The sequence below is a fragment of the Rhizophagus irregularis genome, chromosome 16, assembly GCF_026210795.1.
Source record: "Rhizophagus irregularis chromosome 16, complete sequence".
NCBI lineage: Eukaryota > Fungi > Glomeromycota > Glomeromycetes > Glomerales > Glomeraceae > Rhizophagus > Rhizophagus irregularis.
In genome coordinates this window covers 65,805-354,162 of record NC_089444.1, presented here as the reverse complement: position 1 = coordinate 354,162, position 288,358 = coordinate 65,805, and the positions used below count along the sequence as shown (strand labels likewise).

The 288,358-nt window shown below is 27.2% G+C and overlaps 54 protein-coding genes across 55 annotated transcripts; 31 read left to right on the top strand and 23 right to left on the bottom strand.

Moving 5' to 3' along the window:
* Positions 1-1,044: 1,044 nt before the first annotated feature.
* Positions 1,045-2,289, top strand: OCT59_007876 (uncharacterized protein; the record flags this gene model as incomplete). The annotated part of the gene is made up of 8 exons (XM_066142084.1): positions 1,045-1,125; positions 1,196-1,309; positions 1,391-1,483; positions 1,557-1,641; positions 1,719-1,855; positions 1,936-2,116; positions 2,198-2,217; positions 2,284-2,289. The coding sequence occupies 8 exons, from the start codon at positions 1,045-1,047 to the stop codon at positions 2,287-2,289; spliced, it is 717 nt and encodes a 238-aa protein (XP_065998994.1).
* Positions 2,290-4,798: 2,509 nt separating this feature from the next.
* OCT59_007875 (uncharacterized protein) lies at positions 4,799-7,682 on the bottom strand (the record flags this gene model as incomplete). The annotated part of the gene is made up of 5 exons (XM_066142083.1): positions 4,799-6,660; positions 7,107-7,206; positions 7,284-7,312; positions 7,392-7,495; positions 7,657-7,682. 5 exons carry the CDS (start codon positions 7,680-7,682, stop codon positions 4,799-4,801), a joined length of 2,121 nt encoding a protein of 706 aa, XP_065998993.1.
* A 3,999-nt stretch (positions 7,683-11,681) lies between these two features.
* Positions 11,682-13,843, top strand: OCT59_007874 (uncharacterized protein; the record flags this gene model as incomplete). Its single annotated transcript, XM_066142082.1, has 4 exons — positions 11,682-11,897; positions 12,233-12,252; positions 12,317-12,824; positions 12,920-13,843. The coding sequence occupies 4 exons, from the start codon at positions 11,682-11,684 to the stop codon at positions 13,841-13,843; spliced, it is 1,668 nt and encodes a 555-aa protein (XP_065998992.1).
* A 2,048-nt stretch (positions 13,844-15,891) lies between these two features.
* OCT59_007873 (uncharacterized protein) lies at positions 15,892-16,506 on the bottom strand (the record flags this gene model as incomplete). Its single annotated transcript, XM_025328984.1, has 2 exons — positions 15,892-16,168; positions 16,415-16,506. 2 exons carry the CDS (start codon positions 16,504-16,506, stop codon positions 15,892-15,894), a joined length of 369 nt encoding a protein of 122 aa, XP_025164438.1.
* Positions 16,507-37,425: 20,919 nt separating this feature from the next.
* Positions 37,426-38,734, top strand: OCT59_007872 (uncharacterized protein; the record flags this gene model as incomplete). The annotated part of the gene is made up of 4 exons (XM_066142081.1): positions 37,426-37,632; positions 37,711-37,909; positions 38,294-38,569; positions 38,640-38,734. 4 exons carry the CDS (start codon positions 37,426-37,428, stop codon positions 38,732-38,734), a joined length of 777 nt encoding a protein of 258 aa, XP_065998991.1.
* A 2,163-nt stretch (positions 38,735-40,897) lies between these two features.
* Positions 40,898-41,507, bottom strand: OCT59_007871 (uncharacterized protein; the record flags this gene model as incomplete). Its single annotated transcript, XM_025332150.2, has 2 exons — positions 40,898-41,141; positions 41,416-41,507. 2 exons carry the CDS (start codon positions 41,505-41,507, stop codon positions 40,898-40,900), a joined length of 336 nt encoding a protein of 111 aa, XP_025176388.1.
* A 3,760-nt stretch (positions 41,508-45,267) lies between these two features.
* On the top strand, positions 45,268-46,166 carry OCT59_007870 (uncharacterized protein; the record flags this gene model as incomplete). Its single annotated transcript, XM_066142080.1, has 4 exons — positions 45,268-45,280; positions 45,699-45,874; positions 45,989-45,996; positions 46,049-46,166. 4 exons carry the CDS (start codon positions 45,268-45,270, stop codon positions 46,164-46,166), a joined length of 315 nt encoding a protein of 104 aa, XP_065998990.1.
* Positions 46,167-47,898: 1,732 nt separating this feature from the next.
* OCT59_007869 (uncharacterized protein) lies at positions 47,899-48,509 on the top strand (the record flags this gene model as incomplete). Its single annotated transcript, XM_066142079.1, has 3 exons — positions 47,899-47,997; positions 48,077-48,220; positions 48,288-48,509. 3 exons carry the CDS (start codon positions 47,899-47,901, stop codon positions 48,507-48,509), a joined length of 465 nt encoding a protein of 154 aa, XP_065998989.1.
* Positions 48,510-49,476: 967 nt separating this feature from the next.
* On the bottom strand, positions 49,477-49,845 carry OCT59_007868 (uncharacterized protein; the record flags this gene model as incomplete). Its single annotated transcript, XM_066142078.1, has 1 exon — positions 49,477-49,845. One exon carries the CDS (start codon positions 49,843-49,845, stop codon positions 49,477-49,479), a length of 369 nt encoding a protein of 122 aa, XP_065998988.1.
* Positions 49,846-50,356: 511 nt separating this feature from the next.
* Positions 50,357-53,031, bottom strand: OCT59_007867 (uncharacterized protein; the record flags this gene model as incomplete). The annotated part of the gene is made up of 2 exons (XM_066142077.1): positions 50,357-50,373; positions 50,778-53,031. 2 exons carry the CDS (start codon positions 53,029-53,031, stop codon positions 50,357-50,359), a joined length of 2,271 nt encoding a protein of 756 aa, XP_065998987.1.
* A 2,919-nt stretch (positions 53,032-55,950) lies between these two features.
* On the bottom strand, positions 55,951-56,816 carry OCT59_007866 (uncharacterized protein). The gene is made up of 4 exons (XM_066142076.1): positions 56,597-56,816; positions 56,443-56,517; positions 56,237-56,360; positions 55,951-56,152 (listed from the first exon to the last, which is right to left on the bottom strand). The coding sequence occupies exons 1-4, from the start codon at positions 56,781-56,783 to the stop codon at positions 56,083-56,085; spliced, it is 456 nt and encodes a 151-aa protein (XP_065998986.1). The 5' UTR covers positions 56,784-56,816; the 3' UTR covers positions 55,951-56,082.
* Positions 56,817-58,400: 1,584 nt separating this feature from the next.
* Positions 58,401-58,658, bottom strand: OCT59_007865 (uncharacterized protein; the record flags this gene model as incomplete). The annotated part of the gene is made up of 1 exon (XM_066142075.1): positions 58,401-58,658. One exon carries the CDS (start codon positions 58,656-58,658, stop codon positions 58,401-58,403), a length of 258 nt encoding a protein of 85 aa, XP_065998985.1.
* Positions 58,659-60,353: 1,695 nt separating this feature from the next.
* Positions 60,354-60,788, top strand: OCT59_007864 (uncharacterized protein; the record flags this gene model as incomplete). The annotated part of the gene is made up of 1 exon (XM_066142074.1): positions 60,354-60,788. One exon carries the CDS (start codon positions 60,354-60,356, stop codon positions 60,786-60,788), a length of 435 nt encoding a protein of 144 aa, XP_065998984.1.
* A 3,193-nt stretch (positions 60,789-63,981) lies between these two features.
* On the top strand, positions 63,982-64,215 carry OCT59_007863 (uncharacterized protein; the record flags this gene model as incomplete). The annotated part of the gene is made up of 1 exon (XM_066142073.1): positions 63,982-64,215. The coding sequence occupies one exon, from the start codon at positions 63,982-63,984 to the stop codon at positions 64,213-64,215; it is 234 nt and encodes a 77-aa protein (XP_065998983.1).
* A 4,642-nt stretch (positions 64,216-68,857) lies between these two features.
* On the bottom strand, positions 68,858-69,488 carry OCT59_007862 (uncharacterized protein; the record flags this gene model as incomplete). Its single annotated transcript, XM_066142071.1, has 4 exons — positions 68,858-69,005; positions 69,067-69,263; positions 69,353-69,408; positions 69,482-69,488. The coding sequence occupies 4 exons, from the start codon at positions 69,486-69,488 to the stop codon at positions 68,858-68,860; spliced, it is 408 nt and encodes a 135-aa protein (XP_065998982.1).
* Positions 69,489-70,873: 1,385 nt separating this feature from the next.
* OCT59_007861 (uncharacterized protein) lies at positions 70,874-72,322 on the top strand (the record flags this gene model as incomplete). Its single annotated transcript, XM_066142070.1, has 1 exon — positions 70,874-72,322. One exon carries the CDS (start codon positions 70,874-70,876, stop codon positions 72,320-72,322), a length of 1,449 nt encoding a protein of 482 aa, XP_065998981.1.
* Positions 72,323-72,996: 674 nt separating this feature from the next.
* OCT59_007860 (uncharacterized protein) lies at positions 72,997-73,422 on the top strand (the record flags this gene model as incomplete). Its single annotated transcript, XM_025310973.1, has 2 exons — positions 72,997-73,120; positions 73,217-73,422. 2 exons carry the CDS (start codon positions 72,997-72,999, stop codon positions 73,420-73,422), a joined length of 330 nt encoding a protein of 109 aa, XP_025176384.1.
* Positions 73,423-76,545: 3,123 nt separating this feature from the next.
* Positions 76,546-78,203, bottom strand: OCT59_007859 (uncharacterized protein; the record flags this gene model as incomplete). The annotated part of the gene is made up of 4 exons (XM_025323529.2): positions 76,546-76,550; positions 76,634-76,678; positions 76,743-77,601; positions 77,697-78,203. The coding sequence occupies 4 exons, from the start codon at positions 78,201-78,203 to the stop codon at positions 76,546-76,548; spliced, it is 1,416 nt and encodes a 471-aa protein (XP_025176383.1).
* Positions 78,204-83,259: 5,056 nt separating this feature from the next.
* Positions 83,260-84,354, top strand: OCT59_007858 (uncharacterized protein; the record flags this gene model as incomplete). Of its 2 annotated transcripts, XM_066142068.1 has the most annotated exons (4): positions 83,260-83,340; positions 83,417-83,687; positions 84,060-84,104; positions 84,179-84,354. In XM_066142068.1, the coding sequence occupies 4 exons, from the start codon at positions 83,260-83,262 to the stop codon at positions 84,352-84,354; spliced, it is 573 nt and encodes a 190-aa protein (XP_065998979.1). The 2 variants fall into 2 exon arrangements, with proteins under 2 accessions (XP_065998979.1, XP_065998980.1); XM_066142069.1 differs by lacking the exons at positions 83,260-83,340; positions 83,417-83,687 and having other exon boundaries at positions 83,957-84,104.
* Positions 84,355-96,339: 11,985 nt separating this feature from the next.
* On the bottom strand, positions 96,340-100,146 carry OCT59_007857 (uncharacterized protein; the record flags this gene model as incomplete). Its single annotated transcript, XM_066142067.1, has 7 exons — positions 96,340-96,716; positions 96,792-96,938; positions 97,006-97,221; positions 97,324-98,263; positions 98,333-98,752; positions 98,830-99,066; positions 99,136-100,146. The coding sequence occupies 7 exons, from the start codon at positions 100,144-100,146 to the stop codon at positions 96,340-96,342; spliced, it is 3,348 nt and encodes a 1,115-aa protein (XP_065998978.1).
* Positions 100,147-100,241: 95 nt separating this feature from the next.
* On the top strand, positions 100,242-101,231 carry OCT59_007856 (uncharacterized protein; the record flags this gene model as incomplete). Its single annotated transcript, XM_066142066.1, has 2 exons — positions 100,242-100,316; positions 100,401-101,231. The coding sequence occupies 2 exons, from the start codon at positions 100,242-100,244 to the stop codon at positions 101,229-101,231; spliced, it is 906 nt and encodes a 301-aa protein (XP_065998977.1).
* Positions 101,232-103,889: 2,658 nt separating this feature from the next.
* Positions 103,890-105,059, top strand: OCT59_007855 (uncharacterized protein; the record flags this gene model as incomplete). Its single annotated transcript, XM_066142065.1, has 2 exons — positions 103,890-104,474; positions 104,637-105,059. The coding sequence occupies 2 exons, from the start codon at positions 103,890-103,892 to the stop codon at positions 105,057-105,059; spliced, it is 1,008 nt and encodes a 335-aa protein (XP_065998976.1).
* A 9,045-nt stretch (positions 105,060-114,104) lies between these two features.
* On the top strand, positions 114,105-115,219 carry OCT59_007854 (uncharacterized protein; the record flags this gene model as incomplete). The annotated part of the gene is made up of 3 exons (XM_066142064.1): positions 114,105-114,831; positions 114,912-115,041; positions 115,123-115,219. 3 exons carry the CDS (start codon positions 114,105-114,107, stop codon positions 115,217-115,219), a joined length of 954 nt encoding a protein of 317 aa, XP_065998975.1.
* Positions 115,220-120,863: 5,644 nt separating this feature from the next.
* Positions 120,864-121,079, top strand: OCT59_007853 (uncharacterized protein; the record flags this gene model as incomplete). The annotated part of the gene is made up of 1 exon (XM_066142063.1): positions 120,864-121,079. The coding sequence occupies one exon, from the start codon at positions 120,864-120,866 to the stop codon at positions 121,077-121,079; it is 216 nt and encodes a 71-aa protein (XP_065998974.1).
* Positions 121,080-122,437: 1,358 nt separating this feature from the next.
* Positions 122,438-124,006, top strand: OCT59_007852 (uncharacterized protein; the record flags this gene model as incomplete). The annotated part of the gene is made up of 5 exons (XM_066142062.1): positions 122,438-122,714; positions 122,799-122,837; positions 122,905-123,365; positions 123,437-123,779; positions 123,849-124,006. 5 exons carry the CDS (start codon positions 122,438-122,440, stop codon positions 124,004-124,006), a joined length of 1,278 nt encoding a protein of 425 aa, XP_065998973.1.
* Positions 124,007-129,658: 5,652 nt separating this feature from the next.
* OCT59_007851 (uncharacterized protein) lies at positions 129,659-131,413 on the bottom strand (the record flags this gene model as incomplete). Its single annotated transcript, XM_066142061.1, has 6 exons — positions 129,659-129,693; positions 129,769-129,927; positions 130,006-130,184; positions 130,506-130,693; positions 130,775-131,013; positions 131,074-131,413. The coding sequence occupies 6 exons, from the start codon at positions 131,411-131,413 to the stop codon at positions 129,659-129,661; spliced, it is 1,140 nt and encodes a 379-aa protein (XP_065998972.1).
* Positions 131,414-133,096: 1,683 nt separating this feature from the next.
* OCT59_007850 (uncharacterized protein) lies at positions 133,097-134,610 on the bottom strand (the record flags this gene model as incomplete). The annotated part of the gene is made up of 6 exons (XM_025318360.2): positions 133,097-133,131; positions 133,207-133,365; positions 133,435-133,587; positions 133,855-134,125; positions 134,202-134,463; positions 134,606-134,610. 6 exons carry the CDS (start codon positions 134,608-134,610, stop codon positions 133,097-133,099), a joined length of 885 nt encoding a protein of 294 aa, XP_025176374.2.
* A 2,586-nt stretch (positions 134,611-137,196) lies between these two features.
* OCT59_007849 (uncharacterized protein) lies at positions 137,197-141,097 on the top strand (the record flags this gene model as incomplete). The annotated part of the gene is made up of 9 exons (XM_025326379.2): positions 137,197-137,331; positions 137,404-138,129; positions 138,232-138,417; positions 138,493-138,645; positions 138,723-138,887; positions 138,974-139,026; positions 139,103-139,325; positions 139,404-139,608; positions 139,705-141,097. 9 exons carry the CDS (start codon positions 137,197-137,199, stop codon positions 140,535-140,537), a joined length of 2,679 nt encoding a protein of 892 aa, XP_025176373.1. The 3' UTR covers positions 140,538-141,097.
* OCT59_007848 (uncharacterized protein) lies at positions 139,747-141,590 on the bottom strand (the record flags this gene model as incomplete). The annotated part of the gene is made up of 4 exons (XM_066142060.1): positions 139,747-141,237; positions 141,319-141,422; positions 141,486-141,508; positions 141,588-141,590. 4 exons carry the CDS (start codon positions 141,588-141,590, stop codon positions 141,161-141,163), a joined length of 207 nt encoding a protein of 68 aa, XP_065998971.1. The 3' UTR covers positions 139,747-141,160.
* A 4,342-nt stretch (positions 141,591-145,932) lies between these two features.
* Positions 145,933-146,555, bottom strand: OCT59_007847 (uncharacterized protein; the record flags this gene model as incomplete). The annotated part of the gene is made up of 3 exons (XM_066142059.1): positions 145,933-146,113; positions 146,192-146,327; positions 146,453-146,555. The coding sequence occupies 3 exons, from the start codon at positions 146,553-146,555 to the stop codon at positions 145,933-145,935; spliced, it is 420 nt and encodes a 139-aa protein (XP_065998970.1).
* A 4,838-nt stretch (positions 146,556-151,393) lies between these two features.
* OCT59_007846 (uncharacterized protein) lies at positions 151,394-151,655 on the top strand (the record flags this gene model as incomplete). The annotated part of the gene is made up of 2 exons (XM_066142058.1): positions 151,394-151,561; positions 151,620-151,655. 2 exons carry the CDS (start codon positions 151,394-151,396, stop codon positions 151,653-151,655), a joined length of 204 nt encoding a protein of 67 aa, XP_065998969.1.
* A 518-nt stretch (positions 151,656-152,173) lies between these two features.
* OCT59_007845 (uncharacterized protein) lies at positions 152,174-152,456 on the top strand (the record flags this gene model as incomplete). The annotated part of the gene is made up of 2 exons (XM_066142057.1): positions 152,174-152,285; positions 152,356-152,456. 2 exons carry the CDS (start codon positions 152,174-152,176, stop codon positions 152,454-152,456), a joined length of 213 nt encoding a protein of 70 aa, XP_065998968.1.
* A 168-nt stretch (positions 152,457-152,624) lies between these two features.
* On the top strand, positions 152,625-153,791 carry OCT59_007844 (uncharacterized protein; the record flags this gene model as incomplete). The annotated part of the gene is made up of 5 exons (XM_066142056.1): positions 152,625-152,729; positions 153,187-153,327; positions 153,405-153,590; positions 153,655-153,709; positions 153,787-153,791. 5 exons carry the CDS (start codon positions 152,625-152,627, stop codon positions 153,789-153,791), a joined length of 492 nt encoding a protein of 163 aa, XP_065998967.1.
* A 1,998-nt stretch (positions 153,792-155,789) lies between these two features.
* On the bottom strand, positions 155,790-163,999 carry OCT59_007843 (uncharacterized protein; the record flags this gene model as incomplete). The annotated part of the gene is made up of 12 exons (XM_025318359.2): positions 155,790-159,542; positions 159,619-159,819; positions 159,891-160,330; positions 160,441-160,986; positions 161,063-161,506; positions 161,595-161,885; positions 161,951-162,311; positions 162,406-162,737; positions 162,831-163,103; positions 163,193-163,283; positions 163,378-163,545; positions 163,908-163,999. The coding sequence occupies 12 exons, from the start codon at positions 163,997-163,999 to the stop codon at positions 156,047-156,049; spliced, it is 6,735 nt and encodes a 2,244-aa protein (XP_025176371.1). The 3' UTR covers positions 155,790-156,046.
* Positions 164,000-164,635: 636 nt separating this feature from the next.
* OCT59_007842 (uncharacterized protein) lies at positions 164,636-165,729 on the bottom strand (the record flags this gene model as incomplete). Its single annotated transcript, XM_025318358.2, has 2 exons — positions 164,636-164,911; positions 164,981-165,729. 2 exons carry the CDS (start codon positions 165,727-165,729, stop codon positions 164,866-164,868), a joined length of 795 nt encoding a protein of 264 aa, XP_025176370.2. The 3' UTR covers positions 164,636-164,865.
* A 278-nt stretch (positions 165,730-166,007) lies between these two features.
* OCT59_007841 (uncharacterized protein) lies at positions 166,008-166,244 on the bottom strand (the record flags this gene model as incomplete). The annotated part of the gene is made up of 1 exon (XM_066142054.1): positions 166,008-166,244. The coding sequence occupies one exon, from the start codon at positions 166,242-166,244 to the stop codon at positions 166,008-166,010; it is 237 nt and encodes a 78-aa protein (XP_065998966.1).
* A 1,367-nt stretch (positions 166,245-167,611) lies between these two features.
* Positions 167,612-170,360, top strand: OCT59_007840 (uncharacterized protein; the record flags this gene model as incomplete). The annotated part of the gene is made up of 9 exons (XM_066142053.1): positions 167,612-167,642; positions 167,735-167,999; positions 168,094-168,377; positions 168,463-168,718; positions 168,811-169,097; positions 169,181-169,406; positions 169,476-169,726; positions 169,809-170,067; positions 170,135-170,360. 9 exons carry the CDS (start codon positions 167,612-167,614, stop codon positions 170,358-170,360), a joined length of 2,085 nt encoding a protein of 694 aa, XP_065998965.1.
* Positions 170,361-175,289: 4,929 nt separating this feature from the next.
* Positions 175,290-176,592, top strand: OCT59_007839 (uncharacterized protein). The gene is made up of 4 exons (XM_025326378.2): positions 175,290-175,746; positions 175,816-175,898; positions 175,971-176,145; positions 176,225-176,592. Exons 1-4 carry the CDS (start codon positions 175,312-175,314, stop codon positions 176,546-176,548), a joined length of 1,017 nt encoding a protein of 338 aa, XP_025176368.1. The 5' UTR covers positions 175,290-175,311; the 3' UTR covers positions 176,549-176,592.
* On the bottom strand, positions 176,553-178,084 carry OCT59_007838 (uncharacterized protein). The gene is made up of 4 exons (XM_025318357.2): positions 177,571-178,084; positions 177,384-177,499; positions 177,115-177,302; positions 176,553-177,047 (listed from the first exon to the last, which is right to left on the bottom strand). Exons 1-4 carry the CDS (start codon positions 178,012-178,014, stop codon positions 176,764-176,766), a joined length of 1,032 nt encoding a protein of 343 aa, XP_025176367.1. The 5' UTR covers positions 178,015-178,084; the 3' UTR covers positions 176,553-176,763.
* A 623-nt stretch (positions 178,085-178,707) lies between these two features.
* OCT59_007837 (uncharacterized protein) lies at positions 178,708-180,584 on the top strand (the record flags this gene model as incomplete). Its single annotated transcript, XM_066142052.1, has 4 exons — positions 178,708-178,733; positions 178,808-178,831; positions 179,688-179,697; positions 180,531-180,584. The coding sequence occupies 4 exons, from the start codon at positions 178,708-178,710 to the stop codon at positions 180,582-180,584; spliced, it is 114 nt and encodes a 37-aa protein (XP_065998964.1).
* A 22,760-nt stretch (positions 180,585-203,344) lies between these two features.
* Positions 203,345-206,940, top strand: OCT59_007836 (uncharacterized protein; the record flags this gene model as incomplete). Its single annotated transcript, XM_066142051.1, has 2 exons — positions 203,345-203,508; positions 206,868-206,940. 2 exons carry the CDS (start codon positions 203,345-203,347, stop codon positions 206,938-206,940), a joined length of 237 nt encoding a protein of 78 aa, XP_065998963.1.
* Positions 206,941-207,263: 323 nt separating this feature from the next.
* Positions 207,264-207,836, top strand: OCT59_007835 (uncharacterized protein; the record flags this gene model as incomplete). Its single annotated transcript, XM_066142050.1, has 2 exons — positions 207,264-207,392; positions 207,468-207,836. The coding sequence occupies 2 exons, from the start codon at positions 207,264-207,266 to the stop codon at positions 207,834-207,836; spliced, it is 498 nt and encodes a 165-aa protein (XP_065998962.1).
* Positions 207,837-212,058: 4,222 nt separating this feature from the next.
* Positions 212,059-213,694, top strand: OCT59_007834 (uncharacterized protein; the record flags this gene model as incomplete). The annotated part of the gene is made up of 4 exons (XM_066142049.1): positions 212,059-212,166; positions 212,258-213,209; positions 213,313-213,564; positions 213,633-213,694. The coding sequence occupies 4 exons, from the start codon at positions 212,059-212,061 to the stop codon at positions 213,692-213,694; spliced, it is 1,374 nt and encodes a 457-aa protein (XP_065998961.1).
* Positions 213,695-215,468: 1,774 nt separating this feature from the next.
* OCT59_007833 (uncharacterized protein) lies at positions 215,469-216,994 on the top strand (the record flags this gene model as incomplete). The annotated part of the gene is made up of 3 exons (XM_066142048.1): positions 215,469-215,660; positions 216,098-216,616; positions 216,878-216,994. 3 exons carry the CDS (start codon positions 215,469-215,471, stop codon positions 216,992-216,994), a joined length of 828 nt encoding a protein of 275 aa, XP_065998960.1.
* Positions 216,995-218,199: 1,205 nt separating this feature from the next.
* On the bottom strand, positions 218,200-219,715 carry OCT59_007832 (uncharacterized protein; the record flags this gene model as incomplete). Its single annotated transcript, XM_066142047.1, has 5 exons — positions 218,200-218,514; positions 218,586-218,719; positions 218,781-218,883; positions 218,947-219,328; positions 219,399-219,715. 5 exons carry the CDS (start codon positions 219,713-219,715, stop codon positions 218,200-218,202), a joined length of 1,251 nt encoding a protein of 416 aa, XP_065998959.1.
* A 1,850-nt stretch (positions 219,716-221,565) lies between these two features.
* Positions 221,566-223,372, top strand: OCT59_007831 (uncharacterized protein; the record flags this gene model as incomplete). The annotated part of the gene is made up of 3 exons (XM_066142046.1): positions 221,566-221,698; positions 222,301-222,359; positions 223,343-223,372. The coding sequence occupies 3 exons, from the start codon at positions 221,566-221,568 to the stop codon at positions 223,370-223,372; spliced, it is 222 nt and encodes a 73-aa protein (XP_065998958.1).
* A 9,603-nt stretch (positions 223,373-232,975) lies between these two features.
* Positions 232,976-234,495, bottom strand: OCT59_007830 (uncharacterized protein). The gene is made up of 2 exons (XM_025318356.2): positions 234,248-234,495; positions 232,976-234,173 (listed from the first exon to the last, which is right to left on the bottom strand). Exons 1-2 carry the CDS (start codon positions 234,438-234,440, stop codon positions 233,212-233,214), a joined length of 1,155 nt encoding a protein of 384 aa, XP_025176365.1. The 5' UTR covers positions 234,441-234,495; the 3' UTR covers positions 232,976-233,211.
* Positions 234,496-239,133: 4,638 nt separating this feature from the next.
* Positions 239,134-240,619, bottom strand: OCT59_007829 (uncharacterized protein; the record flags this gene model as incomplete). Its single annotated transcript, XM_066142045.1, has 10 exons — positions 239,134-239,151; positions 239,233-239,311; positions 239,462-239,501; positions 239,591-239,614; positions 239,702-239,736; positions 240,071-240,112; positions 240,200-240,241; positions 240,327-240,381; positions 240,465-240,498; positions 240,590-240,619. The coding sequence occupies 10 exons, from the start codon at positions 240,617-240,619 to the stop codon at positions 239,134-239,136; spliced, it is 399 nt and encodes a 132-aa protein (XP_065998957.1).
* A 3,029-nt stretch (positions 240,620-243,648) lies between these two features.
* Positions 243,649-244,654, bottom strand: OCT59_007828 (uncharacterized protein; the record flags this gene model as incomplete). The annotated part of the gene is made up of 4 exons (XM_066142044.1): positions 243,649-243,744; positions 243,816-244,205; positions 244,297-244,467; positions 244,595-244,654. 4 exons carry the CDS (start codon positions 244,652-244,654, stop codon positions 243,649-243,651), a joined length of 717 nt encoding a protein of 238 aa, XP_065998956.1.
* An 8,708-nt stretch (positions 244,655-253,362) lies between these two features.
* Positions 253,363-256,033, bottom strand: OCT59_007827 (uncharacterized protein). Its single transcript, XM_025318354.2, has 6 exons — positions 255,895-256,033; positions 255,790-255,826; positions 255,504-255,719; positions 255,372-255,427; positions 253,672-255,265; positions 253,363-253,571 (listed from the first exon to the last, which is right to left on the bottom strand). The coding sequence occupies exons 1-6, from the start codon at positions 255,991-255,993 to the stop codon at positions 253,474-253,476; spliced, it is 2,100 nt and encodes a 699-aa protein (XP_025176361.1). The 5' UTR covers positions 255,994-256,033; the 3' UTR covers positions 253,363-253,473.
* Positions 256,034-258,092: 2,059 nt separating this feature from the next.
* OCT59_007826 (uncharacterized protein) lies at positions 258,093-259,297 on the top strand (the record flags this gene model as incomplete). The annotated part of the gene is made up of 6 exons (XM_066142043.1): positions 258,093-258,114; positions 258,603-258,626; positions 258,723-258,790; positions 258,955-258,981; positions 259,163-259,168; positions 259,238-259,297. The coding sequence occupies 6 exons, from the start codon at positions 258,093-258,095 to the stop codon at positions 259,295-259,297; spliced, it is 207 nt and encodes a 68-aa protein (XP_065998955.1).
* Positions 259,298-267,810: 8,513 nt separating this feature from the next.
* Positions 267,811-269,644, top strand: OCT59_007825 (uncharacterized protein; the record flags this gene model as incomplete). The annotated part of the gene is made up of 5 exons (XM_066142041.1): positions 267,811-268,129; positions 268,747-268,791; positions 268,875-268,882; positions 268,955-269,189; positions 269,349-269,644. The coding sequence occupies 5 exons, from the start codon at positions 267,811-267,813 to the stop codon at positions 269,642-269,644; spliced, it is 903 nt and encodes a 300-aa protein (XP_065998954.1).
* A 1,719-nt stretch (positions 269,645-271,363) lies between these two features.
* OCT59_007824 (uncharacterized protein) lies at positions 271,364-271,750 on the top strand (the record flags this gene model as incomplete). Its single annotated transcript, XM_025326374.2, has 1 exon — positions 271,364-271,750. The coding sequence occupies one exon, from the start codon at positions 271,364-271,366 to the stop codon at positions 271,748-271,750; it is 387 nt and encodes a 128-aa protein (XP_025176360.2).
* Positions 271,751-281,010: 9,260 nt separating this feature from the next.
* OCT59_007823 (uncharacterized protein) lies at positions 281,011-284,556 on the top strand (the record flags this gene model as incomplete). The annotated part of the gene is made up of 13 exons (XM_066142040.1): positions 281,011-281,020; positions 281,364-281,398; positions 281,477-281,665; positions 281,728-281,999; positions 282,067-282,310; positions 282,401-282,455; positions 282,529-282,777; positions 282,849-282,988; positions 283,455-283,624; positions 283,689-283,819; positions 283,898-284,072; positions 284,141-284,262; positions 284,342-284,556. The coding sequence occupies 13 exons, from the start codon at positions 281,011-281,013 to the stop codon at positions 284,554-284,556; spliced, it is 2,007 nt and encodes a 668-aa protein (XP_065998953.1).
* Positions 284,557-288,358: the final 3,802 nt, after the last annotated feature.

Here is a 288,358-nt window from a genome sequence, read left to right as displayed (position 1 = left end):
AAGTATTACATTCCTGTAAAAATATGATCCGTATTTTATCTTTCCATGTTTTTTTTTATGAATGTATCATTTTAATAGAATTAATAATAGCTTTAAATCATGGAAATTTTCATCTCGATATCCGTGAATGTATCATTTTCACGGAATTTTTACGGAAGACACGGAAGACACGGAGAAATAATGGAAAAATTCGGATAAAAATTTTTTATAGGGGTTAAAATCTTATGATAAAATGGCTGTGTAATTTTAAAATAGATATGAAAACCTCCTTTGTATTCCTTTTTTGTACTTCGAATGCTGTCATTTTTTAAAAAAAGATTGTTCTTTTTTTTTAAAAAAAAAAAAGATCGCTTTAAGAAACTTTGGTCTTCGGTTGAAGTCTTATTATGAAAAACCCCTTTTTGTATTCCTTTTTTGTATACAATATTACTGTCAAATATTGTCACTTTTGTATTCCTTTTTTGTATACAATATTGCTGTCAAATATTGTCAATTTTTTTTAAAAAATCTTAAGAAAATCGATAATGTTTCTACTTTTTTTTTTTAAAAAAAAAAAAAAAAAATAGGAAACAACTTCCCAAAAAATATTAATACTAAATCTAGTGGGAAATCTTCATATTTTTATTAAGTCACGCACGATTATAATAATTTGTTATAATAATTTGTATCGTTTATTCATTTTATTATTCTTTATTTAAAAAACTCTACCGTAACTGTTGAAATAGCTAAAAATAGATGTTATAAAAACCCTTTTATATTCCTTTTTTGTACACAATATCGCTATCAATTTTTTTTAGAAAAAAAATTTGATCGTTGTATTTTTCTTTTTTAAGAAATGTCGATGATGTTTCTGCCTTTTTTTTAAAAAAAAAATTATTCGTTTATCTTTCCTTTTTAGGAAAAATCGCTAATGTTTCTACCTTTTTTTTAAAAAAAAAACCTCGTCAAGTTAATATAAATTCAGAGAAATTTAATTCATTCTTTTTTTCTTCGTTTTCTTCGTTCTATCTGAATTTCTCTTCATTACATTTGGATTTTTTTGTTATGGCTACTAACAAAAAATTAAATAAAATAACCGTTCTTAATCAATCAAAAAAATCGTCAGATCTTCCTGTTCAACAAAATGTAAGTTAATTTTAGCATTTATATTGCAGTTTGATCTCTTTTTAACATTAAGTTTTAATTATAAATATAGAGAATTCTAGAAAAAGTGGTGGATGAAACTGTATCAATTTCCAAACCAACCGGTGCTTACATTAATATTGCAAAAATTTTAAACCTGACTAATGAGGAATTTAATGGTTACAAAGTTTGTAATATATAAATATGTAATTGTTGATATAATTCATGTATTATCATTTTAGGATTTAACTTTTATATATTTTACTAGTCAAGTATACGTGACCTAATTGAAGCGTATATCGATGTTGAAACGTCCTGGGAAAAGCAGGAGAGGAGAGCAATATTAAAAATTATCGAGAAGGTGAGTATATTGTAAATTAATCATACTTTAAATCAATACATTTATAATACATTTAACAAAATTTTTTTTTCAGTTCAAAGGGAATAATAGTCATTTTCCCAAAACAACAGGAGATTGGGCTATCAAAGAATTATTTCGCCGCTCGATGAACAATAAACGTAAATAATAATTTCATCTTTTGAATTATATTTATTTATAAAAATAAATACGTATTAATTTTTGAATTTTATAAAAGGTGCCCACCAAAAAAAACTAAAGAAGAAGGAAACGGAAGTTATTTTAAAAAAGAATAAATCGGTGATCACTAGAGATAAAATTAAAAACAAAGTGGTCATTAGTAGTAGTGGAACTGCAGATGATTTATCAGATAAGGTATAATATATATAGTATAAGCATTTTGTTAAAAACATATTTTTAACTTCAGTTATATCTCTTTTAAACTTTTCTTGAAGTCTGATAATAACGATAATAATACAGACGTTGATGATACCAATACAAATGTCAGCGGAAAGAGCGGAAAGAAAAAAAATGATAATAGTACAGATGTTGGCAATACAAATGCCAGCGAAAAGAGCGGGAAGAAAAAAAATGAAAGAAAAAAATCTGGGCGGATTTCCAATCAACTGCGAAAAGGTAATAATTAATATTTATTTTTTCATTTTATATTACAAAAAATTTTTTATAATAATCAATTAATTTTTATTTTTATTTTAGATTATAACGAAAATAATAAAGTAAGTTATTTAATTTGAAATTAATTAGTTACAAATACTAATATTTTATTTTATTTCATAAATTAGAGATAACATACATAATATGCATATATATTTTAAATAAAGTAAATTTTTGTGTTGTCGTATTGCTTTTGTAATGAAATTTTGTAACTAATGCAAAATTAAAGTTTAAAAGTTCATTTTTCGTTAGTTAAAATTTTGTGTCACTACTTATCCGGTTAGTTTGGAAAATAAAAGAAATTGTCCAATTAAAATTATGTATATAATACACGTGATCTGATCGTCCAATTAAAATCTAGGGGTTAGATAAATAAACGGGGGTCCAACTCAAATGTTACACAGACTGATCAGTGATCGCCAGAACTGAAGCCATATGTAAATTACTATGTGTTACTATTAAAATTAAATATTACCCCATGTTTAAAGTGAAAGATCTGCCGATAATCAATATAATCTATGAAAAAAAATGATAAATCGGTAATGACGAAATGTGAAACTACACGAAAATATTTTTTTTTTCGAAATATTCTGTCTATATTTTTTAAAATTTTGGATCGGCTGTTTGAAATACCTCAAAAACATATAAAAGTTTATTTACACACTTGAAAATAATACATAATAAAAGAAGAAAAAGCTATTTTAAAATGTTTTACGTAAAAATATTTAGTATATACTTGTTGAAATCTCGAAAAAAAAGGATATAATTTTAACTTACTATCATAAAAGAGCAAAAAACATATAAAATTAAGAACAAAGCAACCAGTGATCTAATTTTAATGAAAAAACTTCGCCTATATAGAGCTAGCATATACAACCTTGGCTTCTGGGATCGGCTGCTTTTCTATGTGTACGTGTTGAAAAAATAAAAAAAAAGTGAAATTTTAATATGAAAATTCGTTTGTGTAACCAATATATGAGAGTGACAGTTCTGGCGGTCAATGATTTCAATGATTAGCCTGTGTAACATTTGAGTTGGACCCCCCGTTTATTTATCTAACCCCTAGTTAAAATTAAATTATATTATACCACGTGATCTGATCATCAAAATAAATAATAAATATAACGTAGAAAATATTTGTTTATTTTTTTATTTCTTCAAACTTTTTTTCTTTTTTCTTCAAACTTTTCTTTTCGTTTATTTATTTTTTAACTTTTTTACATTACTAACTTACTTTTTTCACTACGCAGAATTTATTTTTTAACTCTTTTACATTACTAACTTACTTTTTTCACTACGCAGAAAATATTTGTTTATTTTTTTTAACCTTTTTTTTCTTCAAACTTTTTTTCTTCAAACTTTCTTTTCGGTAAGAAAATTTATTTTTTTTTATCCTTTTATTTATTTTCTAACTTTTTTACATTTCAATTACTAACTTGCTTTTTTCACTAACTTTATACTTTTTTTTATTATTACTAACGCTAACAAACGCTAACAATTACTTTCCATACTACTTACTAATTTGCTTTCTTTATTAACTTACTTTTTTATTTTTAATATTAATAATTTACTTACAATAATTTATTTTACTTTCTTTTTTTTTTATTATTACTAACGCTAACAAATGCTAACAATTTACTTTCCATACTACTTACTAATTCTAATTTTGCTTTCTTTACTAACTTCATACTTTTTTATTTTTAATATTAATAATTTACTTATACCAATAATTTACTTTACTTTCTTTAATATTTGATTTTATTTTCTTTATACATTTATAGTTTTAATTTATAGTTTATATCTAATACAGCGATAGTATATTATTTATGAATTATTATATATATATATTTATATTTTTTTATAGTTTTCTACATTTATAATTCATATCAAATATAGTGTTTTATTTTGTATATTAAATTAATAAAAATCCATAATTTCACTTTATAAATTTGCTTGTCGTTAATCGTTACTGACCAAATTTTAACTTACTGTAATCATAATTCCTAAAATTCGGCCCACAATAATTCCTAAATTCGGCTTACAATAATTCCTAAATTTGCCATAATAATTCTTAATAATTCGGCCCACAATAATTCCTAAATTCGGCCATAATAATTCCTAATAATTCCTAAAATTCGGCTCACAATAATTTCTAAATTCGGCCCAGAATAATTCCTAAAATTCGGCCCAAAATTTGGCTCAAAAATTAGACAATAATTATATAAAATCAGGTCATAAATTGGATGATTATTGTATGATTGCCATACAACTATTGTGTGATTTATTGCAATTTTTAGCACAATTATTGTATGGTCAAATATACAGAAATCATAGTGAATTTAATTGGATGTTTTTTCAACAAAAATCACACAGGCTTTTTTCATAGGGATATATTTTGCTAAATAATATACTTATTTTCATTTCAATAAATCAACTGTACTATAATCCATCAATATAGTTAAATTTAAATTTAAACTGTTGCTAAATTTATTAATTCATTTTTTTTTTGGTTTAATTCATTCAAATTCTTTCTTAATGAATTTATATCTTCTTTCATCATATTAGAATTTAATTGAATTCTGGTTCCTTCCTGAGAATTAGTAGCAAATTTAAAAATTTTATATTTATCAAGATTGAAAGAATTCAACCTAAGAATATTTCAATCATGAGGTAAACTTCCAACTCTTTATTTTCCTGAACAACATTCTTTAAGGAATAATAATTTTTGTTCAGCTCTAATAATCCATCATTATATTTTACAAGAATACTTTGAAATTCTTTAGTATATTTGTCAATAAATTTAGAGGTTTTTATATCTTCAATAGAACCAATAGTATCTTTTTCCTTATTAATGGAACTTTCTAGATGATTACAACAATTTTGTAGTTTTTTAATAGCTTCTTCTTGTAAAGTTAGGAAATCACCCTTAACTTTCAGAAAATTATTGACTTGATTGAGAATCCGTTTTTTTCTATTGGCATTATAAGAAGCTGAAATTCTTGATAATTCTTGTTGGAGTTCATTCATCTCTTTTTGTTTAGCTTCTTTTTCTTTATGAATTTCCTTAGTATTTTCTCCACTAGTTAATTTATTTATTAATTCCTTTTCAATTTTACTCAATTCTTTTTCTTTGTCTTTTAGCTGCTTAATACGTTCTTGATCAAGAGTAACAAGTTTCTTTTCTAATTCATTTATTTTATCATCTTTTATCTGTAAAGCTTGAGTTAATCGCATTTTGATTTGTTCTTCAATAATTAATTTTTGTTCTAATTGAGCAATTTCTTTTTCTAACTTGGTTTTCAATTTAATTGTAAGCTTTTGTTCTTGTGAAAGACCTTTTACCATATTACGCAACCTGATCTTTTCTTGTTCTATCTGTTCACAATTAACTTGGGACTGACTTAGTTTGTTTTTTAATTGTTCTTTTTGTTCAGTTAAGCTTTCTTGCTGAGATTTTAATTCTTGAATATTATCTTCTGTTTGAGTTAATTTTTTTTGTAAATCAAATTTTTCTTGCTTTAACTGACTAACTTGAATTTGAACTTGCTGATTAATTTGTTTATTTTGTTCCAATTGTTTAGTTAAATTATCAACTAATAAGGATTGCTTTTCATTTTGCAGGTCAATAATTTGGGTTTGGAAAACATTTTCTTTTTCTGCAAATTCTTTAATTTGTATAGCTAAATTAAGCCTCAGATTTTGATTATTTTGCTCAAATTTAAAATTCTTTTGTTGTAAATCATCTAATTCATTTTCTAAGTTAAGATTTTCTTCCTTTATTTGAATTAATTGATTTTTAAATTGAGAATTTCCTTGTTGCAAATTAATTAACTCATTTTGAGAACTTTGATAATAAGTTTCAGCAATCTTTTCTAATTTAAGATTTTCTTCTTCTATTTGTTTATAACCAATTTGAGATTGATTTAATTGATTTTTAAATTGATCTTGCTGAAATTTTAACTCTTGAATAATAGTTTCTGTTTGGACTAATTTATCTTGCAGATTATTTTTTTCTTGATTTAGCTGACTGATTTGCTTTAACTGTTCAGTCAGCTTGCCATCTAAAGCTTGCTTTTCACTTTGCAGGTTTGTAATTTGGATTTGTAAAGTACTTTCTTTTTTTGCAAATTCTTCATTTTGTAAAGTTGAGTTTTGTTGTAAATTAATTAATTCCATTTGAATATTTTGTAATTCATTTTGAGAACCTTGATAATTTTGTTTTAATTCAAGAAATCCTTGAAAACCTTCTAGAATTTCATTTAATTCTTTACTAGTAAAATCAAGTAAATGACTTGTACAGCATGCTTTTGGATGAGATTCTACAATAAGGTTATTATACTCAATTGGTGCATTTATAAATTCAGTAATATTGCTTTTTAATTCTTTATTGATATCTTTAATTTTCTTATTTGAAGGATGGAAAATCCAATTTTTAATAATATTCAAAACTTCTTTAGAAGATGGCCTTTTTAATGGATCCTCATCCCAGCATTTTTTCATTAAATCTATATAACATTGTGGAGTATTTTCAATAACTTCAGGACGTTCACCTTTACAAATACTTAAAGCAAGTTGGAGATTATGTGCTTTATCATTAAAGGTGGAATTTTAGATGTAAATTCCCACATAATTATAGAAAAACTATATATATCGCTATCTTGAGTATAAGGTTGACCTCTTAAAATTTCAGGTGCTATAAATGGTAAAACTCCATAGATATCATTTTCTTTTAAAAAAGATCTTGCAAGTTGAAATAATCCTAAATAATCACTAATAAAAATTTTACATATGTCTTTTTCATATTTGTTACATAAAATATTACCATTATGAAAGTTATAATGAATAAGATCATTTTTATGAATATCATTAAAACCCTTAATAATTTGATATAAATAAAATAATTTTTGTTCCCAATTTTTTGTTATTTCTGTTAAACAACTTTTTAAACTACCCTTATTTGCATACTCCATTATTAACACATAATTCAAAGTATCTGGATCTTTTGTAAATCCATATATTTTAATAATTTCATCTGAATTAATAATTTTCCACTATAAAAAAATAATATTTAGTTAATTAGTATAAATAAATTATAATATTAAATAAAAAAAATAATAATTAATCATACTTCATTTAAAAATTTATTTAAACTTTCATCTGAATTATTAAAATCATTAAAATATTTAAGAATTACTTCAATACTATTATATTTAGCTTTATATATAGCAGATAGTACCAAACCCAAGATATTCAATATTTTTAAATTTATTATAAGGAGTCCATTTTAATTTTTTTTTAGAAATAAATTGATCCACAATTTCACTTCCACTAGTACCAAATCTTAAATATAAAAATTATATTATATTAAAAATTAAAAATTTAAAATAAAATCAATTAAAAATTCAAATATTAAATAATATTAATTATACTTACTCTAAATAAAATTATAAGATTTTAATATAATAATTAATTAATTAATTTAAATTTTAAATAAATAGTACTTAATAACTCTTATATGATCAATCATGTCAGGGATATATAAAATTCATGAATATGGTCTTATTCATGGTCATTTACACGAAGGTAATATTTTAGTTGAATGCGATAGAAACATGCATATTGGACGCAAAGGAACCATTATTTAACACAAATTCAGAAGGAATTTTTGAGATTGTGCCATTTGTTGCCCCTGAAATTTTTAAAGGAAGTGAGCCAACTTAAGTTTCTGGTATTTATAGTTTTGGTATAATAATGTGGATACTATCAATTTGTAATCTTCCTTATTATATATAATAGACAACATGGCCGTTCATTTATTATTTTCAAACCCTCTGAGGAGACTCTCACTCTTTATGCTCAAAAATGTTTAGGTGCAGATCCACTCAAGAGACCATCAGCATTCGAATTACTATATATTTTACTTTGAAAAATTGTAGTTGTACTTAGTTAATTTGACGAAGCAAAAATCACCAAATTTAGTACTAAGAGCTATATATAAAATTAATTCCATTATTATATAGTGATGCAATCTAATTATCTAATATAATAGAAATTTAAACTTAATCTAATTCAGAATGTTTAAACAAAACAATATGGTTACAGTACGATTTCCTGAATGCTATTTTCCTGAATATAACTTTTTCTGAAGTCAATTGCTTGAATGCTAATTTCCTGAACTGGACGTTTTCCTGAAATATACAATTCTCGAATCCTTATTTCCCGAACTCTGAAATCATATTTCTCGAATCCTGATTCCTGAATCCCAATATTCTGAATGGGCAATTTCCTGAAACATATAAACTAATATGCAATAAATTTTGTTTATTGTTATAACTTTACAGAAACTTTTAAAATCGAAACCATATATTGACCATATCGAAAATTTATCGTGAAACCTTTAATCAAGATTTGGTCACGATTTAGTCTCATAAAGTTATAATTTAGTATCGAAGTCGTTACTGCACATTAAGACGATCGTCAGCTGATTTGATCGAAATTGTAAAAATGGGTTATTGAAATTTGTAAATAAATGTAAAATTGTGTTTTCGAATTCGTAAATAAATAGTAAACTATTATTAAATATTTATTAAATTATTCATTTTGAAATTGTGAAGTTTTAGAAAATAATTCGTAAATAAATAGTAAACTATATTAAATATTTATTAAATTGTTCATTTTGAAATTTTGAAGTTTCAGAAAATAAATAGAAAAAATACATATTTCGCACATGAATTATATCTAAAATTGTGGCTATCCTCAATATTTCATCATTAAACTACTAAAAGACTTTAGCCAGTCTTTCATTCGTAACCTAATTGTATTTCAAAAATGTGCGTCAATTATGTCTTTCACGAAATTTTATTTATTCTTACTGGTTCTTATGTTAGAGGATAGTGATATAACTTGTTTATACAAGTCCAAATTCAAAAAAGATCCAAAAAAGTCACCTAAAAGAAAGTGTAGAATGTTAACAAACATTTTGTTAAAAACATTAAAAACATTAAAATAACTAAAAAGAGGTCAATACTTTACCAAAGATATCACATGTCCGGTATCTGGCCATTGCCCAGATCATACTTTGCATTCAATATTTTTAAGGATACCACTACCTAAAAAGAGAGAAAAACAAACTGTTAATAAAGTTTGTTAAAAAAAATCCGTGTTCAAAGAGACTCCTAGCATTTCCCATCAGAAATCCCATAGTTCTCAAGTCGTCTAAAAAAAAAGATAAATCATTAGCGTTAGAAATCATTTCAACAAAAAAAAAAAAAAAAAAAATTAAAAAAAATTGGACCGATTTCTACCAATCTATGCAAATAGCAACAATACAACGTATCACATTTGAATTGTTTTGACCATTCGTGTAGAGATTCCATAATTCTAAACCTGTCTAAAAAAAGAAGAATTTGTTGAAAGAAACAAATTAAAAAAAATGTGAATGACCCACAAAATCCTACGCGTTTCTCAATCAGTTAGTTTTGATATGCTTTGTGATACTTTTTGAGTGATTTATCTTCTTAAATGCGCATGATTCATCTAGAAGACAAAACATTAGCAATGTTTTGTTAAAAAAAATTATAACCAATTAAACGAAAGGTGATTCTTTACCAAGATCCCATACGTTCAGACCCAAAAACAAGCTGTCTAAAAAAAAAGATAAAAATGAAGTGTTAGTAACCATTTCATTTGAAGAAATGATTCAAAAGAAAAAAAATAATCAAAATCTGACATTCAAAGACCTGATACTTCTTAAGCTTCAAAATCCAATTTTGAGCTGGTCACCTGGTCCATAAATAATAATTTTTTAAAACTTTCGAAAATGTCTTAAAGTTCTGAACCAGTTTCCAAAATATTAGTTTTTGAAAAAAAAATTGCCTGGAGTAAAAAAAAAATTTAAAAAAATTATTATTCCCACGTTATGACCTGAAGAAAAGTCACTTAAAACAAAAGAATTAAATTCGAAAGATATATAACCCCAATTTCTTTCCCATGTGTCTATCCTGTCTAATAAAAAGATAAAATTTGAAATGTTAACATACGTTTCGTTAATCAAACATGAGATCCCACGTGTCCAAAGAGACCTGAAGAGTTCCTAAAAAAAAAAGAACTGTTAGTAACCGTCCATTAAAATAAATTTTAAAAAGAAAAAAAAAATTTTCTAAACTCACATAGGAGACGCCTAAAAAATGAAATTTTATAATGTTTCATTATCGTTATAGAATTTAATCTTTTTTTGTGAGTTTCTTCAACTCTTTTTTAAATAAAATACGAGAGAAAAAGGAAAGGATAAGAGAAGAAAAACGAAATTTATTTTTTTATAAAAAAAAAATTAAAAATATGATAGGACCCCGAAATATATATGTAGAGGTCAGGTCCAGAAGTGGTCCAAAATACGCATTCTTTCAGGGCCGGAATTACGATAATTTCAGCTATTATCTAAATTAGGAAATATTATTTTGGCTGGGATTATCCATAAAAGGAATGATCTACATGATTTTTTGACTCATTATACGCAAACTCTGACCTGACCCTTTTATGTATATTTCGGGGTCCTAATATGATGGGTAAAAAATATAAATTTTTTTTTTAAGCAAGTTATAAAACAGAGTTTTTTTAACAGAAAAAAAAATCTTTTTTTAAAAAAAAGATATAAAACAATAAAGGGGAGAAGGAATGAAGAGAGAAATGAAGGAAAGAAATGGGAAATGAAAGGTAAAGAACGAAAGGGAAGATTTTCACTGGAAAAAAAGTTTAAAAGTTAAAAATAGTTTATTTTTATATTAATGATTGTCAAGTTAAAAAAAGTTTAGATCACTAAGATCACTATAGTTATTTTATAATCTTACATGTATCACATGATACAGGCTTTTCCCGATGTTAAAAATCATCAAATTTAAATAAAAAATATGAATATCTTCTGCATCATAAAAATAAAAATAAAATAAAAAATATGAATAAAATAAATTGGCAGATTCATCTCTAAATAATATTTAATACTTATTTAATACATCTAAGAAATATCTTAGATTAATTTTCACCACTAATTCTCGATGTTATTTACCACCTATTTACCACCTATTTACCACTTATTTAATAGCATTTTACAACTTCGTAAAGATATGTTATCAACACTTTCACGAGATCATTTGATACCATATCATCACGTGTTAGATAATAGATCGTTGTGATTTGATGGCAATTTCTTAACTGCATGGTAACAAATCACGGGTTTCTGCAAAGAAGTATTGCATCATAATTCAATATATCTATTTATTTAAGGAGATCAGATGACAATATTATTAAAAAATTTTAAAAACGTCATAACATTTATTGGAAATTGAAATGACTTTGGACAAAAAACTCTTTCCCCTTTTTTTACATTTTGTTAATTTTCCGCAGTAATTTTTGTACTAGTTAGTTTTTTTTTCAGTTTCGACTTGAAACGCTAAAGGGGAAGAGGCCCAAAAGGGCGCCTCTGGTTGTATACGAGGTTTTTAGTTAGTATTTTACTTACACCCAAGGGAATATGACTTCTTCAAATTCTATAGTAATAGATTGGTCTGCATCTTCATCAACACACTCGTTTATTCGGATAGATGACCCTTCATTTTCACAAGATATTTCTCTTTATCCAACTACAAACATTGACTCTCAAGTTTCTCCAAATAATAATAATGATGGTTTTCCAATAAAAGATTTTTCTTCTATATCTCCCATTTCTTCAACGACGACTCCACTTAATGTCGATAATTCTTTTCTCATTTCTTTCAAGAAATTTCACGTGACCAGAATCCACAAAACCGGTTATAACAAGATTTACAAATTTAGACGTTCAAAAAGTTTCTTTTTTGAGATTGTTGATCACCATTTGGACACCAATCAACTTCATTTACGGATACACACAAATGATTATCTCATGTCAACTACCCCTATTAAGTATCATTCCACAAGTGCACTACCGAACGCCAAATATCAAATTAGCAAAGGTCTTCAGCATTTTTTTTCCTCACAAAGAGTTATTCCACGTCGTATTCAACATAAATATTTTGATATGATACGTCAAAAATTATTAGATAGAATCACGTTTATCAAGTCACGTAAGAATAAATTCAACAATAATAACGCAATAATGAAAACTTTTTTCAATTTCTCGTACAAAAGATATAGATTTCATTTTGGTATCTTTCTCCCTTGCAACCATATAATTGAGGCAAAAGGCTTATCTATTCCACCTCGACCTTGTGAGGTTCCTTCTCCTATAGTTATGTCTAACAACAGACATGGATGTGGCTTACATTTTTTCAAGAAATACCCAAATGGAATAGTTCTTGTACGAGATGAAAATGGTGATTTTACACCTAAGAATCAACATCAGAATAAACAGCTCCATGCTAATTTGACATTCGACCGATGGATAAAAAAAGAATCGAAATCGATATTCTCTTCAAGAACGGGCATCTCTTATAACTCAAGATATATTGTCTGCAACTCAAATCGTAAATTCAGACCTGGACATACTTACATTTATCATAAACTTATGAATAACTTCCAAATAACTCCAAGTCCAAATCCGAGGACAGCTAGAAATCAGAAAATTAGATTCAAACGTTCTTATCGTCGTATCTTATCGCAAGAAGTTATTAAACCATGCGCCGTCTCCAGTACTTCAGTACTTCAACGAAACTGGCCGCAGCTAAAAAAGGACGATTCCTTTTTTTACCATCTCAAAAATTTACGACTCCTCTCAAACACTTACATTATAAGAAGACTGTTGATATCCCTAAACAAAAGGATTATAATTTCACTATTCCACATTATTTCGGTACTAATACGAATACGACCAACCGACTAAAGGCTTCATATAATATTTCCATTACCACAGCTACGACTTCAGCTTCAGTACTTAACAATGAAATTTTATATACAGTTGCTCCTTATAATCCTATTCCGGACATGTTCATTCCTGTCAAATATCAGGATATAATACCGCCTGATCCTATTTATGATAATTTAGGTTCTTTCATTATCCCTGGTTCTAGGGAGTGGTTTACTTATATGTATCAATTGGATTTAGAGACCCGTGATGAACGCCTTGGAAAAGCTGATGATGCTAAATTTGCCGCTAGAATGGATGAACTTTATGCCAAATCTGTGGCTTCTAAACTTCGTTATAAACACTATTTAGAAGAACGTTCAAAGGAAATTACCGCTCTTCAAATACAAGAAGAGATTAGAATACAAGATTTAGCCATATATCACGGCACCAGTCCTAAACATGTTAAATATTGGCAACGACAAGTGTCTGATCTAACCGAATGGAATAACACTTATCATACATATATGTCAACTCCTCAATGTATTAGACCATCCGAAAAAAAGAAAAAAAAGAAAAGCAAAAAGAAGAATCTTTTACAATCGGAAATGGATTCTTTTCTTATTAACTACCCTAACGCTTCGCTCCCTTTTACTTTAAAGTGTAATACCATGCGCTCAGTGTTTGATTATAAGGATAATATACTCCCCACCAAGCCATACACGTCCGACGACACCAAAGAACTTGAAAACCGTCCTTTAAAACGTGATGATCATAATTTTGATAATAACTCCAGGTCTTTTGGTATTCCTAAATGCTCCCGTCTAGATACTCTTTTAGCTCTAGATTCCAAGCAGGCAGGATCGTCTAAATAATTTTATTAGTTTTCTCATATTTGAAATTTTAGTTTAGTGTTTCATTACTTTGGAATCATTTTTTGTATATAGACGTTGTCTATTTCTTTTTTATTTTTCTCTCTTCTTCTCTTTATATCTATAATGATCGTATATACAATAAGAATAGTGTGAACCATTCCACCTATGACAGTATTTACAGGTGGTGGCTTAGGCCAAAAGAAAAATACGGATCAACTAACTTTTCTTTTTTTAGATTAGCTTTTTTTGATTGTTCCCATTTGATTTTTTAGCATAGTCCTACTTTATCAAATAGTACAGATCGAAGAGTGAGGTCCCGTAGGGGATGACGAACAAAGATCTATACACATATATTAGTTTCAAGTTTTTTTTTTCGAATTCTTTTTTCTATTATTTGTAATAGTCTGGGTTCTAACACTCTTTTAGTAATAAAATAAATAAAATATTGGAAATTGAAATTAGCTATTACTAGACATTTGTTAATTTCACAATATAGCAGTGATGGCAAATGACTAGGTCATTTGCCCATTTTGAGATGACCTCCAAATGACCTTCGAATGACCTAGTCATTTAGGTCATTCGTCATTTGAGTCATTTAAAATTAATGCTTTATAATTCAGGTCAAGTTAATGATGCCGGCCAGAATTATGAACTTCTAATATCATGTGAAAATTTTATCCATGAAATAGTGAAATTGTATGAATAGTTCTGGCCATAATTTTTAAATGACTAGGTCATTTGTCATTTAATGTTGAAATGACCCAAATGACACGTGACCAGTCATTTGAGTCATTTGAGGTCATTTGGGTCACTGGCCAACACTGCAATATAGTACATAGAAGAGTTACTAACAAAACACTTTTATCTATTATTTACTCTCTCAAAGTTTCACGGAAATTGAAAAATAGAAACATGTGAATAAAAGTATGTAAAATATTCGTATAAAAATTGTTACACGAATAATTACATCAAAATATTTTTCACGTGATAAAAGTTTATTTTTAATAAAGTTTATACAAATTTTTATTATAAAAAAAAATCAATAAAATAAATAGATTTTTAACAAAGTTACAAATAATAATAACTAAAAGCAAATAAATTTCAATGTCATATATCATGTTTTCATTATTATTAAATTTGTAACTGTTATACATAAAGAGCAAACATAAAATTAATTCTCATCAAGACATATTTACCCGAAAAAGATTAATAAGCGTGACTAACTTAGTTTTTGTTTGATTTTTTTTTTAATAATCAACATAATTTGTTTCACGATAAACATTTTCTTTAATAAATTTTTATGATACTTTTTTTTTCTAAATGATAATTATTTGATTTTTTTTCAGCAATTATTATTTGATAATACATATATACATATATATATCATAATATTTTTCATAATAGACTTGATCATATAAACATGCTATATTTTCTAAGTAAAAAGAATACAATTAATTAGTACAAAATAATTAACCGGTCACTGGGCGACTTCGCAATACTATTTATACAATATAGTGGAGTTGAATTTTTCTAGATGTTTTTTCATGGAGAAAAAAAATAAAAGAATTTTTTCTTTACAAAAAAAAAAGGTTAAAAAACAATATATTTGTCAATAATTTAATCCGAATTAATAATGTTCGTACATTTATTGGCTGACGATCATGGAGAAGCCCGTACCGATTAGGGATTAGAATCGATAATCGAATCAAAATCGAATCTCATTTGTTGAAGAGAAAATTGAAAATCAATTCAACATTGCATCAAAGATTAAATGCATGATTTAAAATATTTTCAAAAAAGAAAAATTGATCGATAATGGCCTTCAAAAACTCAAAATGACGAAATAATCAGCAAATAATCGCAACGATGTTATAGTGATTTACGGTTGGGTATTAGTAACGATATATAAATTCTTAATAGATTTTACAATTTTAATTCAGAATTTATATATTTATTGATCATGGAATTAATTATTAAAGCTTAAAATGGATTATCTTTTAAGGAACAAAAAATCGAATCTACAAAGATTCGATAATCGATTCCAATCCCTAGTACCGATCACATATATAACAATCATTCTTAATAAAATTAACCCCATTAAATATTTGATCCACAAATGGGTTGTTTGTGATTTGTCTTGGTAACTGTATAAGATAATTCAATGTGTTTGCATCCTTCGCATGTCTTATTTTTCGTTGAATTTTACGATTTTGAAGAGAACGATTATATCGAGGCACATATGATGATCGAGTTTGGGTTACATTTGTGAGACATTGTTCTTGTTGTTGTTCGGAGTATATGTCCGTTTCCTGATACTGAGAAGAACTATGTAGAAAAAATTGAATAAAATTAAAAAGAGAAATAATTTATTAAAATAAAAAGTAAAATTCCTTTTTAAACTAAATTCTATTAAAAGGATGGAGCTGTACGCTTTTTACCTCAAAATTTTTGAGGTCAAATGTTATAAGAGGGTTTTGACACACGCAGATAAACCTTATTAATGTCGCACCACCCTTACAAATATTTCTACCAAAAATAGAGAAAAAAGTTCCTTCTTTCTTAAAAACTTACCAATTTAAAGTTTCCGGATCGGCCCGGTTATGAGTTTGACCGAGGTAGTCAACAGATTGAGTGACAGAATAAGTGACTGACGGTTGTTCCATTATTTTTTCTTTATGAAAAATTATTTTGTACAATCAAGAAATTGGTTATGATATTTTGGTAAAAATAAAGTATTTACAAATTTTTTTTGTTTTTGTTCCCTCGAAATATTAAAAAAAGTTGATATTTTATTCGAAGTGAGAATTGAATCAAAATAATTTGGAAAAGAGAAGTGTGCAAAAAAAAAAAATTGAAAAATTTTTGGGTTAACCTCCAAAAAGAGGGCTATTATATAAATTTTTTTTTCTTTTATAATTGAAAGAAAAAAAAAACCAGCTCTGAATTGTAAATATAACATAAAAATAATATATTTTTCACATCAAAAAAAAAACAATGAAATTATAACCTTAGTCGGAAATCATTATCACTTTTTGGATTTCAGTCAGCGATTGCCTTTTAGGGCAGATCCCGTCAAATCTATTTAGAATTACGCAAATTATAAAAAGAGAACAATAGGATCGTCTACATACTATAAATGTATATAATTTGAAAGAATAGGATCAAAAAATCTATACTTTGCGTAAATTATGGGATTAATTAATTTCGATAGCGCTTCTTATATGCTTGCTTTTAGCTAGGTCAAAATAATGATTTATTAATTATTTTAAAAAATATATTACGTTCGAAAACTTAAACGAGTGCATGTGGCGCTTTTCAAGGTTTATTTTCATTTTATTTTTAAAAAAAAAGAATTTTAGAAGCTAAAAATTTTTTAAACTATCCGATCTACATTGCCTGGCCGGATAAGTAATAATAGAATTAACTTACCTATATTATTAAATAATTTTTTAAATAAAGAATTTAGTTAATTTAAATTATATGTAAATATTATATAAATAAATAAGCCGGTACAATTTAATTGCCTTTTTTTAAACCTGTCTTTTATATAGTACTATAAGTAAAGTTGATCCTCAAGTTTGAAAATTATGCCTACTATAAAATTTTTTAACATCAAAATAACTTTTGCTATAATGTACTATAATATAATATTAATATATTATTAAACTAAAGAACAAATTATGTACTTAAAATTTGGTTATAATTAAAAGTAAATAAAGAGTTAAAAACTTTTAATAAAAAAAAAAACAGGACGGAAATAATCTGCAAAATGATTGGCAAGTCAGTCATTTCGCTGATTTTTATAATACTTCGTAATAATATATTTAACGATTATGGTGAACAATTTTTATTTATTTAAAATATAAAGTATAATAAAACAAATTATTTTAATTTCGCAATAATATTTAAAATTTTTTTGTTAAAATCTTTATTATAACGATCAATTTGTGTAACACGCTTAATGAAAAAAAAGTTTTTACAGGGGTACATTTGGCACTAATTGTACGGTAACCGGTAACTTATTACCGGGCGTTGTACATATATCAATTTATATTATTCATATAACTTTCAATGAATCTCAAAATAGTATATTTTTTTTTTTCGCTATAAATTAATAAAATTATATATTTTTATTCTTTTTGTATGCATCCTTTGAAACAATGAAAAGAACTTAGAACGGACTGGAAGGTAAGTATTTTTTTTTAATTGAATTTAAGGAATTGTTTTTAACATTTCATCTCTTGCTTCTTTCTAGGGACTCCAAGTTTCTTAATATATATCCATCCGCACGCATATTATCCGTATATCCGCAGATAAAACTAATAAAATTTTTATACCCACTTTTTTTTTTGATTTAACAATTCAAAAAAAAAACTTTGTTCATTATTAAATTTTGATAGAAGTTAAAGAAAAAAGAATGTTCCAACGTTTTTAGTGTTTAAATATTCACACAACCATATTAGGTATATGATTGGTTCAGTGTAAATTTCCGGTTTATTTTTGGAAAAGTGTTTCTTAAACATGGTTAAAGGTTTGGCAAAATCAATCATAAAAAATGTAAATCTATCACAATATGAAAAAGAAGAAAATCACCATTACGAACTTGTAACGAGTATTCATCCCGGTATGTACGGATTATCATCATCCATACGGATCGTTTCACTACTTTTATGTATACTAAAAATATATTAAATTTAATTAGTATCATAAAAATTTGGTTTGAACAATACTAATGTAACCAACCACAAATGCGTTCTTATTTCAAAGTCTTAATTCAAAAAAATTTTAGTATTTGATTTAATAAGGTTCTTTTAATAAAGTCTATTGGGAATTTTAATTTGAGTCCATTATGAGATTTTTTTTTTTTTTAAAGTATTTAAATGATTATGAAAAAATGATCAACTTTAAGCATTTAACGTCATAATTTGAAATTTCTCTATGTCGGCTGCAAAACTCAATTAAATTTTAATTTTTTTATACTGTATACAAATCCTAATACATAATACCACTTTTTTTTCCTCATTTTACTTTACACTTATTCAATAAAACCCGATTATTACCACATTTCAAAAAATTTACCCATTTCAGATATAAAATGATTTGGTGTTTCTAATAACAATACTTTCATTAAAACGTATAGTCCTTCGTTACACTTCGGTCTAAAATTCCGATTTTTTGTTTTTTATTGTTTTTATTCCAAAACAATTTTTTTGCATTGAAAATGATTTTTTCAGATAAATTATAAAACGCTTTCTTAGATAAATCAAAAAAGCACTTTCTTAGATTGAATCAAAAAGCGCTTTTTAGTTAACGTTAAATCAAAAACGCTCTTTTAGGTAAATTAAAAAAAACGCTTTTTTAGGTAAATTAATGAAAACGCTTTTTTTAGAACTCTTAGATAAATCAGCGATGCTTTTTTAGGTATGATAAATTAAAATGCTTTAGGTAAAAAAACTCCGATTTTGTTAATCCAAAAATTATTTATCAAAATAATAATTTATTAATTATGTTAAAAAAATACACTACGTTTGGAAACCCCCAACAAATGCATGTTGACGTTCTTTTAAGGATTGGTCATCTGTCATCTTTTGTCATCAAAGAAATGACCAATATGAACAAATTTATACAATTTTTTTTTCTATCTCTCAAGAAAACACTTAATATTTATTTATTTTTATTAAAGAAACCTAGAAGCTATATCATGAAATCTAAAAATTCTTTAAAAACTATCCGTTACGATCAAAAGATTTTTATTCAACCACGCTTCAAATAATATTTATCGTGAAATAGAAAACAGTAGTATTGTGGTCGAAAAAATATCATTGAAAAATACAATAGCATAATAATACAGAGCTCTTTATTGATTGGCCACTACGTGGTCCATTTTCATCCAATCATTGACTTATATAACTATCGTTCTGACATGTATTTATTACATCATAAATAAACTTTATATTTAGATTTCTATAAATTCATTGTTATGCTATTTTTAATTCACATTATAAGCTTTATTTAAACTTTTCTTCATTCACACCATTTTTTTTTTACTCCACCTTACTATATATCAATTATATTGTATTATTATTGTATCATTGTTCTTAATAAAAATTTCGGTCTATGAAAATCTGCAACATGCTTGATCATCATATGACTGACATGAGGTTTTCTTATCTTTCCTAACTATTTGGAGTTAGGTGTAAATTTTGTGCTAAAAACTCTTGCATACAGTTATTAGTAAAAAAAAATTTTGTCCCAAACCTCTATATATATTTCGGGGGTCATTTTATGGTATAAGTTGATCCAAACGCCCTACTGAAAAATTTTATTGTATAACTTTTGCTATAATATATAATAATACAGTCAACTCTCTATAAATGCACACCCTTTGGGACCATTATACATAATTTTTGTAATAGTGCATTGGGAGAGGGTGTGCATTTATAAAAAGTGAATAATTAGAGATCATAAATAAGCAGTTAAAATAAAATAAAATAAAAAATTAAGAGCTGCAAAGATCGACAAGCCAGTCAAATATGCATATTTCACTGATTTTTATGATACTTCGTAATAATACATTATTTAAAATATTAAGTATAATAAAAATTTTAGATATTATTGCAACATTAAAATATTTTTTTTTATTAAAGTCTTTATTCTTTAAATTAAACCTTAAATATAACGACCAATTTTTTGTAGGTAAGTGTAAATTAACTTATTCCTTAAAAGACACGCTTAATAAAAAAAAAAAGTTTTTACAGGGGTACACATTTGTAGGTAACCGGTGGCTTATTACTGGACATTGTACATATAATGAAATTTATATATTATCTGTTATCAATAAATCTCGAAATAGTATATTTTTTTTTTCCGCTAGAAACTAATAAATGTATATATTTTTATTCTTTTTGAACGCATCCTATGAAACAATGAAAGCCAACAATAATTCATTTTTAGGGTTGATAAGGATAAGATGATGTTTCACAATAAAAATAATTACAAACGAGTCCATATTGTATGAGAACTCGACGATTATATCTGAAATAGTAAATTGTAAAAAAAAGTGGTATAGGTAAATTTTTGTGATTTTAAAGTGGTATGTTATAAATTGGTTATATTATCTAGAGTAAAAAAATTATTGAGTATTTTGAGTTACGACTGGCACAGAGCAAATTAAGACGTTAAATGATAATCATAAAAAAAAAAAGAAAATCTCATAATGACTCAAATTAAATAGGTTTTAAAATTCCAACAGGCTTTATTAAAAATAAAACCTTATTAAAAATTATTTCCAGATAGAGTTTGAAATAAAAGAATGTGATTAGTTATACTATTATTATTCAAATCAATTTTTTACTCATCTTTTCCCGCATTTTATATGATTGTCCGACCCTACTGTACTACTGTATGTATGGTACATCAAATTTTATATCATAACTGGATAAAAGACGACTTGCAAATTTACCGTTTGTTTAACGTTCAGATTTTCTAAATAACATAATAAAACTTTGGAAATTCCGGGAAATTTCAGAAAAATTCAGAAACTCCATTTAAATTTAAAGGGAGCATGTGTTGTTATGGGCGTGCGGCAGTTAAAAGGGGGAAATCTACGTTTTCATCATTTTGAGAAAATGAAATTAACTTATTTGCAAGAAAAAATATTTTACTTTCGTGCGTCAGTTAAAAGGGGGAAAATTTGGACTAAACTTTTATCTTTATCATGTGATCATTTACGTCATGCTATCGCTAAATAAGTCAAATGTTGTAGCGCTTAAGCCCGTGTTAAAACACGTTGCTACAAAAATAATTCCTTTATTTAATAAAATCAAATATTAACGTATTAACATATCCCGAATTCACTCTCATATAATGTTTGATTAAATATAAAAATATCCCAAATATCCTAATATAATATCCCAAATTAATAACGATACTCCACCCTAGTATTTATTATTCACGATTTTCCAAATCAATATATTTCCAATAACATAAATCCGTAAATATTAACATCATATTTAAGTAAAATAAATAGGGTTATGTTATTAAACTCCAAAATAATCCCAGAATAATCTCCTTATATATATGAATTCTAAAAAGTGTTAATGATGTAATTTATCTATTACTCAATTTACTCTATAATCATCCTAAATAAGTAATAAAATCAAATAAAATCAAATAAAATGAAATAATTATGGTAGTTTAACGTCATTCCGGACCTCAGTAAATAAAATACTTCAAAAATTCATACACCTAACCTAAATGTAATACTGCGCCCCACAATTAATAAATTCATTGGATATTATAATGTTTCAGTTTTTTCGACAATTTATTATGCTTATCGGTATACGATATTAAGTGAAAATAGTGCACACATAACACATAATATAAGCTAAAAATCTCAAATTTGGTTTTGAGGTAGATTTTCTTAGTATTTATCGTTATCAACTTTTTTATGAATTATAATATACACTGATACTTAACAACTTTTTTATGAGCCATAATTATAGAAGAATAGAAAATAAAGAATGTCAAAAAATCACCGCCGGTGATTTTCACCGACCCCATCATCAAAAAATGTTTATTTATTTATTATTTCTAGTACTTTCAGTGTACTTTTCAAACTTTAGACCCTTCGCTCAGCTGGTATGTTTTTCTTTTTTTTTCTTTTATTTGTTTTTTATATTTTATTTCTTGCTAATTCTCCTTAAGTTCTTACTCTTTTGCTCTTTGCAATTAAGGTGTGTTCAGTATAACATAGCCACGATTTTTTGAAGTTTTTATTTTTTTTTATTTTGTCCCTTACACTTCATTTCTTATATTTTGTTCCTTACATTTCCTTCCTAACTTTATTTTGTTTTTAGGTCCTTAGTTCTTCTCGGTATGTTCTTTTTTTTTATTATCTTTTTTTTTATTTTTTTTCTGTTATATTTCGTTTCTTACTAACTTATTTTATGGTTTTTACTTGGTCGGTTGGTTGATTTTTTATTCCCTACAGTTCTTTTATCTTTTGTTTCCATTGTTACTTTCATTTCCTTATTTTTTATTTTTTTTTCACTCCACTTTATTTTTTTTCGTTCCTTTTCACCCGTCCTTCATTTCTTTCACTCCTTTTCACTCCCCACTGTCCAGTCCTCATTCCACGATACCAAGAAGTAAAAAAGAACATGAGGAATTAGATGATTTAAACAATAAGTTTAGTGAACGTTTGGAAAAAATAGAGAAAAGAAAAGAAGAACAGATAGTAGAAACGTCGAGATAAAGAAAAAGAGAAAGCAACAATTAATGAAAACAAAAAACGTATAGTGAAAGTACAAGGACGAAGGGAAGATTCTGATAGCGAATAAACAAATTTGTTCTGATTAACGAAAACAAGTTAAAATCAAGATCTTCGGATTTATGCTTAGATTTGGATGAAGAAAACACGTCGACGATAAGAAACTTCGACCGTTTTTGAGATACTTTTCTTTCAGGGTGTAGATTTGGAGAAATTTTTATTAATGATTCATATTAATCTTATTTTGTTTTTTTTTTAAATATAACAATTTTTACTTTTTATTTCTCTTTTTATTAATGTTTTAGAGAGAATGCCTTTCTTGCAATTTTAGAAAATTTATGAGAAACTTAAAAACATAGGAAAATGTTAGAAAAATTAGAAAAAAATTTTAAAATAATTTAAATTAGTTAGATTTTAAAATAACAATTTTTTTTTTGTATTTTCGTCTATGTGTTTGTATAATTATGTGACCCATAAAAAATTAATAAACGCGTTACAATTTAAAAAAATAATAATAATAATACAAATAAAAATAAGCAAACTAACTAATTTTATATAAAAACTAGTGTACTTTAGGTACAGTGAGTTTTTAATATATAAATAAATATACATATATGTATGGGTATGATTAGAATATTAAAAGGATTAATTATTATTATTTTTTGTAAAATATCAATTTATAAATAAAATTGATAATACATGATTTAAATTGTTAAAAGTCTCATGCATATGGTTTAATTGTTTTAAATATAGATATTACATTTAAAATCAAAAAAAAAATCAAAATTATTTATAAAAAATTGTATATTAAATTAAAAGTAAATTTTAAGAATCATGCATGCACGTACATCATAAATTTAATTATATTCATATGTAATGAAAATTTAATACAAATCTAACACAAATTTATTTATGTCATGTCCAATTGTCCATATTGTTTAATATAATGAAATTAATTATTAATTGGGTAATATTTATAATTTCCATTTATTCATTTATTATAATATAAAAAAATGTTAAAAATGATATATGTAAAATAAGCTTTAATGTTTATCAAATAAAAATAAAAAAATTTTGTTTTCAATGGTTATACTTTACAAATGGAGTCCAATAGACCACTGGACTTACAAAAAAGAGGACCAAATATTAGTAAACACTTTACTTAAGTAAAAATAAAAAGAAAATTCATGAAAATTGCCAAGTACTCACTTACATTCATGAAAATTAATATTCAAGTAGTTTCAACCCGCCTGAACAACTTTCAATTAATAAAAGGAAGGATTTCATTTGGTCAAAATGGAGATATTATATTCTAAATTAGAAAACAGAGAAGAGAGTTAATATCATCAAGAAAAATGCAATTTTCTCCAAGTACTATACCTACATTTATGAAAATTAATATTCAAGTAGTTTCAACCCGCCTGAACAACTTTCAATTAATAAAGGAAGTTGATTTCATTTGACTAAAGTGGAGATATTACGCTCTAAATTAAAAAATAAAGAAAAGGGTTAATATCGTTAAGAAAAATGCAACTTTTTCTCAAGTATTACACCTATATTCATGATAATTAATATTCAAGTAGTTTCAACATGCCTAAACAACTTTTAATTAATAAAGAAAGTTGATTTCATTTGACTAAAGTGGTGATAATACGCTCTAAATTAGAAAACAGAGAAGAGTTAATATCATCAAGAAAAATGCAATTTCATCAAGTACTATACCTACATTTATGAAAATTAATATTCAAGTAGTTTCAACCCGCCTGAACAACATTCAATTAATAAAGAAAGTTGATTTCATTTGACTAAAGTGGAGATATTACGTTCTAAATTAAAAAACAGAAAAGAGAGTTAATATCATCAAGAAAAATGCAATTTTCTTTAAACACTATACCTACATTCATGAAAATTAATATTCAAGTGGTTTCAACCTGCCTGAACAACTTTCAATTAATAAAGAAAGTTGATTTCATTTGACTAAAGTGGTGATATTACGCTCTAAATTAGAAAACAGAGAAGAGAGTTAATATCATCAAGAAAAATGCAATTTTCTCCAAGTACTATACCTACATTTATGAAAATTAATATTCAAGTAGTTTCAACCCGCCTGAACAACTTTCAATTAATAAAGGAAGTTGATTTCATTTGACTAAAGTGGAGATATTACGCTCTAAATTAAAAAATAAAGAAAAGGGTTAATATCGTTAAGAAAAATGCAACTTTTTCTCAAGTATTACACCTATATTCATGATAATTAATATTCAAGTAGTTTCAACATGCCTGAACAACTTTCAATTAATAAAGAAAGTTGATTTCATTTGACTAAAGTGGTGATATTACGCTCTAAATTAGAAAACAGAGAAGAGAGTTAATATCATCAAGAAAAATGCAATTTCATCAAGTACTATACCTACATTTATGAAAATTAATATTCAAGTAGTTTCAACCCGCCTGAACAACTTTCAATTAATAAAGAAAGTTGATTTCATTTGACTAAAGTGGAGATATTACGTTCTAAATTAAAAAACAGAAAAGAGAGTTAATATCATCAAGAAAAATGCAATTTTCTTTAAACACTACACCTACATTCATGAAAATTAATATTCAAGTGGTTTCAACCTGCCTGAACAACTTTCAATTAATAAAGAAAGTTGATTTCATTTGACTAAAGTGGTGATATTACGCTTTAAATTAGAAAACAGAGAAGAGTTAATATCATCAAGAAAAATGCAATTTCATCAAGTACTATACCTACATTTATGAAAATTAATATTCAAGTAGTTTCAACCCGCCTGAACAACTTTCAATTAATAAAGGAAGTTGATTTCATTTGACTAAAGTGGAGATATTACGTTCTAAATTAAAAAACAGAAAAGAGAGTTAATATCATCAAGAAAAATGCAATTTTCTTTAAACACTACACCTACATTCATGAAAATTAATATTCAAGTGGTTTCAACCTGCCTGAACAACTTTCAATTAATAAAGAAAGTTGATTTCATTGACTAAAGTGGTGATATTACGCTCTAAATTAGAAAACAGAGAAGAGAGTTAATATCATCAAGAAAAATGCAATTTCATCAAGTACTAAACCTACATTTATGAAAATTAATATTCAAGTGGTTTCAACCTGCCTGAACAACTTTCAATTAATAAAGGAAGTTGATTTCATTTGACTAAAGTGGAGATATTACGTTCTAAATTAAAAAACAGAAAAGAGAGTTAATATCATCAAGAAAAATGCAATTTTCTTTAAACACTACACCTACATTCATGAAAATTAATATTCAAGTGGTATCAACCTGCCTGAACAACTTTCAATTAATAAATAAAGTCGATTTCATTTGTCCAAAATGGAAATAATACGCTCTAAATTAAAAAACAGAAAAGAGAGTTAATATCATCAAGAAAAATGCAACTTTTTCTCAAGTATTACACCTATATACATGATAGTTAATATTCAAGTAGTTTCAATCCTGCAGAAAGTTGATTTTATTTGGCTAAAATGATGAAATTATAACCTGAAGTTAAAAAATCAATATGTGAAAGTAAAAAAAATTTAAAAACTTGTGTACTATTAACTGTACAAAATACCTGTAACTTTACAAGTTGAAATACTTATAATATATTATATAAAATGGTAAAAATGTTTTTTAAAATAAAAGTTTCGAATTTTTTTAGAAAAAAAATTAGAGTTTCGTAATAAAATATTACGAGACTCACCATTTTACTTCATCAAAGTAAAAAAAGATTATCTGATCTGATTATCTGATCTAAATTTTTCCAGCATTACAGCTAAGATTCCACATAGATCGGATTGGATTAAGATTTGTTCTGATTCGAACCGGTGTCCGATCTGATAGGTCCGAATCAGATTATATTAATAAAAAAATAAAAAAATCGTTCTATCATGGTTTTTAATAAAAATCAGTATATAGTTTTTTTTAATAAAAAAACTGATTTTATTAAAAAATCGGACTACTGATTTTTTTTTAATGAAAGTAAAACCGATTTTATTAAAAAATCGGTAATATAAGTTTTTTTTTTAGTAAAAAAACTGATTCTATTAAAAAATCGGACTACCGATTTTTTTAATGAAAATAATACTGATTTTATTAAGAAAAATCAGTATATCAGTTTTTATTTATAAAAAAACTATTAAAAAATTGGACTACCAATTTTTTTTTAATGAAAGTAAAACTGATTTTATTAAAAAAAATTGGAATATCCATTTTTTGCAGAAAATATGCGAATGATTATCTGTGTTAATGAACCAATTTTATTAAAAAAAATTGGTATATCAGTTTTTTTTATGAAAAAATAGACTGATTTTTTTTTAATACATAAAAATGAACCAATTTTTATTGAAAAAAATCGGTATATCAGTTTTTTTAATGAAAAATAGACGAATTTTTTTTAATAAAAAATGAACTGATTTTAAAAAAATCGGTCATAGTTTTTTTTTAATAAAAATGAACCAATTTTTTATTAAAAAATCTAATGATCCATTTTTTAATAAAAAATGAACCGATTTTATTAAAAAAAATTGGTATTTCAGTTTTTTTCAATGAAAAAAACTGATTTTTATTAAAAAATCTGATGATTTTTTCATTTTTTAATAAAAAATGAACAAAAAAAATTGGTATATCAGTTTTTTTTAATGAAAAAATAGACTACCGATTTTTTTTTAATAAAACTGATTTTTTTTTAATAAATGAAACGATTTTTGTTAAAAAAATCGGTATGTTGATGTTTTTTTTTAACAAAAAAAACTGATTTTTTTTTAATAAAAATGAACCAATTTTTCTATTAAAAAATCTGATGATCCGTTTTTTTTAATAAAAAATTAGTGCATTTGGATCTGTGAGTTTTATGCTGAAAATAAAATTTATGCTAAAAATTAGAGGTTGATTCAATAATAATATTAATAATCTTACTGATCATAGCTGATTAATTAATTTGTTAATATAAAAAAAAAAATATTAAAATTTTTTTACTTATATGTTTAGTATAGGAAAGTGGTATTTATTAATTCAAATAAACAACAAAAAAATATTAATTTAATTTTTTAAAAAAAGCTCAAAGCACTTTTTTGCTTTGAAACTTATTGATAAAGTTTTGAAATCATTTTTTAATAAGAATAGATCAGTGTATACAATAGATAGATATAAAAAAATTTTTCTAGGATTTTTTTTATATTAGATTGGTATAGTAAAATGAATAGATATAAAAAATTTTTTGGAATTTTTTTAATAATAGATTGGTATAAATATATTTTGAGATTTTTTTTAACAATAGAGTCAATAGAATAATGGATAGATATAAAAAGTTTGCTGGAATTTTTTTAATACAATAAGTTGGTAAAAAAATAATTTCTGAGATTTATGACAAATTAATTGGTATAGCATAATAGAGAGAAAATTCTTTGTGTTTTTTTTTTAGTAAAAATAGATGAGTATAGTAGAATAGATAGGTATAAATGATTTTTTGGAATCTTTTCTTAATAACAATAGATTAGGATAATACAATAGATAGATATAAAAAATTTCCTGGGATTTTTTTTAATAATAGATTGGTATAGTATATATAATAGATAGATATAAAGAAATTTTCTGAATTTTTTTTTCTACTTTTGATCGTGATTTTTGATCAGTTACACTAAAAATTATGACCAACTGACCGTTCAACGTGAACCACCAAAAACGTAGATCGTTTTGATCAAGTAGATAATACTGACAGAAATAAACAAAAACAACAAAATACTAATTAATTGGTTGGTTAATAGTTTATCACGATCAATAAATCATCTGCTCAAAATTGAACTTTAATCGCAAATTTTTGTTAGTTTTTAGTTTTTTGTGATCAAAATGCCAATCAATTAATTCTGAAGTAGACTAGAGTCAATAGATCAATATAGTATAATGGATACAAAAAAAATTTCTGGGATTTTTTTTAATACAATAGATCAGTATGGTATAAAAAAGAATTTTCTGGAATTTTTTAATATAATAGGTTGGTAAAAAAAAAATAATTTGGTAAAATAAGTTTTCTATCAGAATATAATAGATGGAAAATTCTTTGTTCTGATATTTTTTTTAGTAACAATACTGTAACAATAAGTATAAAAAATTTTTGGAATCATTTTTTAATAACAATAGATCAGTATAATACAATAGATAGATATAAAAAAATTTTCTGGGGTTTTATAGTATAATATATAGATATAGAATTTTCTGTGATTTTTTTTTTATTTAATAACAATAGATATGATAAAAGTTTTGGTAATTTTTTTTTAATACCAGTAGACAATAAATAGATATAATAAAAATTCTTGAGACTCTTTTTTAATAACAGTAGATTGGTAATAGACTATTATTAACTTATTAAGTTAATGATTGTTTTTTAGTAGTGGTGCAGACTTTTGAACCTTAGGTAGTTATGTCATTTTTTTCAACATCCCGACCATCCTGTCACATTGTTGTATGGTGCCATAAATGACTTTTGCCATATGGAATTTTTAGACTTTTAGACTTAAACTTTTTATGTAATTACTTTTATATTTTTTAGACTTTATATAATTGTAACTACTTTTAAACTTAATATACTTAACATTAATATAAACTTTTTTTTTTTATTTGAAAACTGCTTTTAAATTTTTTAAATTCGAAATTTAACACATCACCATATACTACTACTAAGATTTTATAGATTTACAAAATCCAATCTTTCAGGATGGAGAAAATGGATTGTGTGAAGAACTAAATATACCTAATACTATAAAGAAATATAGAATTTAATCCTATTGACATAGTTGATGATATTTTAAATACTAGATTAGAGTAAATTGTTTACATGCCATCATTATGAATTTATATCCTTAGTTGTTTAAATACTAGTAATTGTAAAATTGCATATAGAAAAATGTTAAATAATGGTATTATTTAAAAGAAGGAGTAATTGTTATTATTTTTAATTATATATAAATAATAAAAAATATGCTAATTTATTTAATATTTTTATTTGTTTTAATTATTTAGAGATTTTTTTAATAACAATAAATTGGTATAATATAATGGATCTAAAAAAATTCCCTGGGACTTTTTCTAATAACAATAGATTCAATAGATTAGTATAAAAAAATTTCTGAGATCTTTTTAATGACAAATTTATTGGTAGTAAAATAGACAGATATAATAAATTTATTTGAGATTTTTTTTAATAATAATTGATTGATATTGCTAATAGATGCATATAAAAAAATCTTTGGATTTTTTTTAGTAATAGATCATTATGAAAAATATTTTCCAAGATTTTTTTCTATTTAATTAATGATAGATTGATAATAGATAATTAATGTTTTAGTAAGATTCTTTTTAGTTACCATTAATAAAAATTTTTTATAACTATAGATTATATTTAATGAGATTTGTAAAAAAGTTTCTTTTTTTTTTAATAACAATCCTATAAAAAATTTTTAGAAAATTGATCACATATTGGAGTTCTTTTGGAATGAAAACTAGAAAAATGATCATTTATTGGAATTTACCCAGAAAATTTTTTATAGGACAATAGATATGATAAAATTTTTTGGTGATTTTTTTTAATAATAATATATTGGTATATGGTGCTAATTAACAGTAAGTAGCTGCTAGTTTTTTTATGATAAAAAATTGGGCAATTTTTTTTATAAAAATTGAAAAAAAAATTTATTTTTCAATAGAAAATTGGCCAATTTCTTTTTCTAAATTAAAAAAATTTTTATTATTTTAATAAAAATTGCTCAATTTATTCTATTATTAAAAAATTATAAAAAGTGACCTATTTAAGAAAAGTAGGTAAATGTTTTTTAATTGTTTTAACAAAAATGTTGTAAAAACGTTTTTTATTAATAATTTTTATAAAAAAAATGCGAAAACGTAAATCAATTAATTGCCTGTGTTACCACGTTAAATTAAAATTAAAAATGTTCATATTTTTTTATCCCGTAAAATAAAAAATTTTTTTTTAATTTATTGCTAAAATAAATAATATCTTTGCTTAAAATTAAATAGTTCCCATTTTTTTTTTGATTTTTTTTCTAATAAAATAATTAATTAATTTCACTAGAAAATATTAGAAATTTTTTTTGTTCGTGTAAAAAAATTTTTTGATGATCAACATAAAAGTAAGAAATGTAAATTTCTTCATGATCTATCAAGTCAATAATGATTTTTAGTAGCACAGAAGAACTCAGCGCAAAAAGTTTCCATAATGATTGTTCAATGTACTGTACTGTACTAAGTACTTAGTACTAAGTACTAAGTACTAAGAACTAAGTACTAAGTACTAAGTACTAAGTACTAAGTACTAAGTACTAAGTACTTAAAGATTAAATGAACCTTTTTTTACCAAAATGGCTAGATCAATAGTAAATTAGGGAATGATTGGCAACAGAGAATTTCTTGAAATTCAAAAAATTTCTTGCCGGAGTTAAAATTTTTGACAATGATCAACAAATGATCAACATAAAAAATATCCACAATTGTTGTAAATTTATGACAAATGATTATCTGGGTGTTAATGAATGATAATCATTGATCGACATCAGGTGGTTTGTAGATCTTTTCTTTTGAGAGAGTTGGGTGTAATTTAAGGAGGGTGCAGATCTTGGTGATCAGTTTTTGGTCAGGTGAGGTCAAGGTGGCACATGTTTGGACTATCATGAGTTTTTACTGCGGTTTAGTTTAGATTGGAGGGATCGTTCGAAATGAGGTGGGTGTCCTTTCGGGGATTGCATGACACTAAAAAGTTCCCCTTTAGTTTACTCTTAGGTAGTTTGTTAACTCTGGTAATATAGTCACTTGGAGAATTTATTTTTATCGACCAGTGTGGGGGGATTTTTCCAACCAGGGGCTGGCGGTTCAGTTTGATAATCTGCGGGGTACGGGCTTCAACTTACCAAAACTTAGGTTTACCTAGGCGAGAGTATGGGAGGCAGTGGCGTTATCTGGGTTTTTGTGTCGTGGGGTCTAATTTTAGTATCTCACATTATACCTTCTTCCTGTTAATTGCCCACCGGTTTGAGTAGATTATTTTTGCGTGTAGTTTAGTTAGTATTTTTGTCAATTTTGACTTATATGTAATTTTCTACTTATAATCGCGTCCATGTTAGGTTTCTAACTGGAACCCATTAATAAAAATAAAAATAAAAATGAATGATAATCATTGAGAAAATAAGAACTCTCTCTCCTTTCTCTCACTTTTCTTAATGGAAATAATATTTCACTCATTTTAAAATACTCGTATTTAAAGAAGTTGCCCTAAATACCTGGTTAAAATACCAACTTGGTTTCCGCTACTTGTCTCTATTGGGTCCAGCGGCACTTGTTCATATGTTTTGAACGACTTTGGTTATAAGGTTGAAGATTCCAAGCTGGAAGGAAGAAATTTCCATTTCGCTCAGTGGTGAAAGTTCGCTTTCTTAATAATAAGGGGTTGTTCCTGGTGATAGTTTGGTGAAATTTCCCTCTTTACCTAGGTTTTTACTCCTTTGGGTTGGTTTTCCTAGGGTTATGAATTTTTCTTATTTTTTTGGTGAATTTTTCTCGTCTTTCTTTTTTGCCTTCTGCTTTTTGGAGTTTTTCTGGGGGGTAGGGGGGTATCCCAAAATTGATCGACATCAGGTGGTTTGTAGATCTTTTCTTTTGAGAGAGTTGGGTGTAATTTAAGGAGGGTGCAGATCTTGGTGATCAGTTTTTGGTCAGGTGAGGTCAAGGTGGCACATGTTTGGACTATCATGAGTTTTTACTGCGGTTTAGTTTAGATTGGAGGGATCGTTCGAAATGAGGTGGGTGTCCTTTCGGGGATTGCATGACACTAAAAAGTTCCCCTTTAGTTTACTCTTAGGTAGTTTGTTAACTCTGGTAATATAGTCACTTGGAGAATTTATTTTTATCGACCAGTGTGGGGGGATTTTTCCAACCAGGGGCTGGCGGTTCAGTTTGATAATCTGCGGGGTACGGGCTTCAACTTACCAAAACTTAGGTTTACCTAGGCGAGAGTATGGGAGGCAGTGGCGTTATCTGGGTTTTTGTGTCGTGGGGTCTAATTTTAGTATCTCACATTATACCTTCTTCCTGTTAATTGCCCACCGGTTTGAGTAGATTATTTTTGCGTGTAGTTTAGTTAGTATTTTTGTCAATTTTGACTTATATGTAATTTTCTACTTATAATCGCGTCCATGTTAGGTTTCTAACTGGAACCCATTAATAAAAATAAAAATAAAAATGAATGATAATCATTTCTGGGTTTTTGTGTCGTGGGGTCTAATTTTAGTATCTCACATTATACCTTCTTCCTGTTAATTGCCCACCGGTTTGAGTAGATTATTTTCGCGTGTAGTTTAGTTAGTATTTTTGTCAATTTTGACTTATATGTAATTTTCTACTTATAATCGCGTCCATGTTAGGTTTCTAACTGGAACCCATTAATAAAAATAAAAATAAAAATGAATGATAATCATTTCATTGGTACTTAATAATTACCTAAGACAAAATGATTAACCAGTTGCTGCGATTTTGTAATAATTGATATACATTCCGTCATTCCGGTTGTGCAAAATTTGTCATGTGCAATAATGCAATGCTTGTACTTGTGATTAATGCTTTTGCACATAATGTATTTTGCATAAATATTATTACCATATTTATTCATACTAATAAAGGTATTTAAAAGACGTTTAAAAAATTAAAAAAAGATATTTACTTTATCTTTTCCAATTTTGATATAGTAATGGACCAACGTGTTGGTAAAGGTAAAACATATAACATGAATAATAATATAAATTAGAATTATTCAAATTATTAAACCAAATTTGCAATATAACAAAACTAGTTTTCAGTAATATAGAAGAACTTGAAGAAAGTGGCACTGGAGAATTTGAGGGAAGTGACACTGAAGAATCTGAAAGTAGTATTGAGGAATTTGAAGGAAGAGACGCCAAGGAATCTAAAGGTATATCAAACAAGCTGAAGTATTAAGTTTTTATTTATAGACAATTCAAATACTATCTATAATTATACCTCATATAATATGAAATATAATTTAGGCTAACTATATTATATAAAAATTATATTAAATATTTATTAGCTTGTAAGTTATATAATGAATTACTCATTACCTTTATTGTATTCCATATAACTAAATAATTTATTTAATGATTAATAATACTGTAGTTAGTAAGTTATTAATTATTTAAATCTTTAGTCCTTTACTTTATTTTTTCTATATAACATTCAAATAACTAAATTCTTTGTTTAAATAACTATTAATAATTAATTATATTATTACAGATGGTAAGTTACAATGTATACTGTATATTATATTTATTTTGTTCATAATTCAACTAATTATATTCTTAATTTAAATAACTAGATTGTGAGTAATATATATAATCATTATATCATTATATCTAACTAATAATACTACAGGGTGTGAGTTATATCTATATTTATATTATTTATATACTAATTTCTTTATTTAAAAAAATTATTAAATAATATAGGGTGTAAGTTATTTATTTAATTCTATTATTGCTTATTGTTATAATATTTACATATAATTTAAACTAACTAATTTCTTTATTAAAAAATTATTAAATAGGGAGTAAGTTATTTATTTAATTCTATCTATTATTACTTATTGTTATAATATTTACAAAAAATTTAAACTAACTAATTTCTTTACTATTTAAAAATTATTATATAATATAGGGAGTAAGTTATTTATTTAATTCTATTATTACTTATTGTTATAATATTTATATAATTTAAACTAACTAATTTCTTTATTTAAAAAATTATTAAATAATATAGGGTGTAAGTTATTTATTTTAATTCTATTATTACTTATTGTTATAATATTTACATATAATTTAAACTAACTAATTTAATAATTTAATTTAGTTGGTAAGTCATAATTTGTTTATTTAATTCTATTATTACTTATTGTTATAATATTTACATATAATTTAAACTAACTAATTTAAAATTATTTTATAATTTAATTTAGTTGGTAAGTCATAATTTGTTTATTTAATTCTATTATTACTTATTGTTATAATATTTACATATAATTTAAACTAACTAACTTCTTTATTTAAAAAATTATTTCATAGCTGGTAAGTTATTTATATAATTCTATTATTACTTATTGTTATAATAGTTACATATAATTTAAACTAACTAACTTCTTTATTTAAAAAATTATTTCATAGATGGTAAGTTATTTATATAATTCTATTATTATTATTGTTATAATATTTACATATAATTTAAACTAACTAATTTAAAATTATTTTATAATTTAATTTAGTTGGTAAGTCATAATTTGTTTATTTAATTCTATTATTACTTATAATTATAATATTTATATAATTTAAACTAACTAATTTCTTTATTAAAAAATTATTAAATAGTTCGTAAGTTGTTTATTTATTACTTATTGTTATGATATTTACATATAATTTAAACTAACTAATTTCTTTATTTAAAAAATTATTAAATAATATAGGGAGTAAGTTATTTATATAATTCTATTATTACTTATTGTTATAATATTTACATATAATTTAAACTAACTAATTTCTTTATTTAAAAAATTATTAAATAATATAGGGTGTAAGTTATTTATTTAATTCTATTATTACTTATTGTTATAATATTTACATATAATTTAAACTAACTAATTTAAAATTATTTTATAATTTAATTTAGTTGGTAAGTCATAATTTGTTTATTTAATTCTATTATTACTTATTGTTATAATATTTACATATAATTTAAACTAACTAACTTCTTTATTTAAAAAATTATTTCATAGATGGTAAGTTATTTATATAATTCTATTATTACTTATTGTTATAATATTTACATATAATTTAACTAATTTCTTTATTTAATAGATCGTAAGTTATAAGTTATTTATTTAATTCTATTATTACTTATTGTTATAATATTTACATATAATTTAAACTAACTAATTTCTTTATTTAAAAAATTATTAAATAATATAGGGTGTAAGTTATTTATTTAATTCTATTATTACTTATTGTTATAATATTTACATATAATTTAAACTAACTAACTTCTTTATTTAAAAAATTATTTCATAGATGGTAAGTTATTTATATAATTCTATTATTACTTATTGTTATAATATCTACATATAATTTAACTAATTTCTTTATTTAATAGATCGTAAGTTATAAGTTATTTATTTAATTCTATTATTACTTATTGTTATAATATTTACATATAATTTAAACTAACTAATTTCTTTATTTAAAAAATTATTAAATAATATAGGGTGTAAGTTATTTATTTAATTCTATTATTACTTATTGTTATAATATTTACATATAATTTAAACTAACTAATTTAAAATTATTTTATAATTTAATTTAGTTGGTAAGTCATAATTTGTTTATTTAATTCTATTATTACTTATTGTTATAATATTTACATATAATTTAAACTAACTAATTTCTTCATTTAAAAAATTATTTCATAGATGGTAAGTTATTTATATAATTCTATTATCTTATTGTTATAATATTTACATATAATTTAAACTAACTAATTTCTTTATTTAATAGATCGTAAGTTATAAGTTGTTTATTTAATTCTATTATTACTTATTGTTATAATATTTACATATAATTTAAACTAACTAATTTCTTCATTTAAAAAATTATTAATAAATAGGGAGTAAGTTATTTATTTATTTCTATTATTACTTATTGTTATAATATTTACATATAATTTAAACTAACTAATTTCTTCATTTAAAAAATTATTAATAAATAGGGAGTAAGTTATTTATTTATTTCTATTATTACTTATTGTTATAATATTTACATATAATTTAAACTAACTAATTTCTTCATTTAAAAAATTATTAATAAATAGGGAGTAAGTTATTTATTTATTTCTATTATTACTTATTGTTATAATATTTACATATAATTTAAACTAACTAATTTCTTCATTTAAAAAATTATGATCTAGATTGTAAGGATCTATTCTTATATATATTATATAATATTAATTTGTTAACTGAATTCTTTCATTTGAAAAATATCTGTTACTTTAGTCGGTAAGTTGTAAATCATAGGTTATTATAGTATGTATTTATCCAAAAATTAAGGCTTATATTACATTTAATTCTTATTTAAAATTTTAGAGTAAGTAATAATTTATTTTGTGTAAATTATAATATAATCTATCATATAATTTTAATTATTTAAATTTATAGATTTGGAAAAAGTGGAAATATGATTATAGATGATTTTATTCTTAAAAATGGATTAAAATGGATTCCTTATAACAAATTTAAAAATATTAAATATCTTAATGAAGGAGGATTTGGTACTATATACAGAGCTATTTGGTTAAAGAATAATGGAAATGAAGATGATGAAGAAGTAATTCTTAAATGTCCCAAGAATTTAAATGAAAATTTAAATGAGTTTTTAAAAGAAGTATAATAGTATATTATTTTCTATTTTTAATTTCAATTTTAATTTATTTGTATTAATAATTATTATTATTTTTTATAGTGGGAATATCATACAAGTGTTTTAAGTTCATATGATATTATAAATATTTATGGATTCACAGAAGATCCAAATACTTCAAAGTATATAATAGTAATGTATTATGCAAATAAAGGTAATTTAAGAGAAAATTTAACAAGATTAGTCAAAAGTAATTGGAATCAAAAATTATTTATGTTGTACGAAATTATTTCTGGACTTAGTAAGATACATAAAAAAAAACTTATTCATTGTGATTTTCATGATGGTAATATTTTAAATAATATTGAAAAGAATAAGGATAAAATTTATATTAGTGATTTAGGATTATGTCAACCTATAAAATCGTTTTTGAAAAAATATGATATTTATGGTGTTATTCCATTTATGGCACCTGAAGTTTTAAGAGGCAAATCTTATACTCCAGCTAGTGATATATATAGTTTTTCTATGATTATGTGGGAGTTTACATCTGGAACACCACCATTTAATAATAGAGCACATGATCTTCAACTTAGTTTAAGTATTTGTAAAGGTGAACGTCCTGAAATTATTGAAAATACTCCACAATGTTATGTGAATTTAATGAAAAAATGTTGGAATGAAGATCCATTAAAAAGGCCATCATCTGAAGAAGTGTGTAATATTATTAAAGAATGGATCATTCCTCCTGATAAAATTGAAAATATTAATGAAGAATTAAAATGCAATATTGCGGAATTTATAAATGCACCAATTGGGCATAATAATCTTGTTACTGAATCTCATCCTAAAGCATGTTATACTAGTCGCTTACTTGATTTTACTAGTAAAAAATTGAATGAAATTCTTGAAAGTGAAAATTTGGATGATTGTATAATTAATGATGATATGAAGTCATTAGGTATGTTAATATAATAGGTAAAAAATCAATCTTGCAAATTATTTATATGAAATTAATTTAATTAAAACAGATGAGAATACTAGTAAAAAGTTGAATGAAATTCATGAAAAAGCAAATGAAATGCTAGTAAATGATGAAGATTTGAATGATTATATATATAATTAAGGATTTGGGGTCATTAGGTATGTACTATGATATATAAAAGAACTAATATTGCAAATTATTTTTATGTGAAATTAATTTTATTTAATATTTAATTATTTAGATATTAAAACAGATGAAAATTAACTAATCATTGTTTGTTTTAAAAAAATTTATAGTTTTTTTAAGTGATATTTGATATTACATACACATACAAAAGAAATTGTTTTTTATTTTATTCTTTTTAGATTTATTTAAACACTAAGGCTAGAGTAGTAAATATTTTACAAGTTTCTTAGTTTGTAATTTAAATAATTCTTTTTTTTTTTTAGCTTATGTACTGTATCTATATTCACTTTTTTTTATTATATTTAGAATTATTTAAACACTAAGACTAGAGTAGTAAATATTTTACAAGTTTCATTTAAATAAATCTTTTTTTTATAACTTTTCTAATTATGAGATATAAATTATCAAACCACTACTATTTAACACAAATTCAGAAGGAATTTTTGAGATTGTACCATTTGTTGCCCCGAAATTTTTAAAAGAAATGAACTAACTTAAGTTTCTGAATTTATAGTTTTGGTATAATAATATGGATATTATCGGTTTGTGATCTTTCTTTTTATGATAGACAACATGGCCGTTCATTTAATATTTCTAAACCCGCTGAGGAAATTCTCCCTCTTTATCTCAATTTAATGGAAAAATGTTTAGGTGCAGATCCACTCAAGAGACCATCAGCATTCGAATTACTATATATTTTACTTTGAAAATTAATTCCATTATTATATAGCGATTCAGTCTAGTATAATAGAAATTTAAACTTAATCTGATTCAAAATGTTAATAAAACAATATGATTACAGTACGATTTCTTGAATGCTATTTTTCTGAATATAACTTTTTCCGAAGTCAATTACCTGAATGCTAATTTCCTGAACTAGACATTTTCCTGAAATATACAATTCCCGAATCCTTATTTCCCGAACTCTGAAATCCTAATCCTGAATCTCAATATCCTTAACGGGAAATTTCCTGAAACATAATTTATTGCATATTAGTTTATAAATATTGCATCATAATTATCATAATTCAATATATCTATTTATTCAATGATAATATCATTATTAAAAAATTTTAAAAGTACCATAACATTTATTAGAAATTGAAGTTAGTTATTATTAGACATTTGTTAATTTCACAATATACAGTACATAGAAGCAAGGGTTACTAACAAAACACTTTATCAATCTATTATTTACCCTCACAAAGTTCACGGGAATTAAAAAATAGAAAAATACGAATAAAAGTACGTAAATATTCGTAGATGAATCTATAAAAGTTGTTACACGAATAATGATTACATCAAAATATTTTTCACGTGATAAAAAGTTTTCGTATTATTTATTATTAGGAAAATAATTTTAATAAAGTTCATACAAATTTTTATTATAAAAAAAAAATCAAATAGATTTTTAACAAAGTTATAAATAATAATAATTAAAAGCAAATAAATTTCAATGTCATATATCATGTTTTCATTATTATTAAATTTGTAACTATACATAAAGAGCAAACATAATATAAATTCTCATCAATTCTCATCAAGACATATTTACTGAAAAATATTAATGAGCGTGACTAACTTAGTTTTTATTTGATTCAACAAATATAATTTGTTTTACGATAAACACTTTCTTTATGATACTTTTTTTTTCTAAATGATAATTATTTGACTTTTTTTCAGCAATTATTATTTGATAATACATACAGTATATACATATATGTATCATAATATTTTTCATAATAGACTTTTTTTTTCTAAGTAAAAAAAAAATACAATTAAAATACTATCTAATTTACATAAAAAAAAATAAAATAAAAATCAAACAACTAAATAAATTTATGAAAATCGCGACACTGATTATTAATTAGTACAAAATGATTAACCGGTCACTGGGCGACTTCGCAATACTATTTATACAATATAGTGAAGTTGAATTTTTCTAGATGCTTTCATGGAGAAAAAAAAATAAAAGAATTTTTCTTTACAAAAAAAAGGGTTAAAAAAAATATATTTGTCAATAATTTAATCCGAATTAATAATGTTCGTGCATTTTGACCATTTATTGGCTGACGATCATGGAGAAGCCCGTGCTGATCACACATATAACAATCATCCTTAATAAAAATCAGCCCCATTAAATATTTGATCTGCAAATGGGTTGTTTGTGACTTGTCTTGGTAACTGTATAAGATAATTCAATGTGTTCGCATTTTTCGCATGTCTTATTTTTCGTTGTATTTTACGATTTTGAAGAGAACGATTATATCGAGGCACATATGATGATCGAGTTTGGGTTACATTTGTGAGACATTGTTCTTGTTGTTCGGAGTATATGTCCGTTTCCTGATACTGAGAAGAACTATGAAAACAGTAGAAAAAAATTGAATAAAATTAAAAAGAGAAATAATTTATTAAAATAAAAAGTAAAATTCCTTTTTAAACTAAATCCTATTAAGAGGATGGAGATGTACGCTTTTTACCTCAAAATTTTTGAGGTCAAATATTATAAGAGGGTTTTGACACACGCATATAAACCTTATAATGTCGCACCACCCCTTACAATATTTCCACCAAAAATAGAAGAAAAAGGAGAAAAAAAATATTTTTTCTTTCCTTCTTTCTTAAAAACTTACCAATTTAAAGTTTCCGGATCGGCCCGGTTATGAGTTTGACCGAAGTAGTCAATAGATAGAGTAGCAGAATAAGTGACTGATGGTTGTTCCATTTTTTTTTCCTTTATAAAGAATTATAATTTTTGTACAACCAAGAATTTTTCTTTAAATGTTTGCTAATAAAAAATTTTTGATAAACAATTTTTTTTTGAAATGAGTTTGTTTTTGTTTTCTTTGAAGTGAGAATTGGATCAAAAAAAAAAAAAATTTTGCGGTTCCTTTTTTTCTGATATAAATATGCGTATTTAAATATTTTTTTCCTATTAGAAAATATTTGATTCAACCGGTCAACCGCCAAAAGGAGAGCTATTTATTTTTTTTTCCTATCCTTTCATGCTTTTATAATTGGAAGAAAGAGAGAAAGAAAGAGAAACAGCTAATAATTATTCCGATTCGTAAATATGATATAATATACAATATTAATATAAGGAATATATTTTTACATCAATAAAAAAAAAAAATATTCTTATTTGACGCATTTTTAGATGCTTCTAATACAACCTTAATAGGAACATAAGCCATTACTTTTTGGATTCCGTCCATAAATCTGATAATGCCCTAATGCAGGCTGGAATTTTTTAAATCGCGATTTACCTTTTGGGTCTTTAATAAAGAGATTCCGCGATTCCGCAAGTTTTGTTCTAGGCGACTAATAAGGATCACGCAAACTATAAAGAGAACAATAGGAACATCTAAGTTATATTATATACAATTTGAAAGAATAATAAAGCCTAAAAAAATAAACAAGGATAAGGATTCTATATATTTATGTCGGTATCATTAAAATATATGATATATTTTAATTTTTTTTTTAAATCAAATTATGAAATTAATTAATTTTAATGGTACAAAAATTTGTGAAACATTTCATACATAGTCAAATGATTTTAGCTAGGTCAAATAATAATTTATTAAGTATATTACGTTCGAAAAACCCCAACGTATATGCAAGTTGGCGTTTTTTTCAAGGATGGTCTTTTTGTTTAGGAGTTATGCACTTGCACGTGATAGCGTTAACGTTAACCCCGGCCAGTTCGTACACTGCAAATTAAGGAACCCCTTTTTTGTTGAATAAATGAGCTTTTTTTTATTTAAAAAAAAAAATTATCGCTAATATCGACCAATATAATATTTTATTATTTTATGAATTTTAGAGGCTATCTCATGCATCATGAAATTTAAAAATTCTTTAAACTATCCGTTACGATTAAAAGGTTGCCACGTTTTTGTCGCACAGACCGGTCACCATTACGCCATGTAAACTTTAATTAAGTAAACCCTAGTTAAATTATACCTACTTTAAAATTTATGAAAAATAAAGATTTTAATAGAAAAATTTCAGTTATTATTATCAAAATAATTTATTTCAATATATTTTATTTTTTTAAACAAAATTATTTGTTATAATGTATAATTATATTATTATAAGTTATCTTTTTATTACCATAAGTTAAGAAAAATATTTGTCATATTTTTAATTGTAAATAAATTATTAAACTAAATTAAAGTTAGATTAAAACTTCAAACGTTTTGTTTTTTTTAAAAAAAAAAAAAAATTAGGATCGGAGATAATTTGCAAATGATTGACAAACCATTTCAATTTTTATGATGTGTAATGATGCCTAAACCTTAAATATTTTTTGTGTAACTTTACACCTTATTCCATAAAAGGGTGACTTAATGAAGTTGTACAGTAAGTACTACAGTTACATTTGCGCAAAAGGACCGGGGGCACTGTAAATATAATAAATTATATTATTCCACGCCAATTGTTAGTTGATTAGTTTGAAACATTGTGCTTTATTCTATATACGTATTTATTAATTATAATGAATATTAATAAAGAAAAAAAAAATATTGCGCCGCCAATATTTTAATCTGCATGTGAGCATATCATAAATAAGGATTTGTTAAGATACACTAAAATAATTAATTTTCAATAAATTTCAATATTTATATTTTTATTCTTTTTGATGCATCTTTGAAACAAACCCAAAACGAAAGGTTTTTAACGTTTCATGATAAGATATGAAAAAAATACGCAAATCACATACTTCACATAAACAAATAGTTCCAATCAAGTGTAAGTACTGTATGAGAACCTCGGAAATCTTACATGTACAAAATGGGGGTTGTAAAATTTTTTTGAAAGGTGTTAGGTAAAAACCGGATTTTTTGAAAAAATGAGGTAAAATGAGGTAAATAGAAAAAGTGAGTAGTAGGATTTTTTATAAATAAATTTTATGATTTTTAAAGTTGTATGTTATAATTAGGTAAATTATCAGGATTTGTATAGAGTAATATATATTCAGTACAAAAAATTAAAAAATTAATTGAGTTTGCAACCGCCGGCATAGAGAATTCATAATAAAAGTTCTTATATAGATTTTAAAATTCCCAATAAACTTTATTAAAAAAAATCCCTTTCAAAATATATTTATATTTGAACTGAGAATTTGAAAAAAAAAAGTTGTTATAGAGTCAATAGTAAATGCATGCATGTAGAGGTACAATCCGGATAGCCGTTGATAATCCGTCATGGACATTAAACACAAAAATTTTCCGATGTCCGTATTGGCTCACCTAGAAAAAATTCGATAAAATCCGCAGTATAGAATTGCGCTACATTACATGGTTAAGAGGACCCGAAATATATAGAGGTCAGGGGACATTAAAATTTTTTTTAATTAATAAGCAAATTAATACCTAACCTCAAATAGTTAAAAAAAAACAACCCCTGATTTTATCATCATGTGATTTTCCATTGTTCAGTCTGTTACACGGAGGCGAATATTAGAAAGCCATGATCTGTGCGCCCACAGTAAAAATTAAACTTATATAATTATACTTTATATAACATATACTAAAATTACTATGCTTGGAGAGAAATATAAAAGAAAGGAGCGAACAAGGGGAAATAGACAGAGGTTTTTGTTATAACTTTATTATAGTTTGGTTTTGATTTTTGCTATTGGTAATATATTGCTGATCGCCGGCTGAGGCAGCAATTTGTGACGGATTATTCTATTCATTTCTAACATTTCTAACGTATAAACCTTATAATTACTGATTGAAGCATCCGTTTATTCATATATACCTTCATTCTTTTCTGTTATCATCACGTGACTGCGTAGCGAAGTGGTGGTAACCAACATTAATTATATAGTTAATTTTATTAATGAAATGTAAAAAAAAAACATTATTGTATTGTTTCAATTATATCTTTTAACAAAAATAACCATAATAATACTGTTTTTCATTTCCTTATATTTTCTTTGACTGATACATTAGTTGGTCCAATATGATAAATGATATTAGAATCGGTATATTGCACCCTTCACTAGTTAAATCTCTAAATACATGATATATCTTGCAGATTATTAAGTATATTTAAATCACCTATTACGTGTACATAATATAGTATATATTTCTCTCTGGCATTTTCTTTCTAAGCAAGTCAATCTAGGATTCCATGTTCGAAAACACTTTTATACGCTATGTTCAAAATAAAAAAAAAAAGAGTGAAGTAATTAACGCCATGACCCCGAAATATATACATAGAGGTATATGGTTAGATTTTGATTTGCGTATAATCTATAAATTTTTTAACCAGCTCATGTTATCAATTTGCGTATTATTAATAGATTTTTTTAAAAGTAAGAGGCTTGATTTGCCTATTTTTAATACAAATTTGGCTCGAGGAGCTAAAGCAAAAAAATACGGAGCTTGAGACCGGACTCGCGACAGTGGAATAGGGTTGTTCAGTAATTTGGTTATGTCATTATTAGATTGTATATATTTATGTTCGTCCATATGTCTATATCAGGTTTATGCACGAATTAAGAATAAAGACACACATATATCCGTTATTATCCGCACGATAATTAGTAATAAACACGAATCGGTCGAATCACGAGCTGACATATACTGTACATATTGAAAATCTTTAATTTACACAAGAAAAATTATCAAGGGCATTTATTATTTACTATGTACTGTATTAAAAAATTATTCTAATACATATTTATCATATAACAGCTTAAAAATAAAAGAACAATAATTTATGTTTATAACAAAGACCACACGATGTCGTGATATCAATGCATATTATCTAAATATTATTCTAATTTTTTTATTCGTTATTATTTTAAAATTAATAAATTAATAAAAAAAAATTAATATTTTTGAATATAAAAATGTATTCTGATAAGATAAACCTTGCTAAAAGTTAAAACATTTTCCAGTTGGATTAGGAGGCGCAAATGTACAACCTCGGGCGTCATTAAGGCCAGGACAGCAGGCAGTTGCAAAGTCTTCAATAGTACAATCAGAGCCATCAGCCCTACATTTGGCAATGGAGGTTGAAGTGGAGATGGAAGTAGAAGTAGAATTGGAGGTTGAGGTGAAGGTGGAGGTTCCGGTAATGGTTTTTGTTACGGTTTTATCTTTAGGACATGGTTTATAAATGGTTGAGAACAATAGATGATTTCTGTGTATCTGCCATGTTTATGAGTATAATGTTTATGTTTATCAGAAACGCAGGTAAATGTTTTATGACTATTTTGTTGATACCTCTTATTTAATTCCGGTGGAGGAGTGGCGGCTGGAGTGGTGGTGCTAGTGCTAGTGGTAGTTGTGGTGGTAGTTGTAGTAGTAGTGGTGGTTGTGATGGTAGTGGTGGTGGTGGTGGTGGAAGCGCAGATGTGATATGATGAAAAGAATGAAAAGTGCTCGATTAATTTAATTAAAGGGAAAGGGAAAATGAAAGAATTAGAGATAGCAATAACGATAGAATTCGTCTAAACTTAAAATAGATACAAAATATATTACTATATGAATGTGCTATTGGATATTAGTACAACATAGATTAAAAAATATTAAGCTCTAATACACCAATTTTATTGACATATTTGTAATACAAATAATTTTATTAATAAAAATTTTGAAAAGGTATAAAAAACAAATAAATGAGCAGAATGTAGATCGGGAAAGTTACTCGGCAAATTTCATTGGTAAGTTACAACAGATAATTGGTACAGGTACGAAGTAAATTAGGGTGTCACACAGACAGGACCCAGAAATAATATAATATATAGGGTCAGGTGATGAAAAAAATTTTTTACTATGAGCTGTACGCATTTTTTCAGGGCCGGAATTAAGTCGGTTACTATAATAGGAAATAAAATCTGACTAGCATCATAAAAATTATCTAAAATTTCATGATTTTTTTTTTAGTTCAAAAATCACAAAATCACGCAAACTCATTCTGGGTCCTACACAGACTAATTATTCAAAAATATGTTACATTGAATATTTTATTATGATCAGATTTTATACTATATAAAGTTATAAAGTTTAATTAAATAATCTATTGATAATTTTTAATAATAAATATAATATAAGTTTCTAAAAGTTTCTCACTAATCTTGCGTTTGTTTTCAACCTCCTTCATATGGAAAGTGTTCTTAAGAACTATCACAAAATAGGTACATTCATTTTTTTTTTTACAAAGCTTTTAAAAATGGTTCAATAGAAAGAATTTACATTAATCACAATATCACATATCTAAAATTTTATATGTTAAATAGAAATATTTGAACGTAACTTTGTTCTTGAGCTATTTATAGACTTTCTGTAAAATTTGAAGGTAAATTGATGGTTCAATAATGCGGTGAAACATTTATTTTATTTTTATTTTTATTTTTAAAAATTGAGACAATGACGGAAGCTATACAAAAGTGACAATCACACACACGCTACATTCGCTACAAGTATAAACCCAACCTTCGCAAAGATCGCACTGCCTAATATGTATAAATCAATACTAGGCATTTCCTGCATTGAACAAAAGAGAAGAAGAGAAAGAATCGAGACCAAAATGAAAAGAAAGACGGTGAAACAATTTTAATCATGTCAATTATTTTAATAAAGAAAAGCACAGTTACGTGAAGCAAACCAAATTTCTGCAATATATTAGTAATCAATGTCGACCAAAATTTCTAATTATAAAAAACATCATTATTCATTATTCATATTTAATTCGTACCGCATGCCAAGTGAGGGCCGCAAATTTGTTAATAATGTGAATATCTCCTTCTGTAGCATTTTTTATAATTATTTCTGCACTTACGATTTCTAGCTGCTGTTGTTGTGACAATAAAACAACATTTGTATTGTATAATATTTTATAATATTAGATTCTTTTATGGATTTCATTTGATAATTTTATGAATTTTTTTTATTTTTTTTATTTTTATTGCATTATTTACATGTATACGATTATATCTAAATATTTAGTTTAATAATTATTATATCATTCATAATAAACTATTATGCATTTTAAAATTTTTCAAAAACTGGGGTAAATTTTTTAACTTTAAATTTCTTAGTTTATCAGAAAAGATAATAAGTTCAAAAAATGAAGAGCTTTATTTGAATTAACACATGCTATATTTTAAGGAGCATAATAAAATTATTTGGAAAATAAATGTTAAAGAAATATCAAATAAATATTGCTTTATAAAATTTATAATTAAAAGTATTGTAAGTTTTATTAATTCCTAAATTCTCTTTTTTCACTATTAAAAATATTATTTTTAATTAATGTATGGATTTATTATAGGATTCTAAACTATATGAACATGTGTTAAAATATGAAGATATGTTAAAACTTGAGGGATTAGGTTGGAATGAATATCAACTTCCAAAAAATGTAAATGAATATTATGTACAACTTTCAATTGAAATAAATGGTTCTATTAATATGGTATATTTCTATTTTACTTGAAACTTTTTATTTTAAAAGAAAATTGATTTATTATTTATTCAAATAGCAAGTAGATTATTTTCGACTTTGGTGTAATGATGAAGAGATAATTTATAGTTTTAACATAGGTGATTTATTACTAAATTTTCATAAAATTTGTCCAAATGTTTCAGTAACTTTTAAAGATAAATATTTTTCAAAAAAAGAAATGGAAAACTTACTTGAGCAATTAACCACCTATGATTATTTTTTTTGTTTTTCTTATAAGTTCAAAAGGTTTAATAATTAGGAACGTTAAAGTTTAAAATGGTAAGTTTCTTTGTGAAATTTTACCATTTATGTTCATTTGTTAATAGAGTTGTTTACTAATTTATTTGTAGATTTTTGCTCTGAAGTAATTGGACTAATATAGATTTTAGTATATTTAGGATTATTTTTGGCATAATATTTTAATAAAAGCTAGTTTAACATGATTTAACAATTAAAATATATCACTAAGCAAAAATAAAACAATTTAATGTTAAATAACTATAAAAAAAATAATCATCACTATTTAACTTATTGGATATATTTTGCCATTTACCCACATCAACGAGTTCAATTATTTTTGATATATCACGTGATATTTCCATCATATATCCCTAAAAAATTTTTCAGTGTATCAGTGAGTTAAATATAATAGATCTTATTGGTTAATTTATTTTATTTTCAACTGAATAACTTTTGTATAATTTTTAAATAACATATTCCACACAAAAATTGTTAATTTAAACATACTATTCTTTAACGTTAATAAATGTATATAAAAACTTAAAATATACATCACTTCAAATTCTGTATATATTTGTATGAAAATGTATAAAACCTCAAATCAAGAGATTATAAGGCTAAAATAAATAACTTATATATAATTTTATAACATTTATTGCATTAAAAAATGATCCAGATAATTATTTATGTCTTAAGAATAATACATATATATCATAACTATGAAAAGAGTTATGAATAAAAAAAAAAAAGAATAGAATAATTTTTTTTATTTTTATTGTTTTTTTTCTGTTTTTTCCAATTGGCTTTTTTTCCAATCCAAAATTTTTTTTCCCCTCTTCCTAATCTATTGGATAAATGGTTTACCCTTATAACCAAAATTGGGCTAAACATTTATCTATAGAAATCAGGCTAAAATGTAAATAATACGCGTGTTATTCACTTATAAATAACGCAACAAATAAAAATCATAACAGAATTTAAATAATTTAAATCATAAATTCATCCAAACATTTAGAATCTTCTTCAGCTAAAATTTCAGTAATTTTAGTAAACTTGCGACTTGTATAATTTGCTTGTAAATAAGATTGCATAACAAAAATATTGGGTTTTTCTTGTTTATTTTCTTCTTGATTATTTGCTTTTGCAAATTCAAGCATATCATTTGTTAATTCAATATCAACATCAGGTACTGCAACCTTATAATTCCCATCTTTGTTATATATATAATATTCACTAATACATCTAATCCATTCAGATATTTTATATTCAAGCTCAGTTATAGTTGGTCTATTGGAAGGATTTGAATCCCAACATTTTTTCATTAAATTTACATAACATTCTGGAGCATCTCTCATAATTTGAGGGCGTTCACCTTCACAAATATCCAAGATAAGATGATGATCATATGTTCTATTATTAAATGGAGGAATACCTGATGTAAATTCCCACATTATCATTGACAAACTGTAAATATCACTTGCAGGGGTATAAGGTGTGTACCTTAATATTTCAGGTGCCATATAAGGCAAAACTCCATAAACTTCATTATCCTTTTTATCATCATCTACAGGTTTACATAATCCTAAGTCAATGATAAATAATTCACCATAATCATCTGATATCAAAATATTACCATCATGAAAATCACCATGAGTTAAATTTGAATCATGAATTACTTTAAGTCCTAATATAATTTTTTTTAATAATTGTAACTTGTCTTGCCACTTAAACTTAATTATATCAGATAAACATTTTCTCAAATTTCCTTTTTTTGCACAACTCATTATTATTACATAATTCAAGTTATATGGATCTTGAGTAATTCCAAAGAATTGAATAAATTTTGAAAATGATCTTTTCTGACAGTTATAGTGATGTTTCCACTAAATAAATTATAAAAAATTAATAATTTTGCCATAAAAAAAAAAATAATAATTCACTATTAAAAATAAATACTATACCTCATTCAAAAATTTATCATCTATTTTTGACGAATTATATAGTGTTTTAAGAACAACTTCATATCCTGTTTGAAAGTTACATCTATTCCATTGTTGTTCATTAAAATTCCAACTATCAATAGGTCCATCTAACCAGATAGCTTTATAAATTTTACTGAATCCTCCTTTATCATAATAATGAATATTTGACAGTTTATTGTAAGGTATCCATTCCAAAACTTCATAACTATTTTTAGCATTTAGTTGAGCATCTTGAATAAATTTATCAATAAATTCATTTTTACTAGTCCACTTTGAAAAATTTTGTTGAAATTGTTCAGGATTACATTGCTGACACCATTGATAATCAGTATATGGTAGCTTGCATCCATTACATAATCCAATGAATTTTATTTCCTTAATTGCTGGTATTTTTTGATACCAATAAAAATCCTTCTCTGTTCCATCCCAATTTATATCAACTGAGTTATTTATTACCTTTTCACCTTCTGCTGTTTTTTGATACCAATAAAAAGCCTTCTCCAAATTTTTTTCTATTCCCTCCCCATTTTTATAATGATTAACTAATTTATTCATTGCCTTTTCATTACCGCTTTCTGCTGCTTTTTTATACCAGTGAAAGGCTTTCTCCAAATTTTTTTCTGTTCCCTCCCCATTGTTATAGCAAAATGCCACATTAAACATTGCATCTTTATCTCCATTTTCTGCTGTTTTTTGATACCAGTAAAAGGCTTTCTCCAAATCCTTTTCAGCTCCCTCCCTACTATAATAATGGCCGGCCAAATTAAACATTGCTCTTTCATGTCCATTTTCAGCTGCTTTTTGATACCAGTGAAAAGCCTTCTCCAAATCCTTTTCCACTCCCTTCCCTTTGTTATAATAAAGGGCTACATTAAACATTGCATCAACATGATCTCTTTCAGCTGCTTTTTGATACCAGTGAAAGGACTTCTCCAAATCCTTTTCCATTTCCTCCCCACTGTCATAATGATTGGCCAAACAAAACATTGCTTTAACATGATCTCTTTCTGCTGCTTTTTGATACCAGTGAAGGGCCTTCTCCAAATCTTTTTTCACCCCCTTCCCATTGTCATAACAAAAGGCTACACTAAACATTGCATCTTCATCTCCACCTTCTGCTGCTTTTTGATGCCAGTAAAAAGACTTCTCTAAATCCTTTTCCACTCCCTCCCCATCATTATAACAAAAGGCCACAAATAACATTGCCTTTTCATCTCCACTTTCAGCCGCTTTTTGAAACCAGTAAAAGGCTTTCCCCGAATCCTTCTCTGTCTCCTCTCCAATATAATAATGACTGGCCAGACTAAACATTGCATCACCATGATCATTTTCTGCTGCTTTTTGATACCAGTAAAGGGCCTTCTCCAAATCCTTTTCCACTCCCTTCCCATTGTTATAACAAAGGGCTACACAAAACATTGCATTAACATGGTTTCTTTCAGCTGCTTTTTGATAATAGTAAAAGGCTTTCTCCAAATCCTTTTTTGATCCCTTTTCACTGTAATAATGACGGGCCAAATTAAACATTGCATCGATATGATCATTTTCTGCTGCTTTTTGATACCAGTAAAAGGCTTTCTCCAAGTTCTTTTCTGTCCCCTTTCCATTGTAATAATGACAGGCAAAAATATACATTGCATCAACATGATCTCTTTCTGCTGCTTTTTGATACCAATGAAAAGCCTTTTCCAAATCCTTTTCTATTTCTTTTCCACTATAATAATGACAGGCCAAAATAAACATTGCGTTAACATGATCATTTTCTGCTGCTTTTTGATACCAATGAAAAGCCTTTTCCAAATCCTTTTCTACTTCCTCTCCACTGTAATAGTAACCAGCTAAAATAAACATTGCGTCAACATGATCACTTTCTGCTGCTTTTTGATACCAGTGAAAGGCTTTCTCCAAATCCTCCTCTATTTCCTTCCTAATGTAATAATTACAGGCTAAAAAATACATTGCATCAACAAGATCTCTTTCTGCTGCTTTTTGACACCAATGAAAAGCCTTTTTCAAATCCTTTTCTATTTCCTTTCCACTGAAATAATGACAGGCCAAAATAAACATTGCGTCAACATGATCATTTTCTGCTGCTTTTTGATACCAATGAAAAGCCTTTTCCAAATCCTTTTCTATTTCCTCTCCACTGTAATAATAACCAGCTAAAATAAACATTGCGTCAACATGATCATTTTCTGCTGCTTTTTGATACCAATAAAAAGCCTTACCCAAATCCTTTTCTATTTCCTTTCCACTGTAATAATTATTAGCTAAAATGAACATTGCTTGAACATGATCATTTTCTGCTGCTTTTTGCCACCAGTGAAAGGCTTTCTCCAAATCCTTCTCTATCTCATCCCCAATGTAATAATGACAGGCTAAAAAAAACATTGCGTCAACATGATCACTTTCAGCTGCTTTTTGATAATAGTAAAAGGCCATCTCCAAATCCTTTTCTACTATAAATCCATAGTAGTAATGGTTGGCCAAATTAAATATTGTACACATTTTAACTTCTTTTCCTAAGTAGTATAAATAAGCTAAAAAACGGAAAAGCATTATGAAGTCTAGAGTGCAAAAATTTTTGTAACAAGAGACAAAAAATTTTCATAATTCATAATGATTGACATTTTGATTTATGTTCAAAAATAATTTTAAATTAACTTAATTTGGTTAATAATAAAATCTGTATCACCAAGCCAAATGATCGACTTACTATTTTTTAAAGCGATCTTAACTGCGCCTATCACGTGATCATACTATTTTGGTTCAAAATGGACATATTAATTAAAATAAAGATTTGCGTGTTAACAAATTGTCCACTTGGCAACATTGGTAACATTCACCATCATAAATAAATATTTTTTGCAATTTTTAAAATTCATTTTTTTTTTTTATAAAACTTTAAATTTTACGTTAAAAAATGAAGCGGACAGCCTAATATTATACAAAATTTATAATTTATATCAACAAGCTTCTTTTAAGCTGTTTGCTAACGGAAATTCAGGAAAATGATTACGAGTAAATGCACATGCGAAAAAAAAAATATTATTTTTTTCTGATAGAGTCTGTCCGGGCTCGTCAAAATTGCTCCTCCTTCAGTTGTTCTTCGAATTGTGGTGTGAAGATAAAAAAAAATTTAGAATAATTTTGGCAGGGGCCCGGGCTGAAATTTCAGTCACGAGATTTTCAGATTCATGATTGAAGCCATCAGATGATCTGGAGATAAGTTATAAAAAAAATATCATCCCGAGGTTATTTATACTAACGAGGGAGAGATCAAGGGAGGAGTTTTTTATTCACATGCATTGTAGATTAATTTACATGCACAGCGCCTTTGACCAGCATTGATATCAATTTCGCAGATGTAGTTAAAAAAGGACAAAGTTCACTATGCGAACAAACTAATACTTTTTATTTATGCATAACTACTCAAAAAGGAAAATCCGGACACCCGTGTCCACTAATTGCGCAGTAATGTGGTGCAGTAAACCCGTGCACCCGGTAAAAAATATTTTCGATTATCATGTATTCTGTCCTAAAATCATTACCTTATAAATAATCTATGATTAAGAGAAGAAACGCGTGAATAGCCTTCACAGAATCATGTGATAAATATGAAAATAGCATCGGCACTATGAGATTTATCCCATTAATTCCAGTTTAAACATTATTTTATTTCGGTCAACGCAAATGCTAAAACTAATTACATATGATTCAGTATCGAAAAATCAATTTTATGTAACACGTACAGTATAGTAATTGATGCAGTTATTTCTGGCTATCCTTCACAACTCTTGCTTTTTTAGAATTGCCAATGTTAGTATTATCCAGATGGTGCTTCATTAATTGTGAGCTTGCATCATGATAATCATCATAACTATGCTTATTGATCCGGTGATATTCTCTGACAATTACAGTATCCTAGAAGTAGAATATTCAGAAGGTAAGTTTAGTGTACCACCACCAAAAAAAGGAAAAAATAAAAAATTTCACCTGGGCAATTTCCAACTCTTTATTTATAATCTTTCTTGGCATGTAATTTGATTGCTTTGGTAATCCTTCTTTTACAAACCTTCTTGACAATTCGTGGAATTTGTTGCATCTGATGGGAGGAAATATTAGTTTGTAAAAATGGTTATTATACTAAACATGTCAAGTTATTCCTAGGTTCAAGTCAGTGAAATAGCCCGAGATGTTACACTCTTAGCAGGATAAGGATGCGCCCACCCTACGAAGATGCACTTCGCCCTCAAGCATGCAAGTATTTGAACTAAAGTACAACGAGATACGAAATCTCTCCGGAAGTATGATCTGACCATAGACGAGAACACATCCCGCCAAAACATACAGTTCGCCAACAACTCAACAAGCACACAGCTCGTGTAGATAATCGATCCTCGGACTGCTTTCTTTTTCTACTTAATGCTAAATAATATTACCTTTAATTATTCCTCCATTTCTGTTAGACGAAATTGAGCTGGGAGCTCCTTCGCAAATAACTTTCGTAAAACTCTGATCTCTAACTTAAATGAGGGATGTACATGGTCTTTTTCATAAATATTATAAACTTTGTGTAGATTATCTGAGTGGTCCGCCGAGAAGGTTATATGGAGCTCAAATTAACGAAGACTTGACTAGCGACCTTATTTTTCTCAATTATCTTTATATCTTCGTCGTCTAGATCCAGCTCTCAAGAACGTCTATTTGTTTAACGACCTCAGCTGACTGATTTCATTGTTAAGCAGTAAAAAGACTTTCAGAGAAAGAAGTATTTTTGAGAGAGAGAAGTTTTGAGAAAGTTTGAGGATATACTGTATATATAATTGTAAAAACTTTTCCGAATTCATATATATATATATATAAGAATTTATAGTGATAATTTTGGAGGTATTAATCAGTTACACAAATGAAATATTTACGTCATTTTTACACAGATCACTCAGAACGTGACTATGATATACCATTAATTGTAACTTATCTTTTCATAACTAAATTTCATTTCTCAATTACTATAATCGTATAAGCTACTCATCGGAAACATTTGCAGGTCGAGTGGTATTTGTGTATTTATACGTAATTTAAAAGCTCGCTGCTCCTCTTGAGAGTAAATTTGCAAAAAAAAAAAATAATAATTGTGCAAAGCGCAAAATGCTATATCCTATTAATATATAATTTAATACGGTAACTTTTTCAGAAAATTATCAGTTGAAAAAGTATGCGATAATAACATTTTATTATTTTTCACTATTACAATATTTTCGAAAAATTTTAAATGATTCGCATTTTCTTTAATGTGTTTATTGATAAAATTATGTTACTCAAATTTTCGATCAACTGAATCAATTTCTACCTCGCTTCGACTTAATGAACTCAAAGATTTTTTAGACATGAAAATAAATTCTATTATAAATAAATATACAAAAAAAAATATATGGATCAACTTTACATTATTATAATCTTGATAGTATTTATTTTAATTTAACATTTTTATTTCTCATAATACATAAATAAATATTTTATTAAATATAAATTAGAATCAAATTAAAATGATTACATAAAAAAAAATGCATTAATTATTTTGTCTTTAAATTTGCTAAACATTTATTTTTACTTATAAAAAACTAATATATTGATGATTCTTGGATATGTTTTTTTTATTAGTATTATCATGATTTTTCTATAAAAAAAAAATACGTTACGTTAGATTACATTAATACCTTACCAGTTACTTATTAGTTTTAAAAAATATTAAAACACTTACTCAAGATCACACTTGTAATATAATTCATAATTAAATTTAGTATTGTTATTAAATTTTAATAGTTGTGGCGTTGTAATTGATGTATCGTTTGTTCTTTCTCTCTCCTTAAAAATGTTCAATATAACTTCAAATAAAAAAAAGAAAAATTTAACATAATAATTTTGATAATTATCTCATAAATCAAATAATATTAACGAATTACTTACAGCTCTGGTTACAATTATAATCACCAAAAGATCCCGCATTGGTGGTGATTGTATTATTTCCATTTTCAACCCACACTGTTTTCAAAGGTAAAAATTTTAGAACGTTAGAACGTTTACGAGTAAGGATTAAACATAAATATTAAAAGACTCGTACGTAATTCAACAAATGTTCCATCCTTGGCAGTAAGACAATTTGGTTCAGGATAAAAATTATTACCCGTTGTATGTGCGACGATGGTAAATGTGGTTAAGTATTTTCCTTGTGCTCGCATGATAAAAAATGTTAGAATAGAGAATAAGATCAAAATAGCCTTTATCATAATTTTATGAATAATTGTCATTTTTTGTTTTTTTTTTTCTACAATCGTATCAATAGTAAGTCTAAGTCTATGAGAATGTGTATTTATAAGAAATTTTTGGATTATTCCATTCTCAACTCTTGTATGAATATTAATCGTTTATTTTTAATATGGGCTTATGATGGCAATTCATGCTATGCATCTTTCTAATCGGAAATTTAATAAATTTAATAATAATCATATGAAGTTAATTAAAGCGAAACAAACTTTATAATTACTAATATTTTTACTAAGCCATCTCGTTCAACAAAAAACATAACGCAAGGCTTATAATCTTTTGATTAGCCTCAATATGGCTATTTTAGTACAAGTACACATATATAGCCAATCAATCTATTACACGTGACCAATTAATCGTGCGTGGTCCAAGATTTGATCGATAAATTCTATTTTCAAAAGGTTTAAAATATTACTTAATTTACTTAATTTTCAAATTAAATATATTTGAATTTTACCTATATTCTCATGAATACGAGAAGTTATCAAATTATCAATACAGAATTCAATTGATTAAGAGAAAAAATTTTATCTTTTAAGGCTTATAGTAATTAACCAAGCCACGTAATAACATTAACCCTCATGGCTTTTTTTATAAGAATAGTTAATTATTTAATTATGGCTAATTTCTATTTTAATAAACTATTGATGATTTCATTGAAATGACATTGAAAAACTGATTTATTTAAAATAAAATTAATCAATTAACAGTATTTAATTATTATCAATTAGACACCGTCTTTATACTTTTTGATGACCATCTTAAATTGTATTTATATTATAAACATGCTGCGAGCGAATTAAATCAATCGATTAGTTAATGTAAAATTGTCAGCCACATTTGTTGGGCTTCAAATGAAAATGTTGCCAATTTTAGTATAAATGGCTTGCATTGTTTAAATGTTCGATCATTTCCCAAGAAAATGTTCATACGCCTCAACAAAGCTTTCAAAATAATTTTTTATTCGAAATTTTTATGTTCGTAAATAAAAATTATTAATTGCGTGTATTAGTGTATTATCGATCATTTTATAGATTAAATACCAATTTGATTATAAATATAATTAATAACTATTATTTATTCTATACGAAACGTAATTTTTAAATAGGAATCGATGATTTGATATATTTCCGTAAAATTTTATTCATAAAGTTATTAATATAATCGTTAAGATTTAATTTAAAAAAAAATTACTTACGATTACAATAAAATTGGGTTGTGTTACCTCAAATTTGGCTGCTGACTCGGTTATGAATTTATTAATACATATTGACTGCGCTACGTACTGTGCCACGCAGTAAACATAAGGAGATCAGAAATGTCAGATGATCTGTTGGATAGGATTAATTACTTGTAGGTCAAAAAACAAGAGGTAAAAATATATTGTTGCTAAAACACTACAAACTATAATCAATTAAAATCGCTCGTAGCCCACCCTTCGTCAAAAAGAAGCTAACTAAACAAAAAAACATTAACTAATAAAAAAGAAAACGTTAAATGTTTATACCGGGACGTATTGACCTTTCATCATTGGTACCATGCGTAAATACTGTCAGGCATGGAATGGTCCTACTGAATTAAAAAAACTGTGGTATTTTTTTTTAAGATTGAAAAGTAGACGGTGTTAAAGGTGAATCTGGACCAATCTGTCGAGATTTGTTCGGTGTTTGTGGATTTAAAGAGGAAGAAGGAGATTCGTCATCGAAAGACGGAGGAGTTCTGCGTTTCATAAATACTACATTTGGATGCGTAAGTACTGTATCCGCTTGATTGGACCACGAAAGTGTATAGTTTCTTGGAATATAAGGAGTCAAATCTTCAACAATCGCTGGAGGAGGAGGAACAGTATTGTGATGCATAATGAAATATGGCTCGTGGTGACGTAAATTATTCGTTCTGTAGACGCCAGTCCTACGATGTGTTATGTCGTTTGCGTTCAAATTTGAGACTACGTTCTCCGAATCCAATAGAACTTGCTTAACTTAAGCTTCACACAATCGAGATAAATGTTGAATTTGTTTGATGACCTTACCCTTGATGGGTAAACTTTTGGTGCACCTCGAGTGGAATTCATTGGCTTGATCGTCAGATAGTGTAGCTTGTCGTAAATAGTTTTAGCTAACTACAATAGCGTAGTATTTACAACCGATTACAGCTTACGTTTACAATATTACAACCCACCTAGGTTGTACTAATTCGAAATATAATAATTATTATTTACGGCAGGCTACCTTATCATCAGAGACAAAGTTATGCGGATCCAACGTTCTATTTGTTTTTTACTACGGATAATGTCTACTCCTACGATAAGTCTCTTTTTCATGTGGACTGAATTTCTTGTAATTAGGAGGATCTGTGTATCGTCTGATAGTGCGGGTGTATTTAATTCCAAGGCGTTTGTTATGGACTTTAGGTTTATTGAGCGTAAAATTTGTGATCACGTGGAATGTGATCGGTCGCACGTGATATTATTGTGTTTTGTGCAACGCCAGCTGGCTGAGAACATTTCCAAGAACACTGAAAGTTAAAAACCCGAAATATGATATATTTTTTGTATGAACATTTGATGAGTCTTCGTTTTTCGATTTTTATCTGATGTTTAATATCAGATATATCTATCCTGTTACGTAAAGCTACTATTTTATCTTTTAATAATCTTTGTACAATAGTTCGTCGGAAATATTTATCTGCCTAAAATTTTTAAAAATTAAACAGTACGAAATAATATGATCTGTAAAATAAGCCGACTACTTCATAATTTCTTGTGAGCATTACGTTACTTTCTGAATCAAATAATTAACCATTTTTCTCATAAATCGGAAAATTCTCTAGATTAATGTTCCGATAATTGATCTGCAAGCTGCAATTTGGCGTTAAATAATGCTAGGTTGGCGTAGATCGTGCACGCAATTTTTGAATTGATATCTAAATATACTCCATATAAAAAAATTAATATATTCAAAACAGGATTTCTCTTTGCAAAAGTATTCGTCATTTTTTATTTCTAATATTAAGATATGAAAACTAGTCAATTTTTTTTTCTTAATTTTGTATATTTTTATTATCTTTTTTTATATCTTTATCTTAAGTAAATTAACTTATTTTCATAGAAAATGTATATTTTATATATTATTACATTACGGGACACAGGCTATGCCAACAAAATTATTTAAGACAAAATTTTATTAATTGGACAAGTGGAAATGAAAAAATTGATAACTTTATTCAAGAAAAACAAATAGAAATTAATGGCCCATTTGATATTGTATTTAAGTGGATTCCATACAATCAGTTTACTAACATTAAAGAAATGAATGAAGATAGTCTTTCAGCAATATGGATGGATGGACCATTATATTGGGAAATTTGGAATAAAAAATATATAAGATTATCAGATTTTAAAGTTGGTTTAAAATATTCATATAGTATACAAAGTATTGATGAATTTCTAAACAACGTATGAAATTTCTTTATAAATTAATTTTTGAACTTTTTACCGTATAATAATCTTTTTTATTATATAGGTCAAACAATCCTTAATTGTTAATAATAACATGATATTTGGAATATCTCAAGACCCAAACACAAAAGATTATATCATAGTTTTTCAAGATAAATATTGTAAATTTTGTAGTGAAAAATACATTATACCTCGTAAATGGAATAAATGGTATGAATCGTGTAAATCATGTAAAGTTAAGGATTTAACTAATTTGATTAGTAGTGGAAGTGAGAAAATTGATAATTTTATTCAAGTAAAACAATTAAAAATCATTAACAAACGGGATAATATACTTGAGTGGATTCCATACAATCAGTTTACTGACATTAATGAAATGAATGAAGATAGTCTTTCAGCAATATGGATGGACGGACCATTATATTGGGAAACTTCGAATAAAAAATATACAAGAACATCAAATGTTGGGGTTGTGTTGAAATATTTGCATAATATACAAAGTATTGATGAATTTCTAAACAAAGTATGAAATTTCTCTATCATATAAAATATTTTTACCATAATAATAATCTTTTTATTATATTATATAGGTTAAATTCTTAATTAATATTAATATAATATACGGAATATCTCGAAATCCAAATACAATGGATTATATTATAGTTTTTCAAGATGTATACTGTAAAAAATGTAATGAATTATATTCAAGTAATTATCATAGATGGTGCAGAAATTGCTCAATAGATTGTTTAAAAGAAAATTTTACAAATTGGACTAGTAGAAATGAAAAAATTGATAATTATATTCAAAACATGCAACTAAAAATCAGTGATTACAATGATAAAATATTTGAATGGATACCATACAATCAGTTTATTAACATCAAAGAATTGAATAAAGATGACTTTTTTACATTATATTCAGTAAAATGGAAAAATGGTCCTTTATATTGGGATGCTTGGAATAAAAAATGTGTAAGAAGATCAGATATAGAAATTGTTTTGAAATATCCACATAATTTACAAATTATTGATGAATTTTTAAATGAGGTATGTAATTTATACACAAAATTAATGTGTGTTTTTTAATATTAATTTATTTTATATATAATAGGTCAAAAAACATTCAATTAATTTTGAAGTATTTGGAATATCTCAAAATCCAGATACAGGAAAATATATAATAGCTTTTCAAGAAAAAATAGATAAAAAATATTGTATAAAATGTAGTAAAGTTTATACAAATGTAGATAAAAAATGGTGTAAACAATGTTCAATAAATTATTTAAGGAAAAATTTTACTAATTGGACTAGTGAAAATGAAAAAATTGATAACTTTATTCAAGAAAAGCAAATAGAAATTAATTACTCATGGAATAATGTTTTTGAGTGGATTCCATACAATCAGTTTACTAACATTAAAGAAACAAATGAAGATAGTCTTTCAGCAACATGGATAGATGGACCATTATATTGGGAAACTTGGAATAAAGAATATATAAGAAGATCAGATATTGAAGTAATTTTAAAATATTCACATAATATACAACATATTGATGAATTTCTAAGCAAAGTATGAAATTTTTCTATCATATAAATTAATTTAAATCTTTTTTATTATAATAATGATCTTTTTTATTATATAGGTTGAACAATCCTTAATTATTAAAAATAATATGATATACGGAATATCACAAGATCCAAATACAAATTATTATATCATAATTATTCAAGACATACATTGCGAAAAATGTGATAAAGATTATACAAATATATCTTATAAATGGTGTAAAACATGTCAAATTAAAGATTTACTTAATTGGACCAGTGGAAATGAAAAAATCGATCATTTTATTCAAGAAAAACAAATAGAAATTAATGACCCATCTGAAATTGTATTTGAGTGGATACCATACAATCAGTTTAATAATATTAAAGAAGTAAACAAAGATAAATTTTCTACGGTATATTCAGCAAAATGGATAGATGGCCCACTATTTTGGGAAATTAGAAATAAAAAATATTTAAGAGGATCAGATAAAGAACTTGCTTTAAAATATTTACATAATTTGCAAAATATCGAAGAATTTCTGAACAAAGTATGAAATTTCTTTATAATTTAATTTAAATCTTTTTACCGTAATAATTATAATCCTATTTATTATATAGGTTAAACAATCCTTAATTATTAATAATAGTATGATATACGGAGTATCACAAGATCCAAATACGAAAGATTATCTTATAGTTTTTCAAGATGTAAATTGTGAAAAATGTAACGAAAAATATACAAATATGTCTTATAAATGGTGTAAATCATGTCAAATAAAAGGTTTACTTAATTGGATCAGTAGAAATGAAAAAATTGATAATTTTATTCAAAAAATGCAGATGGAAATCAATGATCCATTTGATGTTATAATTGAGTGGATACCATACAATCAGTTTAATGACTTTAAAGAAGTAAGTGAAAATAAATTTTCTACAGTATATTCAGCAAAATGGATAGATGGCCCATTATATTGGGGAATCATTTGGAACAACAAGAAATATATCAGAGAATCAAATAAAGAAGTTGCTTTAAAATGTCCACATAATTTACAAAATATTGATGAGTTTCTAAGCAAGGTACTTCCTCTACAAATTTAATTCAAATTCTTTTATCATTATAGAAATAATTTTTTTTTATTATAGGTTAAACAATTATTAATTAATAAAAATGAAAAAATATATGGAATATCGCAAAATCCAATTACAAGAGGATACATTATAGTTTCTAATGATGTACATTACATGACAAAAAGTCGGATAAGTGGAAATGAAAAAATTGATAATTTAATTCAAGAAATGAAATCAAAAATCAATGAATCCCATGATATTATATTTGACTGGATACCATACAGTCAGTTTTGCAATATTAAAGAAATAGATAAAGGTGGTTTTGCTACGGTATATGCAGCAGTATGGAAAGATGGACCTTCATATTATGATTCAGATAAAAAGCAGGCGAATAAAAAAGTTGCTTTAAAATGTTTACATAACTCACTAAATATTACTAACGAATTTTTAAATGAGGTATAGTAATTTTCTTTATATATTTAATTTATTATTTTTACATTAATAATATTTTTGTTTATGGTTTAACAGATCAAAAAATATTCGGTAAATAATTATGGTAGCAATATTCTTAGAATATATGGATTATCTCAAAATCCGAATACTAAAGAATATATTATGGTTCTTGAATATGCAGAAGGTGGAAACTTTAATAATTGGATGAGCAAAAATTACAGAAATTTTTCTTGGTTGTCTAAAATAAATACATTATATAATATTAGTAATGGACTTAAAGAGATTCATCAAAAAAAGATAGTTCATCGTGATTTACATACAGGAAATATACTATTTTTTATTAATGACATAAGCATGTTTGATTGTAATATGTTGTCTATTTCAGATATGGGATTATGTGGAGAAGTTGATAATATAGATAAAATGAAAATTTATGGGGTTATGCCTTATGTAGCTCCTGAAGTGTTAAGGGGAAAGCCTTATACTCAAGCGGCAGATATATATAGTTTTGGTATGATTATGTATTTTACAGCAACCGGAAGACAACCTTTTGCTAATTTTCCACATGATAAGTTTTTGGTATTAGGCATTTGTAATGGAATTAGACCTGAAATCGATGAACTAGAAGCACCAAAATATTATATTGATCTCATGAAAAAGTGTTGGGACCCAAATCCAGAAAATAGACCAAATTCTTTTGAAATATATGAATCAGTTTTACAATTTCAAAATAATGAGATTGAAGAACAATTCAAAGAAGTAGAAGAATATAGAAAAGCGAATCTTTTATCAAATGAAAATAATCAATCAGCTACTCATCCACAGGCTGTCTATATATCTCGATCACTTAATTCTTTTACTGATTGTTTAGACTGTAGGATTTAAATTAAGCAACAAGATTTATTGTTCGTTAGAATTAAACTACATTAATTCATATACAGTTTTATTTTATATTTTTTGTTAAGAAATATTTTGATATATATATCTTAAATTTTTTCATAAATAAATTGAGCAAATTGAGCAAATTTTAAATTCATAATATCTTGCAAATTGAGGTACCATATTAGACCCGTTCAAATCAAATCATTATAAAGTCGTGTGATCTCGACTGGTGCTTTTCATAAAATACTGACAGTGATAGTCTTTTGACTTTTCGAAACTCTTTGCTATGTAGATCGTAACTGACCATAGAAATAAAGTCATTATTCGAAAGTGTCGTACATTATTAATCCTATTTCATTTAGCCAAAGTACTGAAATTATGTTCGAAGAACGGTTAATTTCATTAAAATTATTTATTTTTCACAAATATTTAGTCTCCATTAATAAAAATAGATACCGTAAATGGATGTTTCCATACTTGTTAAATAATTCCTATTTCCTAGCCACTCAAATCCGGCGATGCAAACTCAAATGTTTTAGTTGTTGCAATTGTTAAAGATGACCAAAGGAAATAAAACTCAAGTAATAAAAATTTTATACAAAGATTAAATAATAGTTTGTTAATTACCTATGTTCAAAGTTAATATTAACTTTTGTATATAATACTGATGACAATTCATTTTTTTTATTTTATTTTTACTTTAGAAAGGCAAGTGCGTCGGCCAAGATCTGTAGATCAACATGATATGGATGTACTGCTGAGATTTGACACGTCTTTTTTTTCTCTTCACTTGTCTTAAGTAATGGTAATTGATTGTTAATTTTCTTTTCCTTTTGTGTCTTTGTTCATTACATTATTATACTTGATTTGATTTATAAGTTAATACATAAAGAAAAAAAAATTTTTTTTACAAGAAAAAATTTGCTTTACTGCGGTTAGTGCCGAATTTTATATTATTTTTAATTCCTTTCACAAAAAAAAAAAATTCTTTTTCATCTTTCAGGTCCAAATCAGCGTTGCGGCACTATGGGCACTATGGTAAGCATTTCTTTTCATTTCGCAAATTATTTTATATAATTTCTTTTACCAATTATTTTTTTTTTAGGTTCAAATCGGTGCTGCGGTACTACGATAAGCTATATTTTGATTTTTTTTTATTAATTTTCATATTTTATGTATTAAAAAAATTTTTTTTCGTCCCTTAGGGTCAGGAGTTCACGGATTGGATAGCACTCTTAATACTGTATTAATCCTGTAGTACCATGGTAAGCGCCAAATTTCGGTTTTCTCATTTCATAATTTTTTTTTTATTTAATTTCTTTTACTAAATTATATTTTTTTTATCTTTTTCTTTAGGTTCAGCTCGGTGCTGCAGTACTATTGTAAGCTTCAATTTTATAACTTTTGATTTTTTTTTTCTATGGTTTTTTTTAAAAAAAAATTTTTTTTTCATCTCTTAGGGTCGGGAGCTCACGAATCGGATGTCACTCTTACTGCTGCAGTACAACAGTAAGCACCAAAATTTTTTTATTTCACTAATTATTTTTTTTCATCTTTTTTTAATAGGACCAAGATCAGGTTCGTCGAATTGCTGTACTATAACAGTAAGAATCGATTTTTATATTTTTCTTTTGTTTCATGATTTTGTTTTATTTAGACATTTTTTACTAATTTTTTTTTCATTTTTTTAGGTTCAGGTCGGGCTTGCCGAGGCACTTGATACTATAGTAAGCACCAATTTTCATATTATTTTTCTTATTTCATAATTTTTTTTATTTAATTTTTTTTTGCTAATTATCATTTTTTTTTAAAAAGGAAAGGATGGTGATAGACATGTAATGACTCCTCCATTACATGATCCATAACAAAAATTGTGCAATATTTTTTTGTTTGATGTTCCCAAGTTTTGAAAAGATGAGGATTTAATAAATAAGTTAAGTAAGTTAAGAGTAGATAAATTGATTTAAAATCAAAAATGATTCAAGTATCAGATAGTTAGAACGGAAATACTAAATAGGTCTATTAGAGGAATTTGCAAATTAGTAGAATTCGGAATAGTTATTGGTAATAATTACGTTTGCTGTTATAATGGTACCAAAATCGAAACGTGCAAAAAGAGATCAATGGCAATTAATAAGAGAGATACAGTACATGAAGAAGTAGACAATATTTTGAGTGCAGAATCAGTAAATGAATTACGAAGATTTAGCTACAGGCATAACTCAAGTTTTATTAAACTATGTATAATAAATAAAGTTAGGAATATGATCCTGTTTTCAAAAATGAAGAAAAATTTAAAGAAGCGTTAGCGAAATCAAGAGTTAAAGAAATGAGAGAAAACAACTTATCTATAAATTTAAAATTATACTCAATGGTTTGAAATAAAACTTATTCTATATGGATGCGGTAAATTGTAATACTAGAGTATATAAATAAGAAGGTAATGAATCGGATATAAATATTATTAAATTAAGGAATATGGATATGTCCCATGATCACCGGATTTAGAAAATGGGGAGGAAAAAAGTTGATAGAGCATATGGATTTGGTTAACCAATCATCTAAAAGTAATAAGATAAAGATGCTATATGTTCAAATAATCTGAAGATTAAATGCATATGTAAAATTCTAATTTGATTAATTTTAATATATAGGTAATTATATTATATACAGTTGTATAAAATGCAAACCATTGTATTGCTATAATATGTGTGTTGTGATGATATAATTTAATAAAGTTAATAAATTAAAAAAGAAAATTTTTATCTTTTTAGATTGTAATGCGTGCTCCCTGTTTTATTAAAAGAGTTTAGTCAAAAAAAAATTTAAAATCTGACTTGATTTTCTTTATTTGTACTTGTAATTACTAAGTAATATTGCCATTATAACTTGTTAGTTATTCTCATAGATGATATGTTTATTTAAAAGATGGGTGAAAAGTCTATCATCATAAGAATAAAAGTCCATCATTATTGGCTAAAAAAATATATTAAAAAAGTTTATGGTCGGTTCCGTGATCAGTTATTTCATGGTAACTTTGAATATCAAGATTTTCACAGCGTAGTCGTGAAAATCAATGATCTTAAGCTAAATGATTTTGATTGGTTAGCGAACCAAAAGTGACAAAATTCCAAAAATCATATTTTGAAAATCCGAATTTTGAAATTCCTATACTTTTAAAAGTTTTATTTTTATTATATTTTTAAAGTTGTCTGCTTTTCTATTTGAAATATGATCTTTAGTTTTAGAGACAAAATGCATATCACTGATCACTCCACTTTGCTTTTATTATTGTATATTAAATTGTAGCCATAAATTTTAATATAATCGTAATCAAATTAGCAATAATTTCCACCAACTTAAATATGAATTTTTGATCATCATCAAAGATTTGATAGATTGAAATGGATTCATTTTTTAAAAAAAATGTGATGGAAAATATTTTAGCTAGACAAACAGAATATTTGGCAGTAATAAATAATTTATTTATTGTATTAAAATAACTTTAACATATTGCTGCAAATTTTGTTAACATAGTGGTTTATTATGGATATATTTTTGCTTATTTAATAAAATTCATCTCTAGGTAGACTTTAATGGAAGTCAATTTTTTCAAAGAATATCACGTGATTTTTATGACACAGTTACATGACTTACATCTTTAATATTCTTGTGCCATTTTTAAATTTTGAATGTTAGATTAAGTATAGTTTATTTAAATTGATTAAAAATTGATGATTTTTTTTTAAAATACTGAATCAGAAGTTCTGAAACTTTGTACTCCATACGATCATTCCCATTCCCATCCCCATCTCTATTCTCATAAATCAAACAAAATCAATATAGCGGCTAAATTATTTGGACCCAGGCGCTTCGCATGACGTGTATTATAAAAATTTGTATTATATGTATTATATGAGATCTCCTCTAGCTTACTAGCATGGCGCCGAGTTGGTTTCTTCAGATCACGAGATGATCGAAAGCCACCATTATTATTTGCGTAATTAATATCACTATCAGAATAACTACGCTGGTGGTGATTCCAAAGGAATTAGGGTGTTTTTCATTATTTTTCATTAAATGTATTACTTTTTTTTTCATATCTGTTAATTCTAAAATATTTCTTCCTGCGAAGAAGCTATGTTAGTAGAATACGAAAGCAAATTAATATCACTTGTAAATACATACATCTTTAAAAAATTCGAAATAAAATCTTTATTATATTTTTGTAAAGTAATACATGAGAAAGGGACGACCGGCTAAAAAAAATGAATAAAAAAAATGACTTCTTAATATTGCGGTTCATCATGAGGGTGCACTTCTTTTGACTTTAATTCATATATTGAATTAATGTTCTATCGCAGGAATACACTAGTAAAAAACTACCCAAATTGCAATTAATTTTTATTTATTATAAATTAATTACGAGTAATCAAAAGTTAAAAATAGTATTTGTACTTTTTCAATATCCTTATATTATTATATTCATGTTGTGGAGGCACGGGTGATGACGTATAAACACCATAGACTTATTTATCATCAACTAATTGTTGATATAATAGCCTTGTTAATATGTTGTTATTTTAGTGTTAGAATCGATTGATATACACTTTTTTGTGTACAAACCTTCCATAGAGTCGCGTTCTTAAAGATGATCATCATATCCTATAGCCTTATCAAGAATTTCTCCAGTTTCATTAACGGCCCAGTACCAATCGTAATTAAGATCTTGATGTAAAACTGTTGTTAAATCTGAATATTCTTCCAGGATTCTGGCCGCAACTAAAGCTTCCCTAGTAAATATACAAATTTAAGTAAAGTAAAAAGACAAAACAAAAAGACGATTGATCTTACTTTATTGGAGATTCTGCAAGTGATAAATCATATTTTTGTTTGAATTTATCTGGCCAGGTATTGGCCTTATATTCCTCGTAGATAAGAGACATCGCATATTGGATGTCTTCGATGACTGAGGTGCCCGGAATAGATAGAACTTTTTGTCGAGCTTCAGCATATCTCTCGGCACATTTGATGAGTTTCTGGCGATGTTCCTATATTACAAAGGATGAAATGTTAGATTAAATACTGATTAAATAGATTAAATACGCGATTTCTTTCGCAACTGGAGAAAAATACTCACTTCATCTTCTTCACTCCACGCTACCTTTTTTATTGGTTTGTTTTCCTTGTGTTTAACTATATATTTAATCAAATAAAATGTCAAAAGAGGTCAGTTAATATATTATGAAGTGTGAATAGTTCATAGTACCTGGCATTTTCTTTAAGAGCGTTAAATCGAGAAAAAGGGATTGTTTTTTATTTTTATTTATTTTATTTTTATTTCTCAAAGTGAACAAAGTAAGTTACAGTAAAAATTACAAGAAACTATATACTAAGAGAAAAAGGGATTACACAATCAGTATAGGCAAAATTCGGCAAAATATTTATATGGGGATAATCACGTGAATATTTGTCAAGGTAGCACGTGATCGTAATAACTTATTAAGTCCAAACCTGATGAGTCAAGAACGATACATTTGCGTCACTGGACATCAATTCCGCCTAGTTTCAAACATATCAAACATACAGTATCAGCCATATTAAACATATTTGATATATTGGATATATGACCTTTGATAGACATATATTTAATACGTCAAGAATGATGGGAAAACTCTGATAAATTTCGAAGAGGTCGCAAGAACAAAAGAGGATATGGACGTCAAAATGTCCAGGCGACTTGAATTTAATATATAAAACCAAGAATAATTGGATAATTGAAGCAATTAAATTATTGAATAATGAAAATATTAATATTTGCGATCACGAATTACATAATAATATTAATAGAAATCATTTAATAGAAGGCGGTGGTCAAGATATTATTGAATTAATTGATGAAAAAAATATTATGAAAAGTGCGCTCTCGAGAAGAAACAAGAAAGTAATGTTCATCGAAGATGTACTAGATATAGATGGAGTAAATATGAAAAAATGGAAACACATGTGCATAGAATTAGGAGTAAGTACAAAAGGTAAAATTCCTAAATGGTTTAAAGAATTAGAAGGAAAATTGATAGACAATACAAATGAGAATACGAGGAAAATTAAAAAAGAATACATGGGAAAATTCGAAAGAAGTAACATTAATATCAACTATTTTGATGAAAGCGAGAAACAAGGAAAAAACACGATAATATCTTGGAATGAAGAAGGCGAATTTCCAGTCTTTGCAGTCGACAAAAAAGGATCCAAAAGTAAGAAATATAAAAGAATAGGTATTCATTATACATACAAAGAAGATACTTTGGACTGGAATAATTCACCTTTACTCATAATGTGTGAAGGATGTGAGAAAAATATTAGTAAGAAAAAAGACAATAATGAAAAATGTTTAATATATATAGAAAATAAAAACAGCAGAATAATAACGACAAGAAAAGAAGAGGGAGTAATAAAACCTTATGAAACAATTAGTACTTTAATTAAGAAAAATGAATGTATAAGAGCAATTAGCGAGGACGAAGAAAATAACGAAGAAATAAATAGAAAGATTGATCAAATTGATAGGTTAATTAAAGCGGAAGATGATTTTATTACAATAATGAAAAATAGCTTATTTGAAAATGAAAACGATAGAAGAGCCAAAAGATATTATTTGATGATAGAGCTAAAGAAAATTAAAAGTCATACAAATAGTAAAGGTAAAAGAGCTTTTTGGTATAATATAATATGGATTTTAAAAGAAAATAACGTGAATAAAGAAGAAGAAATCTTGATGTCAGCTAGCTATGAAATTTTTAACGAAAACGAATTCAAAATCTTAATCAGAAGTATAATTATTGGATTAATACTGATTAATAGTAACAGTGAGATAGTTTTAGGAATAAATAAAAATGTTAAAAAATTAATCAAAGAATTTATTACAAACACAAGTAATAGGAAAAAAATAGATAACGACTATTATATAGAGTTGCTTTATATAGAAGATTTCATGACAAAAAATGATATAAATATAGTCGAAGAAATTAATGAGGAAGAAGTAATAACAATGAAAGGTATCAAAAAGAGAATGGATCAAATTCTAGGAAAAGATCTCAAAGAAAAGAAAATGAGATATAAGATCGAAATAATAGAAAATGCCCTACTAATAAATGAATATAATTTAATATGGAGGAAAAACATAATTACTGGAGGATTCAGAAATTGGAGGAAAAAAGTTTCTATGGCATTATGGAAAAATGAAATCCTAAATAGTAATAAATTAAATGATCTTTTTATATTTAATTTTAAAAAAGAATTCGACTGGAGGACGACATTGGAATTTATTAGTAATCGTACAACATTTACTAAAAGGCAATGTAGTTCTGAAGATACCAATGAAAGGTCGTATCGAATAAAGAACTTATTAAAAGACCTTCCAACGTACGAAACATTATGTAAAAGAGACGTTGATACATTAGAAAATAATAAGTGTATAAGATGCGACGAAAATGAGATAGAGACATGGGATCATATATGGATTTGTAACGATAATGAAGCAACTTTAGATGAAATTTTGAGAGAATCAATAAGTAAATTTGAAGAACATTTAAATAAAAATGGAAGATCAGAAGATATTACAATACTGAGAAATCACAATATTAATATTGTCACAATCCTAGAAGAAAGATCACATATCTTGATTGGAAAAAGTCGAATCTGGGAAATGTTAAGAGGAGTCTTTAATGATAGATTTAACCATTTAACAAAGATCAAAGAAGAACTAATGATTATAAAAGAGTGTTGGAACTTTATATATAAAGAATTTAAAACTAGAATTTGGTTAATTCGTTGTGAAGAAGTAGCAAGATTAGAAAAACTGAAGGGGATACAGAAGCAAGATTTAAGGAAGAAAAAAAGAAGAAGAGAGCAGGATCAACAGGAAGGAGACTCTGAAGAAAACACAGAAAATAAAAAAACAAATAAAAAAGACAAGAAAAAACAAAAAAAAGAATTCGATAAAAAAATTAACATAGTAACGAGAGATAGACTTATAGGTGTGATAACTGACGGAAATAACATTGAATATAACTGGGACTTAATACCAAAGATTACTGATCTAGTATAGATAAATAAATAGTTTAAAATTAGATAGAAATAGGATAGTTTTAGATAGTTAAAACTTAGTTATAGGGTTTGTCATTTTATGACAAGCTCTAAGTATTTTAAACTAATTATGTAAATTTTTATAAATTTTAAATAATTAATAAAATGCGTTACTATTTAAAAAAAAAAAAAAAAAAAATAAATTTCGAAGAAACTTAGACACGTGATCATTTTTCTGAAAACGGAATGGAAGGACATTGCATATTAACATGCGCAGTCCTTCGTTACACTTTCGGACTAATAACTGATAATAAATAATATTAGATTAATATAACTAATTAGTTTTACACTATGTAATATATGTGTTTCACAAATTTAGTTTATAATTTTTATACTACGTGGCAAAATTAGAACCAATCATATACTAAAATTAGTCCCTATACAAAAATATATAAATATTCGCTATATTTTTCATCATTTAACTGATTTTTACAAGTTATCTTTTATATATCTTTTATATATATATATATATATATATATATATATATATATACACATTACTTACTTCCCTCAATTATTACTTATTACTTATTTTAATCCTTGCGCAATTCCCTCAGCCAAAAACGAATCATCCTTGTGTAATTCTCTCAGCCAAAAACGAATCATATTCTTTATCAACAAGAGGTTCTGTGAAAAATGTCGAGACAAGTGACACCCCCTCGTCCTCCACCTCGGTTAAGAGATCTCACATATATTGATTACGATATATATGAACATCCTAATATTCCTGCGGGGCACCCCCACTTTGGGAGAAATGGTGGTATGTGAAATAAAAAATATGAAATATAACTTATTTATATGATTAAAAGTGCATATTTTTCATTTAACTATTTATATTTAATTATAATATTTAAAGCCTGGTGTAGAAGAAACTTGAGAAGAGAACTTCAAATCCTTGGTTGGACACTGGATGACCAATACTCGATGGTCTCAAGATTCGTTAGCAATGATAGAGGCTTACTTCAAGTGCGACAATTACAAACGAATCCAAACCTATATTGGATGCCATTTGGTGTAAGACAAATGTATATTATGAGTGGGATTCACAACAGCCTTTGGTAATTTTATAAATCCTTGTTAACTCTTTGTATATCAAAAATCTTTATATTGTGCACCATTCTATTCATTTCAGCAAAAATTCATATTTGCAATATTAAAAAACATGTATAATTTAAAAATTAATCGAAAACATAATTCATTATTATATCTTTGAGAAGTAATACATGAGAAAATACTGCAATTTATGATGTAATTTAATAATGTACTTAGCAGAAAATAAATAAAATTATCATATTTTAAAATTATTTCTTTGTATGTTAAAACTTATTCTGCTGGTGAAGAAATGTGCATATATCTGAAAACACAAAAGGCTTGCCGGCTAAGTAAAAATGAAAGTAAAAAATAATAGAATAGCAGACTGTTTCAAGAGAGGGAAAGGCATGAAAGAACGCTCCTGCTTGTTAAAGCTAGCCGAGTCCTAACCATATAGTGGCAGTTCCTCCCACTACTCAGCATTGCTATCTAAATTATTAAGTTTGCTATCTAACCGTAAACCAATATCATCTAATGTACAAACGTACCATCCTTCTTCTTAATATTTCTTTCATAAAACTCTGGAACCGTAATCTTAATACTTCCACCTAATGCACGAATTTACATTGCTACATGAAGACACATCTCTTCTAAGTTAAATTTTTTCTCAGCCCTAATTCGATCAAAAATTTCCTTAAATTTAGTCCAGGCAGTTAAGCTGATATCTTTGACCTGAATCTGCAAGAGCAAAGTAAAAATATATCAATAAGATATAGCGGACTATTTATACTCACCAAAAGAACTATTGGAAGAAGAGCTTGCGTCAGTTTCATCCGGCTGGATTCTTCTGGTAATTGCATGACATGCATGACGTTGAATTGAACCGTTTTGGGGAGCTCAATAGCGACATTAATTCTGCTAAAATCATTACGGCAATAGTCTCATAGTCATGTTATTGATCATTGTTAAGATTTTCTGCGCCTCCGTGGCGTAGGCATAATCACGAGCCTTAATTTTGCGGAGAGAATCATGTACGATGATCATATCGGCGAATTTTTTCTTAATATCGCACAAGAACAACCACATGGCCACGATTCCCATGAATACAAAAAATCTTTTGCACTAGAGAAGCAAGAAAAAAAGAAGCGGAAAGAGCAAAAAATGGCATGTTTTCCGAAACATTGATAAAGCGAAAATGGAAATAATATAACGTGTAGTAAATTTATTAAGTGTATGTAGAGTAGAGTATGCTCGTTTTTTTCGTCAAAGTTAACTTAACGCTTTTTAAAAATTGTTATTTTTGCGAAAATGAAGTTAGATAGAGAAATGATCCATTTTTATACTTGATTTGTACTTGCGTAAGAAACGAATACTATGCTTGATTTAGCATAAAGCGCTGATAAAATTACGTTGCTATATTACATATATTTACAATTATTTACATATATTTCGTATAAAAATTTACTTAATTGCGGTTTAAGCGGCTTAACAAAAGTCAAATGAATTACGGTTTTTATACGAAACTGATATGCCATAAATTAATACTAATAGAGCAATTGCGTATCTCAAAATATATCATTTATATCTAGATTCTAAGCCCCTTGAAAAACATAGAAAATCAAATACGTTGAAGACTTGGAGTAACATCTTTGGCGGTTTTTTCAAACATCCCCAAATGGAAAGTCATTAATTCATTATGTGCTATTACTCTATTTCATTGTATTTTGCAAAATAAGGAAAAAAAAAATCAAAATAAAGAATCTACTATTTGTTTATTATGTATCAGTAGATGATAAATCGCCCATGTTGGATTATGTACTGCTAATTCCTATATAAATGGATTAATCTTATCCCAAAAACTGATTAGTCTATACACGTAATTAATCCTAACGGGTTAAATACGATTAGGGGAATTGATTAATCCGTCGTCTAGTAGTTGGGAAAGGAATAGATAAATAATAATCACTTTAAAAATAAAAATATTGAAGATTTTATTGAAGATTTTTTACATGAGGTACAGTGGTACAGTATCTAAAAAAGAAAAATAAATATTTAAATAATTTTTATGATTACTTCTTGTGTTCTCGATCAGACAATCAATTGAACAATTAATCATGTATGTAATTTTATTGTCCTTCAACTAATCATAGTAAAAATGTTTGTATAATATGATTATTACAATTTCAAAAATATGTGAATCACTGTATCAATTGAAATAAAAATGCGAATTTTCCAGAATATTTTTTTCGTGTCTCATATTAAAGTGACGTATATTAAAAGATTTTTTCGCGTTAACAAATCTTAAAACTATAACTTATAAAATAACCTGTTTAGTATATAATTTATTGTGAATTCTTCCCGAATTTCAAATTCCTGAAACAGAATTTCACTAATTTCTGTGTATTACTTTATATGCTCAAATCACTTTTATTTTTTATGTTGATTTCGTATTTCTTGTAATGGCTTTGGTAATAAAGACAGACATCCTCATTTCTTAAGGTTTTTTCTTAAACAATAGATAAATAAATAAATAAATCATGATTTTGTTTACAATTTAAACGTAAAAATAAATAATGGTAACGACTACATCCTGTAAAAAAGTTGATCCGTTTTTTATAATCCATTTTTTTTCCGTAAAAGGCTCATATTTCCGGAATTAATAACCTTATCGCTATATCACGGAATTTATCGACTTATTTACATTTTCCGTGAATGGATCCGTGTAAGGCTCATTTTTACGAAGTTTTTATACAAATAATGGATAAAATTTTTTATAGGGCATTACGAATGCATTTTATTTCATGTTAACAATTGAATAATCTCATCTCATGAATAATAATAAGAAATTAAATAAAACATATAATGTACTGTATGTATGATGAACAATTCAATAAATTTTAATAAAAATAAATAAATTAATTAAAATTGATTCGTAAATTAACGTCAATTGACTGTGCACTTTTTCATGAAATAAAATCCTATGTAAATACATATATTGTTTGCTAACTTAACCAAATCTTTTAAAAAAACTTGTTTAATAAATATATTAAACATAACATAAAAAAAATTTCTACATACCATATTCGTAATAACCTTCTTCTTTACCAAAAATTTTCACTTCAAGCAGTCTGTATTTAATTACTTTCTTCCACTTTAATCTATAAAAAAAATAATAAAATAAATTTAATTTAAAAAATTCGATAACCCGAAATTATTACACAAAAAAACAATAAACAAATACCTTTAGAATTAATATTGCGTTCAATATAATCAATGCTTATAGAATCTATGAAATAAATAATGATATATTATTTACTATTTATTTAATTACTTTAGTAAATTACAATTACCTGAATATTCGGTTTCAAAAAAATTAGCATTTTTAGGCTCTGGAAGATTTCTAAAATCTAGATGTCTACTCGTGTAAAATGCTTCAGGATGTTTTATATATGAGAGAGCTCCATTAAATAATAGAGGAAATGATGTTGCTAGCTTTTCATTGATTTCATCTGCTTCTTTAATTTGTTTTCTGATGATCGCGAAATCTTCATTGTTATTATTCCAAAGTAAATCAGAAAACACGCTATGAAGACGTTCTGCATTAGGTCGTTTTAAAGGATCTTCATCCCAACATTGATTAATTATGTTAAAAATTAGTTGAGGAATCTTATAATCAATCTTTGGTCTCAATCCTTGACAAATTTCTATAGCTAAAAGTGCATTATGAGCCATATCATGATAAGGAGGCAATCCCGTACAAATTTCATATGCAATAATTCCAAATCCGTAAATATCACTTGCTTGAGTATATTTTTTTTCTCTTAAAACTTCTGGAGCTACATAAGGTAATACTCCATACACTTTTTTATTATTATCTTGAGAAATCTTTTCGTTTGCTGGTTGACATAATCCCAAATCGGTGATATAAACTTCCTTATCAAGTTTTTCATTACTCAATAAATTACCACAATGAAAATCTTGATGAATTAATCCACTATTATGGATATCCTTAAGACCATATGAAATAGCTTGTAACATATATAACTTTTTCTCCCAATTTAATGAATTAAAATTATCATTTAAATGTTGTCTTAAATTACATTTTCTCAATTCCATAACCATAATAAAATTATTTGTTTTTGGATCTTTAGAAATGCCAAAACAACGAATTACCCAACCAGATTTATGCGCTAAAATATGCGATTCAATCTAAAAGAGAGAAATAATTAATTTAAGAATCTATAGACGAAAAATAAATAATACTTAAAATACATATTAAAAAAAAAAATTTTATTTTTACATACTTCTTTTAAAAATTCGGTCGTAATGTTTTGGGAATCATACAAACATTTTAAAGCAACTTTTGTTTCTCCATTTCTTATCCATTTATCATTTTTATAATCTCTTTTTATATATCCATCTTTCCAAATTGCTTTATAAGTAACTCCAAATCCTCCTTTGGCCAAATATTCAAAATTTTCAAGTTTATTATATTCAATCCATTCCAAAATTTCTTCAAATTTTTTAGCTTTTAATTGTGCTTTTTGAATAAATTCATCGACAGTACTATTTCCACTAGTCCAATTTTTAAAATTTTTTTGAAAACTTTTAGATTCACATATTTGACACCAAAAATCACTAGTATTAATATGTTTACGTTCTTTACATAAACCATACATCTCATAATTTTCTTTTAATCCTTCGTTTGGTATTAGTTTATTAATTAAGGCATTTTGTTCTTTGGTTAATTCCCGATTGTTAAAATCTTTTATTTGTTCAATTACTTCATCACTAAGATTAACTTCTTCCATTTTAATTAGTTGCTTGTTGAATAAGGAATATTTTATTAATTTATAGGCAAGAATAAATAAAAGAAAATATAGGTAAAAAAAAATAATAATAGTGAAACAAGGAACAAAGAACAAGCTTTTTATTTATATTGAAATAGGATAAAATTTACTCCGATTGTGCGACATGAATAAAAAAGTTTAGCCAAATTTCTGTGATTTGAATTTTTTGTAAAGAAATAAAATTATATTATAAATCATTAAATATCACTAACTTAATGAGTATGATATTTATAAATGAAGTTTCATTCACTAAATCATGTATATGTTTTTTTATGATAACTTTTCACCATGTGACGAATAATCCCAATATGGCTAATTTTACCGGATTTTTTGGCAAATTTCTGATAAATCTGGTAAAATTTGAATTTTTCCGGTCCCACGCTGCAGATTTCCAGAATATTTTGAAATTGACGGAAATTTTATTTATAGTATATTATTGTAACGTTTTAGGCTAACCTGTATAAATATTTTTGTATTGTGTTATCTGTGTTACCTGTTACATAGTGCGGCTTACTAATTATGTCACGCTTTTTTTACATGTAAACAAACGTGTTAACGGCTAGTAACAATATATAACTATTGTGTGAGGATGTAATCTGATGTCACTTGCTATATTTATTATATTTATAATCACATAAATATCACGCATCAACAAAAATAAAGTCTGTTTTCTTTCGTGTGGTTTTTGAAATTGAATATAGTTTGCTTTTCAGGAAAAAGTTATGAGTAAATTTGCAAGCAAACTAAGTACTCGCCATAGAACAAGACGGACCCTTGATGTAAACGAGGTACTAGTTATAATTAAAACACTTTGGTTGTTTTTGTGAGATCGTCTTGCTATGCAAGTTGCTTCCGCAGGATCAACCACCCATTTGGTGGTTGGTTTATGACTTTATGTCCACAAATATGCTTTGTGAGGTCATCTTGATATACCAGCTATGCCAAGGAGTCTTCCGCAGGATCAACTGCCCATTTGGTGGTTGGTTTATGTCCACAAAACATTGCTTTTGTGAGGTCATCTTGGATATGCCGGCCAAGGAGTCTTCCGCAGGATCAACTGCCTACTTGGTGGTTGGTTTATGTCCACAAAACATTTTGTGAGGCACTTATATATGCCATAATGATTCTGCTGGATCAACCACCCATTTAGTGGTTGGTTTAAGTTCACAAGAGCAATTAAAGTTTCTTTAAATAAGGTCTATTGATTCTCGAGGAGGAATCAGTTACGCACCTTCCTTATTGAGAAACTTATGTTTATTTATATACTAGTGAAATATTACTACTTAATGAATTCTGTTATTAATAAAAAATTTTTTTTTTTTTTAATAGGGCAACAAAGAAAATGTTAATGAAGAAATTTTAATAATTTATAAAATCATGGACATCAGAATTGGAATTTCATGCTACAAGATAATATTCTTACCAGAGTAGAATAATCTTGACCTGATCAAATCAAAACTTAGTAGGGAAGAATAGATGAAACTAGAAACAGATTGATGTGAGGTTTGTTTAATTAATTGTATTACTACCAGAGAAACAACAATTCTATCATATAAACTGATATAATTATCAACTTTTTTTATGATTCCATCAAATACTTTTGAATTATTAATATTAATTTATTATGAATTAATTAACAAAATTTTATATTATTTTGTTTCTCAAAATGATTTTATTAATATTATATGGTCATTATTTTATTTTTAGTGTTTTAGGTTGAAAAGGAACTATCTGTACCATTGCTTCTAAAAATGTATGATGACATGGTGAGTGAGGCACCAGGCTCTAGGAATGCATTTGGACACAATATTGTCAATATTTGTATTCAGAATGGCTATTATGATCCAGAAAGTATTAGCATTCGTGGAATTTACAAGAAATGTAACCATGTGTCATTGGAGGAACAGAATCTCTTATTTGTGGATTTCCACTAAGGTACTCCTCAAACACCATTTAAGTACTATAGGTTTGTCGATCTCGTTCCCAGTGTCTGCAAATATTATTCTAATCGATTGTATGACACTAAAAAAGGGACGATAATTAATTAAGATAGCTAGAGTACTTGATGGTGCACTCCTTTGGATGGAATTTTATTTTTTTGAGCATTTTTTCTGCGAATAACATGTTTAGCTCTGGTGCATAAAAAAATTATCAACGTAATCTTATTGTCCAAAATGCAATATGGTGTCTGTCTCACTCCATTATAAAATGACGATAATTTCTGGGGCTACGCAAAAAGTGTTTTGTTTTACATTTGTTTTGCATATTTATAAAATTTCAAATTTTATAATTTAAATACTCATTCATAATTAAATACTCAATTATATTAATTTACGACTAGGCTGTATTTAGGGTGTGTACTACCTTATAGTCTACAGTATATAATTTATTAATCAAAAAAGAATATTTATTATATTATGTAAGATTATTTTTAATAAAAAATTATTAATCATTATGAAAAAAAAAATCAAATAAAAATTCATTATCATTGAAAAAAATAAAAATATACGAATAAAGACAGTTGGCAAATTGCAATATTACAATGTCATTTTCCTGTAGCTTTTACAATTAAACGCATAAATTTTGAAAAGAATATAGTTAGAGAATTTGATTGGTCAGGAGTAACTTCATTTTCTAATATTTAACTATTAGACTATCCTAAAAATTTGAACCAATATTTTCCAGAAAGCAGCATATAAAAAAATTCTTTTTACTATGTGGGGAGGCAGAATTAGGATCTGTCCTGGAAAGAAATTAGCGATGAATATGTTTAATAACATCTATTTACGGGAAATATAGTAAGATGGCAAATATAAATACGCCACTCAATTTTAATTCTGGTTATATTAAAAGAATTATATAATTAATATTGTTATATGTATATATGAAAAATATGTATATTTTATATTTCATGATTATTCCAATTGAAATGATATCGCTCTAGGTTAGGATTGGAATCGATTCTACCAAAATCGAATTAATCGAAAATCGAATCGTATCTGTAGAATCGATTAATCGAATCTAAAAATCGAATCTCAATAAATCAATTTTTTTTATATTATGGCGCAATAAAAGTAATCATGTCATTTCTATAACTACGTTACGGTAAAAAAAATAATATCGGAATTATCAAAATTGCTGAAAAATGATGATCAAACATATATACTACATAAATATCACCATTACTATGCTTTGCCGCCCATTTACTCCATTAAAATCTTAATTTATTAATTCTGGCCGGAATTAAATGATCGTCATAAAATTTCCATTTTTGGAAATCTGTGTAACCAAAATTTCGTGATTTTCCGAAATTTCCGGGGAGCCAAAATTTCCTTTTTGGAAATTTGTGTAACTTCACGTGACTCCGACGCAAATGGGATTCGGTTTAGATTCGATTAATCGAAATCGAAAATCGAATCGTCAAATCGAATCTTTAATCGATTCTCAAGATTCGATTTTCGATTGAATCGATTCTAATCCCTACTCTAGGTTGATGTAGTTAATTTTTCCTTATCAGTACACTCACTTTTTTTCATCACTTTTTTATTTTGTTTCATAATCACGTAAATAAAATTAAGTTTTTCTTGTAATAAATTACGTTAAATTTCAAAATTTCTTAAAAACGAAATTATTCGTCTATAAGAAAATTAAAAAGATGATGATAAATCTTTCCCGATTGTGGATGTCGTACACGGTCAAGAAGGTAATTTTTTTCCGTGATAGATTAAGAAATTGGTTTAACCAAGATTATCGTCAATTGTATCACAATCATGGAAAAATGATCCGAAATATTATCTGTTATATAAAATCATATAAAATCGTATTATTTCATTAAAGAAATTCTTAATAGAAATCTTTTACTTCATAAGAACTTTTATTTTTTTATACTTTACTAAAATTCTTAAGAAAAATATTTTATTTCATTAATGAAATTCTTAAAAGAAAAATTTCGGATCAGAATAGGTTCATTCATTTTATTCATATATCTTATTTTACTAAAACTTCTTCAAAAATTGATTAATGTTATTGAAACAGTTAATAAAATTAATCTTTTAAACTTAAATGATGAATCAAATAACTTTTATAATTTAATTATTAAATCACTGATCAAAAAATTAAGGAAATTTTATGAAAACTATAATCATAATCATGAACAATTTTAGTACAATTAGCATATTATCAGATGTTTGGTTTATGTTTTGAATGTAATAGGATAAATACTTATTTAAATTGGTATAAGGAATGTTATTCCAAAAAATTTCATCAAAATTTTGATAATTGGACTAGTGGAAATAAGCAAATAGATAAGTTCATTCAAGAATCACAATTAAATGCAAGAGGTTGGTTTGAATTACTTGAATGGATTCCTTATAATCGATTGAGAAATATTAAATTCTTAGCTCGAGGTGGATTTAGTACAGTTTACAAGGCAATTTGGTTAGATGATAGGATATCACGTTGGAATTATGAGAAACAAGATTGGGAACGTAATGTTAGAAAACTTGATCAACAGGATTATAAAGATGCAAATAATTCTCAAATTAAAATTCCTCTCAAAATTAATGAAAAAAAATGGACGTCCAATAGTACTTAAAAGTTTATTGCCGTTTTCAGAAATGTTGACAATCTGAAATTTTGACCATTTTATACCGAACACACCGAACACACTGTGAACACATACAAAAAATTATGCAAACTTGAAGTATTCATGCATAACTTTATATAAAAACTATTTTTGTCATTTTTTAGATATGAATACAATTGAAAATATGAAAATTTGTACCGAACACACACCGAACACAAACGAACACACCGAACACACCGAACATTGGCAAATACAAGCAAATACAAGTGAATACATATATGTAAATAATATAATTTTTATACATTTTTTTATGCACACTACCTAAAAATATATTAATTTTGTTTTTTTTAAAGGAAAATTTGTTTTTTTTTAATTTTAATTGCTGTGTTCGGTGTGTGTTCGGTGTGTGTTCGGTGTGTTCGATTTATAGAAATGATCGACATTCTAATGTCAACATTTCTGAAAACGGCAATAAATGATTCGTCAAATATCAATGAGGATTTCTTAAACGAGGTAAGCAGCTATTGTACATTATTAGACAATATAAAATATTATTTATAACAATAATTAATATTTATTTTAAATACAGTGGAAATTACATTTACAATGTCAGCATGAAGCATTTTTAAATTATGCTGTACTTATTCCAATAATTGGAATAACACAGGATCCAGATACATTAAATTATATGATTGTAATGGATTATGCATTTGATAGTAGTTTAAGAGATAATTTATTGATGAAAAAATATAATCCAAACGATAAATTTAAAAATTTATTTGATATATCAAAACAGCTAAAAGCTATTCACAAATTAAATCTAGTTCATGGAGATTTTCATAATGGAAATATACTTCAAAGTAAATCTTCCTTATTTATTAGTGATCTTGGATTATGTAGACCAGTTAATCAACCTATGACTAAAGACGAAATATATGGAGTTCTTCCTTACATAGCACCAGAAGTATTGCGTGGTAAACCTTACACAAAGGCTGCTGACATATATAGTTTTGGAATAATTATGTGGGAAATGACATCAGGAGTTCCAGCATTTCATGATATTCCTCATGATTTAAATCTTTCTTTAAATATTTGCAGAGGTATTAGACCAGAAATTATAAAAGGGACCATGCCTGAATATGTTGAGGTAATGAAAAGATGTTGGGATAATAATCCTAAAAAAAGGCCAACCGCTAGTGAATTAGAAATTATTTTTTGTAAATGGCTTCTAGAATATCCAATTGAACAAGATGAAAAAAAAAGAATACCTGTTCCTGGTAATTACAAATTAAAGTTATGAAGTATTTATTTGTTATATTATATTTAATGTTTTTTATTATTAATTTTATAGAGAATGAACCAGAAATTAAATATCATTCAAAATCTTGTTATACAAGTAGGATATTTAATTGTGTGGCTAAATTGAATGAAATTTTATTACAGGATGAATTAAGTAATAAAATTATCATCATGGATGACGAAAATGATAATCATGATGGGATCAATAAAAATTTTGGTAACGTGTAAAAACTAATTTTATCATAATTTGAGTCATAATTTTATTCATAGTAATTTTTTATTATTATATAACTAGAATATGCGATTTGCTGGGGGACTTTGTCCCCCAAATATAACATTTATAATTAAAAAAATTCTTTGATATAAATAAATTGAATTGTTACTGAATAATAAAATTTTATTATAATTAGACCCTATAAAAAATCATGTTTTAATAAGATTTATACAATTTTTTCTTAAAAATAATGTATCTAAACTATATATAAGGATATAGGAAATGCACAATTCCATATCACAAAAATGCACCATTTGTATGATTGACCATAATTTATACTGAATTTATATTGATTTGATCAAAGAAATTACATAATTTGAGCATAGAATTTACAAGAATTGGTCAATGAATTTACTGCTTAAATTATAATTATTAATATTAGTTGCATTTATATGAATTTAATTTTAAATAATAATATTTTATTAAATTATTAAATCAAATAGTATCATGTGATTATAATTAGCCAATAATATAAATTAATTTTTATAATTTAAAATAATGACATAAGCTGTAATAAGTGTTCTAAAGTTAATACAGCTACAAAAAAATGAAATCCTATGAAAACTAATATTCAAGTAGTTTCAACTTGCCTGAACAACTTTCAATTAATAAATAAAGTTGATTTCATTTGCCCAAAGTGGAAATATTATGCTCTAAGTTAAAAAACAGAAAAGAGAGTTAATATCATCAAGAAAAATGCAATTTTCTCTAAGCACTACATCTACATTCATGAAAATTAATATTCAAATGGTTTCAATCTACCTGAACAACTTTCAATTAATAAATAAAGTTGATTTCATTTGCCCAAAGTGGAAATATTACACTCTAAATTAAAAAACAGAAAAGAGAGTTAATATCATCAAGAAAAATGCAATTTTCTCTGAGCACTACACCTACATTCATGAAATTAATATTCAAGTAGTTTCAACCTGCCTGAACAACTTTCATTTAATAAATAAAGTTGATTTCATTTGTCCAAAGTGGAAATATTATGCTATAAATTAAAAAACAGAAAAGAGAGTTAATATCATAAAGGAAAATGCAATTTTCTCTAAGCACTACACCTACATTCATGAAAATTAATATTCAAGTAGTTTCAACCTGCCTGAACAACTTTAGAAAAGAGAGTTAATATCATCAAGAAAAATGAAATTTTCTCTAAGCACTACATCTATATTCATGAAAATTAATATTGAAGTGGTTTCAATCTACCTGAACAACTTTCAATTAATAAATAAAGTTGATTTCATTTGCCCAAAGTGGAAATATTACGCTATAAATTAAAAAACAGAAAAGAGAGTTAATATCATCAAGAAAAATGCAATTTTCTCTGAGCACTACACCTACATTCATGAAAATTAATATTCAAGTGGTTTCAACCTGCCTGAACAACTTTCATTTAATAAATAAAGTTGATTTAATTTGCCCAAAGTGGAAATATTACGCTCTAAATTAAAAAACAGAAAAGAGAGTTAATATCATCAAGAAAAATGCAATTTTCTCTGAGCACTACACCTACATTCATGAAATTAATATTCAAGTAGTTTCAACCTGCCTGAACAACTTTCATTTAATAAATAAAGTTGATTTCATTTGTCCAAAGTGGAAATATTATGCTATAAATTAAAAAACAGAAAAGAGAGTTAATATCATAAAGGAAAATGCAATTTTCTCTAAGCACTACACCTACATTCATGAAAATTAATATTCAAGTAGTTTCAACCTGCCTGAACAACTTTAGAAAAGAGAGTTAATATCATCAAGAAAAATGAAATTTTCTCTAAGCACTACATCTATATTCATGAAAATTAATATTGAAGTGGTTTCAATCTACCTGAACAACTTTCAATTAATAAATAAAGTTGATTTCATTTGCCCAAAGTGGAAATATTACGCTATAAATTAAAAAACAGAAAAGAGAGTTAATATCATCAAGAAAAATGCAATTTTCTCTGAGCACTACACCTACATTCATGAAAATTAATATTCAAGTGGTTTCAACCTGCCTGAACAACTTTCATTTAATAAATAAAGTTGATTTAATTTGCCCAAAGTGGAAATATTACGCTCTAAATTAAAAAACAGAAAAGAGAGTTAATATCATCAAGAAAAATGCAATTTTCTATGAGCACTACACCTACATTCATGAAAATTAATAATCAAGTAGTTTCAACCTGCCTGAACAACTTTCAATTAATAAATAAAGTTGATTTCATTTGTCTAAAGTGGAAATATTACGCTCTAAATTAAAAAAACAGAAAAGAGAGTTAATATCATCAAGAAAAATGCAATTTTCTCTAAGCACTACACCTACATTCATGAAAATTAATGTTCAAGTTGTTTCAACCTGCCTGAACAACTTTCAATTAATAAATAAAGTTGATTTCATTTGTCTAGAGTGGAAATATTACGCTCTAAATTAAAACACAAAAAAGAGAGTTAATATCATCAAGAAAAATGCAATTTTCTCTAAGCACTACATCTACATTCATGAAAATTAATATTCAAATGGTTTCAACCTGCCTGAACAACTTTCAATTAATAAATAAAGTTGATTTCATTTGTCTAAAGTGGAAATATTACGCTCTAAGTTAAAAAACAGAAAAGAGAGTTAATATCATCAAGAAAAATGCAATTTTCTATGAGCACTACACCTACATTCATGAAAATTAATATTCAGGTAGTTTCAACCTGCCTGAACAACTTTCAATTAATAAATAAAGTTGATTTCATTTGTCTAAAGTGGAAATATTACGCTCTAAATTAAAAAAAAACAGAAAAGAGAGTTAATATCATCAAGAAAAATGCAATTTTCTCTAAGCACTACACCTACATTCATGAAAATTAATGTTCAAGTTGATTCAACCTGCCTGAACAACTTTCAATTAATAAATAAAGTTGATTTCATTTGTCTAGAGTGGAAATATTACGCTCTAAATTAAAACACAAAAAAGAGAGTTAATATCATCAAGAAAAATGCAATTTTCTCTAAGCACTACATCTACATTCATGAAAATTAATATTCAAATGGTTTCAACCTGCCTGAACAACTTTCAATTAATAAATAAAGTTGATTTCATTTGTCTAAAGTGGAAATATTACGCTCTAAGTTAAAAAACAGAAAAGAGAGTTAATATCATCAAGAAAAATGCAATTTTCTATGAGCACTACACCTACATTCATGAAAATTAATATTCAAGTAGTTTCAACCTGCCTGAACAACTTTCATTTAATAAATAAAGTTGATTTCATTTGCCCGAAGTGGAAATATTACGCTCTAAATTAAAAAACAGAAAAGAGAATTAATATCATCAAGAAATGCAATTTTCTCTAAGCACTATACCTATATTCATGAAAATTAATATTCAAGTGGTTTCAACATGCCTGAACAACTTTTAATTAATAAATGAAGTTGATTTCATTTGGCCAAAGTGGAAATTATAGTATATTTGGAAAAAGAAGTTTAATTTAAAAAAATTTTATATAAAAAATAAATGTAATATAAAAATTAAGAACTGAGATGATAAAAATTTGAAAATGACCTGACATAAATTTTTAATTAATTTTTTTATTAATTATAAATTCAAGTAGTTTAAAAATAAAAATAGTAAGAAAAAATATTTTTTATGAAATATCACATTATTTTCTAAAAGAAATACACTTAAATACACTTATAAATTTAATTTGTGATTATGTAATATCCAAATATTTAATCTTACAAATAGAAAAAAATGTAAAAAAATTTATAAAAAAAGAAAAATTTTTGAAAAAAATTTTCGTCTAACACTTTTTTATTTTGATTATCACAAGATCTACATGATCATCTACACGTTAATTTTTTTAACGAAAAAGAAATATATTTGAATCTATTTTTATTGAAAATCAATAAAGATCAACAAAATCAAATACAAATATAAAACTTATTGTTTGATGCCTCAAGTTAATATGTAGCGAAAGTGGCACAAAAATGAATATTTTGTAATTTTATTCTAATGATATCAAAGAAGCAATATTGCAATAACAACGTCTATAGCTATATAGCTATTGCAATTGCAATTGCAATTGCAATTAGCAATATATATAGCTATATAAAATTGAATCAAAAAAGTTCACATTGAGCATTTCCGAAATTATGAAAAAATGCATGTAGATCGTATGACAAACTACAAATTAAGCGAAAAAGTGAATAAATTTGGAAGATGATCGTCAGAAATTTATCATCCAAAAGCATACTATCGCTAATTAGATTAATTAAATGAATTAGATGACTTTATGATTAAAGATTGAATAGGTGTCACGGTATATCTATTACTTATTTAATACTATTACATTAAAGGGTATTACATAATTCAAATATAGGGTATTTCAAGTATTGAAGCAAATTTAAATGCAACAAAAGCAATTAAATGAAAATTCAAAAATGTGTCATTTCGATATGCGTTGTTTATCTTTTAAAATGATTTGTTATATAATTGTACGTTATTATTGCTGTTTTCTAATTACTGTGATCTAGCATTATTTAATAAAAAAAAAATTTTTTGAGAAAATATGTGAAAATAAAAATTTTATTGTATTTTCAAATAAAGGAGGTATGATTATAAGCTGAAAATTACAATTTTAAGAAAAAATTTTCAATTTTTAAATAAGTTTACTTATAAGTAACTTTTAAAATTTTGTGTAACAAATCGTTTTTTAAAAAGTTATTTATAAGCAAACTTATTTAAAGATTGAAAATTTTTTCTTAAAATTATAATTTTAGCTTATAATCAAACCTCCTTTATTTGAAAATGCAATAAAATTTTTATTTTCACATATTTTCTCAAAAATTTTTTTTTTTTATTAAATAATGTTAGATCACAGTAATTAGAAAACAGCAATAACAATAAATTGCAGTTTATTTATTGATTGAAATTTTCAATATAAAAAATAAGCTTTTATAAACTATTGAGAAACCATTTTTACATTCTATCATATTAATGCAAGAAAACTATTTACATATAAATATATATATTAATTATTAATATCTAATATTACTTTTCAAAAGCTAAATAACAATATGTATATGTAAATTAAACATTTTTAATTGCACCTTACAAAATTTGGGAAAAAATCATAAAATTATAATCATCCTAATATCAATTTAAACAATATGCTTGATAAAGTACAGTATTTCAATTAAAATCTACATAATACGATAATCATATTTCTGAAAAGATGTATCTCACCTTCTCACGCACTAACCCATTTCTCATTTAAATTTCGACCGACCAAATTGGAATTCCGTATGCAACGTTAGAATTACAGTAAAAAATAAAATAAAATAAAAATTACGATTGAATTTAACTTCAATAACATCATTCTGGTAAGTGTTAATTAAACATTCTCACTATATAAGTAAATTTAAAATTTAAATTTTGTTATATTATTTTAAAATTGTTTCAAATAATTTGTTGTTGCAGATTAATTAAATACCGTTTACTCAATCATTTCAATTCCTAAGTTTTGTAATAGTAATTTAATTATTTAATTTCTGATACTTCATCCATTAATAAAGTTTTCATTCAATTTATGTGGTATCGTAACGACGTAACGTTAATCAATTAATAAAAAGAAATTGAACCTAAAAAGTAAAAACATCCAATTGATTAAATCCGTCCTGTAAAATGAAGATATTTTACTATGTAATGATGTAATTGTGGTTAAAGTATTTAACAATTAATGATAATAATAAATGTGAAAGTTTCTCATAAAAAAATTTCAATTAATGAGTTTGATCCTTAAGTAATTGATATATCATCACGTGGTCATCGAATAATTTAATTAGATTTTCGTTCTGGTCACTTTTCCCTAGTAATTAGAATATATTAAAAAGTTACTGTATATATTTATATTGTATTTCAATAATTAGGATAATAGAATAATGCATTGGAAAACAAATTATTATTAAATTTTTCACGCTAAATAGGAATTGACTAAATGATATTATGATTATCATCAAGAAATTTTTTTCACTTAAAATTCACATGAAAATCCACATCGAATATTGTGGAAATATGTGGAAATCTGAATAGTTCTAATACTTTTCCAAATTAAGCAAAGAAAGTGAAGTAACGTGAAGTAACTCCGTTTGTTGCACATAAATAATGTGAAACTACATTTTAATTTTATGGTACTTGAAATTAAATATTTCAGTGATAAAAATCATTCATGTTCGAATTTACGATTTAGACAAATCTTTTCTGAAACATAATAGTGCCAATTCTGTTTTTTTATCGTTACAAAATCTATTCTTATATACTGCCATTTACCATATTGGTAGACCCACCCTCCAATAATAGAAGAAGTTATAAATCCAAAATCTGATAGTAACCGACGAAAAATTAATGGGGAAAAATAGAAGAAAAATGTGCCAATTTTAGTCCAAAGTATAAGTACAGTACATAAAATGTCCCAACACGTGATAATGTATGAATAATACAATTTGTATAGCACTTTGGGCTTTCTTCGTAAAGATCCGCAGTAAGAAATTATGCACCATTAAAGCGAGTTTAATATTCTCTTTTAAGAATAAGGATAATACTGAAAATATTTTAATTACAGTAAAATAAAATTCTATTGTTAGATTTGGAGCACTGATCCGAATACAATAGCAATCTTAAAGTTAGCAGATCTTAAATATACAGGGCCTAAATGGATATCCGGATAGATTTTTTTTTTTGTTTACGGGTATCCGGATTAGTATCACGTGATCATGATACACTCCGTTTACCAAGGATTACATTAATTTGTGACTAGTTAATTCTTACTTATACTCAAACTTTATTAAACTCGTGTTTAAGTCCGTGACTGATTACTTTTTTTTATTTTATTTAACTCTTACTAAAAAATAAGTATTAGTTATTCGGATGATGACCCATTTATATACTACTAGATCAGTAAATAACTTTTTTATCATCCTAGATATACTAATTGGTCCGCCAGTTTATAACTGGCGGAAAAAATCCTAAATACCAATTAGTAGCCAGGTGATAATGCTAATTAAACTACTTGGCTTTAAAATTTATACAATTGATACATGATATTGACGGATTATTTTTAGATATCTGCTAAGAAACCCATTAAAAAATCCTTTAGCTATCCGCGAAATTAGCGGATTTATCCGGATGCTATCCGGTTTATTTAAAACAGATATCTGGATATGAAAATTCTTAACGGTGACGGATTTTTTTATCCGATACTTACCGGATACAATAAGTCTGAGTTTAACCAAGTTACTTTTAGCAAGAAACAATAATGCTGAGTGTCCTAATTTATAAAGATTAAACTCAACGCAGATCAGCGCACCGGAAAAAATATGGCCCGAAAAAAATTTTTTTTTTTATTGTAATTTCTACTTTTGGTTAAGATATTCCTTTTTAGTAACTCATTCATGAATAAAGAAAAACCTTCGTCTAAAAAATAAATTTTTTTTCAGTAAAATAAATTTCTAAGATAACTAAATAATGGAAACTAAATTGAGCAATTTAAATATCTCAGACAAAGATACTGATACAGTAAACAACGAAAATTGTTTATATTGCAAAAAACCTTTTACTGATGAATTATGGTGTAAAGAATGTATTAGTTCTTTGGAAAAATTAATAGAAAATGGTGATGAAGTAGCGATGTTTAATTTAGCTAATAAATATAGGGATGGAGAAGGAACAGAAAAGAATTTAGAAAAAGCCTTTTATTGGTATAAAAAAGCAGCAGAAGAAAATCATATTGAAGCAATATTTAATTTAGCCAAAAGTTATTATAATGGAGAAGGAACAGAAAAGAATTTAGAAAAAGCCTTTTATTGGTATCAAAAAGCAGTAGAAAATGGTAGTAAAATAGATATGATTAATTTAGCCATGTGTTATAAATATGGTAGAGGAACAGAAAAGAATTTAGAAAAAGCATTTTATTGGTATCAAAAAGCAGCAGAAAATGGTTATGAAAAAGCAATGAATGATTTAGCTATATGTTATTATAATGGAGAAGGAACAGAAAAGAATTTAGAAAAAGCCTTTCATTGGTATCAAAAAGCAGCAGAAAATGGTGATGAAAGTGCAATGGATAATTTAGCCAACAGGTATTATAATGGAGAAGGAACAGAAAAGAATTTAGAAAAAGCATTTTATTGGTATCAAAAAGCAGCAGAAAATGGTTATGAAAGTGCAATGGATAATTTAGCCAACAGGTATTATAATGGAGAAGGAACAGAAAAGAATTTAGAAAAAGCTTTTTATTGGTATCAAAAAGCAGCAGAAAATGGTAATGAAATAGCAATAAATAATTTAGCTATATGTTATTATAATGGAGAAGGAACAGAAAAGAATTTAGAAAAAGCTTTTTATTTATATCAAAAAGCAGCAGAAAATGGTAATGAAATAGCAATGAATAATTTAGCCGTATGTTATTATAATGGAGGAGGAACAGAAAAGAATTTAGAAAAAGCTTTTTATTGGTATCAAAAAGCAGCAGAAAATGGTAATGAAATAGCAATGAATAATTTAGCCATATGTTATGAAGTTGGGAAAGGAACAGAGAAAAATTTAGAAAGATCCTTTTATTGGTACCAAAAAGCAGCAGAAAATGGTAATAAAAAAGCAATTAATAATTTAGCCACATGTTATTATAATGGAAAAGGAACAGAAAAAAAATTAGAAAAAGCCTTTTATTTGTATCAAAAAGCAGCTGAAAATGGTTGCATTGTTGCAATGTTTAATATTGCCACATGTTATAAAGATGGGAAAGGAATAGAAATGAATTTAGAAAAAGCCTTTTATTGGTATCAAAAAGCAGCAGAAAATGGTAATGAAAAAGCAATGAATAATTTAGCAAAATGTTATGAACATGCAAAAGGTACAGAAAAGAATTTAGAAAAAGCCTTTCATTGGTATCAAAAAGCAGCAGAAAATGGTGATGAAAGTGCAATAGATAATTTAGCCAACAGGTATTATAATGGAGAAGGAACAGAAAAGAATTTAGAAAAAGCCTTTTATTGGTATCAAAAAGCAGCAGAAAATAGTTATGAAATAGCAATGAATAATTTAGCCATATGTTATTATAATGGAGAAGGAACAGAAAAGAATTTAGAAAAAACCTTTTATTGGTATCAAAAAGCAGCAGAAAATGGTAGTGAAAAAGCAATGAATAATTTAGCCATATGTTATGAATGTGGGAAAGGAACAGAAAAGAATTTAGAAAAAACCTTTTATTGGTATCAAAAAGCAGCAGAAAATGGTAGTGAAAAAGCAATGATTAATATTGCTATATGTTATGAAAATGGAAAAGGAACAGAAAAGAATTTAGAAAAAACCTTTTATTGGTATCAAAAAGCAGCAGAAAATGGTAGTGAAAAAGCAATGAATAATTTAGCCATATGTTATGAATGTGGGAAAGGAACAGAAAAGAATTTAGAAAAAACCTTTTATTGGTATCAAAAAGCAGCAGAAAATGGTAGTGAAAAAGCAATGATTAATTTAGCCATATGTTATGAAAATGGAAAAGGAATAGAGAAGAATTTAGAAAAAACCCTTTATTGGTATCAAAAAGCAGCAGAAAATGGTAATGAAATAGCAATGAATAATTTAGCCATATGTTATGAAAATGGAGAAGGAATGGAAAAGAATTTAGAAAAAGCCTTTTATTGGTTTCAAAAAGCAGCAGAAAATGGTAATGGAATAGCAATGAATAATTTAGCCATATGTCATAAAAATGGGAAAGGAATAGAGAAGAATTTAGAAAAAGCCTTTTATTGGTATCAAAAAGCAGCAGAAAATGGTAATGGAATAGCAATGAATAATTTAGCCACATGTTATTATAATGGAGAAGGAATAGAAAAGAATTTAGAAAAAGCCTTTTATTGGTATCAAAAAGCAGCAGAAAATGGTAATAAAAAAGCAATGAATAATTTAGCCATATGTTATGAATGTGGGAAAGGAACAGAAAAGAATTTAGAAAAAACCTTTTATTGGTATCAAAAAGCAGCAGAAAATGGTAATGAAAAAGCAATGAATAATTTAGCCACATGTTATTATAATGGAGAAGGAATAGAAAAGAATTTAGAAAAAGCCTTTTATTGGTATAAAAAATCAGCAGAAAATGGTAATGAAAAAGCAATGAATAATTTAGCCATATGTTATTGTGAAAAATGTACTGAAAATTATACAGATATCGGATATAAATGGTGTAGACCATGTCAAATAGATCATTTGAAAAAAATATTTACAAATTGGACAAGTGGAAACGAAAAAATTGATGAATTTATTCAAGAAATGCAATTAAAAGTTAATAACCCGAAAGATATAATATTTGAATGGATACCATATAATCAATTTAATGATATTAAAGAAAAATGTAAAACTGTATATTCAGCATCATGGAAACATGGTCCATTGGAATATGATTCGAATAATAAAATGTTGGCAAGAGTGCAAGCTAGAGAAGTTACTTTGAAACTATGTAACTCACAAAATATGATTGATGAATTTCTTAATAAGGTAAGAAAGTTTCAAGTATAATTTGAATAAACATTGTTTAGGTATTAATTTAGTTACTATTAAAACAGGCTAAAGCATATTATAAGATTTCACAAATATATGGAATATCTCAAGAATCTATTACAAAAGATTATATTATGGTTCTTCAAGAGAAATGTGATGAAAGGTATTGTGAAAATTGTATTAAAAATTACACAGATATTGAGTATAAATGGTGTAAACAATGTCAAATAGATCATTTGAAAAAAATATTTACAAATTGGACAAGTGGAAACGAAAAAATTGATGAATTTATTCAAGAAATACAATTAAAAATTAATAACCCAAAAGATATATTTGAATGGATACCATATAATCAATTTAATAATATTAAAGAAAAATGTAAAACTGTATATTCAGCATCATGGAAAGATGGTCCATTGGAATATGATTCGAATAATAAAATGTTGGCAAGAGTGCAAGCCAGAGAAGTTACTTTGAAACTATGTAAATCACAAAATATGATAAACGATTTTCTGAATAAGGTATGATTGTACAAAAATTTTAAATTTCTATAAATTAATTTAAATTATATTACCTAATATCATAAATTTTTAGGTAGAAGTATATGTTAAGATATTTAATGTATATGGAATAACTCAATATCCAGATTCAAAAGATTATGTAATGGTTCTTCATCAAGAAGAATATGTCAAAGGTTATTGTAAGACATGTATTGAAGAATATACAGACATGAAACATAAACGATGTAAACCATGCCAAATATATTTTTTGAAAAAAATTTTTACAAATTGGAGTGGGAATGAAAAAATTGATGAGTTTATTCAAGAAATGCAATTAAAAGTTAATAACCCAACTGATATGTTATTTGAATGGATATCATTTAATCAATTTGAAAATATTAAGAAAATAGGCGAAGGTGGATTTGCTAAAGTATATTCAGCAGAATGGAAAAATGGACCATTGCATTATGATAAAGAATGGAAAAGGGGTTCATGTAAACAAGTTGCATTAAAATGTTTAATTCGTGATCCGCATATAAAGTAGAGAATATCGATATTCCGATGTGGGGTGCCGATCATATATAAATATAGTAAATTAGCCATAATTCAGCTATTTTGGACCGAGCTAGCACCACCATCTTGTACGACCTAAACGTCATATTTTATATGCTAATAATAGAATACTATATGAATAAATTTCTTGCATTTTCGTACTGAATTTGTAAACAAAAAAAAAACTTTTACTAGCCGGGTCGTCAGATTCCTGGCTATAAATATAGTAAGTAAATTCGCAATTTCAATAATTTTTATAAAATTTATGGCAAAAAAACTTAAAAAAATGTTGTTTTAACGTCAAAAATTTTCAAAAATTTACAAAATTTTATTCATTTGTCAAATTCTTTATTTACTAAGATCTGTCAACTAGCGCTAAAGCTTGTTGGGCTTTCAATTTACGATGAGTTTGTGCATATCGAGAAATCCAATTACTAATTGTAGAAATTTTTGGAATTTCCTCTTCTTCTAAAACTCCTTCTTCTACTAAACCTTTCAGTTCATTATGCATCTCTTGAGCTGTATACTTTTCACTTTTATTTATATCTCCGGCCAAGAAATATGCCTCAAGGTATGGAATAACATTTTTGCTTATTCGTTTACCTCCTCCTTTTTTACCAAATTTCTGATTTTCTTTTAAGGCCCATCCACTTGATAATGCAAAATTCGATGTGTGATTCAAAACTTGCCTTGAACCCAAATCAGTATCAATAATTTCAGTATTCAAAACGTCTATTATTCGTTCAGAAAAAAAGAAAATTAGTTTTGAGATAATATAATCACAATTTTACGGTAAGAATGATTTACCTATATTTTGTGGTGATATTTCATCGTTCAATTTATTTTGTAAAATTTCTGCTAATATAACTCTATTATTGCTTACATCTGTGTCAACGCCATATTCCTTCAATTGTTTTTTCAATTCTTCAATAGTAAGACGATTTGTATTGATTTCTAATATAAAAAAAAATCAATGTAAAACAATTGCAAAAAAAGAAAAAAAAATCAATTTATTACATACTTGATCTATGAGGTAATGGAATATTCCAATCGGAAGTTGGAATTGAGTGATCTGAAACTTGTGGATTAGGTTTTTCAAGAGGTCTTTTTTCAAATTGTGCTATTTTAGCCGGCTCAAAATTTTTCCAAGTTCCAATATTAGGCATTGCACGAGCCTGAATAAATCCTGCATATTCACCTTCTGTCGGCCAGGACCACTCATACCAATTGGAATTTCCTGGTATTGAATTTTTCTTTTTTCATCCTGATTCTATAAATCATAGTAATTGCTTTCAGTAATAAGTATTACATAACTTCAAAATTGTATTCTCACATATACCCTTTTTCCGTTCTGGTTCCAAATGTGCTACTGAAGTACCACAAATCCCTTGAATAGCATTCTCTATGTCTACACCTTCATTGATATCAAACCCCAATCGAACATAACGATTTATCGCATGTGAAATCTGTAACCAATGATTCAATAAATAATAATGGTGATTTCCTAAATTATTTGAACAATCAATACACACTTGGGCATGGTGAGAATCAATTGATGTTTTAGCCTCTCCAGCTTCTAAAAAAACCCATTTTTTTACTGAAATATTGTACCATTCATTCCAATGCCCTAGAATTAACATTAGGTCCGCATTGTGATAATGTGGACCATTATCAGAAAGAAAAGTAACCCAATCTGGTTTGACTTCAAGCGATTCAATAACTGCATGTAGTGAAGAAGCTGTGAACCATGCATCTTGGCATGTATCGGCCGACCAGTGATCAAATACTTGAATATCCAATTGATGACTTTCAGATTTTCGTGTATAGACAAGAATTGAATGCAAAGCCCATCCTTTTTTCCCAAAAAAAGCACTTTTTGTTTCTCTTGCGCTCTTGGGTAAGATTTTCATCTTATAATCAACTATTATTATAGCTCCTTTTTCATCTAAATCTAATAGATTTGCGTTAAATTGAGAATTTAGAAATACCTTTCGCGTCTGATGACTCAAATAATAGAAAATTTGATCTCGTAATTCATAAATTTCCTCATGAATATTATTTGGAGTGTTTTTTTCAATATCAATGAAGAATTGAAAAAGTGCATCACAATCTGAACATGTGTGAGTATGTTGTTCATTACATATACCAAAAGCAAAAGGAAGGCAATGGTTTATACATTGGTTATGTGCTGTTGTACCATCAGAATTTACAGTCAAATGTGACTCATATTCCCTTTTCAGATATCGTTTTAACTTCTCTCCTTGATCTAATAATTGATTCTAAATGAAATTATTAGAAATTAATATTATATAATTATTTTTTATCAATTATAGGAATAAAAATATTACCTGGATATGAAGATTACTAACGTGATTTTGAATGAGTTTGGTAAGTTCATCAAATGTTTCATAGCCATATGTGTTGCATATTGAACACAAACCACCAAGATTCTCACGATAAATATATCTATTGCCCTGCAAATGCTTATAAAAAGTTGTTCGTTTTACTCCACTTGGATATTTTTCATGAAACTTTTCCCACAGATCTTGTTTTGTATTTTTGAGGTAATGAACTGGTTCTTGCGTAATGGTGTCTGTTTTGTATGAACTCATTATTACATTAGCCTTATCAGAAAAGAATTGTTCTAAATTTTCTTTTTTTTCCCGTCCTAATTTGTCTTTGACAATAATAGGTTTTTGTGCTTGAGGTGCACCTGGTCCATTAATACGCGCATATTGGCGGGCTCTTGATACTGTATTTGCAGCTACCTGTAAGTTTATATTTTTATTAGTTCAATTATTTTGATAACATGCATTGTAGTAGTATACACTAACAGTACACTTACCCCTAATTTTGATCTGAGTTCTTGATAGGTAAATTTTGTAGCAATAATTGAAAGAATTCGTCTTTGACCATTTGGACCTCTATTTGTATTTTCCAATGCGTTACGAAATGCTTGCCAAAATGTAAGAGATTGATTTTCTTGATAATATGGATTTTGTTGGAGGAATCCTGATTCATAAAGTATTTGTAATGTTGTACTATCTTTTTGAACGTTATCTGATTTCGTCCAAAATTCAAACTAAATTAAAAAAATTATTTGTCAATAATAAATAAAAAAGTCAACTCATTTTTTTGCATAATTACTAACTTTAGATTCTCCATTTTTGAAGGGGGTGATATTAGTACATCCTGCATTTCGAACAAATGCTCTCCAAGCACGCCATTCTCGTTCATTAATTTCATAACCAGATGGATATAAATCTAAAATAGCTTTCCGTAATTCTAAAATATCACTTTTCTGATTTAACCATTTATTAAATAAATCATGCCATTTGATCTCACGTGAAATTCTTCTTTTCAAATGATATTTATAAAGATTTTCTAACACTCCCTCTAAAGTCCAGTCCAATACCGTGCAAGAAGGAATTTGTGCTTGTTGAATACAAATTTGCGTATACGGATTTTCTAACCCAAAAATTTTTTTTCCAGAATAATTTGAAAGTCTGCCAATACATAACCAAACTTCATTAGGATCAATAGCATTATACGTTTTTATCAAAGTATCATTAGTATATATTTGAACTACACACTCTTCATCTTCTATTTCTTGAATAAAAGCTGATTTTATACCATTGTAATGGGATTGAAAGACGGATTTATATCCTTCTCCTGCATAATTCCATTCTGGTTTTTTTGATTTTCCCATTCCCAGCACAATTACGTTCAATTTTCCAAGACTAATCATATATGGACGAAATATAATATCATCAAGTAATTGTTGTATAATATTTGAATTGTCAAAACCCATAACTTGTGGACCAGGGAACTTTGCATTTGAACGAAAAACTTTTTCATAGCAGGTGTTAATAGCTTCTGTTGGTGAACTGCACACACCTGACTTATATTCTTCAGAAAAACACAAAAATCCAGGAGAATTTGGATGTTGAGTATCTTTTACAACGGTAATTATGAAGTCACATTTTTTTAAAACTGTATGAGTTTTCATTCCTAAACGAATCGGAAGGAGAGGAGTATGCGTAGGATTCTTATTTATTGGTCGCGCAAGCCACCAGTTATGACAAAATGGACCAAAATGTAAATTTTCTACAATTTTGCCTGGGGAAATAAGTGTTGTAATGTATTCTTTACTTTTACTCATATGTTTTGACTTTAAAAAAGAAGTTGGGTATGTAAAAAACGCGAGATTCTAAAAGACGCGAAATCGCATATGCGTATTATCCCCGGATTTTATATATGTCGATCACTACTTTATATACGGATCACGAATTAAATGAATCACAAAATAAGACTGAAGAATTTCTAAATGAAGTATGTGATGTATAGAATTTATAAAATTGTAATTAAATATCATACATTCTTTAATATATTAACAGGTTTTTTTATTCTTAACAGATTAAGGCATATTCTATGAATAAGTATGGTAGTAATATTATCAGAATATATGGAATATCTCAAGACCCAAAAACAAAAAATTACATAATAGTTCTTCAATATGCAGAAGGTGGAAATTTTAATGATTGGATAAATAAATGTTATAAAGATTTTGATTGGAACAATAAATTACGGACATTATATAATATTATTATTGGTTTAAATGAAATTCATCAAAAAGAGATGGTTCATCGTGATTTTCACACAGGAAATATATTATTTGAATACGAATATGTTAATCAATATAATGATACATATATTACAGATATGGGATTATGTGGAGAAATTGGTAATGTAGACAAATCCAAAATTTATGGAATTATGTCTTATGTAGCCCCAGAAGTGTTAAGAGGAAAACCTTACACCAAAGCAGCAGATATATATAGCTTTGGTATGATTATGTATTTTGTAGCAACTGGAAGACAACCTTTTTCTGATCGTGCTCATGATAAGTTATTAGCATTAGATATATGTAATGGAATTAGACCTAAATTATATGAATTAAAAGCACCAAAATGTTATGCTGAATTAATGAAAAGGTGTTGGGCCTCGGTTCCAGACAATAGACCAGATGCTATTGAAGTAGAAAATATTATTTATTCGTATTATTTTAGTTTAAATGATGAAATTAAAAAGCAATTTACAGAAGCAGAAGAATACAGAAAAATAAATATTTCATCTATTGAAATTAATCAAACAACACATCCACAAGCTAGTAATATATCTCGATTACTAAATCCTTTTACGGAAGACCTTCCTTCCGAATGTTTAGACTGTTTAATTGCTGATTAAACCATATATTATGTTATTAGTATAGTACTAAGTTATAGATTATATTTATTTAAATTTGCTCCACATTCTCCCAATTCATCTTTTTTTTTTAGTAAAGTTCTTGCTTCTTATATTGTTTTATTAGTGTTCCGTTGTAATGATTTTGTTCAAGAGTATATGTAAAATTTGTTCTTTACATCAATAAAAATCAGTCTGTAATTGAACAATATTATCAAAAATCATCAATTGCTCTTTCGAAATGTTGACGTACTGTAGATCCATTAACATACTGTACGTACGTAAAAAATCACAAATCACATTTTCTTTATACAAATGAGTGTTAGTTAAAAAGTTGTCAATAAAAAATGGCAAGGGATATTGATTATTGAATACATTTTTTAGTTATATTCAAATACATGTAATAGAATGAAGAAAGAGAAGGGTGAGTTAAGAAAATGGCGAAATAAATATTTTGATAGATTTAACAAAAGATCGGAAGACAAATGCATTTTTATTTAATTTAAAAAAAGTGAGTGTGCAAATTGAATTTAATTAACCTTTAAATGTAACATTTAAACCTAATAAATAGCATGCTTAAACTGGGAACAATGAATAACTATATATCTTAAATTTTACATTAACATTACTAAAGCAAAAAAATATATACATTGTAATTTCAAAAAATATATTCTTTTTGAATATCATATAAAATTGTGACCTGGAAGAATATTTTATTCCTTTTTGATAAATTAGAAAATGGGAATCGCTAGAAAGTCCAATTCGTTAATTCATGATCAGAAGTAATACAAGCTATGACAGTCACGTGTAATATAAACAGAAATCACGCCTTCGAGCAAATTTGATCATACTGATTACACATATTTTAAAGTTGAAAAGTAATAAATAAAATAAATAATTTATTTAATATTTAGCCATTAACAAGAAAATATCAGTCCATCTATTTATTGCTATTGTGAGTGAAAAATAAGTATTGATTAAAATTTACTATATTAAAATAAATTACTGTATAATAAATGATGAATAATATAAAAAGACAATATTAAATAAGTATTAATTATACCAACTATTTAAAAAATTATGTAATTTTTTTTTTTTTTTGGCTGGATATTTTTAAAAATCATATTTATTCCAACTAAAAAAATTAAATAAAATATATTATTTCAAATAAAAAACCAAATATTTATTTCAATTACACGCAGCACTTGAAACCTAAAAGGCAAAAGAACGAAAAAAAAATAAGGAAAAGAAAGTATTAATAAATTATTAAAAGGGGGAAAGGTGCTTACTGTAGCATCGCAGTATCGATATCCAAACCTAAAAGGTGAAAGAACGAAAAAAAATTAAATGCCGAAAAAAAAATATTAAAAAAAAAATCGGCTTAAAGAAAAAAAAACTGAAAATAAATTTGAAAAAAAAATTCTTAGAAAAAAAGGCCAAAATAATAAAAAAAAAGATTAAAATCAATAAGAAACTAAATTTTTTTCGTTAGTATTATCTGACATTAACCGGAACTGGATTAGCCTACAAAAATCTGCACGGAACGGAATTTATTTTAACTATAAATAACCTTATGAAAAAGGAATATCCAGAAAATGATTTACTTTGTTGTCCAGAATTTTTTCATGTCCAGTTTTTTTGTATATGAAGAATTCTATTTCTTCACTTTCTTTTTTTGATTATTTGGATTTATATCAAATACTAATGATCTCGTTATTCCCACCTTTCAATTTTACCATAAAATGGAAATCTGAAAAAACATTTAATGACCCATAATATAAACTTTGAAGAAATCCTAAAAAAAGTAGTCTATTAAGATTGTTTGTTAATTTTTTGGTCAACTTACTCTTTATATTTGAGCTATTTACATTTAGGTGTGGGATACGAAATGAGGATGGAAAAATTAATAATGAATTGACAAAATTGGATTCTTTATCGTAATCACTTATTACATATCAAAATATTGATTAAAATAGCACATGCATTAACTTTTTTTTATTTGAAAAACGTTAACAATGAAATTTATTTGATTATATTAGAAAATAATGAGTATAATTAATATTTAATTCCTTTTCTTTTCATATGAAAACTTCCATTACTTCTAATGATATCAATATGTTTCGTACAATGGAAAATATTAAAAAAGTAGAGTATCGAAAATTTGAATATAAAAAATTTAATCTGCTCACTTTTGTCTTAATTTGACAAAATGTATATTATATTTATTTTTATTCATGTATATAATCGTAACAGATGATATTTTTTTCATTACTTTTTTTTAAAAAAAATATATCGTTAAAAATTTAAATTTATAGGAGATCGGCAAGATAAAGAATGTCGGTCCAACTAATTGACATCATCTTTGCTTTAAACAAAATTTCCGATGATAATTTAATCAAAACAATATAAGCCTTAGTTGAACGATGAAAACATGATTTGAGTTTTTAATGCATGTTATGTATCATATGATCATATCAAAACTGTAAATCAATGATTATCACATGGAATACATAGACTTGCATCATCATATGAATTTGTGTGGAAAAGAAATCTTAAAATGCTTTATTTTTCGTGAAATAATTATCTTACATGTAAAAAAAAAGAAAAAAATAAATAATTTTCTTTTTTATTTTTTTTTTTCGTAATATATAATAGATAAAAATGTCGAATTCACTTCTGGCCGCAGCATTGAGCGCTGTTACGAATAATACAATTATTACTTATGATGATTATGTTGGAAAAAAAATTGGTGAGAATGTTTTATATTCAGTATTGGATCAAAAATCACTTCATCAATCTCATTTAGTTGGCGGTAAAGTACCAACATTACCTCCTAAAGAACCTGAAGTATATTATGGTGCTCAAATATTCGTTCAAACATTAACTGGTAAAAGTATTACAATATGCGTTGATTTTAGTGATACAATTTATTACGTAAAAGAAAAAATTCAGGATAAAGAAGGGATACCTCTAGGTCAACAAAAATTAATTTATGCTGGAATGTTACTTGAAGATGATTGTACGTTATCGGATTACAAGATAAAAAATGAATCCACATTAAATCTTATATTGAGATTACGTGGTGGTGGTGGACCTAGTAGTACTACGGCTTTATATATTCAACCTGATCAACTTGCTCCAAATTTTGATTATGATTTTACAAAAGTAAATGATAATGGGAGAACTTTTATGCGAGGAAATTTTGAGTACAAACGACCTTGCGGTTGGAAAAGAGTGGCTCTCAATGTATTTGATAATATGAAAATAACATTTGGCTTGGTCTCCGTGAAAATAAAAAACCATCAATGGATCCAGTAAATGACGAGTGGCCAGGTATTTATGTTAAATCTATTTTATTTATTTTTATTGTATATCGAATAAATATTTTAAATGTTTTATAATTATTAGTCTCTTATCATGGGACTGCTAGACGTAACTGTAAATCAATTGCCGAAGATGGGTATCTCTTATGTAAGAGTAAAAGATTTTGCATTTGGACATGGAATTTATTCTACTCCAGATATTGATGTCGCGTCTGAGTATGCTGCTAAATTTACTCATGAAGGGGATAGGTATCAAATTGTATTCCAAAATAGAATTAACCCAACCACCTTAGTTAGAGTTTCAAAAGAAGAAACCGGATTTGGTGAATATTGGATTTCACCTAATGGAAAAGATTTGCGTCCTCATGGTATTTGTATTAAGAAAATTAGTTTTCGTAAAATTTTATTTTATTTTATTTTTTTTTTTTTGGAAGCCGGTCATAGAAATCGTAAGAATCGAAATCCACCAATTTATATACTGCTAGTGAAAACACGAAACAAACGGTAGCATTGCGTAGATCAAATAACATTTATAGTTTATATACACACATGATCATTTTTCGTAAAAATTCGATAGCAAAACTAATTATATTAAAAAAAAAAAATTTATTAAAATGAATTGATGATAGTTATGAGAAAAAAGAATAACACGTAACTATGATAACAAGTAATTAACTTTTTTTGACTTTGACCAAATGATGTGTTTGCTTTAATTAAAAAATAATTATACTCGATATGGTATTTAGTGATGTCAACTTAAATGTTAAAATTGTTTTTTATTATTTCAGTATTAATTAGTTATTACAATTGTTAAAGCTATTTTTTTTAAAAAAAGTTTAAATGACCTATGTTTAATTAAAGTTAAAATTAACTTTTGTATACGATACGTATTTGTCTCATTTGAATTTAATCTTAATAAATTTTAGATCTACTAATTTATAATCTTTGGTAATACATTTGCGAAAATTAAAAATTGAATAATCAAAATAATAATTATAGATGAGAAATTAAATAAAAATTTTATTTTTAATTTATGGTTTTAAATATATTTAAAAAGAGTGAACAAATCGTTAATATTTGCTTCTGACTCAGCCAAGTCTTTTAAAAAACTTCTTGTCACCTGATCGGCCAATGTTGAGCAGTTGAGGTGCAAACAACAGATCAGAGAGGGAAAAGGAAGGAAAAGTGAGAGAAGGAAAGGGTTTCAAGCGAGGGAATAGAGGAAAGGGAAAGGGAAAGGAAAGGGGAAGGGAAGAGGAAAGGCCGATAAATGATCATTTTTTTAGTTTTCAAGAAACTAAGAATGTGATCATTTTTCTGAAAATTTTTTCATAAGGAAAGAGCGAGGGAATAAGGAAATGGAAATGGAAAGAGCACTTCCAGCCTACATACCTACAAGATGTAAAAAAAGGGAACCAAAGAGAAGACCTAATAAAAAAAGACCTAAAGAAAAGAAAAGATTTATCGGGTGAAAATATTCTTGGTTTATTAGTTTTATCTGATGAACCATGTTCAAGATTATTTAATCGAAAAACCAAAGAAGACCTAAAGAGCAATTTTTTTTACTTTTATTCATATGACTGATTTAAGTAATATATTTGTCTCCGATAAACTTATAACAGCCTATATATCAAATGAACAATTTTTAAATTTTATAGATTTATATTTTTATTTTATATTCAGACTAGTTGTAACCCGTCGCGCTGCGCCGGGGATAAAACTTCTTAGTATTTTGATAATAAATATTTACAATATGGTAAGGTTAGACTAATAAATTTATATAATTTATATAATTTACATATTTAATTCTATTTCATCATTTTTAGGTCCTTTAGTTCTTCCAGTAAGGTTCAGTTGTTTTTCACTTTACATTTCGTTTCTTACTCATTTTTTTATTTTTTATTTTGTTTCTGTTTCATATTTCGTTTTTCACTAATTTATTTTATTTTTTTTCAGATATTTTAGTTCTTTCAGTTCTACAATTAATAAAGGTATTTTTTTTATTTTTCTTTATTTTTTTTTATTTCGTTTTTATCTTATATTTCATTTCTTACTAACTTCATTTTTTGTTTACTTTATGGTTTATTTTTTACTTTGTTTCCTCATGATCACTTTTTTATTTTTGTCTCTCATCATTTTTCACTTTATACTACTTCTCATAATTTGTCTCCCATTATTTTCTATTACATCTTCATTTTCCATTATTTCATTTTCTTTCCTATTTACTTCCCATCATTTCTTTTGTCTCTCAATCACTTCTTTTCATTTCCATTACTCCTTTTCGTCTCTCATCACTCCTCTTTATCTTTTATCATTCCTTTTCGTCTCCCATCACTCCTCTTCATCAACATCACTCCTCTTCGTCCCTCATCACTCCATTTTGTCTCTAATCACTCCTTTTTATCTCCCATCACTCCTCTTCGTCATCCATCACTCCTTTACATCACCCATCACTCCTCTTCGTCTTCCATCACTCCTTTTCGTCTCCCGTCACTCCTTTTCGTCTCCCATCATTCCTTTTCGTCTCCCATCACTCCTCTTCGTCCTCATCACTCCATTTTGTCTCTAATCACTCCTTTTTGTCTCCCATCACTCCTCTTCGTCCTCTTCGTCTCCCATCACTTCTTTTCGTCTCCCATCACTCTTTTCGTTACTCATCACTCCTCTTCGTCTCCCATCACTCCTTTTCACTTCTCTTCGTCAACAATCACTCCTTTTAGTCTCCCATAACCCCTCTTCATCTTCCCATCACTCCTTTTCGTCTCCCATCACTCCTCTTCATCTTCCCATTACTCCTTTTCGTCTCCCATCACTCTTTTTCATCATCCATCATGTCCTATTTTTCCTTTTTATTTCCTATCACTTCTCATTACTCTTTTTTACTCCCTTTCTTCTTCTATTACTTTCCATTACTCCATTGTTATTTCATTTTTTTTATTAGTATCTTTCTTTTTGATCATTGTCATTTACTTATCTTTTTTATTTATTGTTATTGTTTTTTTTATTGTATCACTTTATTAAAAATAAATACAGTGATTTTTTTCTTTAAAATCGAAAATGTGGGACTTAGATTTTAAAAAATTTCATTTAATAAGATTATTTTGAATAAATATGTTTGCAAAAAAAAATTTTTAAAAAATATCTTCGCAATAAAATTTTGTTTAACCGATAAAAATTAGCTAAGTTAAAAAAATCTAGTCGTTTGCCGATCAAATAAATGGCCTTAACTTTTAAGTTTAAATCAGGCACTGAATCATGCTACACAATTCAAGATTATTTATACAGACTTAATCTAAACGTTAGAAGATCGACATGTATTTTTTTATTATATTACTAAGCGTAAACCCGTCGCGTTGCGGCGGGAATGATACTTGCCCATCAAGTAAGAGAGTAATAAAGAGAGTAATAATAACACACGTCTCCCATCACTCCTCTTCATCTTCTCATCTCCTTTTCGTCTCCCATCACTTCTTTTTGTTTCCCATCACTACTTTTCATCTCTCATCATGTCCTATTTCTCCTTTTTGTTTCCTATCACTTCTCATTACTCTTTTTTTCTCTTTCGTCTTCTATTACTTTCCATTACTCCATTGTTATTTCATTTTTTTTATTAGAATCTTTCTCCTTGGTCATTATAATTTATTTATCTTTTTATTTATTGTTATTGTTTAAATACGGTGATTTTTTTCTTTAAAATCGTAAATGTGTGGCTTAAATTTTAATATTTGCAAATAAAACTTCATTAAATAAGATTATTTTGAATAAATATGCAAAAAATTTTTTTTAAAAAATATCTTCGCAATAAAATTTTAAGTTTAACCGATCAAAATAGTTAAGTTAAAAAATCAGCCATCAGCCGACTAATAAATTTGTACATCATGTGACATATTTGAAAAAAACCCAGGCGGTGATCGGTTAGCAATCCTCCCAAAAAAATATCTCACAATCCCCCAAAAATCAATTATAACAATCTATTGCTATGAAAAAAAAATTTCCCCAATTATAACAATCTATTGTCATGAAAAAAACAATTTCCCATAGAATTTACTAAACCGATCTATTGTTACAAAAAATAAATAAGTAAATTACATGTTAGTCTATTTATATTGAGCCTAAAAATTAATTAGGGAAAATATTATTACTAATAATAATAATAATAGGAATCGGGAAAAAGGCAATTACCGTAGTGCCACAGCGTCAATCCGATCACCGATCCAAATCTAAATGGTTTAAGAATGTGGTTTGGGAAAAAAAAATAACAATGAAGAAAATTGAAAAAAAAAGCGAAAAATAAAATTTGGGGGAAAAGAAAAAGGATAAGGAAAGAAAAAAAGGAATCCGTAAAAAAAATAAGTACTGAAAAAAATTCTGAAAAAAAAGAACAATAAATCTGGTTCAAAAAGACTGAAAAAAAAATTAAAATTTTAAAATAAATTAATAATTCGGTCTAAAAAAAAGACCGAAAAAAATAATAATATAAAAAAAATGGTCATAAAAGACCAATAAAAAAAAATTTTTCAGTTTGGGAAAAAAAACCAATGAAATTCTCGGGTTGGAAAAAAACCAAACCGAAAAAGAAAAAAAAGAAAATTTTTTTTTTAAAAAAAAAGGAAAAGAAAAAGGAGAAAGGTTCGAAAGAGAAAAGAGGAAATTTAAATAAAAGAAAGAACTGAAAGTAAAAGATCGATTCAAGGAAAAAAAAAGAAAATTAAAAAAAAGGGAACTGAAAGAATTCAATTCGGTTCGAAAGAAAAGATAAAATTTTTTTAAAAAAATGAATATAAATCAGTCTAATAATCCGATTAAAATTTCATACAATATGACTTGCTGATCAAGCGGGTCTTAGCTATAAAGAATACAGATCAGCAATTCAAAATTAATTTTAGAGTTTTTAATTATCATTAACATCTTAATAATAATATAGGATTCCCTATAATAAATTTATTCCGTGATTTTTATTCTGTTATTTCCGTAAATGTATTATATTCACGGAATTTATAGCCTCAAAATGTATAGATTGTTAGTTATTTTTCCGTAATATAGAAATTCCGGATAAATCTTTTACAGAAATGATATCTTCTAACAAAAATGTTAATTTATCGTTACTTATAAAGATGATCAACCGGTCCTAATAAATATTGTGTATTTGCATCAAAAAAGATTTTTTTTTCTTATTACGTGATCAGCATAGAGAATTTTCTGTGTACACTATTAGAAAATTAGTTATGGTTTAGACAACTTTTAAGGCAACCTCAAACTTGCCAAAATTATTAGAATTTAGAACATTTTAAATAATGAATTTTATTTTTGTAATTTTTAGAATACACAAACGATAAAATACAGATAGGTATGGCACGTAATTTAAAATAACATGTTCTAAAACAGTTTTCGTTTTATTATATATAAATTGATTTTTTAACCTAAATTTAAGATTTAAAGCATTAAGCTTATAATATCGAAGTGTTTTAAAACATTTTTTAACACATGTTTTAAAACACCGAAATCGTTTTAAAACATGTCCCTAAATACAGAATACAAGACAAAATATGTAATAGTGATTCGAATATTAAGTAATTTGATAATATAATAATAACAAAATATATATATATAAAGTACAAATGTACAATGTATTATTACAAATAAATAGATAAACTATAGACAAATGATTATTTAACAATACATAAATGTTTAATTTCCAATCAGATCTGACGATAAAATTCGTAAATGTAAAGAATTTTATTTTATTACATAATTGTACAGCCACCAGATTCACCCGGTTTTTCAGTGGCTTCAGCAGTTGCGATAGATGGAATGGATAGTTTAATGGTAACTTCAGTTTGATTCATTTTGTTGGGAAATTTAAAGAATTTAATTGATTTTAAGAGTTTGAATTATGCGAAAAAAACTATCAAAGTATTTTTTCTTTTTCTTTTTTTTTTTTTTGATTGAATTTTAATTTTTTGTCTTCTTAAGAAAATTTTTTGCTAATTTATACTTTTTCATACTTTTGGATTGAAAAATGTTTAATATTGTGTGCATTTACGCATGTCTCCGTGTTTGAAAAAACAATTAGTAATTGATCTACAATACGTTAAATTTTTAGTTACACTTTTTAGGAGCTGAAACATCACAACATACAAAAGAATTTCATACAGACAATATTTTTACCATATTTGTGTGTTAACAATATTTTATTAAAATTCAGTATAAGTATTGTCCTAAAATACTATATTATTATATATATATATATTTTTTTTTTATATTGTTGTATTATCTTTATCTATTATTTGAAATCATTGCAATCATGTGGTGTCACGTTAAGACTCCTTTGAATTGTGTAATTGTGTAGCTTTTCTCCCACTCGTCAGTTATATTACAAAACAAAAAATGAATAGTATTCCTAAGGAAAATTTTTGGTTACATTATTTCCAAAAAGGAAATATCGTCTCACGTCGCTTTTCAGCAACAGGGATGTTCCGCCTTTTTTTTATTTTGTAGGTACCTATCTGGACAATTCAACGGTAAATGTTGATCTGTAGAATTTATATAAAATAGTCACCTTTTCTTAGGTGACAATGTCAATAAATGATCGGCAAATTCGTGATGATGAAATTAAAAATTAAAAATGTAAAATTTTTTTAAAAGAAAAGGATCTTTTTTTCGTCATGTGGGAAAATCCAAAAAAACTGAAAAATATTTTTTTTTAAAAAAAAAAGAAAATTTGTCATATGGGAAAATTCAAAAAACTGAAATTTGTTTTTTTAAAAAAAACAATGACGATTTCTAATGATTTATATGTGAAGAATTCATTGTACGATTAAATTATTTTTATAGCCTTAACAAATTTTTTATTGGTTTAGTTTAATTTCGTTGCTATAAATCTGTCCTACGCCAATCATTTAATTCAAAATTGTATTAGGATTAGGGCTGCCCAATTAAGCTAATAAATGGCAAATGATGCGCCACTCTGAATCCTATATAAGAATCTGTAGCACAGGGCGCAGGCACATGATGCTGGACGATCCAATTTAAATCCACCTTTTTATGCGGGGTAGTCTAACAGTTACGGGCGCACAGGGATTTTTTTATAGATATAGATATAGATAGATATAGATTTGCCATCGAGCTACGTTAGATTTAGATTCACTACATTTTATGTTTTGTTAATTTAAATACATTCATTACTCAGATCTAGTGATTTAACAAGTTAAAACATTAGGCATAGCAATGTCAGTGATCCCAGAAATGATAATGGAGAGTTGCTTTCGTGATGTGAGATTTTCCAATTTACAATAAAGAACTCTACCTTTTCTGAAAGTAATGTTGATAACACATTATCCAAATTTTCTAATTTAGTCCACATAAGCTTTAAATATTTAGTAAACCCTGGAATAAGTCTTTTTCTAGATCTTCGACTCGAGTCAACTTGAGCAATACGAGTCAAGAATAGTGCGGACTAAAATTGACTATAATTTTGGCCAACCCCGCAGTACGCACCTCATGATCGATCACGTGCACCTGAGTCAAGAATTGGATACGAGTGCGAGTCCAAGCTCATTTGAACTTCCAAAATGGACAGTGTGTTAGATCAAATAATCCTCATCATATACATTTGCATTGGACGATTTTTTTGATAAAAGCTTAACTTTTAAAGTTTTATATGAAACCGAGGACATATTTTCTATAGAGAATACAAATAATAACCATTTATTATTAAATCTTTCTTGACAAGTTTATTCTCGAAGTTATACAGTACATTTTTTGTAGAAAGAACCTTGTGTTCGTTCTAATTATAATTTAGTTTAATATCGCTTTAGATTTGGAGATAGATTCCAACAAAATTAAAAAAGTTAGTAAACCTTTAAACTGTTTTCGAAAGTTTTTTCAAAAACTCACCTAAAAATCTGTCAGAGGTTGAATACCTGACGCGAATCACCTGAGTGAGTATGATCAATAATTTTTTTTGTAGTTTATAAAGAATTTTGATTAAAATTTAATAATTAAAATATTTTGTGAATCAATGAAAAAAAAACTTTTTATTTATTAGAATTTAAAGTTTTTCATAATGAAAATTAAATTTTTTAATTGAAGACTCGAAATTTACAGTAACTAATGATTGCTATCATTTTTGCGGCTAATTTTCAGGTTTAACAAGCTGAAGCATCATATCAAATTACGCGGAAAAAAAACGACATTTACCGGCAACTCTTTCATAACTTCTCATTTTAGCGTAAACGTAATGAAAACGGAATAACAACTTCATCAGCGACCTGACATTTCTTGCATTCTGGTACCCGGCACTTCCATCGAACTAAAAATAGATTTTGATCATCAAAAACATTATTGAATGTTCCATTTACTACATTTCTTCTTTCTTACATTATGTAAATGGACGGTAGACGGTCTTCTGGAGATCTTATGACAATTTTGGATTCTATTCAATGTATTTTATAATGTATCTGTAGTTTATACTTTGTATGAATTCTAATAGATATAAAATACATTTCTTCGCCTCCTTTTTTTTTAAATGATTTGGATTATCAAATACTAATGATCTCATTCCCACCTTTCAATTTTATCAATAAGAAAAATAATTAATGACCCATATTATAAACTTTGAAGAAATCTTAAAAAAAATAGATTATTTTTTCTACTAAGATTGTTTGTTAATTTTTTAATCAAACTCACTCTTTATATTTGAGTTAGGAATAATTAATAATGAATTACAATATTCATAACGAACAGGTATCTCACACATTAACTTTTTTTAAAAAAAAGTCAAACCATGAATTTTATTTGATTACATTAGAAAATAATGAGTATTCTTTTTCTTTTCATATAAAACTTTTATTGTACATGTTTTCTGCAATGGATAATATTAAAAAAGTAGAGTTCAACACGAAAAATTTAAATATTAAATTTTTTCTCAGTTCACTTTTGTTTTAAATTTTACAAGATTTATATTTATTTTATTCGTATATAATCGTAACAAATAATTATTTTCCCTTATTTTTTTTTTAAAAAAAAATATATTATATCGTTAAAAATTTAAATTTATTTGACAATAACGATATAAAGAATTCAAATTAAGATCGACAAGGTCGAGATAAAATCGATATTGTAAACGTTGGAATGTTGAAAATGAGCTCACATTGACGTAAATTAAGTGACATAATCTTTAAACAAAATATGTGTTTCAAATAATAAGAAACTTCGTTTTTATAAATTTCCAAAATGGTCAATCTACAGGTTGTATGTCTTAACACTAAGCCGATTCATAAATCCTAAACTAAATGTAGTTAAATTTTTTTTTGAGTTTATGCATGTTGTGTATCATATGATCTCTATCTATAAATCAATGATACACGGCCTTGTATTTGTACTATCATCGTGTGAAATTGTGTGGAAAGGAAATCTAAAAAAGTTTAAAAACTTTGTTTTTCGTGTGAATTTGGAAAAAATTATTTGTTTATATTTAAGTAAGAAGTAAATTGTTGTGAAAAGGAAAAAAATATTTTTTTTTTTATTTTTTTTTCCGTAATATTAGATAAAAATGTCGAATTCACTTTTGGCCGCAGCATTGAGCGCTGTTACGAATAATACAATTATTACTTATGATGATTATGTTGGAAAAAAAATTGGTGATAATATTTCATATTCAGTATTGGACCAAAAATCACTTCATCAATCTCATTTGGTTGGCGGTAAAGTACCAACATTATCTTCTAAAGGACCTGAAGTATATCATCCTCCTAAAGAACTTAAAATACGTCATCAAGTGTTTACACCCCTTAAAAGTTTCGGGAGTGGTCAAATATTCGTTAATACATTAACTGGTAAAACTATAACACTAGAATTAAATTTTAGTGATACAATTTATAACCTAAAAGAAAAAATTCAGGATAAAGAAGGGATACCTCCAGATCAACAAAGATTAGTTTTTGCTGGTATGTTACTTGAAGATGGCCGTACGTTATCGGATTACAAGATAAAAAAACATTCCACAATACATCTGGTATTGAGACTTACTGGTGGTGGACCTAGTAGTACTACGGCTTTATATATTCAACCTGATCAACTTGCTCCAAGATTTGATTATGATTTTACAAATGTAAATGATAATGGAAAAGCTTTTATGCGAGGAAATTTTGAGTACAAACGACCTTGCGGTTGGAAAAGAGTGGCTCTCAATGTTCTTGATAAATATGAAAATAACATTTGGCTTGGTGTCCGTGGCGATAGAAAATTATTAACGGATTCAGTACATAACGAGTGGCCAGGTATCTATTTATCTATTCTTAATGTTTATTGAATTTTTTTTTTTTTTTACAATAATTTAAATATATTTTATAATTATTAGTCTCTTATCATGGGACTGCCAGTCATAACTGTAAATCAATTGCCGAAGATGGGTATCTCTTATGTAAGAGTAAAAGATTCGCATTCGGACATGGAATTTATTCTACTCCAGATATTGATGTCGCTTCTAAGTATGCTGCTAAATTTACTCATGAAGGGGATAGGTATCAAGTTGTATTCCAAAATAGAATTAATCAAACCAATTTAGTTAGAGTTTCAAAAGAAGAAACCAGAGTTGGTGAATATTGGATTTCGCCTGATGGAATATATTTACGTCCTTATGGTATTTGTATCAAGAAAGATAATTAGTTTCGTAAAATTTTTTTTCTTTTTATTTGTATTTCTTCTCATACATTTTAAATAAATAAGTTTCTAAAACGAATGGTATATTATTTTAATAAAAAAAAGTACTTAAATATTCCTATGCTTGATGTGGTATTGCGTTTATCGGTGATCCCAGAAAAGTTTCCAATTTACAATAAAGGATTCTAACTTTTCTAGATCTTGAACTCGGGCAAGAACTCGGGTCAAAGCCGTAGTGCGGGCTAAAATTGATTATAATTTTGGCCATCAACATTATCGATCAAGTGCGAATTTGACTCAAGTTACGCAGTTTCATTTGAATTAGAGTTCCAATCAGCGGATTGACGGATGGCTACTGTGCATCTAATACTCTTGATTTCGTCCACCATTTGCATTAGGGATGGTCGGTTCAAAACGAGTCGACTCGAGTCGATTCTGGAACCCGATCTTAAATTTAAAAGATTCTGGATCTCTTGGGCTTAAAATTACTTTTAATCATAAAAACCGTTCTGAACTTCGAACCGATTCGAACTGACTTCAATAACCGACTCAAATTGAGTCACACACACCAACTATCATTTGAAGGCCAATCAAAATGTTTTTGATTGATCATCATCACATGCTCTACTTGTGTCTTGCACGTACCTCATTTTTTTATTTATTAGAGCCGATGTGGAACCGAATTACAACCGAGGAACTGACTTCCATCCTTAATTTGCATGGGACAATTTTTGATAAAATCTTAGTTTTATATACTATGAAAAACAAATTAAAGAAATTGTAGATATATTTTCTGTAGAAAAATACAAATACTAAATAATAACTATTTATATATAGTAAAAAAAAAAATCCATTTCAATAAGATCATGCCATTATAGTATTATTTACGAGATATAAATTATATATTTCACTTATTAAATCTTTCTTGGACAAGTTTATTCTCAAAGTTGTTCATTTTAATTTGGCGGAAAGAATCTCGCGTTCGTTCTAATTATAATTTAGTTTAATATCGCTTTAGATATTTAAAAAGCTGAGTAAATCTCAAAAAACTCTTTATTATTGTGATAGATTGATACCTGACGCACATATTCCATAGTAAACCTTTTTTTTTTTTGTTAACGAAATTAATTTTTATTCCATAATTAAACTTGTATATCAGAATAAACTATATATATTATAACTTATTTGATTTATTTAAAATTTTATATCGTAAATTTACTTGAAAATTTAAAGAACTTGCAATAATTTTTAATGTGATAAATTACATATTATATACACATGAAACTTTCGGTACTGTTATCATATTGACGATAATTTTAATTCTGTAAAATCAAGATCAATTTGACTCAATCAGCAATTTCATACTCAATACATTCAGAACGAAGATGATGGTCTTTTGTAATTGCGGATGAGTAATTATTTGTTTATTTTTCTCAAAAGTAATTTTCTATATTCTTGAATTGTTTTCAATTTCATAATGCTGTGGATTCTTTTTTAATAGTTTATTAAATTGATTTGAATAATTAAATATTTCTTCTATTCAATTGCATCTGGTTTATTATCTGGATTTGAATCCAACACCTTTTCATTAAATCAATGCAACGTTTTGGCGCTTCTAATTCAAGCCTATTTCTATTACACACTGAATATTTAATGCTAAATATTGGTCATTTGCACGATCAGAAAAAGGTAGTCTCCAGTTGCTACAGAACACATAACTGATAACCATCCAAAACCATATATATCTACCCTTCCTCTTAACATTTCAGAAGATATTTAAGGCATAACTCTATAAATATTTTTTTCATCAGTATTACCAACTTCTCCACATAATCCATATCTATGAACCATCTATCAGTTCACATGGTTCACTAGAAGTAAAAATTTTTAAACATTACACATGATTTTATAAAACTTTTTCAATTACTTTTCAAACCTATTAATTTGATACACTTAAAAGGCTCGTCATTGGAGCAAAAGACGAATAATGATTATTAATTATAATACTACACTTTGCAAATTATCTTAATAATTCTAGGAGGTATCAGACATTCTATATATCTCAATTGTGATTTTTACATTAAAAACTCTATAATTGAAAAGTTCTACTTGTCTATGGGAGTAAAAATCTATATCCCAGTTCATATCTTCATCTGCCCTTCAGAATTACCCTAATTATTAGTCATTGTATAATAAGTAAGAATTCCACCTGGTGCCAACGTTAAGACACTTATTTAAAGAAAAAATCATGCCCTACAAAATTTACAAAATTTTTAGTCACTATCACCTCATACCATATGAGGTTTACCACCCTTTAATTATGCCTAAGCAGGGAACCTCAGGACACCTGTGTGGCCATCATAGGATCTACGGTAGTATTCAATAACAACAAACTAAGTAAGTGGCATGATATAGGGATATGTGCCACTTCCATAAGCACAGTGTAGATTTATTGCCGTTTTCAGAAATGTTGACATTAGAATGTCGATCATTTCTATAAATCGAACACACCGAACACACACCAAACACAGCAATTAAAATTAAAAAAAAACAAATTTTCCTTTAAAAAAAGCAAAATTAAAACTTTAGTAATATATTTTTAGGTAGTGTGCATAAAAAAATGTATAAAAATTATATTATTTGCATATATGTATTCACTTGTATTTGCTTGTATTTGCCAATGTTCGGTGTGTTCGGTGTGTTCGTTTGTGTTCGGTGTGTGTTCGGTACAAATTTTCATATTTTCAATTTTATTCATATCTAAAAAGTGACAAAAATAGTTTTTATATAAAGTTATGCATGAATACTTCAAGTTTGCATAATTTTTTGTATGTGTTCACGGTGTGTTCGGTGTGTTCGGTATAAAATGGTCAAAATTTCAGATTGTCAACATTTCTGAAAACGGCAATAATACTATTTAAAGAAAGATTGTTCGATATACACCCACCTGCCAAAAGTATCCGGACACTTCTAAAAATTGACCATTAAATCACATTATTTCGACGTCCAGTGATCAGAATTTAACGATTTATGATTCATTGGATTCGTCTTATTGAGACGCATCTAACCGCTGTATTTTCAAGTCTGTAAGTTCAATAGATCAGAAGTTATTGCTGAATGTCTAAAAACAGTAAAATGCAAATAACTTTTGATCCATCAATTATAGAGACATGAAAATAATAGATACAATGTACCTTAACAAGATAAATCTAATGAATCATATTTCATCATTCTAAGTTTAATAGGGAAGAAAACGTTGTGAAATTTGTATTTGCTAAAGTTTTAAAGATAAAAAATGAATTACTTCATAAAGTTAAATCACATTATTTAAATAACCAGTGAACAGAATTTAATTATTTATGATTCAATGAATTCATATTATCAAGATGCATCTAATTGCAGTGTTTTTATGTCTCTAAATTTGATGGATCAGATGTTATTCTCAACAGTAGAATGCAAATAATTCATTTTTCACTTTTAAAAATTTGACATATACAAATTTCAAAACGTTTTCTTCTCTATTGAACTTAGAAAGATGAAATATGATTCATTAGATTTGTCTTGTTAAGATACATGGTATCTATTATTTTCATGTCTCTAGAATTGATGGATCAAAAGTTATTTGCATTTTACTATTTTTAGACATTCCGCAATAACTTCTGATCTATTGAACTTACAGACTTGAAAATACTGCAGTTAGATGCGTCTCAATTAAACGAATCCAATGAATCATAAATCATTAAATTCTGATCACTGGACGTCAAAATAATGTGATTTAATGGTCATTTTTTAGAGGTGTCCGGATACTTTTGGCAGGTGGGTGTAGTATCGTTAAAATCGCTTGTGATGCAAAATGAAAAAGGAGACGAATCTGTAAGTCTTTTCTCATTACTGGACCACTACGATGAAGCGCAACTACCGGACCGGCCTTCATATGAATTAGCTTGGGGATCACCTATGTGGCATCATTGTAGCTACAACTTTGTGCACAAAGCAGATGACCACTTAGCCAGTAACACATGGTATGTACTACAAGCACATGAACCCTATGTCAATCATAACAGTTCACCATTCTGAAGACTTTTGGTGAACCGTGCAGTGCTACACTTGCTCGTACGTCCATCTGGCGAACCATTATAATTTATACTTACCCTTAATGGTATGACATAGTCTCGTTTAGCTTGTTAGCTTATCCTCTATTGTAGATAGATATCAATTTAGCATCATCTTGATGACCTTAAATGTACCATTTGCCTAAAAGAAAAAATTGAAAGAATCAAATGCGTGATAGACAGCAGGAAACATGTAAAAAAGAACCACAAAGGTGTTTAAACTGACAGGAGTAATTGAAGTCGTTTTTCACTTACAAAACAAGTTTCCAATATTAGTAAAGCTTGACATCCATATGTTGGCCAGTATTCCTTAAGGCAGTCTCACCAGTAAATACTTTCTTGATGTTGGTAGTATATTTTTTTTATCTAAAAAAAGTTTTTTTTACATATATTGTACTTGTTGTACCTGACCTTGGATTAGAAGGTTGTACCTAGATATTATTTGCTCGAAAAAAAAAGTATCTACTACGGTAACTGCCGCGTTTGCGTTTTTTATATTTTTCTTGCGCCATGGCGTAAGGGTCTGGGTCATTTCACCGACAGACGTTTCACCTACACCTAAATGTCACATACATATCACGTGATAAATATGCGTTAAACATCACGCCCAAGTACTGTCATGCACGTACACGTGACCATCACAGGGGGTGAAAAAATGTGTCGGTGAAACGTCTGTCGGTGAAATGAACGGGTCCCATAAGCGCCAGCCGTCTTCAATGATCGAAAATTACTTGTCATTTTCATATGCCCTCCCCCCTTCAAACTTCATAACAAAATTTGCAAAAAAATCCTATATGAAACTGAGCCTGTGAAGTTCGTAGCATTATACTAAAATAATGTCTACAAACAATCCCACGAGTTACCAAAGACATACAGGAACATTTATATATTCCATTTTTTAATAAAATAACAAGATGGTGTATTCCAGATGACGTTAAATGATTAACACCCTAAAGATTTTTAATAGAGGATTGGTTACACGTTGATAAAAGCTGATGAAATGTAATTTGTTGAATTTCCTGATTCTCAATAAAGCCATCAGCAAATGACCAATCCTAAAAATCAATGTTAAATTAAAGATTTAGGCATTTTTGTTAATCAGATATATTTTAGTTATTGGAGAAATAAATATAGAGCCAGATGTATACATTTCCGAAATGTGCAAGGCATGCCCCAATTTACAATGGCTAAGTTTTGAAAATTGTGGGTCGCGTATACTTAACAATAAAAATCTAGAAGCGCTTCTAGTCGAGTGCCCCAATTTAAAATCACTTGTAATAAGAGGTTCCAGACGCTTAAGCCCGAAAACAATTACAAAAATTCCCAAACTGGCCCTAGTTTAGAAATGATAGTAATTAGGGAATGTTTACGGATTAGAAAGGATATATTAACTGATTTCCAAGACTTATACCCAAAAACAAAGCTTATATTTGTTGGAAATGAGTAGGGAAAAAATAGATATTGTTCAGATTTTTTTTTCTAATGAGAATTTTATTCTGTTAAAGAAAGCAATACTATTCGGAAATGATATACGTAGAATGCAAAATATGGCCTTTTTTTCCGATAAACTTAAAAATCAAGAAGAGCGTTGGGAAGCAATGAAAGAGGGACATGTACACCATACAGTCAAGGCATTAATTGACACAACTTCTTGCTCAAATTTTATTAGCAAAAGCTCGTGCTGGGGAGTACGTTCACTTGCACCATACGAAAATTTGATTGTCAACGCTTTTATTACACTTCTTAGATGCTGACATAATATATATATATAATACAGTAGTGGCGGAAAAAAATGGCAGTTCCGCAGTTGCGATTGCGTGATAAAACTAATGATCTACATCATATTTAATTGAACAATACGAACTAATTTTTTATCTATTTGTTCATTATACTATCATGATCAATATGTATTAAGTAAACTAGGCATAGAAGTGTCTCATAAACATTACAATATCATTATACTGTAAAAACTTTCTCTTAAAAATGATGTGAGTTTGTTAAGTCGTAATTGGCAAAATGGGAGTTATAAAATACCGAAATGTAAATGAACTATGCAAAATTACCAAATTCCCATTAAGGATATTGCTTCAGTAATCATCTCAGTTAAAAAAAGCCCAAAAATTTAAAACAATACCATTGACCAAAACGCCTAAAAATTTTAAGTCCAAAAGTCAAAATCACTTTGATTTGCATATTCATTTTTATACAGATGTAATAAGTTTTGAAATTACAATATTTTAATTAAAAATTTTTCAGTAATGTGTATCAGCTTCTTGGAGAGTCCAGAATATTCCAATAGAACAATGATTCGAACTATAAAGCCAGATTTTTCTTGAAAATTAATGTCCTGTGATTCTTGATTGATCTTCATATTTACCAGATCCGAATTTTATTAAAGACTTATGAACAATTTTTTAAGGAAAAAGTGGGAAAAAGGTTAATAAATGAATTAGTGAAAAAAAAATTAGTTATTCAAAAGATTTTTATGGAAATTACTGAGAAGAAGCGGAATAATATAAATCAAATCCTCCGACTTAATTTAGCGAGTAGTCTGTAAAAGTGATTAAAATTAATAATTAAAAAAAATAATAGTATTACTTAATACTAATAATTTAGTATATGGAAAACATAATATTTGTTTACTTATTTTTTAAATTTTAAACAATTCTGGTGAAAATTGATCGTGTAAACAGATTTTCCTTCACTGCCAGTTTTTTCCGCCACTACTGTACAGCAATTACAAAAAGTATTTGATCATTCCGAGCAGAAATGACTAATGATAAAATATACTGTCATCATAATATTGTACAAACTCCATAAACATAAAACGGCAATTACAAAAAGTATTTGATCATTCCGAGCAAAAATGACTAATGATAAAATATACTGTCATCATAATATTGTACAAACTCCATAAACATAAACTTCTATAAGCTAACATAATATATATATATAATACAAAAGTATTTGATCATTCCGAGCAGAAATGACTAATGATAAAATATACTGTCATCATAATATTGTACAAACTCCCTAAACATAAGCTATTTAAAAGTTTATTTTACATATATATATAATACCCCAATCTAAATAATTTTTACCTACGTGAAAAATGTCCACTCTTACACTCAGCTGTATCGTTCAAAAACCAGCTCTTGAAAACCAAGGCCATTTCAAGATTAATATCGATGCGAATAAAACCGGCTATGACTTAAAAAAATTAATCTGCGAGAATATAAATATCCTTGATGTTGACATACGTGTATGGATAGTGAAAATCTCTTTTAGTGGAAAAGAAAATTTGCAAAACATAGAAATAAAAGATGAAAATAGTGTTGGTGATATTTTTAAGCAGGTTGAAAACAATAGTTATATTCTACTAGTCCAAGGTAACCAAAAAAGAAAACTTTATGACGTATTGTTAGTAATATTTAATGTTTGTATTATGTAACATTGTAACAAATAAATTTCAGTGTGCAGGAAAAATTTATCTTACCCACGAACTACTTCAGGTTTGCATCTGGATTTTCTGATATATCTTAAACGTTAATTTGTGAAACAGCTAACTCTTAATCTTAGTGATGCACCAAGAAGAATATGCAGAACAATTAGGCGAACGTGAAATTCAACCAATACAAGATCTCAAACAGCTTTCAAAGCTGATGATTGCTAGAGAGGCCTTTCTGAATAAACTTAAGGAAGAAGGGAAAGATCCGATGGCTTTCATAGGTCCAGGGCTAGTCGATGATAAACCTGCAATTATTGTTGTTTTTCCTGATGAAACGGTACAAATCCGTCTACCAGCCACGTTTGAGGGGTATCCAGTGTTTATTAGATATGGAGTTGTTGAACCAGCTTCTAATCCTCGAGCTTACAATAAAAAACTCAAGCCCGGTATTAGCATCGGATGTTCGGAAGTCAAAAATGCATTCACATTGGGAGCATTCTTTCAGACAGACACGAAGAAATTTATACTTACTGCGGGACATGCAGTTGGAGAGGTGTGCAGTGTAGTAGTTCAGCCAGGAAAATATGAAAATGTATGAATATTTTCTCTGTAATTATTGTGTCTAACTGCTTAAGTTTACTTTTTCTAAAATTAATTAAATAGGATCCCGATACAAGTTCCTGCGCCAAAGTCTCATACAAATTTCATGGTATTGGCGAAAATAGCAATCTTCTTGATTACTCCTTCTGTGAAATTGAACATCATGACAGGGTGCCAGTGGTTGATCCAAATAAACCATTTGGCTCTGAAACCGTTATTCGTGATTACAAGGACTTTGTTAGCGATGACTCAGAGTCTATGACATATGTTTATAAATTTGGCAGAACAAGTTTCCTCACAAAAGGGGTAGCAATTGATAAAATGCTGACCTTTTGTACCAAGAAATTTGGAAGAGTATCGAAAGTATCTGCTTTACTTATTTCTAGTATTGATGGACAGCCATTTGGTAAGTTGATATATGTACATGTATTAAAGCAACGTCCTTCCTATTCTGACTAAAATTTTATTTATATAGGCGAACATGGTGATTCAGGTTCGGCGGTGTATGATGATGACGGTCAGCTATGGGGCATTTACTATGGATTTGACCAACCGTTCCACTTTATTATCCCCATACATCTGATATTAGATGATGTTCAAACCAGATTTAAAGTTAATTTTACACTTATTTAGTTAATTCTGATTTTATTATGTATTTGTTGAAATGATAAAGATATCGTGCTATAAAAAGAATAAATAAATGATCTCAATAGGAAAATGCATTTTTATTGGTATATCATTGATCGACCAACTAACATGTGCCACAAATTGTGCGATATATTAATTTTCGTATAAATATACATACTAACTAGTGCCTCTATTTTTTCCCGAACAAACATGAGAAAAATGTGATGCGGGTCAGTAATATTGCGTCACCCTTACGGCACTACTCTAATTTTGGGTGAACCGGTTGTAGCGCTTGGGCTTTGGAGGAACGGGTGGGGAAGTGTTTTTTTTAGGGATCTTTCGGATTTATGACGTTTGGATGTGAAGAAAAAATTTTTTTTATACCGAACGGAAAAAAGACTAACCATCCAATCATACGACTCGGGTCAAATCTAGCTAGAAATTTTGAAAATTTAACGCAATTTATAATTTTATTTATTGCAAGAAAAAATTTTAATTTTTGAAGTGCAGGTCGGAAAAATTCTCTAATTATTTTAATTTGTTATAACACTTAAGAAAGCTTAAAAAAATATAATGTTAGTAGACCGATCGTATAATAATTATTACGACATTGAATACTTTTATACTTAAAGGGTTTCCTATATTAAAATACGCTAGAACACAAAAACGATTAAAATAACTTTCTCTGTGGTTCATAAAATCTTACTTTATTTATCTAATATATTGAAAATTTTAAATAAATATTCAACAATTATCTAATGACATGACCCTTTATAATTGAAGTAAATTCTTATCTGTTATAAACTTATAATACGGTAATTATACATACAAAATAATTTCATATTATCCAATGCACTTAATAAAAACTTGTTTCTAGTAACTTGTAAATAAATTGGTAAGAAAGAAGTAACTTTTAATTTATAGTAAATAACAAATAATTTTAAAAATAAATAGCGTGTATCGAAATGTTATATAGTTGAAATTTTTTATTATTATTATTACTTTCAATGTTTAAAATATGCCAATAAAATATAAAAAAAATAATTTTAATTAAAATAAAATAAATATATAGGAATAATGAATTTCGAATACAATATTAACGATTTGGAGTAGTCCCGATTTTACCTAATTTTATTATCGTATAGCAATGACTAAAAGACTCCCGACCCATTATAATATCCGGGTAGTTAAAAAAATTTTAATTCTGGTAGAATTAGGCTAATTCCGGCCAATTTTTTTATTCCATACAAAATATTACCCCGGATACTAATTCAATTTTTTACGATACCCGGTATTTTAGTCAGTGCTATACGATAATAAATTCATACACCATGAGATGACCTAGTTTTTAGTATCTATGAATATAATTTTTTTTGTGAAGCAAACATTTGGTTGACCGGATGCTACATTCTTCATTTCCTACTAATCAAAGAAGTTAATAAATAATATGGCAAAAAAATGATCTCCTATTTGTAAACCCTATATTTGAATTTTGAATTCTCCTTATGTGCATATATGGCACCTTTTAAAAGTTTGTAAAAGTAGTATAATAACTATTTAATCTCTTAAATTATACAATCATCTAGTTCATCTAGTTCATCTAACGTATAATAAAATGAAGTTACTTTAAATAATTTAAACACAAATTATAATAATCCAATTTTTACACTTTACCTAATTCTTTACTGATCCCATCATTTTTGTCATCTATAATGACAATTTTATTACTTAATTCATCTCGTTATAACATTTCATTCAGTTTAGCCGAATAATTAAATTTCCTACTTGTATAACAAGATTTTGGATGATATACAATTTCTGGTTCATTCTCTATGATTAATAATAAAAAACATTAAATACAATATAATAAATAAATACAAAAATAAATTATAATTACCAGGAACATTGTATTCTTTCTTCTTCCCCTTCCATTGGATATGTAGTATCCCATTTTCCAAAAATATATTCAACTTCATCAACAGTTGGTCTTTTTTCAGGGATATTATCCCAACATCTTTTCATTAATTCAACATATTCAGGCATAGTTCCTTCTATAATTTCTGGTCTAATACCTCTGCAAATATTTAAAGAAAGATTTAAATCGTGAGGAATATTATGAAATGCTGGAACGCCTGATGTCATCTCCCACATAATAATTCCAAAACTATAAATATCAGCAGCTTTTGTGTAAGGTTTACCACGTAATACTTCTGGTGCCATGTAAGGGAGAATTCCATATATTTCATCTTTTATATTAGTTTGATTAACTGGTTTAGATAATCCGAAATCACTAATAAATAAAAAAGGTTTAGCTTGAAGTATATTTCCATTATGAAAATCTCCATGAACTAGATTTAATTTATGAATAGCCATTAGCTGTCTTGAAATATAATGTAAATTATTAAATTTATCATTTGGATTATATTTTTTTATCAACAAATTATCTCTTAAACTACCATTAGGTAAATATTCCATTAAGATCATGTAATTTAATGTATCTGGATCCTGCGTTATTCCAAGTATTGGAGTAAACGCAGTACCAAATAAATATTTTTCATGCTGACATTGTAAATGTAATTTCCACTATATTTAAAATAAATATTAATTATTGTTATAAATAATATTTTATAATTATTTAATTATTAAATAATGTAAAATAGCTCCTTACCTCGTTTAAGAAATCCTCATTGATATTTGACGAGTCGTTTAGACTTTTAAGTACTATTAAAAATCCATATTTTTCATCAATTTTGAGAGGATTTTTAATTTGAGAATTATTTGCATCTTTATAATCTTGTTCATTAAGATTATTAACACAACGTTTTCAACCTTGTTTCTCATAATCCCAATGCAATATCCCACCATGATCTAACCAAATTGCTTTGTAAACTGTGCTAAATCCACCTTGAGCTAAGAATTTAATGTTTCTCAATCGATTATAAGGAATCCATTCAAGTAATTCAACCCAACTTCTTGTATTTAATTGTAATTCTTGAATGAATTTATCTATTTGCTTATTTCCACTGGTCCAATTATCAAAATTTTGTTGAAATTTTTTGGAATAACATTCCTTGCACCAAAACTTCCATGTGTTTGGTCGATTACATTCAGAACATAAACCATATGGTTGATTATATGTATTGTTCATGATTTGTATCGTAAACATTTTTATTTCGAGAATGAGTTTTATTAAAGGGAAAATAAAATATTCTCTTTAAGAACTCCATTAAGTTAATATACGACTTTATATGATATTTCGGTTCCGTGATTGTTTTATTATATGATATTGCGGAATATTTGTGATACAAGTTTTATAACAAATTATCTAAATTTCTCCAAATTACCCGTACAACGAATTTATTATACTGTATGTATCACAGCATATACGGATCATGTTGCGAATGAATCAATCATTTATATTTAAAATCAAAATCGGCATTCGTAACATTCTTCCAAATCCTAAGTAAACTTGCAGAGCAGGTGAAATTACATCTATAATATAAATTAAAATCTTTATATCAAAGAAAATCCTTAATGATAGTTTTTTAAAATTTACTGCACCACGAACCTGGGCACTCAAAAAAGTGGTGCCCTTACGGCGCTCGATTGTAATTGTGTCGCTCGGGCTTTGGAGGAACGAAGTTTTTTTCTTAGGGTCTCTGCCTTCGGATTTATGATGTCTGGATGTTGTGGGGCTTGTGCCCGTCATAATGACGATTTCCACACAAGCTACAAAAATAAATTTTATTATATTCGAAAAAAATTATAACGCTTCCCGAGTTTTATAGTAATAAAGATAGAGTGAAAATAAGAATTTCAAAAAAGAGAATAGATTATAAGTCCTAAATCCGGATAAATCCCAAAAGCTATATTTATACCCGATTCACAAATAATAATTTCCTAAAAGAAACTTCATATAAAATCCCTAAATTCAATAACTAATATTTCTATGAATATCCTAAATTATTAAGGATCAACTACTGTCCATCGTCATATATTCTTTAAAAAGTAAAGTGTTATTAACAACTAAAAATTCCATTGATTGATAGTTTAAGGTAATTTCAGACCGCAGTAAATTTAAAAAAATTATAATACTGCGCCCCAAAAATTAATAGGCGTTAGACCGAGCGGAAAAAAGATTAACCACCCAATCATACGACTTGGGTCAAATCTAATTTTTTATTTGAAATTTAACGCAATTTATAATTTATTAATTGCGAGAAAAAATTTTAATTTTTGAAGTGCAAGTTGGAAAAATTCTTATTTGTTACCTCGCTTAACACTTAGGAAAGCTTAAAAAAATATAATATTAGTAGACTGATCGTATAATAATTACTATCACGGATCCCGTTGCCTTGTCGGACGATTTCCCGAATCCCAATTTCCCGAATATACCTTTTCCCGAAGCCATTATCCCGAATCCCTTTATCCCGAAATGGACATTTTCCCGAAATTCCATTATCCCGAATGCCATTATCCTGAATGCCATTATCCCGAATCTTAGTAGCTAGTTTTATTCAATTTCTTTTTATAATAAAGATTAATCAACTTAGTAATTTTCATATATGTCTTTTCGAATTCGGGAAAATGACCATTCGGGAAATTGGGATTCGGGATAATGGCATTCGGGATAATGTCCATTTCGGGATAAAGGGATTCGGGATAATGGCTTCGGGAAAAGGTATATTCGGGAAATTGGGATTCGGGAAATCGTACTGTAACCATCACGTTGAATACTTTTATACCTAAAGGATTTCCTATATTAAAATACGCTAGAACACAAAAACGATTAAAATAACTTTCTCTGTGGTTCATAAAATCTTACTTTATTTATCTAATATATTGAAATTTTAAATAAATATTCCCAATTTTGATCCTTTATTGTTAAAATAAATTATTAAAAACCTTATGATAGTACGATAAATTGTATATATAAAATAATTTTCAATATTATCTTATGTACTTAATAAAAACTTGTTCCTAATAACTTGTAAAATAAATTGGCAAGAAAGAAGCAACGTTTAATTTATAGTATAACAAATTTTTTTATATAGCGTGTATCGAAATGCTATATAGTTGAAAATTTTTTTTTATTGTCACTTTAAAAAAAAAATAATCTTTATGAAAATAAAAATAAATATATAGGAATATCAATAATTGTAATGAATTTAAAATACAATATTAACGATCTTGGAATAGTCCCGATTTTACCTAATTTTATTACCGTATAGCACTGACTAAAAGACCCCCCCGTACGGCCGTGACCCATTATAATACCGAGTAGTTAAAAAAATTCTAATTCTGGTAGAATTAGGCTAATTCCGACCAATTTTTTTATGTTCCATACAAAATACTACCGGATACTAATTCAATTTTTTACGATACCAGATATTTTAGTCAGTGCTATACGATAATAAAATTTCATACACCATGAGATGACCTAGTTTTTAGTATCTATAAATATAATTTTTTTTGTGAAGCATACATTTGGTTGACCGGATGCTGCATTCTTCCTCATCTACTAATTAAAGAAGTTAATAAATAATATGGCGAAAAAAAATGATCTCCTATTTGTTTGAATTTTGAATTCTCCTTATGTGCATATAATATGGCACCTTTTAAAAGTTTGTAAAAGTAGTATAATAACTATTTAATCTCTTAAATTATACAATCATCTAGTTCATCTTGTTCATCTAATTATATAATAAAATGAAGTTACTTTAAATAATTTAAACACAAATTATAATAATCCGATTTTTACACTTTACCTAATTCTTTACTGATCCTATCATCATTTTTGTCATCTATAATGACAATTTTATTACTTAATTCATCTTGTGATAACATTTCATTCAGTTTAGCCGAATAATTAAATTTCCTACTTGTATAACAAGATTTTAGATGATATGCAATTTCTGGTTCATTTTCTATGATTAATAATAAAAAACATTAAATACAATACAATAAATAAATACAATTTTAGTCCAAAAATAAATTATAATTACCAGGAACAGGTATTCTTTTTTCTTCTTCCTCTTCCATTGAATATGTAGTATCCCATTTTCCAAAAATATCTTCAACTTCATCAACAGTTGGTCTTTTTTCAGGGTTATTATCCCAACATCTTTTCATTAGTTCAACATATTCAGGCATAGTTCCTTCTATAATTTCTGGTCTAATACCTCTGCAAATATTTAAAGAAAGATTTAAATCGTGAGGAATATTATGAAATGCTGGAACGCCTGATGTCATCTCCCACATAATAATTCCAAAACTATAAATATCAGCAGCTTTTGTGTAAGGTTTACCACGTAATACTTCTGGTGCCATGTAAGGAAGAATTCCATATATTTCATCTTTTATATTAGTTTGATTAACTGGTTTAGATAATCCGAAATCACTAATAAATAAGGAAAATTTACTTTGAAGTATATTTCCATTATGAAAATCCCCATGAATTAAATTTAATTTATGAATAGCTTTTAGCTGGTTTGTGATTCGCCACAAATTATTAAATTTATCATTTGGATTATATTTTTTTATCAACAAATTATCTCTTAAACTACCCTTAGGTAAATATTGCATTATAATCATGTAATTTAATGTATCTGGATCCTTCGTTATTCCAATTATTGGAGTAAGTAAAGCATCATTTAAATATGCTTCATGCTGACATTGTAAATGTAATTTCCACTATATTTAAAATAAATATTAATTATTGTATAAATAATTTTATAATTATTTAATTATTTAATAATGTAAATAGCTGCTTACCTCGTTTAAGAAATCCTCATTGATATTTGACGAGTCGTTTAGACTTTTAAGTACTATCAGAAATCCATATTTTTCATCAATTTTGAGTGGATTTTTAATTTGAGAATTATTTACATCTTTATAATCTTGTTCATTAAGCTTATTAACATAACGTTTCCAACCTTGTTTCTCATAATCCCAACGCGATATCCCACCATCTAACCAAATTGCTTTGTAAATTGTGCTAAATCCACCTTGAGCTAAGAATTTAATGTTTCTCAATCGATTATAAGGAATCCATTCAAGTAATTCAAACCAACCTCTTGCATTTAATTGTGATTCTTGAATGAACTCATCTATTTGCTTATTTCCACTAGTCCAATTATCAAAATTTTGTTGAAATTTATTGGAATAACATTCCTTGCACCAAGATAACTTTGTGTTTGGTCGATTACATTCAGAACATAAACCATACGGTTGATTATCTTGTACGTATTGTTCAAGATTTAAATCGTTAAAGTTTATATTTGATTCGTTATATAAGTTTGAAAGATGGGTTTTATTAACAACTTCATTTTTATTATTTTCTTCAATAACATTTTTATTTCGAGAATAAGTTTTATTAAAGGGAAAACAAAATATTCTCTTTAAGAACTCCATTAATGAAATGAAAGTTATATATGCGACTTTATATAATATTTCAGACTATTTTTTCCGTGATTGTGATACATAACCCGGAATCATCTTACCACACCACCCCTGTGATGTTTTTGTCACATCGTCACATGCTGACCTGTTTACGTTTTTTATTATGTTTCTGAGGGACTTAGTTTTTTTTTACTGGCCTGATCTCTATTTGTCACTGCATTATATATCACCTGTACTTCCAGGTGGTGTGGTAAGATGATCCCATAACCCGTATGGGCTGATTTGACGCATTGCATGTGATAATTTCATAGTAAATGGGAATTGGTTACTATTGGTATGATGCGTCAAATCGCGTCACCCTTACGGCACTTTGGGCGAACCGGTAATTGTAGCGCTTGGGCTTTGGAAGAACGGATGGGGAAGTGTTTTTTTTAGGGATCTTTCGGATTTATGACGTTTGGATGTGAAGAAAAAATTTTTTAGACCGAACGGAAAAGATTAACCACCCAATCATACGACTTTGGTCAAATCTAATTATCTAATTTTGTCTAGCTAGAAATTTTGAAAATTTAACGCAATTTATAATTTTATTTATTGCAAGAAAAAATTTTAATTTTTGAAGTGCAGGTCGGAAAAATTCTCTAATTATTTTAATTTGTTATAACACTTAAGAAAGCTTAAAAAAATATAATGTTAGCAGACCGATTGTATAATAATTACTAATCACGGATCACGTTGAATACTTTTATACCTAAAAGGTTTCCTATATTAAAATACACTAGAACACAAAAACTATTAAAATAACTTTCACCGTGGTTCATAAAAATCTTACTTTATTTATCTAATATATTGAAAATTTTAAATAAATATTCAACAATTATCTAATGACATGACCCTTTATAATTGAAGTAAATTCTTATCTGTTATAATACGGTAATTATACATACAAAATAATTTCATATTATCCAATGCACTTAATAAAAACTTGTTTCTAGTAACTTGTAAATAAATTGGTAAGAAAGAAGTAACGTTTAATTTATAGTATATAACAAATAATTTTAAAAATAAATAGCGTGTATCGAAATGTTATATAGTTGAAAATTTTTTTTATTATTATTACTTTCAATGTTTAAAATATGCCAATAAAATATAAAAAAATAATTTAATTAGAATAAAAATAAATGTATAGGAATAATGAATTTCGAATACAATATTAACGATCTTGGAGTAGTCCCGATTTTACCTAATTTTATTACCGTATAGCACTGACTAAAAGACCCCCCCGTACGGCCGTGACCCATTATATTTATAATACCGAGTAGTTAAAAAAATTCTAATTCTGGTAGAATTAGGCTAATTCCGACCAATTTTTTTATGTTCCATACAAAATACTACCGGATACTAATTCAATTTTTTACGATACCAGATATTTTAGTCAGTGCTATACGATAATAAAATTTCATACACCATGAGATGACCTAGTTTTTAGTACTATCTATAAATATAATTTTTTTTGTGAAGCAAACATTTGGATGACCGGATGCTACATTCTTCCCCTATTACCAATTAAAGAAGTTAATAAATAATAAATGATCTCCTATTTGAAAACCCTATATATGAATTTTGAATTCTCCTTATGTCATATATGGCACCTTTTAAAAGTTTGTAAAAGTAGTATAATAACTATTTAATCTCTTAAATTATAAAATCATCTAGTTCATCTTGTTCATCTAATTATATAATAAAATGAAGTTACTTTAGATATTTTAAACACAAATTATAATAAACCAATTTTTACACTGTACCTAATTCTTTACTGATCCCATCATCATTTTTGTCATTTATAATGACAATATTATTACTTAATTCATCTTGTAATAATATTTCATTCAATTTAGTTGAATAATTAAATTTTCTACTTGTGTAACAAGACTTTGGATGGTATATAATTTCCGGTTCATTCTCTATAAAATTTTAATAGTAAATAAGTTATAATATAATTTTTAGTTATAAATACTAGTTAAAATTACTACCTGGAATGGGTATTCTCTTTTCTTTATCTTCTTCTATTGGATACTTTATACTCCATTTAAGAAAAATATTACTTAATTCATTGGCAGTTGGTCTTTTTTCAGGATCATTATTCCAACATCTTTTCATTAATTCAATATATTCAGGCATGATTCCTTTTATAATTTCTGGTCTAATACCTCTGCAAATATTTAAAGAAAGATTTAAATCATGAGGAATATTATGAAATGCTGGAACGCCTGATGTCATCTCCCACATAATAATACCAAAACTATAAATATCAGCAGCTTTTGTGTAAGGATTACCACGTAATACTTCAGGAGCTATATAAGGAAAAACTCCATATATTTCATTTTTTATATTAATAGAATGATTAACAGGTTTACATAAACCTAGATCACTAATAAATAAGGTAGATTTACCATGAAGTATATTACCACTATGAAAATCACCATGAACAAGATTTAATTTATGAATAGATTTTAATTGTCTTGAAATATTCCATAAATTTTTAAATTTATCATTTGGATTAAATTTTTTTATCAATAAATTATTTCTCAAACTACCATCAGGTTCATATTCTAAAATAATCATATAATTTAATGTAATTGGATCCTGTGTTATACCAAGTATTGGAATAAGCATAGAATAATTTAAAAATGCTTCATGTTGACATTGTAAATGTAATTTCCACTATATTTTAATAATAATAAAATTATTATTATTATTAGAAATAATAATTTATAATTATTTGTATAAAACTTCTTACCTCATTTAAGAAATTTTCATTGATATTTGATGAATCATTTAAACTTTTTAGTACTATTGAACATCCATATTTTTCATTAATTTTGAGAGGATTTTTAATTTGAGAATTATTTGTATCTATAAAATCTTGTTCATCAAGTTTATTAATACCACGTTCCCAAAGTTGATTTTCATAATTCCAATATCTTATCCGTCCATCTAACCAAATTGCTTTATAAACAGTACTAAAACCACCTTTAGCCAAGAATTTAATATTTCTTAATCTATTATAAGGAATCCATTCAAGTAATTCAGTCCAATTTCTTGCATTTAATTGTGATTCTTGAATGAAATTATCAATTTGATTATTTCCACTAGTCCAATTAATAAAATTTTGTTGAAACTTTTTAGAATAACAATATTTACACCATTTAATAAAAGTATTTAATCGATTACATTCAAAACATAAACCAAATATTAAATAATAATGTACAAGTTTTATATGATCATGTTTATAATATTCATAATAATTTTTTAATTTCTTGATCAACGTTTTAATAATAATTAAATTATAAATATTAATATAATTTGAATCATCATAATTAAATTTATTAAATTTTTCTATAATATTATTCAATTTTTGAAATAGTTTTAATAAAGAATAATATAAGAATAAAATGAACAAAGCTTTTATGAAACAAAATATTTTTTTTAAGAATTCCATTAATGATAAAATAGTTTCAAAATTGATATTTTTTATATATATTATTTAGGAATTTGATTGTAATACAAGTTTTATTAACTTTTGTTATTAATTCGGTTAAAAAGCTGTAACCTGTACGACGATCCTAACGACTATATGTATGATAATACATAAAATTACGTCACGATCACCGAGCGGAAAAAGATTACCCGATTCAATCATCCTGAACCAGGACGGTTCGTTAGAAAATCCTGGAAATCCTGTAAATTTTAATGCAAATTAAAAAATTTTATTTAATTATTTTAAGAAATTGAAAGCTCATGTGAGAAAAAAATTCCCTGATCGTTTGCGTGATTAAAACTCCCAATTAAATTATATACTCTTATTTTTGTAATTTGCAGGAAAAAATCCCCTTTTTAAGAATATAGCAAATGAAAATTTGTTATGAAATCTATAAATATAAACAAAAGCATATGAAATAACTGATCAGAAGAAATAATCATCACGGGTCAATACAGAGATATACAGAACTCCCGAGAAATTAATTATGGTACGAGATTTCAATATGAAACGAAATAAGAAAAAGATGGAAAGGTGGAGTGATATACTTTACTATACTAATAAGGGAGTAATGTACATAAGTTGAAAATTAACCTACGACACCTGCAATATTGACGACATGATGACATGACGACATTGAAGATTTACATTTTTTTACATTTCAATCGGAACACAAATAACATACGACATGAAGCATACGAAGAAATTACGAAAAAAAAAAGCCGAAAAAAGCGGGAAAAATAATAAAAAATAATTATTATTATCTATCTTATTATTATTCTTAAATAATGTTTACATAAATAATACTTAAAACCATTTTTTAATACACGTTTCAAATACACGAGATTTATTGTTACAAAACTTAATAAACCAAAATTATAACCATATTTGGAATAATTATAATTTTCAGTATGAAAAAAAACCAAACTTGGTCAAATGGTTCAAAAAGTAATCTCCGATAAAACGGACTTTTTTTGTATACAAGAAATAAGAAAAAAAGAAAAATCTAAATTTAAGAAACAATTGCAGAATTATTTATATTAAGTTTTAACCAATTAAAATTTAAGAAATAAATTATAAGTATGTATGTTTTTTTTATTATTATATTATTATTGATATTATTATAATTTACATAAAAAGTAAAGAAACATTTAAATAATTTATAGTAAAAACCATAAAAACATTAAAAGAATTTAAATCTAAAAGAAGAAGAAGAATTTTATATTTTTTTTATATTTTTTTTTGTGCATAAAATAAAAAAAGAACAATTGAAAAAATAAATAATGTGATGATCTAAAGATGACGAACAAGAGTTAAACTAGAATATATTTGATATCAAATGACGATAAAATTAAATGTTAATACGTTTCAATATTCAATAGAAATCCTTTTTTATAATAAGCACTTTTCAACATGTACATTACTTGAACATATACTAATGCATAAATGTTCTAGTAATGTCATTACCTAAAAAAGTTATGAAAAGACTTTGATGTAAATATTTATTTATTTGTGTTATTTGTGTAATTTATGTGAAACACGTGTAATAATATATTTTGTAATATAAATATGTTTTTTATATTCAAGTACATGATCGAATAGTCGGATGATACTTGTTTTTTTATGTTGTACAAGTTATCGACAATGGCCCTTATTAATTTTATGTTATAATACTTCATACATCAGGCTATTTAAAGGTGTTAAACCGAATTTGTTAAAGATGTTGAAAAAAATATATATATATAAAAATTGGCCAGAATATAAAAAATCCCGTCTTTTTAGAAAGATTCACAAACGCATGTTACTTTTTTCTTCTCACTCCTTCCTGTACATCAATTAAAAAGTTGCATGTATATCATCTTCTCACGGCTTGACACATAGTTTATCAAAAAAAAATTATAAATAAAGTGGATATCTTTTTTTTTGTTTTTTTTTTCTTTTCTTCCTTTTATTGTTATTATTTTAAAACTTTTTTCGTCTTCCCTTTTATATATTGTAAATAATAATAATTATTAATTATAATCAACAACGGAATTTTTTTACTTTTTTGTGATTTGTTGTTGCAGCTTTGTTATTTGTTTATGTCAATCCTTCTTTGTTCTTTTAATCCTTCCTTTTTTAAAGGAAAAAAAAAAATTTTATTTTAAAAAAAAAAAATTGATCTTTTCTTCCCAAGAAAAAAAAAACGCATTTATTCTTTCATAATTTTTTTCAAAATAAATATTAAATTTTATAAGAAGGAAATATAATTATAATGGCACAAGAACAAGAAATGGTTTATGCGATCCATCCTTATCAAGCTAGGCGTAATGATGAGATAGATTTTGATTATGGAGAACCTATAATTGTTATCGAAAAAGATGATATGTATGGGGATGGTTGGTGGAAGGTAAAAAATTTTTTTTTATTTATATATATATTTTTTTTATTATTATCTAATCTTTTCGCTTAATAAAAATAGGGACAAAATATACATGGAAAAATTGGACTTTTTCCTATGAGTCATATCAAAAGTTATAATAGCACTAAATTTGATAATATTCCTATTATATCAAGTCCTGAACCTTATAAAATAAATGATGTAAATTCCAAAGAAAATATTTCAAATTCAAATCCAAATTCAAATTCAAATTCAAAATCAAATTCAAAAACAAATTCTATTATTAATGATACGATAGAAGATTTACGAAATAAATTACAAGTAATGATAAATTATAATAGTGAAGGTTCTTCAAACAGTAAGAGAAGCTCAAAAAAAGGTTTTTCAAGAAGATCAAGATTATCTACTTCAACAGAGAGTACAAGTAGTTATTTTTCTGCTAGAATAAATTCTGATATAAGTTCTTCAAGAAATTCTTTATATCAACACTCTCAAATGATTTATGATCCCACTTCTTTAGATGATGATGATAATAATAATGTAAATAATAATATTAATATTAAAGATCATCCATCAACTTGGGATGTTCATCAAGTTTGTCAATGGTTAAATGAAAATGGTTTTAATTCTGAAACAAGGAAATTTGTTGAAAATGATGTTACTGGTGATGTATTACTTGGTTTAGATATAGTGGCTCTTAAAGAAATAAATATTAATTCTTTTGGTAAGCGTGTTCATTTATTGAATACTATCGCTTCATTAAAAGATCAATATTCAATAAATAATGATGATCATGATATTGATAAGGTATGTAAATTTTATTATATTCCTTTTGTATTCCTTTTGTATTCCTTTTGTATTCCTTTTTATATTCCTTTTGTATTCCTTTATTTATACCTTTTTTTTTAGACTCAATCAAAATCACAATTTGGGGATTCTGATCTTAGTGATATTCACTTCAATGATACTTTATCAGATTCACAACATACTTCAGTTAGTAATAATCAACTAAATAATCGTAAAAGTGATATTAGTCCTGCAAGTTATTACAACGCTCTTTCACCTTTAGAAAAATCTGAAAAATCTGAAAAAAAGGTATGTAAAATTATTTGAAGAAATTATTTTTTTTTTAAAAAAAATATTTTTACTTATTATATTATATACGCGTAGGTACCTAAGAAATCAAGTCTAACTTTCTTAAAATTTGGTCCTTTCGGAAAATCAAATAAAGATGAAAAAGCAAAAAAATCTGAAAAATCTGAAAAATCTGAGAAATCTGAAAAATCACGTCCATCCCTTTCAGGAGGTTGGGATTTCTTTTTGGTAAATAAACAATTTTAACGTAATAGCAAAACTTTTCGTTAATAAATGTTTTCTGACATTATTATTATATTCTATAGGATGATGATACAAGAGAATCGGAAAAATTAAGAAATGAAGAAAGATCAAAAAATAGAATTCCTTCCATATTATTTGATGAAACAATCTCTACTTCTTTGTTTGAGCCTGAAAAAAATTCTTCATTGAAATTTATTCCAGGAAGAAAAAAGAAAATTTCTTCTTTGGTACATATTTTATAAAAAAAAATTTATTTTTTCTTATTTCAAAAATTTAAAAAGTAAAAATGTTCTAATTTATTTTTTATTCTTAGGACCGAAAAGGTGTAGTTGGAAGTCAATTGGGTCTTCCCAAAGATTCATTAGAGTAAGTTTTTGTATTGAAAATCTCTCGTGTCAATTTGATTTTCGCATTCGTTATTAATTTATATTTATTTTAATAGTAATGTAGAAAAGAATAATTTAGGAAAAAGAGAAAGCAGAGTAAACAGTTATTATTCCGAACATATTATTGATTATATCAATACAAATAATGATGTATTAAAAAAAATTGGTATACCAGATCATGATGGTTGGTTAAAAAAACAAGGTGACAAGTATAGAAATTGGAAAAATCGTTTTTGTATTTTAAAAGGGTCGACTTTCTATTACTTAAAAGGTGACAAGGTAGGAATTATTTGTTACATTGTTACGTTACATCACATCACGTTATTATATACTTACATTTCTTTCGATAATATTTAGTCGTTACAATCAGTAAAAATAAAGGGTCAATTTGAACTTACGGGGTATAAAGTTATTCCGGATGAAAATGTATATCAGGGAAAATATGGATTCAAATTACTTCATGATACGGAACGCCCTCATTTCTTTGTTCATGAAGATTTGGAGATACTGAGAGGTTGGATGAGAGCTATAATGAAAACTACTATTGATATAGGCAAAACAGGTATAAGATATTAAATATGAAATTTATTAAATTCAATCAAAATGATCAAAAATGTTAATACTTTATATATTAACCAATTACAACTTTATTTTATAGTCACTATTACTACATCAGATCATATTCCAACAGTTTCATTACATGAGGCTCGTAAAATGGCGAACCGAATGCATCAACCACGTCCCACTCCATCTCCGCCAAATATATTAATAGACAATTCTACCTCTCTACCATCAATTTCAACATTTTCGAATTTACCACCACGTTCTGCTCCTTCTCCGCCAAATGTTTTAATAGATAATTCACTCTCTTCTAATATATTTCCATCAACTTCAACATTTTCGAACTTACCACCACGTTCTGCTCCTTCTCCGCCAAATGTTTTAATGGATAATTCACTCTCTTCTAATAAATTTCCATCAACATTTTCGAATTTACCACCACGTCCTGCTCCTTCTCCGCCAAATGGTTTAATAGATAATTCACTCTCTTCTAATATATTTCCATCAACATTTTCAAATTTACCACCACGTCCTGCTCCTTCTCCACCAATATCTGAATATAAATTAATTACTACGATACCATTATCTTCACTACCTAAACCTAAAGCACCACCAACAGGTGCTCCTCCACCTCCTCCAACTCATCCATCTCCTCTTCCTGAACATGATCATTCGTTATTACGTAAATTAAATATATCCCCACCACCCCCTGAGCATGGTCATTCGTCGTCTCATAAAGTTATTAAATCGCCACCATCGTCACCAACTTTTGCATCACGTACAAAATATTCAAAATCACAAATTCCAAATTCACCTACAAAAATACCAAAATTTCCTTCAATGACATTATCAATATTAAATGCGTCTAGAACTCCTCCTTATATTCCAAAAAATAACAAATATAACGAACTTTCTATGGGATATGTGTAGAATTATTTAGTATAGATATTTACTCATTCGACTATGTATATTACTTATAAAAAACAATGTGAAAATATGGATGAGTAAAGAGATACTATAACTCTCATTTTCATTTAATGTATTTTATTACAATTGTATTTCATAATTCATAAAAAATAATCATCAGGATATTTTATCTTCATCCTGAGGTGGTAGCAAAATTCACGTTATTTTCATATATATATATATATATTTTTTCACCATTGAATATTGAATAATTCATAACTATTAAATATATATTACATACAAAATTATTTCTGTAATAATCTTCACAATGTAATGCGTATTAATATATAATAATAAAGATTAATTGGTGAGTGCAAATAATATTAGAAAATCTAAATTTCGCTTTAAACCATAAAGAAATCTTTCTAATTAAACTTAATCGTGTCATTAATTATCCTGATTATATGGTAAGCGTCTATTATATTTAAATCTCAAGATCTTTGAAATGGTTGCGTAAAATCTTTGTAAATATTAATTACACTATCAAAACCACAGTCTTGTCCTTTAGAGGTTCTGCGTCAACTCGTTTATAATTTTTTTTTTTATCGTACCGATAATATGTGTAATATGTATATTACGTAACGATACTAGTGGGTGGAACGTATGTGAGAAATAGTTAGACAAAGTCCATGTTGCTGATTCATAATATATTCATTAACACTCCCTAAATATATTACGGAAATATTTAAAATAGAATTTATCAATAGTTAAATTTTAACGAATCATCATCATTCTTCGAAAATACCTTTTTTAAAGAGACTACAAATATAATTTTTAAGTTGTGTTGCATACTTGCACTTCATGTACTGCGTATGTAAAGTGCTACCATATGTCACTACTTTGTTCAATCTATGGATATTTGTGTGATAAATGTTCAAAATCAGCCTAAAATTAAAATCTTTAAGCCTGTACATTGTATCCACGGGTAGGACTTGCTATACATTAATAAAAAAAATATGATAAATATTCATGAATGAATCTTTTAATACAAAAACTTATTAATAATTAACCTACCATAATTGAGAGAATTTCTTGAAATAGTTATTTTTAAAAACAATCAAAACAAAATCTCAATCAATTTGTTTAACCGAAACGGTAATAATCTTTATTTTTTTAGGCATTAATGGCTTATATATCATTGGTTATTTTTTCAAATTCTTCAGTTTACAAATAATGCATTACTAAATTTATCATAAATATTAAAAAATACATTATACGTTTAAAGTTAAATTCGATTTATTTCTATGATGTTTGATAAATTTTCACACAAAAAAAGCCCTTTAATTTAAAAATTTGTTATATTTGAGGAAGTCGAAGTTTCAATAGAAGAAGGATAAAACTTATTACGACAAAAAAGAACAATTTTATTACGAGGATATAAAAAAACGGGGGATAGAAAATTTGAAAGGGGTGGGTTCATTCTATTTTATTTGCTTGGCAAATTCCTAAAAATTAGTTCTAAAAGTAGCAAGATTTATCTTAAAAATTTCATTGGCCATTGTATGCGCATGATCGCGTGATAGACAGGTTCTGAGATCGGTAGATCGGATCGGATTGACCGAAAAAATGTATAACCAATCGGATTGTGATTGATTCGGATTGGTTATCTAGCTTATGCACGTCGTTATGCACGTAAACGTGTCGTCTATTATAAAATCAACAGAATGGTAAGACTGACCGCTGACTGCATCAACAACCAATTATCTAAAGGTGCATCAGATCTAGAATTGAACAGACTACATATTTTACTTATTGTCCTCCGCTATGCATCGGACATATTCAAAACCCATCGGGTAAATTATACCTATTGATGCAACTATGCAAATAAATTCTAATTATGCATAGGGTATAGGTAAAGGTACTACAACTTTACCGGATGGGGTAAAGGTTTCGGTAAGAGGGAGGAATTAGGTTGATTTACTTTCTATGGTTTTGTATGTTCGCTAACATATGAATAATAAAGTTTATCGTTTACCAAAAAAAAAAAATAAATAAAATTCCAATTATGCAAATAAATTTGTTAAAAATTGTTTCTCAATATTAAGATACAAATAAATACTTGAAATGGATTTTTTAAAAAGTATTTAATGAATATTAAAAAAATTTTTTTTTTTTCAATTATTTTCAATCTTTTTTACAATATTTAACAACTTGTTAAAAATCACTTAATTAAACATAGCAAATAATTTTAATAATAATAATAACTCAAAAAAAAAAAATAAATAAATAAATTCATTTCATATTTATTACGAAAATGATAAAAAAAAATTCTATAGTTTATAAAATTTTTAATATGAAAATTTATGAAATTAATATTTATTTTAATAATAATAAAAGTTGAATAAAAAAAAATACATTAAAATTGATTTATAAAAGTAATATACATGTTTGACTGTTGACTTATTCAGATTTTATAAAAAAAAAAAACCTATTAAAAACTTATTTTGATAAAATATATTAAAAACATAAACATGATGTTGTCTTTATGGTTTAAATTTTATCCATAAAAACTTTTTCTTATACTGTAATTCTTTAAGACACACTTGCTTTTTTCAAAATACATAAAAAATAATTATATAATATCATGTCTTATTAATTAAGGAAATAACATTATTAGAATTTAGAAGTCAAGAAATACATGTAAAAAATTGTATACTTACTGAAAGTAAATCATAATCTTGTTTAAATTTAATTTATATTTTATTTACATAATTTATTAAAGTCCTTCTCACCAATTATAATATAAAAAATATTGTCAAAATATGTTCACAATATGACTGATGCAGAAAAATTTTTATGATAAAGTTAACAATTTTTTTAAACAAATCTTTATTAGATATAAACATTATAAAATTATAAAATTATAATATTATTTATAAATTATTTTAAATTTACTTAAAAATAATTTTAATTAAAATGTTACCAAAATTTGGCTGTTCAGTATCCCAACATCGGAACTGATTCCCTATAATAGAATAATAAAAAAAAAATGTTAAAAACGTCTTTTAATAGTTTCAAAAATTTTTTTTCGAAACTTACCTATGGGATTCGGTATCCAACTTTGGAACCGATTCCCTATAATAGAATATTAGAAAAAAAAAGTAAGGGTATATAGTAGATATAGAAGTTTAGAGTTCGCAAGTACCATAATACATACCGTATGGTACAAGCAGACAAGATTCTTTCTTCTAAACTTTAATATATAATCATTTTAATCTTTTATAGAATTCTTTAAAATCTTGTTATTTTCTTTAAAATTACACGATAACACATAGGTTAAAGAATATTATAGTATGAAATAATTGAATTCAAACCCATTCCTAATTGCTATTATATTATATATATTACTGTAGAAAACTTTTACTATATTACATGTAGAAAGGATTAGACTATTATATGTTATCAAAGGTTAATAGTCTCAAGATACATATACATAAATTAATAATAAAAATTATTAATTAAATAAATAATGGAAAGAATCAATTATGGTTCCATATATAATAATGTGCATACAACAAATATGAGATGATATAAATAAAATTATAAGTAATTATAAAAATTTTATTATATTTAATAATTAAAAATTAATTAAAATGCAGAAAAAAAATATGATAGTTAGATTTATATTGAAAAATGTAATGTTCATACCAGAATTAAAGAACTTATAACTAGGTATTATTTAAGAAATATAATACCACTATGTTTTAATGAGACTCGTTTCACTAATTGATACTAGGTGATGATCGGATAACAAAAACATAAATAAAGGCTTATCGGCAAATAGGAGGGCATATCAGGCTTGTATGCCTGATCGGATGCATCACTTGGACTTGGGTTTATTTAAATACCAAGTCGAATATACACGGGAATTACTGACGGAATGGTGTGGCTCAAATGGTATAACAGAGTTTGATAATCGATTGGCAAGAATTCCACTTTCTCAACAAAACAATATAGTGGGGAATCGTCGGGAAATCGTCGCCTTATTGGTTATTATAACGGGTACTATTTCAAAGTTAATACTTGAACTTTGCTTTACAACATTATTGTAATATTATTGGAATATTTCTAACAGCAGTTTGTATTATATAATTTCTTAGCGCATTTTTAAGATTTAGCCCATGATAATATAAATACAAATGAAAAAAGAGCGTCTCTTTAATTTCAAGACTTATTTATAAAGCAAAAAATAATGTAAAGGCGTGGTAATGAATATTACCACGCAATGACTGGAAGGAGCTGGGTAGATTTTTGAGGATGGACGGCAAGAAGAATAATTTAAATTTTCGGTGTACTGCTCAACAATGCAATGCAAGCAAAGATTTCGAAATTTGGACCAGAACTTTAACATAGTAAACAATAATAAAATAAAGATAATAAAAAAATAAAAATTATTAGACAAATATCATTTATTAAAGGAATTATGAATAAGACACCATATAATTAAAAAAGTACATTAAATTACACTCAAATTTTTTATTAGAATTATTTGGGTTGTATAGAATATCTGATATATAGTTAATTTAAAATATATTTTATAAATTAATTTTTATTATTTCAAATAGAATTAAAAGTAGTGAATAGAAAAATGTTTCACAACGTTTTTTATTAAAATAGTTAAAGAACGCTCCAAAACGTTTTTTTAAACAAACAAATTTCCTTATTTAAATATAAATATACTTTTAATGTTAAGTAACGTTAATAAAATTATGTTTATTATATTAATTAAAAAAAAATGTTCTATAGGCTTTTTTATTTTTTATATAAATTTTTTTGTTGCTATTTACTAATTAGAGTTCTAATATGAAACAAAATTTATTTATAATGAGAATTTAAATAGTCAAAATCATTTTTGATAGTTTTTATTCTAAATGTTTAGTAAATTGTAAATAAATTCTGTAATAATTAATTCTTTTATAATTATAAATTAAATAACTGCATGTAACAATTAATCCAATAAAAAATAAATGTTTTTTTTTTAATACAATACAATTATTATATTAGCAGCAGTTAGCAAAAAATGTCACTTCCCTTATTTCCCCTTATGTGAAGCAATCATTATAATAAATTAAAAATTCATACAGTACTTATATATAAATTTAAAGGAAAGGTTATTCATATATTATTTATTTCATGGGGAATTGGAAATAATAGGGTTACCCTTCTCAAGAAATAAATGGTGGAGCGTGTCACTCACTATTTTTAATTATTTTAAACTAAAATTAGAAATTTTCCGGCTATCTATATGAGACCGGAAATTAGCGTGATATTTAGTTTTACATATTAAAATGTGGTCAATTTTGATTTATGATCCTCATGCCGGTATATATTGTATAGAAGTTAGACATATGAACACACATCAATAAATTCTATTCTGCCTACATATTCGAAGCCAGATAATATGGAGCAGTCTTTGTCTAAACTTAAATATTGGAAACAAGACTTCTGAGAAGTCATATGCAGATGACGGTATTCCCGTGTCTCGATTGATTCTTGTGACTGTTATTATGACATTTGGAACTCCCAGTTGATTTCGTACCCTTTGGCAAATGAAAAGGAGAATGAATTAAGTTGATACTAAAGAATCTGAAAAACATGAAATCAGTTATGATTCATACCATGGTATGTTTGCATTTATCTGTTGTTTCCATGCTCCAATACTACCGCCATTTGGAAATGTAAATACAACATTATTATAGTTTCTCGCACCATTAGTTGTAAGGTTCGTGATAATTGCTTCAATATCTTGAGTAGCTTTTTGTTTTGACGTAGTCGACGTAGTCTTTGACTTTTTTATTGGTCTAATATTATCAGATATATAATTATCGTCATCTTCCTGCGGGGTCTGATTACATTTTTCGAGCTCTATTCCGTTTGACCTGGAACTCCAATTCGAAGGCCTGAAGCGGTCACAACATCATTGAACCCGACTTGGAACGTATCTTGGCATAAATTTTTGCAATATTTGTTTAAACATAACATTTTTTTTCTTGTTTAAAAATAGAAAGTTTGTGAGAAAACCGAGAGCCGGCATATCTTTATCTCTTTTTAAAGTTTTAAGGGCCAAAGTAGCTTTTTCGCGATTATAGGGAGATTTTTTGGTGCTAAAAAAAAAAGAATATCGATCAATATATATTGACATAAACATGTACAAAAATAATTAACCGTTAATTTTACATACTTGTTCCACTTTCTTTTGCTAATTTTTTAATATCGTTTCCTTGAATAATAAATAATTAATTATTGAAAAATTTAAAAATCTTACTGAATTGATAAAAATTATACCTTTGTCGTAAATATATCTGAACGGGTTTGATATACTCGCGAAAGCAAAGAGAAGACAATTTTTTATAATGGTAATTTATTCAAATATTAAAATATTATTAAGAATGTGAGATCACATACGCGTTCACAATCATATATTTATCAGTAAAAAATTAAATGGCTAACTGTATTATTAAACAATAAAAATTAAATAAAAAAACGACTCTTTTCTATTAAACAATTAAAAACAATTAAAAACAATTAAAAAACTATTAAGGATTTTATTATTAAGATTTAAGAACATCTTTTATTCGAATTTATTTCCTTGATATAATTTCGGATTGTAATCCGGATTAGTATATAAATAGTTTAATACTGATTTACTATATTAATAATCACTATTTACTTGTAAACAAAATTCTTTACGTCTCACTTAAGTTATTGTAAACAATGGAAAATAATAATATTGAAATTGATTTGGATAATGAAGAATTTCCTAATAGAAGTTTACAAAGCCCTTTAAGTTACAAATTTAGCGACTACTGCCCATGAAATTAGAAGAAAAGGTTGTAAAATAATTCTTTTTATTAAAAAGAATAAAAATTTAAATTAATATTTATAAAGAGGGCAGTGCTAAAGAAAATACAAGTATCGCACATAGTTATTTTACAAAATGTTTTGATGTTAATGGTGAAAGCTATGGAAGTTTTCGCGCCATATTGGAATAACTTAGAAGATGAAAGCATAATTAGAAATATAAGTGTAATAAATTTATATTGCATACTAATATTATAAAAGAATAACTTATATAATATATAATATATTTATATTAAATGATTTATTCAATATATTCGATATATAATTATCATAAGTCTAATTCGGATTTAATCCGGATAATACAATTTAATCCGGATTTTAATCCGAATTACAAATCTTAATCCGGATCTAAATCCGAAATACGGATTTTAATCCGGATTCTAATTCGGATAACGGATCGAAACCCTAATCCCTGCTTTTAAATCATATTACTCGACTCCTTTTTCATCTTGTTGAAATTATAATTTTCACTTTCTTTAACAAATCTTTGTACATGGTAATTTTTTTTACTGTATATATCTCCGATGTTGTATAATGCATAGTATACTAGTATACAGTATATTATCCTCAGAATAACCTTAGATCGATTAGAAAATTTAATTTTTATAATTTTAGAAATATTTATCAGTTCCGGAAGGGAAAACTTTTATTTTATTGGTTATTCAATTTCATTTAAAGAGACTTTGAAAGTATTTCATTTATCGTTATATGAACTTGGGGAGATATAGTACTTTTATCTACTATTAATAAAACTTACTTTCTGCACACCAACCGTTGGCGATTTAACTAACTAAATAATTTAGTATATTAATTGTTATCATCGTTATTTTTTCAGCATGTCAAAAAATTTATACATGGAGAAATATTTATATGTGTAATATTATGCTGGATAACAAATCACTATTGGCGTCTGTAAATGCAACTGACAAATATAAAAAATATCTAATCATTTCTGCTGGTTATTTTTCCTTTCTAGATTTACTAATTGACAAATAGTACCTATAGAATTCTTTGAGATTCTCGTCAAAATTTAACTTTCCAGCTAGACTGAAGTTATGTATTATTCTGCAAGAAAGATATATAGAATTATTCCAATTCTGTTATGTATATTCTCCATTCAACATGTGACTTGGACGTATCTTTCGATTATGTGTCGATTATGTGTGTGCGATAAGATTTTGTAATACGAATGTAATACGATATCATTTAAAAATTATTTAATAACAAGCTAAAATTAATGTGGCAGAGTATATAAAATTTTATAGAAATTAATTATCACAAACAAGAATATTCATATAATTATTAAAAATTATAAAATATACTTACATCAAAAAATTTAGCTGTATTTCTTTCTGGTTTTGTCCAAAACATATCTCAATTGGGGTACCTAATTAAAAAAAAAAATTAATAATGAAAATATTACTGTTGAAAATATCGATAATGAAATCGCGAATGTCTTTTCTGTTGATGATGCACAAATTTAGATTTAATATTTGAACAAATATTTAAATTCTTTTAGGAAACAAGATTATCTATACTTGCCTATGGATTGGCCCATAAAGCTGAAAAGCCAGCAGAAATGATTAGAGATGCGGTTACAGGCGCTAATGGTGATTCGTTAGCTTAGCATAAGATTACACACATCATAAATGTTTCTCCATGTATAAATTTTTTCGAATCAAATGCTGTGAGATTTTACATGCTAAAAAAATAACGATGATAACAATTAATATACTAAATTATTTATTAGTCACTTCACACAAAATAAAACATTGCTAAAACAAGGCTTTACCTGATTATTAAAAAGTAAATAATGAATATGTGTCTTCTTTTTTTTGTCTTCTTTTTTTAGGTCTTCTTTATCTTCTTTTTTAGGTCCATCTTCTCTTGACAAGTCTTTATATAAAATTTTCTCGAATTTCTTTCTTGAAAAAATTGAATTATCACGCAAATTTTATATTTATATTTATAAGTGATACTGAGGTTTATTTTATAGATTATTTTGGTCAGCCTGTTGCTGGCGACAGTGACGCGGCTGACGCGCGTGACAAACGGAAATCATAGTATCATACATAAAATACCTATAATGTCCTTCGCTTTGCTTCGGATAATAATTTTACCTACAGATTTGCCAATATCAGACCGGGTTATAATATTATATAAGATCTAATTTATCTAAATATAAAACAAAAAATATTGTTATATTGATTTAACCCTGTTGCAACGCAACAGGCTACAGCTAGTGTCACCCTAAAAGGAAATCAATTTTTCAAATTTACGATTCCCGAAAATTTTCTTGCAACTGGTATAGTAGCACTTCACAACATACATTTTCCACATCAATCAACATGATTTAATCATAAAATACCAAAATTTGAAATATTAACAACTAAGAAAAACTCTATCGTTATTTCTAGTGTAATGATGATGATGTGGAAATTGATGTTATACCATCTCTCCTAGTTCAAATAAAGATTAATAATGTTGACGATTTTTATATCAAGAGAAGAATCAGATCACCAAGAAAATGAAGCACCGAATGCGGATGATGATGATGATGATGGAGTATTTAAGTTCAAGATAGCTCGATAGTGATCAAGGATTATATAAACCCTCTAGTAGCGTGCAACTAAAATGTCCAGATCAAAAAAACGAATCAAGTGCAAGATGAATCGACAGTGGTCAGTACTCCTCTTACAAAATTGAAAAGATAGAACGGCCTTATTCAATATAACTGGTACAATGTTTCCAGAATTAAAATACGTCCCGAACATTTGTATTTATTTTTTATCTTGTATTAATAAAACGTTTTTACATTTGCCACATAACATTAAATATTTCTGTATAATATTATCATCAATCATATCAGTTAGTGAAGTTAACCCATCCGAGCACGAAGTATTGAGACAGCGCGTCATTGGGCTTGAGGCTAAGAATTCTAAGACTAAGGCCGATAAAGCTGATATTGAGAATATGTAGGAATATACCAGGCGTGATGCTAAAAAAAATCTGAGTTTAAGGCTAGAATCGAAGAGCTGGAGAAAAATAGGACAGATACTGTTGCCGGCCGAGAATGCTGGACTTAGAGAGTTGGTGAAATTGGAACAAGAACTTAAAAAAGAATTATAGTCAAAGAAGAATCGTAAGTATTGCTTGGAGAGGAATCCCTAGTTGAATATCGGCCATCTTTTATGAAGGGATTAGAACTTGATGCTTTCTTCCGACATCATCGAATGGCATTAGAAGTGCAAGAGGCACAACATCGGCTTCATAATACTAGCTAGTATAAAGATGTGATGAGAATCCGGAAATCACTATTCCTCAGAAGATATATAAATTTAAAGAGTGTATTGATCGAAAACACTTTAATCTTGATTAATCCTTATAACAACTTAACATCATGTGGCTAGTACGGTAGTACCTGAATTCGTAATTGCATGTGGCTTATATGTTAAAATTATGTTTTCAGAAAGGCAGATCGAGTATTTGCTAAATCGATCACCTAAAATGCGCAGTATGATATATTGATATCGGAAAAATTCTTGCCGAAATAATAGAGCTGTGCAACATATGACTTAAAATGATGTTAATTGATTGTTCCTGCTCTATAGATGCTCAAAGTCGAAGCGAACATATTGTTATTCTTTATCCTTTTAACATATTCATCATGATCTTCAGGGTGAAAGGTTCCATTATTTTATTTTAATAGTTTAGCCGACGCCGGCCCTTTTCATTAAAAATATATTTTCACAATTAAAATAAGCAAGTAATAAAATAAGTTTACTCCTTGACAATTAAATAGATCATGATATATTTATTGATTAATTGTGCAAACAATTATGATCCTGCGTAGTAATTGTTTCACATAATATGACTTTCTGATTGTATTTATACATCATCTCTCAACTCTTATCAATTCTATTCATCTCTCAAATTTTCAATTATCAACAACAGCTAAAATGACCACCATCCCCCAACAACTAGGCTTCGATGGAGAAGAAACAAAAGTCTTTAATGAGTTGACCGGACGAGAAAGAAGAGCATTTGACGCCCTGCCAGATAACAATTCAAAAATTCATTTTATCCGAGGTATGGTGGTAAAAGAAAGGTCTTGGCGCGAAAAATCGGTATGTTTAGCTAGGAGACACGTATTCTGTTTAGAATATTTTACTGACATTATTTCAGCGCCTTCGTCGCTTCTTAACATACCTTTTTCGTTAGGAAATTAATCAAAAGCTAATTTACTGTGGCCTCTACCTGGGCGCCCTGGTTGTAACTATTTCTCTTGGTTCGACTACTTACAAAAAACGACGATAAAAAATTAAGATTTTTTTCATTGATATTAAATTCGCTGATTTTTTTTGTCGAGATAATTATGTTGTTAAATAAACTGCGGTGGAGTAATATCGATTATTATTATATTATTTTTTTATGTATTTTAATAGTTATAGGAATTAGGAATATTATTATCGGTATTTATACCGATATTTTTTCAATTTTTATCTGCAAATACTGTATTTTTTTCACCAAAGCTGGAATAATTTTTAGCGATGTTTTGTTTAGTTGGATTATCTAAATAGAAAATTTGATAATCCATTTTTCGTGTGACTATAATATTTGTAAATTGTACTTATTTCCCAATAAAATGCGATTATCGTACTATCTTTTTCTAACGAAAGATTTCCAAACTAAAATAAATTAGTTAGAAAATAAGCGCATGTTTACTATGTTCAGACAGTATGAAGAGGCTCTGGCGAAAAATATTGGAGGCAAAAGTTCTGGACAAGAAATTACGTAAGGTGAAATATTTCGGTTGCAAACTAACACCATTTTTCGTACAGAATTTCCAAGGTTTGTTAGAGTCAACGACAGCATAAATTTCCTATAAAGTTACTAAGTCAATGTTTTTTGGTGCATATAGGTTATGAGGAAGTGTATCTTTTGCCCATCTTCATTAATTTGCAAGGGGGGTTAGCAAAGATTCGGGAATCACTTTCTCCTGGACATTTACCAGCGCTATAAAAACAGACCAGGTTTCCACCTTCTCATCCAAGGTTCAAATATGTCGAATTCAGAACATATCGATGAGCCGAGACAGGAGGAAGAAAAAAGCAATAATCCGGAATCTATCAAGTCAAGACTCTTGCTTATAATATCCTGAAGAATCTCGGAGATAACCTTGTCAAAGATATGGAAATTACGGAGCTAGCGCTGTGTCCGGAATGCAATAACAGTCTTTTTTCAGACTCTCTTAAGGCACTAACCTTGCTTGAATGTGGATATGTGTATCATAGAGTATGTATTGAGAACCGTTTTTTACTTTCTTCGTCGAATTATGTGTGCCTGTTCCCCGATCGTGGGAAAAATGTTGAGAGTATTAACCGACCGGAGGAATTAACTCCACAAACTCCGCAAGAAGAAGGGTACTAGAGGAACAGGATCAAAAATGGACGTAGATGAAGAACAGAATAATGATTATGATAATGGGGAAATAGAATCAACTCAGCCCAAGAAAACCGGTTCTGCTTCCTCTAGCAATAAGGGTAAAAAACGGGCTAATGAAGAGGTCCCCTTGGGGCCAGATACAGACTCTTCCTCCAGAAAAAAATTTAAGAAACATGGTCAACCAGAGGACTCTTAACATTTTAAAAAAGCTTGTCCGGGAGTCATCTTCCGACACTACTCGACTTTCTGAAATTATTCTCTATATCTTCGATTTATGTAAATTTAACACGCATCTTATATTTCTTAGTTAAATTTCGCACTTCATATTTGTCGTGGTATTGCGTATTTGAATGCATTAGGTATTAATAATGTACGTGTTACATTTTTATCTAAACGAGAATTTTTTCATTTATTTTCTTTACCATGTTTTGAATGCGAAAATATAATGGTACGTATAAAATAATAATTATTACGAATAAAAATATTTCCTAAATTATTATACTTTCTTTTTTTCTAAAAAAAAAGGTAACAGAAAGCAATTTAGCAAAACTTGCCAACTTCGGAACTTCGCGTGAAAAACATGATGCAACCACGACAATCGGATCTCAACCTGAACGCGTTCGTTGGCTCGCTCCTGAAAAATTAAAAGATAATGGACGCCGCTATGATCACAAGTGTGAAAATTTCAGTTTTGGAATGAATTGGCTTTTAGTAAAAATCCATACGAAAATTTTGAAATTGATAAAATTTCAGATCATGTGATTGCCGGCGGTAGAGAGATTTTTCCAACACATGGTACTATCGAGGTTATGAAAAGATCGTTATAGAAGGTACTTAATTATATATTAAAAACCTTTTATGTTTTATTTAAATTTTAATGTTTATTTTAATTTACACATATTTGAAGCCTAGCGTCATGATCCTGACATGTGTATTAGCATTTTAAGTAAAATCATGAAGGAGATTTAGGAAAAGTAATGAAGGTAAAGATAGAATCAATTTAAAGAGATTTTTGGTTTAATGGTTGTATATTCAAAGAAATATTTATGTTTGCTAATAATAAGCGAAATATATGGTTATTGGACGCTCTATTATGTTTAAACGATAATGATGAACGTAGTAGACGGAGGGTTCATAACCATTGATGAAATCTTAACTGAAAATATTTACTACTAAAGTTTACAAGTTTAAAGTCTACAAAATAATGTATGTCTCACAATTAGTAACAGAAGACAATAGATTAAAGGTATGGAGTCAAGTTACTTACGGTAAAAATGAAGAATGTGGAGTACAAGAAGAATCTGGAACGTGAATAATATATATGAAATTGATAAAAGATTTATTTAAGGCTAAAATTAATTTCGAAAAAGTTGAAGCACATTGTATAGTATAGTAGTTAGTAGTAGATAAGACATTATAAGTGTAATTATCAATATGTATTTCGACAAGGTCTGTGCCATATATTAAAAAACATTAAACAAATAAATTATCAATATTTTCTAATCGGACGATACAGTACAGTACATTTAAAAAACATCTATACATTATTCTTTAGAATATCTCTTCCTTTTGCTCCTTTCCAATCCAATTTCTTACTTATATCATCTTTTTTGATTTCTATGATAAGTTAGACTAACAGTGTAATCTAATACTGTATATATTTCAAATTTGACTATATAGATAATGGTGTTTCTTTTTTAATTTCAAGTACAACTTTTACTATTTGGGACTACTTTGTTCAAGAGCTAATATCATAAATATTTCTAAATATACAGTCTAAACACCAGGGACTCCGCCCCTGGATCACCAAAGCCAATAATGGATTTAAATTGAGATAATTATGTAAGGTAATTAGTACTGAGAATCATTAAAAATAAAAAATTATTTACAAAGGTAAAGGAATGAAATCTATTCTTACTATTCATACTCTTCAATCATTGATTGGTCGAGAAGAATTTAAAGATGTATTATAGTTAATCAAATATTTTTGGTTATGTTGTATTAAGCCAATGTCCAAATTGGTCAAATGTTTAACTAAGAATTAAAATCAGTGTTTTATGAGAAAGGGAAATTGACATCTACTAGAAGGGTTGTTATCAATAAAATATGATGCAGTATTTATTTTAATACTTACAGTCAAACCTCGATATACCGAAACTCACAGTTCAAGAGCAAAAGTTCGGTATATAGTAGAAGTTCGGTAAGTAAGTCTTTCTTATATACAGCTAGATCTGTCACGTGATTAAGAATATTAATTTTTGCCAGAATTAAGATTTAATTATCACAAAGACCAGCATAAATTATGTGAAATTCCAAACACGTGATCGCAGTTCGGTATATCAAGATTCAAGAATTTTTTTTTGTATAAATGATAAGTCAAAGTATACGTTATATCAAGTTTTATATGAAATTCAGTATATCGAGATTTTTTTAAATAATATGAACTGGTTTTAAAAAAAAGTTCGGTAAATCAAGAGTTCGTTATATCGTGGGTTCATTACATTGAGATCAAACTGTATATCTACAATCCCACCCATTACTATCCTAACTTCTAATTTTTCTAAACATCAGTTTATTATATATATTATATCATTGCAAATTTTATGTTCTGACAATTCATTTTTTTTCAGGATACTTTACTATTTAAGTAGGAAAAAAATATGTAAGAGCGTACAACATAAATAAAATTGAATAGACTATGTTAGATAGGGGAGCCAGTAGTTCTTTTTAGTTTGTATTATTTGTATCAATGGTTTTTATATTGTTTACTTTTTACTTTAATAAATTGACTTACAATCTTAGCAAAAAAATAAAAATAAAATAGGAGGCCATCGGTAAAAAGATAATTGTTTAATTTAATTCAGTTAATCATTCAGTTTCATTTCTTTATAAAAAAGAACATATATCATTATAATACAAATTAAGATCTCAAATTCTTTTATTTTGAATTAATTAAAAAAAATTATTAGTTTACAAAAGAAAAAGATCTAGATAAAATACACGCAGAATAAAAAAAAATAATTACTTTAAAATATACAATAAATAAATAAGCAAATAAAAAATAAAAAATTGAAGAATTATAACGCCCTCTTTTTTTGAATACCCTTTCCCCTTCACAAAAAAAGAAAAAAAAAAGGTTTAAATAAAGAAAATTTCTATAATCAATATTATACAAACTCATTTCCATCTATAGGAGCTAAATCTTTATAGTCTTTTATCAAATTATCACGAATTTTAAATAATCCTGAAGATTTCATACTCGTACGTATAGTAGAATTATTATGACATGCTAATATATTTATTGTACTTGCAAAATGACGTCGAACTGACGTGGTCGTAATTAAAATTTGTTGTTGTTGACTTTGAAATGAATTATTATTGGAATTAGTTATAGGTGAATAAGGTGGAGATGGTGGCATCGAAATAGGTTGACTTGTATTAATGATAAGACTTGATCTACAAGATTGTGATGATGATGAATTTGAAATGTTCTTACGAAGATGATCATCAAGGTATCGAAATAGGATTCCAAGATTTCTAAAAACATAACTTGAAATTTCCGTGTTAACATTAGGATTCTTATCAAAATATGAAAGAAGAATGTCAATAAGTCGAAGTATAAATTCTTCAGAATCACTTTTATTCGAAGGATTTTGTGTTGTAATTAATGCGCCCTTTGTTTTTGCTGTGATAGAATTCTTACGCGAAACATCAAATACCATCATTTTCTGTATAATCGTATCAGTCATCGTAAGTATACGTTGACTATAAATAGTGCTCTCATTAATTTTTGACCTTTCTCTTAGAAAAATTATGATCCATTCTAACCAATTTTGTTCCCATAAACATCTCATATTATCAGGTGTTAATATTCTTTTTATATCAGCTAATACTTGGAATACAAGTTCAGAATTTTCAGATATTTTAAGTAAATCAAATATTAAACTAATAGTTTCAGGATATATTAATTCTTCGGTATTCTTATTCATTGATCGAGAGATGCTATCTTCCGAATTTCGAGGTGAAGAACGTTTTAATATAGGTCTATCCAACATGGTTAAAGAACAATTTTTAAATTCTGGATCACAATAATAAAATTTTATTCCAACTCCTATTAAAACTTGTGTAAATTCCAATGAAAGTTGATGCATTACTAAATAAAATCTCATCTTCTCAAATCCATTATTTTTGGTAAGAACTCCTCTACTATGTTTAACATTTGAACTCATTAAAATCCCCATCATTTTAAGAATTGTAATACGGAATTTTTCATTAGGAGCTTCAAGAAATGGCATTAAAAGAGATAGACCTTTCAATCCACGTATTTTTTCAACAAGTTGTACATCAAATGTCATATTCTTATAAATCATGCAAATAATGTCACATTTAAGTTCAACGTTCATCCATTTGTCCTTTTTCAAATATTCAAATAACTTTGTTAGTTCTTCAACACTTAAATCCAAAATCATTACTTCAAGTGTTCGCATTATAAACGGTTGGAGTGATGTAGGAAGGTTATCAATAAGATCAAATAAAATACCCAAGCCAAGGCTATTACGCCACGTTTTAAGGTTTTCTGGCACATCAACCAACATGTCCATTAAAGTCCGTACTACTGGCAATTGTACAGATTCTTTACAATTAATTAAAAGATCGATAATAATTCTCAAAGGATCAATGTTCGTAATGAATATTTGATCATTTTTTGTGACACCATCACTAACTATATCTAATAGCACATTGAAATGTTCAGAACATAAAATACTATAATCTCTACTCAAAGATTTACGAGTCACATCAAACCCATTTTTTTCCTTAAACTTTGCAATATTCTGTGGACTTTTATAAAGTAAATTAGATATTGTACGAAGACCAATTAATTGTTGTTGAGGATCCATATCTAAGATCTGTAAACAATTTTCTATTCTCCCGGTTTGTTCAATAATGTCTTTCATAGAACGAGTAGCATGTACAGAACAACCTCCTTCCATTTTCCCACTTGTCTTTGTAAAATCCATTGAATCCGAATTTCTTCGAGATTTATCATTTTCAATTATAGATCTTTGTTCGCTGCTCAAGTATGCTTGTGGATGAATGGCCATCACTTCTTTATTCTCTACGCCAAGTAAACGATAATTCTTAGAATAAGCTGGACCTTTATTGAAAATTTTTTCCGATATTGCTTCATCCCAAAGTCCTCTGAATAAATAAATGGAACCAATTTGTCCATAAAAATAACTATTGATTGCGGATTTTGATTCATTATTAGTAGGATAAACTTTCTTTCCACGACGTCCAATAACAGCAACAATTTTTTCTTTTCCTGTCATCTTTGGATAATTAAACATATTATATGATTGTATCATAGATCCATCAACGATTAACGATGTACTATCTTTTGAATGAACAAATACGACATGATGCCAAATTCCAATTTCTTGAAAATCGAAACCATCAAAAACAAAATCTTCAGGTGGTAAAGGAAAATGTTGCGTTCGAACACATAGACAATATCGATTCGATCTATCCATATGTTTAAAATAAAGTTCAAAAGTTGTATTTGTCCCTGATTTATCTTCATAACATAATAATCCGGTTTCATTTTCAAAGAAAGCGGTAACTTTAATCCACATGCTAAGCGTGTAACCATTCTTCATACTAGGAAATTTATCCAAAGGAGCAGTTTGTACCACACCGTCAACTCCATTGAAATTAAAATAACAAGATGGATCCATTCTTTCGGATATTCGTTCAATTGAGTAAATCATTTGCATTTGTATCTCACGAATGAAGAAAGGATCAATTTTAATTGTTGAATTTTTAGGAGAGGGTAAAGATTGTGAGCTAGCAATTGATATTCTGCGTGATCCTCTATCCAAAAAATGTCCAAACATATTAAGAGGATCATATGCTGCCTCAAATAACAATGAAACATCAGAGTTTGTGATATCATATGCTCCTAATGCAGGTATTAAATCTACATACGATGGTGAATGTTGTTTAAAAGGTTCTACGTCGTTCGTACATTTACCTTTTACAAATAAAACTTCCATTACGAATTTCAGGGCACCATTAGCACATAAAAGTTCTTTATTACGTGGATTAACCTCCATCAACATCATTAATAAATTAAAAAAATAATGTTGTAATTTATCATCATTTCCATCTGCAATATTATAAAGAAGCTTTAAAGCCATCATTGCAGCATCTGAATCTCGAAAAATAATTCCCGCCCAATGTCGAAGCTTATCATTAATTGTTGAAGAATTTGATTTGACGGCATTGGAATTTAAACCAAATCCACCTAAATTACGAGAATTACTTCGTTTTCGAGTTGCTTGTTTATTCTGTTGATCAATCATTTCTTCGGTTTTAAGTCGATCAACAGGTGATAATGTAGGACTTAGAAGTTGCATGCTACTTCTAGAAACTGTATCAAAACTACCAACTGGCGCTTCAGGGCCAAAATTATTACTCGATATGGATATTCCGGACGTATTATTAGAATGATTTATTAAACCATTCTCGTCGGGAATATTACTAAGAGATGACGATGACGAATCATTTTTAGCGTTCCCTTCATAAAAATTCGTCGAATGCGAAAGTGAAGTTTGGCTGCCTACAGTTGCACGGCTGCTATTACGTTCGTGTTCTTGTTTTTTGCTGTGTATAAAAAAATACTAAATAAATAAAAATTAAATAAACATGCATTAAAAAAAAAACAATTCTTCTTTAATACCTCTTTTTATTAAATCCAACACGTCTTTTTTGCGTAAACGGAAGTAATTCTGTAAATAATGGGATTGGATCTAACAATCCTGAAATAAAAGGCATAATATCACTACTAATCAAAAATGGATCAGCTGTTCCAGGGCATTGAGATAACGATTGTCCAATACTTCCAATTGTTGCAACTTCAAGAACAATCTCACAGCATGTCCTTATAAAGTAAAAAACATTAATAAATAATGAATTGTTTAAATAATTATATACACATATAATCATACTTACTTGTCAATAGGTGTTACTGAAGAAAGGATTAATTCTAAGAAACCATCATATCCAAATAAATTTCCCAATAATTGTTGTACACCTTCATAACCGGCAAAAAAATCACCAACAGTTACAAGAGCAGCGGATGCAACATTAGAATCTTGTGTATGACTTATTATTCCTAACATGACTTCTAAACCACCAAATTCTCCAAATAGCTGTTTTGCTTTATCACTCTTACGAAGTACAGAAGATACTACGTTGCAAACTTTTGTCTGAAGCCACGGAAAAGTAGCTCGTTTTGGACGTTGAAGTGAATTACAAAGATTTTTTGGATTTAATAATGAATTTACTCGCGAAATAACTGGAGTTTTGCTACTTGCAATGGAATTTACTTCAGTAGAATTTGGAGAATAACTGATATTCGCAAGAATATACTTCGTTAATTTTATCATCCACTATTTTAAAAAATAAATATTTAAACATTATTAATTAAATTGATCATTGATGACAACACAGAAAGGCATTTAAGACGTTTAAGACAATTAAAAGATAATCTTAAACCTACCTTGACACTTTCAATACAATCCAAGCCACAAACCATATATTCTCTCAATAACCAAAGAGCCATATCTGCAACCATTATATCTTCTTCTAATCCAAGATAATCCTTCTTAGTAGACAATTCTTGAGTATCATCTGCTACATATTCTACACATGCACTAGAAAGAACTATAGCATCATGGAGTGTTTCGAATCCTTGTAAAGCTTCAAATAACTCCATATTTCTTCCTGTGGCATCAACCAATAATCCAACGATATGTAAAAGAAGAAGATTCTGTTCAGCAATTAGTACTCGTTCAAACTCGTTTAAAATTACGTCCGTTTTAGTTTCAGTGTTTAAGCGTGTATTTAAATCTGATGCCAAACCATCAAACTCGCACATTTGAAATATATCTCTTATAAATTGCAAGTATATACTCAAAAAATTTTTCTCAACGTCTTTGTAACGACTAAGAAGGTCAGTTAACAAACGTGAAACACTACGCAAGATGATATTAACAACAATAGATCTTGATGGCAAGCTAATTTCCATTAATATACGTGTATATTCCTATTAATTGATAATATGTATTAAATTAGTTTCGATTTACTTGTAAAGATTTAGAATTAATTTTCGCTTAACTTACTTTCAATATATAAGAATTGTTCTCACTTAAAATAGTGGCCATATATTCCAACAACCTTGTTACAGCTACTAAATAACGATACACTGGATGTGAATCAACAGTTTGTGCAACTGGAGATCCGGCAGAAAATAATGACGGAGAATTTGGATCCATCGCCGTTTTATCATATCTTATATCGGGGAAAGTTTCACAGCTTGCTTGAGATAATTCTCCCAATTCCAATACTCGGCAAAGATCATTAATATCTCCATTCACATGAATTGCGGAATTCAACATCTTCATCAAAAGATCCACCCCACCAACTTTCCATGCAGCAACTGCATTAAGACAATTTGTTGTGATTAAATCTTGAATACAATTAAGAGCGTGTTGCCGTATATCAAGATGAGAAGAAAAGACCATCGTACGAAATACAAGATTCAAAGCATCAATGTTGCCAACAATCTTCAAATGTGAAAAAAAAATAAAAGTTAATGATTATTTGGTTTTAAATCTACGTAAAATCTAAATTACTTTTTAATTTTTCTCTTACCTTATCTTCATTATCGTTAAGACTTGTTATAAAGAAAACATTAAAGCAGTCTTTAAGAAAACTTTCACGTTCTCCCACTCCATCTTCCAGAACTTGATCAAGTGCTTTAAGCATAGTTGTATAGCCGTCCATCTTTCGAAATTCGGCCTGATTTGCTGTATTATGAAACAATAACTTGCAAATGGTCTCTATTATGTCTAACTTTGATATAGTTGTCACACCTGAATGAGACACACCTTCAGACAATATGCTAGTTAAAGATCGAAGAGCACCTTGAACGCGCATATATTCCTAAAGTAGAAATTTATTAGTATACGGAATATAATAAAATTTAAAAAAAAATTTTAAGATTATACCTTTAACATATCTGAATTATTACTATTAATATTAAATTCTTTAAATGAAATCGTCGAATTTTCTGTGCTTTCATTTGTTGCAACAGATGAGACACTTGTTTCAGAATATTTATCAACTTCATTATCCGAACATCTCTTATCACTACCGCTCGTGTCTGTTGAAGAATCATCTTCATCTTCTAGACATGATGATATAACATTATTGTTATCGTTACATAAATTATTTTCGCTGATTAATATATTCGAATTGTCCTTTTCTAACACATCATTTTGATGGCAAGATGATTCTTGATTCGAATGAATTAAATTAAAACGCGGTATTATAGATGTTATTTTATCCGATGAAGGTATGAAAGAAATTCTAAAACATTTTTTTTTTTAAAAAAAAAAATAATTATAATTTTTGAAATATGCATGTGTGTGTACAATTATACAATTTAATAAAAATTTCATACCTTCTGTCAATTCTTTTATCATTAAGACTATCACCATGATTAACCATAATTTCACTTGCAAGTGCGTGTAAATTTGGAAATACTCTCCCAAGTTCAGTAAATATCAATTCCCGCATTTCAGCAACCATGTTTGAAACTTTCCCTCCAACAAGGCTACTAAAGAAAGTATTTACATTGTCCCTTTCTTCTTCATTAAAATCATTATCATAAGAATCGCATCGAGAAATAAAATTTTCATCATTTAATGTCATATTTATATCATTGTCATTAATATAATTATTACGATTTTTTGATATACTTCTACCAATATTTGAAAATCCTAGACCCTTTTTCTAATTTATTATTAATTCGGATTCGAAAAATAAACATATTAGAAAAATCGTTTTCCTTTTTTTTTTTAAAAAAAAAGAAATACTTTAACATACCTGAATATCTTCATCTCGAACTTCAAGAAAATGTTTTATAGTTCTAACAATTTCTGATGTTAACTCAGGATCATCTTCGATTAATAAACGTAAAATTTTTTTGAAACCTTGATGTCGACCTATTTCAATTTTATTCCAATCATTTTCACCCAATGTACTAATAACTCTCAAAGTTAATTTTTTAGCTTCAATTGTATTTAATTTTTCCAATAATAATAATATTCGATAAATTAAATTAGGAGTGTTTGCAACTAATTGTCGATATTTTTCATCCTATAAAATTACAAATTAATTAATTTTGAATTTTTAATTATCTTAAATAAAAATATTACTATTAAATTTTAATATTTAAGGTTGCTTACTTTTAATATTAATTCAGCTACATTTAATGCTTTATTAACTAAATCAGCTACTCTTTCAACACCAGGATCTGGCTTTTCTTTGTTAACTTCCCTTTTTAAATAAATAAATAAATAAATAAATAAATTTACGTTAAATATGTATTAAAATTTAAAATACTTTAAAATAAATTTTAAGTATACATTACCGATCAATAGTATTAAGTAAATTCACTAATACTTCTGAACAATCACCGTATATTTTATCCAACGAAAAATCAGTTGGTATAATAATTCCTGATGCGCTCCATTCTTTATAAGCTTCTTGAAAAATATCAAGAAAGTTTTCAAGTTTTTGAATCATCAATTGAACATCACTATATAAATTAAAGAAAAAAAAATTATTATTACTTATAATTCATAAAATATAATATATAATGTATGCATATATATATTTAATTATATTTTAAATCTATTTTTTTTTTTTTGAATGCAATTATTTCAATGCGCATATACATTAAATTGCACCTTATGCCAAATTATCTTCTATTTAAAATTCTTGAATCTTGAATTCTATTTAATCCGCCTAACTCTTAAATCTAATTTAATGAATATGATAGACAATAAGTAGTTCTAATGTTAATTTTGGTGGATATCCAGTATTCGATTAATTCTTCCAACTAATTAATATAATTATATAAGTAATGTAAAAGGAACTTATCAATAATGATAAACTTACTCTTTATCTGAGACAGAAAGATATTCCTGCCAACAATTTTGAATACGACGGTAGGTTCTGTGAATAGCCCATTTCTGTCGCAAAGTTGCCATTGCAAAAGTGATAGGCAACACGAATATTAATAAAATTGAAAAAAGGTCATCAGCAGATGGGAGGTAGTATTCCAAAAAGATTTCAAACCCTTTTTTTTTTAAAAAAAAAGAAGAATCACTCTTTCAAAATCCGATTAAAAGAAAATAAAAGTGCCGTTCTTGTTATATGCGAGTATTTGTGATATCATATAATTTTTTTTCTTTGTGATGTTATCATCGAGATCACTCGCAGTTTTATTTGCGGCTAATTTCCTATAATTTCTAAGATTGATTGGCTGAAACCTAAATAAATGGAAAAAATTTTGGCTTGTACGTGAACCAAAATTAAGATGAGAACGAATAAGAAAAAAACCAATTCTTCCAAATGGGATGACAAGTATTTTTTTTTTATAGGATGTGATACATAAAAAATTTTTTTTTTTTCGGGAACGGGAACCATTACACAAATTTTTCGGGGCAAACTTCCATATTTTCCATATAAGGTTCTTTTTAGTCAAACTTTAGTGAACTAATTAAAAAAAGCAGTAATTCCCAAAATTCCAAATTACAAATAACCCCGAAAAAGAAATAAACAGATTAACAGATAAACATTAAAATTAGCTTATGTAAAGGAATAAAGTGGAAAGAAATCGATTTAAAAGAATAAAAAATTCATTGTTTTTGTTATTTATGTACAACTCATTTAAGATTTCGATCTGACAGAAAAATTTGTGAAACAAACAAATGAAAAACGTCAAGATAATTAATTTTTTAATAAAACTAATTTCTATGAGCAAATTCACATGAAGAAGTCTTAAAAGCAAGTTAAACTGTTTTGGAGGTAAAAATCAAATGCGTGCTCACATGTTCCCTTATATCGTCAAGTATCACTTTGTTTTTTCAGTTTCTTCTTCATTACTATTTTCCGTATCCCTAAATTTTAAAATTAATTAGATTTCTTATTCTTTAAACAATAAAATAATTAAATTTGATAATATTTACCAATATTTCTCATTAAAAGGTTTACCATTATATAATAATATAGGTTCTCTTTCCAGAATATCATCACATACATCACTTTTAGAAAATTTCATGGTAACATCTAAACCATCCAAAAATTTTTCACAAGATTTATTCCACACAAAACTTTTACATTTTTTACCATTATTTATTACAGAAACCATAATTAATGGACAAACAGAAGCCTTAAATCTGTTGATTGCTTCATCACTAAAACCAGATTTTGAAGATAATATACCAAAAGTATTCTCTGATGTCAATCCCGAAACTACTCCTTCTAATTCTCTAACAGAACTTGGAGGACATTTATTTGAGTAATTTTTACATTGACCTACTAATTTTAACTTTTGTCCATTTGGTAAATTCCACCCACCTCTAAAATCTATTCCAGAATCACTTGCTCCTCCCACTCTACTTGTTATCATACCAAAATTTTTTTGTAAGCATGAAATCGTTTCATATTCATATAATGTACCTTTATATACAGATGATTCAGTATTTATATCTTTTATTAATAAAAAACTTTCCAAATCTTTATGTTCTTTTTTATGCACTTTTTCACAAGATGGATTTTGCTTTTTCAAGAGAAATTTATGATGTCGTTTGATAAGATCCAGTAAATAATATTGTCGTACCGATAATATAAAATTTCTTGGGCTAAAATTATTTCCAAAACTATCCTTATTTGCAAGGGTTAATGATTTTATACTTGAAAATATTTTTTTATTCATTTTAAATATTAGTTAACAGTAACAAAACGAAAGCGAAAATGTAAGTGTAACAAAGCGAAAGCGTAGAGATTAGAGAGAGAAAAAAAAAGAAATTAAAAATAAGAGTTTATTTGTATAACATTTGACAAAGTCCGTAACAGGGATTTTATTAACGTGTATTAATTGCTAACTAGGTGACATTGTACTAACATACATAGTGTGTACATTATAGTGGCGCAAATTTTTGTGACAAAGTGACAAATCAGTAAATATAATCTGGTATGTACTACGCAATCTACTTATTCAGGACCACTTTTACCATCTTGATGATAAGCTTCAGGATGACTTTCTTTTGGTTCAATTTTTAAAGTTTGAGCAGCATGATGTACAGCGTCAGAAAGAACTTCTTTAGCAGCCGTTAAATGAGGATGATTACTTTTTTCTATTTGTGTATTCGTTAAATGATGCTTTTCTGGATCATTATTAGATTTTTCTTTTTCGTCCTTTGGAATTTGTGGAAGTGGTTTGTCTGACATTTTTTTAAGAATATTACAATATTTTAATTTATTGATTTGGATTTTTTTTCCTCCAATTTATAATCTTTAATATTATTAACTTTTCTTTATGTCAACATGACGTCATGGCCAAGAGAAACGTCATATACATATTGAGGCTTAAAGTTTTTGGCGTTGTGTGTTTCACACGTTTCACAAGAACCCTACTTACTTTTTGCCCGTGTTTCAACGTTACAACCGATCGTGATAACAGTGATGACAGTTACGGAGTTACTTCCCCTATTACTGTAAAACTCGGATATTAAAAATCTTTAATTCTGGAAGAACTAGGCCGATTTTGGTCATTGTGTCACATAATTGTTCGGGTAGGGGTATATATTTAATTATCCTTTTTTGAATATAATATTTATTATTTATTATTATTCTTTAAACCTTACCGAACTTTTTAATGTATCATTAGAGTTTGAAAATTATTATCGCGTCAATTGTCATTTCAATTTATATTCGGGTTTTCGGGAAACACTAATTCAAAGTCAACCCCAAAAAAAAAAACGCCTAAGACTCCATATTTGGAACATCTAATAGAATAAAGAATATATGAAATAATAAATAATATAAAAACAATAATAATATTATTATTAATAAAAAAATACTTAATATATGTTCAAGTTCAACCCACGGAGAAAACTTGCCGACACAAATAACAAATTACTGAAAGTAAAATATTTCAAAGTAATACAAAAAAAAAATAAGACCAATAAAAAATAAATGAATAATTATTTGATAACTTTTCTGTAAGTAAAGAAATCTTCTAAATAAGTTGATCTTAATTATTTCATTAATGACTTTTCTGTGGATGAAGACTTTTTTTTAATAAACAACTAAATTAGTTACCTAAATAAAGAAGTAATGAAAAATATATATTTATTATATTATATTATATTATATTATATATATATATATACTATAATTAACAATAATTTAATATGAAATATTAAATATTATTTGAATAAAGAAACGAATATGAAACATGCGTTACCCGAACTTTTTTTTTTCAGTTACTGCGGTCAAATAATGGTCAATTCATGACCAATTCAGTGAACAATGATTCTTGTAATACAAAATACCAAATACAAACACATGAACTTATTAATTTAACTTTAAAATATATTTTGTATAGGAACAATGTCCGATTTAAGAAAAATTTAAATATAATCTTATTTGAACGTTCTAACCACTTCAATTTGATATAATTTTTTTTTTTTGGATTTTTTTAATTTAAATAAAGCTGAGAATAACCGTGATTTACGATTATTATCATTTTTATTTTTTTCTCTGTTGACATTTAATTTTAATAATTGTAAAAATCAAAAAGTACTAATTTAAAGATGACTCAAAATTATCTTCAAGAATACCAAAGTAAATTCAAATTTAAAAATTTCTTTCATATAAATTTATTAGATATTATGGAAATAATTAACCATTTATAAAATAAAAATTCTTTCTAATAGGTCAACACCATCAAGAAAATGATATTTTTACTTATAATTTTACCCAAAATGGTTATTCTCATGAGAATGCATATACTGACTCTCAATTATTTCAACTATTGCAATTAAACACAATTACTCATTCTACCGAACCGAATCCTCTAGATAAGAATATCATTACAGATGATTCTTCTAAATCCAAGTGCGCTGATTGTTTAACAACTTCTGCTCCAAGGTGGAGAGTTCGTCAAGATGGAGAAAAAGTGTGTAATGCGTGTGGTCTATAGTAAGTTTTCAGTCTTCAATCCAATCTTAAATCTTTTTTTTTTTTGTTTCTAATTAATTTTTGTTTAATCTAATTATCTAATTTCTATATTTAGTCGAAGAAAGCATGGTAGTAAACGACCACTTGAGATGTTAAAAGAATGTAATACAATAAACTTACTCAACCAACCGGAAATTTGCATAAGTTGTGGGATTAATGAATCTAATGGGGAAGGATACTGTAATGCTTGCGGTTTATACGCTGTTTTTAATTTTTTGAATTCAGGAGATGAGAACATGAATGTAATAAATTCTCTTGACCACATAAATAATAATCTCACAACTCTTAACGAAGAAAATATAAATATGGACCAAACCAGTTATTTTCAAGATTATCAAAGTAATATTATTATTTTTTTCAAATATTTTGGAAAATAACACCAAGTTAACGAGTTAACGTTTAATTTCTTTTTTTTTTTTGGTAGATCAATTCTCCACTACATATCAAGAAAATGATATTACCACATATGATTTTATGCAAAATTATGAAAAAAATAACAATGAAAATAACACTCAGGTTGACCCTAAACAATTACAGTTAACTTATTTCAACGCGGAGAATTCTCTAAACGATGATAATATAATGGATGATTTTTCCTGTGCTGACTGTTTAGCAACTTCTGCTCAAGTGTGGGAGATTCTTCAAGATGGGAAAAAATTGTGCAGTGAGTGTGTGTCTTAGTAAGTTTTCAATTTCCAATTTTATTTTTATATTTTATTTTATTTTATTTTTTTTTTTGGACTTATTAAATTATTTAATTCTTCGTATTTAGTCGAAAAAAGTATGGCAGTAAGCGACAGCTTGAGATGACAAGGAAAAACAGTGCACTAAACATATTCATAGACCCAGATCAACCGGAAATTTGTGTAAATTGCGGAATTAATAAATCTGTTGAAGGAGGCCATTGTAACGCATGTAAATTGTACGCTGTTTTTGATTCTTCGAGTTCAGGGGATGAAACAAATACTCCTGACTATACAAGTTATGGTATGATCAATCAATCAAAACAAGGAAAAATCGTAAATATGGATCAACCAAATTATTTTCAAGAGTATCAAAGTAAATTTTGAGACAAAGTTTCTTTCAGAAGATAAATATGAAGATACGGAGCTAACTGTTTTAAATTTTTTTTTTTTTTGTAGATCAAAACTCCAGTTCATATCAAGAAAATGATTTTAATTCAAATAACTACAAACAACAAAATCATTTTATCGAGACAGACCTACAATTTAACGCAACTAATAATTACGAGGCTAATATAACAGATGCTTCTCTAAAAATCACATGTGCTGATTGTTTAACAACTACTTCTCCAAGATGGAGAGTTCGTCAAGATGGGGAAAAAGTGTGTAATGCATGTGGATTATAGTAAGTTTTCGATTATCAATCCTTTTTTTTTTTCTAATTAATTTTATTTAATCTAATTTGTTTGTTTAGCCGAAGAAAGCATGGTAGTAAGCGGCCATTTGAGATGACAAGAGAATACAATACAAGAACAATTTTCGCAAATCAGCCAAAAATTTGCGTATACTGTGAATCTAGTGGAGAAAAACATTGTAATGCATGTGGATTGTACGCTACTCTTGGCTTTTTAAATTCGAAGGATGAGAAAATGGGTGTGAAGAACACTCAACCAAACCATAACGAAAACGATATGGATCAACCTAACTTTCTTCAGGGCTATCAAAGTAAATTCAAATTAAGTTTCTTTCAAATAATTTTAATAAATAACATGTAGTTGACTTAAAAAAAAAAATATTTTTTTAATAGGTCAATACTTCATATCATATCAAGAAAATAACAATTCGATATATAATTATATACAAAATGATTATTCTCTTGAAAATACTTGTGCTGAATTACAAAAATTACAATTAAACACTTCTACTTATTCTACCGGGCAGTATTCTCTAAATGATAAAAGTGATAATAACAAGAAAATTCTGTGTGCTGATTGTTTAACCACTTCTGCTCCAATGTGGAGGATTCGTCAGGATGGACAAAGAGTCTGCAACGCATGTGGATTACAGTAAGTTTTAATTTTCAATCATCTTTTTTATTATTAAATTTTATTAAAAATTTTCATTTCAATTTAGCCGAAGAAAGTATGGTCGTAAACGACCATTAGAGATAATGAGAGAATGCAAAAATAGAGTTAGAAGAAGAACCATTTTTACAGATCCAGAAAGTTGTGCGAATTGTGGAACCACCGAATCCACTAATTGGAGAATAATTGGCGGGAGAAGATATTGTAATGCTTGTGGATTGTGCGCGATAATTAATAGGAGACCACCTAGAAGCTCGAAAAGTACTAAAAAATAGACTTTATCCATACTACCTAAGATAATAGGATATAATGCGAAATCTATGATCATTAATTTCATTTATAGAGCTAGCATTTCAATACGAATGCAAATTATACACTGTTATTATGATTTATTTATTGTTGATTTTTCTATGTATTAAAATTTTATTACGGCAATTTGAATAAACTTGTAGGCATAATATTTAATTTAATTAGGTTATATTAATTATTAATTAAATGTAATTCTGGTGAAAAAATATATTACCTCAGGAATTGATTACATTTTAAAACATTAAAAAATAAAGATTTTTAACGATAAATGTTTATATGTTTTGAAATATTTGCTGCTGGATCAAATAAACCAATCCTTTTAGTTTAAATAATTCAACAAAATGTGATCCATGCATAAAGTGACATTGATTTTTAGTAGCTTCTCCTAATTCACAATTTAGCTTTAACTTTTTTTTACTGTTTTATAATCTGCTCTTCGACTACCTAATTACAATATCATCTCTCGTATTAGAAGCATGTGACAACAAAATTTGCTGACACTGATTTTATACTATGGTAATTTTTTATGTTATTTGGAAGAGAATGATTACAATCATATTTATGTCGATAAATATTCCGCAATAATAATCATCCATGACCAGCATAACCTATCTTTTTTTTTCCTCATTTTTCTATTTATTCTTAATTTAAAATGAAAGTAACAAATTTTTGCAAAAAATTTAAAACGAAAAACATAAATGACTAAAAGAGTAAAGCGACAAACGAGAGGCCTAAAGCGTCGTTCCGGATGTGCCGGATCGGAATACCCCAGTAACCCCACCCGAAAAGCTCATTTCGAATCACGTGCCACAAACCTGTTACTGTGGCCCCGGTACTGAAACAAAAATAAATCATTTTTTCATCACCACGAAGAGCTTTGCTAAATTTCTTGTTTGTCGGTATGTGTTATTCGCTAATTACGAAAAAGAATAAAATAAATAATACTTAAATAAATAAATAATGTACATATTTTAGAAACTATTGATTTTTTCGATGGGTTTCTTATTTCTAAATATATTCTCTTTATAAAAAAAAGTTATTTTACTTCTTTTTAATCACGCTATAATATCTAAAGGACTCAACTCCTAACCAAAGACGAACATCCAATTGAATTAATCTGATAAGGAATGCCCCTTGTATCAAATGTATGGTTCAACAATATAATATTAACAGTAATTCATGGATAGTTTATCGATTTAATAAACATAATACTCGAAAAGGAATTCCGCATGAAACATGTCGTATAACGAAAATTCGGCCTTCTAATATATTGACATAAATCAAAATTTAACGCCATATTTCTGAATAGAAATACGGGTTGAATGGTTCAAAGTGAAAAGCTTAAACGTTCAAAAATTATCTGAGATTTAATTATAAAAGAAACTTTAAAGTATTGTCATCCGCCAAAATTGTTAGTGCATAAAAGAATATGTAACTGAAAAGCTGGACTTAGAAGAAAGTGTAAGAGAATTAAGACTACAAATATAACATATAAGCGTGTGAACCTCTTGATGATGCACATTCTATTAGAAATAAGAAGCGAGGATTAGATATTCAAGATTCTATCACCTTCTTAGAAAAACAAGAATAATTTAATGAAATTTCTCATTTATCCATCTTTGATACATCCCAATCAACTTAAAAAATCTTGAGCAACATGGCTGATTAACTCTTTATTGATCCCACAGACAAAGACAAACAAATATGATTTTCACTTGTTTACTTCGCAATAATTATGGATGTTGGCCCACTTCTTTGAAGTGGTGAAGATAGTAACATTATTGCAGATGATGAAGGTTTGCACGTCACTGGAGTCTGAAATATATTTTTTTCTGACCAAAAATCTAACGGTACTAAATGGCTTTTCCGGATCTTGAAAACGGTGAACAAGAGTGTTATATTCTTTTTTGCACAGTGCATATTATGCGAACTTGAATGAATAGAATTTATGACAAAAAGATACAGCGAAATTGGTTACGATCAATGAATGTTCAAATCCAACTATCAAACAATTCAAGAAATTGATACATTCTGAGCACGACACCTCAGCTTTTGCAGGTTACCTCAACAAATGCTCCATAGTGGATTAATGAAATAATCCCCTCATAACATGGTTTAATTGGTATGTAATATTTGTATTAATATTTTGTCTTTATTAAATATTAATTAAATTTATAAATTTTCACTTGATGAGAAAGACGTTCAGATTCAGAGCATACTGCTTATGAATTTCGTACTAAAGAATTTCAGCTATTGGTATTGATGGTGAAGTTCACAAATACCCATTTTCTGTTCAACAAATGAATTGCACTGTTGAAGAATAAATGGAAAAAAGCAGGTCTTACATCTCTAAATTATAATTGTTATTTTTTTATCGATACTTGTTACTTTGTTGTCATATATTTATTGAAAATATGTGTGGCGTTACAAAGCTGTTGACATCCGACGTATGGGAGAGATTTCAGCAGATGAATGATTGATGAGGCTGGTTCGGATTGTGAATTAGTTGACTTGGAAGTACCCGAAATAACCGAAACTGAAAAGGAAATGGAGAATCAACGTCTAGCTATAAGTAATTAATGGAAAGAATGCGAAGTATGTATTTGAGGATTGAAGAGAAAGGTAATACAGAACAAACTGGTGCATTCATCAGAGAATTAAAAGACCGTTTAGAACCTGTTCTAAATAATTAGATGGTATAAAGGTAGAAAATTAATAAATAAAATCCATTAAAATTTACCATTAAATAAACATGAATGCAAAAGTTCTCCATTTTTTATTAAAAATAAAAAATAATCATATTTACGGGGAAAAAATAAAACATTATTCATCCGATTATCCGGAGCGACTTTTCCGGCGTCACCATAAAAATTCATTATTACGTGATCATATGGAAAATAATTGTCACACTCCTCCGCTCTCCAACTGCTGTATTCCAAACTTAGAATTTGTTATTTGTTCTCCCAAAAAAGATAACAATATAATAATGTAGCAATCTTGTACATCTTCACAAAGACTTTGTTTACCGGTATTACACGAAATCAAGAATTATTTTATGAATAACACGAACGATATTTATGTGTTCTTTATTCATTATTTAATTCCGCTTAAAATTAAACTATCATCCACAGGCCACAAGTCACATGATAGCGTGATGGTCAATATTGAGCACGAGCTGAGACCCTTAGTCTAACAAGGATGTTTAGCATTTAATCGACGTCAGTGCAAGCGCCGCAAGCTGAAAGCTTTATCTCAGAGTAAGTTTTAGTTATTATAATCTTTCCGACCCCTATCTACAAAATTTCGCACATCTGTTTCCTCTCGCTCACACAGATCGTGTGATGAAGCAAGAGACGAAGTATCCAAGATATTTATTATATAATAAAGGTTTGATACGATACTGCACTAAAATCACTAAAATCTAGATTCAAGCTGGGAAATCAAACCAACATACCTTGATATTAATTTGCGGAATATAAGAGTTCGTCTGATTAATGATATTGAATGTAAGTAGTAAGTTTGATTATTTCGTTTTTACTTACACTAACAAGGACACCAACTTTATATATTCCCAAGATTGATTTTGGAATATATTTTTGAGGGAAATTACATTCACATAATGATCATTTACTGGTCATTTTTATATAATATACCGTTATGAATTATTCAAATAAATCATCCTTTTTTTTAGATAGTTTTATTAATTGTGTAAAACTATAAATATTAAAATGAACAAATGTTAAATATTAAATTTTAAAATTAAATTTAAAATGCAAGAGTATAACCGTAGGTGATCATCACATGTAGTAATATATTGGTTAAATATATGTTTAAATAGAAAACTGTGACAGTACAGTAACACTACTGTTTTTAAAATTTTGGCAATCACAGACTGTATTATTTTCAAAGCACCTGTATCAAGAATGGTCTTGTATCAATAAATCAATAATCAAGCGTGATGGAAATTGCTTAACTACTTTAATAAAGATATTATATAGACTAAAAAAAGGCTCACGAGAATTTACAAATAATACGAGAAAAGTAACTTTAATTATAGTAAAATTACGTTTATACTTGTCCTTAAATTTCCTTACAAAGTATCTTTTCACTTCTTATGATAAAAAGTAATCGTACAATTCTATTCTAACTTGATGGCTAAAGTTTAGATATATCACCCCAAACATTCCTCCTCTATCACCGGAATGCAGGTTCTCGTTGCAGAAATTTCAGGATTGACAATTTTTTCACAAGGTACTGGGAGATAAGGCGTTTTACGATTGAGGTCTAGCGGTTGCTGATCTGTATAACTCCATATTTAACTACTTTCTGTTTGGCAAAATTGATAGGTTCTTATATCAATCAAAAAGCATATTGCAACTCATCAAATAACTTGCTTCTATTTGTACACCAGCACCTAGTCTTTCTCATAAACAGTCCCTTGTCGGGACCTTCATTAAAATAAATGCGGTTGAGTGCGTGTTCTTGTTAACATAGAAGACCTGATCTCTTGATGTTTTTGTAGCCGCCTAAAATTATTTCTCATATGGCAATAGAACAATAAAATGTAAGAAGAAAATTTCGGTCGTACCTCTGTGCCTCACCCGGGAATTCACAATTTCGGGTGGAGTAGTAAATTTCTTGATAATTTGAATGTTTTAGTTGTGGCGTTGTATTAGCTAAAGTGAGCTTGCTGGAGTAACAGTTAAAAGTTTGCTATAGATGATCGACGAGAGAATTTAAAAATTTTTTTCAGTGACACGAGTTTTTTTATGGTAGTCATAAATTTAACGTGTCAATGATAATCTTTAAAATTGCCTATGTATAACGTTTATTCCGGTATCACAAGATTTTTTTTTTGATATATATATAGTTATTGTCATTTTGGGAAATTGAAACTTTCTTCTTTACACAATAAATATGGTAGAGAATTATTTAATAATTGGAGGAGATGGATTTGTTGGTAGATGGGTAGTGGAAATGTTAATTAAAAGGGGAGAAACATCAATAACAGTATTTGATATTGTTCAAAGGTATTTTGATAAAGAAATAAAACATTATCAAGGAGACTTATCAAACTATGATGATATTAGTGATTGTATAGAAAAAGAAAATATTACAGCCATAATTCATACAGCTTCACCACCTCATGATGGTAAATCTGAAGGATTATTTTGGGAAGTTAATGTCGAAGGGACTAAAAATGTTATTGAGGCTTGCGTTAAATTTGGTGTTAAGAAGTTAGTTTATACAAGTAGTTCTAGCGTTGTTTATGATGGTTACTCTGAATTAATTAATACTGACGAAACTGCTCCTTATCCTGAAAAACATATGAACGTTTATAATGAAACTAAGGTAATAGATAATTTACGAGTTTTTACGTTATACACTTCTTTAATAATAATTTTAATAATATATTTATAGGCAGCAGGAGAGAAACTTGTATTAGAAGCGAACGGAAGGAATGGTTTATTAACTTGTGCACTTCGACCTTGTGGTATTTTTGGGTAAATAATCGATATTCTACATTATTTCATAAAATATCAAATATATTTGTTATTAAAAATAGTTCTTTATAGACCAAATGACAGGCAAGCAATTCCAGGTTTTATTAAAGTAATGGAACAAGGACAAACGAAATTTCAAATAGGAAATAATGAGAATTTCGTAGATTGGACGTACGTGGAAAATTGTGCTTACGCACATATTTTAGCTGTCGATAAATTATCCGTAGAAAATCAAACAGCAGGCGAAGTAAATATAAAATATTTTGCATTTGTATACAAATATTTATTAATCAAATTTTCTTACTGGTTTTTTCGCGTTTTTGAAGGCATACTTTATAACGAATGGTACACCAGTTCCATTTTGGGACTTATGTAGGCTTATATGGGCACAGTTCAATCATTATCCACCATATATTTTAAAATTTCCTAGTTCATTTGGGTTCGTTATCGCTTCACTTGCTGAATTGGCAAGTTATATTACCGGTAAAGAACCCGGATTTACTAGATTTCGTGTTAGATTTGCTACTACCAATAGATATTTTAATATTAATAAAGCTAGAAATAGATTAGGATATGAACCTTTGGTAGATTTAGAAGAAGGAGTTAAAAGAGCTTGTCAACCCGTTCTTAATTCACTTAATAATAACTAAAAATTTAATTAAAATTGGATAATTTTATTTGGAACTTTTTATTTAAAAAAACTGATTTAATAATTTTTTTCAAAAAAAAAATTGATTTTAAAAATATAATAAATTAATATATATGATTGTTTTTCATAGATAAATTCTCATAATAACTATTATTATAAAATTTCTTTTTTGGTAAATGTTCATTATAATCTATGCCGTATACCGTAATTTCACTTTTATTTACTCCATTTCCATTTTTCAGGAGCCTCATTAGTCAGACCGGCCATTTTCTTGGTTTTATCATGATCCTCAAATGCACGTTTGATATCTTCTCTCAAGTCTTCATGACCAACTAAAATTCTATCAGCGAAATGATGATTGGTATCACGATGTGTAGCTTCATCTGCTCTAACTGCCAATACCACATCTCTTAATGTAGCTGTATTTTTATCTAAATTCCAATAATCTATGGCGATATCTGGTACGTTTTTGGAATTTTCAAGATTTCCATTATCGATTTCTAACAACAAATAATGTCATCATTTAACTATATACCGAAGAAAAAAAAGATGAAGTATCTAATTTACCTTTTAAGAAAGAATTGTAAGAAACAATTGCTTCTTCTTCAAGATATCCAACCACACGATGAGCTGTTCTTGGACTAATTAAATATAACATGAAGAACATGTTATAAAATCCACCTTGCACGAGAGTGATCAGACTGCGTTCCCACCAGTTAGGTTGTGAAATACGCATCCATGTCATCAAGTGCATACTAAATAAAGAAAAAGGTTAATTAATTTTTTTTTTTTTTTTTTTGAAAAATGAAGTTTCTTAAATATTTTAATATCTCTACCGTTCATTTTCAGCTTCATGAAGTAAATGATCAATCCAACCGCCATCATGTTGCAATTTTCTTAAAGAACGGAGATGACGGATTGTAGCTCCGACCATACCAGGAACTGCGGCAACCTAAAAAAAATTTTAAATTAGATCACTAACAAATTTTCTGCAATAAAATTCATCCGCTGCACCCTACTTACAGTTTCTAACATAACAGCACGATGAATATATTTCTTCTTAAAGAACCAATCGGTAGGAATTCTTAATATTCTAACTGTATAAAAAGCAATCTTGTCACTCCAAGTAACTGGTTGACGATGTAAATCTGGGCTGATATCAATATTTTCTAAGGCCTTAGAATCTAAAGGTGTTTTTGATTCGAGAATTTCATGACGAACAGGTTTTGGATGATGCAAATAAAACAAATCTTCAGGAATTTGATGTATTACATCAGGTTCTTTCCCGTTTATGGTTGCATTGGCTGATTGCATTCGTGATGCGTGGATAGTAAATGCTCTAGTAAGTAAGAACATCGAATTTTGTGGTAAAATTGATTTATGATAATGGCCTGCATTATTAACAGCCGTTTCGGTGAAAGTAGTTGTGTTACGAAGAAATGTGTTACGAAAAACCGAGCGAATCATTTTTCTTTTTTCTTAAAGTGAATTTTATCTCTGAAGAGGTTTTTTTTATCTTTGAATATTATCTTTTACTGAAAAAAAAAAAATTTAGAAAAATACAGATTATTTATATAAAAAAAAGCTCTATCTTGCCAATCGTGGGAATTGTAGATCATTTTACAAGTTATTTTGTTATTTTTATTCCATAATTGGCATTGTGCATTTGACCGTACTTCAGTACAACGAATAATGGCGATTTTCGGAATTTATTAAAACTTAGCAGGTTTATTGTACAAATGTCAACCCTTATTCAGTATCTATAAATTATAAGTAGCTGTATAAACATGTATTAAAAAATTAGTTTTTTTTAGAAATTAACACGTAATATATCGGGATTATATTGTAAATATAATGACAAAAATTTATATTCCCTTTTTATTCCGATATGCAAATATGTGACGTACTTATAAAATTTGATTTGTCATAGTTTATGTGATTAAAAATTAGAATATACCTGATACAGAAAAGATAATCCATAGATCCAGCCATTTACGTTATTTATTATTTACTATTTAAAATTATAGTTAAATGTTGCTTAATAATCAGATCCAATTCTTTATTATTACATGTCAACCGGAAGAAAAACAGTAATGTAAGAATCCGTTCTGAAATTTAACCAATCAAACATTCATATAATTAAAATACCTCCAAGTTGACATGGAAGGTTTAATGTATTACAATTGGTAAGTATCTTTTACTTAAGAACGATATAACTAAAATCCAGTTAAAGTCATATATTTAGCCAACTTTTTATTAGTACAAATGAAGTTTTACTGGACGAGTATAAAATTTATTATTTATTATATAAAAATGAAAAAGCATTGAAATCTACTAATTCATCTTACCGATAGGTGCAAAATATATTTAAATATAAAAATACGAATTTTAAATATTTCTATTCTTATTTGTTTTTAACTAATAAGCACGCATGTGATATTTAAATTTTACCGGATTATTTCCTAGAAATAACGACTTTACCTTCTCGCTACTGGTCCCCAAATAACTTTTACCATTATTAAATTTTGTTCGTATTCAGAGATTTTTACTACTGAGAAGCAAATAAAAGAGAACATACTGAAATTAACAGATTTAACCAAAGTCGTCTTTAATAGTCAACGAAATTAGAAGTTTATATGAAGTGGTAAGAACGGGAAGTTTATACTGTATATAGTTTATTATTTAAAATGCAGCAAATCGCGAAATATAAGAAAATGAAAATTCATAGTACAAAATTTATTGAAAAAAAAAGAAGTGAACATAATTAATTACGAGTGCAGCATATGTTAAAAATTGTGATGGAATTGAAGAAAATGCTAGAGTTCATTTTACACGATTCAAATATCCTTCTTATGAATCTTTTATAAATAATTATAGACTGAAATGAAGGTAATATTAAAAATGATGCCTTCCAAATTAACGTTAAAATATGACAAAAAATTTACAAATGAGACAAACGCGAACATCTTACAATAATTAATACCATAATTAATTGCTTCTATAAAGCCTTGATTTAATCTTTCGTATAAGCAAATAAACGATTGGTTGGCTGCCTTACACAAGCATTGCAGAACATGACTTTTAAATGTTGAGCGAGATGTAATTGATAAAGATAACAGAAGGCTGCATAAAAACAATAGATTGAATAAGGTAGAATCTGTTTTTTACTGTTATTTCGAAATTGATACTAAACATTCATTATATTTCAGAAAAAATCATGTAGAGTCAAGGGTGCTCTTTCACTTTTCAAATGTAATAACAATCAAGTAAAAGATTATGATAAGACAGAGGTCCTAAACATTCTGAAAGATACTGGCTACCATTCACCCGAAGACTCAGAAATGGATAAAGAACAACTAAATGGTAACAGAAAAATTATTATCACTTATAACTTGAGTTGGCATTCCGATGAGGTATAACAATCTTTTCTTATCATATTTTATTAAAAATATCAACTAATTTTATTTGTTTTAATGACTTTATAACTTTACAACTTATTAATTTTCTTCAAAACGTCTTGGATACTCATGTATTTTCTCTACAAATGGTGCAATTAATGAAGGGAGAAACTATGATGACAAAAGGTATTGTATCACCTTACAACACCCTAAAAATACTTCAGAATGGGTGTATAAAACTCAAAATACACCTGCCAATACAGATTTTCTGGTTCTAACACTTCAGCTGATAATTGTAAATCGCAGTCACAGACTAATGATAATACCCAAACTGAATATAATGATTAAATCTTATATAGATTTATGATGAAATTTATTTATTTTATTATTTTATGACAGATTTATTGCAAAATATTCATTTCTTATTATTGACTGCTTTTTAATAAATTTTAATAAATTTTATTAAAATAAATATATAATTAATTATTTTGATTTATTGTTAAATAAATCAGTTATTATTATTATAAATAAACTAAATTTGGCATTTCAAAAGAAATAAATTAGTAATTTTTCATAAATGTGTAGTGCTCTGAAATGAGTCAAGTTGACTCACAAGTTGGTCGAGTTGAGTCGAATTGAAAATTACAATCAAATCGAATCAATTCAAGTCGAGTTGATAATTTAATAAAATCGAGTCGAGTCGAGTTAAACTGAATTAAACATAATTCCGGCCAAATTTATGGAATTTCCTTTTTTGGAAATTATGTTACACAAAATCCAAGATAAAAATTTTTTGAAAATTACAAAAATGGAATTTTGTGAAATGGCTATTGCCAAAAAAAGGAAATAATCAGCATAGCCTAAAGTTGCTTGCCGAAAATAAAAAGGCCATTGTTGAAATAGTAAAAATAATTTCAACATTTCGACATGATGAAATGACAAAATTATTTTATTATTAAAATTGACTAAAATGCAAATGACGAAATGGAAAAATAATTTCAACAATTTTGACAAGCAACTTTAGCATAGCCAAAGAAAATCACGTGATTTAATTTGACTCAACTCAATTCAGTTTGACAGGCCAACTTGACTCAAATCGAATCAAGTTTATATTTTTTATAATTTTAACTTGACTAGACTCAACTTGATTTAATTCGAGTCAAATTGAGTTTACATATACTAATTTGACTCGACTCAACTTGTTCAGAGCACTATAAGGCCACTCCAACTTACACTTTTGATTAACATAACCCCACCCCCCTAAATTTTAGAAATTTTGAATAAAATTAAACAAACAGTCATATGACTTAAACTATGTGAATTCAAATTTTATTATGTGTTAGATTTATTATTTGATAAAGTTAAAGGAATATTATATTATAAAAATTGTTTTTACAGTTTGTTTGAAATGTTTATGATGAAATTTACAAAAAAAAATAGTATATACTAATTAAGTTTTTGCCTTTTGTTAGAAATGCCAGGTATTTTCTTCTTACCCCATGTATGAATCTTACGACCACCAATCTTACAATTAGAACAAAGAGGATATACTGACTGATAATTTTCTAAAATATCATCATCAATATCAATTAAAAATTCTTTTAATTCACAATAATAACATAATTGATCCTTTTGTAATCTACGTGAATAATATTCTACTTCAATTGGGGAATTACAGGTGAGCGCTTGTTTTGTAAACAGAAGGCCTCCAAGTGAATGATCCTGAAGAAACAAACATTCTTCACAACTATATCTTATTTGGTCAATATATATGTTAATTTGATCTTTTTGCTCAAAAGTTAATACTGCTATACTATATAAACATCACGTTTTTTCACAAAAATGGCAAATAACAAAAGCATGAATCTTGGTATTGTTAAAAATACCTTTTGGCATATCTGATGCTTCAGGTTGTGCCATACAGCTTAGCCGATATTTATCAGAAGTTTGAGTACCGTATATTGTATTAAATTCCTTGTAATGATCCTTGTCACCTATAAATAAAAATGCTAAACATCAAATATTCATCTATATGATTAGAGCTCCGGACGAGTCGAGTCGAATCGAGTTAAAAGGTAACTCGTACTCGACTCGGCAAAATCGAGTCGAGTCGAGTCGAGTTAAAATTATAAAATTATCCAATCTGACTCGACTCGAATTTAAAAATATTTTAACCTGAACTTGAATCGACTCGACCGAGTCAAGTTTAACCCGGGTTAAACTCGCAAACTCGCGCATTTTATTTATGTAATTATGTTTATTTATTTTATGTCAAAAATTAATATTTATATTCCTTTATATTTATTTATATTTATATATTTATTCGTATAGATTATTTATTACATTTCAATTCTGTTTTCCACCAAGATTTTATGCACATGCAAGCACGGATTGTTTCAGCTGAGAGACTGCATCTTTTTTGACTTATAAGATCAGTACCACCCGAAAAAGCTTTTTCGATTGGTGTGCTAGTTGCTAATATAAATTTAAAATTATTAAATTAACCTTAAACAATAAAAGATTTAAATTTTAAACAATATATTATTACCAGGGATCGCAAGATAATCACGCGCCATTGCTGCCAAGTGCGGATATTGGGATTCGTTCATCTGTTGTTAGAAATTAGAAATTAGAATAAATTTAATAAATTTAAATTGTAAAATTTGTTTATAAAATTGTTTAATTAGCATACCTTCCACCATTGTAATAAATCTACTTCACCAGGAACAATTGGACTTCCCAAATATAAATCCAATTCACTTTCGTTTCTTGATGTACGCCATTTTTTATATATATGACTAAGAAGATCATCATCAGCGATAAGATCTTCATCTTGAATATTTTGGTCTATTCTTGGTGCGTATGTTGAATCATATAACTTCCTAATATCATCTCGTGCTTTCGTGATATACTCTTCTTTCCAATTATGATCCTTATAATATGTAAGTTTTAACCGGAGATCAAGAACTAAAATAATAATATAAAATAGAAATAGAAAAATTAATTAATATAAACATATAAGCAAAAAAATATAAAATCCATATATAAAATAATAAAAAATTTGAAGCATACTAGTAGAAATGGTATATATTATTCCATCAGTATATTGATAGTATTTCTTTAATTTTTCCATTGCATTACAAGCCGCTTTTTTTACAATTTCATCAATATTCGCTTCTTTGTCAAAATCTTCGATTTTATCCATAATCCAATTGAAAATTGGTATTGAATTTTCAATAGTAGGGTATCGTCCATGAGAGATATGGAGCGTAGCTCGCAAAAATATCTATAATATGATAAATTAAAAGTTAATAAAGAATAAAAAAATTTTTAAATAATATAAATTATTAATTTAATACATATAATAATTTTTTTATTTGTTTAAGTAAATCCCATTCAGCATCAATTAATTCACATTGTCGTAAATCTCTGTCTGCTATTGCTATATTATCCAACGCCTTTGATAAAATAAAATAAAATTAAAAAATTGCAACGAATTCTTGTAAATTTTTGTGTAATAAAATTTACCTCACGCAATTCCAAACTACGTTCTATCATATCGAAAGTCGAGTTCCACCTCGTCTTAACATCAACCACAAGTTCTTTATCGGGTAAATGAGCGGCCTCACACTGACGTGAAAATTTTTCTCGTCTTTGTGGAGACGCATGGATCTTAACAACAAGTTTTCTAAGCTGAAAATAAAATACATTATTCAGATTAGTTTTTGTAAAAATAATTTATTAATTATATATTAAATATTGACCTTAGGAACAACTTCAGATACTTCATCATTATTCAATAATTCATTTTCATTATCCACGTATTTAACTTTTAAAGTTGTAAGCGCGTCCTGTGCTGCTAGGTTGATGATATGTGCCAAACATCGAATATGATTATTATGCGCAGTGAATTCAATATTTTGATCTTTACAAGTTTTTTCTAATGCTTTCATGAGAGTATCATTATTTGAAGCATTATCGGTAGTGCACGCTATAATCTATAAATTTGATATTATAAAGAATCAAAGAAAATGTTAATTAAAATTAATTAAAAAAAAATAGTTGAAACAAACGTAAATAATATTATAATAATACCTTTGTGAGAATTCTCATATCGTCGCAACATTTTACAAATGATTCGTGTAAATTTTCCCCAGAATGGGGTCCAGATAATTTACAAAAGTCGATTAAAATTTCTTTTAATTCCCATTCGCGACTTATCCAATGTACAGTTATTCCAAGAAATGGAATGTAACTTGGTGATGTCCAAGCGTCCAGTGTGAAAGAAAGTCGACCTGGTGCATTCTAAACAATCCATTTGGCAATAAAATCTCGAAATGTTCCTTGAGTATAATGCTAAATTTCTTCATTAATATTAAATAATAAAAATTAAAAGCATAAAATGCAAAATGTAAAAAAAAAAAAACATTTACAGGTAATTCTTTTTTTACAAATTTGTCCATTTCGCCACTTTCTACCTCTGTTTCGATTTTACTGGAATGTTTCTTCTGCATATGTTTGTGAAGATTGGTGGTGTTGCCACCTGTTCTTTTATACGTCGTCCTTATTAAAATAAATTTATACTCAGTATACTGCTACATTAACAAATTATTTTATAATAATAATATGAGACTCACCCACAATAATTACACTGAGCCTTTTCATCATTTTCCACTAACGTGAAATGTGACCATACAGAGCTATAAGTCCTTGTTGAAGAACCTGCACTTTCGCCTAAACTGTCACTCATTTCAAAAGTAGAAAAAAAAAGATGATCGGATAATCGATCATTTAAATAAGTTCATGTAATTGCAGATCTTAAAATATTTAACCCGGGTTTACTCGAGTCGAGTCGAGTATTAATTTAACTCAAAATTGACTCGGATCAGAATTGACTCGTGACTCGAATCGATTATTACGTAATGGAAAATTCTTGAATCGAACTCGACTCGACTCGACTCGACTCGCGAGTTGACCCGAGTTGACTTGACTCGTCCGGAGCTCTAAATTCATCTATAAATATATAAATTGTTAAAATCAATCACAATATTTTTTACTTAACTTGAAATGTATATTGACGAGATTGACAATGTGTCTTGAGAAATTGTTGTATATTGAGATGCTTTTTCAAATCCTGAGCTGTTGTATTTTCAGCAGATATTTCGGATTCAATATCATGGATAGCCTGTAAAATAGAAACAGTTGGAATAAATAAAATAAAATTATTATTAACGAAAAGATATTAATTTTGTTACCTCAAAAAAATATTTCATGTCTTCATCTTTAGCAGGTAAAGCACTTTTAAAATTTTGATTATGCAAAGAAAGATGAGATGTTCTATTATCAAGGAATCTTTGAATAGAATCAATAGAATTTGTTAATTCTTTTCTTAGCTCTAGATTATCTACTGCAGCTTTCCGAATTTCCTTCATTATATTTAATTTTCAAATATAAACTCAGCTTCATCACTCATTTTATCTCGTTTAAGTACTACATTTTGTAATGCTAGATTGAGAATTGACATAATCCTTTCAGTGGGATTAGCCTAACTATTATATGGTGCTGTTCTTATAGCACATAAAAAATCAAAATCTCCATGTAAAAAAGGTGATATTAAAGAAATTTGTACAGATCCATAAGTACACCTGTGATCAGGTCCTCCATCTGTGTAAAGAAGTAATATATTTGGCTTGTGAGTCTAATTTTCAAATTGTTTTTCATAGTTGGTATGCAATTCAGTAGCATGTCTTAGGCCACAACTAGGCTGAAAAACTGTATCTTTGTAGGAAACGTAAATCTGCCCCTGATAAAAAGATTCTGTAATATTATTAGGTATATCTACAAATAAACTTACAGAAGGAGTCAAAGATAATTTGTTGAAATCATGATCACATGCACTTATTTCTCCATCCAAAGGTGCTAGAGTTAGTTTATTTCTTACACCAGTAGAAGTTGCTATTAATTCCCCAATTGGAATTTTGTGCTTATCGTTAGCATATATTAAAGTTGTATATCTTTTATAATATATGGCAAATTCTCTTAAATATCTCCAATATGCAATGCAATAGTATGCATCAACAAGCATAGCAGGCTTTCCAATTTTCGAATAATCACATAACGATTGGCAAATGTGATTTTTACTTAAATAACAAATAAAATTTAAGTAAATCATCAAGTTTTCAAGTAATTTTAAATGACATAACAGTCGTAACACTGACGTAATTGTTTGTTACATAGATATGTATTTTATTGGCTGGATATCAAATATATCGGCATATGATAATTGTACTAATTTATTTTAATTGTGCCACAAAAAATTTAATAGCGAAGGACGATAAAAAAAATCGATTCTTCAGGTTATATTTAAACGTATTACAAAGGAATCTGGCTATTGGAGACGGAATCCAGAAGTTATAAATACTTGAAAACTTCTTATAAAACAAAAATAAGCATAGTACATTTTCTTTCAAATTGTAATAAACTGAAGAAACAAAGAAATATAAGATCTATTTACAACAATGGAAACAGACATATTCAAAGGTTTGTTTTTACTTAAGCTTTTTAATCTACTATATGTTTATTGAAATTTATGATGGAAGAACCCTTTTGAAGAAGCTCTTTTCTTTGTATATTTAACAACTTCTTAAAAAACAAATTTTTTGGGTTTTATAATAAATTATTTACATAATTTTTCTTTGTTAGAAACTGATCTATCTATTATTTTATTTTCTTTGAATAGTGAATGACTCTTTTTCATTCCTTTAAATAAAATACAAAATCTTAAAAATAACTTACTATTGGTAAGAAATTTTATGATGTAATATTAGTAATATGGTATTATTTTCTCAGTATGTATATTGGCTAAACAAATAATTTTACATTTTAAAAGATTAAATCACACTCTAATTTTGGAATCAAAGATCTTTCCAATTGATTCACTACATATAGAAATGTTGACAATCAAATTCATAATTAGAAATAAATGTGTTGAACGCATTTATTCATCAACTAATGATTCAACCAAAGTAATTTTTAATTTATTGGATAGGTCTTGGTCTATTATTAAAGTGAATATAAAAACATCCGCCTAGTTTATATGTAAGTTAAATTATTTGCATTTTTTTTATAAGAATTATGTTCAATTTTAATTTTGCACAGATGATATATATTAAAGTTCTTTATTTTACATCCATATTCAGTAAAATTTTGAATACAAGTATATCAAGTTGCTATTTATTAATTTGGAAAGTTTGAGTTATAATTATTATGTAGAATTTTGAATTCACCAAACATTTATATCAAAAAAATGTATTAATCACGTTAAATTAATAAGTTGTTACACATATGTGCCGATTTTTGGAATTAGTCTAAATTAAGATTTTTATAAAAATTTAATATTTTAGTAAGATTAACATTACACAAATCTAAATTAAATGTGTTACATATTTACGTAACTCAGATTTAATAAAAAATAAAAAAAATTTTTTTAATCAATATTCAAAAATAATGGTAATAACCACTTCTTTTTCCCCATCACTGCCCATCACTTTTCCATCATTTTTCTATTCACTTTTATTAAATATGACAAAAAAGTTTATAAGCAAATATAGCAGTTATTTTTAAGTGGTAAGTAAAAGAAAAAACTTAATATTTTATATACATAGATAAGACATATTTTTTCATAATTTTTAGCTTTAATTTATTGTTTTTTCTTTGTAAAAAATACATGCAAATAAAAAATAATTATGATGTAAAATAGTTGTAAAATGAATAATAAGATATTCTTTTTTTTCAAAATAACTAATTATATATTTGTTTTTTATCTTTTAAAATTATTTTATTAGATTTATTCTACTAAAATCCTTAAATGGCAAATAAAATCTTTTAAATAAAGTAAAAGAATTTGGGATTCTCTTATGAAAGCATTTTTTTGGTAAGAAATAAAATTTTCAGATCGGACTTTATGCAGGTGACAAAATCGTGCATTATTATTCCTGGAGATATGCTACATCAGCAAGTTTGAAAAGCGTTGATTCATACCAGTATACGCGTTGATCAACACTAACTAGTTATTCAACGCGATTAACAATATTAATCAACACCCGTATACTGGAGTATATTAACGCATAATGTTAATATACGCGTCGTTCAACTCTAATGTGTAGTTTAACACATTATGCATTGTTGTTCAACGCACTGTATATTAACACAACTATATATAAATATATTAATTAAATTATATTTATTTTGCTCACCTTAGGAACTGAACCGAACACCTTATTTATATTATATCTCACAATCTAACCACTGTACTATTTAATTTAAGTATGTACAGTGCCCAGTGCCCACTAATAAGTCACCGGTCACCTTTAAATTCGTACAACTATTGCGCAAATATGATCATATGTAAACTTTTTTTTTTAATAATAAAACTACTTTTTATCGTATAATTAAAGTTAATCATCAAGTTGAATTACATTTACTCTAAAAATTATATGTAATTTTAATAAGAATTGGGCATTATATTCTAAATTTTATTAGAAAATTTAAGATTTCAATAGAGGTTTTTAGGTATTAATAAAAAATTAAAAAATTTGTTCATCGATTCTTTAATTTTTTAATAAAATTATTTGCTATAATTTATGGCATATTATTGTTAAAGTATCATCAAAATTAATGAAATGATTAGAAAATTGTGCACATTTAGCTGGCATTTGCCGATCATTTGTAGATCATCACCAAATTATTTACCAAATTTTAGCGTTAACTAATGCATTGAATTTGGCCAAATTTTTTTTCCAAAAATATTTGAAGTTACAGCTATTTATCTTAAATTTTTTTATCATAATAAAATTCAAGATTATAATTTACTCTTTAACTTGATAATTTATTAATAATAGGTAGGTGTAAAATATGTTTGTAAAATATATGTAACTTATCAATTATTTTATTGATTTTAATAATACTTTATAATAATGTACTAAAAATCATGGTAGACGATTTTATTCAAAAAAAAAACTATGATAAAACAAATTATTTTAATGCTATGATAATACCTAAAGATTTCTATTGAAATCTTAAATTTTCTGATAAAATTTAAAATATAATGGCCAATTCTTATTAAAATTACATATAATTTTTAGAGTAAATGTAATTCAACTTGATGACCAACTTTACTTATACGATAAAAGGCAGGTTCATTATTTAAAAAAAAAGTTTACATATAACCATATTTGCGCAATAGTTATACAAATTTAAAGGTGACCGGTGACTTATTGGAGGGCACTGTATATATAAATATTAAAATTAATATTTAAAAAAAAATTTATTTCGGCATACTCTATATCACGTTTATCACGTGATACTGGACTAATTACCACTGCGGACTGCGGTATAGCAAAAAAAAAATTAAGCTTTTTTTGGTAAAGCTTAATTTTTTTTTTGCTTTTTCCTCTTCGTTCTCCCTTCCCTTTCGTTTTCCCATTACCCCTTCGTTCTCCCCTTCATTCTCCCCTTCCCTTTCGTTTCGTTCTTTTCCCTTTCGTTCTCCCCTTTCTCCCCTTTCCTTTCATCCCTACTATAAAAGGTTTTATCCGGTATTTCTAAAAACTCCGTAAAAAGGAGCCTTCACAGAACCATTCACAGAAAATGTAAATAAGTTAATAAATTCCGTAGTATAAGGTTATTAATTCCGGAGATATGAGCCTTTTACGGGATTTTTTTTTACAAACTTTTGGTGAGTTTCGCAACAAAATGTTGCGAAACTATTATTTTCATTTTTTAATGAAACGTTTTTAACGTTTCGAAATATTTTTTTTAAATTTTTTAATCAGAACGTTGGCTAACGTTCCGATTATTTTTTTATTCCATTTTCTTAATGAAACGTTAAAAAACGTTTCAATTATTATTTTTTTAATTTCTTTTAATCAGAACGTTGGCTAACGTTCCGATTATTTTTTTATTTTATTTTCTTAACGAAACATTAAAAACGTTTCATTATTATTTTTTTTTCTTTTTTTTTTAATCGAAACGTTGGCTAACGTTCCAATTATTTTTTTTATTTCATTTTTTTTAACGAAACGTTAAATAACGTTTCGAAATATTTTTTTAAAATTCCTTTAATCGGAACATTGGCTAACGCTTCCGATTATTTTTTTGATTCCATTTTTTTAACGAAACGCTTTTTAACGTTTCATAATATTAATTTTTTTTCATTTTTTTTAATCGGAACGTTGACTAACGTTCTGATTTTTTTTATTTTTTCATTCTTTAACGAAACATTTTTTAACGTTTCGTAATATTTTTTTTTAATTTTTTTAATTGGAACATTGACTAACGTTCTGATTTTTTTTATTTTTTTATTTTTTAACGAAACGCTTTTTTAACGTTTCGTAATAATATTTTTTTTCATATTTCTTTAATCAGAACGTTGGCTAACGTTCCGATTTTTTTTATTTTTTCATTCTTTAACGAAACGTTTATTAACGTTTTGAAATATTCTTTTCATTTTTTTTTAATCGGAACGTTAGCTAACGTTCCGATTATTTCATTTTTTATGAAACATTTTTTAATGTTTTGTAATATTTTTTTCATTTTTTTTTAATCAGAACGTTGGCTAACGTTCCGATTATTTCATTTTTTACGAAACATTTTTTAACATTTTGTAATATTTTTTTCATTTTTTTTTAATCAGAACATTGGCTAACGTTCTGATTATTTCATTAAAATTATTAACGAAACGTTTTTTAATGTTTCGAAATATAATTTTTTTTTATTTTTTTTTAATCAGAACGTTGGCTAACGTTCCAATTTACGTTTTTATTTCTTTTTTTAACAAAACATTTTTTACGTTTCGTAATACTACTTTTTTTTCTTTTTTTTAAAAATTTTTTTTAATTGTTTGTTTTTTACGAAACATATCTAATGTTTCGATTTTTTATTTTTTTTTAGAACCGCGGCTTTCTGAATGGCTCACGGATGGGAATTTTGAAGATAAACCTTCAAAATTTTTTTGATTTTGTTTGTTTTTAACGAAACGTATCTAACGTTTCGATTTTTTATTTTTTTTAGGACCACGGCTTCTCAGATGATTTACGGATGGGTAAAATTAATTTTTTTTTATTTATTTTAACGAAACGTGACTAACGTTTCATTTTTCTTTCTTTTTTAGGTCTGCGGATTTTTTTTTCTAAACGGGATTTCGAACTTTTTAATATTATGGTAAGTTTCGCAATGAAACGTTGTGAAACTTCATTTATTTTTTAATTTTTTTTTTAGAAACGTTTATTAACGTTTCTTTAAATTCTTTTTGTAGGTCTTTTTTTTGGGAAACAGGAAAAAGGGTAAGTTTCGAAGCGTAATTTTATGCTTCGAAACTTTTAAAAAAAAATTTTTTTTTTAGTTTTTTATAAGGAAACGTTTCTAACGTTTCCTTTATTTTTTTTGTAGGTTTTTTTTGGAAAACGGAGGAAAGGGTAAGTTTCGAAGCATTTTGCTTGAAACTTTTTAAAAAAATTTTTTTTTTAATTTCTTTTATAAGGAAATGTTTCTAACGTTTCCTATATTTTCTTTGTGTAGGACCTTCAGCGTGTTCAAACTTCGGATCTTGGATATTGTAAGTTTCGAAGGGTTTCCCTTCGAAATTTTAATTTTTTTTAATTTTTTATTAGGAAACGTTTACTAAATATTTCCTTTATCCTTTTTGTAGGATCGGAAAGTTTGGAACAGAAGAAATGATTGGGTAAGTTTCGTAATGTTTCATTACGAAACTTAATTTTTTTTTATTAGGAAACTCTTACTAATGTTTCCTTTATTCTTTTTTTAGGTTTCAGGAAACTTAATATTGGAAAAGGGTCTTTAAACGGTAAGTTTCGTAAGAAACTTCCATCTTTTTTTCTTTAAGATATGTTTTAACTGAACGTTTCTCTTATTTTTTGTAGGTTCGGTCAACCTCTGGGACTTGGAATTTTGGAAAACGGTAAGTTTCGTACATTTCGTTACAAAACTTCCGTTTTTTTTTGTTTTATTCTTTAAGAGACGTTCTAACTGAGCGTTTCTCTTTTTTGTAGGTTCAGTTTCTGGAAATATGGAAATTCAGATAATGGTAGGTTTCGTAACATTTTTTCGTTACGAAACTTCCATTTATTTTATTTTTTTTAATTAGGAAATGTTTACTGACATTTCCATTATCTTTTTTTTTATTAGGCTTCGGATTTTGAATTGTAGATGGTAATGGGTAAGTTTCGCAACAAAATGTTGTAAAACTTTGTTCGTAAGTTTTGTATTATGAAACTTTTATTTCTTTTTAGTTTGAAACATTTTCTAATGTTTCTTTTATTTTTTATAGTGAGGTTTAGGACTTTCAAGGCATCGATTAGGAGCATTGATATATAAAAATGGTGAGTTTCGTTGCGAAACTTTGCCATCTTTTTTTATTTTTTTACTAATTAAACATTTCTTTCATTTTTTAGGAATAATTGTTTTCGAATATTCGAAATATAGATTTACATTAGACAAATATAGATTAATATAATTATCGCGTAGAAAAATCAATTAGGTGATTGTAAAAAATCACATTCCCACCTTGTTATGGTTGTGTCACCAGGGGCGCTTTGTCAACGGAAATTTAGTACGTTGATCGCTTAAAAATCCGCGGCAATCCAATTATAACAAGAGGAATTTACATTAGATAGTAATGTATTTGTATTGATACGTATTTTATCATAAATAAATTTACATATTTTATATAATATATATATTAATAATATACAATAAAATCATTGCTTTACGCATTTTTAATATCAATATACGCGTTTTTATACATTGTATACATGTTTTTAAACTATCGTTGTTTTACTGTATGTTGTTTTACATTTAAATTGGTGTTGTTTTACGCATTTTTCAACGTTTTTAGGTGGCGTTGATTGACAAAGGGTTCGTTTCCCTATGTTTTTTGGCGTTGAGCAACACATGGCGTTTTTCAACACTTTATACGCCTGTTTAAAACTTGCTGATGTAACGTCATCATTTTACATTCATTTGAAAGCTGAGAATTTGCTCTATCGTAAGAATTAAAGATCAGGAAAATTGGATCACTGGATGAGGCGTAATTAACGATCAAAGTCAAATCAAATTTAAAAATTAAAAATAAATATATTAGACGTAATTATTCACAATCCAGTGATTCAATTCATTCAATTTTAGGCTTATTAGATAGACCTCAATTTTCTATTTCAAATGAATATAATTTCATTCGTGTAGCTTGCATCTACAGGTATTTAATAAATTTTTTTATATCAGATTTTATCAAACTTATAAAATGTTATATTAATAATATAATTGATGATTCCTAAACATCTACATATATTAAACGAATTATTTTAAATTTATTTTAAAGATAAAAGTTGGCATCACCTTAGGGAGCAAAGATCATTCAAATTGAATCACTACATATGAAGTAATTAATGATCAAATTTAGATAAAATTCAATAAATATACTGAATGTGATTACTGAACAACTAGTGATTCAATTCACTTGATTTTAGATTCATTAGATAGATCTCGATTTTCTCTTTCAAATGAATGTAAATTTATTTGTATAGCTTATTTCTACGAAGAATTATCAATGATTTTGTCATGAGAGTTATATTTGATCTTTTAAATTTTAATGATATCTTATATTAAAAAAAAATTAAAAATTATATAATTAATTAGTTTTTTTTGCATTATCTAGTATAAATTTATTATTCTTATATAAATGATAATTTATATTTGCTTTAATAAAATTATTTTTGTGTAAAAAAATTAGATTCCAAAGATCGGCCCATATAGGACCCCGAACAATATATATATAGGTCAGATAAAAAATTCAAAATTTACTAAGGTCAATAAGCAAATATTTTTCATGTCTGCTAAGCAAACTTTTATCTAACCCATAAATTTTTTACACTGCTAAGCAATTTATTTTATGACATATATATATTTATATATAATTTTTTTTATAAAATATGTATATAAAAAAAACTAAAAAAACAAAAATTTTTGAAATAAAGTATGGATAAAGCTATTATTATTTTTTTGTAATATTACAACTTATAAATGTTTCTTATTAATATTTCGTATATCTGTTCTGTGACTTCAGAGCGTAATTTAGGCACTTTAGTCAAAGGAAACATCCAAAACCTTCTTAAGTAAAGTTGTTCAGCAGGTTCGAATCTACTTACATATAAATTTTTATCACGATTGAATAGATATTTATGGATTTATTCATGTTTTTTGTAACGCCACCAATACGCGGAATTTTTATTTTTAAAATTTACTGTAAAATTTGTCAAAAAAAATATTTTTTAAAAAATTTTCTAAGTAAAAATGAAATAACTTTTACTGATTATTACAAAAATTATAGTGTAAAATTATAAAAAAACAGAAAAACACTTATTTTTCCCTTCCCATCCACCGTTGCTCTCATTTTTAATATATATTTTTTTACTGTTACACGGACGCGTATATGATTTATAATTTTAATGTTACGCGGACGCGTATTTGTTTTATCAAAAACACGTTACACAATCACGTCTAAAAATGATTCCTGTATTACGTATACAATTAACTTATTCTTTGTATTAAAAATAGTAAATTTTTTTTACACAAACATGTTTATAACTTTGTTTACATATTTTATTAAATTTTTTTAATGTGAAAAATGTAAATATATATTATATTATATATATATATTGAAAAAATCTATCCTGCTACGCAAATATATATCTGACTATTAATAATTTAATACTCTGCTACGCATAATTATATCTGACTATTTAAAAATTATGGTATCAAATAAGCAATAATAAATCTCACATAGGAAAAATTTTTATATGTTGGTTAAGCAAACTCAAAACCTACCTTTATATATATTATTCGGGGTCCTGCCCATATGATATAAAAGTTAGCCAATATAATAATCTGATTTTAATAAAAATTGGTATAATTAAAATTTAATATAGGATATATATATTGATAGAATTTAAGGATATATTAATATGCCGAATTTTTCAAAAAATTAAACAATTTTTCATATCGGAATTGTATATCACGTGATAAAATCAAAAAAATTCGTGTGATAAAATCGAAAGCCTGCTATGCTGCTAGGGCTCCGATCGGTTTCAGTAACTACTGAACCGTACTGATCAGTTTCGGTATCAGAACAGTTTCGGTATTCTGATTTACCGAACTGAACCTTTTAGTAAATTTACCGATCAGTTTCGGTAACTTCAGTTTCAGTATCAGTTTTGCGATTTACCGAACCGATTTACCAAACTGAAACTTTCGGTAAGTTTCGGTAAATTTTACTGATCAGTTTGGTAGATTTTACCGATCAGTTCAGTAAATTTTACCGTTCAGTTTCAGTAGATTTATCGATCAGTTTTGGTAGATTTACTGAACCGATTTACCAAACTTCGCGAAACATTTTATTAGTTAAAAAAAAATGTTGCGCAACGTTTTTTCTTTTGATGATTTTATAAAAATGTTGTGAAACATTTTTTATTTGGCAATTTGGTAAAAAAAAGTTTCGCAACTAGGGCTCCGGGCTGCAGTATTACGGCAAAAATCATAAAAAATAAAAGCGTCAAACTTGACGTTTTTATAATTTTTTTTTATTAAATTAATTAAAAACGTCGAACTTCGCGCTTTTTGATTAAAAAAAAAATTAAATGTTTTGGTTAAAAAACGCTGCACTTGACGTTTTTTAACTAATTTTATTAAAAAACCGTCAAAGTGCGACGTTTTTAATAAAAAATTTTTTTTTATTTTTTAGTTTAAAAATGTCGCACTTGACGTTTTTTAACTAAGTTAATTGATGATCCGCGAGTCAACCAGAGAAATTACATATAAAATTTGACGCAAATCATATACTAATTTGTCATAATACGCCGACTTTAATGATTTCTGATGTAACAAAAACTATAAGCATAGTTTACTAAAAATAACACAAACAATAAAGTAAATATCACACTTTTATTTTTCAAAGCTACAAAGTGTAAAACTTTTTTTTGACGAAGTTTACCTTGGAAGCACGCGGCATTTACTATGTTATTAGGTAAACTAAGGTTTTAAAAGTACAAATTATGGAAATTTTTTTATATTTCACTAAACTTTCATGCATATTGCTTTATTTTTGATTTATTTTATTAGTAAACTATGCTGTAATAACTTCTAACTCAACAAATTCAAGACTTTTTCACACTCATTATACAAGTGATATGGTATGATAAAACTAGTTTTTGTCTTTCGAATCTCAGATCTCTTAGAAATTGGACTTTTTTCCAATGTTACATTATGATTTTTTTTGCATGAGATTGGTGGGAAAACTGTGGAAAACTATTTCATTAAAGAAAAATGGCGTTATTTAAACATTTGGCTAGAGAAATTCATGAACAACCCCACATTCAGAAATGCGGCTTTTAATTAATAAATTTCTGTCAAATTTTATTATCGTTTTCGCTACTTGACTCGCGGATCACCAATTAATTTGTTTTTTATTAAAAAACGTCAAAATGCGGCATTTTTAATAAAAAATTACATTTTTTTTTGATTTTAGTTTAAAAACGTCACACTTGACGTTTTTTAACCAATTTAATTTATTTTTTATTAAAAAAACGTCAAAGTGTGACGTTTTTAATAAAAAATTTTTTTTTTATTTTTTAGTTTAAAAACGTCGCACTTGACATTTTTTAACTAATTTAATTTATTTTTTATTAAAAAACGTCAAAGTGCGACGTTTTTAATAAAAAATTATTTTTTTTTTTATTTTTTAGTTTAAAAACGTCGCACTTGACATTTTTTAATCAAGTTTAATTTATTTTAAAAAAACGTCAAAATGCGGCGTTTTTAATAAAAAAAAAATATTTTTTTTGATTTTAGTTTAAAAACGTCGCACTTGACGTTTTTTAACTAATTTAATTTATTTTTTATTAAAAAATGTCAAAATGCGATATTTTTAATAAAAAAATACAATTTTTTTTTATTTTTTAGTTTAAAAACGTCAAAGTGCGACGTTTTTAATAAAAAAATACATTTTTTTTTGATTTTTTAGTTTAAAAACGTCGCACTTCTTTTTGGCGTTTTCTAACTAATTAATTTTTCTTATTAAAAACGCGTACGACATTTTTTTCTTTTAACTTTTCTTTAATTTTTTTTAATCAAGAACGTTAGTATCGTTCTTCTCACCACAAATCACATGATTGCAAAATCGCAATATTACGGAATTGTTTAATTACCGAATTTTTGCAGATCGATTTTATCAATTTTAATCTTTTTTTACATTTTTTTCATTTTTTTCATTTTTAATATTAATTATATACTAATTTCTTTATAATAATAATAATAACTTTAATTATAATAATGACTTCTGAGTTTGAAGAAAACGACATTGAGGAAACGGCTGAGGAAGAAGCTGAGGAGAGGCTGAGTATGAGACTGAAGAAGAAGTTGGGGAAGAAGCTGAGGAAGAAGCTGAGGAAGAGGCTGAGTATGAGACTGAGGAAGAGGCTGAGTATGAGAATGAGGATGAGGCTGAGTCTGAAACTGAAGAAAATCAAATTGATGATACTGAAACTGAGGAGCAGCAGATCGAAAAAAATATTGAGCGTGAAGTAGAACAAGAAGAAACTAATACGAAGAAACGTAGTTGGGTGTGGGAGCACTTCACATATGATGAAACTGCGAAGAAGGCAAAATGCAAGCATTGTAAGATTTTAATTGCTTGCAATAAAGGAAGTACGTCAGGAATGGCTGGTCATATTAAAAGTAAATATTAATTAATGAAAGAAAAAGGAAAAAAACAACTTACAATACGTGAATCTATTAATAATTCTGAAGTAATTGTAAGTATAATGTTCATTTCTTTTTATTCAGTTTATAGGTTATAATTTTGTGCATTAAATATGAATATTTTAATTTTTAAATTTATAAACTCATGTATTTTATTAATATTTATATTTAGGTATATAGTAAAGAAACTTTTAAAAATTTTATTATTCGATGGATTGTAAAAAATGACCTTCCTTTTACTTGTGTTGAATCTGAAGATTTTCGTAATATGATTTTTCTTTTACATAAAGATTCATTCATTCCATCTGCTGATACAATCAAAAATTATATTATGACATCTTTTAATGATAATCAAAAAAAAGTTGCTTCTATTTTACAGGTTGTATATATTAATGTTTTTTAATAATAGTTTTATTTGAATTTTACTAATTATTATTTTAATTTTTGTAGAATATGTCTAGTAAAATTTCTTTTACAATCGACGCATGGACTTCATCAAATAATTTTTCTTTTTTGGGAATAACAGCTCATTGGATTACAGAAAATTGGAAATTAAAAAGTTTCCTTTTAGATTTTATTAAACTTAAAGGGCCGCACTCAGGTGCTAATATCAAAGATGCTTTTTTAAAAAGCTTAAAAAATTTTAATATTGAATCAAAGGTTAGTTTTTTTTATAAATAATAAGATAATTTTAATAAAAATTAAAAAAAAAAATTTATATAGATTCTTGGGGTAACGACTGATAATGCCAGCAACAATGTTACATTTCTCAAAGCTGTTGAATCTGATCTTTCTCAAAGATATATCTATTATGATAGTGAAGATAAGCACGTTCGTTGCTTGGCCCATATAATCAATTTGGCAGCGCAACAAGTCCTTACTACCCTTAAAGCCACAGATAATGATGAATTATCAAATGAAGAAGTTGGTAGTTTGATAGTTAAGGTAAATAATTTTATTATATTTTTATTATTAAAATTTAATTAATAATCTATTAAAAATTGTATTGCCTTTTAGCTTCGTACTCTTATTAAAAAAATAAAAGCATCACCCCAACAAGTAGATAAATTCAAAGCTTAATGTAAAGTTGCAAATGTTCCAAATCAAAATGTCATACTAGATGTTCGCACTAGATGGAACTCTACGTATGATATGCTTGTAAGGGCAAAAAAACTTAAGGAAGTAAGTTTGTTATTTTATTAATTTTTATTTTAATTAATTTATTAAAAACAATTATAATTTTATTTTTAGCCTCTTAATATATTAAGTAACAGTGATTCAAATCTTCGTTCTTTTACAATTAATGAAGATGAATGAATTAATTTGTTAGAAATAGAAGAGTTATTGAAGATTAAATTTTAATATTATATATATAATTATGTATTTTTATAGTTTTATTAAAAATTTTTATTTTTTAGTATTTTGCTAAAGCAACAAAGCAAATTTGTGGAGAAGCATACCCAACATTATCATACGTGATTCCTATATACAATATTTTGTTAAATAAATTAGAGGATTTTCGGGATACTCCAAATAGATTTGAAAATGGAAAAGTAAGTTTATTTATATTTAATATTTATATTAAATGTAATTAAATTCCTTTTTTTTTAATAAGAAGCGGCAATTAATGCCATTAATAAGCTTAAAATTTACTACAATAAAACTGATTCAACTTTATATGCAGTTTCTTTAAGTAAGTTATTATTAAGTTAATTTAATTTAATTAATTTTAATAATGTTTGTAATATATATAATTTTAGATCCACGTCTTAAAGTAGAATATATGAAAGATAATGAATGGGAAACCCAATGGGTTGATAGAACAAAAAAAACTGTATAAGTTTTATTTGTTTTATTTAAATTATATTATAATTTTCTTTATTTTATACATACTATATAATAATTTAATAGGTATCTGAACTCTATATGACGTTATATGCACCTCAAGAAACTCAAAATACTAATATAAAATATAATTCATCAGATGAAGATCTTGTTTCACATATTTCCAAATGGCGCCGTATTGAAACTGTAAGTGAATTTGATCGTTATCTTAATGCTGATCATGCACAACAGCACAAGCTCTGTGTGATACTTTAAATTGGTGGAAAGTAAGTTTATTATTTTAAAGGATATTTATTTAATTAAATATTTGTAACAATTTTTTAATTAATAGCGACACGAGGAAGAATATCCTAACTTATCGAACATGGCCAAGGACTACCTTGGGGTCCTAGGTTTATTACTAATCTGTTTTATTTATTATTCAATAATATTTTTTAATGTAAAATATTTTATTTGGTAGCAACGAGTGCTCCTGCTGAACGTATTTTTTCCAGCGCAGCTGACGTAATAACATATGATAGAGCAAGTCTTGCACTTGAAACTGTGCGTACAGTCATATGTCTGAAGCATTGGTTTTGTTCAGGTGTTTTAGATTAAAGTTAGGTTTATTAGTTTTTCATATTTGAATTTTGTTATTTGAAGTTAGTTATTTGGATGGAGAAGAATTGGATACTCAGGAAAACTTTGGATGAATAATTTACATCAAAAGAAGATGATTGATATAATTTCTTACGATAACCTCACTTCTTTCTTTACAACACAATGTTGAAAATGTATGGAAAATGTGTGTTGATAGCTTTTAATTTTCACAAATAAAATTGTTAAACCTGATCCAATTCAATCAAAGTCTTACGAAAATGCTTTTTCATAACCAATTTAATAAAAAAAATGGATTGTTGATGTTTTTTTAAAAAACGTTGCAAAACTGTGTTTGTTTCGCAATGTTATTTTTTGAAATTTTTTATTAGTTACACCGGTCAAATGAAGTATCAGGTAATAACATATCAGGGCATGATATGCAATATTAAACGATATGTTTAATAGATTTGTATGGTTTAGTTTATTTGCTTATTTGCGTACAATATTGATCGATTTTTATTTTAGATATTGTACGGTGTTGTATTTATATTGGTTAACATCATGAAATATTACATGATTGAAGTTTCTCTTAAAAAAAAAAGAAATAAAATTTTTTTTTCATTTAAAAAAAAAAGTATTTTTTCTTGTTTTTTCGGTTACCGCAGAAATCGTTTCAGGTAGATTACTGCGGAATTTTACTTTATTTTGTGTATCATGTGTGACGTCTTCTTTTCTCCTTTCTGAAAAGGAGATTACTTTAGTCACACAAAGCATACTATATTGATTTTAGTGGAACTTTCAAATGGGAAAATTTCGCAACACCTTATTCTGATGATGTTTATCAAGAAGGAAGTTTTAGAAATAAACTTTGAATCCAAATTATAAAATAATTGACATAAATATATGCAAATAAATAAGTAGATCTGTTGCATTATTTTTTTTTTAAAAAAAAATCTACAACGAACTTTTTATATTAGAACAATGGACAATATAAGCAAAGAGAATTATACAAAATCTTTATTAGGTTACCTCTAAATATAGGTCTAAACCCACTACGTAAGTTATTCATCACTAATTAATTGAAGTTTGAATAAATAAAATAAATACGAAAATCAATCATAAGTTGGGTAATTAATTATTAATGTATTTGATTATTGTTCAATATATTACTTACAGAAGAGCGCAAAATAAGGGAAATGAGAAGTTATGAATTGAACCCTTTACAGTAAGTAATATGAAAAAAATTTCAAATTATAGTACAGTACTCTTTGAAGGTCAAGAAACGAACTAACGTTTCTTTTTCTAAATTTATAAGTTTTAGCTTTCCAGAGGGGACTTTTGGACGGTAAGTTTGTTTTTTGGGAGTAGAGTTTTAAATTTGACTTCAAGAAACGAACTAACGTTTCTTTTTTTAAATTTTGTAGGTTTTAGCTTTTCTTTTCAGACGGTAAGTTTGTTTTATAGGAATAGAGTTTTGAAATTGACTTCAAGAAACGTACTAACGTTTCTTTTTTTTAAATTTTGTAGGTTTTAGCTTTTCTGGAAGGGACTTTCGGATAGTAAGTTAGTTCTTTGGGAGTAATATTTCGAAATTGGTTTTAAGAAATATGCTGATGTTTTTTTTTAAAAAAATTTGTAAGTTTCAGCATTGTGGATACCTTTAGGACTCGATATACTGTTTTTAGGGTTTCAGAATTGAATTTAACGTTTTTTTTTTCCAATTTTATAGGTTTTATCGTCAGAAACACCTTTAAGATATGGCTCAAATTTTTATTGTAATTCAAGCCGGCGACAACAATTTCAATCTTCATTTCATGGACTTAATATTCCTAAGTTTCAACGGATTGTACGGCATCATTTTTCTTCGTAAAAACAATGGATGCGATACCTTTTGAATGATCACTTTGATCAAAGTTAAGGTTAACTTGACATACAGACTGATCATCATTGAGGAAAATTCCTAAAGATTTGCTTCTGTGACTTTATAGGCGAGGTATGAAACAAGAATTTTCCTTTTGGTGATGCGTTGAGATTTAGTGGCGCCATAGCAGCAGTATTACTGTAAGGTCGAAAAGAACTAGTTGCTAGTGTTTTATTTTTATAGATTCTGGCTTCTCTGGGACGAAATTCTAGATGGTAAGTTGTTTTATTTGAGGTGGAGATGCCATTGGCTTTTAAAACATATTGACGTTCTTTTATATTGCTTTTGTAGGTTCAGTTTATTTTATTCATTAACAGAATTCTAGATTCAATAAATTTACGGTTATTTTGATGTAACGGATATTTGCTGCATATTATTATTCATAATAATTATATAGTACATTATTAATATTATAAATACACAATTGCTGCATTTAACTGTGAAATCTCATGAAATTCACGATGTCTAAGCCATGTACTGTATGGATGATCGCTAGTCGGGAATTTGTACGAACTAGAAATAAAAAATTATACATGTACTGCTGTAAATAATAAATATTTTCGTTCCAATAGAATGACAATAAACAAATGGTTATATTAATTACAAAACGTTTTTTAAAAAAAGCTCGGTAAATCAGTTCGGTTTTCGGTAATTACTGATACCGATCAATTTGGTTCGGTATCAGTTTTTGCAAAAACCGAACTGAACCGAACCGATCGGAGCCCTATCAGATCAACTAAAAAGTTTAAACTTTTTTAAACTTTTTTTTCTCTTTCGTTCTTTCTTCTTCATTTCCCTTCTTCTTCTTTAGTTATCTTCCCTTCTCTTTAGTTTTCTTTCATTCTTCTTTCCCTTTTTTTCATTTTTTGGCTTTAACAGACTTTAGGTAGGTAAGTTTATATTTACTTTGAAACTTTTTTATGGTGCAAGTAAACTATACTCAACAATAAAATTGTAGTACTAAAAAATCTTATAAAATTTTAAAAAATAAATTTTAAAGAAAATAAACTGGTAGTTTTATTCTTCAAGACAAGTACCAGCGTGGAAAAAAATCTTGGAAAAATTTCGGAAAAATTCCGGTTAAATATAAAAATTCCGGAAAATTATTTTTTCAACCGGTACATGTGACCGGAATTAAAAAAAAAATCCGGTTTTAGATGGTATTACCAAATAAATGATATTCTTTTATCTTTTTTTTTTATTTTCTTTTAGTACATTTTTTACAATGTCGCTATTACAATATGGCTTTAAACGTAAAAAAATTAATAGAAATGACATATTTCAAGAAGATCAAATATCTGAAGATGAAGATAATTCAAATAAAGATGTTAAAAAACTTCGTATCAATGACAAAACATTTAAATCCAAATGGTTAGCAGAATTTTCTTAGTTGCGCTATGATGAAATTAACAAAAAAATGTATTGTACATTATGCATGCGTCATAAAAAGAAAAATAAATTTGCTACAGAAGGAGCAACGAATATTTCAAGGAAATCAGCAATTAAAGAACATATAAATACTGAAGACCATAAAGACACGGAAAAATTAGAAAAAGCCAGAATACAAATGGAATTATTACAAAAAGAACATTTTTCTTCTAATGCAAATACAAATCACATTATTGGTATAATGCGGGCTGTTTATTTCCTAGCAAAAAAAAATTTACCTCTTAAACTTTTACCTTCTATTGTTGAACTAATAAAAGAATCAAATTCACCAAATCTTTTAAATGGTACTATTACCTATACAAATCATATTTCCGGACATGAATTCTTAGAAGCAATATCTGATACTATTAAAGAGGAAATCTGGGATGAATTATCTAATGTTACGGCATTTGGTGTGATGATCGATGAAAGTACGGATATTACTACAACAAAACATTTAGATATATATGCTTCGTATGTAACTAAAAAAGGAATTTTAAAGACACGATTTTTATGCATCGTACCTTTAACCAGTTGCAATGCAGAAAGCATTACAAAGGTATTAGTTGATATATTTGAAAAAAGAAAAATTTTGTCTAAACTTGTGGCATTTGCTTCTGATGGTGCTTCAGTTATGCTAGGAAAAAACGAAGGAGTGGCTGCAAAGCTTTCTAGAATTTGCACTTATCCTTTAATTGTTAATCATTGTGTGGCTCATAGATTGGCTCTAGCATGTAAAGATGCAAAGAAAGAACTTAGATTTTATGAAGAAATCGAATCCTTGGTTAGAAAAATTTACAATTATTTTAAAAATTTATGCTCACATATTCAACAACTGCAAGAAATTCAAAGTCTTTTGGATGATCCGATTTTAAAAATAAAAAAGTTGTATGAAATACGATGGCTTGCATGGTATGATGCTATTAAAAATATCTGTAATTCAATCCCTGCATTACTTAGGATTTTCAAAGAGTCAAAAAATAAGGATGGAAGGGAATTATATGAGCGGCTAACATCTTGGAGAATTCTTGCATTTTTGTATTATTTCTATGATATTTTAGAGCATGTAACACAATTAAGTAAATTTTTACAAAAAAGAAATTTAAAATTTTCCGATATCGATCCCATGATACAGGTTACAATCAACTCTATTCAAAAGGAGTATATTCTATTAGATCAAAATCAAAGATTCAGACAAAAAGTTCAAACGTTTATTGATGAAACTAACCCATTTGGAAATTCTTCAATAAAATATATGAATAATGATCTTTCATTTATTGAACAAGATTATGATGATTTTACAATAGATATACTTGAATATTCAACAAGCATTGTTAATGAACTCCAGCAAAGATTTCCTACTCGGCAATTATTTACTTCTATGAAAATATTAAATCCGCGTGAATGGCCAAAAGAATCTCAGGAACTATTATGGTTTGGAGATAATGAGTTAGAAAATATATTAAAATATTATGAATGTCCAAATTTTCATAATAATATTCAGTTACCTGCGATTTTTGATATTAACAAATGCAGAGAAGAATGGGCAAGGTTTAAAATGATTATTACTAACAATTTTGCTTCTAATGACATAGAGGTAATACTTCCTCTATTAATAGAAGATTATATTGATGTATTTCCGAATATTATCAAGTTAATTCAAATAGCTTATTGTATTCCCTTTTCAAGTGTAGAATGTGAACGTGGTTTTAGTAGACAGAATAAAATTAAAACAAAAGACAGGAATTCATTAGCTACAAATACGTTGGATATGTTAATGTGCATTTCTTTGGAAGGGCCAGAAAGTAAGGAGTTTAATTATAATCGTGCATATACAATATGAAGTAACCAGAAAAGACGTACTGGCTTTAAATAATCATATTGTAATAAACTACTGAAATAATAAATAATAAAATAACGATAAAAAACTTTTTTGCGATATAAATTTATTAAATAAAATTTCCGGTATTTACAAAATATTCCGGAAATCTGCTACGTCACGACCGGAATAATTCCGGGATTATAAGATTTTACCGGTTTTATCAGAAATTTACCGGAAAAACCGGTTAAATTATAATGGATTTTCCGCGCTGACAAGTACTATCAAATTACCGGTCAGATTTTTGAAAAAATATCTGTATAAAAAGTTATAGGCGCTTAAACCTGAGTGATTTTTATATGATCGGCCTAAATTTGAAACAAATCGAATCATGTGAGCACTATCTTATTGGTCAAAATTTTTTATAATTCGGGCCAAAATTATGATATTTTAGCGCTGGCCCGAATTATCGCATTCATTTGATCATGAGAAAATTCCCCAACAATAAGAAAACCCCTGAATCATGAGAAAATCATCACATGCAAATGAGAAAATTTTGATCTGGCTTTACTGATGCCACGTAAAACAAAACGACAATAACAAGTTAGTAAGATACCTAGGAAAAAAGGTCGTTATGTATCTCAAGATCAAGTTATCATAGAAGATATTGTTACAGAAGAAATAGAGGCTGTTAAAAATGAAAAATGGATGGAAAATAATATTATTGAAGAATGGATAGAAAGTGAAGAATGGTTAGATGATGAAATTATTGGTTGGACAGGAGAAGAATTGAAAAAATTTGATAAAGTAGGGAAGAGGCTTATTACCGAGGCTCTTCACTGGCACAAGGATGCTGATCATAATATCAGAGCAGTATATACAGGAAATTCGAGGACTACAGTATGGAGAAAAGGAAAAGAAAAACAGAAATTAGAAAATGAGACAAAAGGAATGAAGACTCTTGATACATTTTTTAAAAGTTCAGAAACATTGTATTCACCAAGATCATCTCAATCACGATCATCTCCATCACAATCATCTCCATCACGATCATCTTCATCTCTATTTTCAGAAATTATAAAAAGTCCACTATTTTCCGTTGATAATCTACATATACGATTAAAAGAAATAAATCAGCAATGTATTATATCAAAATCTGCAAAGGATAATGAAAAAATCTTTACCTATAATTATCTACGATGTCTAAGTATACGCAGATTCATTCAGTTGTTGTTAGATGGAGAAGGTAAAATGAATGCCAGCAATAATATTGCACAAATTGTATGGAATAAAGGTGACTATATGGCACGATGTATCCGGAAATGGGGAACTCACTTTTTATGAACAGGAGAACTTCTTGTTTATCGTCAAGGAAAACATACAAAATTAGAAAGTTTGGTAGATGATGAAGATTTTAAGGAAGAATGCCTTATATGGTTATGACAGTAAGCACCGGAATTACATTCTCCAAGAAACTTAAAATTTTATATTGAAGAAACAGTGTTTCCAAAGTTGACAGGACACATCAAAAAGGACACAATTTGCGAAAAAACCTGTCAAAATTATATGCATAAATGGGAATTCAAATATGACGAAAAAAAAAAGGAGTTTATTATGATGGGCATGAGAGGTCAAATGTGGTGGCATATAGAAATGAGTAGTTAAAGAGAATGTTTGAATATAGGAAATCTATGAAAGATTTTGATGGTGATATGTTGGATGTTGTTTTGGAACCTCAGCTTAAACCGGGAGAGAAAGAATTGGTGCAAGTAACACATCACGAATGCCACTTCTATGCAAATGATGGGCAGCAGAAAATTTGGATAAGAGAGGATGAGGATATTTTACGCTCAAAACATATTGGGCGATTAATTATGGTTTCAGCTTTTCTTTGTTCATGTCATGGATTATTACAGTATCCAATGAACAATTGCAAGCAAATCCACATATTGGGAATAAAGAAGCTTTTGTTCTTCGATTTATACAAACAGATGGGTATTGGAAATCGGAACATATGTTAGATCAGGTTATTTTTCTTTAATTTTACCATTTAATGAATAAGAAAAAAAATCAAAAATTAAATTTTTTTCGTTTACTTTAGCTGGTACATCAAGCAATTCCAATATTCGAGTTATTACATCCTGGATGTATTGGTGTTTTTTGTTTTGATCAATCAACAAACCATAATGCAATGGCTGCTGATGCACTTATTGCATCAAAAATGAATTTAAGTCCTGGAGGAGCCCAGCCTAAGATGCGTGATGGTTGGTATATTAATGAGCATGATGAGAGATGTGCACAATCTATGATATTTCCGAATAATCATAAACTGAAAGGACAACAAAAGGGTATTAAGCAAGTGCTTAAAGAACGTAATCTTTGGCCAACAAAAGGAATTCGCCTGATGTGTGAGCAATGTTCTGGAAAACATGATGATATTAACCCAGAAAGAATAGACTGTTGTGCATGAAGCATTATGTCACTGCAACCAGATTTTTGTGAACAACGGTCAATATTAGAAGAGGCAATTATCAAAAAGGGCCATATTTTTGAACGTTACCCAAAATTCCATTGTGAGTGCAATTTTATAGAGCGATACTGGGGTTTTGCAAAACGAGAGACCAGACGAATATGCAGTTATAATTTTGCGGATTTAATGAGAAAAGTCCAAGTCCTGGTACAACAAAGGATTGGAGGGCAGAACTGCTGAGTGGGCTGTTAATAAATACAAATCGCATCGTCGATTACCCAAAAATATTGAAAGATTAATGGATTAATGGACTAATAATTTTTAGTTTTATAATATTTATTCATAATTCACCTTCATTAATGACTTTCTTGATTAGTTAATATTAAACTAATATGTATTTTTAGCATTACAATACCATGTAATTCAAATATTGAAATGAATAAAATTTTTCGTTTTGACATGTACGAACAGTGTAACATGTAAAAATAATCATTTTTTATTGGACAATATCTGGTCACGTGATATCAAACTTTGCGCCAGAAAATTGAAACATAATCACGTGATTGTCGAGTATAGTTTACTTGCACCATATTTATTTCGTTTTATTTATTTATTTTATTTTAATAATATTTTTTTTTATTAATTTTTTTTTCCTTTTTTTTATTGTAGTTATTGTTAATTTTGGCCAGGATCAATGCGTAGATACCAAGATATTGGATAGGTAAGTTTCGCTTTGAAACTTTATTTTTAAACTTTTTTTAGTTTTTTTTATCAATATTTTTTTTCCAATTTTTTTTCCTCTTTTTTTTGTAGTTATCAGTTTCAATTTTTTTTTAGCCAGTCGGGTGAGTGTTTATTTCAATTTTTGTTTTAGTTTTGTTGTCATTTTTTGTCTTTAGTATTTAACATTTCTTTTTTTTAGGTTTCATCCTCATTTCGGCCTTCGGATGCGTGAGAATTTGGTAAGAAAGCATGGGACTTTGGGCTTATTTTAAAAAAAATTAATTTTTTTAATGAACTTTGGAATTATTATTTCTTTTTTATTTAACTTTAGGTAACGCGTTCTTTGGTACAGTAGCTCAGATCTTTGAAATGCGGGATTTGACAAGAAAAGACGAAGTTTTTTTTCCTTTATTTTAACTTGGACTTTTTTAACGTGGTAAATTCTTTTTAAGAATTCCTTTTTTAAAATAAAACTTTCATTTTAAATTATTCTTTAATGAAATTTCAGTTTTTTAGGTTTCTTTGGGATCTTTGGACGCGCAGACTTTGGTATGTTTCTTTTTATACCTTTAAGCTTTTTATTTTAACGTAATAATAATATCAATCTCGTTATACTTTTATACTTGTAAATAATGTTCTTAAAAGGTTAGAGCTGAACAACAATTTCGAAAATGTTGGATGTAGATTTCAGTAGGGGATAAGTTTTTTTAAATTCATTTTTTTTAACGAGACATTTTTACTAATGTTTTTATTTTATTTATATTTTTTTTAGACGGTGAGATCCCCCAATTCCCTCTGTCATCAATTTACAGAGTTGCCACATCGAACGGGCATTCTCATGGTCGAACGAACGAATAATCGCACGAACGAACAATTAAACGAACAAACAAATAATCAATGACATAATCAAACAACATACAACAACATTCTTGTTTCTTGGTTCACGACATAAATAGAGTTAGTAATATAAAACATCAAACGATATAAAATAAAATTAACTTCTCTAAATTTTTCCCAAATTATATCCACTTTTTACCTTTAATTTCAAACTTCGATAGCTCTCGCTACGAATTATTTCCTTCAATTAACATTAAACTTTACTAACAAATAATTAAATGAAACTTATATTTTTATTGAGTTCTGTGGATGAGAACTGTGGAATTACTTTGAATTCCGCTCTCTATTTATACAAATTTTATAATTCTTTCTATTCTAATATATGTTATCTATATACTATCTTTTATGTTCTTTTTATATATTATCTTTGAACTATCTTTCTAATATGCTATCTATATTTTAAATACGCTATCTTTTAATATGCTATTTTTTATATATGTTCTTTTTAATATTCCATCTTTATACTATCTTTTTATATTATCTTTTATATTATTTTATGTTCTTTAATCTTTTTGACATTATTTTATATGTTCTTTTAATTCGCTTTATATGTTTTGCTTATAATCTATCTTTTGTGGCTTATAATTATTCTTTCTAATTGTTCTTATTGTTAAAGATTGCTAAGTCGCAATTGATCGACTCTAATTATTCTATTGGTTCTTTGTCAATCATTCGACAAATATTACATCATGTAGATCATTACTCTTCCTAAATGTTTACCCTTTTCGGCCAATTATTTATCCATCTACGCCAATTCATAATTAATTTGTTCGCTCTTAATATTTGGCAATTACATTTGGTGGTTGAATTTTATCATCTTTTCATGCTTGATATTCGACTGTTTACAACGGCTAGGTATTTTGACGCGTAGAATTTTGGTATAAAAATCCAAAATTTTTTTTTCTTGAATTTAATTTTTAATGAAGCGTTTTACTAACGTTTCGATTTTACCTTTTTTTTAGGTCTGAATCTTTGATCGTGTAGATAGACTTTCGGTAGGAGATCTGAAATACTTTTTTTGAATGTTACTTTAGCAAAACATTTCATTAAAGTTTCGATTTCACCGTTTCGCTCTTTTTTTAGATGCGTAGAATGTGGTAAGAGATTCAAAATAATTTTTTTAAAATTTATTTCTTTCAACAAAACGTTTTTAACGTTTTAGTTTTTTTCTTTTGTAGACGACCGGTATTTGAACACGTAAAAAATTAGTTGAGGAGAAGTTTTTATTTTACTTCGTATTGATTCTTTTTAACGAATGATCGTTTATTTGTTTTGTAAACAGCCGATTCCTTGGATATTTGGACATGCAGGATTTTGGTAAGGGAGTTGTAGAAGTTTTTAACTTACCTTAACGAAACGTTTACTACTTTACTGACGTTTTGTTTTCTTCATTTTTTTTAGACGGTCAGTTCTAATTTTGAAGTATCAGAACCCTTATAGCCTCGTTTAAATCTCAATCCAGCTCTGACTTCATTACCGAAATCCTGAAGGTAGGCTTTAGAACGCTTTCAAAAATTCCTTTAAAAACGTTGGTAACGGTTTCTACTAATAAGATTTTTTTAAAAAAAAGAAAATTCAAAGAAAATAAGTTTAATTTTTATTTTTTCTTTTTTTTTGTAGGGACTGGTTTACGATTCTTGGTCATATGGTAAGTTTCGAAGATTTCAAACCAATTTTTTTTTAATATTTTATTGGAAAATTTATTAAAGATTCCCTTTTTTGTTTCTTAAATTTTTGTAGGTTTCAGTGTTTCCAGGCTACCGATGATAGGCTTTGAAGGTAAATATCACCATAATTTTTAACGATATATTTACTGTATTAAGTTTCTTAATAATTTTTAGGTATCGGCAGGTTTCAAGGACACCAATAACTGAAGTTTCAAAGGTAATAAATCTTATTTTTACAATTTGTTTTTAATCAAAGAAATGGTTTAATAATTCTCTCTTGTTTATTTTGTAGGTTTAGTGCTTTGGATAAGTGGTAGGGTCATGTGAAAAGTGTAATACGATGAGAAATTGTGTATTATGTACATAATATAAATATATATATAAAGATTGCACGATTAATAAAATATTAATTAAAAACCTATTACAAAATCATTACAAAAATATTGCGTGATTATTCAGGCTAATTAAAAAAATATTACAGAACTATTGTTTAAATAATAAATAATTATCTCAAACCTATTTCAAAATGCATAACAAAACTATAAAAAAATAATTACGAGCATGTTGAGATAAAATTATAAGCCTAGATAACATGGTTGTAATACATTACAAAATATTCTTGTAGGGGTTTTGTAAGGCCTTTAGAAATACTACAAATATATATCAAAAAAACACCTATTTTTAGCAAAGTATGTTGTGTTATAAAAATCTCTAACTTTTAATAAAGGATAAATTTTACATTTTATAAAATATAATATCAAATAATTTATGTATAATATCACATAAAATGAATTTTACTATGGTCATCTGACCTGCAAATGTATGTATTAACGGAACATTTGCATATAAATATACTTTTCAGTTATTTTTTCTGCTAAATTAAAACAATTTACTTCAAATTTATTATTATTTTTCAAATAATAAAACTAATTAAAATGTATAAAGAATCAGTAACTGAAACAAAAAAAAGATCTAGACATGTTCGTGAAAATGCTAATAAAAAACAAAAGATTGAAAAAAATTTAATTTTTAATAAAAATAAAGTATGTTATCATATCAGATATGGATGCATTAACTCTTTAGTTTTATAAACATTTAAACATTTAAACATTTTTTTATTTTTTATATATTTAGCACAGAACGCAAAGTACTACTAGAAAATTAAACGCTTCTGAAGAATTACTTTATATAAAAAATCAATGGACAAATATTCCACTTAGCCCATCAGATAGAATACCATCTAAAGCGACAAAAATTCAGCAAGGAATCTTTAAAAAAAATCTGTTTATTGGAACTTTAATTAGAGAAGCAAGAATTAAAAATAAAAATAATAGTATATCTGAAATTCCTTTGAATTATATTATATTAATAGATCATATCCTTAATAAAAAAGCAAATAATTATTTACCTGGTGATGGTAAGTGGATTGCTTTTGGCCAATGGTTAGGTATGAAAAGTCCAATAAAGAGAAGAAATGTTATACGTTATCTTAAAAGTCTTCTTAACAACAACAATTCAATTAACAATTTTCTGCAAAATAATTCAAATCCTAATTCGTTAGATGAACTAAAAGAATTTGAATATATGGTAAAAGCTAAATGCATTGTAAATCAGGATCATCAAACTTTAGTTCATTTGGAGAAACTTGATGATCAAGATGCTATTACTCAAGCAGCAGTTGCCATAAATGATTATTATTTTCACACATTAGATAATGCATCTCACCGAAGTAATGAATTTTGGGAAAGATTTGCTGAGAATTTTGGAGCATTTGCAAGGAATAATACTCTTCCTTACACTAGTTCTAATATGGCTAGTACACATAATACTAACCATCAAGAATGTGTTGACAAATTAATCCTGGCTCTTAAACCATTATCAGATAGCATTAACCGATTTGCTCAAAATTATTATAATGATTTTTATAAAAAGTTAAGTCAATTAAATTGGGGTCCATTTGCACCAAGATCATTTGGAATTTTTCCAATGATTTCTATAAATTATAATATTATTAGCAAATATCATTTAGATAAAAATGATCATAAGAATTCTTTAGCTTTTTTAGTTGTTTTAGGTGATTTTGAAGGTGGTGAAATATGCTTTCCAGAAAATAAAACTTGTTGTTAAAATTAGACCAGGACAAGTTTTAGTATTTTCTTCAAGATTTTTAAAGTATGGAAATTTAAAAGTTACTAAAGGAATTAGACATAGTATTGTATATTATGTACATCAAGATTTCTTTAAAGAATTGCGTAACTTTAATAAGAAAATTAAGGAGAATAATGATAAAATGCAAGATGATAATGATGAAATTCAAGATAATGATAATGAAATGAAAGATTTTAATAATGATATCAATTCTATTAGAAAGACACTTAATACTGTAACAAAAAGGCAAACTAGTATGTTTATTAAAGCTAATAAAAGAAGAAATAATGATAGTAAGTAATAACTATAAATATTATTAATTAATTATTCCTAATTTAATCTAATTTTTATTATTTTATAGATATTATAAGAGCAAAAAAGGGGTTAAAAGCTGAAGATAATCTTTTAAATATTAAATATTAAAATTAAATATTAAAATTAATGTAATTGTGAATTATAAATAAAATATTTCAGCAATATTAATAACATTTCTATCGAAGCGTTTAGATACATTGACATTGACCAATCTGGCCAATCAAAAACAATAATTATTAGGGGTTAGCCGATCAATCAATGGACTAACAGTTTTGCTGGTACACATCTGATTGGGTTACACCAACTAATAAAACATGTGATCAAAAATGCTGATCAATCAATTATGAAGTAACCTATTGTTATCAAGTGATCACATGATCACATGATGATTATATTATTATTTGTTTTTTTTTTCCAAAACTTTTCTTTCGCGGTTTCACCTTTTTATATAAATTATATTTAAAACAAATTCTAATATTTACTATAATTTTTACTTATTATGAAATATTTATAATTAACATATCTGATATATCTTTTTATTAGAAATAAATAAAAGTATATTTTACTAATATTACATTTCTCTTTTCATATTGTAAACATTTTTTATTAACACTCTTAACATTTTCTTTCACATTTCTTTCTTTTTCTTCTATTAACACTTCTACTAACATATTTCTACCATTTCTTTCCTCCAACTAACATTATCCTCTTACTAACATATATTTTTATTAACGTTCGCCTTCTACTAACATTTTTTCTTTCTTTTCTTCTATTAATACTCCTTACTAACATATTTTTACCATTTCTTTCTTCCAACTAACATTATCCTCTTACTAACATATATTTTTATTAACGTTCACCTTCTACTAACATTTTTTCTTTCTTTTCTTCTATTAACACTCCTTACTAACATATTTTTACCATTTCTTTCCTTTCACTAACGTTATTCTCCTACTTACTAATATTTATTTTTATTAACATTTACCTTCTACAGTCTGCCCTTTTTATAGCGAATTTTGATATAACGAATAACACGATATAGCGGATCTTTAGCGTGGTACAGATTTTGACATATGAAAAAAACCTTGTCAAACCAAACTTTACTAATTAAATTTCGTACAACGTTTAACAAAATAAAGTGTGTGAACATGCTTATATAAAATGATCCTTTTTATAACGGATTTTTTTTATAACGGATTTTTTCTGATTTTTTTATGAATATACCAAAGAATTATTTTTTATAACGAATTTTTTGAATTTTTATGAATATACCGAAGAATTTTTGCGAAATGAATCTTACTATAAAGGACTATTTATCATGAAATATTTTCTCAATGTAGTAACCACACATCATAAAATTAATTTATAATGGATACTTTCATACTTCATATTTTATTTTACACTTCATTGTTACTCTGGATATTTTTTAAAAATGCCAAAAGCCAAATCTGTAAAACCTGGTAATAAACAACTTAATGGAATCCCCAGAAAACGTAAATCTCTTACAGCAGCACAAAAGAAAGAAATTTGTTTGAAAAAAATTTCTACTCCCTCCTTAAAACAAAAAGAACTAGCCAACGAATATGAGGTTAGTGAAGGAATGATCAGTGATATTTTAAAGGAAAAAGACCGTTGGCTTGTTGTAGATCTTGATTCACATCAAGCTGGATTACGACGCGAAAAAAAGATTCCTTTTCCTATCATTGAAGAGGCTTTAACTCTTTGGGTAGAAAGTGCACTTCAAGCCAGTCTTATCATCAATGATGATATTCTTTCAAGCAAGGCCTTAGAGCTTGCTTTTTTGTGTGGAGAAGATAAATTCAAAGGGTCAAATGGTTGGGTTGACAATTTCAAAAAGCGGCACAATCTTAGGCAATACAACATGCATGGAGAAGCAGCAAGTGCACCTGTTCAAGAACTTGATACAATGCGTGAAGAAATTCGTAGAGTTTTAAAGAATTATGCCCCTGAAGACATCTTTAATTGTGATGAGACAGGTCTTTTTTGGAAAATGCGACCTAGTCGTACAATTTCTAATGCCCCAATTTCTGGAACAAAACAGTCAAAAGATCGTGTAACTGTTTTGCTTACTTGCAATGCAACTGGGAGTGAAAAATTATGTCCATTATTCATACACAAATATGAAAACCCTCGAGCCCTCAAAAACATCAATAAGAAAACTCTTCCAGTAGATTATCACTGGAATCCAAAAAGTTGGATGCAAGTTTTGATCTGGAACCAATATCTTAAAAAACTTGATGCTCGAATGAGAACACAAGGTCGAAATATTCTTCTTTTAGTCGACAATGCTCCAACTCATGCCCTATTTGAAACCACACGCCTTACAAATATCACGCTTGAATTTCTTCCTCCAAACACTACTGCACACCTCCAACCATGTGATCAAGGTATTATAAATAGCTTCAAGGTAAGCTTCAATTAATGAACATTCAATTCAGAATGTAGTAATGTTTTATACTTGAAATTTTAAAAATTCGTTGTTTATTTTAGGCACAATATCGAAAGCTATATTTACACAATCGAGTCAAATCATATGATAATTTTAATGAATATGGCACTGAACCCGTTGAAATTAATATTAAAAAATGCATCAAATATGTTGCACGTGCATGGGATAGTGTTACAAAAACTACCATTGAAAACTGTTGGCTAAAAGCGGATATCCTGCCTAAAGATGATGATGGAGACGAAGTTAGAGATGATGATCGTGAGCATGATGATCATGTCCATGATGACCATGACTCCAATGACCATGCCGATACTCAAATTTATCTTACACATATTAAGGAATTGGAAGAGATTCAAATGTTGATTGATAAACTTGATTTTGAAAAACCTTTTACTGCTGAAGAATTTATTCAATGTGATAGGGAAGAAATTACAACGGAAATGATATCCAATGAAGAAATTTTGAAAACCGTTCTTCCCAATAATAATCAAGAAGAGGAAGTAGAGGAGATTCCTTTACCAACCATTACTCATAATGAAGCTATTGAATTTTATGATAAGGTGATTTTATATTTGGAGCAACAGGAAGACGGTTTTGATACAAAAAAAGAAGAGTTGAAATTTGTTAAAAAGCTAAAAAAAGAAGCTTTAAAACAACGGTTTATTTCTGCAAAACAGACTAATCTTGATAGTTATATTAATATAATTGAGTAAATTTATTCGTGTAATTAAGAGGCTCAATTTTTGTTACATTTTCATAAATAATTCAGTATAATAAAATGTTGTTAAAAATTTAAAAATCGCGTAATTTATTATTTATAGTTATCTCTTAAAATAAATAATAATAAATTTTTAATGAATATTCGGTATAATATAATGAAAATTCGTTATAGTGGCATACCGATTATTCGCTATGATATACCGAATATTTCGTTATAGTGTTACCAAATTTTTGTATTACGAAGGCCTGATCGGCCCGGACACCAAATTCGTTATATCGAGGGCAGACTGTACTAACATTTTTTCTTCTTTTCTATCATTTCTTTTCTTCTACTGAAATTCCTACTAACGTTTCTACTAAACATTTTCTATTAATGTTATCTCCTACTAATATATTTTATATTTTCATTAACGTTATCCTACTAATAGCATTTTCTATTTCTTTTTTCTTACTAATGTTTCTACTGATATTTTTCTACTAATAACTTTTTTATTAATGCTCCTTTTCTCTTACTAACACACTAACATTTTTTCTTTCATCGGGAAATTTTTTGGGGTGCAGAACTGCAGAGATCTGTAAAATTAGCAGATCTCCGCTTTTTTTTTGTCATTTTTTGTGTATTACTGCGAAGTTCTGCAAACTTTGCAACTTCGCAGATAATTGAATATTTTTATCTATAAAATCAGCAAAATTCTGCAATTTTGCAGAATTTCATTTAACAGAAAATTCAAAACATACCTGTTTTGCGAAGTTCTGCGAAATAGCAAATCTTCGCTTTTTGTCCTTTTTTTTTGCGAAACTCTGCAAAATTCTTTAACTCAAAATTGCGGGTTTATAATTGCGTTTAAACTTTGAGTAACTAACTAATTAAACTTTTCGATTTCAATTAGTAATTAAGCTTAATTAAGCTTTTCGATCATTTCTGTTGACAATTTATTTTCGCTAAAGTTTTTTAATAGTTTTTTTTTAATACTTTCGTTAAAGTTTTTCAACAAATTTACAAATTTTATTTTTTAAACTTTCTGACTTTACTTTCGTTAAAGTTTTCCAGTAATTTTTAAAACATGTATTTATTTAACAAATAACGATTTACTTTGCCAAACCTTGGAACTATATGAACTTCTTGGTTAATTGAACCGATTGGTATTGTGTTGTATTCTTTGGTGTAATACAACTGCGGACACCCGTACAGTTCGGGTTCCTCCGTAATAATATCAAACCAATGAACCAGAGCAAGTTCATATGGCTCTTTGAAAGAACCTCGGAAGAATTTAAATAATAACAACACCTTATAAAGAAAATTGATTAATGACATACAACACTTTATCAATCTTAATCATTCACTTACTTTTCCATACCAAGCTCCCTCATCCGAATTGTATTGCTCTTGATCTTCCGCAGGAGTTACCGCAATATTACCGAATCATTCTTTACCTTGGAATTCTCCTGTCGTTCTTAAAATATGTCTATCTTCCAGGTGTACTGAATCATAAATTTTAATGTAAAATTCGTCACTTTCAGACTCCTGCGAAGATGTGTCCAGAAAGGTATCTAAAGTTGAAATTAATTGCGATAACCCTTCAATGAAGTTTGAATGTGATGGATTTTCAGATTTTTTCAACGATTTTATTTTTTGGTCGATATTATCTAATGTTAGTTCCCAAAGTACTTTTTCAAATCCTTTGGCTTTACGATGAATAACTTTTTTAGCAGAAGATGTCAATTCTTTGTGTTTTACCTATAAAAAATATTATTAAATGTATGTATATTTCAAAGAAATTGATTTCAGTCATGTCGGATTCAACTAACAGCGTTCACCAATTGTCTCATTACGTTTTTTCTGTTTGATAACCGATATGGGGTTTTGACATATGATTTGTGGAGGGTTTCGTACGTTTCCGTTGACAACCCATTCAATGCACCATATTTTCTAATAGCAGGCACTGAAAACAATCAAAATAAATTAGGATAAAATCATATACTGTATGTTTACTAGCATCCTACCTGCGTGATACCGCCAACTGTGTAACTTCGGAAAATTGCAGTCAGTAGTGGACAATGGAGAGAAGATCTTTTTGAAATCAATGCACCAATCAATAATTGCTGACTATAATTGATAATCTTTAGTGTGTTGATGATTTCCAATGTGACTTTATGAACTTTGACTTACTTCAAAAATTTTCAGATCTTCTTCAGTGTACATTTCTTTCCTGCTCATTATGTACATCTTACTAAACTTTGCGTAAAGTTCGCAAAGTTCTTTACAGGTTATTTCGTTCCCTTCAAAAATTTCATCTAAGGCAAAAAGGGTAATTTTCATTATGTTACGATAGTCTGACGCAGCAAGTACGTTTAAATGTCCTAATTTATGTAAGAGTTTAAGACCCAGGAAGCGAGGAATCTGACGAAGTCGATCATCAAATTTTTTTTGTAGTTCTGTTCCTCCGACTACCTTCAAAATATCTTGTGTAAATTCCAATTGGTATTTGAAGAGTCCAAGATCGATATGGTGCATACGGTCAGGAACGCAGGCTTCGTATATATTCAAATTTCTGAAACAAATTATATGTGCGTAAAAATTTACATCTTTGAAATTCATTACAGAAATATAAAGATATTTACAGAAATTTCCAGAAGGAATTTTCAACAGAATGCACAGAATACTCCTTTCCTTGGCCATCGTTGATTACTTGCTTCATATTTTCATGAGTTCTATGAGGTACGTTCTCTAGTTTAAGACTCATATTGTTCAGATCACTTTGCAAAACTATGCAAGTATGGCATGGCATTTTGCACCGCGCTCCTTTATATGTCGCAGTTATATCATCAGCTTCAAACATATCTGCGAGAAAAAAAGATATCCGTGCAGCGAAAGTAATCACTTGTCCATTAATTCCAAAATATAGCGCTTCAGATTTTTCTAATAAAGGTTGGAGCATAATTTTGAAGCATTTATGATATACATCATGCTGTAAGCTTCGAAAACTTTCTGTTGTTTTGATTCCTGTATCTTGGACTTTAGGGAGAAATCCTAAAAGAATTTTAGCCTCCGGCAAATTTCGAACACGATTTGGAATGTTACCAAGAGTTAAAAAACTGGATGGCCTGATGATTTTCCAAGTTCATCGAAAGTTGTTGCGTCTGAGTATAAGATGATGGACAATAGTCAATTTAATCATGGAAGGTTCTTTTCGGTTTCTAACCACCAGTTACCTTTGAAAGGTTCGCCAAATATTCTTGTTTCACCTCTATCATCCTGAGAATATAAACAACTAAATAAGCATAAATAATGTAATTTATCATTGCAGACGGAAATCAAATTATTATACAGACCTTCATTTTATTTTGGATTCCTTTATGGACGAAGTTATTGGCTACTTCCGGTCGTTGCAGAAGAGCTTGAATAGCACGAAAAAGTGGGCGATAGTAGAGGGTAAAATTAATTTCATTATAGGTCGCAACAACCTTTTCTTTAAAGTCTATCAAAGGTGAATTTATTTGATTAAGATAATCCTTGCCATTTTTCGTTGAACTTGGCAATGGTGATTTGTCTAAATTACTATGTTTGTTGAAAAACTTTATTATTTTATCACCTATCTTATTAGAGATATTACCCTCTACTATCAACTCCAAAAAGTCGCGATATGCATCATTCGGCCATTTTACTTTGCGCTCTGGTGTGGGTTTTCCATCAACTACATCTATGGCATCATCTAATGACGCACCCTGAAGGTCTTCAGGATCAATGAATTCAGTATCTTCAAAGTTTACTAATTCTGATTCTGCTTCCGATTCTTCAAAATTTGCTTCGACCCTCTCTTCTGATTGTAACCTTTTTCGCAAATGATAACGTGGTTCATCTTCTAACTCATCTGCAATATTTACTAAGTCTTCATCTTGAGATGAAGGTTCAAATTGCTTTATCTCATCATCATCATCCTGTGATGTAAGCTTTTCTTGCGAAGTAGTTGGGTTTGGCATAATAATTGACGTGCTCCAAAGTTCTGCATCATGTTCTGATCTTATCATTTCTCTTAATGGCTGCAACAAAGATCTTTGCTGTACTGGTGACTCATTTAGTTGGGGGGATCTCATTTTCCCGTGATGTTTAGCATTGGCATGTTGTTTTAAACCGCAGTAAGTTGAAAATTCTCTTTTACAAATTTGGCATTGATATCTAACCATTTTTATTTGAAGAACAATTTATGAGGATTTATTTGCGGTATAGTAAATATTTGTTTTTATTTGTTCTTTGCTAATTTTAAGCGAATTTTAGTGATTTTATTAATGATTATTTTAATTAATGTGAAATTATAAATTTTGTGAATTTGCGAATTTTAATGAAGAATTTGATATTTCTTTCGTTTGTGTGAATTCTCAATTTTTTTTTTTTTTTGATTTTTTTACATTTTTGGCGCAGGGGTTCAATCATTTTAATTTACAGATTTTTAATCATTCTATTTTTAAATTTTAATCATTTTAATTTGCAGATTTCTTAATTATTTTATTTAATTTTAATCATTTTAATTTACAGATTTTTAACTATTTCTATTTTTAAATTTTAATCATTTTAATTTACAGATTTTTAACTATTTCTATTTTTAAATTTTAATCATTTTAATTTACAGATTTTAATCATTTTAATTAATATTTTTACTGATAATTAAATTATTTAATTTATAGATTTTGGATTTTTTTATCGATTTCGGTAATCAATTTTTTATTTAAATTGTTTCGTAAATTTTAAGTATATTTTTTCCTATACAATTTTCTAAATTAGTTGTTAATAATGTCAACGAAAAATACTAAGAAAAAAACTGGAAAAAATGCAAAGAAAAAAATGAAAGTTTCCTATAATAGTCCGGAAAAAAAAGATGAAGCTTCTCAAAAAACTGGAAATATATTATCTCAAATTTTATCAGGTACAGTCCGTCAAGGAATTGCATTTCTTACATTAATTTAATATTATAATTAATCTTCGCTTGTTCAATCGACACCAACAGCTGATGATGTATCATCACAAGATACAGGAAATGTTGATGATAATGCTTCAGCTTCAACATCTTATACTAAAACTCGTACTAGCCCTGATTACGATAATATTTTAACTTCAACACCCATACCGAAGGACCGTTCGTGTTGGTTGTTCCAGATGAAATTCTCAAGTCTTCAACATCCAATAATCCTACAAAAAGTATCAAAAGTGGCAAGCCAAAAAAAAATCGGGGTAGATCATTAACGCCCATTGTTGGTAATAATTCAACAAGAAATCTTGAAAATTCTCCAACTAAACCCGATGATGATTCAAACTGAAGAACTTCTACACCTATCAGAGCACCCATACCTATCAGAGCTTCTACACCTATCACACCTATGCAAATTGATGATGAATATTGTAACTTCGAAGAACGTGACAAACGTTACCTTACAATCGAGAAATTCAACTATACTATGAAATTATTAGACAAAAAAATCACTTCAATATATCGATTGTGCCGACGTATTAGTGAGCAACAATGATTAGATTCTCAAACGATACAGAGACTTGTGGTGGTCGACGAGCTTTCGGATGAATTTTGGAACGTAAGTTACTTTAATAGATTTAGCAACTTTATTTGATCTCAAGATATTTAAAAATAACTGATTATCTTTACAGCGCGCATATAAAAAGGTGTCCAAAGAACTTATTCCGAAGATCCTATTTCCCTCAGATACGGAATACCGTGAAGCTTTAGAGAAATACCTCGCTGAACATGCCAGTCATTATATTGAAAATCTCAGAAGAAATACGTGGGTTTCCCTATTCGAATCAAAGTTATTACCAGAAGTACGTGAAATCATTAATAATAATCAATAATAATAATAATAATAATAATCCGAAATTATTTGATTATTAAGATAAAAAACAAATGCCGAAGCAAGCGAAATGATTTAGCGGCAAATATTCAAAATACTATGTTTTCTAACTTCGGTGAGCAGAAGTTAGAACGTGTGGATAGCAGTGCGTCCTCTAAAAAGATTGCCGAATGGAAAAAAAGTGCAAAACCGCGAAAAGCATATCGAGAACTTTTCGAAAATCAAGGTATTCTCACGAAAATAACCTCTTCTGTTTTCAAATCATACGAAGGCAGTGAGCTTCCTCCAGAACACTGGGTTTATGTACTCACCATCTGCGATATTATCTTAAATCCCAGTAGCCCTGGGATTAAATGCAACGACAAGTTAGTTTTAAAGAGAGTTGATTTTCTTATGGTAATAATAACGTTCATCAGTACTTTGAAGTTAAAAATTTTAAAATATTTCGCAAATATTAATGTATAATCAATTATCAGCAATCGATCAAAAATAAAGTTACTGTAACTCCGCGTTTGTTGCAGGAGTTAGCGGCGAAAGAAGATTCAGAACAAAGTCCAGAGATTTCGTCTATAATCGAAGAATCAAGCGATGCTGATGATGGTAATAGTAGTAGTTACGAAGAATTAGTAAGTCAAAGTTATTATCTGGTATATAATGATTTTTACACCACGTTAATTTATTTTACTAATCTAAATCAAAAAAATTTACAGCTCAAGAGTTTAGATTCGAAATTCTCTTAACATTCGTCGAATTTCTTCGTATTACATTAATTTTCAGAATTCGGAAATTTGTATTTGAAATTCTTCAATTTTTTTTGAATATATTTTATTAAATAAATTACATATTAAATAAATTACTATATATAAAATTGTTTGTAATAATTGTGATGATCAGTGAAATTAAATATATTTGAATTATTTCGAATATTTATTTTTTAAAAATCTTCGCAGAATTTCGTTATTTGTTTTTTTATAATCTTCGCAGAATTTCATTATTTGTTTTTTAAAAATTTTCGCAGAATTTTGTTTCTTGAAATTCTGCGCAGTTTTTGATGAATTTTTTTTTCCAAAGACTGCCGACAGGGTCGCAGATCTGCGCAAAAATGTCACCTGCAGATCTGCACAGATCTGCACCCCAAAAAATTTCCCGATGTTATAAATTAAACAGATATAATGAAAATAAGCAAACAGGTGACTTCATTATCATGCTACTTCAACTATAAAGTATATATATTTATTTCATTTATAGTATTCAACTTTAATTGATTTTACATAGAATATGATTTCTTTTTTGTAATATTTCTACATTTTAATTGAATAAATAAATAATATAAATTTTAATAAAGTTTTAGTATAATTAAATTTTATTTTAGCCTGAATTATAATTAATATTTAATCATAAATTATGATTCCATTTTATAATTTTTGCCTGAATTATATTATAAATTTACTAGTATTAATACAAAATCCAATATTTATACGATATCTATATGATATCTATATGATATCTATATAATATGTATCATAATATATCGGGTGCATAATAAATAGATGATATGTAACTGACATTTCACTACCTGATATATGTGTAATATATGCATGATACTTGTAAGATGTATGACCGAATTTCAGCATTAATAATACACATATTGGGTACCCGATATGTGTATAATTACCAAATATCATGCACGTATATTATATATATCTTATGCATATCTGGTACCTGATATATACCTGATAACATTAATTTTAACTTGTGAATCCAAAAACCTAAAAAACTAATCATCAAAAAAAAGGAAATGAACTCTTGAACCCGAATCCTGCAAAAAGAAAATAAAGAAACATCAATAAAATGTTTCTTTTTTTAAACATTAGAAGACGGAATTAAAAAATAAAAATAGATAATGTATTTACCAAAATTTCACATCTAAAGAACTACCTGAAAAATGCAAAATGTTAATAATGTTCATTTAAAGAGAGATAAAAAATAAAAAAAAAATGCACATACCGAAATTTCGTGTTGAAACTTTTCAAAAAATTATATTTGACAAACTTTTAAAAAAAAAATTAAAAAAATATCTTGAATTCAATTGAAAAACTTTAAAAAATAAAAAAAAGTTCCTCAATAATTAATGTACTAAAGAGAACGTAGGAAGAAACTAGAGATTATGGAAAAAAAAGCGTGAGAAGTTACTGATCATATATAAATTAGCTTTGAAAAAAGATTAAGATGATCTAATTGTTACATCAATGCATAAATATTATACAATATGATAATTAGGCTGTGATGATTAATGCGGTGAAGGTGTATTAATCAAAAATAGCTTAGTCAAAAATTTTGATTATCGTGATTAGATTTATGCAATTCTAGACTTAATAGCTTAAAAAAGTTTAAAATAGTTTATTTATATTTTAAGTCTGATTTTCAATTTTTTTAAAAAAATTGGACAGTCATTTTTTTTATGAATTTTGACTTTAGAATGTAAGTATTTTCTTATATTTTTATTTTATTTTATTTTTTAGATTTAAGAACGTTTATTAATGTTCCTTACTTCCTTTTCTTTTTTTTAGGAACATCCTTGAATTTCGGCCTTGATGTGTATTTTTTTACATTTTTATTTTATTTTTTTTTATATTTATTTTTTTTCATAACTTTCTCTTTACTATCATGGGTTTTTTTGTAGGAACCAGTCTGTAAACTCTCTGATATGATATGGTATATATAACAGGGAAGATGAAATTCGTATTTTTTTTAAAAAAAAATCTAAGAATGCTTCTAACATTCTTTTTCTTTTTTTTTTGTAGAAATCAGCTTAGACTCCTGGGTAGAATCAGCTCAGACTGCTGGATTGTGTACAGTAAATATTGGACATTTGGTTTTTTCTTAAATATTTTGGTAAAAATGTTTACTAACGTTATTTCTCTTTTTTTGTAGGAATCGGTTTGGACTCATGGAATAGTGGTGAATATGAGGAAAGACAAATTGATATTAAGAATGTTTTTTTATTTTATAGGTTTATTACAGGTTAACTCAGGTATCAATTTAGACTTGGTTTGAGATCTTAACTCATCATGTGTTAGAAAATCATCAACTCGGACTTGTAATTTAACCCAGTACCGTAGTTCTTAGTTCTAATTCTGAAAATTAGAATGGTCAAGCCAATCTCAATTCCCATTCTATCGTTAATCTATTTACCACAACCATCACAACCTAATATCTCAATTATGGCAAAGATCTGTTAATAGTTATTCTTGTACTACTTTATAATTTCAGATCCCTGCGGTAAGTTTTCGTTCAAAAACTTTATTAAAAAAAGTTGTATTACAGTAACAGTAAATTAAATATTATCCTTTTTTAATTTTTTTATATAGGAAACTAATTCTGATTTTAAAATACTGGATCTATTGGGTGCGCATGGATTCTATTTTTATTAAACTTTGTAGTAGACACTGGTAAAAAAATGGTCTATCCTACACATATCCTACATATATCTTACATATATCGGGTACTCAAAATGTAGAAAATCATACACAAATAATACACATATCATACACATATCGGGTACTTATATATATAGTATACCTATCAGGTACCTGATATATGTATGATATATATATTAGTACCCGATATGTGTATGATATGTGTATTATTTGTGTATAATTTTCTACATTTTGAGTACCCAATATGTGTAAGATATGTGTAGGATAAATCATTTTTTTACCAGTGAGAACTTCTGTGGCAAAAAAAGGGCTGAGAAAAGGAACCTAGAAAATAGCAATTTACTAGTAATCATCTGAAAATTTTATTGTATAAAAATTTTAATGTAATGCATAATAGTAAATTATAATTATGAAAATTACGTAAATAAATATATAAATGGTTTCTTAATTGTGACCTAAATTCAACGTAACTTCTACCTAATCGTAATTTCCATTTGCTGCGATTCTTTAATGTATACTGTACCAGTCTTCTACCTAACAGTTTGATACGAACTGCTGCAGTTACATTAAGTAAGAAGTAACATAATTGCTGCAATTTTACTACCCACGGCTAGATGACAAATTTGTGGCAAATTCATGGCTTAGTCATTTCAAATTTATTAGTTTCAGTAAAGTTGTATGAACTTTTTTTTCAAATCTTAATAAAGATCTATATGTGCTGTAGCAAAAAAAATAAATAAATAAATAAAAAACTATTCATTATCTTAAGACTAAGATCCATATATGCACAAATTTTAACTAGAGAAATAAATCTTATTTGTAACAAATTTTCTTAGAAAAACTTTCTAGTTTTTCCTAGTTTACACCTGTAAGTACTTTAAAAAACTTACTGTAATTGTAAGACAAAACCTAAAACTGAAAAAAAAAAATTAAAAAAGCACAATAATAATTGGAAAAACATTATATTATTATTTTTTGGATATTGTTTTTAAGGATAGCTTTGTATTTAATCATAATAGTAGAAATTTTTTTCTTTAAAGTGTGTAACTAATATTTCTTAACATTATACTTAAAAGATTTACTGGAATTGCTATTACTTTTTCTGCTAATTAAATTTAAAAAAAGTGAAAAAGTTTGGCTTACTATCATTGTTATCTACATTTTATAATTTCATCTCAATATAATTAATCTATTTGTTTTTTACTTTTAAGATAAATGGCATGCTGTTATATCTAATTTCTTTATTAATAATGCAATTTACATATCCTGTAATTAGTATTAATAATTTTCATATAATGTTAATAAAAATTTCTGAATAATTAGTTAATTATTTATTAGATGATTTTATTGAAATATCTAAGTCAGCTGACTTTTTTCTAAAAGTTATTTGAATTTATACTTCAAAAAACATTTGCAAGTAATAGCAAACTTATATATAAAAAATAAAAAGTCTTCAAACTTATCTTTATTTATTAGCTTAAGAATTGTAATAGATTGTAACCTTTTCAATGTATTTTTGTTGTAAAGTAAATATTATTGTATCATATTTTGAGAAAACTTAGGATATTTCAATTGTATTAATATTTTAAAAGTATTTCAAAGCCAAATCTATAAAACTAATAAACTCTTCATCTGATAAGTTTACTATAAAATATTTGATTTCTTCCAAGATAAAAGTGGAGTTTTTTTTTGCAATTAAAACCATTATTTAATAAATTTTTACTAAAAATTTTTCATCAAAAAAAATGGGTTATATGATTAGCAATGAGAATTTAATATAATTTACTTCATATGTGCCGATTTTTGGAATATTAACATTACACAAATCTAAATTAAATATGTGTTACATATTTATGTAACTCAGATTTAATAAAAAATAAAAAAATTTTTTTTAATCAATATTCAAAAATAACGGTAATAACCACTTCTTTTTCCCCATCACTGCCCATCACTTTTCCATCATTTTTCTATTCACTTTTATTAAATATGACAAAAAAGTTTATAAGCAAATATAGCAGTTATTTTTAAGTGGTAAGTAAAAGAAAAAACTTAATATTTTATATACATAGATAAGACATATTTTTTCATAATTTTTAGCTTTAATTTATTGTTTTTTCTTTGTAAAAAATACATGCAAATAAAAAATAATTATGATGTAAAATAGTTGTAAAATGAATAATAAGATATTCTTTTTTTTCAAAATAACTAATTATATATTTGTTTTTTATCTTTTAAAATTATTTTATTAGATTTATTCTACTAAAATCCTTAAATGGCAAATAAAATCTTTTAAATAAAGTAAAAGAATTTGGGATTCTTTTATGAAAGCATTTTTTGGTAAGAAATAAAATTTTCAGATCGGACTTTATGCAGGTGACAAAATCGTGCATTATTATTCCCAAAGATATGCTAACGTCATCATTTTACATTCATTTGAAAGCTGAGAATTTGCTCTATCGTAAGAATCAAAGATCAGGAAAATTGGATTACTGGATGAGGCGTAATTAACGATCAAAGTCAAATCAAATTTAAAAATTAAAAATAAATATATTAGACGTAATTATTCACAATCCAGTGATTCAATTCGTTCGATTTTAGGCTTATTAGATAGACCTCAATTTTCTCTTTCAAATGAATATAATTTCATTCGTGTAGCTTGCATCTACAGGTATTTAATAAATTTTTTTATATCAGATTTTATCAAACTTATAAAATTTTATATTAATAATATAATTGATGATTCCTAAACATCTACATATATTAAACGAATTATTTTAAATTTATTTTAAAGATAAAAGTTGGCATCACCTTAGGGAGCAAAGATCATTCAAATTGAATCACTACATGTGAAGTAATTAATGATCAAATTTAGATAAAATTCAATAAACATACTGAACGTGATTACTGAACAACTAGTGATTCAATTCACTTGATTTTAGATTCATTAGATAGATCTCGATTTTCTCTTTCAAATAAATGTAAATTTATTTGTATAGCTTATTTCTACGAAAAATTATCAATGATTTTGTCATAAGAGTTATATTTGATCTTTTAAATTTTAATGATATCTTATATTAAAAAAAATTAAAAATTATATAATTAATTGGTTTTTTTTGCATTATCTAGTATAAATTTATTATTCTTATATAAATGATAATTTATATTTGCTTTAATAAAATTATTTTTGTGTAAAAAAATTAGATTCCAAGGATCGGCCCATATGTTTTTGCTTATTTAGTAAATACCATCATATATATATATATATATATATATAATATAGTATTAGAATATAATTAATTGAAAAACTCTTTCCGGTCACGTTCATGACCATTTTTTTTTAAAAAAAAATTTTCTTTATTATAAACTTTTATTTTTCACTTTATTTTCTTTAAGTTTTATTATTTTACTTCTTAAATACACTATTCTATTACCCCTTCGCTATAGTATTAGTAATTTTTTTATTTTTGAGTTTTGGCAAAATCCTTAACGTGTAGGCAGGACAACAAAAGTTGAACTGAAAGTACGCAAAAATGGAACTAAAAAGACAGAACGTACTATAACGATGCAAGCTAAGTAATAATAATATGAAGACAATTATTTGACTTCAAGATTATTAAATAATAACTTTTATGATGGAAAGAGTCTACGACGAAAGCTTAATTACTGAAGACTTCGTCAACTATTTACAACAAAACATATTATACTCCAACGGACTGGCGCTTTTCAATATTTTGGATAAAGTTATCAAAAAACACGTGACAGCTAAAGTTGCTTGCTGAAAATAAAAAGGCCATTGTCAAAATGGTAAAAATAATTTTGACATTTCGACATGACAAAATGACAAAATTATTTTATTATTAAAATTAAGGTTGCTTATCTAAACCTCTTCAAAATCCTACGATTAGTTTCATCAAAATTTTACTATAGATTTATTATAGTTTCGGCAGAGTTTCAGCAGTTTTGGCATTTATAATAAGTTTCGGCAGTTTTACCTTTCTCCAAAGTTTCGCCAGTTTTTTAATATAACTTTAATATAGTTTCGGCAGAATTTCGCTTTTCGGCAGAACGCCATCTTGCCTAAACCCCTAGGTTTCAGCAAGCAACCTTAATTAAAATTGACTAAAATGCAAATGATGAAATGGAAAAATAATTTCGACAATTTCGACATGACAAAATTCACTAATTTCGACAAGCAACTTTAGTGACAGCTTCACAACATCTTAAGCACCACGCGAAGAACTACCTTTGGGAGACTTTTACTAGCCTACTGGAATGCTTTTAACATGACTTTCCTTCACCTCCTTCAACACTTTCTTCAAAGCTTATTATTTACTCCTTCCCGCCAGTAATTTTTATTCATCAAGTCACAAGACTTCCAATTAGGACACCTTCTGATGAATTCTGAATTAAATCACGTCATAAACTTGACGCGTTTTTGGATACTACTTTCCAAAATTTGCTGGCACAACAACAAATCATACTCAACAAGAAAGATAACTTCCATTTTGGGTCAACTTACGGAACTAATAACCACTTACGGAATTTTAATGGCTTTTTTGGTGTCATTCTTTTTTCGAGATTGTAGAACTAACCGATTACGGTTTCTCTTTAAACAACCTTCGATAAAGGTTTTAGATCTCATCTTTGACTGTGCATACACACCTCAGAGGAAGAAGGATAAAGATAAATACTGATGTTATAGAGTTCAGATTTTCTTGTTTTTTTTATCTTTTTCTTATTGTTTTCTTTATTCATCATTTTTATTTAAATTATTATTTAAATTTAGTAATAGTTTTAATTCTCTTTTAACTTTACAAATTGAAATAGAGCTTACTTTGGATGGTTGAATGGGGTAAATGTAGGGTGGCAGCTACTAGTGTTCAAGAACCTATGCTGTAACAGTAGACATCCGATGTTAGAGTCTATTTTACCAAACAACAAGCAACTTTCTAATGGTAAATGGAGCTTCGCACTTGTCAACCTTAGGAATATGGAATGGTTCGCATCCTCTACAGCTAGTCAGTTTTGGTCTTGCTGTACGTACCTTGGATTCTATGACTTGAATAGAAGATGCTACTCCTCTTCTACTTTTTCAGAACGCTTGTGGAAGGAACGATCTGGATGGAATTTTTATATTTTAGTTTTATTCACTTGCAATATAATCTTGTTTTCTTTTTTATTTGCAATGTAGTGGGTCCTGTGAATGTCTTGTGTAAAAAGAGGAGCAGTTATGCTAAGAATGGCCGTTTTTAAATGAACTATACCCTCTGAGTAAAAATTTTACCCGACAGTGCACACGTGAAGTGCTTTATAGCATGACGAGTGATTTGGTAGTTAATAATATTAGATAGTTAGAATAGGCTATGCAATTTGTATTTCTCCAATTCTTTTTGCTGTTTAATAAACTATCAAATGCATTGTGGAAAAAAAAAAAAGAATATAATTAATTAAAATATTATTTTTATATTTATTATTTATATTTTATTATTTATATTTAATTATTTATAGGTAAATAGAATGTTATTTATTTAGTATAAATTTAGTTTATTGTAATTATTTTTTTAAATAAAAAATATCTTTTCTTTGAATATAATAATAATAATAAATTTTTTTTTTTATAAATAAAACACAATATCTTGATATAATAATTAAATAATAATCACATAATAATTATATAATAATTATATAATATAGTTAGATAAAAAGTAAAAATCTTTAGAAAAATTATAAATCTTCTAGAAAAATAACAATGAGTTATAATTAGTTATAATAAGTTATAATTAGAATAATTATTATAATTCTAAAATGTATAAATACAAGTAGTTTTAGACTTTTATTCTGCACCATCTTTTAAGATAGAAATATAATAATAATAATAAACATTTTTTTTTAATTATAAATATAAAATATGTTCAATTTTCAAACCATGTTATATTTAATTTACAATAAAAATAATTAAAATTCTTTTAATTTCAAATTAATAAATGAAAATAAAGAAATTTTTCTAAGTAATAAAATTTAAACCAAGTAAATGTTTAATTAATAAGAATAGATAATGCTTTAACAATGTACTTTTGGTAATTTATTTATCATACAATAAAAAATATATTTACCAATATTTATTTGTTGCACAAATTAATAAAAATATTTTTCCAGAAATTTTTTTCAACAGCTATATATCTGAAAGATATTTGAATATTTTATAGGAATGGTTGTATGTAATTATTACTTTTGGAATTTACAACTTAAAAGTAAAGCAACCATTTTTTTAACTTCTATTTCATTAACATCATTTTCATCCTATTTGATTTTATTTGTTAGACTTTAAAAAAATAAAAAGAAAAAAAAAAGACCTTTCACAGTCATATCTTCTGCACATACCTTGTAACATATTGTTTTTCACCAATTAGTCCAATGAGTATTAAGCAACTTATATTGAAGGAACAGCTAAAGGAGGAAAATTCTAATTTATTGAGAGAAATTATAAACAGTACAAAACAAACTCTTAAATATAACCATATCCTATATGGAAGAGTTGGTGCAAAAAGTAAATGGTTAGAGCAGGAAAAAAGTTTTTTTAACAGTTACCGAGATTGGATAAAGATATTTATAGACACGATTATAGATAAGATTGGAAATAAGAGATTGCGTGTGGGACAATGGCCTTAATTATCCCAGGAATAGCTTAGATAAAGAACGCGAATGTATTGAAAAAGATTTTATTAAGTAGTGTTGGAATGACACTAAATAACACAAAGCTATTGGAATAACGATCAATCACTACGCGTATGGTATTGTGCTGTTTCAATGTTATGCCTTTTCATCTCCCCAATCTCCCCATCATGCCCTTTTAAAAAAGATATTTATTATATAAATTATAGTGATGGAATCAGCATATTGTTTATAATGACGTGCGATATGTTTTATTGAAAATAATGAATAAATATTTAAATTTTTCTTTCCGTTGTATATGCTAAGTGTAATTAAATATTAAAACTATGAGCAAGATATTTAAAAAGAAAACTATTTACAAAAACAATAATTAAATGAATTATTGACTCTATATCTATAAAATATTGTTTCTATAAAAATGTCTAAGAGTGAGAAATTTTTTCAGATTCACATGTTTGTACAAACATTTAGTGTCTATTGATGGTAGCATCATATGTTGGTGGTAATAAAGAATCAGCAAGAGGGACAGGTATAAGGGAAGCGATACTACGATAAGAAGGTAATTTGTTCATTTCTTCAACATCATATAAAGAATTAACAAAATGGCAAGTTGTTGAATGATCTGAAAGAGCGTCTTCAAAATAGGTTTTACTCAAATGATTCTCATCATAAGCGGGTAAATTCATATTATCACTACTATAAGAGTCTGGAGTAACCATTATTGATAAAGCAGCACTTAATTCACATCGTTGACTGTGTACTTTATCAACAAAAGTTATATAAAATTTTAACCTATGTTTTACACAAATAATATCATTTTGTGAATCATATAAACAATAGATTGAATCATTTGGTATTGATATTTCCATAAGATGATACCAAGAATTTACATCTCTAGAAAAATTATTTTCACTAGCGATCTTTATTACTTTTGAATCCGTTTTATGATTTACACCAGCTGTATAAGTAATATATTCTTTGAATACGCATATAATTTCTTGAACTTTAAGATCCTTTTCTAATGATCTTAATTTTATCCTTATTGGAATTTTATCCCCAAGACTAAAAACTTTTGAGTCTAATGAAAATTCATAATCGATTTTATTGTTCCAATTATTTGCTAAGATAGCACCTTGAGAGTATTCCAATGAACCTGATAATAAACTTCTTACTAAAGTAACTTTTCTATGAGTGTGTAAATTAAGGGCAAAAGTATGCCTTTCCGCTACTGCTTTTAAGGTATATTTTACGCTTCCATGTTGACAACCTTCAATAGTCTCAGGTAAAGTTCCTGGTAGTATCAATTCAAATTCCCAATGATAATTATCAGGTTTTAATAAATGATATTGCTTACTTGCAGGTAAAAATTTCCAATCTTGTTGATATAAAATTTTTTCTTCGTTATTATAACATTGTCCTATACCTCCACCTTTAGAAAAGAAAATAAATTTAGATTATATGCTATAAAATAAATAATAAAATAAAAATATGATCAATAATCACCATCTACCCATCCAACTTTAGATTTTCCCTGAAATGATAATTTTATTTCCTTAAATTTTGTTGGTTCAGTTATAGCTAAAACAAGTTGGCCACGAAGAACACAACCAACCGATTCGGATTGTGATCCATGCATTGTTAAACTATCATTTTCTAAACGTATTTGAAATAAAGGCGAAGGAGTAAGATGTACCATTTTTTAGTAATTTTTTTGAAAATATGAGAAGATTGAAAAAGGGATTTTCATGACTTTAAAAAAAAAAAATATCTAGGGGGGAATATTTATAATCATCATCAAGAATTTTTTATACTATTTCTATTTAAGCAGGTCATAATTGGCTCACAATATATTAATTATTTACTAGTATATAATGTATATATTATTAAACCATGTGATATAATTAAAATAATTTTCACATATAATTAGCCCATTCGATGAATAGCGAGATGGACTAACCACTAAAAACTCTGATTGCAATATGCAAATCTAGTGATACATAAAAGACCTGGGAAAAATTCTCTTAAATAATATTGCATGAAATTCCGCGAATCTCAGTTTTTCAAAAATCATCTATTTTTAATACCAAATATACAAAGAACTTCGATGACATAAAATTAATTATTATTTTTTTTTGTAGGGCAAACTGTTAAAAAAAATATTATGACAAAATGATGTTAAATCCAAATATAGATATGGCTTAAGTTGGGCGTTAATTTATACACTACCAAAATTCTACCAAACAATAATGCACGTTACTTGTTTGCGGGGTTTTGTTTCTGAAGAATAAAAAAAAATATTGTATCACGTGCATGGAAAAACACATGCCATACTCATATGAACTATTAAAAGTAACGGGAATATCATTTATGAATATGTTGAATAATGGAAAGCATCAAACATTCCCACATTCCCCCACACTGATTAACGAATCATAACATTGAAGTAATAATAGAAAAGGGTCAACGAAATGTTGCATGACTTTGTTTTTCAAAGAATGAAAGGTCAGAAGGTCAGAAGGCTTCCTTATTTTTCAAGTAATTTACAGGAATTTTAAGTGAAACTCAGTTCTAAAACGAGTTTAATATTAAACTTGCGGATTTCTTAGTGTAACAATGTGATCAAATTTACAGTTTTCGCAAAAAAAATGACCCCCCTTTCTGGTTAATTATGAAAACTCTTGAGAGAATTTTTTTTTAACCAATGAAGTAAATCTCCACTGAGAATTTATTATTATTAATAACCCTTCGTGTTACCAATAAGGTCCTCTAAAATTTTGGAACAGAAGTTATTTCATTACGGCAGCAACCGAATATTCATACTCGAATGATACTACACTCACTTGATATAATCACATGTTAAAAATTTGGCGCTGTATCATAACGCTTTATTAGATTTCTCTCTTATTGCATCAATAAATAGTGATATTTTAATTTAAAGAATTTATTTTCTATTTATAAACTATATAAAAAGTTATTAATTAATAATTTATTACAAAATTTTAAATATAACATCTCAAGAAGTATATAAAATCAATTTTACAAGTAAAATTGCAGCCAAGTTTGTTTACAAATTACTTGAAAGGTGATACATTAAGTAGTAAATTTCTTTATAAAATTAATACAAATTTTACTTTTCAATTACATAAGTTTTAATACAAATTCTAAAAGACACTTTAACAGTGCTTATTTTATTATCTCATCCTAAAGAAAAGGTGCCACTATCAACCCTGTAAAAAATCTGATCCGTGTTTTATCTTTCCATATTTTTTCCGTGAATGTATCATTTTAATGGAATTTATAACCTTAAATCATGGAAATTTTCATCTCGCTAACACGGATATCCGTGAATGTATCATTTTCACGGAATTTTTACAGAATACACGGAGAAATAATGGGAATATTCGGATAAAAATTTTTTATAGGGCAAATGAGTATTTTTTTTTGGAAAAATAAAATATATGAATATAAATTATTAGATACACAATGAAATATCACCATTAATCTGAAAAGAGCCTTGTATTGATTTTGACCTTGGAAGTTGAGAAATTTTCCATTTGAAAGTATGTTTAAAGCATAGAGAGTCATTTTTGCATCTGAAAAAACAGGTATCAAAAAAAAAAATACAAAAAAAATACAAATATACTATTACTTACCGATCACCTGAGTACAGAATACTTTGATTTTAGTGGCAAGTTTTATATTACAATTGAAGTGATTTCGTAAAATTCCTATTAAATTCAAAATATCCATTTGCATAGTTTTTTTATATCACCATTCACCAAGCATATATAAGTCCATTTTTTTGCATGGTTTATTGGCTACTTCCATATGCCAAATTTCTTGTTCATCTGAATGCTGAGTTGCCTTTGAATTCACTTTAATTATGCCTGAGTTTATTGTGGATTTTATTACTTTTATATGTGACTTTCAATTCAATCGAAATTGAAATTCAAACACATTCTTTCGTAAAAATTTAAAATTGATGAAATTTGATATGTAATAAATTCACTTATATTTCAGTCCATCATAGAATGATATTTACAAAGTTGTAGCTAAAAGAGAAGTAACAATTAATAACTTCCTTTAATTAATCAATAAAATCAATATCTACTTACAAGTCAAGAAGAACTTTCTTATAATACAACTGGAAAAGTTCATCTAGAATATTAACTTGAAATGAAGTCTAACAGGAGGTGAATAGCACCAATCTGAGGAGAAGGGGATCAATAGAACCTGCTATGGAGAAGTATCATACTTCTGATTATATAGAAGGTATAAACCTCTCGCTTAGTAGGTTCAATCAAAGTATTATTAGCATCACCAGTGTAAAATGATTACCTCGAAGTCCTACCATGTATAATAAGATTTGTATATAATCATTAAATAGTGAATAGCATTATAATTTTTATATTAAATTTATGCCTTTGGATGAAAAAAAAATTTTATTTTATGTTTAGAACAAATAATAAATAATAACAAATAGTAAATAATACAAATAAAATTAAATCTAATTAATATATTATTGAAAATTTATTCATACATTGTCCTGACATTATAGTAATATGAACTGTTAATTTAGATAATAAAATTCGCAACCATTAAAATTCAATCAGAACTGTTTAGATTTTACATTTCTGATTTTGTTATATAAGCCAAATCCATTTCATGTGTCATATTGGCGCATATTTTGCACAATTACTTGTATTGCTGAATCACAAATTAAAGGTTTTTGATTATACGTTTTTTAGGTACAGATACGATATAGATGTTATTACAGTCAGTGATGGCAAATGAGGTCATTTGCCCATTTGAGATGACCTCCAAATGACCTTTGAATGACCTAGTCATTTGGGTCATTTGTCATTTGAATTATTTAAAATTAATGCTTTATAATTCAGGCCAAGATAATGATGTCGGCCAGAATTATGATGTAATTTTTAAATGATTAGGTCATTTATCATTTAATATTGAAATAACCCAAATAATACATGACCAATCATTTGAGTTATTTGAGGTCATTTAGATCACTGACTAACACTGATTACAGTTACGTAATGCAATTAATTATACCAATTGTACTAATGTACAGTAACTACAGTCAACCCTTATTATAACGAACCCTAGGTTTCAGATCTCAACTTCGCTATAGGATTATAGTAAAAATTTTAAGAAATTTGATTGGTTAATTCGTTATAGCAAGGGGAAATTTATTATAGTTGTCTGAAAAATTCACTATATTAAGGGTTCACTATATTAAGATTTGACTGTACCAATAATTAATCTACTAATTATAGTAGGATCCCGAACAATACTGACACAACTCACATTTGAGGATATATTATTATACTCTGGAAGGAATGGTTATCCTAAGAAGGATCCTATCGCACATGTCACAACACTCTGAGTGAATAGCACCATATAGGATACTAACATCAAGCACAGGTCGAACAGATGTCATTGTCGCAAAATTTGCCTGGAATTTTTCTGGCAAATTGAGAATTATCCCGGTAAATTGGGGTAAATTGTGTTACAATTTTGGGATAATGGAGGACTTACAATTTGGCAAATTTTGTCAAAATGGTGGAATTCCTACAGAATTCCTAATTCAAATGTTAAGAAATTTTTCAGTAAATTATCATTAAATTGTGGGAAATTTTAGGCAAATTTTTAGTAATGTTATGCAAACGAAGTGTAAATTGTGGTGAATTTAGTTAAATTTTTAGTAATTTTATGCAAACGTAATGTAAATTGTGGTGAATTTAGTCAAATTTTTAGTAATTTTATGTAAACGTAATGCAAATTGTGGTGAATTTAGTTAATGTTATGCAAACGTAATGCAAATTGTGGTGAATTTAGTCAAATTTTTAGTAATTTTATGCAAACGTAATGCAAATTGTGGTGAAATTGTGGTGAATATTTAGCAATATTAGGCCAATGTTATGTAAATTGTGATGAATTTTTTGTAATGATACATAAATTGCAAATTTGAAATAAAAACTTTCCATTGTTGCACAATTTACCGGGAAAATTCTGGTAAATTGTGCATTTTTTTGTCAAATTTTGGAAAAATGGACTATTTTACCAAAATTTAACTTTCAAATGCTAGAAAATTTTTAGCAATTTTAGACAATTTTTGGACAATTGAGTGTAAATGTAATATTTTTAAGACAATTTCTGACAATTGAGTAATAATTAAGCAACAATTTTGTGTAATTTTATACAAATTTGATAACAATTTATTGATTCTAATTTTATTAACAATTTATCTAATTATTCAATTATAACGTGTAATTAAGTACAATAATGTTAAAGAAAACAAACATCAAAAAAAAACAAAAAGTTTCGAAGGTTAATCTTCGAAACTCACCAAGCAAGGAGCCAAAGAACTATTAACTTGTTACAATAACCTACAAAAAAAGAAAACCATTCAGTTAGAATGTTTCTTAAAGATAAAACAGAAGTTTCGTAACGAAACGTACGAAACTTACCATTTCAGAAGCCATATCCAATACCTGAACGTAAAGTAATGGCTTATATTCAACAATGGTTTTACGAGATTCATGTTTCCTAAGTTAGCTTCCCAGATATCCCCGAACCTACAAAAAAGAAAAGGAACGTTAGTAAACGGTCCTAATAAAAAAAAATTTAAGTTTCATGATATTTGTCATGAAACTCACCATTTAAACTGAAGTTTCAAAGTTATACTTCGAAACCTACATGTTATCCAAACCCAAGTTCGAATCTGGAGGGGAGGGACCTACAAAAGAGAATAAAGAAATGTTAATAAAACATTTCTTTAAAAAACAAACTGAAGTTTCGCAACATTTTTTTTGTTGCGAAACTTACCAAAGTCAAGTATCTCGCTCGAACCTACAAAAAAAAAATAGAAAAGAAACGTTAAAAAACGTTTTTAATAATAATAAAAAAAAACATGGTAAGTTTCGTTGCAAAACTTACCATTTTCACTTTCCAATGATACCCGAATTGGAGACCTACAAGAAATGAAAAAGTAAAAGAAATGTTAGAACGTTTCTTAATTAAAAAAAACAAAAAAGATAAGTTTCGTTGATGAAACAAAACTTACATTTTTCCGTTTCGGAATCCTGGAGCATCAGAACCTACAAAAAAAGTAGAAGAAACGTTAGAGAACGTTTCTTAATTAAAAAAAAAATAAAATATTTTAAGTTTCATTAAAACGAAACTTACATGTTGACATTTCGGAATCTTGGAGTACCGGAACCTACAAAAAAAAAGTAAAAGAAACGTTAGAACGTTTCTTAATTAAAAAAAATATAATATAATAAGTTTTGTTAAAACGAAACTTACATTTTCTGTTTCGGAAATCCTGGAGCACCAGAACCACCGAACCTACAAAAAAAAGTAAAAGAAACGTTATAGAACGTTTCTTAATTAAAAAAAATATAATATAATAAGTTTCGTTAAAACGAAACTTACATTTTCCATTTCGGAAATCCTGGAGCACCGGGACCACCGAACCTACAAAAAAAAGTAAAAGAAACGTTATAGAACGTTTCTTAATTAAAAAAAAATATAATATAAGTTTCGTTAAAACGAAACTTACATTTCCGTTTTGGCCATTAATGAATATTCATGCTGAAACTTGGCGTTCTCCTGACCTACAAAAAAAGTAAAAGAAACGTTAGAACGTTTCTTAATTAAAAAAATAAAAATATAAGAAGTTTCGTTAAACGAAACTTACATTTTGCCGTTTCAGAAACCTGGAGTACCGGAACCTACAAAAATAAAGTAAAAGAAATGTTAAAATGTTTCTTAATAAAGAAAAAAATAAAAAAAAAAATAGTTTCGTAAGATAACAAACTTTACCCGACTTCCAAATGTAACGATAATTGCCATACCAACGGGAAATGGGAAAGGTGAGGGGGAAGGACGAGAGAGAGGGAAGTGGGGAGAGAGAGGGAAGGAGAAACGAGAGGGAGGGTGACGGGAAAATGGTGAGAAGAAGGGAAGAGGGATATGGAGCGAAATAAACTAAATTAGTTTTTTTTTAAACTCTAAAAAAAAACTGCGGCTGCGGCTGCGGTTGCAATAGTTTATTTTTAGTATTTTTAGGTTAGTTAAAAAATGAACTGCGGCTGCGGCTGCGGCTGCAGTTTAACCAAGTTCATGTCACGTGATACACGTGACATGTATTTTATATAAATAGGGGCTTTTCCCCGAAACTTTTTTTTTCTTTTTTTATAATTTTTTTAATTTAATGATAGATGTATATATATACTTATATATATACATATATATATATCTATCTAATAAACTTTACGAAAAGCCCCTCCTCTGTAAACAGGTAGAGGCCATAAAGTACCTATAGGGGGAGAGCCATTGCTGCTCCCTCCGCCTGTTTATAGTGACAAAAAGAGGGAGTCTTCAGTAGTAAGGTTTAGTATTAAATTAAACAACATATCACAACACATCGTGTTGTTACATTGTTAATATTAACAATGTGTTTAATGTTAAATAATGCGTTTAGAATATAAATATTATAAATTTAATAATGTCCATAATTTACAAATAAATAAAAATTATCATCAATTTTAATGTAATTAAGTGTAATGCTACGTTATCCAATGTAATTGTAGTATTTTTTTTGTGTTTTTTAGTGCAATTCCACATTTTCTAGCATAATGTTACATTTTCCAGCATAAATAAAAATTATCCTAATAATTTTAATGTAATTAAGTGTAATGCTACGTTATTCAGTGTAATTGTAGTATTTTTTTGTGTTTTTTAGTGCAATTCTGCATTTTTTAGTGCAATTCCGCATTTTCTAGCATAATGTTACATTTTCCAGTATAACGCAAAATTTTCTAAAAAATATAATAATTGTGGTACTTTTTAGTGTAATGCTACATTGTCTAGTGTAATTGTGGTATTTTTTAGTTCAATTCCACATAATCTAGTATAGTGCTACATTTTTCAGTATAATTTAATGTAATGTAGAATTTTCCAAAAAATGTGATAATTGTAATACTTTTTAGTGTAATTTGGTGAAATGCTACATTTTCTAGTGTAATGCTATATTATTGAGCATTTTCCAAAAAAAAATTGTAACATTTTAACATTCTGACAAAAATGAAACATTTGACCAAAAAAACATAAAATTTGCTGAAAATATGCAACATTTGACAAAAAATATAGAATTTTCATAAAAAATGCACCATTTGCTAGAAAATTAGAATATTTGACAAAATTTGATTTTAATTGACAATGTTACAACAATTTTATGAAATGTTGTTACAATGATATCACATTGGAGATAAAATGTGGCATTTTCATAAAAATGCACCATTTGCAAGAAAATTGGAACATTTGACAAAAAAAAAGCAAAAATTTGATTTTAATGACAATGTTATAACAATGTCACGAAATGTTACGAAATGTTACATTTGAGATATAATGTAGCATTTTCCCAAAATTTCATAAAATTTGCTAAATCGGACAATGTTGTAACAATGCTATTCCAAAAAATTGCTCAGCGTAATGCAGCATTTTCCACAATTTCCCACCATTTTCCAGAAAATGTGGAATTTGCATTTTTTGAATTTTGGACAATGGTGCCCCTTCGACCTGTGAAGCAGGGTCGTATAGCACGTCCTGAAACCATCTTGGACCAAGATCCAACCCCATGTGGCCTTCCTTACTAACCATTCACCCACTGTAAGGTAGCCTCTAGCCAGTATATTTATTCATGAGTTCCCTAGCTAATGGTACAGTGGTGGCTTTCTTGATATTGGGTAACCATCTAGAATCCTTCCATACCACCATCTTAGGTACTAGGTCTCACTCAAAGGCCACTACAGCCCGCGATTACCTACTACCGATGGTACAATTGTGAACTCCTAGTTGTAGTTGTGAAGGTTCTTCAACGCAGACCACGACTACCATGAAAGGAAACCTCAAGGAATTTCCAGGATCACCTTTTTATAGTGGCTACCATACCACCAAGGATCACCAACCAGGAGCTGAGTACAGTAGGGAATCGAACCCCATACCTTATTCCAATACCATCTGTTCAGGAACATACAGGTTGATCTAAACCTATTAGAAGGTAAACTACTATGAAGACATTGCAACCTGACTTTACCATTTAAGGTACCCATCTAGCACGACTAACTCCACGCAGTAAAGCTAGCCACACCCCAGTAGTATAGTTCTTACCAGTGACCACCAAGACAAGACACTTCCCTGATGATATGCAAGCAGTGACCACCAAGACAGGACTCCGAACATACTAATGACCTCTTAGGGAACGTGAAAGGGACATTGAGGCTCTTTGTTGAAATATGCGCTTATTACCGTACATACTAATACACCAACTAAAATGCAATCCAATTCAACTAATCCCTGTACCTTCACGTTATTGGTGGTAGCGTTCGCAGTAAAATTCCGTGATCGGTGGAATTGAACCTGCGACTTCACCATACTCAGGCTTAATAAGGGTCTCAGTTACATACCACTGAGATAGAGTGATCAACTCTTACACAACTCACATTTGAAATACTAACAGTCATACTTTATTAATTTTTATGCGCACTCAAAACATATATAAAAGATAACAACATTGGCAAATTTGAAAAGTGTAAAACAATGCATTGTTCAATGTCGAATTTAATATAATGCTGATCAACATAAAATCACATTATTCTGCGAAAACAATAAGGATCAGTGCAATTAATTTTATAGATCAACGTGATAACAATACGCAGATCATGTGATGAACAATGCACAAATCATAAGTTGTTTAGCATCAGTACTTTATTTAATTAATGTATTTAATTTATGTGCTAAATACTAAATAATTTATTTTCGTCTTTGCAGATATTAAATTTCATTAGCAATATTTTTTATTCTATTAAAATCACCATTTATTAATTAATTATTTCTTTCACACCACTTTCTTGATCAACTTCGCTATCATTATTTTGATCGTCTTGATCATCTTCAAATAATTCTTTGCCTTTAAGCTAAGATTTAATCCATATTAGATTACAAAGTTATTAATGTTAGATTATCTAATAATTACAATTATGTTTACCCAGTCTTGTATAATAGGATTGGAATCCCATTGATTCATTCTTTCTTGCACTTTTGAAGACAAAATTTCAATTTGATCATAAGTTAGATCTAAAAACATCCATGCCACAGTAACGCCAAATTTGATATTATCTTTATTTTTCAACTTTTCTTCAATAAATACCTTTTGCAGGATAGATTCAATAGTATATGGTGAATCTGGATCATCATCCATTTTATGCCAAAGGTCATGTCTTGCTTTGATAACTTTTTCTGATTTTTTCCAATTTCTAACTTCTTCGGGTCCAGCAAATTGATCAAGTTTACAAGAAAATAAATTTAAATATATATAAATTGCATCTTTTATTTTTCGGACATAAGAACTTTTGTGATTTTGAAAGTATTCTAGCATCTGTATAGTAAAAAGAATGTAAATCAATAGTAAATACAAAATTCCAAAAAAAGAATCGTGAATTTTAAAAAATAAATCTTTAATTAATTACAATCAAATGTACTGCATTCCATAATTTAATCCATTCACTTGAATCATCAAGTTCCCGTATTTTGTTAGGATAATGAGCCTGAATTTGAGATTTGAAGGCTTGCTCTAAATCCGTATCCAGTGGAGTTTTATTTACTTGAAACAGTCGATGACATGCTTTTGTCATTGGAACCTAACAAAATAATTAAATAATCAATAAATCATAAAAAATCACAAAAAATCATGTACTAATAATATTAGATATTAACATCCCACCACATATTCTTCGTGTCTTTAAAGAAGAGCGAACAAAAATTTACTCTGAGATGACTATATTCACCACCAAGATGTCGGTACCTGACAGAGATCATAGCAAACATATCAAAGTTTACACAGTGCCTCAGGGTGCTCTGGAAGATTCTTCTGACAATTCGAAAGAACTCAAACGTAGACCTAACAAACACAAAATTAATTTACATACTAACCTTTACTTTTTGATAGATAACAAAGAACGATTCAAACAAAAGCGTTCCTCTCCTGCCTTTATCATCAGGAAGTCACGGGAAAAATGTTCATCAAATATACATTGGTCATTTGATGTACATCATAAAGAAATGCTGAACATCGGACCCTGCAATGTATTACCGATGTCACAACATTCGATGTTCATCACCAAATCAAAGATGTTCATTGCCCGTACATTATGATATACATTATTTTACATCATATCAATCTTTTATTATTTATGTTAATATGTCAATGTTAAATGTTATTGAATAACAAATTATTTTATTAAATTACATTATAACAATCTATACTAAAGCTATATTAATCTAATTAATCCTATTAAAAATAACAACGTTTCTATAAAAAAGAAAAAAAATGGCAAAGCTTCACAAAGAAATTCACCATTTTCAAATTCTAACATTTCTAATTGAATCCCTTGAAACCTACAAAAAAAAACAAAGAAAAAGAAAATTTAGTATTTCTGTTAAAGAAAATGAAAAAAAAGATGGTAAGCTTCGCAACGAAACTTACCACTTAAATTAATTCAACTGAATACTCCAGAGGACTCACAAAAAAAAGTTTTGAAGTTATTCTTCGAACTGATTTTATCCAGGAAGTACAACCTACAATAAAAAGATAAAAAAAAATATTAATAAAAAAAAAATAATTTAAAAGAAAAAGTTTCGAAGAGAAACTTCAAAACTTGCCTGAAAAGCCGATCCAAATCTCGAAAATGATTCCTACAAAATAGACAAAAGAAGAAATGGTTAGTTTCTTCAAAACATACCAAAAAAAATTTAAAAGAAAAGTTTTGAAAGTAAACTAAACTTTCGAAACTTACCAATCATATCGTCTAAAATCTGGGAACCTGCAAAAAAAAGAAAAAAAATCAATAAATTAAAAAGTTTCAAAAGTAAACTAACTTTCGAAACTTACCGATAATATCCATTCAGGATCTTCTTCCCCTTTCCCCATTTCTTATCTTAAAGCAAAGCCCGGTTTCATGTTCAAATGGCATCCTTCTATACGTCCTATAAACAAAATAATGAAAAGAAACTGCTTAAAGGATCAACGTAACAAGTGTATGCTCCATTAATGTAATGACATGTTTCAAAAGAATTTTATGACGAACATATCCTTTAAATTTGAATTGAATAAAGGATCTATCACTGTGGCTAGCCTCATTAAATAATTTGTATTGTCCAGCTGATTATCGATAAATGTTTTCCATCATGGTAACTTTGGTATCCAAAGGTTGTATTAAACCACCAGTAATTAAAAAGGGTGAAGCACCAAGTTTCATAAATTAAAGAAACCCCCCTTTCCCGTTTCTTATCCTAAATCCAGTTTTATAGTATTTCAAGCCAGCGTCCTCTTACACGTCCTACAAAAAAAATAACGAAAAGAAACGTTAGTTCGTTTCTCATATTTAAAGTAACAAAAAATTCTCCCTTTCCCCATTTCTTACCTAAAGTCCGGTTTCGTATTCAAGAGCTGGCTCGAGCTGGACTTGAACTTTACTTAAAAAAAAGAGAAAGATGGCGTTAATGATGTTTTATAACGCCATTACACAGCCACACACTCACCAAACAACACCTACCGCATATTCCATAGCCAGAAACCTAAAAAAATAAAAGAAAATTGGCATTAGTATTGTTTCAAATGCCATTATACAACCACACACTCTCTAAACTATACCAACCCATGTGCAGTAATTCTTGCTGATTATAAGGAAGGTGAAGGTGCTCCGAATTTATATCCAAAAAATCCTCGTGAGAGAGTTAAGGTTAATTAATCCACTAGCCGGAAACCTGAAAAATAAAAAAAAATGCGTTAATAGGGTTCTATAACGCAATTTCATAACCATACTATTCATATAATACACTACCTACTGAGGAAAGGCCGAAGAACTAAAAAATAAAAACAAAATTGCGTCAGTATTGTTCCATATCACAATTTTATAACCATACTGTACACTACTTACCGTATAACTCCAAGGAAAGGCTGAAAAACTAAAAATAAAAAAAATGTGTTGGTGTTATTCTGTAACGCAATTCATAACTGTATATTAAACTACTTACCGCATAACTCCAAGGAAAGGCTGTTTTTGCTTCATTTCGATAGAATTCATGTCTAGAAGAATGTCCCTAAAGAAAAAAAAGAAAGGGAACGTTAGTAACGTTCCCAAATTAAAAAAACAAGTATTCCTCCCCTTAACTTACATTTCCGTCATCCTTTTAAATAATAATAATGAATAAATTATTATTTAAAAAAAATCGGTAAAAAAAAAAATTTTTTTTTATATAAAAAGTTGATTATCAATCAACTGATCAGGATCGGTAAATCGGAATATTGGTAAGTCATATGACCGACATGAAACCGTAGTAATTAGTAGTTTAAAATTTTCTTTTTTTTCAGTTAATTTTTCTTTATTTTCTCCTTTTTCCAATAATTCGCTCTAGACTGCAGGCTATGCCTTATGTTCTTTTAGAATAGCAGGCAGGGTGACTACACTGGCTTCTCCAGTTGTGGTTGGGTACATTCATGACAATGGGTTCATTAGACTTGTAGTTTATGTTTTTCTTATTAATTTGTATGACTCCAGTCGTGTCTAATTTTAAAAATAAAAATAAAATATTACTTTATAGGACTGAGCCCGTTACGAGCTTAAACTTTTTACCTTCTCGCTACGTGTTCTACAAAAAAAAAATATGAAGAGAAACGTTAGTTCGTTTCTTAAATTAAAAATATCCCCTTTCCAGTTTCTTACTACCTTAAAGTCCGGTTTCATGACCAAGCCGGTGTCTTACGAAAAAAAGATAATGAAAAAAAAGATAAAATTAAAAAAAAATAAATAAAAAAAAATAAATTAAAAAAAGTAACGAGACTTACAGGTGTGAGAAAAAGGGGAGAACAAAAGGGAAGGGAAGGATGAAAGGACGAAGAGGATGAAGGAAAGTGAAAGAAAGGGGTTAAAGTTTTTTAGACTTTTTTTTATCAAAAAAAAAAAGATCAATCGGCAAACTGATCATGTGATACCGATTATTACTAACTGTAGTTAACTGAAATTTACTAGTTAGTAATCATATTTTTATTATAGCAAAGATATGTACATTGAATATTTATTATTAAATGCTGCACATCATGATAAAAATTTCATTGATGATGTTCATTAACGTTAAATATTACACGTACATTTAAAATAATGAAAATTACGATGTAAATGATTTGCAAAAATATACATGTGATGAACATTTTTCCCGTGACTTCCTGATGATGGACGACTCAACAGGAGCGGTTCTGCACTGATTTTATACTTTTATTTTAGATTTTGAGTCAAATTTTTCTTTACTTTCCAGTAGTTTAATTTCTACATCTAATTTTACTTTTATTACATTTACACAACCTTAAAGATATACCCAAAAAACAATTTAGAATAGTGTAAATCATTCCAACTCTGACAGTATTTACAGTTGGCGGCCTTTTGGTCGAAAGAAAAATACAGAACTTCTCACTCCTTATAGTTGTTTGTTTTTAAACATTTAGAAGCCAATAATTTTGTTACTTATAATTCTCCTTCGACTATAGATATTTTTTTATTTTATAATGTATAGTTTAGCCACACTTAATATTATATATAGTTTTATTATAACCTTATTAGTGTAGTTCCTTTATTTCTTTATGCTTTTAATGGTTACCTGTTCCTTCATCAGTCGTGTTGTTGGACCAGTCTTTATATAACAATTAGGTAGGGTCCGTTCTATGGAATGGATGATGGACTAAATGTTGGGTAGATTTCTTTGGAAACATGCTCTCTTAGATAGTCTTTCCGACTTTACATAAAATAAATAAATAAATAAATAAAAGTGTATCTTGTTTACTTATTACTGAGAATATATGTGTATTCATTTTTGTTGCTACTGTCTTACTATACTTTCGAAGGAAATTCTTCCAGGCATTTTGCTCTTTGAGCAGTCTCCGACTGATTCTCTCTGACTATCCTGAGTAGTAATAGTTACTGATGTCTGCAGTTTTCTTCATAATTGAGAAGTTCTAAAGAATCAACGCTCTTATTCCTATTATTGGAATCTGTTGTCAATTTTTCCCTCGTATGGATATTCCCGATGTTAACTCTAGTAACGACCTTGGCTTAACATAAGTCATTATATTTCGTGATTACTAATTATTACTTGGACATAAAAAATAACATATTGATTCATATCATTTCTATTTGTTCGTTTATTTACTGTTTTCCTCATACCGAAGGAATATCTTTCAAAAGTCTCCATTGTTATCGGCAGAATATTATCTCTGAATAACAAAAATATATCATCTTCCTTATCTCATAAAACCAATCACTATTATTAATCCCAATAATAACGTGAACGCCTTTGGCTGGTATCACTAACCTTGTAATAAGATGAAATATAGTAACTGTGAATGTTACAACAGCTATCACACATGACTAGTTTATTCTGAAATTTATGTCTATTTCTTCGAACGAGAGAAAAAAGAAATTATATATAAGTGGCTTTAGCCAGTTTCACTAATTTACAAGACAACATATTCACTTAAATGTAGGAAGAACACTAGTTTGAGTAACTTGCTTTGTCCTCGTTGGATGAAAAATGGTAAAATGGAGTATGAGTGGAGTATGTGTGAAAAATTTGTAGTGCGATTTCTCACCTTATGTGTTCCCAAGTTATTTCTAAACGAACTTTGTAAAAGTAACCGTTGTAATAACTGAAAAATATAATAAAATAGAATAAGGATAAATAATTAGCCGAAGGATAAATAATTAACTGATAGGTAAATAATTAGCCAATAAAAATATATTTATAGGTTAGTTTAGTGTAACGAGATAGTCATATGATAATAGATCTTCAAATTTTATTAGAAATATTAGAAATATTAGAAATATTTTTTTTAAAAATGTATAAATACAAGTGGATTTCGATAGGAAATTCGGCAGTCAAATTTTGGCTCAAATGAAAATAATATTAAATATTAAATATTAATTATTAAAAAGTTATTCAAATATGAATATGCTCATTGTACGCTTGAGAATTAATTAATATTATATTATTAAGTTCGAGAAATTTAAAATAATATTTGGTAAGAAAATAATGTTTTGTAATTTTTGTAACTAATTTTTTTTTATTTTAAACCAAGCATAGATATTATATGAACTTAACACGTCGGTGGCAACATACGATATTTTATCTTAATATCCTATGGGCGGCGTGTCACACCGTAATCAATACAAAGAGTAACAGTAAATTTCACTAAAAGGTCTGAGTATTATGAGAAGTATTATAAATATGTCTTACACGTAATGTTAATATTTTTTTTTAGCACTTTTTACTCAGATATTTTGTTTTCAAGTAATTCCAACTCCAGCTTTGATAAAAAGCGGAATTATTGAAGCTGTTGTTGTCAATAAATTAATTTTTCTTTAGATTTTCTACAATGATCTTGTATAGCTACTGAACGAATTTATTTCTGGGCTTACTCACCCTAAAATTTCACATGAAAAAAATTTAAATAACATCATCTATCATATGAAAAATAAAATTATATAATAAAAACTCTCAAGTGAAAAATTAAAAAATTTCTTTTACTGTAAAAGACCCTTTAGCCATAAAAAAAAAAGAAAATTTATAAAAATAATTTTTAATTATAAAAAAAAAGATTTATATTTTTGGTCTTTATATTCATGTAGACTGTTAATATTTAGATTGGGCATGTTTTTTTTTTGTTTAGTTTATCTTAAAAGCGCTAATTCTTTTTCCTGTTATCTTTCATTATTTCCTTAGTAACCTTGTCTTTAATATAAAAATAAAAAATAAAAAATTCTGTATTTATTCCATATGAAATATATTTTGTCATGTCTTTAGATTTTAAAAATTTTATAATGCTTAATTTATTTCTGACTGGTAAAAAAAAAAAAGATATTTTTCTCTAACAATAGTTCTGGAACTTATTCCTTAGTCTAAAAGTTTAAATTACAATTAAAATTTAACATATAATTTATAACTTATTATCAAAAATAATTGGTTAAAATTTATTTGATTTGACAAATAACAACAATTTCAGATTTATTTATTTATAAATGAACATATAAAATACATCATTTTTTCTTTGATTTTACATAATATTTCTACCATTTAATTCTCTTTCTGTTCGTTCAATTTCTAATTTTTTTAAATGATTATCCAATTTTATTCTTTCCAATTCTTCTTTATGTTCTTCAATTTCCAGTTCCCTAATTTCTTTTTGAAATTCATCATCTTAACTATTTTTAATTTTTTATTTGATCTCATATTATTTCTTTTTTTTTCTAATATAAAATAAATTAGTATAACAAGTAAATAATATAAAATTGTTAAATTGGTTATAAAACACACTAATTACCTTTTCTGTTATTGACTCCAATCTTTCATTTTACTCCACTTTTGTTCCTGTTTGACATGGGAATGTTATATTGGTAGTTGTTGTCAAATCTTCTATATAATGTTAGATCATAATTTCACAAGCTAAAAATAATAAATTCATAATAATTTAATAAAATGCAATTAAAAAACATTAATTATTCAATTGAACTTACTGAAAAATTGCAGTTTTTAGTTTTAATTTAGTTCCTTCTTTATTATGTTTGAATAAGAATATTCAGAAATGTTTGTATCAAAAGGAATGCTTTTCCACATCTCATACTTCATTAGTGAATAATTATAGTTGAGTGATGCCAAAATCCATGGTGTTTTATATTCACAAATCCAATCTATTTTTATAAAAATTTGATTAATTAATTATTAATTAATATTAGTAATTAATTGATAATTATAAAACAAAATTTTTTACTATCTATATTTTCATTGTTAATGATTTGTAATTGATCAAATAAAAATTCTACATCATCTTTAGTTTTAGCCTTAAGAAGCTGGTGCATTAATGATTTATGATGTGCGTAGTTATCCTTGCATATTTCCAAAGGTGACATGCATAATTGTTCTTGCATGATCCCAAAGATGATATGTGTAGTTGTGTGATGTGTATAGTTGTTCTTATATGATCCCAAAGATGACATGCATAGTTATCCTTGTATGTTTCCAAAGGTGACGTGTATAGTTATCCTTGCATGTTCCAAAAGGTGACGTGCATAGTTGTTCTTGCATATTCCCAAAGGTGACATGTATAGTTATCCATACATGTTTCTAAAGGTGACATGCGTAATTATCCTTGCATGTTCCCAAAGATGACATGCATAGTTGTCCTTACATGTTCCCTAAGGTGACGTGCATTATAATTATCCTTGCATGTTCCCCAAAGGTGACATACGTAGTTATCCTTGCATGTTCCCAAAAGTGACATGCATATTTGTCAAAGTAAATTTTTTGTAAAAAAAAAAAGGATTAATTTTAATTTTTTTTTAAATAGGCTAAGTGTTATATACAAAACAAATAAGATAAAACATATAAATTTGTGGTAAAATAAGACTTTGGACAAAATTTTAATTCATTTTTTATTAACTATGTCACTAAGTAGTATTAATAATTTTTTGGTTAAACTCAATATATAAAGATTAATAAATAAGATTATTAATTTTTTTTTTTTTTTTTTGATTTTGATTGACTTGATTTTGATTGACTGAATTTACAAATGTAAATCTTGATATTACAGTCGGTACAGAAGGTACGGAATATGTACGACATCGATCAAGTACTTGTAACTATCAAGCAGCTGTAACCGCAACAATCAAAATGTATACCCAAGGTTTTTTATAGTGTGAAAATTTATTAAATTATTATATGTTATAATATTATATACGGATAACTCTTTATCCCCTTCCTAAATGCATAGTTTCAAACTTATATAATTTATATAATTTCTAATTATTTACTTTCTATAAATACGCATCTTCTCTAAATGTACTATTACAATTATAGAGGATTGACCGTAGTTACTTATTCCTTTTAGATTGTTAAAAAGGTTTTTTTAATACTATTATATAATCAAATCTCAATATTTTCTCTAGTAAATATATTAAAAAAAATTTCCTTTTTATTTATATATATATTATATTAAAAAAAAAACCAAAACACGAATTTTTAAAGCTAAAATGCTAAATGCACTATTTATTCTTTAACTTTTCAATACTATTATATACTTACTATCTGTTAAATTTATACTATGATTATATCTTCATGTAGGGGTTCTTCGTAGATAGACCTTTGTTTGTTTACTGTTCTATATGATAAATCAAGAGCCTGCTTTGCGGCACGTTAAATGTTATAAGAATGTGTATGATTTTCTCATACACGGAATGTAATGTTTGTTTATAATAATATATTCCAATCAGAGCTAAACAAAAATGTTATAGATTCGTTTAAAGGAAGCGTTGAAAACATTATCCGTCGTGATTGTGCATTCTGACTCTACTTTTTTCGTTCATAATTCATAATTTTCATCCATGAATGGTCATTATTTTTTAAGAATAATAAAAATTAATTATAAATTTCAAATTCTGTTCTTCATATAATATATAATAGAGTTAATTTTAATTTTTTTTTTATTTTTTATTATAATTTACATCTAATATATTTTAACTTAATATCCATCCATATGATACATTACATTGTACAACATTTAAAATAATAACTTACATAGAAACCTATATTACCGAGAATTAGGATTAGGATACAAGAAAATTAGAAGTAATACCGAATTCAGGCACAATTTTACCACCAAGTTGTTTATGATGTCCTTGATAAAATATACGATAAGTTCCAGCTATGAGGTAAAAGTAAGAAGAGAAGGGTAAATAAAATAAAACCATTTGAATCATGTATATTAGATTGAAATTAACAAACAATTCAGATTACACACATACCTTCAACATCATCATCAATTTCCCAAGTAATTCTAACAATACTATTACCCAACCATTTAAATTTTGTAGTTATATCTCCATCATTTTTAAAATTAACCCAATTATTATTATTTTCCAATCTTTGCACATAAAGAAAACTACCTTCTAATTGAATATGATTTTTGGGGTGACCACCAACAAATTCAACTGCAACAGTTTCACCTCTAATGTATTTTTTATTAGCATCTTTTGTAACATCACCAAATTTTTTGAATAGAGGAGGAATATCAACAATAACTGGTAGTACAAAATTTAAAGCTTTATCAGTAAAATCAGGAGCTTCAGGACCTATTGGTACATAAAGATTATCAGCTAATGCAATAGATAAATCTGTATATAATTGAAGATAAGCGTTTAAAGTATTTGGACCATAAATTGTTGAACCACCTTCATATCTTTGTACGAGATATTCTTCAGGTGTAGTAATATAATGTGTATAAGAATTTGAAGGACCACTAACGATTACAATTCCATTTTCATCAATGACTCCTTTTTTCATCAAAATGTTCTTTACAGTCTTAGTTAATCTTCTACCGCTCATAGTAGTAAATTCACCAGGTACGACACAAATTATAAAATTACCAATTTTTAATAGTTGAATTTCGATAATGGAAGGAGTAAAATCATAAGGAGATCTCATTTCACCCGTAGCCAATACGATTGGCTTAGGTCTTTGGCATTCTATTGTCTCTTTAGTAGGTTGTTTTATTATACGTGTAATTAATTTCCAAAAAGGGTTACCAGTACTATTATCACCTTGAATAAAATTAAATCCACCTGGACCATCAGTTGTACCAGCAATCATACTATAACCAAGAGCCGCTTTACATAAAGAAACAGTTTTTCCATTAAGAGTAAAATTATAATTTTGAATATTGACTTTTGTAAATTTATAATCAATACTACCAGTAATAGGAGTTTTAGCTGTATCAATTAATTCTTTAGCTTTAGCAACATGCAATTCCGCAATCTTTCTTGTAGCATATATGTCATCCCCAGTTAAATAACCATAACCTCTACCGAAACAAGTTTCTTTCTTTCCATTACAAGTACTCGTCCTATATTCACAAGGTAATCCTGTATCAGCACAATAAGGGCCAAAAATATTTGGTGAGCTATCACCCAAATTACTATTAGCAAAAGCATGTATAATAGTTTCTTCACCAGGTAAAGTACTATTATTATATTCCCTTTCTAAGAAATATGATGCGGTTCCTTTATTATCTCCTGATACTAATGTATTGTTATTCATCATAGATACGGGGTGTACAGGAAACCAATTTATACTACCAATAACATCACCTTTCGCATTTGTGAATTTTAATAAGATCATTTCTTTATCTACATTATATTTATATTGAGATCTTTCTTCTTCAGGATTTTGTTCATACGAAAATGGTGATCTATTTATATTTGTATTTAATAATTCTCCAGTTGATACGAATATTGATGCTGGTTGAATTGAATTATGAGCTTTTACTATAGAATTATAAATTCCTGTTGATATAGCTTCCGTATTCTCTTTAAAATATCCAAATGATGTTATTTGATATAACTAATACGAGTGTAAAAAAAATTGAAAAGAAAAAAGGAGAATTTATTAGGAGATAAGAAAGAATTAAAATGATTTTAAAATGATTTTAAGATAAACGGGATTTTACCGCATATTGCAAATATCCGGCTGGTCCAGCATGTGTATGTGTTCCTGATATGGCAACTACACAATATATGAAACAAGTTAACACGTTCACTGCAGAAGAAAGAGGGGAAATAAAATTTTTAGAGAAACATACCATTTTCATCATTATAAAGATCACCAAAGGATTCTTTTAATTTTTCTAAAGTTGCTCTTCTAACAGCTAATGATCCCATAGCAAGATCGGCGGAAACAAATACAACCCTTTTACCAGTATCTGGATCTATTATAATAAATGCTCTTGATCTTTGTCTTATATGTAATCCTGATGCGATTTGTCCTGGCATCGCATATCCCATCATATTAACTCCAGCTAATATATCAATGAAAAAATAATTAGTTTTTTATACAAAAAAATGTGAAAAATAGTGTAAGATAAGTACCTACTATTCCTGTTATATCAGCTATTCCAATTCCAACCTATAATTATGTGTACAGTATTTATTAGGTTAAAAAAAAAGAGAATTTTAAAAACACAAAAAACTTACATTATAGTTTGTTACACTTTGTCCATGAACTAAATTTTGATTTAACTGCGTTGTAACCATTAATAATATATATAATATATAAATCCATAATTTAATCATTTTTTTTTTATCAACTAATTGATTTTGGGTAAATACTATTAATGCAAAAATAGAAAAATTTTTTTTATTCAAGACTTTTTTTTTAAGAAACTCGAAAAGTTTACTGAAATACAAAAAAGGGCTGAATTTTACTACGTGGATTATTACACATTAATTACGATTTTTTAAATGTCAAAATTCAACTTAAATAATTACTAGATTTGGCTTAGTATAATTTAGTTACAAATAAAGTTTTCAATGGCGTAACAGACCAGCAAATACATGTGACAAGTTGATAATTTACATAATTCTGTGTTTTTTTCATTGTAATATATACTCACTAAACAAGCCTCAAAAGATTATCCGAATTTCCCACGTATCCCAAATCCCGACTAGATTTATGAGAAAAAATCACGTGTACCTTCCAAATAGGAATTGAATTTTACCGGTCAAGAATCTGGGCAATTGATGTTTTGGACACTTGTACAAAACCCTGACCAAAACTTGTCCAAACTTAAGCAATTTTTTCATTGGACAGGTTTTGGACAGATCATATAATTAAAAAATTAATTTGGCCAATATTTAAAAAGGATAAAGTAGAGAACTTTGCATAAGTATAATGAATCTTTAAGCATTCTTTTAATATTATCTTGTAATACAATATTTATTTTTTTTTTGCCATTTCAGTCTAATTCCAATACTGTTGTAAGTTTAAAATTAGTTTTAAACAAGGATAGTTTTAAATGGATTTGAATATACTGTATATAATCAAAAAAAAAAGCAATTAATATATTTAAACTCCAATACTATAATCAAGAATAGAGCTTTCCTTGAACGGATAATATCCTACCTAGGATTTATCCGGATTATCCCATTATCCTAACTGTATCCAGTTAATTTTAAAACGGATATCCGGATTTAAAATTGGATAATCCGCTTAATATCTTGATTACAAGTGAACGCAAAATCTGAATAAAGTACTAAAACATTAGTTAAGTACATATTTTTTTTTTTTTGTATTTCAATATGTTGAAATTTGAAATTTGAATTTTAATAAAGTTTATACTTTTAAATTTTTAATAGCGAGATGATAATGATTTCATCATAGGATAATCCGAAATTCAAATTTCTCCAACAAATTATCCTAAATTATTCATAGGGAAATCCAGTGAAAAGCTCTAATCAAGATTCCAAAATAAAAATATTACCAGATTACAAAAACTTTACCAGTTGAATAAACTAAGTAGAAAGTAAAAAAATAGATTTATATTTATTACTCAGATCTAATGATTATCAAAAATATTTCAACAACGTTGATTTTTTTGTTTAATTTCTGTATAAAAAAATATAAAGAATTTGTAGTTAAATTAGATTTTAGTGCATTAGATTTTAATAGGTTTATCAACTTTAACGTTCCCAAATGTCAGCGTCTTAAATCTTAATGACCGCTCAATTAAATAAAAATTAATAAAATATCCGATTTGTTATGTGATTTTTCGTATTGAACGTTAATCAGATTTCTCCTACGTATGATAGAATAACGATGCATTTCGTTTGGACAAAAAATTTTGGAAAGCATTTGAGAGTTAAATTAATTTATCGTAGAATAACTAGTTGGAGCTTGATAATAAGATTAAGCAAAATGTAATACAATATATAAAAAATTTGCGGTAATATATTTACTATTATGAGTCTGCTATAATAAAATCTTTTTCGATGATACCACAATGAAATTTTAAGAGTAATGTATTTTATCATCTGAGGATGAAAATTCCCTTTATTGTATAATCAGTTGAAATTTATCAGTAAAACAATAATTAATAGCTATAATACTGTATGTTACGTCACACGATACAAGCCGTCAAATCATGTGCACAATGAGCTGGAAATTTTTTAACTCAATTAGTAATAATCATATTTGATTATGTCACGATTTTTTATACTTTGGCTATAACCTATCACTAACTTATGTAACTTCAAAATTCGTTATTGTCGCATACTTTTTTTTCTAATCAATATTAGACCTGAATTTTACTAATATACACCTCTTCAAGAACTAAATATAAATGAATAAACCTTAAAAAAAATATTTTGAAACTTTTTATGATATTTAAGATAATATGATTTTGATATTATGGAAAGGTAAAATTATATTACGCGAGACACTATGGGAAATATTTAGTTATAATATTAGTTATGACTCATAAGCTAATGAGTCATAACTAATTAATTTCGTTGGAAAAACTACTCATACCTCAAAAAAAAAAGTATAAATACTTTGCTTTTCCTTTATCCTTCCTTTATCCTGTAAGTAAGATTTTTTTTTCTTACAATACATTTTACACTTTATAACAAAATTTTTTTTTTTACAATATGATAAATTTTCTAAACTTTATAACAAATTCTCTAAGCATTTCATTTTTTTTTTTCTTACAATACATTTTACACTTTATAACAAAATTTTTTTTTTTTACAATATGATAAATTTTCTAAACTTTATAACAAATTCTCTAAGCATTTCATTTTTTTTTTTTTGTAACTCTCACCAATAAGTCTTTCAGGGCAGCATGATGTTCCTTTTTCACAGTATTATCCCTCATATTAATCCTTCTAATAACTATGCAACTAAGCATCACTCTCAATATACATTTGTGGTAAGGTGACAAAGGAAAAAATATTCTGCTGATGATAGTTTTAACATTTTTCATATTAGATATCTAATAATATTTATATTATTTACTTTACAACAGAAAGACTTCAAGCTATTAGCAGATGCTATCTGAAGAAGCCTAACAAACAAAGACATCACGTACTAGAGGTATGATCTGAGTTCTAAAAGACCATCCGGATTGAATTCAGATGCTCATTAGTACATCCGGATTCAATCCAGATCGTTAAACTAATCTTAATTCTGGCCAAAATTGTAATTTTGGGTAAAATTGAAGTTTTAATAATGAGAGTTAGCTCTGCCTAAACTTTTAGTACTGGCCTAAGCTAACTATAATGCTGGTCAGAATTAAAAATCGGATTAATCCGTCAAAAATAATCAGATACGGATATCCGATTTCAATTCGGATAAACGGATCAATCTGAATTGACTGAATTACGGATCATAGCACTATCACGTATGCCTAAGAAAGGGATAAAGTGACGTCTGTGACCAAAATTTCTGCCAATATTTTCAGTAAAGCTAATAGTAAATATTTATTACTTTATTATTTTTATACTTGAATCAATATTAAAAAAATCATTTTTTTTATTATAGAGTGAAGGTGCATATAAAACACTCCACATATTATTTGTGCAGTTTTCAGTTGTTTTATAAACTTATTTCTTAAAGGAGTTCTTGAAAAAGGGTATTAAAAATGTAAAAATTTTTTTTTTGATGTTTATACTTATACTTTATATTTGTTATCTGACTTCTTATCATTGAATCATATTTATTCCTTTTTTTTATTTATCAGTTATAGCACTATTTTGTATTGAAACATTAGACAACAGATGAAAATTCTCTGAATGGTGCATTACCAGTTTTCTAGATAAGTGTAAATGGCTTATTAAGAGACTTTAAAAGAGGTGTGTATTTTTTTATTTGCAAAGTGAGTAACTTCCTAAGCTAAAATTAGAATGGATAATTCATTAAGTTGGGGAGTTCACAAATTTTACTTAGGAGGATGCTGGATTTATTTGTTTAGGTTAAGTAAAAGTGAGCAAAATGGGTAATTCCTATGAAATTACCTGCTTTTTCTTTTTTATTTTATTTTTATTTTTATTTTTTATTCCCTTTTTTTCTTTTTTTCTTTTTTTTTTTTATTTCTTTTATTCACTTGATAACCAATAGAGCTTTGAATGGGTCAGGTTAAAATAGATAATCTGACAGGTTGACCTGAAAAATTCAGATCAAATAGCAAATTTAATGACTCAACTTTGGGTTGAATCAGTCACAAGCTGAGTACCCAATCTGACCTATTAACCTGATATATTTTAGGTTCAAAAAAAGACATTTTGGTGTTTTTTATAAATAAAAAAATGCCAACAGGATCCTGCTTATTTATAATAAAAGTCACTGTAGAAAATTGGCCCTTTACTAATAGTTTTTACCTTACTTTTTTTTTAAATTCTATTGGTTAATTAGCTAAAAAGGAAAAAAATCATAACAATGTAACATAAAATTTCCTTTTATAGTAGAATTTGCAAAGAATTTTATATATGATTTTTACCTTAAGCCTGGAGGTGACCTATCTTATAAGTAAGCGGGGTCTTGTGTTAACCCATTTTTTTGACCTGAATCTGATGTTTGTTTATAAAATTAATAATAAAATGTTTTTTTTAAATCAAAAATGTTAAACCTGATATATTTCATTAAAAAAACAAATAAAAGTTTTTTTAGTTAAAAACATTAAACCTGATGTTTTTTCATTAAATGAATAAAAAAATGTTTTTTTAATGAAAAAACATATAACATAACATTTTTTATTAAATAAATAAAAAAGTTTTTTTAATGAAAAACATATAACCTAATGTTATTTCATTAAATAAATATTTTTTAATGAAAAAATGCTGAATCTGATGCTTTTCCATTAAATGAATTGAAAAAAAACATTTTTTTCATTAAATAAATAAAAAAAAAACATATAACTGATGTTTTTTCATTAAATGAATCAAAAAAATGTTAAACCTGATATTTTTCCATTAAATGAATCAAAAAAAAAAACATTTTTTTCATTAAATGAATAAAAAAACATTTTTTTAATGAAAAAACGTATAACTGATGTTTTTCATTAAATAAATTAAAAAAATATTTTTTTTTAAACATCAATGGATCAGGTTGGGTATCCAATCTGACCTAATATAAAAAATATTTTGGTGTAATCTGATATGTAAAAAAATGCCAAAATATTCTTTTTCACTAAATAATTATAAAAAAAACGTTTAAGTTTTTTCTTATAATTTGATATATAAAAAACTATACATGCCACCCAAATTATTTTGGGCTGCCGTAATATAAGTAAAATCCCAAATTCAATTATGGCATCCCAAATTATTTTGGTACTTTATATAGTAAATTATATATAAACTGAATGAATTACGGCATCCCAAATTATAATTATGACATCCCAAAATAATTTGGGCAGCATGTATATAAAAAACATTAAAATGTTTTTTTGATCTAAAATATCAGATTAACAAGTCAGATCGGATACCTGAACTGACCTGTAATATTTAGGTCAGGTCATCAAATTCATGATCAGGTTAAATTAATTATCTAACCCTATCTAATCTATTCAGAACTCTAAATATTTTAACCAATTTCTTCTTAATTTATTTTTTCTGAATTTTATTAGATTCTTGGATAAATCCTTATCTTTAGCATAATAATTAACAATTTCAGGTTTTTTTGTATAACTCAAATACTACAATACAATTCTTAACTATTCGTAAAACTAACTTATTTACTAATGAACTGTAAACTAACTACTCCTTTAACTTGGTAAAATTCTAACACTATTTATAATAAAATAAAAATTAAGAATATTTGATAAAATAAATAAAACAAATATAATAAATAAATAAAATAAAATAAATATATCAAATAAATAAAATATAACAAATAAAATAAATAAAATAAATAAATCAAATATATTAAATTTATCAGATTTATTAAATAAATTAAGAAAATCAAGAATCAAAAAAATCAAGAAATCTACAAAATGATTTATAAAATTGATCTACATAAAATTTATTGCGCCACATTTTTATTTTAACAATAGTTTCTATATTATTTATAAAACCAAATACTAATATGAAAAAATAGAATTTACCATTTTTTCACTTTTTAACCTTTAGAAATTTCTTTCAATTAATACTAAATATTACATACAGTAAAGGCAATGACAGATATTACCTAATATCAGTTTATTATAAGAGCTTACTCCTCTTCCTAACTCCCTTAGGTAAGATATATCATATATGTAATTTCTAAAGCTCTAATCGGGTCAGTCCTAATCCGACAACCCGGACTGAAAATTCGGATTGGTCCAGTCTGGGTTGATGCTTCAACCTGGACCAAAATATTTGGTCCAGTCTGGTCCAGTTTCAGATTATAAATCTAACCCAGACTGAAAAAACGGGTTGGGACCGCACCGGACTGATAAATATTTTCGCAATAGTTTATATTAAAACCGTTGCGATTATTTAATTATTAAATAAAAAAACGTTGCATAACGTTTTTTTAACATATTATTATAAAAAAATGTTTGCGCAACGTTTTTTTAATTAATTTAAAGAAAAAACGTTGCGCAATGTTTTTTCTAAGTATATTTATTAAAAAAAACGTTTGCGCAATATTTTTCTAATTAGTTTAAAGCGTTGCGAAACGTTTTTTCTTATCATATTTAATTAGAAAAAATGTTTGCGCAACATTTTTCTAATTAGTTTAAAGAAAAAACGTTGCGAAATGTTTTTTCTTATCATATTTAATTAGAAACAACGTTTGTGCAACATTTTTCTAATTAGTTTAAAAAAAAATGTTGCGAAACATTTTTTCTTATCATATTTAATTAGAAAAAATGTTTGCGCAACATTTTTCTAATTAGTTTAAAGAAAAAACGTTGCAAAACGTTTTTTCTTATCATATTTAATTAGAAAAAATGTTTGTGCAATGTTTTTCTAATTAGTTTAAAGAAAAAACGTTTGCGCAATGTTTTTCTAATTAGTTTAAAGAAAAAACATTGCAAAACGTTTTTTCTTATCATATTTAATTAGAAAAAATGTTTGTGCAACATTTTTCTAATTAGTTTAAAGAAAAAACGTTGCGAAACGTTTTTCTTATCATATTTAATTAGAAAAAACGTTTGCACAACATTTTTCTAATTAGTTTAAAGAAAAAACGTTGCGAAACGTTTTTTCTTATTATATTTAATTAGAAAAAACGTTTGCGCAACATTTTTCTAATTAGTTTAAAGAAAAAATGTTGCGAAACGTTTTTTCTTATCATATTTAATTAGAAAAAACATTTGCACAACGTTTTTTTAATTAATTTAAAGAAAAAATGTTGCGAAACGTTTTTTCTAAGTATATTTGATTAGAAAAAACGTTTGCGCAACATTTTTCTAATTAATTTAACGGAAAAATGTTGCAAAACGTTTTTTCTAAGTATATTTAATTAGAAAAAATGTTTTCATAACATTTTTCTAATTAACTTAACGAAAAAACGTTGCGAAATGTTTTTTCTAAGTAATTATAACTAAAAAACGTTTTCGTAACATTTTTTTATTATAAGACCGGACCGGACCAAAATAACTGGTCTGGTCTGGTCTGGTCCCAAATTCTCCTTTTGATATAAACTGAACCGGACCGAAATGAACTAATTTTCAGTCCGGTTCTGGGTTACTCTCCAACCCGGACCAATCCGGACCATTTAGAGCTTTAGTAATTTCCTTATATAGTATATATGTAACTTAAGATTTTTAATTACCCCTCTTCTTCTAGAATATTAGGTAATATCTGTCACTGTCCTAAATAGAGCTCTGAATGGGTCAGGTCAGGTCAGGTTAATTGATAAACCTGACCTGAAATTTTTTTACAGGTCAGGTCAGGTCAGGTTATATCAGGTTATCTGTTTGACCTGACCTGACCTGAAACCTGAAAAATTTTTATTAAAGTATTGAAAAAAAACGGTACAAAACTTTTATTAAAATATTGAAAAAAATATTGCAAAACGTTTTTTTTAATATAACATTATGAAAAAAATATTTTCGCAATGTTATTATTGAAATATCAAAAAAAAACATTACGAAACATTTTTTTAATATAATATTATGATAAAACATTTTCACAACATTTTTTCTCAAAATATTGCGATTCAACATTATTATATTAAAATCATATAAAAAAGTGAATTGCAATACCGCAACTCACTTTTTTTATACAAAATCAATATAAAAAAGTGAATTGCAATACCGCAACTCACTTTTTTTATACAAAATCAATATAAAAAAGTGAATTGCAATACCGCAACTCACTTTTATTATATAAAATCAATATAAAAAAGTGAATCGCAATACTGCAACTCACTTTTATTATATAGTAGAATCAATAGTTTCAGGTCAACAGGTCAATCAGATCAGGTCAATCTTCATACCTGACCTGAATTTTTTTTAAAAATCTCATACCTGACCTGAATTTCAGGTCAGGTCAGATCAGGTTACCTGAATTTGGCTGACCTGTTCAGAGCTCTAGTCCTAAATATATTATATATATAAGATTAGCTAAATTTAGGCTAAAAATATGCAAACTAATTTTTTACATATAAAAATTTTAATAAAAAATACGTAATCTTGATAACTTAACTATAGATAAAAATTCTAAAATTGTATACAAATCAAAACTTTACTCTGTCTAATACTCTAATTCCATTATAATGGTAGCACATCTGTATATCCTACTTCTGTATATATATTTCTGGATTCTTAAATGGTGTTCAGTATTGTAATAGGATCACATAGTTGATGCAATAGACACAGTAAATTATGATAATTTTGACCAGTACTATTTTATAAATTCAGCTAGATCTTTGGATATAATAATTCAGAATTCAAACTGGCATATAAAATTGGTAAACTAATAGAATTATACTAGTACCTCACTATTTCTATGATACTAATCATACTACTATGGTACCAAATTAAATCCTAAAATTATGAGTTCAAAAAATCAGCTAGAGTTATTATTATAGTACTAGTCAAACTAACTAAATTTGCTGGTGTTTAGTACTATAGCAGGATTACATGAATGGTACAGTAAGGTACAGTATAACTTAGTTTAATTTCAGCCAGTATTATTTTACAATTTTAGCCAGAACTTTAGACATAATAACTCAACATTCAAGTTGGCCTGAAACTGGTAAACCAATAAAAACATTTAGGTTTCTTACCAATTCCATAACAGTTTCAGAAAAGTTCTAGGTACTGCCAGGTAAAGTTGCAACCTGTTATCCATTTACTCAGATACAATTCGGATATACTCAGATATTCGTGAATATCTGAATCATAGAATTGCAAGTAGGTAAAAATGGGTAATATCCATTTTGTTATCCATTCCATATTTATAAAGGTTGATCTAGATATAATCTGAATAATTTATATTGATTTAATTTACAAATAACAAAAGATATGCTACGATCTTCATAATTGAATATGACTTGTAATAATAAAAAATGTAAAGAAATTAATGAATATGAATTTAATAGTGATATAGTAGTTCAACTATTGTATAAAGATAAAATACTAAGCAATCACCTGCTAAAAGGCTAAAATTAAGCAAAATACTACTAAGACGCCAACCAGTTGGGTCTGAAATTACTAAAATAGTGGGTAGTGAACTAGACTCTACTAAGAATTAAATTTTTTTTGCTTTATAAAGCTACATAGCTATAAAATTATTATTTTAAAACAAAAATGTGTTTCAAATTATAATAATAAAAACATATTAAATTTTGTTTGAACAATGTCTTTCAAATTATAAAAGTACATTAAACTAAATTTTATAATCTATACATTGGTCGGAATAGTCCATTTCGGCAAAATTTTAAATTGCCAAATGTTGGACGAAAGCTGGTCTAAATTTGGCTGATCATTGCCAAAAAAATCGTCAAAATTATTTATGGACGATTTGCATCATAACGCCTGCCATTTGTCAACAAATCGATCAGTAGAAATTGGCAACAAATCGGTAAAATCAAATTGACGATTGTTAATAAATCTATAATTATTACCGATTTTTGTACAGTTGATTTTAATTTTATAGTAACAATTTATTAATTAAATTTTATTAATTCATTTTATTAAAAATTACATATTAATTAATATCTATCTATTATCTATATAAACCATCTACTGACTCTACCGTCCACCATCCATCATGCATTCACCCATCATCCTCACCTAACATGATAAAAGTCTGAAGAAAACCTACCAAAAAAGGAGAAAACAGTCAGTAATTCATTTTTTATAATAAAAAAATTGAAGTTTCAAAAGAAACTTATCCAATCTGATAAAATCTGAAGGGGAAACCTACAAAAAAAGTAAAGAAATGGTTAGTCAACCATTTCTTTTAATAAAAAAAATAAAGTTTCAAAAAATTCAAAACTTACACGCCCATTTAATAAAGTCTGAAGGGGGAAATCTACAAAAAAAAAGAAGAAACAATTAGTTTAACGTTTCTTCGATAAAAAATGAGTTTCAAAATATTTTCAAAACTTACCCCCAATTCGATAATGGAAACCTACAAAAAAAAAAAGAAACGGTTAGTTCATTTCTGTAATAAAAAGAGTAAAGTTTCAAAAAATTCAAAACTTACATGCCCATCCAATAAAGTCCGAAGGGGGAAATCTACAAAAAAAATAAAGAAACAGTTAGCAAACCGATTCTTTAATAAAAAAAATTTGTTTCGAAATATTTGAAACTTACCAAACTAAAAATCCGAAGTGAAAACTTACAAAAAAAAGGAAGAAATGATTAGTTAAAGTTTCTTTGATAAAATAATTTGTAAGAAAAAAGAAAACAAAACTTTGAACACACCTATCCAACACCCAAGAACTGGAGGCCGAAACCTACAAAATAGAAAAAAAAATTTAAAAAAATAATTTTTTTAAAGAGTTTCGAAGTTTTTGAAACTCACCTAGTATATATCCAACGCCCAAGAATCGGAAGCTGAAACCTACAAAGAAGGATAAAAAAAAATTAAAAAAAGTTTTTTTTTGAGTTTTGATTCTTTCACTTCAAAACTCACCCATATATCCAAAGCCCAAGCCGAAACCTACAAAGAAGAAAAAAAAAATTAAAAAAATATTTTTTAGAGTTTCGAAGTTTTCAAAACTCATCTAGTATATATCCAAAGCCTAAGAACCGAAAGCTGAACCTACAAAATAAAAAAAAATAATATAAATAAAAAAAAATTTTTCACCCAATAGAAGAAAGAATAAGGGCGAAAGAAAGGAAAAGAATAAAAAAAAATGTTAGAAATTAAAATTAACGTTTTTTTATATCAAAGTTTCTATTCGTTCACTTAGTATGGGATTCAGTATCCAAGTAGGAGCCGATTTTTCTACAATAATATAAAAAAAATGTTAAAAAACGTTTTTTTTAAAGAAGTTTCGAAAACAAAACTTACCTGGAATATCGGCATCCTCGTTGGAGCCGAATTCCTACAAAAAAATGAAAAAAAACGTTAAAAATAACGTTTTTTATATTAGAGTTTCAAAAATTTTCAAAACTTATTTTTGGGATTCGGTGTCTATGCCAGAACCGATTTTCCTATAATTAAAATATAAAAAAAACGTTTTTATTATAAAAACTACTATACTTCCCAGCGAAATTAATTTAATTACGTCATTATACCTGACGTAATAAGCCGTAATAATTACGGTTTTAAATTTTAAAATGCTGATATGCCGTAATTAAATTAACCTGTCAAATTAATTACGGCAGTAAAATTTAAATTATATTAAAATAGGAAATAGATCAACTAATAAACATATGATTTAACATGAGTATATTAAATGAACGTAGTATATAATCATATGTTATATTTCTTAAATTTTTTTTAAAATATTTTTTTGTCTTAAAAAATGCCAAATTCAAAACATTTTCTAACGCGTGTACCAAGCAATTAAACATTCTGATATAAAATAATCCATTTTTTTATATATATTTTATACACTAATTATAATGTCTACTCAAGAAACAAATGGTGGAAGTTCAAGTGGCATATTATTAAATACAAATAAAGAAAAAGAAAAACCAGGAAGAAAAAGAGGACCTGTTTGGATTCATTTTAATGATATTGGAAGAAGGTCATATTGGTTGTATATGCATATATTGTGGCTGGACTCAAAACCGAGAAGAACCAGCCCAAATGCAAGCACATTTAGCTTTATCCTGTTCAAAAGTTCCTTTTACAATTAAAATAGAATATTTACTTTTTATTAAACAAAATGCTGAAGAACAAGTTACTAACTCTACTTCAACTGTCTCAAAAAAAAGATGTGTTAATTTATCTCAAACAAGAATAGATAAATTTTATGAATCTGACCAGATTGATAGTACCAAACAAGTATTATGTGATAAAGCTGTTGCAAAATTCTTTATTTATTATGGTGTGGCATTTCATTTAGTTTCTCATCCTTTTTTTATTGATATGGTTAAAAGTTTATGTAATGGATATGAGCCACCGTATTCTACTACTTTATCCAATACACTTATGAATAATGAACTTACTAAAATAACTGTTGATCAGCAACTTATGTTAGATAAAGAATCAGATTTAACATTAGGTAAAAAAATAAATTTTATTTTTAGATTTTTTAATTATTTAATAAAATTTTGAATTTTTTAGGATTTGATGGCTGGACGAGCCCACGAGGTCAATCATTATATATTTTTATACTTATTATACGTGAACGAAAGGAAATTATATATAGTTTAAAAAATCTATCATCAGAATCTCATACAGCAAAATTTTTAGCTGAAAAAATTAATGAAGTAATTACAAATGTTGGGCCTGAAAAATTTTCTGCAGTTGTTTCTGATCATGCTGCTGCTTGTGCATCTGCTAAACGAATCATTGCTGATACACATAAACATATTATTCCAATTAGATGTATTGCGCATCACATTAATCTCATTACAACTGATATTTGTAAAACTCCATTTGCCAAAGAGGTTATTGCAAAGTGTACAAAGTTAGTAAAATTTTTTAAAACATCACATCAAGTTGGTGAAAAGCTTAAAATGAGTATAATTGATGATTCAGTTAAAGGTGGAAATCTCAAAACTTATGTCAAAACTAGATAGACAACAGCTTAGGATTGTACGAATTCTATTTTACGTCTTGAAAATCAGTTAAAAATGTAAGTTTATTAATTATTAATTATAAAATGAATTAAAACGTGAAATTTATTTTATTTTATTTTATTTATTAGTTATTAAATGAATGTCCGGAAATATTGAATAATGAAATTAAAAGTTTATTGCGAAGTAGATCATTTTTCAATGATGTTGATGCCGTTAATACTTTATTAGGCCCAGTCAAATCAGCAGTAAAGGCTCTTGAATTCAAATCAACTACGCTTGCTGATTGTTTTGTTGAATTAATCAAGTTATCACAAAGGATTAATTTCCTTCCACCAATATCAGATCAAAATTTTAAATCTACCTGTATTGAATTATTTAATAAAAGATGGAAACAATTCGATTTTGATCTTTATATTTTAAGTTATATACTTCATCCATACTACTGAGGTAAATTGTGAATTTTTTTTTTGAATTATTTATTTTTACACTAATCTTAATTAAATTATTATATTTATACTTTAGGTAAAGGTTTACATCCAATGGTCTTTTGTGATGTTTGTCTTAATGCAATGAAATTGCTAAAAAATATGGGTGGTGGTGAAAATTCTTGTAGCGAATTAGTTGCTCAAATTCGTGCATTTACACAATATGAAAAACCTTATGATTTAGAGTATATATTAGGAATAGATAATGTTTTTTTATGGTGGCGATTATGCAATCCAGTACGTCCTGAAGAACATTATAGGACCCCGGATATCTCCAAAACAGGTCATAAGTCACACTTTCGGTTTAACAAAGCTGCGCTTGAATTTTATTAATTTTTGCCACAAGTTACTTTAGAGAATACCAGGTATTCAAAAAAGAACTGCAACAAAGTGCAGAACTAATCTAATACAAGAACAATAATCTTCCTAGAAAAATACATAAAAAGAAATGCAAGATTATAAACCCAACATCTTCTCTATATAAATAACTATGGCTACCCCCCCCGAATTATATCTCAAACCCAGTAGAATCGACTATGCTATACGTACCCAGCAAGACCCCTTGCTACATTTAAAGATCAAAGAATCCCATTGCCAAATACCATTAGCGCTATCAAAAATACACAAAATTCAATTTCCCCTATTTGACTACATACTATGAATAACAAACCTATTTCACAAAGACCTCTGGGAACTTTTTAGTGTCGTGCAGTCCAGCCGATGGGGAACTTTTTAGTGTCGTGCAATCCCCGAAGGGACACCCACCTCATTGCGAACAATCCCAAACGGAGGACACCCACCTCATTGCGAACGATCCTTCGACCTAAGATCTACCTAGATAAGTCAATCCAATGATAGTCCAACATGTGACCACCATAATCAGCATACTACAAAAACTGCAGTACCTAACCTGTCACTTCCCTTATCACCCGAGTGATGATCGATTTTGAAAATTGTAACACCAAACCACCATGACGATCAAATTTTCCAGTATCCCCCACCCCCAAAGAAAATAAAGTTACACCGAAAAAAGCGACCAAGAAAAACAAAAAGCAAAAAATAAAGACATAAACCTCAGGAAAACTCGAAGTGCAATGAGAAAAACCTGAGTAAAATTCACCAAACATACACCTCAACTCCATCTCCTTATTTTAGAAGACTAACTCCCCAGTTAACAACATCAACTAGCAAGAAATACGTTGGTCAGGAGCTCCTTCCAAGAAATACTGGTCCGGCCTGCGAACCACTTGGCCAGTTAGACTTTAAAGGCGTAGAAACCAAGACGCACTACTTTTCAACCTTTCAGAAAGCCCAGGGGAACGTTCGTATGGAACTGCCATCTTACAGTATTATTGGTAACTCCAAGACTCATGATAACGGTCCTAACTCAATATAAGCCGTAAGGAGTTCAGGCGAAACTAAAGACCTCAGTAATAACTTCATATAACGTCGAAAAGTCCTTTTACTATCACTCAAGGCAAAAAATCCTCATATTTTTCATCCATAACTTCATGGAAAAAAATGGGCAGAGCCCAACGGGAGAGAAAGTACGATGATCACTCAAGTCACACTTTCGGCAGATTGGCCCATTTTTGAGGGGGAATCAAAAAATCGTTTTTTGTAAATATCTCGGCATCCAGTAGTCCAATTTTGATGAACTTTTTTTTAAATTGTAGAGCTAAATGAGGGCTACAAAATAAAAAAAAGTTCATTAAAATTGAATTACTGGATGCTGAGATATTTACAAAAAACGATTTTTTGAGTTTCAGCAAAAAGGGGTGTTTTTGGCCAAAAGTCCATTATGACCTTTATATTAGATATCCGGGGTCCTAACATTATATTCAACAACTTGCTATGAAGATTTTATCAATTACTCCACATAATGCAGGATGTGAACGTGTTTTCTTCATAATTGGTTGGATGGCTAATAAAAGGAGAACACGATAAGTTAATATTTAATATTTAATATTACTATATTAAAAAAAGTATATTATGCCTTTAATTTAGTTTTAATGTATTTAATTTAGATTAAATGTTGAAAAACTTGAATCAATGGCGAAATTACATACGTACTATATAACAAATGCAAAGTCTGAGCTCAAATTTGCATATAATACACTTTCTGAAGATCAATTTCAAAATGAAATTCAAGAAACATTATCTGATCCTTCTTTTTTTGATAATGATGACGATAATAGTGATTATGATGATAAGGATGAGGATTATGATCAAAATAAGGATGAGGGTGATGATACTGAGGCAGCTAATAATAATAATTTGGAAATTTCACGATGGGTTAATATTATGAATAAAGAATTGCAAGAACTACTTCAAACAGAAGTTAAAGTAGTAATTGATATTTCTCCTCCACCACCACTGGTAGATCACGGTTCTCAAGAATTTAATATGGAAGAAGTGTTAGATAGAATTCTCACTTAAAAATATAAAAATACATTGATAAATAAATTTTAATATTTGTTTGGTATAAATTACCCATAAATTTTTATAATGCTTAATTACGTCCAATATAAAATTGACCCGTAAACCATTTAAAATTAGGATTAATTTTACATTCACCTCCGGTGAATTTCACCTTGATCTGCAATGCATTAAAATTTTAAATTTACCCCGGTGAAATTCACCAGGTGATTTCATATTACACAAACGCGTAGCGCATATTTTGTTTTTTGCTTTCTTGTAGTATTATTTCCAAAATGACTGGAACTTCTTTAAGGTAAGATTTTTTTTATTTTCTTATTACTTCGCTAGTTTAATGTTCTTTTTCTCTTATGCTAACTTGTTAACTTGTTTTTCAGAAAACAATTTCAAATAACTTCAAGAGGTTTAAGGTAAGACTCACTTTTATTGCTAGTATTTTGCTATTTTATTGTTTTCTTTATTGAAAATAATACTAACAGTTTCTTTTATTTTCTATCATCACTTTATTCCCTTTTCATTTGCTATATCCATTTCACTCCCTTTTCATTTATTTGCTATTATTTTTTTCGCTCCTTTTGTTTTTTATTATTTCATTATTCCCTTCGCCTCCATTTTATTTTTCTATCATTTCCTTTGCTCCCATTTTGTTTTTAATTATCCTTTTCATTTATCATCGTCCCTTTCGCTCCCATATCATTTTTCATCACTCCATATTGCTCCATATCATTTTTCATCACTCCATATCGCTCCATATCGTTCCATATCATTTTTCATCACTCCATATCGTTCCATATCATTCTATATCGCTCCATATCACTCCATATCATTCCATATCATTTTTCATCACTCCATATCGCTCTATGTCATCTTTCATCATTCCATATCGCTCCATATCGGTTTTCATCATTTCATATCGCTCCATATTATTTTCCATCATCTCCATATCGTTTTTCATCACTCCATTTCGTTTTGCAACATTCCATTTCATTTTTGTCATTTCATTTCATTTACATCATCCCATTTCACTCCCATTTTGTTTTTCATCATCCCTTTACTCCAATTTCATTTTTCACATTGTCTTTTTAATTTCATTACCCACTTCATCCCTTTTTTACATATTCATTTCTTTTCCGTCATAAAATTATTAATTGTTAACTGAATTATAAAGGATTATATATCTTATGCATTACTATAGGGTTTAAATTAATAAAAAACTTAGATTAAATGGTTAGTGGATGGGTGTAATAGTTTAATTAAAGTTATGTATATTCTTGTAATTTAAAAAGAAACTTTTCGTTAATAAAACTTTATAAGTTCATGCTAAATGGTCAATAGAAAAACTTTTTTACACGTTTTTATTCAAACATAAAAATTTGAAGTTACGTAATTACCGATCTTAGCAAAATTTTAATATAATAATAAATATCACGTGATATGGTGAAATTCACCTCCCAGAGTCCTCCGGTGAATTTAACCTCCAGTGAGCGTTAAAATGATCCTTAAAATTATTTATTTATTGAAATTAATCGCTAAACGCTAATACATTTTATACATTTTATTAAAAAAAAAATTTTTTTTTTGAAAAATTTTTTTTACGTATGATTCCGATGATTGGGTTGATCAGATAACATCACAGATCCATAAATTCGATCTCATCGATCATTTTTTTTATTTTAATCTTTTTCTTTAAAAAAAAAATATTTCAGTCTCTTAATTAATTATTTTTTTAAAAAATAATATTTCAGTTTTTTAAAACCGATTTTTTTAAAAAAAAATGATATTTCAGTTTTCTTAAACTGATTTTTTTTATTTTTAAAAATTTAAAATCATTTATTTAAACCGATTTCTTTTTATTTTTTAATTTTTTTTTTAAAAAAAATAATATTTCAGTTTTCTTAAACCGATTTTTTTTTTGATATTTCGGACCAATTTAAAAAAACTGATTTTTTTTCTTTTTTAAAATCATCATTTATTTATTTTTTATTTATTAATTATTTTTTAAAAAAACAATATTTCAGTTTTTCTAAACCGATTTTTTTTTATTTTTTTAATTTTTTTTTAAAAAAAAACGATATTTCAGTTTTCTTAAACTGATTTTTTTTATTTTTTTTTATTTTTTTTCTTTTAAAAAAATAGATATTTCAGACCAATTTAAAAAAACCGATTTTTTTCTTTTTTAAAATTTAAAATTATTTATTTATTTTTTATTTATAATTATTTTTTAAAAAAAAACAATATTTTGGTTTTCTTAAACCGATTTTTTTTCGTTTTTTAAAATATATTTTTTTAAAAAAAACATTTCAGTTTCTTAACCAATTTTTTTTTCTTTTGCTTTTTAAATTATTTTTTTTATTATAATTATTTACTCTGAAGTCCGAATTGTAACTTTTTTAAGATCAAGAATACGGATCTTGGGTAAGTTGCCTTTTTTTAAAAAAAATTACTTTTAGAAACATTATTAATGTTTCTTTTGTTTTATTTTTTAGGACTTGTACTTTTTCGGGTTGAAATTTCGACTTGAAAGGTATGAGGTTTTTTTAAAATTTGCTTTTTTTTAGAAATTATTAACGTTTATTTTATTATATTTTTTAGAAAAATATTTTCGGCTTCCTGGATTCTTCTAAGATATGAGTATGTTCTGTGTGGGGTTATTTTTATAATTTCTTTAAAGAATCATATTAATGTTTTTTCTTTTAATTTCTCTGTAGGTTTTGGTTTCTTAATTCCTTCAAGATACAGGTATATGTGTGGGTGGGTATTCTTTTAATATTAACATTTCTTTTTTTATTTTTTATAGGGTTTTTCATAAACTGCTTTTCCATTTGTAATTTTTGCGATCTAATCATCATTGTTACATAATATTAATAATTACGTCATTTAATTTGCAGTTTGTCCTAACAAATAAACGAAAATATCAATAGTACTAAAACTAAAACTAAAAAAAAATAAAATAAAATAATTAAGTATATTGTTTAAGAACTCTTTTTTATGTAATAAATAATAATTGAATTAATTGAATTATAATTTTTAAAAATCGGTTGTACAATTAGTTATACGTAATATAAATTATTTTAATAACTGTTGGAAATAAAGATAAATGGAATAATGGATCAATGGATCAAAGATTCAATTCTAATATAAAATCAATTCCGTCAGTACAAATTAATACGTCAGTACAAATTAATTACATCAGTACAAATAAATTACGTTACATCAATATGCAATTCGGCATTGTGCCATTATAATACGGCATTCAAAAATCAATTACGCTAGAAAGTATAATAAAAACGTTTTATTAAAGAAAGTTTTAAAATTTTTTTTTTGAAACTTATCTTTGGGATTCGGTATCCACGCCAGAACCGATTTCCCTATAATTAACATATAAAAAAAAACGTTTTTAATGTAAAAAAGTTTTATTAAAGAAAGTTTCAAAATTTTTTTTTCAAAACTTATCTTTGGGATTCGCCAGAACCAATTTCCCTATAATTAAAATATAAAAAAAAACATTTTTATTATAAAAATGTTTTATTAAAGAAAGTTTCAAAATTTTTTTTTTGAAACTTATCTTTGGGATTCAGTATTCACGACAGAACCGATTTCCCTATAACTAGGGAAACGGTAAACCGTTACGTAGTCTGGAGCTCGTCACGTGATTTGTAATCATCTAGACGCTGAGAGGATAATTAGCTAAGAAATGTCACAGTCAAAGGGGAATCAATGTATCGAGAAAAGTTTAATTAAAATATAATTTATCTGAATACAGCATAGGGTAGAAAATAATAATAAATTTAGTTGAAATAATTAGATAATTGTGTTGGCTAGTGATAAAATAAATCAATTAATGTATGAAACAATCATATTTTAATAAATAAAGAACAATTAGAACAGAACAATTTGAACGTCAAAGCCACAAAATCACAATTTCCCAAATAACAATAAAATCACACACTAATTTTTATTTTCTCACTATAAAATAAAAGATAAAAACTAAATAAGATGAATAAATTTTACTAATACAGGTATTTTGATAAGGACAAAAAAAAAATCCAAGACACCGGAACATCAAGAGGCTCATCTGAGAAAAAAATATAAAATAAAAATATAAAAATGAATGATTCCACTAATCCAGAAACTATACGAAAACGAAACAAAAAAAAACAAGAGACAAATGAACAGCGATCAAAACGTCTTGCACGAGAACAAGAATTAAAACGGCAAAAAAGAGCAAGAGAAACAGAACAACAACATGAGGAGTGTCTTCAAAGTATTTGGGAAGGAAGAAAAAAGAAAAAGATGACAGAAACTAACAGTGATCGGGAAAATCGGAAAAATCGGGAAAACCAACGTAGACAAGCTACGCGTAAACGAACCTGTAAATTAAAAAACCGAAATGTATTAAAAGGAAGAAACATCAACCAACAAACACGACAAGATCATGAAGGACGAGAAATAGAGGAAGCTTATGTGGAAAGTGATAACACAGATTCCGACTCTCATCCTACACAGAATTCAGCCACCACCATGAGCGAAGAAGAAATCAGTATGTTGCAGGATTTCCGCATAAAAATGGAGAATATACGTTATAATCTTTGCAACGTATGTCAAGAGCGAATACCTTTATTAACGCTTGTTAAAGGGACATGTAAAAGGTGTTATTATGAAAAAAATACCGGGGTACGCCGAAAAAGTTTTCTGGGGGTAATAATATGCATCCAGGTGACGTTCCCGACGAACTTAAAGGACTTAGTGAAATAGAAGAAATGCTTATTTCTCAGGGTTTCACTGTGATAACAGTATACCGGCTGCGTGGTGGACAAAACGGCTATAGAGGACACGTGATTAATTTTCCTCAGGATATTCAGGGCTTTACGAAACAACTTCCGTGTGATCCAAGATCTCTGGATGTTCTTGTTGTACGCCGGCAATCATCAAACAATTCAATGGTGTTCAGGGATTTTACTGTACGAAGGAGCAAAGTGTGCAAAGCACTATTATAGTTAAAGGAAAACAATCCTTACTATGAAGACATAATAATTGACACAAATATTCTTCAATCCTTACCCGAGAATGATTCCATTTTCAACATGCTCCCACAACTTCAAGATGATGAATCGGGAAAAGATGACGGCGATAACATTGAAGACGGAGAAGACGTATCAAGAACGTTTGTACCATTAATGCCCCTAACACAATGAGAAGGTGAAGCCATAAACGCAACTCTCAATCGAATGCAAAATGACAATCCTCCGTCGCTATAGCCTGAGATCGAAGGCGTACCTATAAACGAATTCCATACGCCTGGTTACATGGTTAGAGCTTTCCTCACGCTTTATCCATATGGAAGAGCTGACCTTCATTCAGCACGTGTTAAAGAAGTAAAGCCTGCCGAATATTTCAGGCATCTTTTATAGTACAAAGATGGAAGATTCGCGCGACATCCACGATGGAGATATTTTGCGCTAAATTCATCTATGAGGTGGAGGGCATTACAAGAAGGTCAAATATACGTTAAGCAGAATCTAAAAGAAGAACAGATTAACGTATCGGATATACAAGAAATGATAGCCAATGGAGACAACAAAATAGCAGATCGCATAATGAGATATGGAGAAGGTTTAAGAGGAACCCGACAATTCTGGATAGCGAGAAGAAAGGAATTGTTAGATTTGATAAAACAAATAGGAGCAGACGGGCTAATATTTTTTACCTTTAGCGCCGCGGATATGCATTGGCCCGAATTACACAAACTGATGGAAAATAATGATCATAATGGAGATGAGGCTGAATCATCTAAACGTCGACAACAGAACATAATTGATAATCCGCACATTGCAACATGGTTTTTTAAACAAAGATTCGAAACATTCTTTAAAGATGTGTTGGTAAACCGATGGGAATTAAAGGATTATTGGTACCGATACGAGTGGCAGTACAGGGGAAGTGTACATGTACACGGAATCAGAAAGAAAAAAAATGCACCTAAAATAAACTGGAGTGCAATGAAAGATAATGAGGATGTAATGAATAATGTAATTCAATATCTTGATTCGATAGTGACAACAATCAATCCAGATATGCATGCTCTGATACCAAAAAGACATCCATGTCAGAAGAGAGCAGAAGAAATAAACGATGATTTATAAGACTATGTTGAATTGATAAACAAATTACAAAGACATACCAAATGTAGTCCATCATATTGTTTGCGTAGCAAACACGGACAACAGGTTTGTAGATTCAGATACCCAAAAGAGAGAAATGATCATTCGTTTATACGCGAGGATAATCATGGACAACCTGAATTAGTGACATCAAGGAACGTCCCATATCTAAACCCACACAACAGGTTGCAATTGCAAGGTTGGCGAGCAAATGTTGATATCAAACCCGTCCTCACCATACACGCAGCTTTGCAATATATCTCTAAATACGCGAGCAAATCCGAACCCAAATCACAGAAATATTTAATCAAATTCTAAACAAAAGTAATTCGGACGATAATTCACTTGCATCAATCCAGAAACTCTTACTAAACAGTATTGCAGAAAGAGACATATCGGCACAAGAAACGTGTTACCTACTTCTCGGCATACTACTTTATCATTCTAATCGACAGAACGTATCATTAAATCTTAATGAGGAGGCTCCAAGGTGCGTTCGAGGTACAGGAAGTAGGAAAAACGACGAAGATACAATCATGGAGCGCGGACGAACAACAAGGTCACCCTTAAGAAAATATTGGGATTTGGATGATCAATTAGAAGATTTTTCACTATATAGGCTATATCTAACCCACAAATACACAAACGGGAAGTGGGTAAAATGCAAAAAAGAAAACATAGTTAGAATATTGCCTCGTCCATCAGGATTGCGTAATGGAGATCAATGGGCGGAATTCTGCCATGTCAAAGTCATACTTCACGTTCCACACTGAAGCATCGAACAATTAAACGGAAACAGCGACATACCATGATCAACAATTTACAAACGACACATCGATATAATTAATTCCGATCTAATCGACTTGCTAGGACAAGCATTTGACGAAGAAGCAGAAATTAGTGAAGAAGAAAGTTATGATGAAATCGAAGAGGAGGAACATGAAGAATACCGTTATGATTGGATGCATTTAGCAGAGATGGGTCCAAACGTGTACATACAAAGGGACGCCGACCTGGGATCACGAGATATGGACCAGAAACACAATTGGACCAACGATGCACAACAACAATATTCAGAGGAAGATATTGCAAATGCAAGCGAATTTGTGCGACAATCCGCAAGCAACAACAATAACATAATTAGTGGAAGGAATAATGTGATAGAGTATCAGAATTTGAATGAAAAGCAAAAAAAAGTTTTCGAGAGAATTGAAAAACATTACAACGATACCATTTCAGGGCAACATGTTGAGCTGTTAAGGATAATGATTATGGGAACCGCGGGAACCGGGAAATCATATCTCATAAAGGCAATACGAGAACGACTTTTCACATTGACAGGAAAAGACGCCAGTTCACCAGTGCTCATGATCGTACCAACAGGCGTAGCCTCGTTTAATATCAACGGAGCGACCATTCATTCAACACTTTCTATACCGATAAAGAACAATAAGGACGAGTTAAGCGGCATCTGTCTAAAAAAATTACAAGAAAGAGTACAAGATGTAAGGTACTTCATAATTGATGAAAAAAGCATGGTAGGACGAAGGATGCTAGGATTTATCGACATGAGGCTAAGAGAAGCATTTTCGGAAAACAAAAATGAACCTTTCGGCGGATGATTGGTAATCTTGTTTGGTGACTTTGGTCAACTTGCTCCAGTACTCAACATACCTATGTATGCAACTAACGCCAGATCGTCAAGCAACGTAATAGCAGTCTACAGACAATTCAAAGAAGTGTACGAACTGGATATTATTCTACGGCAATCGGGTAATGATTAATAGGAATTCAGAGATATCCTTTTAAGATTACGAGATGGGGAAAGCACGTTAAATGATTGGAATATTCTCACAAGCAGGTTCGAAGAGAATCTAAATGGAGCTGAACGCGACAGATTTCAGGATGCCGTGTTTATACATACAACATGGCCCGAAGTATATAAAGTCAACATCGAAATGCTCAGGAGATTGAATCGGCCAATAGCAAAAATCTGCGCAGTACATAGCGGTAGAAGAACAGCTAAACGCGCCAAATCAGACGTAGTAAAGGGACTTGAAGCAGAAATATTACTGGCAAAAGGCTGCCGTGTGATGCTAACTTCAAATATATGGACCGAAGCAGGAGTATATAGTATTTAGTTACGGTACTATATTATATGATAGGTAAGGTATGATTGATAAGATATAGGTACGATACAAAATTATGCTAATCATACTGATCATACTGATATACAATGGAAAATTTCAAACCTCTAGGTATTGTTAATCATATTTATCAAATAATACCTGTACTCTTAGCTCTTATTTGATTTGTGAAACATTTCTGCAGATTTAGTACCAAAAATGATCAGATTTATTAAATCTTGATAATGATTTTGCTGATTTAAACTTTTTCTTCTTCCTTCGTCCTTAATTTTTTCTCAACTTATTAACCTTATTATTTTTTATCATTTTTTCTTAATTTTTAATAAAATGTCTACACCATATGAATACAGTCCCCGGCGAAAAGAATGGCAGTGCGAGTATCATTTGTTATTTTGGATATGAGATCAGAATTATCCTATTTAAATTAAAACTTGTAAATGCCCAATAGATTTTTAGAATACTATTTTAAAAAGCAATAAAAAAAATGAAAATTTATTATTGTTTTTACACCTATTTTACCTTCTAAAAAACCAAGAAGTTATAAATTTAATAGAAATCGGAGCATAATAATTTGCTATGAATTTTTTTAAAATGCTCAAAATCCTACATAATAATAAATTCCAATTTTTTTTTAAAAAAAACCACTTACTTTTAACTGCCAAATATTATAATTGCATTTAGTTATATCACATTATCACAGAGAAATACTACTAATAATTTTTTGAATTTGGTATGAAAGTTTGAAATAAAAAGTTTAAACTTCATTTTCTTACCAACCAAAGCTTGTATTGAAACAAAATTTCAACTATTAGATTTCTTGCAATTACGAGATTTAAATAATGGTCTTTTATTATATTATTGAGCTTTTATATTGCTTTTAGAAATGATTATCTTTATACAACATAAAAATTCATAATACTCACTATTATACTTGAACTATCACATTACACAGATGCTACACAGTAATTTTGAGACCACCATTCGAACCACATAGTCAAGAGGAATCCAATGGTGGTAAATTTGTCTCAATCTGACCTCTGGATGGCGAGAAAGTTAAGAAAATATTAAAATATCATAACAAAATAACGCTGGTTAAGAGTGCGAATAGTATGCAATAATAAATTAAAGCATTTATTGACACCTGAAGATGATCATATCAAATGTTATTTAAATAATGAAATATATGTATTTTCTGTTCCTCTTTCAGAAAATAAAAAAATATTTCACATTTTACTATAGATTACATTCGTGATATCAAAAAAACTGACCGCCATTCTTTTCGCCGGGGTCTGTATATAAATTTAGATGAATTTGATGAGCCATTGAACTTTGATCCATTTGTAAGTTTAATTAATATTAAATTATTATTATATAAAAAAATTGTAATAGATGTAAATAATAAATACATTTTTATTTAGACAGCCGAAACCAACTTAAATGCAGAAGATGATACAGAATCTGAAATAGCAGTATTTACAAGGGATACTAAAATCAATGATGTAAGACACTCTCTAGTGCCCATTGAATATCCAGAAACATCAGAAGAAGGAGTTGCGTATATTTATCACATTGAAAACTGGGAGGATCCTAAGGCAGCATTTCGTGATGTAAGTAATTTTTAATATAAAGATGTTTTACCAAAAATTAACACTTTTTTTTAAAAAAATAGATCCAATACTCACTCTGTGATGGCAGCAGTGGTTCTCCTAACGTTGGATGTCCATTTTTTGGTAAAGATATGGATGATCTAGAAAATAAAAAATGGGTCCAGGTTAAAAAGGCAATAAAACATTGTGGAGGCATTAAAACTTGTCAATTAGCTGGTCCAAATATCTTGGAAGCATCACATACTAAGGTAGATCTTGAAACCAATCCATTTATCTGTGAAGATGGTTATAATAATACTCCAGAAAATAGGATTACAAGAGTACTTACTCGAACGTAAGTTATAATAGTCTCAAATTATAATTTTATAATGCATTTTTTAATAATCTTTACTTTCTTTTAGGGAATACTTAACAGCAATAAAAACCCGATGTCCTTATCCAAATAATAATTTTACTTGTGGTGGTAAAGCTAAAATTAAACACTACTATTTAGTTTATACTACAAATCAATGGAGTGAATTCATAGGATGTGATAAATGGAAACCAAATGAAAAAGGTCATATGTCTTTGCAAATTAAGGCTGGTGTAGATATTAATCTTTTAAAGTCACTTTTTGCAAATCAGGGAAAAATTTTAGATCAGGAAGTATGCATCTTCATTACTTTTTTATTAATATATAATAATTTATAACTTTACTAATTTATGAATTGTTTTTTATTTATTTAATTTATATAGGATGATACAAATTGCAATATGTTGTACCCTACAGGTTGTCATAAGAAATATTGTGGTAAATAAATTCCACTTTTTTTTTAATATAATTGTATTTATTAAAAAATTAATGACTTTTTTATTAAAATCAGTCCATCTTTTTCAGGGCTTAACTCAAAAACTTGAATTAAAACGACTTCCTTGTTCAGTTGAATTCAAGATGCTTACACCTTTAAATTTGCAAAGATTTTCTTTTGTAATCTTGATATCTAAAGGAATTCATACACATCCACCACCACCTTTATCTAAGACTTCTACTTGTATTAAATCAGAGTTGAGGAAACTAATTGAAAATTCTAAAGAACAACTTATAAATATAACTGCACAGCAGTTAGTGTCAGGTTAGTTTAACTTATTTTATTATGCTATATCATTATAAATTTTCTTATTATTAACTTTTTTTTTTAATAAGGTCATTTGCTTAAAAGTGTATTTGGAACAGAAATGGTAGCTGAAATCCATGCTTCTCTCAATAATATTGACAAGCTTCGATATTTAATTGCACGTGTTCATAATCAGCAACATCCACATGGTCAAGGGATTCTTGGAGTGGTATATGATTTTTATCAAAATACTAAAGAAATAAAGAATTATATCCAAAAAATTAGTAAGTAAAAATGTTATTAATATATTTATTATTTACTTTACACATAATATAAAATAATTTAATATATATTTTTAGGTTTTTTTAATGATGGTCATATAATGATTTTATGTATGACTAATGAACAAGCAGCAAAATGCATTGAATTTAAATATTTCGAAGTTGATCTTTCATTTAAACATGTTTATGGTGACATTAATGAATTAGAGTTTAATGCATATGAAGAAAAATCTAGGACTAGTAAGTTAACAATTTTAATTTTTCAATTTGATTTATTAATAATTCTTAATTAATTTAAATGCATTCTTTATAGTTATAACATTTTGTAGAATTTTTACTAATATTGCAACTAAAGAGGCATATCAAAGAATGTTTGAAGTCTTTTTTGAAATAGTTGAAAAATTATCTAATAAGCCTGCCCATTTTCGGCATATACATAGTGATGGTTGGGTTTGTGTTTTAGCTGATTTAGATCAAGCCCAAGCCCTTGGATTAGGAAAGGCTATGAAAAAAATGGATCCTACACGAAAAGCTAAAGAACATTTACAATATGTATTTAAATCATATCGTATCCATTATAAAAGGTAAGATTTTTATATTTTTTAAATTAATAATAAAACTTTTGCTAATAATTTTATAATTTTATAGAAATGTTGACCATTACCCTTATTGTGCAGATACAAAACATGATATGCTTGAAATTCTTAAAGCAAATTCTTCTGAAGAAATTAATCAAATATTTGGACAAATTAAAATGCGTAATGAAGATGGTATACAAAGTAAGTATATAATGTTTTGCTTTATTAGATTATCAATCGTATTAATTATATTAATTTATGTCAATTTATTTTTTTTAGATTGGCTAGAATATTATCAGAAACCATGGGTTCTGGGTTCATTAACATATCATTATTCCTTAATGTCATATGAAGATTGGCAGACAACACCATTTGATACTAATATTGCTGAAAGTGCTCATGCAATGATTAATCGAACAGGCAAATCATTGAAATTAAAAATTGCAATTCTAAGGTAATTTTTTACTATCTGCATAATTATATAATAAATAATTTGATACCTATTTTATTTTTTATATTTAGGGGATGGAAACATGATGAGTGCATCTATAAAAGAATAAAAATACATCAACAAACAGGCATTCCTATGTCTAGTAAAGATAAAAGTGACTTTGGTAAAAAAATGCAAGCTAATAAAAGATCAGGTAAAGTAATAAACTTTATGATTTGATTGCTACTATTTATGATGGGTATTATCATGTTTTAATGTTATAAAAAAAATAGTTAAAAAACTATCCAAAAGAACAACCAGTAAAGGAAAGCAACGCGCTTCAAAAAAGGCAAAGATTGATTATGATGATGACGACACTGAAATGGAAATTGAAGAGCGCAAGATCGCATTAGAAGAGAGGAAAATGCAACTCAAACAGAATGAAATTGATCTAAAATTAAAAGAGTTGCAGATTAAAAAGTTGGAAATGGAATTAAATAATAATTAATGAAATATGCTATTATTACTTTGCTAAAAATATTATTAATTTGCCAAAAATTTGTATAAGATTTAATATGTATAATATAATATGTAGAGCTTTTTTTAAAAAAAAATATTTCAAATTTCAATATGCTACAGTTGAAGAATAATAATTATTAAAATCAAAATAATTAATGTAACAATATATTGTAAAATAAATGTAAATAAAAATAATTAATACATAAATTAGCAATTGTTTATACAAATCGAAATCTTTTTTATTAATTTTTACATAGATTTTAATTTCATTTTTCCTTTTAGACTTTTCAACATGTTTATTTTTTGGCAAGATTTATTGTATTACTGCGGTTTACAATATTTACAATACAGGTACGATATTTGTATGGCAGTTTGTACCGTACCTGTAACTTTGGATGTATTAATATTATACAACCAAAGGTGTAAGTACAGTATGATGCACAAATGGATCTTCATACCGGTAAAAAATGATCATACCGTAACAGAGTCAATCGATGATACCGTAACTATTTAAATAATACCGCCGAAGCAGGGCTGGTAAACAGATCGATGGGAGTTGTAGAAGATATATTGTTCAAAGATCAGAGTCCACCAGCACTCCCTACTGCAGTGTTCATAAAATTTGAGAGATATGACGGACCAACTATAACTAGTCTGGAGGGTAAAGAAGTTGTTCCGATAGTACCTATCAAACGCAGCTGGGATGACAAAAATGGGCTGACGTGTTCCAGAACTCAGTTACCAATATGTCTCGCATGGTCAATAACTGCGCATAAAAGTCAAGGTCTGACATTGGATAAAGTTAATATCGATATTGGTGTCAAGGAGTTTGCGGCAGGGTTAACGTTCGTAGTGTTGTCACGAGTTCAGACTCTAAATGATTTATGTCTTAAACAGTTCAGTTTTGATAGGCTTCAGCGTATAAAAGAAGGTATAAGACTTCAAGAAAGGAAAAAGGAAGAGGAAAGGTTGCGTTTATTTATACAATAATTTATACAATAACACGAAAAAAATCAAAAGAATTTCTAACACAATAACACGAAAAAAAAACAAAACAAAAAATAATTTTTTATTTCAGTGTGCTTTATTTTGTATTGTTAGAATTATACAAATACGTTTATTTTTTAAAACAATAAATATAATAAAATAATCTATTTACAAAAAAATAAAATTAATAAAAAGTGGAACGAAAAACTGGTACAACTGATAAAATTTTTTTTTTCTAAATTCTATTTTTTGTTCGAAAGTATACAGGTTAAAAAGTGTACAGGTTAAAATAAGTAGATCAACACATGCTCAATTAACCGATCGTGTAATATAAGAACCAATAAGAACCAATTAAACGTCAACTCACAGATCAAGCAGGCGGACAACGGGATATATTGTACCACCGTGGCTAGAACATATATAGTCCTTCGCTACGCTCTGGACTAATTAACATATAAAAAAAAACGTTTTTAATGTAAAAACGTTTTATTAAAGAAAGTTTCAAAATTTTTTTTTCAAAACTTATCTTTGGGATTCGGTATCCATGCCAGAACCAATTTCCCTATAATTAAAATATAAAAAAAAATGTTTTTATTATAAAAACGTTTTATTAAAGAAAGTTTCAAAATTTTTTTTTTGAAACTTATCTTTGGGATTCGGTATCCACGCCAGAACTAATATCCCTACAAAAATATTAAAAAAATAAAACGTTTTTAGTTTAAAAACATTTTATTAAAGAAAGTTTCAAAATTTTTTTTTTGAAACTTATTTTTGGAACCAATTTCCTACAAAAATATTAAAAAAAAAAAATGTTTTTAGTTTAAAAACGTTTTATTAAAGAAAGTTCCGAAATTTTTTTTCAAAACTTAACTGGAACATCAGTATCCACGCTGAAACCGATTTCCTATATAAAAGTGTAAAAAAAAAACATTTTTTACGTTAAAAACGTTTTTTTTAAAAGAAAGTTTCGAAATTCTTTCAAAACTTACCTAGAATATCGGTATTCACGCTGGAACCGATTTCCTATATAAAAGTGTAAAAAGAAACGTTTTTTAATATTAAAAAATGTTTTTTTTAAAGAAAGTTTTGAAACTTTACCTGGAATATCGGTATCCATATCGGAGCTGATTTCCTGCAAAAAAAAAAACATTTTTTAACATTAAAAAACGTTTTTTTAAAGAATGTCTCAAAACTTTTTTGATTTAATAAAAAGTTATCGAATTCAATGTGTACATTTACCTGAAAAAATAAGGTGTAAGAAAGGGGAGGGAAAAGGACGAAAGAGAAGGAGAAAGGAAGCGAAAAGTTTAAAAAGTTAAAAAAAGTTTGTTTAAAAAGATCTGTAAAATGTCGATCTGGATCATCTGATCATTTCAGTCACTGATTTGTCAAATTATTGCCAACTAGTTACCATTTGGCAAATTTGGCAAAATCGGGTTGATTTATATGACCAATCGGCATAATTTTACTGAATAATCTTAAAGGAATCATTTTTTGTATAACAATCGGTATAAGTTAATTTTTCGCCAAAAGACTGAACAAGCTTTCATTTAACAATCAGTATCAGTCGATTTGTGATTGATTTTACCGATTTTTGCCATTGGTCAAAAAATGTGACGAATCACATGACCAATCGGCAAAAATTATGCCGAAAGCTCTTAATGGTCGAAAGTTTTGATTTTGACCAGTGATAAAGGCTATTAAAAAAATTATTTACTCAAGTATACCTAGATATTACTTGGGTCAAATATGGCAAAGTGCTAAACAGGTAAAAATGGGTAATACCTGTTAAAGAATCAGGAGAATCCAAAAATATATATATAGGGATCAGGTGGAGAAAAATTTTTTTACTATGAGCTGTACGCAGAGACTTTTTATATAAGTAGTACACATAATTGACAGATATTGAAATCCTGCAAAAATACGCAAATAAAATTTCAGACATTAAGTTATTAATTATTTTATAATGCTTCTATATTATTTATAAATTAAATACTAATGTGAAAAAATAGAATTTACCATTTTTTTAATAATATTTTTCTAAAATTTCACTTTTTAATACTTAGAAATTTTTTTCAATTTATACTAAATATTACAATGCGATTAGTACATACAGTAAATATATTATATATATAAGATTAGCCAAATTTAGGTCAAAAATACGCAAACTAATTTTTTACATATAAAAATTTTGATAAAAAATACACAATCTTGATGATCTAACTATAGATGAAAAATTCTAAAATTGTATGCAAATCAAAACTTTACTCTGTTAAATTCCACTATGATGGCGACACATCTGTGTACCTTACTCCTGTATATATATATTTTTGGGTCCTGAATCGGATAACCATTTTTTTTTGTTTAAGTACGAACTAAATACTGATATTCTGACGGGTTACAGCTCTACTGCTAGGTTGCTACCATAGTAACATATATTCTAAAAATCAGCCAGAAATTATGCTATAGTATCAGTAAATTTTTTAAGGCACAGATCCTTAGAGATTCTATAAATTGCTATAGAATCTTTATGGATCGGGTATTTTATGGATTCCTTAAAAAATCCCTTAACAAATCTTAAGGATCTTTAAAGATTCTGTAACTTATAGGATCTTTAAGGATTCTCAATAAAAAAAACTTTAAGAATTCTTTTATACTAAAAATTAATTTTATTTTTTCGTATAAAATGATCTACAAATATATATTTCAATAATATCATATGATTTGTTAATTTAAAAATAAAGTTTTTTTTTTTTCCCTTCACATGTGATTTCCCTTTCCTTTCCTTTTACACGTTCTTTCCT

Bases quoted from the DNA above. Each gene is read 5' to 3' on its own strand.
- OCT59_007866 (XM_066142076.1), bottom strand. From the start codon at position 56,783: ATGACAATTATTCATAAAATTATGATAAAGGCTATTTTGATCTTATTC. The intron at 56,361-56,442 runs GTAAGTAATTCG...TTTTATTTGAAG, and splicing joins TTATAATTGTAACCAGAGCT to TTATATTGAACATTTTTAAG. The intron at 56,153-56,236 runs GTAAGTGTTTTA...TTTTTTTTATAG, and splicing joins TATTACAAGTGTGATCTTGA to AAAAATCATGATAATACTAA.
- OCT59_007839 (XM_025326378.2), top strand. From the start codon at position 175,312: ATGGTAGAGAATTATTTAATAATTGGAGGAGATGGATTTGTTGGTAGA. The intron at 175,899-175,970 runs GTAAATAATCGA...AGTTCTTTATAG, and splicing joins CGACCTTGTGGTATTTTTGG to ACCAAATGACAGGCAAGCAA. The intron at 176,146-176,224 runs GTAAATATAAAA...GCGTTTTTGAAG, and splicing joins AAAATCAAACAGCAGGCGAA to GCATACTTTATAACGAATGG.
- OCT59_007838 (XM_025318357.2), bottom strand. From the start codon at position 178,014: ATGATTCGCTCGGTTTTTCGTAACACATTTCTTCGTAACACAACTACT. The intron at 177,303-177,383 runs GTAGAGATATTA...TTCTTTATTTAG, and splicing joins CATGAAGCTGAAAATGAACG to TATGCACTTGATGACATGGA. The intron at 177,048-177,114 runs GTAAATTAGATA...ATTTGTTGTTAG, and splicing joins TTACAATTCTTTCTTAAAAG to AAATCGATAATGGAAATCTT.
- OCT59_007830 (XM_025318356.2), bottom strand. From the start codon at position 234,440: ATGGTACATCTTACTCCTTCGCCTTTATTTCAAATACGTTTAGAAAAT. The intron at 234,174-234,247 runs GTGATTATTGAT...TCTTTTCTAAAG, and splicing joins TAAAGTTGGATGGGTAGATG to GTGGAGGTATAGGACAATGT.
- OCT59_007827 (XM_025318354.2), bottom strand. From the start codon at position 255,993: ATGATTAAATTATGGATTTATATATTATATATATTATTAATGGTTACA. The intron at 255,827-255,894 runs GTAAGTTTTTTG...ACATAATTATAG, and splicing joins AAAGTGTAACAAACTATAAT to GTTGGAATTGGAATAGCTGA. The intron at 253,572-253,671 runs GTATGTGTGTAA...TTTACCTCATAG, and splicing joins AATTGATGATGATGTTGAAG to CTGGAACTTATCGTATATTT.